The following is a 284,163-nucleotide window of genomic DNA, read 5'->3' as shown; positions in this document are numbered from 1 at the left end:
ACTTATCATAGCACGCCAACTCTATCATTTTCCTGAAAAAAATTTTCCAAATCAATATTTCAGACAAATCAGTAAGGTTGTGGTTGTTAGCTTAGCATAATATCCTTTGTCCGTTCGTAGTTGTAACAACGCAAAACGTACATTTTAATTCCTACACAGCAAGTAGAAATACTAGTTAAAAAAAATAATAGCTCAATAAGTTTTAAGTCTGACTACTACCTGCATCAGCACAATACCTTTCGCTATAGTCCAACCGTCTTGTTGTTATGCGCCAATACTATGCGTGACGTAACCTTCAATTGCGCTGGCTCATCGTCATCACGAAATAACGCAGAGCTGTCGCTCAAAGCTATATTTAGTCAAGACATTTCGCAACGCGTTTGTTACAGACATATGTTACATTATTTGTGACTTCGAAATTCGAAGCAAGAATGCATTTTGCCCAATTGCATTAAAAATTTGTGTGATTCATTGAGAGGTTTTGCGCTGACGATTACTCTATCATTAATGTTGATTCGACGTTTCTTATGCGACACTTAAAAATTGTAAAAAATAGTTAGAAAGGGCATAAAAATACTATATGTGCATTGTAATAAATTTGGTGATGTTTTCTTTTAAGGTTTATTCAAAAACTAGTTTTTTTATATCATACATTATAATGTTTCTATGAAAAAACATACCGGAGTGCCCTGGAGTAAGTCAAAATCCTTTCCTTTCCACGCGCTGCTAAGAGACTGTGTCTGTGGTAAGTAATTTAGTTTTAAAAAATAATTATGAATACAAACCATTTTTAAGTCAATTAAATAATCTCTGGCATTATTTTTCATTGCATATATTTATATTTCTTTTCGTGTGTTTCAACATTTCCGTTTATTGCAGTTTAGAGGCCGTAACTTTTTACTCTTTGAAGACAATAAGTCAAGCGACAAGTATGCAGAACGACGCTGGAGAAATCGTTGATCTTTACATTCCTCGTAAATGCTCTGCCAGTGGACGCATCATTGCATCCAAGGATCATGCTTCTGTGCAGGTAAAACTTTTAAAGGCACTCCAGCCATAAGACCGAAATAAGAACAACATTAACGTCGGAATAAAACACTAAGAATAGGACCAAACTAGGGCTTATACCTAGCCTAATAGTCATAATAACATCTAAATAAGTCCTTGGGGACAAACAATCTGGTGCCAAAGCAGTGCATCCTAACGCCGGCCAATGGCTCCTGATCATACCATACCCTCTATAACTCTGTATTTGGCTTTAATATGTTGTTGGTCTTAATAGTATATTATTATGCTTTCCATTTTGTTGCCTTGTAGGCCCTATTGTGTGTTCTTAATTAAAGTTTCAAACAAGAAAGAAATATTGGAAAACTGATCTATAATAATAATACTTGACCCACCCGAACCCAAACACTAACTCGCAGCCTAACCCAAATAATGTTAGCCATATAAACCCCGAACAAAAATGGGATAGGATTCTAGACCAGCGCCAATGTTTTATACTAATAACGGAGTGTTTGCTCTTCCAGCAGTATATATAATAGATCGATGTTTCGACGTGCTGGAATAGCAAACACTCCTTATATATTATGCCTGGCAGCAATAGCTTATTTCTTGTTCTATACTAATGTTAATGGTTCTCTTAGTCTCCTAGAACTTATTCTAGGTTGAAAATTAGGCCTGTTGCGGTGCAGGGCACTATAGGCCACAGCCGTGCTTTTAGTGAACAATTTTTATAAATCCATTCAATCGCCGCCTAGTCGCTAAAATGCGCAAATTGTCAGTCTCTTTTATGGTTTTCAGGATAGTACTGCATTTACCGCCCACCTGTCTGCATTATGACACTTTATGCCACGGGCACGGGGCATAACTCTCTAGCTAGGTATTGCAAAACCAAAGTGTCACTATTTTCAAATATTGTTGCAGATTACTCAAGGTCAATTTTAGGTAAAGTAACAGTAACGAATTAATAAAAAAATTCCAGAAGTCATTTTGAAGAATGTAGTAATGCTTGTAGCATTTATTTGGCTCGGCACAAAACAGAGCTAAATATATAAATACCTTGGTAAGATCAAGCTTTGTGCCTAACTAAGTTAATTTTAATTAAAGTGCATTTATCCTTTAATTAGTGGCTGTATTTGTTATTAAATGGAGAAGTAAAACAAGTGAAAACATAAACACAATGCTAGGTATTTTTATAAGCAGGGGGTAACAAAGGTTGAGAGCCTTTCAAACCGGGGCCTCGATGTAAAAAAGATCAAGAATCACTGATCTAGGGTTGGCAGCATAAAATTTTTAGGTGTGCAATCATTTTTAAATTAATCTCCACGGTGCACCTACCACATGCAGACTGGATTTACTGTCGTGCAAATTTTGACAACTTTATTACAGCTGCACAATTCACCTGCAAAATATATATCCAGTTTTCAATCTGAAACATGTATTAGTATTCACTGTTTTCAACTAATACTGTCTTGCCTTCAGTCTTTTTACCAAAATGACTTCATCTAAAATGGTTTAAACAAAAGCATATTTTAGTAAAACATACTTACTTTTGTTTATTACTGTGCAAAATATTGTATGGATTGGAAATAATTTACCGTTTTAATATAACTTTCTAACGTTCTTTTTTGATGCCAATGTTTGGTCTATTAAAAAAAAAGCTTGCAGGTGTGTTTGCCCTACTTTTCACAGTGAGATAATGACACTAGGACTTTGACTTACATAACTAATGTCTTGGAATGGGACTTGCTTAAGTTGAAAATGGCTTGTTGGGGATTTGCAGTAAGTCATTTCAGAATGATATGTTTAATCTGATTAAACAAGAAATTGAATCTAACAATACTTTTAACCACCTGAACATAAACTTCTGTGTGTGGAATCATGGCTAACCCACACCTCAGCCAAAAAAAATGTGCACTAATATCTATAAATACAGGGCCGAAATTTGATGTTTTAAGTCTCGTAAAGAAAGGACAGTAGGACACCTTTGCCCAATATTTAGCATATATTGGAGAACTTTGTTTATTCCTGTAAATTTCCAACATTAATGGTTTAATTTAAGGTGCTAGTAGGCTGTTTTGTTAAATTGTTTGTAATTCCATCATTTTTATTATTACAGTTAGCGATCATCGATGTTGATGAATTTGGCCGTGCAATGACTTCATCGCGACCATATGCCATTTGTGGGGACATCAGACGTATGGTAAGTTATGAACAGTATTAATTGGAGACGTGTATAGTGTATAGCTATTTTATAACTACTAAACTGTGTATTATGTCATTAAGTACCCCTCTAAAAAGGTATAAAAAAAGACGTGAAGACCCCCGGTTAGCTGTTATCAAATTATGTGGTAATGCATGGGCAGTAATTGGTCACTAACTTAAAAGAAGAGATATTTTAAATGATACAGAAACATTCAAAAACTCTTGAAAGATCTTTCTGTTTATAACCAATGACTTCATCCCATTTAACACAATACTGTCTTTTACAGGGAGAATCTGACGATTGCCTCATCAGGATGTCTATGCGCGACGGTATTGTTCCAAAGTAAGTCTTGCTCATTGTACCAGGCCTTAAAAATTAAAAAAAATATTTATCTTTGATTGCTTTTGTTTATTTCAGGAACTTCAACACCAAGTAAAGAAGTATAAAACAAACGTCTTGCTTGTCTTTTTGTGCGATGATTTTGCGAAGCATCGAATAAACGACCCAGCAAGCTTAAGTAATCACCTATGTATAAAGTAACAGCAGACAAGCCTAGACAGATCAAAAATTTCGCCAGTTTAAATTTCAAAAGGTTTCTTTTGTTTCCTGTAGCATAGGTATTGCACCGATTCACGTGTCTTGAAATAAAATGTTATTTAAAAAAGGCAAAGTTTTAAAACGGGCAAATTTGTGATTTGTTTTGTGGTGTAACTTTAAAACGATCGATGGTCAAAATTTGTTCATTTCATAGCGGTTCGTTTGAATTTAGTTATCTTTTCATTAACAACGACACTTAAAAACTCGAGAACCAGTGCTTTTCGATCAACTTCAATGTTTATTGAGTCTTTGCTTTCCCCTGTAAAGTCTCCGCGTCGAACGCAAAAGTCCGCACGCCTGCGGTTGCGTAAAGCATGCAGCACGCGACCGCAACTCCGGCCTGTGTGATAAAGTGGTGCACCCGCGCGTCCACCTTCATATGGTAGAGGCCCAAGGGCCCGGCCAGCGTTGCGTTTTGTGCCACGGTTAACACCGCCGTGCTGACTCCAAGCGCGAACGCGCCGATCTTGCGTTGTGCGCTGCTCCTTCCCAACCAACACTGGTGCGCAGCGACCAGCTGAACAGAACCGACGCAGAGAACGTGAAAGAGGGGGCTTCCACCCATCATCGAGATCTGTGTCGTGCGTAGCTTGTGCTGGTAGAAGCGAAAGTAGAGCACTTGTGACGCGAAGTCGATTGCCACTAAAGCCTGTAGAGGAGTGTAACAAGTGCAAACTTAGCAATAGGCATACACAACAATACCCTAAAATTTTGTAGTGGCAGTTTCTTGTTATAAATTTGGTAAATTTAAACCATGTAATATAGCAATTCGTACAACTGTTTTAGAGCTTTGCTATTATCAAGCGATTAGGTAAAATCATCAACCGTATTTTTTCAAGAAAACTTAGTATATATGTAGACCTGTAGTCGACTTTTTCCACTAAAGAGCGAACAAGATGAATGAAAGCATTGTCTAATTAGCAATTGTCTTTGTCACAAAGTAGTCTACAATAAATGCTACAGCGAAGTCCGAAAATTAATTTAGTAAAAAATCTATAGATCCTAAACATGGGCTACCATATTTTCAGGACCCAAAAAGAGGACATTTTCGTGCCTGTAAGTAAAACGAAAGTAGAATTGTTACGTTTGAGAAAAACGTGCCATATCCACAAGCATGGGCGCCCGCACGGAGGGGCAAGGGGGGGCACTTGCCCCCCCCCCCCCTGGAATTTCAAAATGCGATTATTAGTATTATTAGTGTATTATGTATCACTTATGAAGGTTAAAAATATTATACATTATCCATCACCTCCAGTGGCGTATCCAGGGGAGCGGGAGTTATTACCCCCTCTTTTTGTAAGTAATATTATCGTTTTTTGTTCGTTTTTGTCATGGTTTAACAAACTGCTGGAAGCGGCGTGCCGCTAATATCCTATGTTGGTGTGACATCGACATTTGTTTAACTGAAGCAGATTCTTAAAAGGAGGTATAATGGTGACTGTTGTGCGCGTTTCAAAGTCTCCACTCTTATGTAATGATGGTTAACGCAAAATTATACTCTTTTAAGCATATTTTGAGACCACGTGCTAAGTGTGCAATGGACACAACTTTTTTCCCCTCAACCACAGCTTGCAATTTAGCTGACTTGGCACACAGGTCGGCGCAATTGTTGCGCTAAACGTGGCATGATAACACCCGGGAAAACCGATCTTCTTCGTTCAGTATTGCAGGTGGTGAAAGGCGTGCTTGTAATTTAGCGCTAGTTCCGTTCATGGAACTTGAAAACTGTGCTGCTGATAGTCGAATTATGTATGATTCTACCACAATTAATCACACTTATTTCACGGTCTTGGTTTATTTTTTTGCCTGAAGTTAACGATTGCACACTGTGGTTTCGCAGCTGGCGCCTGACAGGATTGTTAACGACGCACGTGGTCGCTTTGCTGAACGTATTTGGCTGTTTCTGATTAGTTTTTTTATGACGTCTTGCAATCACCATTCTATGACGTCATACTGTCACTGTTTGATGACATCATTATTCATTAACGTCATACGAAAAATAGGGGAATTCCCTAAATTTAAAATTCATGACCCTCCTTTTTGATTTTCTGGTTACGCCCCTGATTGCCTCCCTTGGAAAATTTTCTGCGGGCGCCCCTGTCCACAAGTATTGCATTCAGCTTCGAAATTACCACGTCCTTTTCTGAAACAAGGATACCTCTGGCGTAGCTTCAGTAAACAGAGTTTTCCTCTTCAGCATTATAATGTATAAATAATATAGAAAAATGAAAAACACCTGTATGCTATAGACCAGTGGTTCTTAACCTTTTTTCAGCCGCGCCCCCCTTGGTAATTTTCCTATGTTTTACGCCCCCTCCTCCACGAAAAGCAATTCGACTTAATTAAATATCAGTGCGACAACTTGAAAATAGTGAAGTTTATCGTTGGTCGCGCGAAGCGCGAAAAAAAATTGGGTTTAAATGAAACTGTAAATTCGGGAGGTTTTTAGCATTGGACACACAATAAATTGCTCGTGCACCAGCTGATTTTGACAAATGTATTGTGAGGGCATTTACTCCACAGTTGTAAGGCTGCGATGTCGAGCACAAATAAAAATGTAAGGGCAAAAATTTTGTGAATGGTGGATGAATTTAATCGTTTATCTGTAAGTTAGCAAAATTGTAATTAAATAGGGCCGTTATACCTTTTTTTTTGAAATTTTTTTGCCGTTTTAATGTTAAAATTGGCAAAAACAGAGTTTGTTAAGCGCTGTAGGAGTGGTGTCAACCTAACCAAACCATTAGAATCATTGCAAAAAAAATGCTTAGAGCTAGCGCCCCCCCAAGAATTGCTTAGAGCCCCCCTAGGGAGGCGCGTCCCCCGGTTAAGAACCGCTGCTATAGACTAACTAGACAAACTGCTGTAAGAAATAAAACATAGCCTACCATAAAGTAAAACTGATAGTAGGCTAGGCCTACAAAACTCACACCTTTGCTTTATTAATCGGCCTTTTGAAATGTGAGGTTCTGTTGCCATTTTTCGGGCGCAATTTTTGCTCATGACTACAGTATTTTTTGAAAATAAATACAACGTCTCGCCTAGTCTTGTTAAAAGTATAAGCAACTAACTTGAAATGCCAAAAAAGAGTACATTTGGACACTTTTGAGCGTCCTCGGAGGACCATTCATTTTTCTTGAGAAAAGAGGACAAATCCTCCTAAAAGAGGACATATGGTAGGCCTACTAAACACGACCTACCCGTCCAAGATTAACTGCGTATGACTTTGAACCGTGCATAATCTTGCGACGCTGCTGCATGTCGGGAACCCCGATCATCACCAGTAACCCGCCGATCAATCCCGTCGAAGTGAGGATGTGGTGCACGCTTATGTCGCTGTGCATATGTGCAGGGTAGTCGCCTAATGAAACGAATCTTTCCATTATCAGGGGAATATATTTTGTTTTAGAAAATATAATCTGAAGAAACGTCAAGGCAGTGTTGCAAACAAGTCATTTCAAATGACCTGTAATTCCAAGTCCAATCATAAAAAATCAAACTATTAAAACTGATAAACTCGCCCGATAATAACAATAACTCAACTAAACAATAACTAAATAACACAACGCGACATATAGCAAGCAAATTGTTTAGTGTGCAAAACTTAACGTAAAACCCAATTTTATAATAAAAAATGCGTAATGAAAACACTTCATTTTAATCAAAGTCATTTGTCCTAAAGACTTGAGTTAAAAACAATTTAAAACAGTGACTTAAGTCAAGTTATTACAACACTGCATCAAGAAGTTAAATCTGGGTATATTTTAATTGTTTAAATTTATATAATCTAAAAGAGTATGCCTTCAAGATATCTTCAGACATTAATTAGAAAAAACAAACGGTTGCACGGACTTCATTACCATTTATACCCTCGCCGAATGGATGGTAAACAATCAAGTTTAAAATGCAGTAGGTGACAATCATTCCCAAGCTGGATTCTTCGACTCTGCTGTTCATCAACAAACTGCAACACACGAAAGTTAGGAACACTTAATTAATATTCTTAAACTGACCCAATTTTGAGGTCCCGGCTGCACCTTAAGAGTAGGCTACGAAAGGAACGCAATACATGCATTGCTAATATAGAGAGCGAGCATCTGTATTGTGAGTAGGCTACAATGTGTTTGCTAAGCGTGTTGTCAAACTGTACAAAATAAGCCTCGTTTTCCTTCTTCCGAAATGCAATGCAGCTCAAAATGTTGTTTAAAACTCAAGATAAAAGCTGACAACGAATTTTTTTAATATACTCTTAAGTACGTTGCTTTATCTTCCACGTTATGTCAGTTAAAAAAAACTAAGAAATAGAAAACAAAGCGTCCAGTTTACTATCGCAATTTATGCTCAAGGCAGAATGTCAACCTGCAATAAGAATTATGCGTTTCTGCAACTCAACTTACCGAAAGCCGAAGTAGAAAAAGACCAAGAACACGAGGTAGATTGTTTGGATTGGTAGACCGGCGTCCCGCAAATGTAACGCTCTAGTTTCAAACGTCGCAATGTACCACACTGCCTCTGCCAAGATGCACAAAGAAAAGAAAACCCTGTAATCGCACAATAGACTTTTAAAGTGCGAGTTTGTACAATGGTAGATACGGTAACTGGCGAAACTGACCTGCATGATTTGAACATAAAACGATCAAATCCTGGAACAGACTGAGTACCTGCCATCTTGTACCAATACGCTTTCTTTCTCTTAAGGATATAAGCTTTCAGCGTGCACATAAGCTATGAAAAGTACTGTTAGGCGATATTACACAGATTCAGATTTGCCTGGCATGTGGTATTACTTGAAACGCTTGGTTCGCCGGTTTAGTAAATGATTAACCTAAATCATATAATTCGAGTATGCCGGTACCAAACCGAGCGGGGATTTAGGGAATGATTTAAATCTTATTCACTAGCCTACTAGTATCCGACTGATATCGGGTATGTAATTCTGATTACTATCGGTTATGTACTACGTCATACTTATTCTGATTTTTTTCCACGCCTTTTATCTCTTTGGTGTCACATATACTGTCAACCGTGTACGATTTCTTTTCTTTTTAGCACTGTTAAATACTCCAATCATTTAACCACAGGAATATTATGTTGTTGCTTGATCGAAATAAACAATTTTTTATTTAGTTTTCTATACATTGCTGTAATGCAGGGGTATAGGCAACCTTTTTTGCACTACAGACCGGTTTAAAACCGAAACTTTGTTGCGGACCGGCCGTAAAAACAACAAATGTTCAGTAAAATGCATACCATATTTTAGAAAACTTTCCTGCCTAAACATTATAATGATCAATAATTTTAATATGGGACATTGTTTATAAACATTGTTTCCATGATTTTATTCTATAGCACTTTAAGGTAACCACACTTGAACATCAAAAAAACAAGATATTTTAGCCAATTTTCGACATATTGCACATATGACGTGTTAGATTAGACACTATTGTTTTGAACGATTACGACAGCTTGATGCTAAATGTGATTTATTATCATACAAAATCAACCATGGTCTATATCTTTCAATTGAAACCAAAACTTAATGTGTTTTCAATATAAAAATACATTTAATTATTTTTGACTTTTTCGGCTTTTTATGTGCAGTTTGGGTTTAAATAAAAAAATTAATCTGGAAACCCTACGGACCGGCAACGAACTCCTCGCGGACCGGCCCAAGACATGGTTAAAAGTGTAAAGGGGTGCGCATTCATTGCGTATACGCAGACATTTTAAATATTGGTGCCGTTCCTCATGGTCTAACACACTCTAATGTATACTATAGCTTTAAACCGAAAGTACGATATCGTTTTTAAGCCGGGATCTTAAGTTACCGCTGGAATTTGCTATGATTATATCGCATACACACCAACAATACATCACGGATGAGAATACGCAACAACAAATCGCCGAAACAATAGCGAATTAAAAGTGTCCAGCCGACAAAGAGGTCGTAAGTGGAGAAGAACGCGCGAGGCGACCTCAGCGACAAACAATTGAGGTTACATATGTAAGAAGGATACAACCTTGGCAGCGATATATAGCAGCTACGGCATCCTACATGTGTTTGGACGCGTATTTCACATGACTAGCCACGATAGTGCAAACTGCTGTTAAATATTTTCCATTTGAGAAAAAATGTAGTTTATTTTTGTACAGAAAGTTTCCGTAGGCAAAATGCAGAAAAGGTTGAGAGGTGTTTAAAGAATCATGTTAGTTGTGTTTACGAGCCCAGTCGATCACCCAATTCCAACGTTCGATGAAATACTTTCAATTTGTTCTGTAGTCAGCAACATATTTCCAAACTGTTATTTAAACAATAAGATTTATATAGTTGATAGCGTGGTGTTGTCTAACAATTTATTGTAAAAAAGCTATGGTGAAAAAGCCATATAAGAGCTGGGTTTACTTCAAATCGCCGAAAATTGAGTAAAAATATTTGCTTAACTAAATCACATTTTGGTTGTTTTAAATTGCAATTATTGCAATTAGAAGTAACGATTGATTTTTGCATAGAAATGCACCAGTTCTAGTGGAGTGTGAAAAAGCCAGAAGGAATCGAAATGACTGTTCTGTGCCGGGTCTCCTTCCTGGACGAGTCGGAGATTGAGCTAAAACTGGATTCTAGCGCTAAGGGCGAGGAACTGTTCACCGAAGTATGCAAACACCTGAACATCGTGGAGAGGGATTACTTCGGTCTAATAAGCGAAGCCGAGTCCTACAAGGGTGTCTGGGTGAGGGCGGAAAAGCCGCTAAAGAAGCAGTTTCGCGAGGAGTAAGTCGAAATGGAATACTTAATGTCAATGTTGCCGCTTTTTTCGAACAAAATTTAAAGAGCCATACTTAGGCGTTTGGTTCTAACATTACCTTACTGTTTTTACGCGTGAGTCTCTGCAATACGATCAAATGCATTTAGACTTGCAAGTGATCAGTTTTGTGTTAATGGATCCTGAAAACGGTCGCCTCTCTTTTTATGAGTTTTACCGTTTCAACCAAAAAATTTAACTCTCATAGATGTGAAATTGGAATGTGGTCTATCTTATGCCGGCAAAGTTTCGTTTTTTGTCCCTGGAATGTACTAGTGAATTATTAATGTGATTTTATTATTTACCACGCAGATCGCCACCTTGGTCATTCAAATTTTTTGTAAAATTTTACCCGTCGGATCCAGGCTTCTTAAAGGAGGAAATAACAAAGTAAGAGGCTTGTTTAAGTTTTGTTACACGTTTCTTTCTACCTCGACTCTCGAGTGACCCAAAGTGTACAATATAACACGCCTTGTTTAATTAATGGCACAATAAATCAAATATTCAATCTAGTTAATTCATTGTAGAGCCAGTCAGACAATTTGATCACGGGTTACGTAGTCACAAGGTTCCTGTAATAGGGTTAGGATTCGTTTCACACAAAGCACGGTGGTCTTTAAATTCGAGCTTTGTCCCGGATAAAAGAATCGCGTCCACCAACACGCGCGGCCTTAGATTAAATTTCGTCATTGTTTGTTATATTCCTGCCAAGGGAAAGGCAGAAACGCCGCACAGAGTTGCTATGAGTAAGTTACAAAGATAACATGCAATCAAAATATATTTAACATCCTATCGAGTTTAAAAACTAAAAATGCGCAGCCATAAAATTGTTAGTATTTCCTCACCAAAAAACGTTGCTGCATAATAATAATACAAGTCACACGTTCAGTAAAAGCAATTTTGCTTAAGGGACATATATCCTACACAAGTGGCAGGTATAGAGTACTATACACCCCTTCCCTTATTATCAAAATATATATTACACTTACCGACAAATACCACATGTTACCGAAATATGGCCTCATAAATCTTTGGAAATTCTGTTGACAGATACCAGCTGTGCTTGCAAATTCGCGACGATCTACTCAACGGCCGGCTCCCCTGCCCTATGGACACTCTGGCCGCCCTTAGCTCATACTGGCTCCAGTCCGAGTTCGGTGACGGGGATGACGAAAGCGATGACGTCATGAAGTGTCTTTCCTCGCTTCGATCGATCTCCGACAAGCAGACGATGGCCGACTTCGAGACTAAGGTATTGCTTGGCAAAGAACAGACACATAAATGTGAACTGCGCTCGCGGATTTACATATGCCTTACAGCTATAAACATAAAAACATCATTGAGTAGAACGTGTTGTCCGCGAAGATTTCTACTAGTTTCTAAAACAAAATTGTTGTAGGCTAAAAAAATGTTTTATCTATCAAAATGAAAAAAAGCGAACTCGAGTTTACTTGTTGCATTGTGAAGACAAGATAGATATTTGTGTCGGATACACCTGTTTAAACATTGTTGCTGGTCTTTAGCTTTGCTATGTGTCGTTACACGGTATGATTATGATTCACCCATGGCAAATCAAAGTGAATTGGATCGTTTCTCCACATAGGAATCTATATCTGGTATATAATTTATATAAAGGATATATAAAAGGTATATTATGTAATCAGCCCTGCTGAAGAAGTGTATATTGACCACATATATTCATTATAATATACCGGTTACCTTCTAAAAAAACTATTGGTATTGGTAACGAAATCAGATGACCTGGTCAGAAAAAGCAAGGCTAGTCTAGAAAAACAACTCGCATGCGGTTTAAACTCACTTCATCAGTCATACCGGGACCGACGCTCTACTAACTGAGCTATCAGGCTTAAAGTAGAATACCGGTAAGTCGAGAAACGACCATAGCACCGCCGCCTCACCGCAAGGCTGCAGTTGTTTTTCTAGCCTGGCCTTACTTGCAGACAATCCTGCTTGGCCAGGTGCTTTCGGGTATAACCTTTCAAAGGTACCAGGTAAAAAAAGTTATATGGCTTATTAAGTTTGAACTTCCAGAATTCAAATATGTAGTGCGATATTAAGGCCTAATTAACTGTGTTGTGTCGTTTTCACTAGTTGTTTATCCGAGGTATTTGATAATATTATACGGAGCCGCCATATGTAACTTCCTACTTGACAACTACAGGTCCTGGATCTCTATAAAAAGCGTAAAGGCATGCCGGCCGTAGACGCCGACACCCAGTTCCTGCGACTGGCCGCTGGTCTGCCGCTCTACGGTGTCCATCGCTACGAGGTCGAGGACAAGCGGGGCTCCGAAGGCGTTTTGGGCGTTAGTGCCGCTGGCATCGTCGACATCACGACCAAGCACGACGCCGTCACGTACAAGTGGAACCGCATCAAGAACATCAACTACAAAAAGACCAAGTTCTACCTCAAGTTGCTCACGTCGCCCCTCGACGGTCATTCAGTCAGCAAGTGTTACAAGCTCAAGTCTAGCGTTTACTCCAAGGCGTTGTGGCATGACGCCGTCGACCACCACATGTTCTTTCGCGTCACCTCCGGAGACGGAACTTCCTCGAACAGGTCGACGCAAGTGACACCTTCGCCCGGCAGGAAACTGGGAGGGTGAGTGAATCAAAAAGCATGTTTGCGTTTTCGTCAGTGAATGCAACCTGAACCTTCTAGGATTTTTTTTTAAATGCACCAAGCTTTTTTAAATCGTGGTCACTGCAGAACTGCAGTTGCCTATAGTTAATAATTATTATAGACTGCACAAAGCACCAACACTTTCTTGAAGATTTTTTGTGTAAAAGATAGTAATGTCACCTAACCTCGTTGGCATAGTTTTTTGACTTAATATTTAGAACACATAACGACTGGTCTCTTGCAAAATTTTAAAATGGCAATAGGGCGGATAATAAAATCAATCCGTGACCCGCAAACTCTTTTTCCGCTTTGAATTTATTTTGAAGTCTCAAATACAGTTTCACAATTATTAAATGTTTATGTACAAATATTCCCTTGAGTAAACTCGGCATAATTAGCGGTTTGTGTCCCATATTCCCCATTGGACACACCATTAACGCCAAACTTCCCTTGGAAGCACTTTCAGCAGTTATATTTTGACTTAATACGCGGTAAATCGTTGTGACCCGAGGCTTTTAGAAGGTTCCCCTCCGGTACGATAAAATAAATATTCAAGAAAATTTACTACTGAACAGTAGACAAATAGGTATATATAGGTATAATCAAATTGGTACATCTCCCTTGTATTATAGCTTAATAATAAATTTCAAAGCCAAAAAGATCGAGTAGATCGACAGCATCTTGATTAAGACGTTTCGATACGAACTTGTATCATCTTCAGTTAGTGTGACTGAAAAGCTACTCAACCTTTTTGGCTTTGAAATTTATTATTAAGCTACATTACAGATCCGTGCATAGTGTATCCCTTGTATTAGTTTTATTAAAAATGTGTGTATTTCAAAGATGGGTTTTGCTTTTTTAGGCGCTGTTATACAATTGTTGTCAACCATGTGTTAATTACAGAAAGCGAAAGTTAAGTTTTCGGAACTTTCGAAAGAAGCGTCCGAAGACCGAAGCAGACGCCAGGGAGGAAAGTGCAAACATTAAAAGATCAAATCCAACAGTGGTAAGTAATATCTTAGAAGATAGTGAAAAGTAACTTACCTAAAATCTCAAATGGTAAGGTTGTAACTGCACAACAAAATTTTTCCGTCATTCAAATAAGGGTCGTCAACGTTTAAATTTCTGTCACAGCGAATAATTTAATACACGATTAGCAGCAGCAATTGAATTGCAGCAATGACAAACTAATTTGCTGTGTAGTGGGTAAACACTGATAACATTAACCTTTGTCCTTCATCTTTCACTTAGATTCGAAGCACCAACCTTCGTCGTTCCGCTAGCTTGAGATCCGAGACATCCAGCCTCGTTTCTAGCAGCACGTCGGAGACTCATGACGACAAACAAAACCCGAAGCTACGCTCCATTCTCAAGAAGTCCTCTCCAAGGAACGACAATGCGGAAGAACACGGCGAAGCGGGAGAGAGCGAAACAGTTCCAGTTGAGCAAGAAAACTTTCTCGAAGTGGTTACGGTGGACGTGGTTCAAACCACACTTCTCTTTAACGAAACTATTCCGGAAGAGGACGAAGATATTCTAGAGTCTCCTACAGCTGATACCGCTCCAAAATCGAAAGATGAACTGGAAACGCCTGCAAATCCCGCAATTGTCCATGTGGAGGATGCAGTCAGCGGCATCGAGCAAGAAATTCCACCCGTTGCTAATATTGACGAAGAATCGTCAGATGCTAAAAGCGCATCGAAGGTGCGGCACAAAGAAGACCCTGCCCCTGATTTGCTGCTACCTCCTCCGCTGGTAGAACAGAGGACCAAAGATTCATTCGACGTTTCGACTCCCACAGACGTCGATAATGATGACTATGACGACACCAACGTGGAAGACGACATATTTGAACCTCGCGGCGAAGGTCCATCTTCTATTGCCAAGACATCTTTCGCAGAACCAATATACGATCAAAGTCCTGCTTTAGAAACAGATGACGTTGTTTATTCCCTCATTGTGCCCTCTGTACCAGCATTAAATCAAGGAAACGGAACCCCCACTTTAGCGGAAAACACTGAAACGCAAGCGGAGAATGCCAAGAGTCAAGTATCCATAACAGACTCAGGACGCGTTCTAACCACGCCCTCCACAGCAAACAGCGCGGAGCCCGAGTTTTTCGCCATGGCCGACACGGCGGAAGATTCGATTGAGGAAACAACAAGCGGGGACCGCGAAGAGGAGGACGACAGCAAGACGATCGGAAGCGCGATGGCTGTCCTAGGGGACGAAGACCGTACTCTGAAAGACTTTGTCGACGACGGTGGCAACGAGAGGTTTGGCAACGAAAGCCCGGGCATTGACATTCAGGAATACCATGCTGTAGAGCAAACAAATGAGGAGAGCTTTTCGAGTCACAGCTCTATATCCAGCATCTCGGACATTACGAACGACACGGACGAGCTTTGCAACCCAAACATCATCGACATCATCTGGGCCAAGACAGCAGAGTTGACGAAAGACGAGCCTGACAACGATGTCTACTACAAACTGTTCGGAGTCAGGCTAAGGCCGACCAGGGGAAGACTGTGGAACCGTGAGGTAAAGTCGAATTTGTACGACGGAATTGTCCAGAAATCCATAGGCGTTCAGTTCCCGCCGCTGCCGGAGGACGAACAGCCAGCACCTAAGAAGTTCGTTCCTAGCTGGCCGTTTCACCCCGACTCCGCCGCAGCCAAAGCACAATTCGACGAACTAGATCAGGAAGCAATAAACGCCGCGCTGCATGCGCATACCGAATATCAGGTTTTAAAAGAGAAAATTGCCGCTGATGTGGAAGCTTCCGCTCTACCGCTGCCTGCAAACGAAGAGGCTTCCCAGGATGATCACAGTAGCGTGAAATCGGAGAGCACAATATCCTTTCCCGAATTCGCAAAAAGCGTAGAGCTCTACTATCTGCACAGCAGCACAGCACCGAGCAGCAGCTTGATGAGTTCCCGCCGTGAATCTGCTGACGTATTTCATGACGTCAGTAGCAGCGAATCGGCCGACGTCACTGTAACCGATGCAAAACAGGCAGCTGGGTTTGCGGGCAATGAGGAAGGTCTTGCCGAGTCGGACATCTCTTGTGCAAGTACATTAGACAACGTCGTTTCTCCCAGGTTTCCAGATCCGGTGAAAATGTTTTCGCCATTTTCGGAAAACAATGACGACACTCTGGTTTACTTTCCTGAAATGCTACCGGAAGACCTTCATTTGTCGATTCCAACTGATGAAGATTCAATATCACCGCACGGAATAACCAGCACGCCTGTAAAGCCATCAACCCCTGATGAAAAACCAAGCGTTATTCCCCGGCTTGATTTGGGCGAACAGGCGGAAGAAGTAATAGAAAAAAAACCTCTTCCAAATACAAAAGCTGCAGATGAAAATTATGAATCCGGTCGCAGTAGTCCATCATCAGTCGCCTCAAGTGCCAGTTCCTCGGTTTCGAAGTCAAGCTTCCCTCGCTTCATACAGAGCGTCTTCCCTTGGAGGAGCATGTCTTCATCTTCCGAGAGTGGTTCTATTGAGAGGGGAAGAACGAGGCACAGGATTAAGGTCAGGCCGAGGAAAGTTAAAAGCGAGGCAGAGGGAAAAAAGCTGGGCGCACCTCCCTTAAAAGAACTACAAGTCCCTGAGGAGGATTCTGACACTGGAAAAAGTTATACATCCCCATTGGAGGAAAGCTCGCTTGCGCCTCCAACGTAAGTTCGTAGTAGGTTTAAAATAGGGGCATTTATATTTTTGCGAATTTAACGACGTCAAATAACTGTTTCTCGTTTTGGCTTTTAATTGGTATCTTAATCAACTAAGAATTGCTAATGAATTTGTAAAGCATTTTAGGGTTTCAATGATGTAAATCAGTAATTCACTACCCAGTTCAAACCATAACGTCTTAAATAGGTTTCTATCCGGTAACACACCGAATACTACTATTTTCAGACTTGTCGCACAAGAGAGAAGTACCGCTTGTCCGCCGCCAATGGACAGCACTGAGGAATATGTAAGCAAATTTAGTTTTAGTTTTTGTACGTTATTACTGAAGTTCGAATAAGTGAACTAAACTACTTTAATGCATTTATTTTTGCTTCAAATTTTATTACCAACAACCCTGGGTAGCTACGGAGAAACGTTGTTCACTAAGCATTTTCCTACTTTATTGCGGTCCTTGATATTTCGTTTTTTATATTATTTTTTAAGTTTGGGTCTTACAGTTGCTCACGGCCAATTTACAGTAGAACGCTTTATAATAAATGTTCTTAATCCTACCAAATACAACGAAACCTTCCTAATATCGTTCACATAATAAACCACACTTGAGCAAAGACCTGTTTACACTACAACTACACTGAGCTGAGTAAAACGTAATTTGCATTTAAATTCTATTGTTTCGAGCTTTCCACGCTTTTCTAAACTCAAGCCCCGTGCATCTGAAAAAAAATACGCTTTGCTAAGCCCAGTGCAGACTTAAAAAACGTTCCGTTTTGGATCGATTTTTACGCCTAGCGCAGCTGTAGTGTAAACGGGCCTTAAAATAGTGTTTTTTCTCTCTGTCAAAGGTCACTAATACCACAGGAGCGATGACCAGCGAGGATGAGTCGTCTTACGACGCGACGCCCAGCACACAAGGCAGTGAAAGCATCCCGGAGATTATAGTGTCGGAAAGTGAGGATGAGCATCTAGTAAACGGACACGATGATTCATTGTCTTCTAGATTTTTCCTGCATTTATCGACATTTTGACAAACTAACCAACATCTTTCTTGTGTGTACTTCCACTTGCTAGAGTTTCAACCGTTTTGCACAATCTTCGTTATTTTATCCACGTACTTTACTTTGTTTGGATTTCACTATTGTGTATTAAACTTTTTATTATACTCCGGCTCCGTTATTATTTTAACGTTTGAGTCTATTCTGTATTCAATCTGTCCTATTAGTTTGGCCTTTTATTTAACATGCGCGACTGAATACGCTGTGCTCTGTTCCAACTTTTACTGATTCACATCATTAAAAGTTTCACATAGAATTCAATAGGTTTTTCAACCTTATATTCGTTGTAATTTGATAAAAAAGAAAAATTAAAATAATGTAAAGACAACAATAGATGACCAAAAGAAAGCGCAATAACAAAACGGATACGGCGTATTACAGAGCGTAAATCTTCCTAACTGCAATCGTTTCGACTCCGCTCCATCACTTCAACCACCAACAGAATTCTCTTGGATTGCAGCGGATGGTGGGCCCACGAACGTGTTGTTTAATGCATTAAGTGTGGTCCTTATTTAGCTGCCCACCACACCGGCATGATGATAGGTGTTCCAGAAATCGGAACCGAGGTAGCCTTCGGGTTTGGGAATCCTGCCAGTCTTCATGCAATCCTGTAAACAATTTATTGGCGAATGATTAACAACGACGAAATGCCAGCTCATAGTTATCGTTGCCGCGCATACCGAAAGAAAACGTTCCAGTCGCTGAAGTGGTCCGCCTCCGGTTCCAGCAGATACTTCTTTAATTCTGTGTTTATATAAAAGTGTGTTACTCGCTTGCAATGGATTTACGGCAAAAGGTATTGCTTAGCAGTGTTGTAATGACTAAAACCAAGGACTTGACTTAGTGTTTCGGAAAATTGACTTTGGTTAAAATGAGGTATTTTTATTAAGCATTTTTTTATAAAACTTTATCTTTATCTTTCTACATAAAACAATTTGCTTGCTATATGTTGCGTTTTTTTGCTCGTTTACCAATTAAGGTAGTTTAACGTTTTCTTTTTAATCCAAGTACTTGACTTGGAATTGACTTGTTATAATTATGACTTGAGTGGGACTTGACTTGAGATTTATTGAAAAAGACTTGTTATATTATAGCGCTCCCAAATCTCAAATCTCAGATAAGTATAAATCTTTATCTACAATTCCACATCACAAAACGTAGGACGCCAATCGGGCTTACTTGGGAAAGTAGTCGTGGCAAAGCGAGTAGAGGAGTTTTTTGAACTGGCGCCCGTAAGCGCTCATCATGGCGTGGCCCGCCACATCCAGGAAGTCGTACAACACCGTTGCTGTGACCTCTGGCCAGGGGTCAAGGTTCAGCATCCTAAACACACGAAACTGCTATTAACCAAATAATACGACAGGGGTAATCGTGAGATGCATGTGTCTATTTGGATGGTTTGGTGCGGCTTTCGTATATTATTGGTGTAGGATTCTCTAAACCGGTGTTCTTCATTCTTTAACCTTTTTCTCCATAACAACTTATTAATAACTTCGCATGCCTTAACAAATATTGTCAAACTTTTTATTTAGAGGAGCAGTGACATAATGATTATACGACAAACAAGTTGTGAAAAATTTCCCAAACATCTTGTGGTTGAGTATTGTAAGAATTTCCCTCTAAAAAAATGGATTTACGGAGTGGGGCAAGCCAGCAACTGTCATGAGCACAAATTTAAATATTAAAGTACCTTTACAACTTTTTAATACTTTTATAATTCAGGACCTTTTATCATTTCAAATAGGCAAACCGCCCAGCAAAGTAAAAAAGCTTAAGGACCACTAGTTTGACAATATGCGAACCTGGCCAACCACTTCCAGCCTTCTTCGATGCCGTGGGGGTGTTGTCGGACACTTGGGGGTAGCGGCGATTGGATTAGCGCGGCGTAAGTTCGCACAAAGCCCGACATCCGCTTCAAGTACTTGTCCTGACCTTCCACGCTACCGTCTTGTGCACAAAGGTAGCCCCGTGATCTGTGGACGCGAATTGGCGTCATGTAAAGCTTTAAAGAGCTAGCATATACGAGGCGTGTGATTCACAATATTGGTGCAATATGCATATTTGAGTTGAATTAAGCGTCCGGTTTCCATTCTGTTGCGTCTGTTGGGTGAAAGGACCCGATATACATTTTTTAAACGTGTTTTAACACGAAGCGACAGGTCGGCGATTTGCATACGGAAGAATGAGTCATTCGATTAGAATTTGCAAAACTCGTGAATGCATGAACTTAATGCTTATATTCGTTATCAGCTAACATAGTACGTGGCATAGGCCTGACCAAAAGCTACAAGTCAGAGGAGGCGTTCAATATATGCTCTATGTATAAAATATTTGTCTTCAGAATTAAGCTCCCTTGTACGGTTCCTCATGACCATGGTGTCTAAACTCTAAAGAAAATGTTCTTTTTATAGGGTGTATCCCTACATGTTATGGTCTCTTACTTGCTGTACTCCGTGTCGGTCTGGCCTTCGCGCTTCGGAACGTACCAGGGAATGATAAACGGGCACTTGGTTTGCATTTGGCCGATCACGAGCTCGCCCACCACGCTGTGCTTCGCCCAAACGCCGATCAGCGTTAGCGAGAGGCTGAACGCAGCAGAGTGGTTGGAAGACACCTGTCCCTCGGCTTGTTTCTGAACAAAGTGGATTAGACTTGGACATGGTTGATAGTTTCGATGGTGATATACGCGCCATGGTAATGTTTTCCTTATCGCCATTTAACATTAATTTTAGTACTTGGATTTTAGTAACATGTGAAACGTCAGCCAAGGCGCGTACCCCTACTCAGTCATAACGGCACACATACACTCTACACTCGGCCATCGTGAAAAGCAGAAAAGGAATTATATCCCCATATTAAACCTAGTTGGCTAAATATTGTGATGCAGGCAGTGTTTTTTTTAAGGTGTTTTGGGGGACCGAAACGGTCCCCAAAATTTCTCCAGCGGTTTCCCAAATTTTAGACTTGCAACTTTTTGGTATTTAAATGAAACACTTGCGGTCTCTTAAAACTACTTAGCAGTCACCCAAACCAAACCTTAAAAAAAAACTGGATGCAGGTATGACAAAAATACTGTCAGGGGACAGAAAAGTTGCCCCTTTGCAAAATGATAAAAAAACTTGAATATAACCTAACCTACCACAAATTTCTTAGCCATGAAGAAGTATGCATAGTTAACTGCCTCTGGGTGGGACTTGATTGTCACAGACTGATTGCCAAACTTCATGCTTTGCCCTGAATTAAACTAAGTTATTTGAAACAAATTTCAAAATCTTGAATTGTATATACACATATACTTGTAACTGGGATTAGTTACTTTAGACCAGGGGTTCTTAAACTGGGGTCCATGGACCCCTTGGGGATCCGTGAACTAGTTTTAGGGGGTCTATGAAGATCTAATTGAAATATCAGTGTATATTTAAGAAGTAATCACATCATTAAAGAAAACAATTTAATCAAGAATAAAACGGTATTGCACTGAATTTATTTAGACTCCATTTCACTTTCGAATTTTTGGACCAAAATCAGCAAATTTATGAAGTATATTTCTTTTGTGACATCATTTTTTAATATTTTTTGCCTACAGTGGTCCACACGAGATGAAAGAAAATTTTAGGGGTCCGCGGTAAAAAAAGTTAAGAACTCCTGCTTTAGATAATGGCATTCCCAACAGAATGCAGCAACCAGAGACTTACTTGTTCTTGCATGCAATACCACTAAGCCTCTGTAGCTTTAGTGGCTTTAAGCAGAGGGGGGGTTTTAAGTTTTAATAAACTTTTTTAATATAAGCCTAAACGGGGAGCACAGTGTTTTATAACAATATGAATATTTTTCAATCTCAAGCATCGTGGGTTGCTAGATGCTACTTACCACTAAGCAAGCCATTCAAATCAGAAAGTTTACTCTTGATGTCTGAACCTGATCTGCTGGTGATTGAAGAAATGGGAACACTGATTGCCTTCGTCATTCCAAGGATTAATTTCTATAGCACAGAAAAGTTTTGGTTTCTTAAATATTCACCAGCCTAGTCGCCAAATATAAACTTGTGCATTTTTTTTTCTTAAAAATTTAGTAGAACTTAACAATAATACTTAGATTAACTACACAAACAATGCAATACATAGTCAAATAACAAACATTGTCACCAGTACCCATTTAAACCATTTTTTTATGTATCTATAAAACAAAAATATTTTTTTTAACCTGATGTTCTTTAGCAGCATTTAGTGTTTTTGTGATTTCCTCATATTTGTGCACCAACTTTAAAAGTTCCTGGTGGCGATAGTAAGCAGAAGCACTGACAGAGAGTTGAAGTTCCTGAGATAAAGTAACACCACAATGCTTTAAAATGACTGCAACATCATTATATAAACTCATTTTTCCTATTAATGTGATCAATCTGCAATTAGTTGTAAAATGCCAAAAGCATCGCTGAACCTACCACTAAGTTAACTTTACCAAATATTAAAGTTTAAAACATTTTATACTTTTGGTAATGGAGGGCAAGAAAACTCTGGATTGTTTTTGTTGAGTTCCTTTTGATGTTCTTTCTTTTCTTGTTGTTTCCTAATTTCATCTTGTTGCAGCTGAAGCTGTAGTTGTTTTTCCTTTTCTGCTTCTGCTTTTTGTTTGTCCATCTTAATTGTTTCTAAAGGTTAACAAAAGACAAAAAAAATCCACATTTGGTATTATTAACCTTGTTACTATATTTTTTATTAGGTGTTTCATAAGACAACTACTGATCAACTGCAAAATATGATTAAAACGAAGTTTTGTATCAATTGTCCCTTCACTTTAAAAGTACATAAACTATATAAGACCTACCTATTGTGTATACAATTGCTTGGGACAGCTGCAGGAACTGTTGGTGGATATTGGAAAGCATTTCAAGATGCTCTTTTTCCATGGAACGATGCTTTTGGCAATGTTGAGACAGGCCTTCCAATTGGGACCATAATTCCTCCATGGATTCTTGCAAGGATTTTACTTTAACATCTTGAACAAAACTGGCATAGCTAAAACAAACAACAATTAAATATTATAATTAAGGTGAGCAAGTTCTACTTCAAACCAAGGCAAATACTTCTGGTTATGCAAAACTACAGCAGTTGTTTTGTAGCAGTCAGTGCATTGCTGGAAGATAGGTAATGACTTTTCATAACGCTCTTTTCCAACCTGTATTTTCAGCTGCTTCCTGTAAAAAAAAACAATCATTTATACATAACTAAAAAAGAGGCATATTTATAAAATCCTAAAATTAATAATAACTTAAAATGACCTTTTCTCCGCCTCTTGTAACTTCGTTTTTAATTTGTTTGAAAAAAGTTTTTGTTTTTCCAAGTTTTCTTGCTTGATTAAATTTGCACTTTCCTGTCTGTTAACAACACAAAGCATTAAAGTAAAGGTATAGAAATTCTTATAATCAGGGCTGCAGAGTGGGATTCAGGACTCAATAGAGTCGGTTAATTTTGCTAGGGGCAAACTCTGGGCATGAGTAAGACTTCATAAGAAGAACCAAGTCATGCGTCCGACGTGCGCATGCACAGTACCAAGTTCCAAACTGACAAACTGTAAATTGTAAAAGTGGAATACCATGTGGTGAAAATTTTTCCAACCAGGCATTGTTGGTTGATAAAATATATGATGCCCCTATGAGTGGATTGCTGAACATCTACATTGATTTAGTTACGTAAATGGGAAAAGTACAGGCTGTAGAAATCGCACATTTGGCTGAAGTCAGACGCTTTGACTGAAATTATTTTTAACAGACTTCACAGTCCTGCTTATAATGCAAAACTATCACACAAAGGAAGTTTTATTTTTATGACTTGAAACCACGTCTATGGAGTCGGAATCAAGTAAGACCACATAATGCTACCAGAGTGCCAAGTCAAAAGTGCGCATGCGCAGTGCGAATTTTTGAAAATGATAAGGCAGTAAACTGAAAAGATAATAGCATATGGTGAACTATTTTCCAGCCATGTACTGGGGTGAATGAATTATATAAAACCCCTATAAGTGGAGTGCCGAATAACCACCTTTTATTTAGTTATGTACCTGGGTTTAGTTATGTACCAAATACAGGGTCTAGAGTTGGAGCCAGACTCAACAAAATCTTTTGACCAGAATCAAACAGGGGTTAGTTTTCGGCTGAAGTCGGAGTAACAGACTCTGCAGCCCTGCTTTAAATAATTACCATGTAGTAAAAACTGTATTTTTCTTACTCTTTTTTATGTTCATTAAGAAGTGCCTGCTTGCGCTGCTTCTCTTTTATTTTATTGACTTGTTCAAGGTGTTGCCTTTTCTCTTCTGCAATCCTCAAGGTTTCCTTATGATGCTCCTCAAACTCTCTTAAAAATAGTATGTGTTAATATGGACATGTAAGCGAATAAATCAGATCTTGTCTTGAAATACTTAAACATTGAGCATGAAATGTTGCCACCATATAGCAATTTTCAAATATGAAATATGGCCTTTTGGTGCATATTATGCAGAATTTGTGGTTAAAATTTTTGGCTAAAAAAACGGCATGAATCTTTAGCAGACAAAAATTGTAAAAGGCGGATCTCTCCCATGTTACTTGATTCCCTAATTACTGTACACCAGGAGATAATTTTACCCAAAATTTGGAATACAAGTGAAGTATGCACCTTGCTTTTTGTTGTAAACGGAATTGTTGAAGTCGGTTAGACATAATATCCATTTCTTCGATGGATGCAACAGGATTGGTATGCTTTTCCCATGAAATTGGCGAGACACTTCATTAATCAACAAACAAATATATCAGGAGGGTTGATGCTTTCACACACAATATGAAGCTATAAAATATGGTACCGTTGAGAGGATTCTGTCTCCGTAGGTGATTCAGGAAGTTTAACATCAATTGGCCCATTGTATTGCTCTTCTGCCACAAATGCTTCATCTTCACACAATTCCAAACAATGTTTAAGTGATGAAAGGTCAAATACATCACTTTTTTGGGTTGGTATCTGCAAATATTGTAAAATGAATAAGAACGGATATATAAATCGGGAAAATATTTCGTACATTTTTTAAATATGCATGTAGCAAAACGCTTAAACAAGCAGTTTTTTATGATAAACTAGTCAGCATACTAACATTATGAATATCTGCGGATGGGCTCCTTGCTTTACAATACGAAAGTTGTCCCTTGTTAGATAGTGACAGGCTTTCCAGGACTTTGTGCAGTGACATAGTTAAAATACCAACACTTATAGAACTGTAACCTTGCAAAAAGCGTACAAAAATTTTGGCAACTAAGCAACAAACTAAAGGTAAAAGTTCGTGGATTCGCGGTGCATTTTATTTCGCTACAGCGACCTCAATAAGCACGACCAATATTTATAAGTGACGTAACTGTGTTTGCTTGGCATCTGTGTTTAGGCAGGTAGAAATCCAAAAGTATTGCACGTCTACAGGGCTGGACGTGCTCCGATGTCTGAATGTCCACTTGTCGCCGATGTGCAGACTATTATGTCGAAAGCAGAAAAAGTTAAGCGCGTTAACGGTAGGTAGGCTCCCGAACATTTTAAGCTCTGCTCTGTGGGCAAATGTATTCCATGGTCGAAAATGTCTGTGCTTTATCGCCTGCTTGACAAATTGTAATCAATTGAAATAATATCTTTGAGGCTTTCAATATGTGCAACTATCGTTTTTATCTTTGACTTGGTAAATGTTTGAAATACTATGACAACTGCTACACAAAAGGTACTACAATAAATTTACTGATGTTATGATTTTTACCTGCAAATAGGGTTTACTAAGTTAATGTTTGGGTTAATATTTATTTTTAAAATGTCTATCCTTGAACGATTGTATGAAATGCAACAAGATGGAAAGCTTTGCGATGTAAAACTTCTTACATCAAATGGAGAATTCGCTCTATCACATGCATGCATTTTGTCTGCAGCTTCTCCAATCTTAGATAAAATGATTGAAGAACAGAAAGCTCAAGACAAGGTATTTTTTTCTACAATTTAACTGTAATGTGTTTTAGTTACTGTGTACTGAAAAAAAAACACTGTTTACTGAAAACATTTCACTATATAAGTTAATCAATGCTAAGTGGCCACTGATAAACAAGACTTACTGCAGTTATATCTTTTAGTTTTTTTTTGTTTTGATTGCGTTGAATATTCTGAAAGATGGACAAGGACGTCAAGTTCTGAAAAGATTTCATACAGTATATTTGGCTATATATTGTTGTATAGTAGTTGCACATTATTTTGTTGGGCACATAAAACAATTCATGTGATTGGCTGTATTTTAAGGTATTCGTATATGTATATATACTAGTAAAGAGAAATTTGGCAATGTAATATCAATTGCAGAGGCATGTTTGTATTGATATCTTGCACTCCGTGTATTTTTAAATGTAAATTATACTTAAAATTTTTTGTTTAGTTGTCAATTTTAAAACTTCCTGCAAATATTAACATGGAAACATTGAAGTTGCTGCTACATTTTATTTACACCTCCGGTATTGGTGTTATTGAGAAGGGGAATACTAATCCATCATCCGGTAAATTGGTATTTATAAATCAGTTATCTATTAAACATATAATAGTGTATCAAAACTTCCTAACAATAAGGTTAATTACCAAGATTGTATGCAAGTATAATACAAATTTTATTAATATGTATTACATTTTTAATTTAGAATATGTTGAAATAAATGAAGAGCAAGTGTTGAAGTTTATTGATGGTGCTTCGTCCCTTGGATTGCAGCTAAAGGAAGATGTAAGTATTTATTCTGTCCAACATCTTATGGCCAATTTAGAAAATTTACAGCCGAAATAGAAAAACATTCCAAATTTTTATATAGTTATTAAGTGAGTACAATGAAACTTAAATTTAAAAATTTTTATAAGAGTACTCAAACTATAGTACCAAATTGCCTACGATACCTATCAAATTTAGAGGTTATGTTTGTATTCTCATTTATACTAAAAAGTTCTATTGTCCTTTTTAGGGGCCCATGTTTGTTCCCAAATCCTTGCTTCCTAAACCAAATAGAAGAAAGAGACGGTAGGAAATAAAAATACAAACTTGGACAAATTGGTGTTATTTCATTTAATAATTTTCAATTTGTTTAGAAATGCTTTAAAATATACAGAAGATACCAAACTTGTGAAAAAGAAACACAAAAAAGGTATGTTTGAATAATCTGAAAGGTTTTTTCTTGTTTTTGTTTTTTTAATTTGGTTTATCTTTAGATGATCCTGTAGACAGCAAAATTAATCATCTTGAAAGTGTCCCTGAGAATGATTTAACAAATTTTGACGAAGAAATGGTAAATATGCTGTAATATATGTACATGTATAAACTTACAATTGCTATTTATATTTACACACTTTGTTATACTTTTACACTATAATTTTCAAAAGTTTATTTTATGTGTTTTAGTTACAAGTCCAAACAGTAGATAGCAATACTGCAACTTTTTCGTGTGACTTGTGTGGAAAAGTGTTAAAATCCAGGTAAGATCAGAAAAAAGGTGGTTATCTCTGACACTTGAGTAGAAGTTTTTTTCTTTTCTGCTATACTAATTTTTTTTCATGTTAAAAATAAAAAAATATGGGAGTTGTTTTCAAAAATTATGTTAAAGTAGATGTACAATATCTAGTCAATATAAACTGAATAAAGTTTGTTGAGTATGGAGTAGTAGTAGTTTTTAAAAGTATTGAGATCGTTTTTTTGAACAATTAATGATGTAAACATATAGTAGTTTGACCTTTCATGTAGGCCACATAGTTAACCGTATAAATATATTTTTAGAACCACATGGCAAAAACATTTGGAAAAGTGCCCTAAGAAAACCAAAATGCCATGTCCAAAATGTGATCGCACTTTTGTAAGCCAGATAAAGCTGGACAGCCATCTGCAAAGACATTTGCAAAGATCAATATGTACAATTTGCCAAAAGTCATTTACCAGTGCTTATGTCATGAAAGTAAGTTTATTTGCTTTTAAACTTAATGTGGTTCATTTGGACAAAAAAGTGTACCCGTGTATTTCAAATACTAATTAGGGCCTTGCCTTGTGGATACTCTACTAATCTGTGTTTTCAACAGTTACATAAAAGAACCCATTCTGGAAATGAGAGATTTTCCTGCAACATATGCGGGAAAAAATTTCCTTACAAAAGCAGTCTGACAATGCACACATACATTCACACTGGTGCGTCTTGTAGTTTTTTACTTTCTAAAGTATTTCATAAGATCAAAAAATGTTCCGAGTTAATAAAAATAGCCTTATGTAACAACACATTCAAGGCAATAATGTTGTGTAGAACTTAATTCTATTTAAACTAAGCATGTTTTTTTCTTTTCAGGCGAGAGGCCATTTATGTGTTCATTTTGTGGGAAGTCTTTTACACAAAAAGTTCATGCAAAAGAACATGAATCACAACATGTTGGAGAAAAATTGTAAGAGTTCTAAATAAGTTTAGATGGCCAATTACCCAAGTACATCATTAAATATATATTTTTGATGTAAAGCATATTTATCCACTGCTTGAGTAGACCTCAGTTAAGCTATTCTACATTATTATAATTTAAAGTTGGGCCCTATCTTATTATGTACCACTAGGAAAGTTAGGAAGCAATATCAGGCACAAAACAAAAATATGGCATAAATCGTTTTATCCGTTTTGAATGAAATAGCCTGGATGTTTCTTAAATAAAATTTTCCCAAGAAATATTCTGTCTTTAATTCAATACTACTATTTTTTTCAGATTTAGGTGTGACAACTGTGACAAACAGTTTGCACACAAAAGTGGTTTGGTGCGACACATATCGGACTTTCACCTGAAAAGCAGACCTTATGTATGTGACACTTGCGGAAGAGCATTTCCCAGACAGGAAAAGCTAACAGAGCATATTAGAATTCATACTGGTATGAAAGTTTGATAATATTGATTGCCACACTTTTAAAACCAATGTTTGAAATGTGTGAAAGTTGAAAAATCCAAGTTGGATTCAGTTTGCCAAACTTGACAACCATGCTTTTCTAGGTGAAAAACCTTATATTTGTGCCTTGTGTGGTGTATCCTACAAATCAAATCGAAGTCTTAAAAATCACAAGAAATCGAAACACAACCTAATTGTTCCAGATTATCAAATCGGCATCACAAAGTTGCCAAAAGCTAATCATGTTTTGGTAAGTTGCAGTTTATGATGCTGCTTCAACATATTTTAAAAAGATGCAACAAAACGGGTGGAAAACTAAAATATTGCATAGACTACTGAGTAGAAGGCTCTTCTTTGATTACATGTTTTTTTACACTCGCCCCCTTGCCAATGTGAGTGCCTTTATAACAGTGGTTCTTAAATTTTTCGGTACAACAATATTTACGCTTAACATTTTATTCTGTAGCCCCCTTGCCAATGTGAGTGCCTTTATAACAGTGGTTCTTAAATTTTTCGGTACAACAATATTTACGCTTAACATTTTATTCTGTACTCATTCTAACTATACTTACTGCATCAGCTGTCAAAAGATTTATTATTAATAAAATGTAATAAAAAAAAATATTCCAAGGTGGACCACACAAGAACTATTTAAATGCACCAAAATAAAAAGCAGATTAGATCATTCGGACTTGCCGACATTTTTGACAAGTGTAATTTCGTCCAGGCAAGTGTTTATTGGTGGTCCCTTACCCAAATGATGAGTGCTAATTTCAATTCAATACCAACACTTTATTATCTGAAAAAATCATTGCAGGTGTAATCCTAAACGAATGCTCTAAACTAGCAATATGGTTTTTCTATTAGGTCTCAAATCGGTTTTACTTTTTCTAGAATTTTAGTAAAGTTGCATTGTCAATTCAAGAGTCTGCTGGATTGACACACTTTGAGGAAGGTAACAAAATTTTATTCTAAACTGTATAATTTATCCTGAACACAATTTATTATTTTGATATTAAACTTTAATTTTACGAAACAATAGCTAAGTAAAATTATTTGGTTTAAGAAATTTGTCCTCAAAACTTGTTTTTAATGTTGTGACTTATTGCTCTTGGTAGAACTAAAAAAGAGTGAATCCAGATTAGAGGAAGCTTTAAACACAACTGTGGAAAAGAAAGACAAACCTGAAGACATTCCAAGGCAAGTCATAAAGTAAATAAATATAATTTTGTTGCCTGGCAATGAGTAATAAAGTAAGTTTCTTATGTTTTTTTAGAAACAGTCACCCTTATCCATTGGAACATGTCATGGCACCTAACCCCCAAGAGTCAAGTATGTTAAAAAGTAACAATCTAGCAAAGCTGCTTAACTATAAATTTGATATATATATATTTCTGTTGTAGTTGTTCTTCCAAATACTCTTCCTACTGGCTCTATTAATCCAGGACAACCAATTGTGTCACCACTAAATCCACCTTATCAGCTTACTGCCATTTCAATGGGTATCCAACTGTGTGTTTTATTTAATTTATAGAAATATATGTAGCCAAACTGGCCACTTTATGCCTATAATTGTTATAACTGAAGAGACTGTCAGATAATAATTTATTTTAAGAGATAAGGTTTTTAATGGATTTTCATTAGCTATTCTCCGAACAGCATAATTGCGGCAGTAATACAGTGAAACACATTTAATTCATAGGAGAACTGAGCAGAAAACTTTTAGAAAATTTCATTCCAGTAGGAGCACCACCATTGCCTGCACTGGTGCTACCATCTGCACAAGGGCTACCAAATGCAGGTAAACATAAACAACTACGTCATTATGTTTTATACAAACTGTGCATCACTGCTTAGTGGAGATGAAGCACTTACATAATATTACTGTGATGATAATAATAAAATTTTGTCAATTTCAGGTGTGCAACTGATGCTTACAAATGATGCATCCGGGCAAATAACACCCTCAACAACAACAACATGATTTTTATCAGTTTTATCTCTCTTCCTCATCAACAGTGGTTGCCATGTTTAGATGTTGTCGCAGTTGTTTGCAAGTAGTAATAATTTCATCATGGCCATCACAGAGATCTTTGTTAAGTAGTATTCTTGATATTGAGGATTCAAGTTTCTCCCTAAAATCAATAAGTTTTTATTGATTTCATTTTATCGCTCTTAGGAATATTTATCTATTACTCACCTTAAGCTGTTGCATTCTTTTCTAAATGGTTTGTAGTTAACAATTAAACAGTTTAGAGTCTCCAAAACAAATTCTATTAAATCTGGTTTTTGTGATTCTCCTAGGACTTCCATGAATGACAAGATAAATCCCATGTCGTGAATATACCTGAAGTGTTAATAAATAAATATGCATGAATGAAACAACAAACATTTTATAAAGGAAATTAAATTCACTTTAAACAAAGGCTTGATCTTATTATATACCTGTGAACATCATAATTGTCAGTGCACAGATTTCTTATTAGAAACATTGTGCGCATTTTCAATTTGTCATTGGGTACTTGCAGTGCTTTCACCAAAAAAGAAAAACCATCAGCCTTTATGAAGGCATTTAGTGCAGAAGTATTTTGCCGAATAATGCATGACACTGCATGCAAGCACTTTTGTGGTACATTTTCTTCTGTAAAATCGCAATACACTTTAAATTGCTGCAAAACCTGTCATCAATTGAGTTAACATTACCTTCACTTGTGTTACTTTCTTTAGTTATCATTGTTAATAATGTTGGCAGAACTGACATTTCCAGAAGTGCATTTTGGCAGTACTCATTATTCTGAGCTACAGAAGCGATCACATCAGCAGAACAATACCTATCAAAAAATTATTTAGTCTCCCAAGTTATATAATCGCACATTCAAACTATACAGTAGTGTATTTGATACTTACTTCAAAATGTTTTGTTCATGATGTAAGTATTTTAGAATAACTGGAAATCCTCCAATTTTATGGAGATCAGAGGCGAGATCAATATTTTCACAGAGATCTGACACTTCTTCAAGAATCTCTTGTAAATCACTAACATCAATACTCTGGTCTTTTAAAGCAGCATTTAAAATGGCAATACATTGTTGAAGGCGTTTGACCTAAATTATATTGTTTACAAAATAAAATTAGGCACATAAAAAAATAATTGCTTACGGTCTTACCAGTTTATTATGACCTCCACTGAGGTCATCTATAGCTGAACTTAACCATTGTTTGTCACTTTCTGATGTTGAAACACCAGCTTGTTCAGAATTGTTTGAATCGCCAGCTTCTATTGCACATCTGAGAAGTCCTAAAAGATGTGCGCGATCAAAGAATTGGTAAACCTTTTATTATTTTAGAAGTGTTTAATAGTCTCGCCTTTTAAACTGATTAATAGCTAACTTTCCTATATATTTTGTTCCAGTATGTTATGCAGGGCTGGTTAGCTGTAGCTTTTACTTACGTACTGTTAGCCTTTTACTAAGAAATACTTACGTTTCGCTCCCTTGTCCATTTTAATTGCTCGCGCTATAGTCAAACTTGATCTGGAAACTTCTGCATGTGGAAACAAGACGCGAGTAGAAATAATTTGTTTACTTTTGTCGCCACGTAGAGACGCTGTTCATTTATAATTAAAAACTTAACAGCATTATAAAACGGTTGATCTATTTTTTGTGCCCTAAAGTAGAAAATGTAAATATAAAAATTATTTGGTAATGTTCACCCAGTACAATATTAATTTGTCATAAAGTTTTTCAATTAATCTAATGGCCGTTTACCACTTTAAATTGTTTCTTCTTTTTTCATTTTGCAACAACAGAAAAGGCTTGTGATTTCGTTTTTGTTGTCTGCCTGAAAGTGGACTTTTCGTTAAACGTCGTGGATGCATAGATGATTAACGAATTCCTGTGCAATGCAACTTTCAATGTAGTGTTAAAGTAAGTTTTCGTTGCTGTTTTTAGTTTATAAACTGGCGCTGGTCTAGAATCCTATACCACAGTTCTAAAATCAACGCACAAAATTTGAGTTAGGGTGCGGGTTAGCGTTCGGGTGTGGGTGGGTCAAGTATTATTATATTCTTTGTTTAATAATAATACTTGACCCACCTTAACCCAAACGCTAACCCTAACCCAAATGGTGTTTCGTTGTGGTAGGATTCTAGACCAGCGCCTATAAACTTTTCTTTATCTGAATGATTCCACGGTACAAACTGAACTACAGTCCCAAATTGTGTGGCAGGATCAGACTTCAGATCTAAATTTAACAGCTATTTACATATTTGGCAGCACGAAACTCAAGTAGTTATAAGTTTTTTCACACTGTAGGTTTGCAGCAATTTTGACCACCTATGTAAATTGTTATTAACCTTTGGCATACTTAACCGAGTTATTTTAAATAAAAAAAATGTTTTATTTGTATATAAAAGACTGCATTTCAATAATAAACAATGGAAAGATGCAAAGGAAACATAGTGTCTCTGGGAAGGGTTAAACCCTCAGAAGCAATCAAGGCCAAGTTATTTGAGTATGCCTCAGAAGGAAAATGTAAGAAGTTGCAGCACTTGTTGTCAGGTTGGTTTTATTAAAATTCGGGGTTTGATGGAGATTTAGTTTTCACTTTGATTTTGCACTTTTCCAGGACCAAACATACAAGTGGACTGTCAAAACACCAGAGGCCAAACTGCACTGTTTGTAAGTTGCATGAAAAAACACCTAAAATGTGTTTCCCTACTTTTGCATTGGGGAGCAAATCCCAACAGGTATTGCTATGCTGGTATATCTTATTTTTCGTAATATCAAATCAACTGATATTTACAGACGATGTGATGACGGCAGTACAGCTGTCCATGCTGCAGCATTTTCCTGCCTTCCTTCTATTTTAAGAGCAATTGTTAAAAGTGGGGGCGATCTTAGACTTCATGATGACAGAAATCTGTTGCCACGGGATTGGGCTCTTGAAGCTGGAACAAAAAGAAACAAACAGGTGTTTTTGGTAGGCTATCTTTGTAAAAATCCCCCCCAGGGTATTTTCAGCGATCTTTCTACGTTTAACATTTTTATATTGGGCACATCAAATCCTGGGTGAAGCAACAAGCAAGACATTTTTTATTTTGAATGGTTGATACTTTTTATCAAGATAAACACATAATCGCTTTATTCTAGATTTTGCACCTAATCGATGGTTATCAAGAGGATGTTATGAGAGAAGTCATTTCAATGCAAGCGAAATCTTCTGCAAGTTTTTCGAGGTACATTTATTTTGTGGGTTAGGATTTTGCACTCGCCTGTGCTGATTTGACTATATAGCAACTACAACAAGCAATTTAACAAGCGCATCACACATGGTAAAACATTCTATAAATTCAATACCCAGTTACAAACAAAATAAGATGGTCAGCCATGATTAGCAGTTCAATACTGTGATTTCTTCAAAGGTAAATTTATCAACAACAGTAAGTTAACAACCAGCCTTCTTTTCTTAAATAACTATTGGCCTAATAACCTGGAAATGTTTTTTTTTTATGTTTGAATTAATTTATTTGTCTTGATTGGTTATGATAATAAGCAATGACTTTATTCAGTATCATATCCAAAACTTTTTGTATATTATATTGGATATTGGCATCTCAATAAATGTCAAGTATCCTATCTTGTTCATTCAATTTGGCATAGAAAATTGAAACTCAACTTTGTTCTATGCAAAAAAGAAAAAATTATAATTAATTAACTTTCAACAAACTCGTAAATTAAGTTTCACGAGTTACACATTGGAATTGTTGTAAACAAATCATTTCAAACTGAATGAAAATAATTAGGATGTAGTCAAGTCATTTGCTAAACAACTTAAATACAAGTCAAGTAAGTTTCAATAAATAACAAGTTAAGTCCAAATTATGATCATAGAAAGTCAATTTTAAATCAAGGCATTGGCATTACAATTAGTAAATTTATGTCTTTACAATTAATATTTTTAACAGAAGACACCTAATACAAATTAAATATCAAGCAAATTTTGTGTTTAAAAATTGGGTTTATAACTTTTTTTTTATGCAAATTAATATACTTCAGCTTATTGAAGACATGTGTCCAGCTACCAAATTAAAGTCTATTTGCCAAAACTACTTAAGTTAATCCTTTAAAAACCATTGACTTCCATGGAATTGAGGAATGTCATTAACTTAGGTCATTACAGCAGTAAACAATGGCAAAGTGGTTTTATATTTTAGCAAATTATTTTACTTAATTATACCTTAAAGTTTAAACAATTAATAATATTGTGTACCTGTAAATGATAAAATTTGATTCCTATTTGTGACTGCATTTGCTTTACATCAAAATGAAATGTTTTTTTGTAGATATTTACAAAAGTCAAGTTCAGAAACTTCTTTGGACTCAATACAAGCACAAGCAAAGACAGTTTCGATGGACAACACAGGATATGGAAGTTTCATCTCTTTGCAAGTAATATCAGACACTTTAAACAAACATCAGAGACAAAGGGAACTTGGATTTTGTGCAAACATTGCAATAATAGGCAGTGATGAAATTACTGATGTTGAGTGTGAAACAATATCTATGTATCAATATCAAGTATGTATTAGTGCAAAAATGTATTTCATAAAAATTTTAGCTTGTTAGTATATATACGTTAAAAAGTATTTAGAGTAAATTAAATATTGTAAAAAAAACAACTTCTCCCTTTTAAATAAAATTTTGTGTCAGATGGTTGAGTAATGCAAAATAATAAATACCTGTTTAACAATATCTTAATACTTTTTAGGCTCCACCTCAATTTGTTATTGCCAGTGGAACATGGGGCGTTGTACCTGTCACAACTAAACAGAAAAAGGTTGCAAAAAAGACTATTTCCGTCACTAGACAAAGTCCAAATGACCTTCTTATCCATGAAATGAGACTGCTTGGGTAAAACGCAATAAATTATTTGTTTAAGTGAAACATTCCAAATTTAAATGTGCAACAGTTGTGTGGAAAGTATTTTTGTTAGTTGATTTTATTCTGTTATTAGTTTGCCTTTTTGAGCTTTGCAGTACCTGATATTTTTTAAATCTGCATAAAATGTAGTTGGTTTTGTGGTATTATTATTAATTTTACAATTATAATAAGATTAAGTAATATGTCAGCCTTTGATATGTTTTGATTTGTTTGTAATGATAAAATGAGTACAGCTAGGGAATTAGTGCAAGAATATGCAAAAAATTGAAAACTTTTCAGTTTTAAAATTATTCTATTTTCCATGGTATTTGATATGTCTTTATTTTATAAAAGTTAAAACATGTAAAACAAAATAATATGAAACTGTACAAACAATTAAAAAACAACAAGTTTGTACAACATACAAAAGTTAGTAAACATATAACAGCATTTGACATTATGTCTTTATTCTAGAATCTTCCGCCATCCCAACATTCTCTTGCTACTGGGGGTATGTTTGGACATGGATGAAATGGAAGGCACAAAACTTTCAAGATTGTTGAAGCCCCAATTGTTGCTAAAATCGTTTGTTTATGAAAGGGTTTCTGTTGGATCCTTATATTCGGTGTTTCATGAAAATAATTATCAGCTAGCAATGGTAGACAAGGTTGAGCTTTTGCTTCAGGTATTCAAAAAACTTTTTTGATATTATATATAGTTTTCAATTATTTTAGTTTGAGCATAAATAATTAACTAAATTTAACAGTTTTAGAGTAGCAGCAGTAAAGTATATTTTTATTAAGTACTAGGTTTAAATCAAATAGACTACATGCCAACTGTGGATTTTCTTTTATTTTCAGTGGTTGGTAATTACTGTATTATGCAGTTTTGCTAAAATAAACCATTATTTTAAGATTGGAGAAGCCCTTTCATATGTGCATCAAAGAGGATTTATCCATTGCTGTGTTTCCTCTCATGCCATCCACTTGACCAACTTTCACACAGCAAAGCTTTCCGACTTTTACTACACAACACATAGGTAATGTCTCTCTAAAAGAAAAGCAACACAAATTGAACAAATACATTTTTTATGAACGAATCATGTTGCAGCAAGGACAATGCACCAATACAGAATCGAATTTCTTCAGCTTTCAGCAGATGGCTGGCTCCTGAATTACTTGCCGAGAAGAAACCGTGTTTTGAAAGTGACGTGTACAGCTATTGCGTTCTGGCTTGTGAAACTTTAACAGGTATTTTACAACGCTGGCATTATTTATTGAAATACAATTCTTTAGTTTTTCAACTTTTACGTTTGTATTATGTCAGCTTGATGTGCAAACGATAACACTGGCATACTGTCTAGGGTTGTTACCTTGGAAAGGTTTTGACGCAGACAGCGTAAGACACCAGATAGTCTCCAAAGGTCGGACCCTGGTTGTTCCAAAGGCAGTTCCCCGGTCGCTCCATACTGCTTTAGGCAAGGGCCTGTCTCTGTCCAGGAGCAAAAGAAGCATTAAACTTTTACAAGTAACGGCTGTAATTAGAGCTTTGGCAAAGGTGAGTCAGTCTTATTGATACAAGCTTTTAGTTTTTTTACAAAGATTTGTATTACATTTGGTATCAGATTATGATGCCACCTTTTCTGTTATGTACGTTTGACTTGACGACATTCTTTTAAACTTGTATAAAAAAATCTGAAAATAATCCACATTTACGATTTAGATACAAAATTCGTTAATCAAAGACAAATGAATTATCTGTGGGTGTAACACTAAAACCCTTATTAATATTTTTAAATATGTTATTACTTTTGCTTTCAGTCGGACTTGGTTCTACAGGAGAGCATGGCCCCCAATGGATTTTTTGGTGCGTTTGACATACATTTTGCACAATAATAACACATTTTATTAGAAATGACAAACTATAAACTTCACACGAACACACCTAACATGACAGAACTGTGCACTAGGGTGGAGTGAAAAAAATAAAAATCACTAATTCAAAAAAAGTCCCCTCTCAATAGTTGCCTTTGGTCCTAAAACTAAGTTTAAAAATGTTTTTTTGAAGTTGCCTTGAATACTCGGGTGACAACCCTGACGCAAAGGTCATGTAGGGGTCAAATCCCATAAAAATGCAATAACTCTTTAACCTGTGGTGCTAGAGAGTTAGTTTTGATGCCAAAAGAAGCAGAATGTGCACTTTCCTATCTGTCCTAAAAGAACTATTTGTCCTAATTTCATTAGATATATGGTTATTTTCATAAAATGTCATTTTTGGTTCAAATATGAATAAGACATAGGATTATGCACAGTTTTACATCACAATAACATAATCACAACACAATAAATCAGCATAATGAGTATAAAATATCTCTAACCAATGAAACATACATTTGAGAGGTTTTAGATGAAGCACCAGCACAGGATGGTAACAGCAAACAAATATAAAATTGGGTTTCATAATATTAAAATTGCGTAGACGTTCTGCCAGTTTTATGCAGGGAGAAAATGGCATCAGCATGAGGACCTAAGATTGGAATTGATTTTTGGTATTGTATCCGGGGCTGGGGAGCCACCGTAAAATAGCATTAGCTCCCGCTCCAGCTCCGGAGCCATCAGGCACTTATTAAATGGCTCCGGCTCCAGCTCCGGAGTAGTAAAACTCATATCCTTTAGCTCCAGCTCCGGCTCCATATCCGGTGCCACCAGTCACTTATTCAATGACAAGTTTTAAAAATTGCTTTTGGCTAACTAACGTTGGAGATGGAACAAAATATAATTTCTTAGCTTTAGCATCACAAATTGAAAAATGGCTCCAGCTCCACAAAAATAATAAAAATGGCTCCCACTCCAGTTCCACAAAAGAAATAAAAATGGCTCTGGCTCCAGAGAAAATGCTAAGCTCCGGGCTCCAGCTCCGGCTCCCCAGCCCTGATTGTATCGCTTCATCAGTTTTCGTGACCGAATCTTTAGCCTGGTCAGGCCGTCACGTCTTTCGAAGCCAGCTATTGCTGATTAAGATTCGGTTACAAGCTTCAAAACTTTTTCATGCTAAATCTTACTACTAACTTGTGGACTTAAATTCTGACCAAACCAATGAACCACCAGCAATTCGACACCTGACCAACCTCAACGTTGAAAAAATCAGAGAAGAAAGGTTCATTATGCGCCACCCATGCCACAATCAAGCTGTGGAGCGCCACATAAAGCTGGTAACCGAAGCTTCATCAGCAGTAGCTGGCTTCGACAGACGTGACGACGGCCTGACCAAGCTAAAGATTCGTTCACGAAAACTGATGAAGCGATAAAATACCAAAAATCAATTCCAATCTTAGGTCCTCATGCTGATGCAATTTTCTCCCTGCATAAAACTGGCAGAACGTCTACGCCGGTCATGTTCAAATGGCGGATCGCGATCCGGTTCCGGATCTTTTCAGCGTTTTGTGCGGATCTTCTAATGTAGTCTTAAAAAACAAACTTTCCACAGTGTTTTTATGTGAACCAATTGTCAGTGTTAATGAATTTTGCAAAAAATCAGCATAGAAAGAAACTCCCAAATGCTAATCTTTGTAAGCGTTTGAGGATATCAGTCAGCAACAGAAAATCCAAATTCGATGCTATTGTAAGACATAAAATGTCTGAAACAGGGGTTGGCAACCTACGACCAGCGGGCCGGATGCGCCCCGCCAATTGAATTCATTCGACCCGCCGCCTCTTTGACAAACTAGATACGAGTCCATTTCAAATACTTTTTGACTATTTTAACTACGTAACTGCGAAAAAATTTCCAGCTTCGCGCGAATCATCTCTCTACGAGTCTACGCCCGGTTTGTTTTCGTTTTGATGCAGTCTTTTCAACTAGATCAGCGCTTCGTTACCGTTAATGGAAAACTTATTCAAAAATATTGGACATATGTATTTTTTAACATTTTATATTTCTGGCAATGCAATAAAAACTTGAAAGAAATTTAAAAGAAATGCAGTTATACCTAAAAAAAATCGCGCTCGCTTCGCTCGCCCTGACTTAGAAAGGTTAACAAACACTAAACGAGATTAAGTATTAAAGTTATCGCGTTTACATAAATAAAGCACCATAAAAATTAAAGCGTGTCCAATATGTTTACTATTCCTATTTGGTGGATCATCATGTTGTCAGGTTTGGCTGTGTTGGATCATGGCAGAAATCATCTGAACACCCCTGGTCTACGCTATTTTAATATTATGAAACCCAATTTTATATTTGTTTGCTGTTACCATCCTGTGCCGGTGCTTCATCTAAAACCTCTCAAATGTGTGTTTCATTGGTTAGAGATATTTTATACTCATTATACTGATTTATTGTGTTGTGATTATGTTATTGTGATGTAAAACTGTGCATAATCCTATGTCTTATTCATATTTGAACCAAAAATGACATTTTATGAAAATAACCATATATCTAATGAAATTAGGACAAATAGTTCTTTTAGGACAGATAGGAAAGTGCACATTCTGCTTCTTTTGGCATCAAAACTAACTCTCTAGCACCACAGGTTAAAGAGTTATGGCATTTTTCTGGGATTTGACCCCTGCATGACCTTTGCGTCAGGGTTGTCACCTGAGTATTCGAGGCAACTTCCAAAAAATATTTTTAAACTTAGTTTTGGGACCAAAGGCAACTATTGAGAGGGGACTTTTTTTGAATTAGTGATTTTTATTTTTTTCACTCCACCCTACTGTGCACTACAAGAAGCATAAATATTTTTGTAACTTATAAAGTATACTCCCCCTTAAGCCTACTTGCAGTAGATAATATTGAAATTACCACAGTGTTAAATTCATAATGTGCGTAGTAGAATCCTGGTATTTGACAAAACTTATACTTGAACGACGCATTAAAAACTGATTTCATCCAGGGTTGACGAGCCAGAATGAGGAAGATAACAATCACACAAGTTCGTTCAGCGGAATTAAAAGTTTGGACAAACCTGATGGTGATCTGGGAATTGACATGTCTGACGCAGGTTTGAAAAAACATAGATGTAGTTGAGAATGCAAGATACCTCGTTAATCAGAGACAATCTAATTCTCGTTAAAGTGTGAATAAACATTAATGTAGTTTTGCTTAATCTCGATTGTAATGTACAAGGTTGTCATAAAGCCAATTTATTTTCGTATTGAAAAGTCTTTGAATAACCTTATGTTTTTTTAAAAGTATTTTTTATGTCCTATACTTAAAGTGTGTTTTGAAGAAAGTGTATGAAAACTCTGTTGTAGCAACTTAATTTATAATAACTTACAATTACTAATGTCGCTAAATACAAAGGAAATTCGGCAATTTTGTTTCACTTCAAAATCCATTAATATATCTGCGCTATTTCGTATTTAGTGCCGTTTCTAACAACAAACACCCAAACAAAAAGGCAAATCTCACAACGATCCACAATGTATGGCGATGCAAATTCCAGGTAAAATAATATTTACTGTAAATGTGCGATGTTTAATTAGATTGTGGTTAAAACTATAGAATTCATTTTTAAATAAATAATTAAATATACTATTATTCTCCAACCTCGAAAAAGTAACGATTATTTGGTTTGCCAAACAAGCAAAGTTTTGATGAACATCGCTATTCTTTTTGAATAGATCATCCTTATTTGGCCATGTGCAACCCATAAGTTCAGCAAACCAGTCCAGTTTTCACAAATTCTCTCCTGCAAATACAAAGGTAACCACCACTGTAATGAAATGCGTTGAGTGACTTGAAATAAATTTTCGTAACGCGAAGTTATCAAACATAGAGTAAATAGGATTTTAATTGAAACTTACGGGCGTTTTTTTAGCAAACTAACGCTCTCGTGGACAGTTAACAATTTTAGTTTTGTATTATATTTGCGAAAAAATTAGTATCCTTATAAAATAAGCTGTTGCTACCAGGCATAATGTATAACCGAGTGTTGCTCATCCAGAAGTTTTATTATAATCAATCGACATTTCGACATCCTATACAAGACGCCAGGAAGGATGAAGGCGTCTTGCATAGGATGTCGAAATGTCGATTGATTATAATAAAACTTCTGGATGAGCAACACTCGGTAATAGAGTCTTTATAGTTTGGCAGCTTAAAAATTTGACAGACCTTTTGTGACAAATATAACTTCATCTGCAAATGCACCCATCCATCACATCACCTTAATCACTTAAAATGTTATCTGCATCACTTTAACCTTGGTTAAAGCATGTTTTCCACACCAGTACTGTTATTTTAGTTGACATTTTTAAGTCCAAGTGTTTACTAGCTGAAACCTGTTGAATAGAGTTTTTTGCTATGTTGAAACCAGACTCGTTAAATGTACTACTTTTTAGGTTTCGTGCCAGCTGTCACCTGGCTTGCCTCCTGCTACACCACAACGATCATCTGCTGCAGGTTAAAAATTTATCTGTGATATATATTTAGTTTAATGTAGTGCAGCGCTTCTTAACCGTCGAGCCATGTAAGGTTGAAATCAATGATTTCAAAAAAATTAAAATTGTATAATGTTTATTTTGTCAAACCGATTTGAACTTATTAAATCGGATCTAAACCATTCGTTTCCCTATTTTGAACTCAAGGCTTTCGTTTTAAATTTTTTTATCTTTTGGCTTATCGTATTAGTAATGCAATACTTTAAACTAAAGGCAAGGCAATTCTTCTAAACTTGTAAGCAAATCACTAGAAAAACAGGAATCGCGCTCGATTTGATCACTTGGCACCACATTTTTTTGTCTAGAGGTGCACTCGAGTTAAAGAGGTTAAGAAACACTGATACAGCAGAACGTACGAAGGGATATTGTGCGTGGGCCGCTTTAATTGCGGAAACGTTACGTCGCAGCTAATAATAACGGTGCACAGTACACACACTGTCATCCTAAATAACTCTGCTTAGATTTTCCACTTTACTGATTTTTATTAATTTTTTTTTAATATTTTCTATGTAAGTAAGGTCTACGTCTCGATAAAGCAATATGCTTGTTTTTTTGCAGACGACGCTCATTTCTGCGGCGATTTAAAGGGTACCCTAGCTCCTGGTCAACAAAAAGTCGATTTCAGGTAGGCTTATATTATTTTATTTAAAAAGAAATAAATATCCCAGGATCAACAGAATGATATAAATAAATAAAAAGCGACTCTGTGCTTCGTTTTGTGATATATGTCGTGATGTGTTGATTATTGCGAAGGGACGACGAAGTCGGTGTTATTCACCCAGCTTTAATTGACACTGATTCCATGGACACCAGTTTGGCCAGTGAAAGCGACGAAGCACTCGACTACTGCCTCAAGTCTGTAACCAACCCAGGATTTTTTTCGTTATATCGAGTGCTTCGTAACTTTATTTTATACCAGCGTTCATATTCTGTGGTAAACTCAACACCGTTTTACATGCGCCTATATAAATGTTCACAACTTTATAATTTCGTTGTTGCCCAAACCTAAAAAGTATCTACGTAACAAACTAAACTTAGATATTTAAAAATATTATTATACAAGTTTGTGGTTGATGTGAGTTTTTTTTACGAGATTGGATAATGTGACTAAGCACGAAACCTGATGAATTAGATACCAACCCAAAACCTTACGCCGAGTCAACTTCCTTAAAACTTTACATCAAGCAAATTTTATCTAAAACGACTTTTCGTCAGAGAAAAGCATCTACAAACAGGTGGCGAATAAATCAAAAACGAAATAATTCCTTGTTACAGTCAAAGCGACGAGCAAATAATGAACGAACGAGACTTTGACGAGGTGCTGTTCAGCCGCCAACATCAACAGGAGCAAGACCCTGTAGCAATCGGCCCGACCGAAAACCCACCGATGGGAGTTGCTGGAAAGGCCCTTGACCAGGAAAACAACTGCGAGCCGTTGTCCTTCGAAGACAAGTCGCGTGCCAGCCCTTACCCCGACCTGAGCGACTGTAAGGAGTCGTTGGGCAACTACGTGCTTTCCGGAATGTCCAATCAAGGTTAGTTTTAAGTCTTTTGATTTAAAAAATGTTAACGGAATAAACATAAAAAACGTTCAAATTTGTTTTGTTAAAAGTATACTATTCCGTGTCTGAAAACGCTTTGTTTTTGTCGCTTTCCCGCAGATTATTGTTATTTGGTGTCGCTTTTTAAATTCCAAAGTCAAATCAGTTCTTTGTAAGAACAACATGTTAAGCGCCGCAATATTGTATACTTTTGCTAAAGCATTTTCAAATTGACAAAAATGACCGTTGTTCTACATTCTACAACCATTGGTTATTTTAGGAAAAAAAGCGGTCGCGTTTATTTACACATAATCGGCACGCTAAACTGATACTGAGTAAGGCGAGATTGCCACTTTTAACGACTAAGCATTTTTTTGTTTATTTGACCGCGCTAAACAGATTATCTGGGTGCCAATTACCTGGAAGCGGAAAGGTCCTCTCTTTCTGTCGGTACGTCTTACTTGGACCCCATCTATTCAAGCACAGCTGTCGCACAACTGGTCGATTACAACGAACCTCCATCTTACACCGATAGCAATTGGGATCAAAAGTCAGGTGGTGAGGGAACCACCTGTTAAATTATAGCCTGTTTAGTTTATGTAAAACGCATTTCGTAAATACTAGAAATCAGAAAACTATGTGGATATTTGCTGATTAAAGGAGCTCCATCATTCCAAAGGGTAAATTATTTTGGAAGACCACTGTTGAACAGTAGATCCTTCTTTGTCGATTTGGTTTTTAGTGGATTGTGTGAAAATTTAAATCGATGCGAATAGTGCAGATTTGTAATAAATTGTCGTCTATAATAGGGGTCGGCAACCTACGGCCCGCCAGCTCTTCTGTAAACTTGGCCATATTTTTTGTCTATTTTATGTACGTTACACCAGGAACACTTGGGAACCACTGAACTAGATCAACGATTAAATTTATCGCGTTCCGCGAGGGTATTTTTATTACCACTTTGTAACCATTGAAAACGCTGTGCTGATTCGATTTTTAAACCAAACAAACGCAAACGAATGTTTTTCTTTAAATGTGGGATAATTTTAGACTCTTTTCAAATGCAAAAAATCCTAGATCAGTCCTTGATTAACAGTTCTTATAATAATATTCTTAAAATTACACGTTTTAACAAAATAATAAGTTAAAATTTATTACGGCCCGCAGGTTTGGGTCGGGCCCGCGACTAGGAAAAGGTTTGCCACCCCTGGTCTATAAGGTCGTTTTTTTACCTTATTAAAATGTAATAAAATGTTAATGAATTAAAAATGCAATCAACTTCGCTTTGCCCTCTAAAGTTAATGCTATATAACGTGCTCAGTTAAAAAACATGTACAATTTTGTTGCCAGATCAAGAACCAAACCCCAGCCCAAAATCACTGACCAGCCCGCATCCAAATGTAACGTAAGTCTAAAGATGTTCATTGCAATGGTGCTGCATACACTCAAACATACAGATTGATAATGATATCTTGTGTATTCTAATTTTAGTTTTACTGAAAATGCTACTTTGTTGAACAGAGTTTTACGGTTTGTTAATCGTTTTAAAAGTTTTTAGTTATGCAGGTGAATTTGTACAGCCTAAAAAGGCCAAATCTTGATGTCCAAATTTTTGACATATTTATAAAAATAAATTCGAATTTATCTAACTTAGCATGAATTTATCAAGGTCATTCTAGTTGAGATTTAAGTTTATTTTCTAGTTTTCGCGAATTAAGTAACTCTTATTCGAATCCAACTTGGTGAAGCTGAAAATATTCTAGTTTTCCAAGTGTGCATACAGTGCGATCCTGAAATGGTTAGTGTATACGAGCTTTAGAAACCGGCTGTTTTTGTGCTATTTTACTCGCTCACATCTGCGAAATTCCCCTCTGACTCTGTAGACCAACAACATAATGTAACAGATTAAGTTTAAGCAACTTCAAGACACGATGATTTTTATCGAACGGTTGTAAATCTCCCTTTAACGATGACCTAAATAACTTTACAGAATTCGCAAAACGTCAAGGTCGCGCCTTCCGCCAAGACCGTCCTCTGCCAACAAAAAGGAAAACCAGACAGGTAACTAAAGGTCGTCTAGAAATAAACCACGACTAACTAGTTTGAATTAACTCAGTTTGGCTTCAGATCAGTCGAAGGCGTTGCGGCACAGATACAGTCAGCAGAGAAAGGAGCGATCCCAGGAAACAGGTAAATTATTGTTTTCGCCATACTTAAAAAAAACAATTAAAGAACTATCGGAATATTTTCACTTTTGGGCTAAGCTTTAAAATTTAGGAAAAATAGGAAATTTTACCACACACCTGGAAACAAATTTTGTTCACACAACGCCTTATATACCTGCTTGAAGAACACCAAAATTTAATTCCTCGTTTGCAGAAACAAGGGAACCGTTTCATCAAAACATCGAAAGTCGCTCGCCAGTCATTCACGCCATCGTCGCATCGCCACCAGTACAGTCGATGCAGAAAGCTCAGCAGTCGTTTGAAGAGGTTTCTGATCACTTTGAGCAAACAAGTCCAATTACAGAAGAATGCGGTCGCAACGAGGCAAGTCTGAGCTTTAGGCGCAGACAGATGTTAAATACAGTTGAGCACAGTAGGCACCACAAAACGCCCGGCGAGGCAGGACACGGTGTCGCAGTGAGAAAAGCCGGCAAAGCTCAGGAAAATGAAATTTACAGTCAAAAAGAGTCGAAGCTAAGCCAACAGCAGTACGATTATGGTATACGAAGGGAAAACTTCGCAGGTGTTAAGGCAGACCACAAGGATAGAGAGAAACGCAACCGATCAGCCAATCTCTGTGTGGAGAAAAGCGATTGCGCGATGCCTGGTTTCAAAAATGCGCGTGAGGGTCATTTAGCAGAAGCGGAGCCGAGAGCGTCCACTAAGGCGATAAACGGTTCCAATGAAAAAAGAAAAAGCAGGGCGAAGGCGGAAGACGTAGATGACGACTTATTCGCCAGCGCGCGAATTGAGGGCGAGACGTCCAACTTTGCCGACGAGGTTTTGAGCGCAGCTGGCTTCGACAGCGAGGAGGTTGGTTCGTTACACAGAAAGCGCGCTCCCGGGAAACCGGTCAGGGTGCTGTCGGCCGACAGGATCCAGCAAAAGGCAAGCAAACCAAAGCAGAAGAAGAAAAGGCGCACTAGAAACAAGCAGGGCGCCGCTGAGAAGCGAGCCGAAGGTGGGGCGATCAAGGGACGCGCTGAGAGTGCGGCTTCATCAAACGACAACGTCGCCGTCTTGTTTAAACATTTTCCACAGGAAATTGTTACAAAGCATCCTACTGGTGCATTGCGCTCCGCAAAGGCCGGAGACTCTACCCTCAGCGAGCAGCAGAAAAGACGCAGTAACAGAGCGCCTTCTAAAAAAGAGAAACGCGGAGGAAAGGAATCGAATGAATGCAGAGCAAAGGCAGCGGAAGCGGAAGAAAGCGAACGTCGCGCGCCCTTCCCTTCCGGCTTCGACTCGGCGGACGAAGAAGATTTTCGCCGATTCGTTAGCCGCAAAGGCGCGCTGGTTGAGGCGGTAGCAGCAGCAGTCGGCGATAAGGATCAACCGCGAAGGTTCAGCATCACCAGCGCCGACCTAGAGGACATCTTTGGCGACTTTGCCGAGCGCAAGCCTTTCTATCAAGTCGAGAACAATTCGGCCTCGTTTTCGGATCACAGCAGCCAAGTCGACAGCACCGAAGAAACCACAGACAGTCAACAAAGTTCGCAGGGTTACGACATGCCGGACGGTGCCGCGGTCACCCAAACTACAGCCACGACGCTGGACATCGAGCGGACCCTGCCCTACGACTTGTCGCCCATGAACGCCGGATTGTTTGACCGCTTCTCGCAGACCTCGCCGCGCGGAACCAACATGCAAGTGGCTTCAAAATCGCAAAGCATGCCACAAGCGCCGGCCAAATACCCGCCTAGCATTGCGCAGTTTCTTGCGCGAACCGGCGATTGGTCTTCCCTCTCGCAGACGGATCGCTCTCCGGCCGCCGACCAGGCGTCGCAACGCGAAGAAGCGACGCAGTGTCCCGAAAGGCAGCCACTGAAGAGGAGCAACTCGGTTGGCACCCAGGTTTGCTGGCAGCCGGCTGAGAGCAGCGGTGACTTCTTCCCGTGCGTTTCGCACAACGAAGACAGCGGCAGCAGAATGGCGGCAGTTCGCGCCGGAGCGGAGCTGATCGCCGCGCCGCAAACGCCGCCATCGTCCAGCGCAAAACGGTTCGAAGTCACTCCGAGCAAGTGGAGTTTCCGGCAGAAGCTAACAGCGTTTGAGGCCAGGTTCGCTGAGATGGAAGCGGCGAACGAGGGGCGCCTTTCGCCACGAAGGGCCAACGAACCCGATTGCAAAGCGCCCGAAAACGCGGAAGCAAAAAGCGACCAGTTGCCGGAAGCAGAAGACAGGCAGGAAAACCCGCTTTACGTGACCGCCCTCGAGGGCCAAGCTGATATGAGCAACACGGCTGTGACTCCAGCAAACGCTCGCGGCTTACTGGCAAAGATTGTCGCCGAAAAGGGAGTGAAGACGTCCACACCGGTTACCAGCAAGGGCATTTGTCTTTCCGGAAACGCTCGTCCGGCTACCGTAGCCGCCAACAGCGGAAATCTTAACGAAAGCTACACTGACATCAATGGGATACGCGAGTCTAACACGCAACTGAACCACACCTCACCTGCAGCCAACCTGGACACACCTGCTCGTTACGACGAAAATTTATCCCAGCTTTTCGACGCCGGTACCGACAATTCCTCTCTTCTGCACGTCAGCCTTATTCCGAGATCAAACTATCTGCCCGATGTGAGCACCGAGTCGAACGCGACGTTTTGCGGTGAAAACCATCCCAATCCCGTTTTCGCGCAGCGCGTTCAAAATTCTTTCGAGCAACCCAAATCTCATTATCACGAAGCAGTCGCGTCTGTCAGCGAAAATATACTCTCGTCGGCGACCTCCGAATCGACGTCGAACGACTGTCCGTCTTCGACCAGCTCTAAGGATTCGATGACCAAAGCAATGAACAACGGCATCAGCAAGCTGTCTTCTAGTCTAACATCCGAGGTTATTCACGAGCAAGCGGTGAAGCTGTCGCGCGAAAACTCGTACGGCGAACAGCAGCAAGAGTTAACCGAAGAGTTCAGTAGCATATCTTACGACGAGGAAGAACCGGGTACACCAGAAGCAATGTTGCCGGCTTCTGTTGAGAAATCAACCGCTGAATGCGACACGAGCGTATGGGCAGACTCCCAGGCATCTAGCTACGGATACTCGAAGCTATAATCTGTCTATATTTAATTGTGCGTGTATATAGTTAATGTTCGGTTTTATTTTCGTCTGTTTTGAATATATTAATTACATGTTCCTTCAGCATTGTTTTAACTTTAACACAATTATGCACTTTAGCAGTCACTAGTTCCTTCAAAATAACCAGGCATTTTGATTGAAGTTACGGTTATTTATCTGAAATGAATAAGAATGAACTGTAAAATCCATTTCGAAAGCGTTTAAGTGCGTACGCATCCCCGGTAACAATCATATGCGTCAATTAGAAAACAAAAACAGGTAACGCTCAGCCAGCAGAGCCATGGAATTAAACAGATGGTACGCTAGGTTTAATACACAAAAATCGACCACAAAACAGAGTGACTGCAACATTTTTCGAGGCCAAGATAACAATAATTAAAAAATTCAAATTAAAAATTTCATGAGCAAAACAACATGCCATTCTGTACTTAAATATATTTACCAATTCGAAGTTTTAGAGTGTATAAATTTGTATTCTTATTTGCAGCCACTCTGTGCCAAGGTTTAAACAATAAATGGCTTTTTAGTTAAACATGCACGTTGTATTGCGAGGGAGCACCAACAGTGCAATCCCACGAGATTTGCCTCGTTAATGCAATTGTGTAAACATGACGATAATAAAGAGAAAAATGTAATTATTCATACTAACGCAAGTGATAGAAAATAAGGAAAACTCTGCGACAAAACACTAACATGATAAGTTAGTATAAACGGTAAACATACACATAATAAATGGAAACAACCGCCACATATAGTTTGTTCTGAAAACGAGTGGTTAAGTGAAAACTTTTTAGGTTTTAAACCCACCTAAATAGTCAGCTGGAGTGTTTCTATTGAAATACTTCAGATCAAGGATTGTAACATACAAAACATCAAAAAAAAGACTTATACATACAATTGCATGTGAACAATAAACTGTAGACCAAAGAACCTTTATTGCAATATTAGGATAAAATTAAGGCAGTTTTTTACCTATAACAATAATGCTTATTAGCTAAAACATCATATACTACCCAAAAAATTGGATTTGCAAAGAAACAAAAGTAAATTTGGCATCAACAGCTGAGTTTGAAAAACATCATACCCTGTCCAACCAGCACGATAGTTAATTGTTGTGACTGTGAGATTGTTGCAATGGACCACAATTATAAAAGTTACGCACCTATTGAATCGACAGCTCTGCAGACCACGACGATAGTATAGTTTGAAAGTATATACTAATACCAGCGGGCATTTTGCAATGCATTAGCTTCATTACCCAGTGGAACTGCATTGTTTGGCAGAGTTTGCCAAGGGCCCCCTTTCTCTGGATAGATTTCCTAGCAGCAACCACCTTTTTTCTTCTGCGATCTGTCGTGTTTCAATTTTATGCCTGGGCCTGTGCCAGCTGGTCCTACTTCATTTTGTGATTTCTTCTTAGTTTTAAGTACTTGACTTGTTATTTCTGTAAACATCTACACAACAGTAATAAACTCATTATAACAACATTACACTAGACATATCAGGCAAACATATAACTATTGATTTATATGTTAAGTGAATTGTCAATAGATTTGTCCGGGATCGCCTAAAATTGCAAAAATATGACCCACAGCAATTTTTAGATTTAGTTTTCACCAGGGATCTTAAAATAAAACACCTAAAAAGCAAATCATATTTTGAGAATTAAAAATTTAAAATACCTGATTATTTAAAATTAAATTTAACTGTCGAAATTTAAAAAAAAATTAAATTTTTGTCACTCATAAATAATCCATATTATTAGACTTGAAGGTATACAGTGAACTGTCTGCTTTACAGTTTGGTTTCTTTTTTTTCTATATATAGTTAATTTATACTTAATTTAACTTTATAATTAAATCATGAACAGTTAATTTACACATAATTTAACTTTATAATTAAATCATGAACAACAAAAAGAAAATCATAGTTACTTATTTTAGTGAAAACACCCTGAAAGAATAGTGAAATTAGTATCTGACTTAGTTATTTGAAATCTTACCTCTTCCACGTTTTTGTTTTCCTTGGCACTTGTTTCAAACAAAGTGATGCTTATTTGGTCAGCAAACTTTTTCGCGTCTGCAGTTTCTACCACTTTGTTGTCAGGTGAATCATCTTTGTTACCAACTGAAATTGCCACAAAAAGAAAAGAATTACTCACCAGGATAATTATAAGTAAATTTACTTAACATTTGCCTTACCCAGAATTCTGTTAACGGTGTCACAGTTTTGTTCAATTTCATGTAGCCAGCGTTTCACATTGACAAAAGATTCTGCACTCTGGACATCGTACACCACGATAACTCCATGTGTGCCTCGGTAATAGCTAATCAAACAATTTTTACATAAAAAATAAGAAAATAAATATGCATTTACTGATGTTAAAAATTAATAAAACTTGATATTGTACCACAAGTTGAAAAAGTATAAACATACGTAGATGTGATGGTTCGAAATCTTTCCTGGCCGGCTGTGTCCCATATTTGTAATTTTACTTTTTCACCGCCAATCTCAACAGTTCTAATTTTGAAGTCGACTCCAATTGTTGTGATATAACTTCCTATAAAATAAAATGCCATGTGACAAATTTAAAACTATTATCTCAAATTATATTTGAAAACATTATGTGACATGAACATCCTGAACAGTTCCGAGGGGATTCAACAAAAATTACCTATTTGGGTCTTACATGGCCCGGTTTAAAAAAGCAAATTGTTTTTTTATTTTAAATTTGTTTCTTAAATGTGGCTATAAAACAAATCACCATGTTGCAAACTTACCAGTATCCACCCACAAGTTTAGTAGGTAAATAATAATTGAGAAATTTTGCAAAAATGGCAAGTGCTTTATATTTATCTATGTACAAAAGTAACCTAATTTGAAGTCAAGATAGCAAACTGGTTAAACACTAAAAAAAAATGGTGCCTATTTTCAACGCACGCCAACAATGCTGTGTTTTACATCACATTTTTAGATGATGGTGGAAGAGAACAAGCTAAGCCACAAACTGCCAGTTCATCTTTGTAGAAGATTTTTGTATTAATATCATACCTGGCATTAGAGTCACCACTATCACATTCTTATATCTACTTTCAGTTGATTCAACTATCGCAGATGACTATTTATTGAGTATATGTCTTGAGGCTTCTACTGCATTAGCAAATGCTTTTAGTATACTACATCTAACTTGTAGCAATTAACTAAAAATAGATTTAACTGTAAACGCATAAAATTTATTATTTGTAATACTTCTGAAGTTATTTCTGTCAAAATATGTTGCTATTCAAATAAGTTAACACTATTTCCCAACATAGGTCTAGGAGGACCCTATGGGTTTTTTTAAACTAAAGCCTTAGTCACCCCTTTTGCTAATGTAACAATTCACAAATTGTAAATGTGAAATGAAAGAGCATTGAATGTTTTAGGAATACTTAAAGTCACACACATTGACTATATATTTCCAGGGAGAGATGGAAGTATAACTTGGATCAATATAGGCATTAAAGGTTAAGTATGTATTTGTCAGCATTTTACTGCACCTTCATGATAATCACACTTAAGTAAGAACTGAAAAGCACAATTATTTCACACGGCATACCTCTTTGGCCACTTTGCTACGCATTTTAGTAAAAAAGTATCAGGTGCGATAAATATTCCTCTTATTTATATCATTCTGGTTTGTTCAACAATTTTTTTACATACTGGGAGCAAACTAAACCATTTATTAATATATATATATACTGGTGTGTTGGTTTACAGAATATGGTAGGCTCTTATATTTTTTAAATACAATAAATTACCATTTAGTGGACAAATTGAAAAGTTTCATACCTGAAAAAGTGTTGTCAGCAAACCTTAGCAACAGACTGCTTTTTCCCACTCCTAAACATAAACAAAAAATAGCAATTAAACTAGATTTAAAATGAAGTAGTTACCATAAACCCTGGGTCATACAAGGAAACATGTTTTGGTTTTAATCCTGTCTTTCAATAGAGGTTATTTCATAAGAGCCAACCAATGTACAAAATAAAATAAAGTAACTGCAAAACGATTTCAAAAAAACATACCACTGTCTCCTATAATAAGTAACTTGAACAGATGATCATACTCTCTTGCCATTGTATAGTTCTAAATCAGCATGTGAACGTTGAAAAGGTATTCAACAGAACACAAAGAAATTAAAATACACTGTAATTCACAAAATAATAACCTATACAAAATAAGTTTTCACTTGAACAACCTAATTGTTTTTCTAAGCAATAATGACATCGGCACATTTTAGAAAGCGTCAATGTTGTTTTAAAACAAAAAAGGGTGGGGTTAATACCAACTTTTAGCAAATTAAATACTTCGGGATTCTTGCAATACGTTTGATGTAAAACTATTGGTATGAAATGTAAACACGAAATGGCTAAACAACCAATGCTTTGTTATTTACTAATTATTTTTACTTAAGTTGGAACGAACAAAAACTTCCTACATTACTCAACTTACGTACGTATTGTACAGTGACGAATTTCTTTACAATCAGATTGCAAAATACTTCTTGAATCGTTGTGATAGTGAAAACACTTGGCCCGGAATTTTTCGCTACCATAGTTTTACAATAGAGAGGTTTTTTTAATAAGTAACGTCACGAAACTTAGATTAAATACGAGTTGCTATTCAATATTTATGCTCTACATTTATTGACTCACATTTTTTGGTTTAACGCAACTAATTTTGAATCCGAACCAAAACTTTATAAACCGGTATTAAAAATTAATTTAGTCAAACTTTAAACAATTTTTAAAATAACAATGTTTGAACAAAGCAGAACCGGATTTTTTTAATTGCTCCGAACCGAAACTGAACCGGATTCCGAAAAAATCCTTCAACCCGAACTTCGAAGAAAAAAATCAAACGGTTCGACTCCCTGGTTCTAACATAGAGTTAAACGATTCTTCTGCTTTATCATTTATTAATTACAAACATATTTTGAAACATTTTGCAAACGACATCAAATTCAAACATGGCATAACTTGACCTTTTTAAATATAAGTTGTGACGTCGTGCTGGAGTAAATCGCTTTTTTGATGGGCTCGGGTTCGGGTAAGGTTCAGTTTCTTTCAAATTATTCGGTTCAGTTCCGGTTCGGCTTCTTGAAATCTTAGTAACAACAGTTCAGGTTCAGTTACCGGGAAAAAGACCAAAACCGGTTCATAAAGTTCGGTTTCGGTTCGACCCCCTTCTTTAGGCTTAAGTTGGTTGAGAGTTTTTACAGAAACCGTTTCGTTTCCGGTTTAGCAAAATGTGGTTCATAATTTTTTCCTGTGTATTTGGCGACTAATTTGGGTTAGGCTATGTGCCAAATTGCATTTTTTTAAACTGGTATGAACGACAAACGTTATCCCGCTTTATTCTCTAAAGCAGGTGTTCTTAACCTTTTTTGTATGTTTTAACCTTTTAACAAAGATGAATATCAGATTTATCCCCAATATATAAAATGGTGCTCATTTATTAAAAAAACGAAAGTAACAAAATACCGGTACATCAGGTATATTCAATGCGACGGCTGCCCTTGCTCTTTGGCAACGAGTTGTATGTCCAATCATTCCAGTTTGGTCTTGTTTTTGTCTTTTTAAACTGGACAGTTTTGACTTAAAAAAGGACAAAGTTTTTGCTCATCATACTTGGATGAGCATTTTCTAGGTGTTGTTTTAAAGGAGCAGAGGCTTCATGGTACCGTACTGTTTGAAAGTGTTTCCATGCACAAAACATACTGAGGAATTTGAAGACTATACTCAATAAGATATGCAAATCTTTTTTGGGACATGCCATTTTTAAGACAAAATTTTTGGTTACTTTTACAGAAAAAATATATTAATATTTTTACCACTAAAATGTGTTAATCATTGGGAAGAAAGATCACCACTGAACTAACTGGGCCAGTAAGGCCGCACCCATTGGCAAAAAGTATGCAATCGCATGAATAACCAGCACTGAAATTTCGAAAGGTGTACTAAACCTTACAGTTACTTTCTATAGGCCTAAACTGCACCAAAATTTAACTTAAAACACACTGTCTGTTACCTAAATCACGTTACCTAAATCTATGCCGTAACTGCTGAAAAAGCTGACAAATTCAAACAGCAAATGACGCAACATGAAATAACTAAGAGATAAGGATGTTGCTAATAAACTAAAAAAAAGTTTTTATTAGCGAAAAACAAAAGTATTAAAAACGAGGAAATTTACCCCTGGTTAACGCCCTAACTGTTTCCATTATGCAATTTCCAGTGTTGTAATGACTTAAGTCATTCACTTGACTTAAGTGCACTTAAGTCAATGTTTTCAAATGACTTGACTTGACTTAAGTCTTTTGACCAAAATGACTTGACTTGACTTAAGTCTTTTGACCAAAATGACTTGACTTGACTTAAGTCTTTTGACCAAAATGACTTGACTTGGACTTAAGTCATTATGTCAAATAACTAGGGATTAAATTAAGTGTTTTTCATTAAAATTTATTTCAAGTTTTGCACATTAAACACTTAAGTGCTGTATATTGCGTTTGTGTTAGTTTTTTAGTTAAATTGTTGCTTATGATCGGACAATTTTACCAATTTCAAAAGTTTAACGATTTACTTTTATGTCAATGACATGACTTGAAATTGACTTGCTCTCATAATGACTTGACTGGAACTTGACTTGGACTGGGACTTGACTTGTTATTTTCGCAAAAGATTTGACTTGGACTTAAGTTATTTTTCAAATGACTTGACTTGGACTTAAGTTTTTTCGAAACGACTGGTTTACAACACTGGCAATTTCAGCAAAATTGATCTAGTTAAAAAAACATTCTACGCTTATAAAATGCAGTCTTCTAAATTAAAAGTTTTGTCAGATACGCAATTTTTTGAACCATTTGCCAGTCTCATTAAGACTCGATTCCATTTGCACACAAGTTCGACGAGAGTAGCAAGTTTCTGGAGCTTATATATCGTTTGGCATTCTTTTTTGACAATGCCTTGTGGCGTCATGTTTCTAGACACTTCAATCTTTGATCCGCCCCTGGCACGTATGTAGCACTTTATGTGGCCCGCAAAGAATATGCAAGAAATATTGTGGCCCTCGATAATGTCAACCTTGGACCATCCTGCTCTCGCTCTAAAGAAGGACAAAGCAAAGGTTAGGTCGAAGTGAAACAGTAAATACTTTTCCGACCTCTATACTGAAAGCTAAACGAATCAATATCCCAAATGTGCTCACTAATATGTTCTCAAGATTTTTTTTTTCAAGATGAAGCGAGTCCCCAAAGCAACCTGAAACGTAAAACCGGGTTGCGCTGCTTGGCCGAATGTCAATACCACTTCCATCGGGAGAGTTGCAAGCTACAACATCAACTTCCAAGCGAATCTCTTTATCGCACAAAGTGGCGTCCCAGGGCAGCATTACGTCAAACATACCTGTCTTCCCTACTGCTAGGCCGCGCCGTTGAGTTGTCAAACGGTTAAACTTTTACAAAGTGCTGCCACTTTTGGAAGTCCTGCGTTTTTCATTTACAAACGCGCTAACGCTAAAAGCACAATTCAGAGCGGAATTTCCGGAGCTGAAGGCTCAAATCCCAACGGAGGCGTTGACATGATCAGACGTCGGGTCATTCATGTGATGGCCGAAATAATCGGAGTTGGACAGGGCGAGGAATTCGATGAACGCCCGGGACGCTTCAGTTTGGCACAAACGCTAATCCAGCGTCAGGGCGGCGAGGCGATAGTTGTTTGATTCGAGTCTTTCGCTAATCTAACGAACAATGAAACAAATGTTGCGCTGCTCATATGAGTCAATCATAAAATAAAACAGTTTCAGTGCTACAGCTAAATTTTTTAACACAAAAACCCTCCTGGCTATTTAGTGTGTCAGACAAACAACTAATAGCTACTCAGCACTTTTTTAACAATGTGCGCACATTTTTTAACAATGTGCGCACATTTTTGAAGGCAGTTTAAAATGTGCGCACATATTTTGCACATTTTGGCGTGCACATTTTTGCGCACATTGTGCAAAATAACGCCACGTCCCCTGTTGGTCTGGACAGTGCTCCGCAACTGTTGTGCCGCGATCTCTCGCCAGGCGTGCCGTGGTGCAATCAGACTAATTTCTCCGAAAGCCTTGTCCAAAACTCAGTACTAATAATACCGAAAACGTACAGCTTAGGCAGGTATTTGATTATATTCAATATTGTAGTAAACCTACTTTTCTTGTATTTAATTATTTTTTTGTGTTTTTAATTTGGTTGGTGTTTCGCATGTTCATCTAGTTGGTGTTCTAAAGGAAATACAAGGGAAACATATAACAATAAACAATTATCCATCATATGCATTGCATATTAGCCCATGTTTATAGTAGGTGTGTTTTTGTAGGTGTTCCACCGATAGTTTTAAAATCTGATGGCGCCCCGCAAGTGACAAAAGGTTGCGGAGCTCCGGTCTGGAACAGACTTGGGCAAACTATACGCTACTACGTTAAATAGCCACACTTTATTTAATGTGTTTTCCAGAATCCTTTTTCACTCGGCTCGGTATCTCTCATGCGGCCCCTGTCGCATTAGTTGACCACTCATGGTTACAAAAAATGGCTTAAACAGAGTAGTACAGAAAAGAAAACTACTATATCCTACTATCACTTTAATGGTCTGAACATTTCACGCCATCGTTTTGCGCATTATTTTGCAACCTTTTAAATCAGTCTTGTACATCTCTATGTTACTGCTTTGCAAGGGTTTGTGGTGTGTCAAAAAGTTCCTGTTCACGGCTTGTGCACCTGCGCAGCAGCGCCGTATCACGTCGGTCTCGGTTATTCCAGCATCCCCTTGAACCACAGCAGCGTTCCACTGGAGACGACCGAAAGTCGCAGCTGCGCTCGGTCGGTGGGCGAGAGTTAATAGTTTATGGGAAAGGTAGTGTCCATGAACTCGTTGTGCGCCAGACTGGACGATATGTCGCAACTGACCAGGTGTTCGGGAGCATTTTCCAACGAGGGTTACCGTCGACTAAAGAGAAATATTTCAAATGTAAAATGAGTGAACTAATTGTCTTTACGCCTAACTGCAAATAGTGGGCGGAACTGGATGACCATTTGCAGAAGGTTCAAATATTTTAGAAAAGAGTTTTTCAAGACTGATTAAACACCAAACAATTAAAATTCCCTGATGTTTTTTTAGGCCTTAGGCCATGATATGATTGGAGTCGGAGAGGATTTTTTTAAACATAAATTATTATTATATGGGCCGAAAATTTATTTTCGGGACATATCTTGTTTTTGCCGTTATTATATGGGCCGAAAATTTATTTTCGGGACATATCTTGTTTTTGCCGTTATTCTTTTTTGGTTTCCTATGGTTTCCTATGGTTTCCTATGGTTTCCTATGGTTTCCTATGGTTTCCTATGGTTTCCTATGGTTTCCTATGGTTTCCTATGGTTTGTTTCAGACCGACTTTTGTCCGAAGCTTTATAGAAAAAGTAGACATCGAAGAACCTACAAATTTTCAGACATGGCGTAGAGTGGTATGTAGGTGCTTTGTAAAAGTTTATGAGGCTGCACTCCCAGGGGCCTTTGCTTGGGGGGTAAAAACCTGAAATATTGCGTTTTAGCACTTTGTAGCTAACGACAGCCATCTAGCAGCAGAAAAACTTTCATACAGAATTCGTTCATATTCGCTTGCTTTGTCCAGCTCGCGTCGCGACGAGGCGGCTGCTGGCATCCCTGCTGCGCCCTATTGTCCCGCGCGTGCAACATTTGTGTTGGAAGTGGCTTGCCTAGTAAAACTATATGCACATGCGACTTGCCTTTCATAAAGAGGCCTCTCTAAGTAAAAAAAACTATTGCTCTTACAACACAAAATATTTTACCACCGCAAATTTAAATGCGAATCCTACAGGCAGTGTACACATCTCTGTTAGCACATGTTGTAATTGTTGCACCATTCAAACATATCAACACCAGGTCTAAGCAAATATAATTATACAAGGGCCGCAACAACAAAAAGCTTAAGTTTAACGCATTCTTAACGACGACGTTACAAAGCTACGTCATAACATGGCGTCATAAATAAATAAATCTTGCGTTTATTGGATTTAAATTGGCAAAACTTTCAATATAAAACGTGGCTTATTAGGCACATAAACGTGTTTGCATATTGCTCAAAACTACAGATTTAAACTCTGTTTCAACAGTGATTGCTCAGACCAAGGCATGGTAAAAATTTACACAGTAAAAGTTGGAAAAAGTATAGCAAACCATAGACGTTAAATCATTTAGAGAGAATGAAAATATTGACTTTTTAAACATGCTAGCTGACCAAAATGTAATAACATGGCCGTAAGCATTATCTACGTAAATTTTTATTGATCAAATGTATGTTTCGATCATTTGCCAAAATCTACGCCATATTTGAACCCCCTTCGCTTCAAAGCCATAATTTATTATATTATTATACACAACTTATAATTGTGTGTAGATATGTTGGATTGGAGTAACATACAGAACAGGTGCAAATAGCAAATATTCTCCAAATACGATGTTTCCAATATTCTCCAAATCGTATTTCATCGTATTGTCGCGGTAATACACAAAGAGGTAAGGCCGTGAATAAAGTTTCACCCAGCGTACAATTAACGGAGGGAAGCATTGCGAGTAGAGATGTTCAAAGCAGAATATCGGCGACACATTTATAATGCTTGCTTTAAATGCAGCGTCAGCATTTTTTCGGGCGACCAATTACTTTGCGATAAGCTTCGCCTAATAATCAAGTGTCCGCTGCAAATTTAAATGCGAAATCTTAAGGCAGTGTACGCCTCTCTGTTAGCACCTGTTGTGCATGTTGCTCCAACCAACCTACCAACATCAGGCCTAAACAACTAGCAAAACTTTCGATTTAATAGTTTGCGTATTGAGAACATAATAGTGTGTTTCATATTGTTTAAAACTACAGATTTAAAGTCTGTTTTAACAGTGATTGCTCGGACCAAGCCATGGTAAAAATTTACCGAGTAAAAGTTTGCAAAAGTATAGCAAACCATAGGCGTTAAACCATTTTAAGTCTTTGGGAGAATGATAATATTTGTTTTTCAAACACGTAAGCTGGCCAAAATGAAATATAATGGCCATACACACTATCTACGTAAATTCTATTTATCAAATATATGTTTCGATCATTTCCCAAAATCTACGCCATATTTGAATCCCTTTCGCATCAAAGGCTTAAGTGGGGAATTTTTCGGCCCATATCTGTTTTTGCTTGCAGAAACAAGTTAAGGAAAATGAAAAACAAAATATATAATATAAAATACACAATACAAAATATTAAAAAATAAAAAGTATTAAATAAAAAAAAAATAAAAATAAAACATAAAAAATGAAAAATTAAAACAAAAATAAAAAAAAACTAAATAAAAAAACTAAATAATAAAAATAAAAACATTAAAAAATAAAAATATTGAAAAATAAAAATAAATAATTAAGTCAATCAAAAATATTAAAAAAAAAATTGAAAAAAAAAAAAAAATTAAAAAAAAATAACACTAAACCTTGAAAGTATACCCCCTGACAAAATAAACAACAACCGCACCCCCGTCTATTTATATGGGCCGAAAATTTATTTTCGGGACATATCTTGTTTTTGCCGTTATTCTTTTTTGGTTTCCTATGGTTTCCTATGGTTTCCTATGGTTTGTTTCAGACCGACTTTTGTCCGAAGCTTTATAGAAAAAGTAGACATCGTAGAACCTTCAAATTTTCAGACATGGCGTAGAGTGGTATGTAGGTGCTTTGTAAAAGTTTATGAGGCTGCACTCTCAGGGGCCTTTGCTTGGGGGGTAAAAACCTGAAATATTGCGTTTTAGCACTTTGTAGCTAACGACAGCCATCTAGCAGCAGAAAAACTTTCATACAGAATTCGTTCATATTCGCTTGCTTTGTCCAGCTCGCGTCGCGACGAGGCGGCTGCTGGCATCCCTGCTGCGCCCTATTGTCCCGCGCGTGCAACATTTGTGTTGGAAGTGGCTTGCCTAGTAAAACTATGCACATGCGACTTGCCTTTCATAAAGAGGCCTATCTAAGTAAAAAAACCTATTGCTCTTACAACACAAAATATTTTACCACCGCAAATTTAAATGCGAATCCTACAGGCAGTGTACACATCTCTGTTAGCACATGTTGTAATTGTTGCACCATTCAAACATATCAACACCAGGTCTAAGCAAATATAATTATACAAGGGCCGCAACAACAAAAAGCTTAAGTTTAACGCATTCTTAACGACGACGTTACAAAGCTACGTCATAACATGGCGTCATAAATAAATAAATCTTGCGTTTATTGGATTAAAATTGGCAAAACTTTCAATATAAAACGTGGCTTATTAGGCACATAAACGTGTTTGCATATTGCTCAAAACTACAGATTTAAACTCTGTTTCAACAGTGATTGCTCAGACCAAGGCATGGTAAAAATTTACACAGTAAAAGTTGGAAAAAGTATAGCAAACCATAGACGTTAAATCATTTAGAGAGAATGAAAATATTGACTTTTTAAACATGCTAGCTGACCACAATGTAATAACATGGCCGTAAGCATTATCTACGTAAATTTTTATTGATCAAATGTATGTTTCGATCATCTGCCAAAATCTACGCCATATTTGAACCCCCTTCGCTTCAAAGCCATAAGTTATTATATTATTATACACAACTTATAATTGTGTGTAGATATGTTGAATTGGAGTAACATACAGAACAGGTGCAAATAGCAAATATTCTCCAAATACGATGTTTCCAATATTCTCCAAATCGTATTTCATCGTATTGTCGCGGTAATACACAAAGAGGTAAGGCCGTGAATAAAGTTTCACCCACCGTACAATTAACGGAGGGAAGTATTTCGAGTAGGGATGTTCAAGGCAGAATATCGGCGACACATTTATAATGCTTGCTTTAAATGCGGCGTCAGCATTTTTTGGGGCGACCAATTACTTCGCGATAAGCTTCGCCTAATAATTAAGTGTCAATAGGGTGTATTTACCGCCGCAAGTTTAAATGCGAAATCTTAAGGCAGTCTACGCCTCTCTGTTAGCACCTGTTGTGCATCTTGCTCCAACCAGCATACCAACATCAGGCCTAAACTTATCTAGCAAAACTTTCGATTTAATAGTTTGCGTATTAGGCACGTAATAGTGTTTTTCATATTGTTTGAAACGACAGATTTAAAGCCTGTTTTAACAGTGATTGCTCGGACCAAGCTATGGTAAAAAATTACCTAGTGAAAGTTTGCAAAAGTATAGCAAACCATAGGCGTTAAACCATTTTTAGTCTTTAAGAGAATGACAATATTTGATTTTCAAACACGTAAGCTGGTCAAAATTTAATAAAATAGCCATATGCATTATCTAAGTAAATTCTATTTATCAAATATATGTTTCGATCATTCCCCAAATTCTACGCCATATTTGAACCCCTTTCGCATCAAAGGCGCCGCAAATTTAAATGCGAAATCTGGTGGCAACTCTAATCCAACATATCAACACCAGGCCTACACAACTTAAAATTGTGTGTTGATATGTTGGATTGGAGTAACATACTATACAGGTGCAAATAGCAAATATTCTCCAAATACGATTTTTCCAATATTCTCCAAATCGTATTTCATCGTATTGTTGCGGTAATACACAAAGAGGTAAGGCCGTGAATAAAGTTTCACCCACCGTACAATTAACGGAGGGAAGCATTGCGAGTAGAGATGTTCAAAGCAGAATATCGGCGACTCATTTATAATGCTTGCTTTAAATGCGGCGTCAGCAGTTTTTGGGGCGACCATTTACTTTGCGATAAGCTTCGCCTAATAATCAAGTGTCAATAGGGTGTATTTACCGCCGCAAATTTAAATGCGAAATCTTAAGGCAGTGTACGCCTCTCTGTTAGCACCTGTTGTGCATGTTGCTCCAACCAACATACCAATATCAGGCCTAAACAACTAGCAAAACTTTCGATTTAATAGTTTGCGTATTAGGCACATAATAGTGTGTTTCATATTGTTTAAAACTACAGATTTAAAGTCTGTTTTAACAGTGATTGCTCTACCCAAGCCATGGTAAAAATTTACCGAGTAAAAGTTTGCAAAAGTATTGCAAACCATAGGCGTTAAACCATTTTAAGTCTTGAGGAGAATGATAATATTTGGTTTTCAAACACGTAAGCTCTGGCCAAAATGTAATAAAATGGCCATGTACATTATCTACGCAAATTCTATTTATCAAATATATGTTTCGATCATTCCCCAAATACTACGCCATATTTGAACCCCTTTCGCATCAAAGTGGGGAAGTTTTCGGCCCATATCTGTTTTTGCTTGCAGAAACAAGTTAAGGAAAATGAAAAACAAAATATGAAATATATAATATAAAATACACAATACAAAATACAAAATATTAAAAAATAAAAAGTGTAAAAAAAAAAAAATATTAAATAAAAAAAAAATAAAAAAAAAAAAATAAAAAACACAAAAAAAATAAAAAATAAAAATTAAAAAATGAATATGAAAAAACAAATTGAAAAAAAAAAACAAATAAATAAAATCAATTTCAAAAAAAAATTAAAACTAAATAAAAATAAACACTAAGCCCTGACAATATACCCCCTGACAAAATATACAACAACCGCACCCCCGTCTAGTTCTTTTTTGGTTTCCTATGGTTTCCTATGGTTTGTTTCAGACCGACTTTTGTCCGAAGCTTTATAGAAAAAGTAGACATCGTAGAACCTTCAAATTTTCAGACATGGCGTAGAGTGGTATGTAGGTGCTTTGTAAAAGTTTATGAGGCTGCACTCCCAGGGGCCTTTGCTTGGGGGGTAAAAACCTGAAATATTGCGTTTTAGCACTTTGTAGCTAACGACAGCCATCTAGCAGCAGAAAAATTTTCATACAGAATTCGTTCATATTCGCTTGCTTTGTCCAGCTCGCGTCGCGACGAGGCGGCTGCTGGCATCCCTGCTGCGCCCTATTGTCCCGCGCGTGCAACATTTGTGTTGGAAGTGGCTTGCCTAGTAAAACTATGCACATGCGACTTGCCTTTCATAAAGAGGCCTCTCTAAGTAAAAAAACCTATTGCTCTTACAACACAAAATATTTTACCACCGCAAATTTAAATGCGAATCCTACAGGCAGTGTACACATCTCTGTTAGCACATGTTGTAATTGTTGCACCATTCAAACATATCAACACCAGGTCTAAGCAAATATAATTATACAAGGGCCGCAACAACAAAAAGCTTAAGTTTAACGCATTCTTAACGACGACGTTACAAAGCTACGTCATAACATGGCGTCATAAATAAATAAATCTTGCGTTTATTGGATTTAAATTGGCAAAACTTTCAATATAAAACGTGGCTTATTAGGCACATAAACGTGTTTGCATATTGCTCAAAACTACAGATTTAAACTCTGTTTCAACAGTGATTGCTCAGACCAAGGCATGGTAAAAATTTACACAGTAAAAGTTGGAAAAAGTATAGCAAACCATAGACGTTAAATCATTTAGAGAGAATGAAAATATTGACTTTCTAAAAACATGCTAGCTGACCACAATGTAATAACATGGCCGTAAGCATTATCTACGTAAATTTTTATTGATCAAATGTATGTTTCGATCATTTGCCAAAATCTACGCCATATTTGAACCCCCTTCGCTTCAAAGCCATAAGTTATTATATTATTATACACAACTTATAATTGTGTGTAGATATGTTGAATTGGAGTAACATACAGAACTAGTGCAAATAGCAAATATTCTCCAAATACGATGTTTCCAATATTCTCCAAATCGTATTTCATCGTATTGTCGCGGTAATACACAAAGAGGTAAGGCCGTGAATAAAGTTTCACCCACCGTACAATTAACGGAGGGAAGCATTTCGAGTAGGGATGTTCAAGGCAGAATATCGGCGACACATTTATAATGCTTGCTTTAAATGCGGCGTCAGCATTTTTTGGGGCGACCAATTACTTCGCGATAAGCTTCGCCTAATAATTAAGTGTCAATAGGGTGTATTTACCGCCGCAAGTTTAAATGCGAAATCTTAAGGCAGTCTACGCCTCTCTGTTAGCACCTGTTGTGCATCTTGCTCCAACCAGCATACCAACATCAGGCCTAAACTTATCTAGCAAAACTTTCGATTTAATAGTTTGCGTATTAGGCACGTAATAGTGTTTTTCATATTGTTTGAAACGACAGATTTAAAGCCTGTTTTAACAGTAATTGCTCGGACCAAACTATGGTAAAAAATTACCTAGTGAAAGTTTGCAAAAGTATAGCAAACCATAGGCGTTAAACCATTTTAAGTCTTTAGGAGAATGATAATATTTGCTTTTCAAACACGTAAGCTGGCCAAAATGTAATAAAATGGCCATACGCATTATCTACGTAAATTCCATTTATCAAATATATGTTTCGATCATTCCCCAAATACTACGCCATATTTGAACCCCTTTCGCATCAAAGCCATAAGTTAAGTGGGGAAGTTTTCGGCCCATATCTGTTTTTGCTTGCAGAAACAAGTTAAGGAAAATGAAAAACAAAATATATAATATAAAGTACACAATACAAAATATTTAAAAAAAAATTAAAAAAAAAAAAAATTAAAATAAAGTAAAAATTGAAAATAAACACTAAGCCCTGAAAATATATCCCCTGACAAAATATACAACAACCGCACCCCCGTCTATTCTTTTTTGGTTTCCTATGGTTTGTTTCAGACCGAGTTTTGTCCGAAGCTTTATAGAAAAAGTAGACATCGTAGAACCTTCAAATTTTCAGACATGGCGTAGAGTGGTATGAAGGTGCTTTGTAAAAGTTTATGAGGCTGCACTCCCAGGGGCCTTTGCTTGGGGGGTAAAAACCTGAAATATTGCGTTTTAGCACTTTGTAGCTAACGACAGCCATCTAGCAGCAGAAAAACTTTCATACAGAATTCGTTCATATTCGCTTGCTTTGTCCAGCTCGCGTCGCGACGAGGCGGCTACTGGCATCCCTGCTGCGCCCTATTGTCCCGCGCGTGCAACATTTGTGTTGGAAGTGGCTTGCCTAGTAAAACTATGCACATGCGACTTGCCTTTCATAAAGAGGCCTCTCTAAGTAAAAAAAACTATTGCTCTTACAACACAAAATATTTTACCACCGCAAATTTAAATGCGAATCCTACAGGCAGTGTACACATCTCTGTTAGCACATGTTGTAATTGTTGCACCATTCAAACATATCAACACCAGGTCTAAGCAAATATAATTATACAAGGGCCGCAACAACAAAAAGCTTAAGTTTAACGCATTCTTAACGACGACGTTACAAAGCTACGTCATAACATGGCGTCATAAATAAATAAATCTTGCGTTTATTGGATTTAAATTGGCAAAACTTTCAATATAAAACGTGGCTTATTAGGCACATAAACGTGTTTGCATATTGCTCAAAACTACAGATTTAAACTCTGTTTCAACAGTGATTGCTCAGACCAAGGCATGGTAAAAATTTACACAGTAAAAGTTGGAAAAAGTATAGCAAACCATAGACGTTAAATCATTTAGAGAGAATGAAAATATTGACTTTTTAAACATGCTAGCTGACCAAAATGTAATAACATGGCCGTAAGCATTATCTACGTAAATTTTTATTGATCAAATGTATGTTTCGATCATTTGCCAAAATCTACACCATATTTGAACCCCCTTCGCTTCAAAGCCATAAGTTATTATATTATTATACACAACTCATAATTGTGTGTAGATATGTTGGATTGGAGTAACATACAGAACAGGTGCAAATAGCAAATATTCTCCAAATACGATGTTTCCAATATTCTCCAAATCGTATTTCATCGTATTGTCGCGGTAATACACAAAGAGGTAAGGCCGTGAATAAAGTTTCACCCACCGTACAATTAACGGAGGGAAGCATTTCGAGTAGGGATGTTCAAGGCAGAATATCGGCGACACATTTATAATGCTTGCTTTAAATGCGGCGTCAGCATTTTTTGGGGCGACCAATTACTTCGCGATAAGCTTCGCGTAATAATTAAGTGTCAATAGGGTGTATTTACCGCCGCAAGTTTAAATGCGAAATCTTAAGGCAGTCTACGCCTCTCTGTTAGCACCTGTTGTGCATCTTGCTCCAACCAGCATACCAACATCAGACCTAAACTTATCTAGCAAAACTTTCGATTTAATAGTTTGCGTATTAGGCACGTAATAGTGTTTTTCATATTGTTTGAAACGACAGATTTAAAGCCTGTTTTAACAGTGATTGCTCGGACCAAGCTATGGTAAAAAATTACCTAGTGAAAGTTTGCAAAAGTATAGCAAACCATAGGCGTTAAACCATTTTTAGTCTTTAAGAGAATGATAATATTTGATTTTCAAACACGTAAGCTGGTCAAAATTTAATAAAATAGCCATATGCATTATCTAAGTAAATTCTATTTATCAAATATATGTTTCGATCATTCCCCAAATTCTACGCCATATTTGAACCCCTTTCGCATCAAAGGCATATTTTAAGTGGGGAAGTTTTCGGCCCATATCTGTTTTTGCTTGCAGAAACAAGTTAAGGAAAAAACAAAATATATAATATAAAGTACACAATACAAAATATTAAAAAAAAAATAAAAAAAAAAAAAATTAAAATAAAGTAAAAATTGAAAATAAACACTAAGCCCTGAAAATATATCCCCTGACAAAATATACAACAACCGCACCCCCGTCTAGTTCTTTTTTGGTTTCCTATGGTTTCCTATGGTTTCCTATGGTTTGTTTCAGACCGACTTTTGTCCGAAGCTTTATAGAAAAAGTAGACATCGTAGAACCTTCAAATTTTCAGACATGGCGTAGAGTGGTATGTAGGTGCTTTGTAAAAGTTTATGAGGCTGCACTCCCAGGGGCCTTTGCTTGGGGGGTAAAAACCTGAAATAGTGCGTTTTAGCACTTTGTAGCTAACGACAGCCATCTAGCAGCAGAAAAACTTTCATACAGAATTCGTTCATATTCGCTTGCTTTGTCCAGCTCGCGTCGCGACGAGGCGGCTGCTGGCATCCCTGCTGCGCCCTATTGTCCCGCGCGTGCAACATTTGTGTTGGAAGTGGCTTGCCTAGTAAAACTATGCACATGCGACTTGCCTTTCATAAAGAGGCCTCTCTAAGTAAAAAAACCTATTGCTCTTACAACACAAAATATTTTACCACCGCAAATTTAAATGCGAATCCTACAGGCAGTGTACACATCTCTGTTAGCACATGTTGTAATTGTTGCACCATTCAAACATATCAACACCAGGTCTAAGCAAATATAATTATACAAGGGCCGCAACAACAAAAAGCTTAAGTTTAACGCATTCTTAACGACGACGTTACAAAGCTACGTCATAACATGGCGTCATAAATAAATAAATCTTGCGTTTATTGGATTTAAATTGGCAAAACTTTCAATATAAAACGTGGCTTATTAGGCACATAAACGTGTTTGCATATTGCTCAAAACTACAGATTTAAACTCTGTTTCAACAGTGATTGCTCAGACCAAGGCATGGTAAAAATTTACACAGTAAAAGTTGGAAAAAGTATAGCAAACCATAGACGTTAAATCATTTAGAGAGAATGAAAATATTGACTTTTTAAACATGCTAGCTGACCAAAATGTGATAACATGGCCGTAAGCATTATCTACGTAAATTTTTATTGATCAAATGTATGTTTCGATCATTTGCCAAAATCTACGCCATATTTGAACCCCCTTCGCTTCAAAGCCATAAGTTATTATATTATTATACACAACTTATAATTGTGTGTAGATATGTTGGATTGGAGTAACATACAGAACAGGTGCAAATAGCAAATATTCTCCAAATACGATGTTTCCAATATTCTCCAAATCGTATTTCATCGTATTGTCGCGGTAATACACAAAGAGGTAAGGCCGTGAATAAAGTTTCACCCACCGTACAATTAACGGAGGGAAGCATTTCGAGTAGGGATGTTCAAGGCAGAATATCGGCGACACATTTATAATGCTTGCTTTAAATGCGGCGTCAGCATTTTTTGGGGCGACCAATTACTTCGCGATAAGCTTCGCCTAATAATTAAGTGTCAATAGGGTGTATTTACCGCCGCAAGTTTAAATGCGAAATCTTAAGGCAGTCTACGCCTCTCTGTTAGCACCTGTTGTGCATCTTGCTCCAACCAGCATACCAACATCAGGCCTAAACTTATCTAGCAAAACTTTCGATTTAATAGTTTGCGTATTAGGCACGTAATAGTGTTTTTCATATTGTTTGAAACGACAGATTTAAAGCCTGTTTTAACAGTGATTGCTCGGACCAAGCTATGGTAAAAAATTACCTAGTGAAAGTTTGCAAAAGTATAGCAAACCATAGGCGTTAAACCATTTTTAGTCTTTAAGAGAATGATAATATTTGATTTTCAAACACGTAAGCTGGTCAAAATTTAATAAAATAGCCATATGCATTATCTAAGTAAATTCTATTTATCAAATATATGTTTCGATCATTCCCCAAATTCTACGCCATATTTGAACCACTTTCGCATCAAAGGCATATTTTAAGTGGGGAAGTTTTCGGCCCATATCTGTTTTTGCTTGCAGAAACAAGTTAAGGAAAATGAAAAACAAAATATATAATATAAAGTACACAATACAAAATATTAAAAAACAAATTAAAAAAACAAATTAAAATAAAGTAAAAATTGAAAATAAACACTAAGCCCTGATAATATATCCCCTGACAAAATATACAACAACCGCACCCCCGTCTAGTTTTATGTTTATTTTCCTATTTTTGTAGTTAATAATAAAAAAAAATATAAAAAATTTGTACTTTGCCAAATTCAGAGCAAAAGCTAAGAGTAAACTGACCTGCCAGGGCTACCAGGTCTAACATGTGCATTAGGCCTATAATAGAAGAGCTAGATTTACTGTAACCGAAAAACAACAGTATCTTTCTCAAAGCAAAAACAAAAACAATTGATTTGCCGGTGAAGGCCAAACATTTTCGTAGCCGAATATCACGTTGACGTCGAGCGAAAATCGACGTCGAACTTTTGTGCCGAGCGGCTTGCGGGTTCAACTGAGAAAACGGGAAGGAGCTCAATGTAGGGCGCACTCACAGTCAGCCGCAAAGGGCGCTGAGGCCCTGTTGTTGGCCGACACTACGAAAGCGAAGTTGGACGAGGTGCGGCTGTCACCGTTCATTAACTCGAGACGGGTGAAGCGCTGCGACAATTAAGTCAGTATCATGTTGTAAATCAGGGTGGATATCTTTTGGGCTCTTTAGGGCCCGACTTTTATTAATTCGACAGGAGGGCCATTAACCTGTTCACGGTAACATATTTGCATTAAAAATCTTAACCTGTTTAGACTGGTGAGTCCAGGAATGTAAGAAAAAATATTTTAAATGAAACTGGGTTACTACCATATTGTAAAACAAAATAAACACTAAAATCCTGGATCCGCCTCTGACCACCGTTTAATCATAAGCACACTCGAACAAAATATATATCAAAATACCTTTGTAAGGAATATGCAGGACGTAAATGTGAACAAAAATAGAATTGATAATTTGTACTGCTATATAGCCAAACAACATACTGCGAAACGTTTTTTGTAACCCTATACATAAGTACTGTTTAGTAAATCTTACTGAAACTGCTAAGAGATGCGCAGCCATCCAACACAGCGTAAATTCGTTACCGGCTACAGCCTTTCGTGTTTGACCTCTCACACAAATACTTGGTTTTATGGTCTCTTAAACAAAAATCTAAAACGCATAGTCATTGTGACCACATTCTTATCTGCATAATTACCAGGAATGAGAAGACGTGTTTGTCCAATTGGTCGTTGCTCTCTTTGAATTTTTTTTATCTCTAATAATTTTTTTGTCTGTAAATTAGATTTTTTTATATCTAATAGCAAGCCTTTGTAAAAGATTTAAACAGTTGTATGTTGGTTATAACCAACTAAATTGTCTTATTTGCTAAGTAATAACCAACATAAAGTGGATAAAAAGGTTTGTGCGCCCTTATGTGGATCCGCATATTTGGCCATCAGTCAGCATATAAGTTTGCACAACGCTGCCGATGTGCTTGCTAGAATAAAAACGATGTGCTTGCTAGAATGCGTTTTAATTGTTTGTTTTAGCTCATTGAACAAGTTTACCATTCTAATAGTTTTTTTAATTTTACGACAAGGACTTGATTGAAATTGACCTGCTCTAAAAATGACATGACTTTTGAGTCATTTTAATGACTTGTTACACCACTGGATGCTATGCGTACCGCTTTGTTTAAAACAAAACCATTTTGCCAAAATGTATTAATAATGAAGCCGTAATCCAGAATAAAAAAATCCTTCCTTCGATAGCTAGCCGCACATTTAAGTTATAGGTCGAGGAATGTGAGAAAGTGTGAGTATAATACAACCGCTATAAAATTAGACTCGCGTTCATTTGGTCAAACTTCTCGTAAAACTTATAAATGCTCGCCTCCACCGGTAACAGAAAAATAAATCGCGTATCTGTGGAATGTGTTCCAAACTGGCTACGTTAAACAGGTTTTTTTATTCTTATTAATTTCAAATTTAAATTAATTCGTCCATAAATAACGACCAAAAGATTTTAAACACGAAACATTGGGTTTACCTGAAAACGGCATACATCGGTTTCTGGAAAGATAAGATGTCCGATCCGAGCGTAATAAAGTCGGGTGTTGACATATGCCAGGACTGGCAAACCTTTCTATTGCGTGGGTCACAAACTTTAAATCCACAAAAAATACAAATGGCGGTAAATCAAATTACATGATATTATAAAAGCTAACCTTACTGCTTCATGATATACAGCAATTAATCCTTTTCAACTTACATAGTCACGGCACACTTTAATAAAACAGCATTTTTATAGCTTGACAATAAGCAAAAGGCACTTGTTAAACGCCTTGATATTATGTTTTTTTGTGGACAGTGTATATTCAAGTATCGCACGCTCGTTCGTATTTGTAAGGGGTCTGCAGCTTTTAACACAATTTTTTTTTCTCGGGTAATGCAAAAAGTGTGTGTGTGTTTTAATGTGTTAGTTGAAAGCATTTGTTTATATGGGGTTTTGCTTGCGATAACTAATGACCATATCGTTCTGCTTGAACAAGCATAATAAACACGGAACAATGACATCGTTATTCTTTAGACGAGATTCGAAAGTATCTGAACACTGGTAGTTAATAACCAGAACACACAAACAAACGCCAATGTTATCATCACCTTACACAAAACAATTACTGCAACAACAGCAAGAGATGTTTCAAATTCGCATCAAACACGGACAGCTGAATAAGGCGATGCCACTATATTCGGGCTCATTAAACAGAAAACAGCGACCATTTCAATCTGGAAGTTCTCCAGTTTGCTAAAAGTACCAGAATACAACAACCTTATATTTTTTTAGGAAGTCAAGATAAAGCAAATAACAAAAAATATTGTCTGACGTGCAGGTTTATGTCGAAGAAAGAAAACTCGATCATGAATGTTTATAGGTAGTTCGATTACATGTTTTATTTCAAATTACGGGAAAAAAATGTGTAAGATCCATGAAATGGTCAGCAATGTATTTATGTGAATTTTGCTATTAACGGTTCAATCAACGTAAAACAACGCAGTGACCGGATAGTGATCCGACATTAAACCAGTTTCGTTAAGAACACGCGCTGTTTCGGCAAGCCTCAAGCCGCGGTAAAAGATGTGATCAATCGGCTCCGTTTGACCGCCACCATTCGTCGTAGGAACTTGAAACGCGGAAGTGTCATTGCGAGCTCCAGGATAGGCACTTGTCATGTTTGCGCCGTTATATAGAAAGTCAAGACGCGAATCTGAGGGTGCAAGGTTCAAGTCCCCGAGCAGTATCACGGGGTCGGGTGTGCTGTGCAGCACTTGGGCCAGATAATCGATCTGTGGCTGCAACAAGTCGCCGGCGCCGCTCATCGCTCCCGAATAAGCCAAGTGAGTCGAAATAACGCTTAATATCCTGGGGGGCTTTCCTGGCTCAGCATTATGTAGGGGCACTTCTATCTTGCTGATGCCGTAACTGATGACAGCAACGTCGCCGAACTTTGGGTAAGATTCGGCCGATTCGGTGAAGAAGGGAATCCGTGACAAGATGCCGATGTCGCCGCCGCCGTCGTTGAGTGAGTTAACCCCGTAATGCGCGTGCATGCCTTCACTGGCCGCAATGTAGTAGGTGTTGTCGACGCCGGCGAATATGGGCAGGAAGGCGAACGACTCTTGGAAGGCGAAGATGTCGGCGTCGTATTTGGCCGTTAGCGCAGCGGTCGCGTAGAGGTTTGGCTTTTCGAGCAACGACTTGCCGTTCATTACGTTGAAGGTCATGACGCGGAAAGTTGGTTTCGAAAACTGATCGTAGCTCTCCAGATCTGGTTTAACCTTCAAGCGAAAGCCGTACAAGGATGTGCAAGTCATGAAGGCGACCAGCATAAGTAACGCTGTATACGCCCGCTTTCTGCTGTGCCTATCCATCTTCCCATTGGACAACGAGAACTTGACGTTTGACAAGTCGCGTTTCGTCGTGAAAGCTTTGACGTCACACACCACGTCAAGCACGATAGGAAGGGCAGCCAGCCCCGCTGCCACGCTGAATATTGAACGCATGTGGCCCCAGAAGACGGTGGTGAGCATTGGGATCATAGTAAATGCGCCCAGAAAGTGAAGGGCAACCCAGCAACCACAAAATAGGAAAATACAGAGCGACAGCACCGCTCTGTTGTCGTTGTAAAGCACCCCAAAGCGTAATATCGAGTGAAGGGTGTACATCCACTGCGCGGGCAGTATGAACGTGATTGCACAGCCGCCTATCATCGCTTTCCATTTGGTACAAGTGAACTGCAGCGTTAAGCCCGTGGTCCACAGGCCAATCAAAAGCCAAGATACTTTCCGTGCCGGTCGCAACGGCAAGCCGTTTCTGTATGGAAGAAAGGCGACAAAGATGCATCCGAGTACGGACAGCCAGGCTAGCAGGTAGTTAACCTGGAAGGGATTTTTGACCTCCGACCAGCGACTTATTACGGCCGGAGAGAGGCCCACCCAGTGGGTAATCCAGGTAAGAGATCCGAGCGAGAGGCAGCTGACAATTAGGTAGCAGTAGCGCGCCACTAAGATCCACCGGACGCCGGGTGAATTGCGACAAAAGTTAATCGCAATGTCGACATCCCAAACCTTATCGGGATCAGCGTTGTCCGCATCTTCATCCTTCGACATTTCAGACATCGCTCGAACATTAAGCGGCCGCGTGGCGATGATTTCCGATTCGTCGTATCGGACATGATGCACTTTAGGTTTTGACGTACGACTTGAGCATAGCGCGTTTCGCCAGCGCAAGGCTTCTTCTAAAAAGTGTGAAGTGACCGCCAATAGCGCAATAATAACGCTCCCGACGAGAGTCGTGTGCATCACGCCGTCGGTGAAGTTAACCCAGCGTATGCTCATCGAAATGGCGAGCGAAATCGGCACGTCCAAGGGCCACTTCTCCTGTTATTTACAAGCAAACAATTATCTGTTTAACTGGAAATAAATAAACAAACACAGTAAAATAAGTGTCAAGCAAACACGAATTGTGATTAAGACTGTTGTATTGTACAAAACCGAAAGCGGGCTTTGCACCAGAGGTACCCAACAACTCAAGCTACACTTTGTTTGTAACTTACCCGGTATTAATTTGTTATGCTTTAATAAGTTCCAAAGAAAAAGTGACGTTATTCACAATCTTGTTTTTTCACAATGCAGCCATACGTATTCATACACAGTCATATTAAACATATAAAGTTATTCGCCGAGATCTTTGAAACATTTTTTTAATGGTAAAATGTGTATTTCCGAAAACAAATTCCCGATTAAAAGCTGAATAAAAATTTCGGGTTTGCCACAAACATAACAACAATCACGTCATCAACTGACTTACGTGTTTGGAAGCGTAGCTCATGTGAATGGGCGCCACAATTATCCCGATCGAGTAGATGGCGAGGCGCAGCATCCCGTGGTCGTCCATAATGGGCAAGTTGCACAACGGTAAGATCAAGCTGCTCAGGGTCACAAAGCACAGCTTTCCGGAGATCGTGGTGTGATTAACCGTCAACAGTTTGTTGGAGTTACTTGCGGACGATGTTAGGTGTTGCTGCTGCTGTTGGTTCTGATATCCATCTAAGGCTTTGCGCATTTCGCTCGCGCACCAGATCGCGGCGTCGACGAGATAATGGAATATGGAGGTTAACAGCTGCACGAACACGAGGTCCAGGAGCGCCGGTATGCTAATCTTAAGCACGTCGGGCCGCACGTACTGGAACACAAATGCTGAATAGTAGGACTCCAATATCGCCCAGTGCACCAAGAGCAAACTGACTCGGGCCATTTGACTAACCGCCGTGGTCAGCAGGTTCGACTTATTTTCCATTTTTAAAGAATATTTTAGAGCACTCCCAATCTGACAGATTAAAAAAGAATACTGACGGACGTCTCAATTAGCAAAAGGGAAATATAAATTTAAAAAAATTAGCAGAAATGCCATGCCGCCCGACAATATATACATATAAAATTATATTAAAAAAATATTAATACCGGTATATATATTGATCTGTGTTAATTATATGATTACTACGATTACTAAGTCAGTCAGTATAGCCTGTTCGGTAGCTAGGGCCAACAGTCATAAAATGAAACACCTTAACTCATTGCGATATCGCGTAATTTTTCCACTTCACAAAACATTATATATTTCTCGTGAAGCAAAATTGATTCAATTGTTTTTTGAAACACTTTTTTCAGATAAGTTTAAATACTTAGAACAGTTCATTAGGCATCGGTAACACCACAGCACACATTTCATGTTATCACTACATGCAAACCTATTGCGGAACACGACTTTATGAACCCTTAACTAGTCAACTGAAAAAACAGCAAATAGTTGCACGTATAGCAATGTGGCAACTGAACCGTTCCAGTGGCCGCTTTTAAGCACTTGTACAACACAACCTTTTGATTTTAAACTTACTCGTCAGCAATTTTCAACTTTTGGTGTTACCTTAGAAAAAAAATTATATGAAAGCTGTGGTCCACTCAAATAAACCAGTTGACCTTTATAGTGTATGCTAGGGAAACTGGCGTGCTTAGCTGTTTGTAGCAGAGATTTTAATACGGTGCGGCCCACCCCACTAGGGGGCGCCAACCGTTTTTATGTGGGCACTACTACAATATTCATCTTTTTAGCTCTCCCACCCGAGTGAGACCACTCCACGGCAGGCTCGCCACTCGGTTCTAAACTATAGTCACTACCTTAAGGCAGATACTTCAGATACATAACTCATCAAAAACTTTATACAAAAAAGTGGGAACGGGATTTTAAATCTTGTACCCGACACAACTCCTTAGGACAGGTTACATAAAAACATTTGTAAAGCCAAATATGAAACTAAACTGCGATACTTTCAAATTAAACTTAATCTTCGTGCGATTGTGACCAATGATGCGCTATTCTCTTTTGATAAGTGAAACCAACCGGTGTGTTTTTTGCAATTTAAATGTTGAACCAATTTCTCATGTATTTTTCTATTGCAAACTTGTTGCAAAATTTTGGGAAGAAGTTACTGCTTGGATTTCATCAAAACTGTTTATATCCCTACAAACCATTCCAGTAACTGCATGTTCTGTTTGGTACTGTAAATGATAATGAATTACTAAACTGTTTACTGATTTGTGCTCGCTTTGTGATTTATCGATGTAAATACGCCAAAACTTTGCATTCTTTAATAATGTTCAAGAACATGGTTAAAACAGTGAACAAAATCAGAATACCATATTGCGCTAGAAAATAAGAATCTTGCTGCTTTTCGAGTTAAATGGACCAGTCTATTAACGTATACATGTCGCTTCTTATTAAGTGATCTCTCGTGCGTCTTTTTCTTCCGCCGTTTAACTTATTATCGCTTAATAATAAAAAGTAAAAAAATATATATATATTTACCTTTTTGTATAGTGATGTTATAACAAATCCATCTTAATGAGAATCCATGTTACGCCTGTGGGCAATTGTTCTTTTATGCTGTCGTATATGATTTTATGGTTTATATCACGTTACACACTTTAGTTAAGTAACTGAAAAATTTGATTCATTGTTTTGCGATTCACAATTCTTTTAGCTACTATAGCTTCTCGGTGTTTGACCTTCTTTCATTTATATATACGGTATATTTTTATCTTATGTTTTGTAAACATTTTTTATTTTAAGTCTATATTTGCAATTGTGCATTTACGATTTCAAAAACAACAGTATCTTTCTCAAAGCAAAAACAAAAACAATTGATTTGCCGGTGAAGGCCAAACATTTTCGTAGCCGAATATCACGTTGACGTCGAGCGAAAATCGACGTCGAACTTTTGTGCCGAGCGGCTTGCGGGTTCAACTGAGAAAACGGGAAGGAGCTCAATGTAGGGCGCACTCACAGTCAGCCGCAAAGGGCGCTGAGGCCCTGTTGTTGGCCGACACTACGAAAGCGAAGTTGGACGAGGTGCGGCTGTCACCGTTCATTAACTCGAGACGGGTGAAGCGCTGCGACAATTAAGTCAGTATCATGTTGTAAATCAGGGTGGATATCTTTTGGGCTCTTTAGGGCCCGACTTTTATTAATTCGACAGGAGGGCCATTAACCTGTTCACGGTAACATATTTGCATTAAAAATCTTAACCTGTTTAGACTGGTGAGTCCAGGAATGTAAGAAAAAATATTTTAAATGAAACTGGGTTACTACCATATTGTAAAACAAAATAAACACTAAAATCCTGGATCCGCCTCTGACCACCGTTTAATCATAAGCACACTCGAACAAAATATATATCAAAATACCTTTGTAAGGAATATGCAGGACGTAAATGTGAACAAAAATAGAATTGATAATTTGTACTGCTATATAGCCAAACAACATACTGCGAAACGTTTTTTGTAACCCTATACATAAGTACTGTTTAGTAAATCTTACTGAAACTGCTAAGAGATGCGCAGCCATCCAACACAGCGTAAATTCGTTACCGGCTACAGCCTTTCGTGTTTGACCTCTCACACAAATACTTGGTTTTATGGTCTCTTAAACAAAAATCTAAAACGCATAGTCATTGTGACCACATTCTTATCTGCATAATTACCAGGAATGAGAAGACGTGTTTGTCCAATTGGTCGTTGCTCTCTTTGAATTTTTTTTATCTCTAATAATTTTTTTGTCTGTAAATTAGATTTTTTTATATCTAATAGCAAGCCTTTGTAAAAGATTTAAACAGTTGTATGTTGGTTATAACCAACTAAATTGTCTTATTTGCTAAGTAATAACCAACATAAAGTGGATAAAAAGGTTTGTGCGCCCTTATGTGGATCCGCATATTTGGCCATCAGTCAGCATATAAGTTTGCACAACGCTGCCGATGTGCTTGCTAGAATAAAAACGATGTGCTTGCTAGAATGCGTTTTAATTGTTTGTTTTAGCTCATTGAACAAGTTTACCATTCTAATAGTTTTTTTAATTTTACGACAAGGACTTGATTGAAATTGACCTGCTCTAAAAATGACATGACTTTTGAGTCATTTTAATGACTTGTTACACCACTGGATGCTATGCGTACCGCTTTGTTTAAAACAAAACCATTTTGCCAAAATGTATTAATAATGAAGCCGTAATCCAGAATAAAAAAATCCTTCCTTCGATAGCTAGCCGCACATTTAAGTTATAGGTCGAGGAATGTGAGAAAGTGTGAGTATAATACAACCGCTATAAAATTAGACTCGCGTTCATTTGGTCAAACTTCTCGTAAAACTTATAAATGCTCGCCTCCACCGGTAACAGAAAAATAAATCGCGTATCTGTGGAATGTGTTCCAAACTGGCTACGTTAAACAGGTTTTTTTATTCTTATTAATTTCAAATTTAAATTAATTCGTCCATAAATAACGACCAAAAGATTTTAAACACGAAACATTGGGTTTACCTGAAAACGGCATACATCGGTTTCTGGAAAGATAAGATGTCCGATCCGAGCGTAATAAAGTCGGGTGTTGACATATGCCAGGACTGGCAAACCTTTCTATTGCGTGGGTCACAAACTTTAAATCCACAAAAAATACAAATGGCGGTAAATCAAATTACATGATATTATAAAAGCTAACCTTACTGCTTCATGATATACAGCAATTAATCCTTTTCAACTTACATAGTCACGGCACACTTTAATAAAACAGCATTTTTATAGCTTGACAATAAGCAAAAGGCACTTGTTAAACGCCTTGATATTATGTTTTTTTGTGGACAGTGTATATTCAAGTATCGCACGCTCGTTCGTATTTGTAAGGGGTCTGCAGCTTTTAACACAATTTTTTTTTCTCGGGTAATGCAAAAAGTGTGTGTGTGTTTTAATGTGTTAGTTGAAAGCATTTGTTTATATGGGGTTTTGCTTGCGATAACTAATGACCATATCGTTCTGCTTGAACAAGCATAATAAACACGGAACAATGACATCGTTATTCTTTAGACGAGATTCGAAAGTATCTGAACACTGGTAGTTAATAACCAGAACACACAAACAAACGCCAATGTTATCATCACCTTACACAAAACAATTACTGCAACAACAGCAAGAGATGTTTCAAATTCGCATCAAACACGGACAGCTGAATAAGGCGATGCCACTATATTCGGGCTCATTAAACAGAAAACAGCGACCATTTCAATCTGGAAGTTCTCCAGTTTGCTAAAAGTACCAGAATACAACAACCTTATATTTTTTTAGGAAGTCAAGATAAAGCAAATAACAAAAAATATTGTCTGACGTGCAGGTTTATGTCGAAGAAAGAAAACTCGATCATGAATGTTTATAGGTAGTTCGATTACATGTTTTATTTCAAATTACGGGAAAAAAATGTGTAAGATCCATGAAATGGTCAGCAATGTATTTATGTGAATTTTGCTATTAACGGTTCAATCAACGTAAAACAACGCAGTGACCGGATAGTGATCCGACATTAAACCAGTTTCGTTAAGAACACGCGCTGTTTCGGCAAGCCTCAAGCCGCGGTAAAAGATGTGATCAATCGGCTCCGTTTGACCGCCACCATTCGTCGTAGGAACTTGAAACGCGGAAGTGTCATTGCGAGCTCCAGGATAGGCACTTGTCATGTTTGCGCCGTTATATAGAAAGTCAAGACGCGAATCTGAGGGTGCAAGGTTCAAGTCCCCGAGCAGTATCACGGGGTCGGGTGTGCTGTGCAGCACTTGGGCCAGATAATCGATCTGTGGCTGCAACAAGTCGCCGGCGCCGCTCATCGCTCCCGAATAAGCCAAGTGAGTCGAAATAACGCTTAATATCCTGGGGGGCTTTCCTGGCTCAGCATTATGTAGGGGCACTTCTATCTTGCTGATGCCGTAACTGATGACAGCAACGTCGCCGAACTTTGGGTAAGATTCGGCCGATTCGGTGAAGAAGGGAATCCGTGACAAGATGCCGATGTCGCCGCCGCCGTCGTTGAGTGAGTTAACCCCGTAATGCGCGTGCATGCCTTCACTGGCCGCAATGTAGTAGGTGTTGTCGACGCCGGCGAATATGGGCAGGAAGGCGAACGACTCTTGGAAGGCGAAGATGTCGGCGTCGTATTTGGCCGTTAGCGCAGCGGTCGCGTAGAGGTTTGGCTTTTCGAGCAACGACTTGCCGTTCATTACGTTGAAGGTCATGACGCGGAAAGTTGGTTTCGAAAACTGATCGTAGCTCTCCAGATCTGGTTTAACCTTCAAGCGAAAGCCGTACAAGGATGTGCAAGTCATGAAGGCGACCAGCATAAGTAACGCTGTATACGCCCGCTTTCTGCTGTGCCTATCCATCTTCCCATTGGACAACGAGAACTTGACGTTTGACAAGTCGCGTTTCGTCGTGAAAGCTTTGACGTCACACACCACGTCAAGCACGATAGGAAGGGCAGCCAGCCCCGCTGCCACGCTGAATATTGAACGCATGTGGCCCCAGAAGACGGTGGTGAGCATTGGGATCATAGTAAATGCGCCCAGAAAGTGAAGGGCAACCCAGCAACCACAAAATAGGAAAATACAGAGCGACAGCACCGCTCTGTTGTCGTTGTAAAGCACCCCAAAGCGTAATATCGAGTGAAGGGTGTACATCCACTGCGCGGGCAGTATGAACGTGATTGCACAGCCGCCTATCATCGCTTTCCATTTGGTACAAGTGAACTGCAGCGTTAAGCCCGTGGTCCACAGGCCAATCAAAAGCCAAGATACTTTCCGTGCCGGTCGCAACGGCAAGCCGTTTCTGTATGGAAGAAAGGCGACAAAGATGCATCCGAGTACGGACAGCCAGGCTAGCAGGTAGTTAACCTGGAAGGGATTTTTGACCTCCGACCAGCGACTTATTACGGCCGGAGAGAGGCCCACCCAGTGGGTAATCCAGGTAAGAGATCCGAGCGAGAGGCAGCTGACAATTAGGTAGCAGTAGCGCGCCACTAAGATCCACCGGACGCCGGGTGAATTGCGACAAAAGTTAATCGCAATGTCGACATCCCAAACCTTATCGGGATCAGCGTTGTCCGCATCTTCATCCTTCGACATTTCAGACATCGCTCGAACATTAAGCGGCCGCGTGGCGATGATTTCCGATTCGTCGTATCGGACATGATGCACTTTAGGTTTTGACGTACGACTTGAGCATAGCGCGTTTCGCCAGCGCAAGGCTTCTTCTAAAAAGTGTGAAGTGACCGCCAATAGCGCAATAATAACGCTCCCGACGAGAGTCGTGTGCATCACGCCGTCGGTGAAGTTAACCCAGCGTATGCTCATCGAAATGGCGAGCGAAATCGGCACGTCCAAGGGCCACTTCTCCTGTTATTTACAAGCAAACAATTATCTGTTTAACTGGAAATAAATAAACAAACACAGTAAAATAAGTGTCAAGCAAACACGAATTGTGATTAGGACTGTTGTATTGTACAAAACCGAAAGCGGGCTTTGCACCAGAGGTACCCAACAACTCAAGCTACACTTTGTTTGTAACTTACCCGGTATTAATTTGTTATGCTTTAATAAGTTCCAAAGAAAAAGTGACGTTATTCACAATCTTGTTTTTTCACAATGCAGCCATACGTATTCATACACAGTCATATTAAACATATAAAGTTATTCGCCGAGATCTTTGAAACATTTTTTTAATGGTAAAATGTGTATTTCCGAAAACAAATTCCCGATTAAAAGCTGAATAAAAATTTCGGGTTTGCCACAAACATAACAACAATCACGTCATCAACTGACTTACGTGTTTGGAAGCGTAGCTCATGTGAATGGGCGCCACAATTATCCCGATCGAGTAGATGGCGAGGCGCAGCATCCCGTGGTCGTCCATAATGGGCAAGTTGCACAACGGTAAGATCAAGCTGCTCAGGGTCACAAAGCACAGCTTTCCGGAGATCGTGGTGTGATTAACCGTCAACAGTTTGTTGGAGTTACTTGCGGACGATGTTAGGTGTTGCTGCTGCTGTTGGTTCTGATATCCATCTAAGGCTTTGCGCATTTCGCTCGCGCACCAGATCGCGGCGTCGACGAGATAATGGAATATGGAGGTTAACAGCTGCACGAACACGAGGTCCAGGAGCGCCGGTATGCTAATCTTAAGCACGTCGGGCCGCACGTACTGGAACACAAATGCTGAATAGTAGGACTCCAATATCGCCCAGTGCACCAAGAGCAAACTGACTCGGGCCATTTGACTAACCGCCGTGGTCAGCAGGTTCGACTTATTTTCCATTTTTAAAGAATATTTTAGAGCACTCCCAATCTGACAGATTAAAAAAGAATACTGACGGACGTCTCAATTAGCAAAAGGGAAATATAAATTTAAAAAAATTAGCAGAAATGCCATGCCGCCCGACAATATATACATATAAAATTATATTAAAAAAATATTAATACCGGTATATATATTGATCTGTGTTAATTATATGATTACTACGATTACTAAGTCAGTCAGTATAGCCTGTTCGGTAGCTAGGGCCAACAGTCATAAAATGAAACGCCTTAACTCATTGCGATATCGCGTAATTTTTCCACTTCACAAAACATTATATATTTCTCGTGAAGCAAAATTGATTCAATTGTTTTTTGAAACACTTTTTTCAGATAAGTTTAAATACTTAGAACAGTTCATTAGGCATCGGTAACACCACAGCACACATTTCATGTTATCACTACATGCAAACCTATTGCGGAACACGACTTTATGAACCCTTAACTAGTCAACTGAAAAAACAGCAAATAGTTGCACGTATAGCAATGTGGCAACTGAACCGTTCCAGTGGCCGCTTTTAAGCACTTGTACAACACAACCTTTTGATTTTAAACTTACTCGTCAGCAATTTTCAACTTTTGGTGTTACCTTAGAAAAAAAATTATATGAAAGCTGTGGTCCACTCAAATAAACCAGTTGACCTTTATAGTGTATGCTAGGGAAACTGGCGTGCTTAGCTGTTTGTAGCAGAGATTTTAATACGGTGCGGCCCACCCCACTAGGGGGCGCCAACCGTTTTTATGTGGGCACTACTACAATATTCATCTTTTTAGCTCTCCCACCCGAGTGAGACCACTCCACGGCAGGCTCGCCACTCGGTTCTAAACTATAGTCACTACCTTAAGGCAGATACTTCAGATACATAACTCATCAAAAACTTTATACAAAAAAGTGGGAACGGGATTTTAAATCTTGTACCCGACACAACTCCTTAGGACAGGTTACATAAAAACATTTGTAAAGCCAAATATGAAACTAAACTGCGATACTTTCAAATTAAACTTAATCTTCGTGCGATTGTGACCAATGATGCGCTATTCTCTTTTGATAAGTGAAACCAACCGGTGTGTTTTTTGCAATTTAAATGTTGAACCAATTTCTCATGTATTTTTCTATTGCAAACTTGTTGCAAAATTTTGGGAAGAAGTTACTGCTTGGATTTCATCAAAACTGTTTATATCCCTACAAACCATTCCAGTAACTGCATGTTCTGTTTGGTACTGTAAATGATAATGAATTACTAAACTGTTTACTGATTTGTGCTCGCTTTGTGATTTATCGATGTAAATACGCCAAAACTTTGCATTCTTTAATAATGTTCAAGAACATGGTTAAAACAGTGAACAAAATCAGAATACCATATTGCGCTAGAAAATAAGAATCTTGCTGCTTTTCGAGTTAAATGGACCAGTCTATTAACGTATACATGTCGCTTCTTATTAAGTGATCTCTCGTGCGTCTTTTTCTTCCGCCGTTTAACTTATTATCGCTTAATAATAAAAAGTAAAAAAATATATATATATTTACCTTTTTGTATAGTGATGTTATAACAAATCCATCTTAATGAGAATCCATGTTACGCCTGTGGGCAATTGTTCTTTTATGCTGTCGTATATGATTTTATGGTTTATATCACGTTACACACTTTAGTTAAGTAACTGAAAAATTTGATTCATTGTTTTGCGATTCACAATTCTTTTAGCTACTATAGCTTCTCGGTGTTTGACCTTCTTTCATTTATATATACGGTATATTTTTATCTTATGTTTTGTAAACATTTTTTATTTTAAGTCTATATTTGCAATTGTGCATTTACGATTTCATGCTTTCTGTCTATCAAAAAAAAAAACATCAAAAAAATGAAACGATTCAAATTAGAGTTTTTGCTAACTTATATATATGTTAAAAGTCAAATCGCTTCTCTGATAACAAACTGTAAGTAAATCACGAATTCAGTTCAACTAAGTAACTTATGTGGTAACCAAGGATTAATAAAAAGGCATCATACCGGCACGTTTTCTTACCGAGTTATCGACAGTTTTCAGCAATAAAAGTTCACTGCATTGTAGCATTTACCCCCCGCCCCACCCCCCTTTGCAATATTCGCACACAAAGTCATCTTTTTTGGACCCCCATAAAAATGTAAATATGGATTCGTTTAACTTTGGAGATAAAGCATTTTGATATACTAACCGGGACAACACTGATTTTAAAGGTTAAAATTGGGATCATGAGGGTCTTAATAACTGTTGTTTTTCCGAGGAGAGACCCCTTGCAGGCCAGATATTTGATACTATTTGGAATTTTTCAGAAGTAGTAAAAAAGTGCTAAATATTGTTGTAGAAAATAGTTAAATATTGTTGTGGAACCCGCTTACGAATTGGTTGGCGCCCCCTATCGGGTACACCCGACCGTATAAGAACCTCCAACAAACATTCCTTTTTCTCGGATAACGCAAAGACTTAAAGATTGCTGACGAATGAGGTTAAAGTTAAAAGGTTCTTTGGTTGAAGTGCCTAAAGCGGCGGCCACTGATACGCTTAAGTTGTAAGTTAACATTGCTACGTGCAACTATTTGCTGACTGGGTTCAATGTCTTTTCAGTTGACTTGTTAAGGACAGGGCTGCGGAGTCGGTTGAAAAAAACGAGTTCGACTTCCGAGTCCGACTCGGCCAAATGTAAGATTTTGTCGAGTCCTGAGTCCAGCTCTTACTCTACAGCCTGTATTTTACCAATTTACGCAACTAAATTGAGGTGGATTTTCTCCAATCCACTCATATTGATGTCATAATTGATCCACCCGCATTACATGGTTTAAAAATATTTCACCATTTGCTATTACACTTTTAAACTTACATTTTGCCGCCTTAACATTTTAAAACTTGATAGTGCGCATGCGCACGTCGGACTCGGGACTGGGGTAGTTTTACGAGGTCTTACTCTAGCCCCGAGTCCGACTCCGTCGAGTCCCGATTCACGATTTTACTTTGCCTTTCTATGGTATCTATAGTAGTCAATAGGATAACCACGAGATCACACCAAACCAATATTTCACCTTATCCTATTATTTTGGGAAAACCTTATGAACTGTTTTAAGTATTTTAACTTATTTATTAAAAGTTGTTAACAACTTAACTTTAAACTTAATCTATTTGCTTCACAAGTAGGCTAACACCATGTATTGTGAAGTGGAAAATGGTGCGATATTGCAATGAGTTTTGATTGCTCGTTCGTCACCCACGATATAAAAAGATTTGCCAGTCCTTGCCTATGTCCACACCTGACTTTTTGCCTAGTGATTCTTGATAAACTCCCAAATAAAAACGATGATTTCCATTGTCTTTTATACCAGGGGTCGGCAACCTTTTTTGCACTGCGAACCTTAAAAACCAAATGTTTAGTGAGAAAATTTATAACAACTTTTTCCAATGAGAACTTTGAGCTTTTTGTGCCACAAGAGCTCCCACCTACAGAAATTATTGAACTTAATGAAACTCGAAATTTAACTCTAACATTCAGTCTGTTTCGCTCTATGTCACTGCCCGGATGAGTAAGATGTCGGAAATGGACAGTAAAGTTTTTAAGGCTTTTCTGCCAAGGACAGAATATTCTGGCAAGATCTTTATCCAAAATTGGTAGAGTATAGTCGCGTGAAAGCTCTATTTCAACATTTGCAATGTCAAGTACTTGGTCTTCTTGTCGCACAGTTAGGGTCGATTCAAATGTTTCGAAAACTAATGGATTTCGAATCCACTAACTTGACGTCCTAGAATATTTAGAGCTTTGAAAATAGTGCTTGAACTCTAGCAAATAACACGCAAGTGACTGCTTACAAGGTCGGGGAACGCTTGATTCGCTTCTTTTTAAGTCTCTGCTAAAGTTTGGAGCATTTCAAATGCCCCTTCGTTTACGCGTTTCTTACATATAATTTTAGCTTGATGTTAAATGCAACCACTTTATCTGCCAACTTAAATATAGTTGTTATTTTTCCTAAAGTGAAAAACTTGGTTCGTTGAGCAGATTGAATATGTCACATAAGTAGGCAAGTTTTAGAACCTATTTTTCACCAATAAATTGATTAGCAAGATCTGAATGCGATCTAAATGTGCACTGTTTCACGCAATACAAAAAAAAATTAATTTGGCAACCTTGCCACGGACCGGTAACATACTCCTCGCGGACCATTGGTTGTCGACCACTATCATAGACAATTGTGCGTTTTAGCTAAGATAACTGTGTACATGCATTAATAATACGTGGGGAGATCTCCTTAAACAAAGATACTCGCTAGGCTTGCCATTAAAACGATCAAAATATATCATTATTTTGACCTCATGTTTGCACTTATATCTTGTTCGATTGTACTTGATTTTTGCATTTTTAATACGGTCGTTAATTAGTACTCCCTTCACCTAATTAGAACAGAAAAAAAGGTGGGGATTTCAAAAATGTGGTTATTAGTATTATTTGTAAGTGTAATATGTATCACTTATGAAGGTGCCAAAAAATATCACTTATGAAAAAATATCACTTATATCACTTATGAAGGTGCCAGAAAATGTTCTGCGGGCGCCCCTGCATGTCCTGGATTTTGGTTTAACTTTATGATATCGTTGCCAAAGATGGCCTGTTTCCATCATTGCTAAAAACACAATAACCACACAGTTTAATACTTGCTTCGTAGACTTTTTTTTTAAATGCAATCTGCACGATATTTTATATGACGGCCGCAAACTACGTGCAATGTCTCTAGTCCCAAGTCCGCAGCTTTGGTTTGTGGCCCGGTCGCAAATAATACGCGAAAAAAATCGAGGTCCACTATACGCTGTCAACTTTGGAGTCTTTGACAAACCATGTCTTCAAATTCTTGTGACGTCATAAATAAGTTACATTTTTATTGGAAAAATACCTACATTGTTAATAATGAGGTCACATTGCTGAACTTTAAAACTAGTTTTAATTGAGCTATTTTAAGTAAGGATTTTTGTGTTTTTTGCCGTATTTAAATTTTTAATTTGCCCCTTTTCTCTTAAAAGGCGGGAATAATCTTTAACCACGTGACCAGTTTCGCAATGAAGTGAAAAGTAAATGTGCACGCATTGTGTGTGTGATGGCGTGGTAGAAGTTTTCAGTTAGTTCCGCGATTATTTGCTCGTTTTGCTATTAATATCGTTTCGTAAAAAAGATTGGGCGCTGGTCTAGAATCCTACCACAATTATTAAATCAACGCAACATTAGGGTGCGAGTTTGGGTGTGGCTGGGGCAAGTATTATTAAATTTATTATTTAATAATAATACTTGACCCACCCTAACCCAAACAAGTGTGTGGTGGTAGGATTCTAGACCAGCGCCAAAGATTGTTTTCATCGCATTTTTACGTAGCTTTTATAACGTAGTTTTTTATTTCGTTTTAGAATATGTTTATCGTAATAAAGGGAGGTTAATCTGGCGCTCGTCTAGAATCCTACCACAACGAACATTATTTTGGTTAGGGTGCCGGTTAGCGTTTGGGTTTGGGTGAGTCCAGTAATAGTGTTAAACAATATTACTTGACCTACCCACACCCAAACACTAACCGACACCCTAACCCACATATTATGCATTGCTTAATAATCATTTCAACGTTGTGGTAGGATTCTAGACCAGCGCCGTTAATCTTGATATACGTTGGCGATTAAAGCAAACAACTTGAATTAGGCTAAATAAATGACTTCGGGCATGTTTTTAGTTATCTTTTAGAATATATATTGTAGGTTAGATTAAGTTATGTTTTTCTTTAAAATCTCCGTCCTCTATACAGCTTTAGGAGGACCTTTATGGATTTGATATTTCGGTGCTGGTCTAGAATCTTAACCACAGCGAAAATAATATTTGGGTTAGGAGGTGGTTTATCGTCTTGGTTTGGTGGGGTCAAGCATTATTGTTTTAATAATACATAAACCCTAACTCGCACCTTAACCCAATAATGGTAGCAATATAAACTTCCAGACAAAAATGTAGACCAAGCGCATATATTTCTAACATAAAAAACAGGTTCATGATTGCATGATAACATTATCAGACAAAATATTGTATCTCATGAAATGAAGTCCCATAGTCCAGAAATATATATGGTTAACAAATAGTTTATAATTATTTTAAAGGGTTAGGGTGCGAGTTAGCGTTTGGTTGAATCGAGCCTTATTGTTTTAATAATGCTTGTCCCACCCAAATGCTAACTCGCACCCTAACCCAATAATGTGGGTTAGCGCTCGGGTAGGTTTAAGCAATATTATTAAATAATAATACTTGACTAACCTAAACACTAACCGACTCTCCAACCCAAATAATGTGCATTGCAGTATTTGTAAACTGTTTTTTTACGTTACTTTCTACAGACCAAATAGAAAGAGCCACTATTTTCTTTATATGAAAAACTAAGCTGACTTAAAGTCTAATACACATCTAGAGAATTGCTTTGTTACTCAGTAGTACAATAAATTACATTATGAGTGAGGTCTAAAATGTATATTTCTAGACTTCAAGATAAACCTATTGATGAACATTCCACATCCGAAATCGCTGTTACCCTTTTGGGCCGCTTTCGCTCACCGAGACTGCATTCTAGTGTCTTTCTGTCAGTGAAATGATGATTTGGTGTAAAACATTGACTATGTTACAATGAAAAATAGCCTTTTTTTGAGGTATAAATTGCAGAATTTTGACATAGATGTAAACCAACAACTATTTGGCAACAAAATAATTTTAGAATACAGTCTGTCAGGTGCTCGGTAACCCGTAATTACATAAAAAATGAATCCTGCATGCATAGAATGGAAACTTCACACATTTATGGGTCAAAAAATTGCCTTGATAATAAAAAAAAAAAAACTTGGAAAATAAATATATAAATACTTCTCACCCAAATGCTAACCCACACCCTAACCCAAATAACTTCCTTTAATTTAATTGTTAATTAAATCTTGGAAAAATGTCTCTTTGGAAGTTATAAACAATATTTCATAGTATTGTTCTGTCACACATTAATATATTGGGTCTCAATGCCTTAAACGAATTGTTGAAAACACTATTTCTCAAACTGGGGTCTGCAAGACAATTTTCTTGGACCGCAAAGCACCTAACAAAAATCAACACAACACTCGTGTAGGCCTAATTGTGGGAAAAAAGACAAAGCCAAACTCCCACTCAACCTTTCACAGGGGTGCTCAAAATTTTTCTTAATATATTACTTCACAAAGGCATCTTACCAGCTTTAGTATTCAATACTTTCATTTCTTGATAAATCCTAAAAGAGTTGGATCCTTAAGTTTTGGGGAATGCCTCCCATGGTTATTTTGATTTTACTTTAACGAATAGGCTTTAGGTATCACTATAATCAGTGGCATATCCTCAGGGGTCCGGGCCCCCCTTTTCATAGGTGATATTATCATTTTTCAGGGTTAAACTAATTGTCTTAAGCAGCAATTTGTTTCTATGTAATTGGGTCACCTGTCTTAGGTAATGTGCGAAACCGAATTCAAACGTACAGTTCCGTTTTTTGTCTCTTGTTTGCACAAGGGTCCACTGTAAACGCAAGATACTTTTTCTCTATCACCTTACGTATTCATTCAGTTTAGCAAGTGTGTATTCAACAATTGATACTGCTTAGTTGAGCCTTCTTTTTTTGTTAAAAACGTCTAGTTGGGCACAGCTAACTTCTCTCTTTTCACTGTTTGCGCTAATATATGATGTTGTCTCACAACCACATTTTTTTAACTGAAGCAGATTCTCTTAAAAGGTGATCCAACTGTGATTGTCATGCTCGATTCAAAGTCTCCATTTTAATATTATGTTTAGGGTGATTATTTTTTTGAATTGTTTTTGCACGTTGGGTTAAAAATGTCAATGTCAAAATTAGTTATTAATTCAAAATTGATTAAAAATGAACAAAAATTGTATAAAAAATTAAAAAAAAAATTTTTCAGCTTTTTGAAATTTTTGTTCAGTTAAATCAATCAACATTTTGTTTTGATTTACAATCAACAAGATTTAACAGCATTATATCTTTACAGCTATATACGGTATAAGCGACCTTGAAGATTTATAGGTGGGCCTGGTTTATCGCATTAGGTTCAGTCCTAACTTCAATTTTTCTTTGGATAGCTGTGTAGTGTGTATATCTGATTTGGACATACGTATTGAACAGTGCATGCCCTGTCTTTTCACCTTGTGATTTGAAAGTATCCTATTTCCTATTAGACAATATGCTAGGTCTTGTTCATTTTCCACAACATATTTCTAAAATAACCAGGTCTTGCTTTTCTTTGGCATCTTTATGACAAAAATGTCGACTAAGATAGTTTTGCATAAACCTAAACAGATTTGTGTCGAGTGTTTGTCAGTAAAACATTAAAAACGAGTGGTTGAAGACGCCTAGATATTAATGCCATGCTTCTTACAACAATGCATTTTAATGCATTTTTTTAGATCAATGTATTCCTAATTAAAATAAGAGGTAAAAAATTATCGCCTAAGTTTAAGTTAACTCAAAATTATTCTCCATGAGCATGTTTTAAGACCACAAGTTTATTGTACAATTGACGCAACTTATTTCTACCAAAATCAATCCTACATATTTCATTGTCTTTGGTTTTTCGCCTGAGGTTGTTACTAAGCTATAACAAAACTCATTTGGCACTTTTTAATTACATGTTGCTAAGTAATTTAGGCCTTTCTATATTGCACAAAGGTCCAAAAATTTTCAACTTAGGAAATGATGTCCTAAATTTTTTGGAGTTCTATTTGCCATCTGACGTTAATAAATAATGATGTCTATAATAGTGACAGGTATGATGTCATAAAATAGTAATTGTAATGACAGCTAAGGATGTTCAAAGTAGATTTCCAAGGTATTCTAGAATAAAGAATCCAGAATTGTGAATCCTAGTTTATTTTTATTAATTAACCTCGATTTTGTTTGGGGAAGGGATTAATCTTAATCTACCCTACAGGGCCCACAATCACAGCAATAAATCACCCAAACAATTTGCTAATATTTGTACATTATAATAAAAAATCTCTCATATGTTTAACATTCTTAACAACTGTCATTTGAAGCAGTTCTGTAAACTGTAATATGTCAACTGTCCAGGTTGTTGCCAAAACTTATATTTTTGCCAATATTGAGTACAATGCAACACAGATCTTTTAGCAATTCAGTCCTAGTTTTTTCAAGCATTGTTGGGTCCTAGTGCTTTTTTTTACTAACATGATGGGATATGCAGTCAGATATTGTACTGCAAAGAATACAAAGTTATTATAACGCTTGATTGACACTAGTTATTAGACAAACGCTTTAAATGTAACCTGGTAGTGCAGTGTCAGTGTTTTTTTGGCGACTAATTACCGCCTATCGCGATAACGTTCGTCTAATAATTAAGTGTCAATCAAGCATTATTGGGCATTCGACTAACGTGTAATGTCTAGTGCGGAGTTGGAATTGCCCCGAAATGCGTTAAGTTGCAAAAGTAATATTACGTTGTAAAACGTGCTGGCCATCTACAAAATGCGCTTTAGGGTTACCTAAGGTCAACTTTAGGCCAAGGTTATGCAGTTATGCACAGCGTAATTGTCAAGATTTTGTTATGTCAATAGTAAGTTTGTATTCTTTGCAGTACATTATTTGACTGCATAACAGATCATGTTAGTCAAAAAAGAAGCACTAAAACCCAACAAAGCTTTAAAAAACAGGACCGAATTGCTTAAGACTTCTGTGTGCAGTGTTTCATTGTAGGCTACTCACTATTGGCAAAAATATAAGATTTGGCAATAACCTGGAAAGTTGACATAATACAGTTTACAAAACTGCTTCAAATGACAGTTGTTAAGAATGTTAAATATATGGGAGATTTTTTTATTATAATGTACACATGTTAGCAAATTGTTTGGGCGATTTATGGCTGTGATTGTAGGCCCTGTGGGGTAGAATAAGATTAATCCCTTCCCCAAACAAAACCAAGGTTAGATAATTTAATAAAAATATACTAGGATTCGCTATTCTGGATTCGTTATTCTAGATTCGAAACCTATTATTCTAGAATACCTTGGGATTCTACTTTGAACATCCCTAGTCACCATTATACAACCTTTTAAATCTGCTACAGTTAAATAAAATGCCGTTGTTTTACCAGTATCCTATATTGTGTCCCAAGCAGACAGCGAGGAACATTAGCTGTGCCTTACTCCACATTTTTTAGCAAAAAAACGAAGTCGTAACGAAAGGGAAAAAATATCCTGCGTTTTCGGTTTGGCAAACAACAGACAAAAAACGGTATTTCACATTAGCTTAAGATGCGTGACCTAATTCCATTGTAAACATTTCAATGTTTGATATCCTTTTATACATTATCACATTTTCAGAGTTAACTGTTATATGTGTTTCTCTTAAGTAATACAGCATTAAAAGTTACTTTTGAAACACAAAATGAACGAAAGCAATTCTAATCTAAGAGAAAAGTTTAATGATCATCTGTCCACCGTTCAGTTTTTTGGAACATCAGCTGAAGAACTGTCTGATGAAATCTTTAACCTTTGTGTAAGATGCTTTGTGGATATGATCCCTTCTACATGTGCATTCCTTCAAGACTATTTCGGAGATATAGGAATGACCAATGACAATTTTAAATCTGGAATACGCACTTTTGTTAAGCTTTTTTATTCTTCACTTGAAACAAATTCTGAAATATTAGTGCAATACCTTAATCATGCTGTATTTAAAATTCCTTCAGCTGTGTTGCTGCAGGATGCCACTATGCGTACAAAATATGAGAATATGGTCAGCGAACAACTTATAGCCATCAAAGTCTTGGATGACAAAATAAAGGAACTCTGGGCTGATCTAAAACTAGCTGAAGAGAGAAAAGCTTTGCTACACCAGAGGCTGGCCAATGTTAATAGCCTTGAAATTAAGTTAAACCAGCAACTTGGGCAAATCACTGAACTCGGCAAGAATTGTGATCAAAAGATTGTGAAAAAATTGTTATCTGAAGTTCCAGAAATCAAGAAGCAACTATTGCAAATACATAAACAGCCTTGATTACCCATATTGTTTATATATATATTACTAAAATATTCATGTCTTATCAATACTGCCAGTGTTTTTGTTTGCATTGTTTATTTTACACACATATTGTATATGTATATTTAATATTAAAAATATGTATATTTTTTGTTACAGAATTAGGTAAATTAACTTAACATCAATTATCTTTATACCAAATTTATTCAATTGTCACCAGTATGAGTTGTACTGATGAAGTTGCGGTTTTCAAGATGGTGTTGGTTGGAGATGGAGGTGTAGGTAAATATTACAACTCTGACAAACTTGTTTTTCAGTTAATATAAAAAATTTTGATGGCTTTAAAGAGTAGTCAATAATTGCTATTTTACTAAACCGGCACTTAACAGAGTGGTTAAGCATCGCATTTATGAATACTGTCATGGATTGTAAAAAAATACAAAAAAGCTTCATTTAATTTTATAACCGTAACCCTGACACCACCCAAAACTTAATGCTTTCCCAACCATAACTTTAAAAAAAATTATAGTAATGCTGGCTATGAAAAACCCATCCTGGTGCTAATAACATGGCCTTTAAATATTTTTTTCATGAAGTGTCTAAAGCTTTGCTTACTTTCAAAGTTATTTTACTGGGTATGAAACTACAAAATTCAGATTTCTGTTTTGAAATGCATATGCTGAGAAGTTTCCCCACTACAGCATCTAGTGACCAGTTTTAATAGTCAGATTGGTTGCATTTGATGCTGTCATACCTTTCTTACTTACAGGTAAAACCACATTCGTCAAGCGCCATTTAACTGGAGAATTTGAGAAGAAATATGTGGCAACACTTGGTGTAGAAGTTCATCCAATTGAATTTTTTACAAACAGAGGCAGGGTTCGATTTAATGTTTGGGACACTGCAGGACAAGAAAAATTTGGTGGTCTTCGTGATGGTTATTACATCCAGGTGATTAGGCGATTATTTTTATTTAATCAAATTACTGATGATCTAACTTTCTCTTATTATGTAGTTTTAGGTAATACTTAATTTTACTTGGGTTTAATTGTTTTTAAATCTATGTTATAAAAATGTTGTTGCTTTAAGGGTGATTGTGCTGTCATTATGTTTGATGTGACTTCTCGTGTGACCTACAAAAATGTCCCAAACTGGCACCGTGATCTTGTGAGAGTTTGTGAAAACATTCCCATAGTTTTGGTGGGAAATAAGGTTTGTTAAAAACACTTTATTTGAATGATAAATTCAGTTTAGTGTAATATGAATTGGTTATTCTAAAAAAATTGCTTCCCACATAGGTTGACATCAAGGATCGAAAGGTTAAAGCAAAGGCGATTAACTTCCACCGCAAGAAGAACCTGCAGTATTATGATATTTCGGCCAAGTCCAATTACAACTTTGAAAAACCATTTCTTTGGATGGCGCGCAAGTTGGTTGGAGATCCCAACCTTGAGTTTGTCAAAATGCCTGCCCTTCACCCGCCAGAGGTTGAAGTTGATCATAGTTTGATGCTGCAGTATGAGAGTGAGCTGAAGCGAGCTAAGGAAGTTTCCCTACCAGACGAAGATGATGACTTATAAACTCTCTGTTACCATTTTGTGCTTTATAACACAGCACACTCCAGGCCACCCCTTACAAATGCGCCAGGCCTTTGTGTCGTTTTATTTGTTCATTAAACATACTGTTATGCTCCTTACAACATTGAATCTTTACCGCCATGTAATTTTTTCTTCTGGGTTAAGGTAGCCTGCTTAGCTCTGTATTGCTTTTTCTGAACTGCCAACCCTGTCCATAACATTTAAATCACAAATCTGTGACAAAAAAGTTCACCCTGCATTTAATAAAAACCAAACTACTGTTGTTTATATCCAATCGCTGTATTTCAGGTTGATTAAAGATACAGAAATATGTAGTCAAACGTGCAACAAGCACTGTAGAATTAGGCCTTAATTTCAAAGGTGAAAGAGATATTTACTTGTTAACATACTACAATGCAAACTCCATAATTTCAGACAAACACAATAATTAGGTTACTAAAAATAATAATATTATTAGTGAGACTTCAATTGTCAAAAAAAAGTCTTCATTGAACAAAAGAATGTATAAGGTCATATGACCCAAGAAAAATGAAGCCTCCAATAGAAATGAGTGCAATTCGTGGAATGACACCAGCAAACAATGCTTGTACACCTTCAGTTTTGTAAATATTTAGTAGGACTGGTATAATTTTACCACTAGCTGCACCATCCTTACTGTTGGCAAGCATTATTCTGGTTTTAGCCACATCAAGTGGTGTTGTAACACCGGCAGCAAATCCTCCAGAGAAGAACCCACATACAGCACTTTGGAGTGGGGTGGCATTCCTGTTATTTCCAGCCATTTTTAGTTTTAAAATTTCCCAAATAGGAAATTGAATTATAGAGAATGGAATTTCTCTCAAAACAGTACTTCTGTACCCGCGATACAGCTCTTGAAACCCGCCTTGTTTTAATATCTTTCGGAACACTTGATATGCTGTTGAACTGCTTCCCACTTGTGCTCTTTGCTTTACGACCTCAACAGGAACCCGAACTCCACAAGCAGCAACCTCTCCTACACTGGCTGCAAACATATTGTGAGCTGACTGAACAGCTAGCGACGAAGTATCCTTGCTTGGAATGATGTTTTTTGTTTTTTCATAAGCAGCAAAAAATACTGCAGCACCGGGAGCTGAGCCTAGGATAACAGGGCCAATCCCAGCATAGAGTTTTTGAAAACCACCAGCTTTAAAGAAACCTGCTTTGCTTTGCAACCGTGTTTTAACAGTATCCACAGGAAACAGACTGATATCAACAGATAATCCAGCCACAGCACCACTTAGCAAGGCGGCTGTCCATTCACTTATTTGCATTTTACAACCAAACAGACAACCTATAACAACATCAAAAAGAAAGCAAATTATGTAATCACACTAAACATTAATCACTTTTTGTCATCTTCATCATTCCAAGTTTCATCAGCTGTTTGAAAATTTACTTTACCCATTACATTTTGAATGGCAGATACAAACTTCTTATTCCCTACATTATCTTGTAAAGCTGCACATGTCTCGGCCATGTAAGAATCTATATTTTCAATAGTGGGATATACATTGCTAGTGGGCAATCGGATGTCTCTGAATGCATCAAGCAACAAGTTACGGAAGCTATTCAGCTTACTTTCAATTTCGTTGTTAGTTTGGTTTTGTTGCTCTGTTTCAGCATTAAGTTTTGCAACAGCATTTTTTAGATTGTCAACATGTTTTTCCAGCAAAATGTTTTGCTTCTCATATGCAGTATTTGCTTTAATAAGCTGGTGAAGCTCACTCTCTTTTGTCTTGTTATAGTCTAAAAATGCCTCTGTGAATATAGGAATATCTGAACCATCTCCACTCTTGGTTTCAGCTCTTTGTCCAGTGCTGGGTGCAGCTGCTCCTATATTTTCATTTTTTGAAGAGGTTGGTGTTTCTTTTACTTCTTTAGATTTGTTAAGAAATGACTGAAAAGCTTCAGTTTGTTTGTACTCTTTTAATTCTTTTAAATATCTTTCTTTTTCCTTCTCTGCCCTGTCCCAATAGTTTTTCTTCTTTAGGTTGTCCAGTGAACTCCACTCTTCTCCAACTAATTTTGTAATTTCAGCAAATGAAAGATCTTGAAATTTTTTTGACAACGCTTCTCGTCGCTCGTTCATAAACATCACATAAGCATTAACTGGACGTTTAGGGGCATTTTCATCTCTCATGGTCTTTTTCCGTTTTTTACCACGTGTCACTCCTTTATTCAACTTGTTATCTTCCTCCGCTTTACTTGGTGAAGGATTCATTTGTATAAACAAAACAGGCAAATTCGCAAACAAAATAATTATTTGTTCTATTAAATAAAACACCAACCATTATTTTCCAAACCAATGATTAACAAAAATGATTTGAATTGTTTAAAACATTTTATTTATTGACAACATCTTGATTTTGGTTTAAATAAAACACATTTTTACCTTTGTGATCTGCAAATTTGTTCAATGAAAATCAATCAATTGAGATTAGCCAATCAATTGGTTTCATTGCTTTTATGCCCAGATTTATTGAAGTGGAATTAAATGCACAAAAACATAAACAAAAAAAAACTGTTAAGGGAGCATCACAATACGATAAAAATTCGAGACAGCGTATTATACATATGGAATATCTTCTTGGGCTTAAAACTAAAACACAATCGTAAACTTTACATCCAAATTGTCAGTTAGTACTCTCACAAAATCAATGCAGACGTCTCTGTAACAGAATTGCAATGCGCACTGCGCACCAATGTTTTTTTGGACTAACCAAACTTCACGTGTTGCTATCTCACAAAACATACATATTTATTTTATCGTAGTTAAACAGTTTGTTATATTACGTTGTCGTTGTGCAGTCGGCGGTAATTATCACGGGTCAGCGGGTACATGTTTATGTGATGCATGCAACGCTAAAAATTTGCTTGGGATTTCTTAAATACCATATTATCTATTGTTAATCGTGTTTACCGATTCTAGCTCACTGATCTCTATGATGTATTTTATGTTGCAATCGTGTTGTTTCTCGAAATTAATCATGCATAAAGTCAGCAAGGGCAGGGCAATGGAGATTTCGGCATTAAGTGCCGTGAAAATGAAATACAGACTGTAAACTTCGGCCCCCATATGTCTGTTAAAACATAGATTTATTTACTTTTGACAGTCGTGAAGTTATTATTTGGGTTAGGGTGCAGGTTAGCAGTTTGGGTATAGGTTAAGCAATATGCTTAAATAATCATACTTTACCAAACCGACATCCTAACCCAAATATTGTACGTTGCTTTAATTGTTTGTTTCAATGCTGTGGTAGGACTCTAGACCAGCGCCGTAATTTGTATGTAAAAGATGTTGTAGGATTATTAAAATATTCATAAGTTCTTGAATCTTTAAATTTGGTAATGCACACCTGTGTTATCTGCACCATATATGTATACTTTTCAAACAAAACATAGGCTAACATAACAAAATATGAAGTATAGGATCAATAGTTCGTATAACCTTTCTGCATTTCATCCACATTTTGAGGTGTGAAGTTTATGTTGACCTGTCACAGAATGCAGACTGGTTCTTCAATATGAAAATTTAAATTTTCTGTCATAAAGAACTTGATGGATCCGATATTCCAGAATAGATAAATAGGTTAAAATAATCATTGAAATTTGCATCTGCTATATATTTGGTATAATTTTAATTTCTTTTGTGAATATAGACATCAATGCAAACTTACTTTCTAAAACCTAATTACCAAATTTACAAACATTTTTACAGTTTTAAATTTTGTGAAAGTTCGTAATAAAGAGCAATATTTTTGCTTGTTCGATTGTCAAACTTGATCTATGTGTGAAACAAAAATGTTAGTCTTATCTCTTCCCAATGCAACATCTTCAGGATGCTTTTGGTTTTGTAAACATTATTTTTTAGAATTAAGATATTTTTTTATATAGAAGTTAAATAACGCTGCCAATGGTGAAAAACAAAGGACAAAGCAAATCAAAAAAAGAACCTCAAGCTCAGCAGAGTAAAACAAGTCAATCAAAAAAGCTTTTGACAGTGGCTTGTGGTATTGTGGTTGTAGCTGTTTTATGGATAAGATCTGAAAATTCGCACAATCTCATTTTTGCATTGCAGAGTGAGACTTACACTTCTAAATCAGAAAATGTAACTTGCTCAAGTGACTACAAAAATTATCCGAAATTCGATAAATGTACCCCAACAAAATTGTGTGGCCGTGGTGTGAAAGATGGTCTTGTAACAGAAAAAGAGGTTGAGGAACTGCTTGACATTGTAAAAAGTGTAATGCAGTATGGTGGGTCACATGGTGGTGCATCCATCCTTGACCTTCACTCTGGTGCTTTGTCTAAAGGGGAAAAATTTATTAACATTTACAAAGTGCTAAGCAATTCCCAATTAAAAGACTTGTTTCCAGAACATGGCTTGCAAGTTTTTAAAAATATAAAAGACAGGGTTCGCCATTTAGTCGCACATCATTTTGGTATTAACCATGAATATCTTTTTCTAACAAAGCCAACATTCTTTTCACGAATCACATCTAAGGAAGCACGCACTCAACATGACGAGTACTGGCACAGTCACATAGACAAAATTCAATATGGCTCGTTTGACTACACTTCACTCTTATATCTTTCTAATTATGGCCAGGATTTTCAGGGTGGTCAGTTTGTTTTTGATGACAGAAACATCACTGTGGAACCTAAACTTGGCAGGATTTCATTCTTTACCTCTGGGTCCGAAAATCCACACCATGTTAAAAAGGTGACCGAAGGGGTTCGTTATGCACTAACAATTTCCTTTACTTGTGATCCAAAACATGCCATAAAAGATGAGCTATGGAATGGAGAGCATGTTTAGTGTAGGTTTTAAGTTTATTGAGGGATGTATGATGTTATTGGTGGTGTTCTAGAAAAAATAGTGGGGAAATAATACTTTTATAACATTGTTAAAACTCTTGTCTTATTCTTAATATCTTGCGAGTTTAAAACTTATTGTTATCAAACTTAATGTTTGTCTATCTTTATCTTACTCAATCACGTTCCAATGTAGTAACAATTTGAGTGACTTTTTTTAGAATACTGTCAGGGTTGTTAAAGGTACAGCACAGCATGTGAGAACATTTTGTGTGGCCCATACACACTTTTGAAAATAGAAAAATAATTATCTATTTAGGCCGCTTTTAACATCGAATGAAATACAGATCCAGCGTTGCGTCGCTTGTAGTGTTAATGGGCCTTAGGGCGGTCTTTCTTGAAGAGATTAGATCAGGGGTGGGCAAATGTATTCAATGGAAGAGCCATTTGAGGAAAATACAAGTACCAGAGAGCCTCAAAATTATTTTAAAACAAAAACGGTAAATAAAAGCAAGTTTAGCAATAATAACAGGATTGCCATATAACAAAATAACACGCACAATATTGATCAATATCAGTCTTTCGTTTTGCAGTATATTTAAGCAGATTAAACTTAGCAAAAGCTTACTGTCAAATGAAATTGCGTTAACTTGTTATTAACTAACTCTTCCGGATTGTATGTCTAGTGTTACGTCATAATGACGAAAGTTCTGGCATTAATAAAGCACATAAAAAGAGAGAAACGTTTATAAACGGTACTCCTGGTAGCCTTTACAATTTTTTTGAAATTTTACGATTCGACTAGAAGAGCGACAAAAAACATGCCTGCAGTTTGCCCACCCCTGGATTAAATGCAAAGCATATAGGGTAAGGCTAAGCAGACACGAGAAGGATGATTAATAGAATACAACAGGAATATCGTTTGACAGGTAAAGTTACCGCAAGACTTCGGTAGAGTCTCTACATGCATATCTGTAAAGAATGATGATGCTTCTTGATCGTAACATTTCTTTAATCTTTCACTCGGATTTCCTCTTCTCTGGTCTGGCAAATCCAGTCGGCAACTGACCAGCTATAATCCCTATTGTATTCGCTTTTCATTGTGAAATGACGTAAGTTCTAGTCCGTTTGAATAAATAGCAAGTCAAGTTCATACGACTAAGTCATTTCCCATTCAAGTTTTTGTCATTAAACAGTAAACTATTAAAATTGGTAAAGCCTTCCAATTAATAACTAGGCCTATACCATAGCGAAGTTCATTAAATCCTTAGACAAAGTTTTATCTCAGTTTTCGTTGTTTTCAACCGCCGTTTTAATGTCTCAAAAGCTACCTTTTCCGATAAAAACAGCTCCCTTACACTAACCGGCCGCATCCGCCGGCATATACTTGGTACAAGCGCGAAAACGTCCGGCCGAGGGCGGCGACGGCAGTTTATAGTATTGGCATTTGTGGCGACCTTAAATACAACATCTTAAAAATATTGTTATGTAGCCAAACTTCAAACAAACTTATTATTGCGTGTCGGAATTATTCCACACAATTTCGATCAGAATTACTGAATTATCTTAATTAAATTTGTATCACGCCAGTGGCGAGGCCCATGGCAACAATTACTACCTAAATACAAACAGTTTTAAGGAAATCGATTTATCTCAAAGCCGCGAGGCATACTACGATATGTTGCGCGATGTAACTCATAAACGATGTCAAGGGCGTCACGCACCTTTTCAATTGAAAGTTTTGCTAATTTAACCAAAATAAACCTAATTTTTCACGTCAGGCGCGACTAGACCCAATAACAATTTCTTTAATTATGAAATTACAAGTTATATTACAAAACCAACCATTATTTGCTCACAGAAATGTATGTCACCCGCTGCACAACGCAGAGGGCTTTAATGGCGGCAGAACCTTAAGTAAAGCGACGAAATCGGTTTACAAGCGTGTGTAGCACGTAAAATACTCGATAATACTGAGGAACGTCACACTCAGCTCGAACCGTATGACGCAACACGAGAAATGCCTAGACAACGGAAAACACCGGAAGAACGTCACACTCGCCTTCAACAAGAGCAACACGTGAACAATTAAGACTCCCCCAGCAAGCCAAAATCCTTAGCACAAAATTCGCTCAATCGCATTTTCCTCGGAGAATGGTCCAGGAAGCAATTAACGATGCAGTTCAGTTAAAAGACGGGCCACGTCAACGTCCGACCAAGAAGAAACAAACGAACCTCGTAGTTTGGCCGACATCTTTTCCGAATTTGCTTAAAACCACTAAAAACGAAAACAAACTGCAGCCCCATGCAATGATAACATATAAACGGCCACCAACATTGGGAAGCATTTTAATCGATTACAAATCTATTGGGAAAACTTCAGACGATTACAGCCCAGCTACTGGAAAATCATCACCATGTGGTAACTGCTGTATGTGTGGCCACTTCAAAGATAGCAAAGGTATGATGCCAACAACGCTCTGCAACCAAGAATGGAACCGTTCAGTTGAAACAGTTTTACCTCGCATAAGATAACCTTTTTACGCAATGGTTGCCGTAAGCACTTCTCTTTTTTCTACTCATTTTTCTTTCCATCGCGTCGTGTTTTGTCTGTGCTCTGCTGCTTTGCATTAGATAGTTTTCTTCTGACAGCCTGATGTTTCGTTTTTAAACTTTTTACTAAACCAATACTGATTCCGTATGTTTTTTACCTTTTTATTAATTTATTAATAGTTTGCTTTATATATTATGTATTTTACTTCACTTGAAGCATGCGGTTTTTATTGCATGTCTCATTAAACTAATTTGCCTCGGCAATCAACCTCACTATTACTTCAATAAGTATTGCTGTTGTCTGATTACAATTCCACACAGTTTGTGTTGGCTATTATGGGCAAACCGGCTAATGCCGGCAAGCACAACCACTCACTGTATTGACTAGACAAGACTGGATATATATTGATATAAGTTTCGCATATACAAGTTGAAAGTTTGCATGAAAGAGAGAAGGCGACAGGAGAAAGCGGAAATGATTTATAACCAGGTACCTTTTTGGCAGCCGGGAACTGCAACAATAACGCGTTCACACTGGTGAAAAACTTTTATCTATAACGGAAGTATGTGTCAAGATATAACATTATTCATGTGTGAAACAGCCGAATGCTCTGTTCTCAGAATGACAGCGAGTGTTTGGTAAAAGGCGTGAAAAAATGACAAATCATAAATCGTAACATATTTGATAAATACACAATCCAATAAATTCCAAATTATCCACTAATTATTACTTATGATGCTACACACTCATAGGAACTGACGATGCCAGCATAGGCGAAATATATATTTCTTTTAAAAAATGTCTTACAATGATTTTACTCTGGATTTTAAACTTTATTGTTTATATACGCGTCAGCGGAACAGTGATCGAACTGTAACTGTCGTGCGCGTTTCAAAGCCGCCATTTTTAGGTAATGATAGTTATTGCAAAACTATTCGCATATTCTAAGACCACGTGCTTAGTGTGTCGTCATCGTTTTTGTGCGTTTCAAATTTCCAAAATCGACCACAACATCTATCTATTAATGTGGAGTAATGCAAAGGGTTCAAAGCACTGATGGTCATAAAAAGGAAAATACCAGCACTTACAAATAAAACATCATCGGAAAGCATAAGCTAGCACACACATTGGGATCCAGCAATTCAGTATTAATCAAGCGAGAAATTCGTTTTTGTAGATTATAATTAGGTAGTTTGTAGCTTGCATTTGCCATTTTGTTACTTTGTCCACAGATAAGTATGTAAGCCACAAACATGAAAATGAAAAGCAGGAAGTTACGTGTGATACGAAACACAGAATACTGCCAAGAAGCGTCATTTGTTGAGGCAAACAGTCTCCTCATCGCTCCAATCATGACAATCCTTCCGCCCATCGCACCACCAACTTGCGTCAACACACTGCCTACCATCAATGCACTTTTTTGCTCCTGGTTTGCAAGTTGTGCAGTTCGTCTCATCGCTCCAATCGTAACAATCCTTCCGCCCATCGCACCACCAACTTGCGTCAACACACTGCCTACCATCAATGCACTTTTTTGCTCCTGGTTTGCAAGTTGTGCAGTTCGTCTCATCGCTCCAATCGTAACAATTTTTCCGCCCATCGCACCACCAACTTACGTCAACACATTGCCTCCCATCATCGCACATCTTCACTTCTGGTTTGCAAGTTGTACAGTTCGTCTCATCGCTCCAATCGTAACAATCCTCCTGCCCATCGCACCACTTGCTTTCGCGAATGCACTTGCTTCCATCATTGCACATTTTCGCTCCTAAATAACAAGTTGTGCAGTTCGTCTCATCGCTCCAATCCTGACAATCGTTATACCCATTACACCACAAAACACAATTGCTCCCATCGTTGCACATCTTCGTTCCTTTCTTGCACAGTGGACAGTTTGCCTCGTCGCTCCAATCGCTACAATCGTTTTCCCCATCGCACCACCAACGTACGGAAATACAATGCCTCCCTTCACCGCACATCTTCGCTCCTGGTTTGCAAGTTGTGCAGTTCAACTCATCGCTCCAATCGTCACAATCATACCGTCCATCGCACCACCGGCTTGTGCCAATACACTTGCTCTCTGTATTGCACATCTTCGTTCCTGGTTCGCAAGTTATTGGGCAGAACCTCTCATCGCTCAAATCGGTACAATGGTTATACCCATCGCACCACGAACTTACGAGAATACACTGCCTCCCATCCTTGCATTTCTTTGCTCCTGGTTTGCAAGTTGTGCAGTTTGTCTCATCGCTCCAATCGTGACAACCATACCGTCCGTCGCACCACCTGCTTGCGGGCCAACAAAACTTCCCATCATTGCACATCTTTGCTCTTTCATTGCAAGTTGTACAGTTCGTCTCATCACTCTTATCGTAACATTCTTCCGGTCCATCGCACCACCCGCTTGCGGGCAAACACAACTTCCCATCATTGCACATCTTTGCTCCTCCATTGCAAGTTTTACAGCTATTCTCGTCGCTGGCATCGTCACAACCTATTATTCCATCGCACCACTTGCTTAAGTGCATACATAACTTCCCATCATCGCACATTTTCGCTCTTCCATTGCAAGTTGTGCAATTCGCCTCATCGCTCCAATCGTGACAATCTGTCTGCCCATCGCACCACCAACTTGCGTCAACACACTGTCTTCCATCAATACACTTCTTTGCTCCTGGTTTGCAAGTTGTGCAGTTCGTCTCATCACTCTTATCGTTACAATTTTTCCGCCCATCGCACCACTCACTTGCGTCAACACACTGCCTTCCACCATTGCACTTCTTCGCTCCTGGTTTGCAAGTTGCACAGTCCGCCTCATCGCTCCAATCGTGACAATTTTGCCGCCCATCGCACCAATTGCTTGCCCGAATACAAAGCCGCCCATCATCACACTTCTTCGCTCCTTCATTGCAAGTTGTACAGTTCGTCTCATCGCTCCAATCGTCACAATGTAACTGCCCATCGCACCACCAACTTGAGTCAACACACTGCCGTCCACCATCGCACATTTTCGCTCCTTCATTGCAAGTTGTACAGTTCGTCTCATCACTCAAATCGCCACAATGTAACTTCCCATCGCACAACAAACTTGCGCGAATACACTGCCTTGCATCATTGCACTTCTCCTCTCCTGGGTTGCAAGTTGTGCAATTCGTCTCATCACTTAAATCGTCACAATGCAACTGACCATCACACCACCCACTTGCGTCGACACATTGCCTCCCATCCTTGCATTTCTTCGCTCCTGATTTGCAAGTTGTACAGTTTGTCTTATCGCTCAAATCGTCACAATGCAACTGCCCATCGCACCACAAACTTGAGCGAATACACTGCTTCCCAACGTTGCACTTCTTCGCTCCTAGTTTGCAAGTCGTACAGTTCGTCTCATCGCTCCAATCGTTACAATCGTTATATCCATTGCACCACGGAACACACTTGCTCCCATCGTTGCACTTCTTCGCTCCTGATTTGCAAGTTGTGCAGTTTGCCTCGTCTTCGCCCAACCAACAGTCCAACTGCCCGTTGCAAACTTGAGTTTGGTTAATGCACTTCACGCCTGGCCTGCTACATTGAAACTGGTCTTGGGAGCATCTTGCGTTTGGTTCAACGCACAACACAAGCAACGCACAAACACATAAAGTAAGTTGCAACATGTTACAAATCTATTGCTAAAAAAAACGTAATATTTTGTTGATTGCTTTAAAATGTATTTTAGTCCATTAAGGCAAGTTAACGTTCCAGTGCCTAGATTTATTTAAACCACGTTTTGTGGGTGGATACACTGTTGGTGAATGAAGTATATGTCATCCCTATGAGGGATTACTGTAAATCCACATCTATTTTAGTTACCGTACGTTAATAAGGACTCGAGTTTATTTTTTGTTTTATTTTTTTCGACTGTTGGCCGACTGGAGTTGTTTTTAATCGAAGCTATGTTTTTTACTGACGCTGCGTACCACCTGGTTTCAGAAGAACCTATATGTTTTTAAACTTGCTTAATCAGTAAAACACACAATTTAAATAGCCAACACTTTCTCACAGCGTCACGCGTACAACGATGTAGTTCAAACAAATAGATCGTTTCAATGTAACAGCAACTCAGCAGCTCCAATGCAATTGTATCAATTTCTTTAAACTCAGCAAATGGCCCGAACTGCTCGCGTACCACTGGTGGTTTGCGCACTACAATATAAAGAAATCAATGCCCAGACAAAAATACCAACCTAAGTTGAACAAACTTGAGATTACACGAATCACCTCTAAATTAAGAACGGGCATAAAAAATTCTATCGTTACACGTTGTACTGAAGTTTCATTTAATTTGTTTCCGTTTTATTCACGACATGATAGCCTTGCATTAAGATTGAAATAACCGATCACGTATCTGTTTGTGCTGTACTTTTTTACAATTCCTGATCACTTTGGTTTCACACAAAAATTATTCTGAGCCATGCCTAAGGGCATTTATTGATTTGCAAACTTGTATTCCGTGATTTATTTGAGTCGGAAAGCAGATTCAAATCAGACAATCGCATTACTTAATGCCACAAAACACGTTTTTAGTTCAACAAGCCGCAATTTTAATGAGATGCATTGCGTGCTAGCAGCGGCTTTAGGTCAGTAATGGGGACTTATTTGTCTGTCAGGATGACTATATAGTCATAAGTTGATATTCCAATAAAGCTAAAGAACAAAACCAACTCCACGTATATTGTAATGACTTGAATCAACGACCTGAATGTTTTTAAAAGTCTTGTCTTGACTTAAAGTCGTTTTGGTAAGATGACTTAACTCGTTGGACAAATGACTCTTGTAAGAAGTCATCGAGTCAAATGACGTCGGTTAAAATTAAGTGTTTTGTCTAACATTTTTTTAGTAAAATTGGGTTAATAATATCATTGAAATTGTGTTAAATATTGGGTTAATAGTAGGCTATCACATTGCTGCATTTTTTTGTTTTACATTATATGCCTTTCCGTTTACGTAATTGCTGTGTCAAAAAATACCGCGTTTATTGCAGCAGTTTTAACAGCAAGCAATTCAAACGGGTCACGGGCTTTTCCGACGTTGGATGCAGTATCGTACGACAAACCTTCCCCAAAATAATTTGATAGCGATCGAGGCCAAAGCCTTATTCTTACAATGTGTTCAACACGCAACATTTAAGCAGAGTCCACAGTATATTGCGTTTATTGCAGCAATTTAACCGTAATTAATTTATATTTTCGATGGGGATTTTTCTCCCACTCCGGGATTACGTATAAGCTTAAATATCACGCTCAGGCAAGTCTAAACAATTGCTGCTAGAACCTGGGGTTTTACTTCTGAGAGTTATTCCCAATTGACAAATGTCACTAGTTTTCGTTACTTTAAAGATGTAGGACATTCTTTAGAAGTATTGTCTGCTATAGTCGATTATTTGCAAATAAAACCCTAAGGACATCACTAACTCCCCTAATATTTTTTACCCTAACCCATTATCTAACCCCGCCCATTACCCATAAATAACCCCATACAGAACCAAAAATACCTTGCCAAAACAGCGACGCCTTGTAGGCGCCGGTCGAACTACGGCGCCTCAATGTCTTCTACACCAAAACGGCCGATGCCAGACCGACGGTCCTTTAAGTTCCATTCCCACCTCTACAGTTTTCGAACTTATTTGGGCCATTTAGGCCTCCGATGAGTTTAGGACGCATTCCGACAGGTTTAGTTATTATTGGATTTCAATCGATATTACTGCATATTTGGCTTTATTATGTCGTTGGTTTAACTTTAAATGCTTTGGTTTTATAAATATTTCTGCATTAGGTAGTGTTGCGTTTTAGATCTTGTAGTGTGTTTCCATTAAAACACTGCAGTATAAAGAAACTTGCTCGCGTACACCAGTTTTAGAACCACTGCCGCAGGTGATGGCAATATTGGACCACCCTAAACTAATATATTGGCCCTCAGAGCTTTTTAAGTGTTATAAGAATTGTTATACATGACTTGTAATGTAATTTATTCATAAAGAATTATACTTTAAAGCTCGTTGCTTAGTAGATTAATTGCTGGTTTTCTTTTTTTTAAACAACGTTTTAAGCAACGAGTTAATGTTTTTTGCATTTACTGAATTATTAAAAAGCACAGTACGACGTGTCATAATATCGTAATGTGCTGTGTTTATTGCGCTACTGTATTTTCAATGACGGAAGCACGTCAAAGCGAACGATATGGGTCTACGTTGTTTTCAATATTTTTTGTTTTCATATCAGACATAGCCTACAAGTCAAGTCAGCAAAACTTCATGTAAGACTAACGAAACATTTTATAGAAGTTAGTTGTAGGTCATTGGTGTTGCTGGAATGCAGGAAAGTAAATTCAAGATAACGAAATTTGTTAAGAATTTGAACTCTAACTCGCTATAGCTCAAAAATTCAAATAGTGGTAAAACAAAATTATTAAAACGGTTAAAGTTAAAGTGTGACGATAAGCAACTCTTTTTGTAAATGCCTACGCATACAGCATTTATGGGTGATGACGCCTAAGGCATCGATGAGTTTCCAATAAAAATCTATTAAAGCAACGAATATTGATTTATTTGAGTCGGATATATACAAACTATAATTAGTAGGCTATTATCTTTCATTTTCAAAGTTGGGTTTATTTAAAAAAGTTGGAAACATTTAAATTTTATCGATTACCGGTATAAAATTGTTCTTCCGGCAAATATTTTGTATAAAACCCAGTTTTCGCCAAGTTGCAAGTTTATTGCCCTGGTGAAGATTTCGTGTGTAGGTCAACGTAACACGCAGTTTCATCTAATAATAAAACGTATTTGCCGGAAGAACAGTTTTATAATGGATACAATGGCTGGCAGCAAAAGTACCTATTTTCATTAAATTTAATTTACCGTTGAACTGTGCCGGGCATAAGGTAAACAGTTCAATTTATTGTTTGTTGTGGTATACAGGTCAAATAGTAAACAGGGAGGCCGACCAGTATTCTTAAATTGATTATACATGCTCGATTTCCATTGCATATTTGCATGCGAGCCATGTTTTACCATGTCTACATCAAATATTTTATTAAGTTTTGTTTTATAAGCGTTTAAAATTTGAAAATATTATTGAATTTTTTCACATTTTATCAATATGTAATATGGCATAAGGCCTAAAAGCTATCTTATTCCCCCATCGCATTTAGAAACAAAATGGCGTCAAGTTGAATCTTCTCACGTGAAGTTTTGATCAAGGTTGCTCCTTGGGGGATTTTATAAAAGAGTAGACTTGCAATTTCAATAAAACAAGAAAAAATATGTTTCCGCTAAAATAGATTACTGTCTCAGAATAAATACATTCTTTTCATTATTAAAATAACTTAGTACAATGCTTTAAATTGCTACACAAATAATTTAGGTTAGGGCGCGAGAATTGTGGAAAGCTGAGTGCTGGTGGGTTGGGCCTGGGGTTAGTGTCAAGTTTGAAACGAGGCGAACTGAAGCAGGAAAACACAGGAATTTTACACACAACAATACGGAAAACTTTGCAACATCAAATATGATATTATGTAACTGAAGAACATATTTGGCAAACGAAAGCTGAAACGCGTAATCCAAAGCCCTATTTATCACATCGTAAAATCACTTAATGAACTCTAAGATTTGGCTTATGGCAGTTAATCAATTTGGGTGTTTAACGTGTTGATAAACACGTAACAGTTAGCGTTTAGAATTTGGTGGTAGTATTAATTTTAAATTTCGGATTTTTTCATAATTTCAATGCATTATTTTTTAATCGATTTAAATTACTTTGTTAGGGCATTGTAAGTAGTATCTGGAATGCTACTATGCTATTTGCCGCTCTTTCACGCTTGCAACGTTAGTGTCGATTTACACAACTTTAGTGTTGGGGTAACTAGCCTTTTCCATTATATTACCACCCAGGCCAAACTCTTAACCCTGATTCTTGACCATTGGAACAAGTGAAAGATGAGAATGAAAGAAACACACATACATATTTGTTCAAAGACTGTGATATAGCGCTTTTAAACCTTCTCAAAAAGCCAACAAAAATGTTGAACACATGTGTGATGTGTGTATGTATTTTTCATTGAATAATATGGCAATGTAGATCCCCTTTAAATGTAAAGTTGCAGGGCTCTTTCAATTTGGTATGTAAAAAAAGCAAAAAAATACAGTATAAAAGAGAATTGCAAATTAAAAATGTCTACAAATTATGCTTTACACACAATATTTGTGTTAGGGCTAGGTTTAGCGTTTGGATGTGGATGCATCAAGTATTATTATTAACAATAATGCTTAAACCACCCAATCTCAAACGCTTACCCAAATAATGTGAGTTGCGATTCCAATGAGCATAATTTGTAGATGGTAACTTTTTATTTTTTTTTTGCTTTTTACGTATCAAAACAAGAGAGCCACAAAAGCAGGCAGTAGTATATAATTGCTTCTCAACTTGCTCGCCTCTGAGCCTGTTTAGCTCAGTCGGTCGAGTGACTGTCCCGGTATGGCTGGAGGTTTTGAGTTTGAACCTTAAAGCAGGCTAGATGGTTTTCTAGGCTGCCTTGCATGCATCATTGATATATAGATTTGATGAGTCTGCAATGAATTTTGCTGTACTGGTCTAGAAAGCTACCACGTTTTTACAGTTGCAAAAGATACAGTAATGAAATGAGAGGTCAAAAAACATAATAACATTACCAAAAACTTTACCAGTAACCTAACAAATAATGTTAGCAATGCTGTGAAGCCCCAGACAAAATTTGTTTTATCCACCACATTTTGAACTTAATTATTTTATTAATTCTTCAAGTTTGCAATTTTAATTTTAGCAACAGGTTTCGTTACTGTACAAAAAATATTGTAGGATTCTAGACCAGCACCTAAAATGCTCTACAAATTATGGGGGACAAATACTCTCCTTACAGCTTCGGTAAAATTCTATCTACTTTTCCTTTATTTTGCTAATTTCTTGTCTTTTAGGTAGATCTTAGTTATATTTTATAGACTGTTGTCAACAAGAACTTTTTTATTATGTGCATTGAAGACCCTTTGGTGAAGTTCAAGTGGTTATGCAATCATGCTCCCAGTTTTTCGATAAATGGAGATGATGTTACTGTATTTGATAGCCCAGGAGATTTCTATGAAGCGTTGATTGATGGTATAAAAACAGCTCAACATAGAATTGTGTTGTCTTCTCTTTATCTGGGGACAGGGAATCTGGAAAAGCAACTTGTTACTTGCCTCCACAAGGCAATGCTAACCATGAAAAAGAACCACCAAATTATGAATGTTGATATATTAATAGATTATGCTAGAGGTTCAAGAGGACAAAGCGTAAACTCCAAAACCATGTTTTCTGGTCTAATGAGCGACTTTTGCGATCCTGAGAACCCGTCGGACATTACACTGCAGGTGTCTTTGTATCACTCCCCGCTACTGCGCGGATTCTATAAGAACTGGTTGCCAGCCAAATGGAATGAAATCATTGGTCTAGCACACATGAAAGTGTTTGTCTTTGATGATAGCCTAATAATTAGTGGTGCAAATTTAAGCAATGATTACTTCACTCAGAGGCAGGACAGGTATATTCAGTTTAACAACTGCAAGCCACTTGCAGACTATTTTCAAAACCTGGTAAAAGCCGTCCGGTCATTTTCCTATCACTTACAACATGACGGTACAACAGTATTTTCAAAACAATGTCCAGTCCACCCTTATAATGGTGATTTTGACCTGTTTGTGACTTATGTTAATAGCCAATTGCAACCGATTATTTATCCAGATTTATCACGAAGAACTGCATATGCAAATACCAATTACTTTCTTGGACTTTTAAAGACATCGGTAGGTTGTCTTTGGAGTCTTCTGAATTTGAGTAGTCTGGCAAATAAAACTTCAAACAATGTTTGCACAGCAACCTTGAATGAGCATGCCCACAGTTCACATGCTGTTTCAGGAGATAAAGATACAATGATTTTCCCATCGGTTCAACTTGGATTTGCTGGTATCAACCAAGATGAAATGATCACAAAAGCGATATTGCAGAATGCTAATCCAGAGTCTCATATCTGCTTTACTTCCGGATATTTTAATATCACAAAGGAATATGCCAACATTATATTAGACAGTCCAGCAAAGTTTGATATTTATATAGCCTCTCAGAGTGCCAATGGCTTTCTCAATGCACCTGGTCTTATGGGATACATTCCAAGGATGTACAATTACCTTACAAGAAAGTTTCATGAGCAGGTGTCACAAAGTGGCAAAGAACCATTAATTAAACTGCATGAGTACTCACGTCCTAACTGGACTTATCATGCTAAAGGTTTGTGGCTGTTCGACAAACACAACTCACTTCCCACCTTGACTATTGTAGGATCATCAAATTTTGGGTCTCGCTCTGTAAAGCGCGATCTTGAAGCACAGTTGACCGTTGTGACAAGAAATAAAAAACTAAAGCTTCAACTTAACAATGAAATATGTAAAATTGGAAAGTACTCACAACCTGTCACCAGAGAGACATTGCTTCAACCAAGATATGCTGTTCCGCGTTGGGTGTCAGTTGCATCCATGTTTATTAGACACTTTTTCTAGCAAATGGCCAGTCCTAAAATACGAATTATATTTAGTATTTATTTATACCAGATAAAATATATTATAAATGTTTTGATATTAAATACATGTTTTTTATTATTTAAAACAGGTTCCTCTGGCAATATATATTATTAATAATATATATTGCCAGAGGAACCTGTTTTAAATATACTATGCCTGGTAGCAACAGCATATTTATGTTTTTTATTGTAACAATTTTGCTAAATTTTAAATTAGGGCTGTATTATCTAGATTAGATCTTTTCAGCTGCTGCTACTTAAAGCATTTGTACACCTTTTCTCTTCTAAACAATACTAAAACAAAGAGTGGTTGTTCAAGATATAAAAATCATTTTTATTTTTATTTTGGTTACATTTTACAGTAAAACTTAGCTATTTCAGTAACAAAATACAAACTAAAATTTATTTATCTCGTGTTTTCAAATAAATTTTCTCAGAATTTGTTTTTCAAACACATCCATTTGTCGTTTTTTTTGTCTAATTTTTATAGTGTAAAAAAGCAGAAAAACGCAATAATGATATGTACAAAATGTCTTCATGGTCTAGCTCGTCGATTTGCAACCCGGCAAATCAAGGACACAATACTTCTGTACCAAGGTTGGTTTGCTAATTTATGTATTGATACTGGACTTATATCATATCTGAACTTGTGCCTATCAAAATCCCTTCATTTACTATTGATCAAATTCTTAACATCTCTGTAGGGAAGCCAACAGTTGTCAGCCTACAGAGACATGTGGGGTTTATAGAAAATACGAATAAAGATGGGACTTCAGAACCAGAATCTGCCCCGCTACAAACAATGCTAGGAATAGACATGGAGCCAAGTGAAACATTTGGATTACTTGCAGAAAAACAAAGTATGTAGATACTGATATTTGCATTTTAGCGTTATATAGTGTACTCTTTTGAGTCCATATCATCATTGCTTCATCATTATACGAATCACTCAGTTAAAAATGAAAATCACACTTAAAAATGGTTTTAATTTACAAGATGTTCAAGTGTTCAAAAAGCCAGTAACCGACTTGTATACTGAGCTTGAAAGCAAACAGATGGACGAAGACACTGTGGCTAAAAAAAATGTTCCTTTCTGGTTTCACATAGAATGTAAGAAACTTGGGCGAGCAGGAAAAGTAAGTAATCGTTATCAGTAGGGCCATTTTTATCTTAACCTAAAAAAAAATTTTTTAACTTTATTTTTATCAAATTTTAACTTTATTTAAACCTAACGAAATTGCTTTTTGTAGAGGCCACAGTTCTCCCTTGAATTGATGCCAGTTACCCAAACATAATATTTTGTCGATTTCAGACTTAAACGTATTATTTTGTTGCAAAGTCAAGTTGTTTTATGGATCATAAAAAGTGCATCGGTTTTTTTGGCGATAGATTTAGCTTGCTTAGACATTTTTGTATTGCAGAATGTCAGTAGCCTATTTCCAAAATTCAAATTGTCGATCTTCGAAAAGACCAGTTTATGAAGATAAAGTGTTTTATAAGAATTATTTAAGTACGTAACAATAAATAAAAAAATGGACAATTTGCGATAAAAGTTACCGCTGATCCAAGTGGGCATTGTGACATTTTGCCTGCTTTTATGGGTTAATATGGTTTAATTGTGTCGCAGTTCCTGATTTACAATGCTTGCACGATGGTTTTTACAAAAATTACTAGCCATAATTTGACAAATTTTGACTTTATTTACAAATTTTAACTTTATTGTAAATTTTAACTTTATTTTAACCTATAAACTTCTGATAAACAGCCCCCTAGGTACTGAAAACAACTTTATTATTTGATTTGTGGACAGACGAGGTCCTTGAAAAATTTTAACTTAATTGACTTTTGCGGGCCCTAGTTATCAGATTCTTATAAGTAACAGATAGTGGACATTAAAGTGGTAGGGTTGATGCGTCGTTACAAAATTCCTAAAATGTGCATAAACACTATGCCACGAGATTGCTATACTTACTGTTGACTTAGACATAGGATTAGGTGATCACCGGACACAAAAACACACAACTTGTGTTGATATTGCATCACAAATAAATTAACGCAGGGTTTTCCAATTAAAAGGTTGAAGAATGTTATCAACTACTGGCCACTCAGATGTTGCAGGTGGAAAAAGTGACGCCACAAGAATACAACTTCAGTGTTGTTATTGGGGTATTAGGCCGAGCTGGAGATATTGACAGAGCATTTTCTCTCTTTTATAAGGTTATATGTGGCTTATCATACTATTCTACCTAGTTTTTTGTTAATTGCTGATCTTTCTGTGAGTGTGTACAAGAATATTCACCATAAAACATATTGTCATATGTTGAGTAAAAGACAAAGTCCTTGAGCTACTAATTTTATTGTGCTATTTATGGAATTTTGTTTAGTCAGCAATGCTAACTGATTTGTGTTTGTCTTTAAAAGAATACCAATAAATGTAGTTTTTTTTTCATAAAAATTGGCTAGATTACAAATCTTAGTTAATCAGAAATTATTGAGGAACTTAATATTAAATGATGTGTATTAATTTATTAAACATAGATAAAAGACTACGGGTTAACACCTTCGATGGACACTTATACCTCTCTTTTCAATTGTGTAAGCAAATCAAGAAATAATAAAAATGCAATTGAAATGGGAACCAAGCTCTGGGACGAACTAAAAAGAAAAAATATTCTACCAAACAGATATGTATTTGGTTCAGCAATGAATGTAAGAAAGAGTTACTCTTTTATTGCTGCCTATTTTATTATCTAGTGTTATTTTCTATTACACAAAACGAAAAATAAATAACTTAAAAGTGTTATCTCAACACAGTATTTAGACTTAGAGTTACACACCAAGAGATATTAGGAAATTCCTGTGTGTGTTATGGTAGTAATTATTAGGTGTTTTAAACATTTAACCTATTTTTCTTAAAAGGCCTTCCTGACTCACAAACAACAAGAAAAGACTCTTGAAGTTTTCCGTGATTCCATGGCCGCAGGTATTGAACCAGATGCTGTGACATTTAGTCTTTTGTTAAAAAACTGCCTTTCAGACTCAAAAACTGGATTTCGACAAGCAATACAAGTAAGCAGTAAAAGTTTTAATTGACCAAGGTAAAACATTTTCTCAGCTTGTTTACATATGGTTGGTTTGCTTTTATTTTTGTGTCTACAATTGTTTGTGCACCACTTCTGTAGTAAAGTATCGGTGTACATTTACCCTAATATTTGGAAAATGCTAAACTACCTTGTTGCATAAAATATAGGTTTGGAAACAAATGTCTTCAATTGGTGTCAAACCTAATGGGCAAGTTATTGTCTCATTTTTAAATGTCATTAGGAAATGCCAGATTGGCGAAATACAAACAGCTCTAAGGTAACCCAACGTATTTTTTATTTTTCATCCTTGTTGTATTGAAAGCAAATAACACTCAATAATTTAATCTGTTTGCAAATCATTCTTTAAGTGTCCTGATGAAAGACAGTGGCAGAAAAGATTTTAACCTACGGCGGTTTAAGTGGTTAAAGGGTCAAGATTCTCTTCCAAAGCCTATTGAAGAAAGTAGTGACAAAGAAAAGGAAGAGCCTTTGCAGTTATTGGAAAAGGCTGTTGATTTAAATCGGATTAATGGAGACAACATGGATGTAACAAAAACTGCACAACAGTCAATGGTATGTTTAAGTTTATAGTTTGGCTTCTAAGCACATATAAGATATAACATGCAAAAAATAAATAAAATAAGGCACATAAAATCATTTGTTTACAATATTGTGATCAGTATGTTATTCAATGAATTTAATCTGTAATAATGTTGTATATTTCATTAGTTCATATTTTTACTTGATTTTATTTTATATTTCGTTGAAAAACTATGTCTAATTGTTCAGTATTTTAAATTTGAGTATACCAGTCACCTCAATTTTTGATTATACTGTACTTTTGCTATTTTCAATCTAGGAAGAAAATATAACGTCGGAATCTTCAGTTAAGGCAACTGCAAAAAAAGAGTTGCAAGAAGTTCAGCAGAACGTGGCTAAAAATACAACCATTAATCTGCTAACTGGACAAATCCCCTCCGACGTGATTCAAATTACGGAGTGCGTGAAACCATGGCAACGACTCAATTTGGTTGGAGGATATCTCAACATACTAGCAATTATGAAGACCAATAAAATAAAACCATCGATCAAGGTAAATTGTTGTCCCAGAAAGCTATATTAGCTTACCGAAAAGTGATTTGTTAAAACCTTTTTGCCCCCAATTTGTATCATTGTGTGTGTTTTTTGGATTGAGTGTTTGGAAATTTTGGTAGATACCTGGGTTGCGGTACAGCGTCTAAAACAATTGGATCGCTAAACAAGCTTAAAATGCTTGAATTAAAATGTTTTTCTGAATTACACACGCCACTGTTTTAAATTAGTTTTCTTTTTGAAATGGGAAAAAGATAATCACCAATCAGTTTTAGTTTGTACAATAAACAACGGCCGTTAAAATTAGGTTTCAACACAGGTTCTTCATCACTTGAGTACATTTTAAATGTTTGTAGCAACGAAAAATGACTTTCTCTATATAAGATTGCACCATACAAGACATAAGCTATGAGCGGCTTTAGCTTCTTGTTCATGATCCCAAATCGGCTAAAGTTACGCTTAATTGTTATTTACCTGTTCCAGATTTACACTGCGTTGGCCGAAATCATGGAGCCATCAGTTGATGACGAAAATTGCTTGATGGAAATTGCCGAAAAGTCGAAAACCAAGCTCGACGTCGATTTCTATAACTGTATAATGAGGAAGCGCTTCCAAAGGAGAGATTTTGCTAATGGCGAGGTACAAAAGCGAGGGAAAACGTTTAAAGTTTTGTTTTGATGTTGAGGAGGTTTCCTTACTTTCTTGGAGGTATCATGAAGAAGTGTGATGATATAAAGTACGATTTTAAGCCAGCAGACTTTACCCTTGCCACGTCTGCAACTTATTTTAGCAATAGCAAAAATCAGAAAACTGTGTGCCGCGATTCCGCGAAACGTTTTGTGTAAACAAAACTATAAAAATAGGCATACAGACAAGCGAACCATTCCATAACTCATAATATTATGATGTTTACTTAATAGGTTACCTTCCCCGGCTTCCCGTATGGTTATGTGGTTGTAGGTTATAGTTGTATCTTTAATAAAATGCACCACGATTTTTTCGTTGTGTGGCGCAAGCTTAACAGTTTACTTTACTGTTTTCAATACAATGACTAAAGCACTCATCAGTTAGTACTCTGAAATATCTAGTATACGTCTAACATACTCTATGTCTAATTGTTAAAGGAAATGTTCCCATAATGCAATTCACGAAAAAGGCTGTCCTATTGTGTTTTAACCAGCTGGTGAATTGCAGGAAATCATGCTGAGGATTGAGAAGCAAAAACTGGAGGCGAATTATCGAACATGGTGCGTCTATGCCATCTCGAGGAGAAGTTTGACGCTTGGCAAACCGTTTTTCGACTTGCTACAGGAGAAAAACGTACCTGCATTCATTTTATATCACACTGATATTCCTGTCGGCTCTATTTTAAATCAAGTACAACGTATACTTATATTAATAAGGGGCCCGGGTCGCGGTTAAAAAACGGTAGATCGTCTAAAACTCTAAAACGAAACTTTTTGTGCTTTCTACAAAACAGCGAATATGATCGCGACCATTGAAAATCTCATTCTATCGCCTGTTGACGTGTCCTTAACGCTCATTTTTTTTTTAAATGAAGGTTACCCCTGATGGGATCCTGATGCAAACGTTGGTCACGGCAGTGTTGCGATGCCGAAGAAAGATCGTCATTGGCGGCGCAGGTGAATTTCTTTTTATATCCATTTGAAAATGACAGTAGGCACATTACCACAAAAATACACTCATTAAAACGCTCCCGTTCAAATAAACGGATCTCTGCATTGTAGTAATTGCAAACGGTCTTTGCATTGTAAATTACGTTTAGTGATTCACCTCCCACACACCATCCATGTTACTATGCGCGCCGTAGCTAGAAAGAGAACCAATACAACTAAAAAACGATTTCACTAATTGTCTTACTAGCATGTGTTCCATCATTGTTGTAAATATCAATGATTGATATGGGCCGGCAAAGAACATTGCTTAAACGGGAGCTGATTTTGTATAAAGAACTGATTCTCAACCCCTTATGAGTGGTGGCCCCTTCCATGGGCTATGGATACTATGCGACCCTTTAAAACAAAATCGCGTCGTTATACGCCACAAGGGAGGTTAAGTCACAATTGAAACCGCATTTTTTAGTTTCACTGAATAACAATTAAAACAATAAATATATATTCCCCAGAGGACCCAGGGCCACAATTGAGTAACCTTGGTTTCAAGAAGCATTGTAAGCCAGACTGTAAATACATAATATATATCAATTTTAAATAGCGGTGCAAAAGTGGCCATTCAAACTGCCTTATTTTCTATGTTCAGCGGTTTACCGACCCGATTATCGCTACCTCGCATTCCTGGTTGGCAAACTTAGAGAGCTCGGAATTAAGGCCGACAAGAGCTTGATTTACGTGTTGGAGGCCGCAGGCGATACCCCGAAGAATTATAACAAGGTTTGCATAACGTTTTTGTTTTTCCCGCTTAGAAAAGAAGAAACGATTTTTTTAACGCCAACTGGTACATCTTTAATTTAATAGTGTTTGTCTGGTCTTTATGAAATATCGAAAAAATGGTGCAATTTTTTTTTTTAATATAAAAAAAATAAATATTTTTTTTTGAAATATTCATTACAAAAAAGGACAAAATACGTGGTTGTTTCTACACATATTCAATCACATTTTATTTTGAAATTTTCGAATATGTAGGAACATTGTGCACTACAGTTCCCAGGAATTAATTTTGTTGAGCCATTCTAAAGAAAGTTACAGAAGTGCGAATAGATTGTTTATTATTTAAAACAAATAACTCAATTTCGGTTATAGAATTGCTGCGTGTTTGCAGTTTTACTTTGATTTGGCAAGTACTCCTATATTGAGTTAAAAAAACAATCACGATAGTCGCCATTTTCTGTTAAACTTGTTTAGCAATGATTGTATTTTTGTTTTAAGCAAATATATTTAACCCCATAGGCACTTTGATTGTCGAAGACCTTTTTGCTTAGAAATGCACTAATTTCTAACGGATCGGGTGCACTTTGCCATGTTGCACTGTGCCACAACTGCATTCGATAATTTGTGGCCGCCGAAAAAATTAAGATGAAAGGTTAACTTTTTACTTGTTTAACCACATTGAACTACAGTGGTTGAAGTCGGACGGGCTGCTGGAGAAAGATTTGCACCAATTTAGGAAGGTCTACAACGAGTGGCTGCGCCAAGTGCCGCTATCAGCCGAAGACGAGGACGAAGAATTTTTTCTTTGATTTGTTGTTTTTTGCCTTTTCCCCCATAATACACTGAAAAAAAATGTACGTTTGTTTCCTTGATATGCATTCGAAACGCTTGTTATGGTGCCAAACAAGAAAAGTCCGCATGTACGTGTACGTGTAATCTTGCAATCTATCCGCATTAAACCGAGGTGTCTAACGGCAAAAACATTTTTTTGTTGATCTTAAGTAAAATATTTATTACTTGATGAACAGCAAATTAAAAGACATTTCCATAAAATAGCATGCGATTTAAATTAATAATCTGTGGTAACCAAAATAACAATCTAAAATTTATTTAGTATTTATAATTTCAGGATTTAAAAAAAATAATTTTCAATGATTACTTATTGGCGAAGGGACTACATTTAAAACTAAAACGAGGGGTGCTTCAAAAAAAGAAAGAAATGTTGATGATGAGGCTTGGAAGATGGCACAAAACAAAACGGATAGAATACAAAAGTGCGAGTAAATAATAATGTGAAGAGAACGAGTTGCTAGCATCACGTTGAACAGCATTTTTATCTAAAAGCAGTTGAAGCGACGGCAAGGAATTCTTTTTTTTTCTGTGCTACAGTAGGTAAAATTGGCAGCATCGAAAGACTGGGCGAGCAACGAAAAAGCGGGCAGTGTTTGAAGAAATTGCAATGGATAAAATGAGCAAATAAAATAGTTAGTGCAGCACTGGTAGAACAGGAAGGTTACGGGGCACGAACAAGTGGCCTTCAATAAAAAACACGCGCACATGAATATTGTTAAAATATAACATAGGATAAATCCTGAAGATATACTACAAAGACAGCTGGTCTGTATTGCGAAAAGCAGTAACGGGGTTGATCGCGAAATTACGAGTGACTTTATAAAAAAAGGAATACAAAACAATGCGCGAGCACTTGAAACGATGGCTGTACAGTAAATAAACGACGGCTATTGCAAAATAAAATCGCTAGTCTACTTGATACATGAATAGCATGACGTTGTTCGATCACATCACGCCCGTCATAACGCCGGGCAGCGAAAATGGCACGGGCAAAGGTAAAAAAGTAGCACGCCACCCTTAGGTTAACTAAGAAACTGGATGGCTAAGTAATCTCGGAGATCGAACCTCAACAATCATTTTACTGCAACAGAAATCGAGAGCACCACGTGGCGGCGAAAAAGAGAGATCAAGCAAAAATTACGTAAAGGCCGTCTGGCTTCGGTGTTGCGTTGGAAGCGGCTGCGCTTCGTTCATAGAGTGCTCTGAAGCTTCTGTGTAACGGCGGTGATGTCGGTAAGGTAACCTGCCAGCTCCGACAGCAGCTGCTGTGCGTCCAGCTGGCGCCTGCTCTTGTCACGCGACGCGTCCACTAGCCGCTCGTCCAACGCGGCTGCCCTCTCCTTGGCGTGTTGCAGCTCGTCGTACGATTTCTGTAAGAAGGTGGGGGAAACTTAAGAGTTTGGAACTCGTAACGATTCGCCAGACTAACATATACTGAAACTCTTTGACCCTCCTTATGTTCTTTTGGAGGTCATTTCAGTGTTTCAGTGGTCTTTTTATAGGAAAGAGCGCGGAAACCTTAACTATTTTACCCCCACGCTAATTCAAACACTACAATATATTTATTTAGGATTTTACATAAAGTATAGGGCAACGATTTTCCTTGCTATAGTTTTGACTAATACAACCATGATAATTTGAAGCACTTTTTTAGCATGGACTGCCAGTGCCAAATATGCCTTACAACAACGCAACAGATGGTCAAGCAGCGTTTCAAAAACAAGGATTTTTAAACACGACCGTCAGTCCCAGACTGAAGTTAACGTTGTTTTTTTAAATTGTCAAGAAAATATTAAATTTAAAATGCATCGTTGAACACTTTCGGTCTAAAATTGAACTGAAAAAAAATATATGGTTTTATAAATGGAGAATTAGGTTAAAATAACACCACAAACAAAATGTCGGGTTGCTGCTATAACCATAACCGGTAATTAGTAAGCAGACATATAACTGGTGATGCGGTACTGTCAAGTCATACCAAAAAGCAGGATTTGCACCCCACTCTGGGCAACAACAGATCATAATTTGCTTTTCTATTCTACATGCTGCGTGTCGATAGGTCTGTTGAGAACGTAACAGAATTACTGTTGGCATCGGCAGGCCTGGGTCAGCATCCCAAACAAAACATGTATAATTAATGCAGTGTAGACGGGAGCTTGCTAGACGGTAAGTGTGTAGCCTATACGGTTGTGGTTTAAAGGCGGCGTGACTATGCTATTAGCGCTGCAAAAATAGAGGCATATTTTAGCGAGTAAGAATAAAAAACTGTTCGACGAATTAGCGAGTAAGAAAAAAACTTGTTCGAAGAGTCGCCAAATTTGATACAATATGATTGTAGACAGGTTGGGAAGTTAATGCAAATTTATAATGCACCTTGGGGAGTGTAAACTACTTATAAACATAAAAAGTCGATTTTTTAAAACAAGGGTAAAAAAAACTGGCCGTGTTTAAATGTTAAGAAATTTGACAACTAAACAAGAGTACCGTGAACGATAGGGACAGTAGCAGCAGCCTGTTAGGACAGGCATTTTTTTTCGCATAATAAAGTGTATCGCTTAAATTGGCGTCTAGTAATATCTGACCCGTAGATTAAGGCGACCTCGCAATGTGAACATTGGAGCATAATAATCTCGGAACGCGAGTCAATCGTGGAACCGCATAAAACCATCGCTGCCAGTTGGTCTCGAATTTTATGACTACTCAATGACGATACACGCACTTGATGAAAACAATAATATTAAAAATAAAACGCTGGCCAATGTTCACCCTTTTGAAGAAAAATTGGACACAAATGCACGGTTTTGCGACACAATGTCCGCAAGCCGTATATCTCGATAGATATATTGGTCCAGTTTATTTGAAGTATACGGATATTTACAAGAGGAATAATTTTATTTTCGACGTCAAGAAAATATAGTTTGTACAAAACTTGATGTTAAACAAACACGAGACAAAGTTTATGAAATAAAGAAAAGTTATTTAAGTGTGAAGCGCATTGCTTAGTGGGAACACCTCCAGTTATAAACATATTAAGTGTATATTATAATGATAAAAACTGCCTAAAATTGATCTTGTAGTGTGTTAGCAGATTTAGTTTGATTGGAATAACGTTTTTATTAAACTGTCGACGTACTCTATTCATCGGTCGAGATAATCACAATTCAAGATAAATAGACCAAATATATATGTGACATTGCAGGACCACTCATGGCGAGGTTTATACATTAAGGCGAACATAGCATTTAACTTAAAGGACGTGACAAAAAACGAAGATTTAGGACCGAAAATGCTTGTTACCAGAAAGGTTGCAAGATTCTGCGAGCCTGGTTCATCTTTTTTTTACCTGACTCATTTTTACTGGGCATTTGCCAATGCATTTGAGCATTCACTGCTTTAGAAAAATGATCTGGAGGTTTGTTAAACTGGTAAAAAATTGAAATGACAACTAGGGATGTTCAAAGTAGAATCCCAAGGTATTCTAGAATAATAGGTTTCGAATCTAGAATAACGAATCCAGAATAGCGAATCCTAGTATATTTTTATTAAATTATCTAACCTTGGTTTTGTTTGGGGAAGGGATTAATCTTAATCTACCCCACAGGGCCTACAATCACAGCAATAAATCGCCCAAACAATTTTCTAACATGTGTACATTATAATAAAAAACTCATATGTTTAACATTCTTAACAACTGTCATCTGAAGCCGTTTTGCAAACTGTAATATGTCAACTATCCAGGTTGTGTCCAAAACTTATATTTTTGCCAAAAGTGAGCAAATGCAACACTGCACACATAAGTCTTAAGCAATTCGGTCCTGATTTTGAAAGCATTGTTAAGTCTTATTGCTTCTTTTTTGACTGACATGATCTGTTATGCAGTCAAATGATGTACTCCAAAGAATACAAAGTTATTATTGACATAACGAATTCTTGACAATTACGTTGTGCATAACTGCTTAACTTCCCTGAATATTGGCCTAAAGTTGACCTTAAGTAGCCCCATAGTGCATTTTGTGGACGGCCAGCACGTTTTACAACGTAATGTTACTTTTGCAACTTAACGCATTTTAAATTGCGAACTGCACACCAGACATTACACGTTAGCCGCTCGCCCAATAACGCTGGATTGACACCTAATTATTAGACGAACGTTATCGCGAGACGCGGTAATTGGTCGCCCGAAAAAACGCTGACACTGCACTACCAGGTTACATTTAAAGCAAGCACTGTAAATTGGTCGCCGCAGCGACAGGCCAACTTACCACACGCGTTTGTGCAATTAGGCGCAACAATCGGCGGTAAAACATTAAATTATATCGGTTCCAATTACCCGAAATAAACGGCAGAATTGGATTCGATATTCTACTTTGAGCATCCCTAATGACAACACGCTGTTTTGACAACGAAAATACCGGTTTTAAATGTTTAAGTTTTTTATGTTAATAACCCACACAATACACATATTATCACAACTAAACAATAATTTAGTTTTTATATCCAACTATTTTATCAAATATAGGTTTACAAAATTGTTCGGGCTGCCTAGGAAGCGCACTGAGCTCACACGCTGCACTTAATCAAACGATAAAAGCGGGCGCCGAGCAGTGCCGGATTTACCTTTAGGCCAGTGGTTCTCAACCGGGGTGCCATTTCTAATACCCGAGGATGCCGGAAAATATATAAAAATCTTTAAGAATCTGTTTTTTGCTCAACTCTTACAACTTTTTGTGCAGAATTAGTAGAGTGGAATAAATCCAATTAAAACTTCCTACTTTGTGTAGGGTTGATGTGTGTTGTTTAAATTTCGTTTATTGCGACATTCTAGTGAATTACCTACGGAAAAATCTTGTAGGGGTGCCGTAATCCATTTATTATTTCTGAGGGGTGCCGCAAGCCATAAAACGCTTTCTAATTCCTACTAGAATGTCCCAATAAATGGAACTGGAACAACACACATCAACTCTACACAAGGTAGGAAATTATAATAGGATTTATTTCACTCTAATCTTTACATAAAAATTGTAAAAATTAGGCCAAAATCAGATTCTTAAAGATTTTCAAATATCTCTCGGCACCATTGAGCATTAGAAATGGTACCTCGGGGTGCCCAGACACCCGGATGAGAACGTCTGGTTTAAAAGAACAGCACCGTTGCGCACCTTAATTTTGGCGGTGCACTCGTTGTGCTGTCGCTCGATGACGGTGAGCACGCCGACGCGCTGCTGGAGCATGTTGCACTCCTGTGACTTGTCCGAGTTCTCGCGATGCAGCATCTCGAGGCGCTTCTTCATATCGTCGAGCTGATCCAGCAGATCGCCGTCTTTCGACTTTTCAGCCTGCACCTCGCTCAGCTGGAAGAGAGCGACAGTTCGGTTTCGGTTAGACCCTGAGGGATCTTAAACTGGGGTCCATGGGCCTCTTACGGGTCCGTGAACTAGTTTTAGGGGGTCCTAATTGAAATAATTATGAGTGCATATTTAAGAAGTAATCAACTTTTAAAATAATCTTAATTAAATATAAAGCGGTTTTGTATTAAATGTAGACTCCATTAGACTTACGCGGTGAAAATATTTTAGGAAGCGCTCGGTTAGACCAATAGTCAACTTTTTTGGTTGCGGCCCAAAGAGCTCTATTCCGACGGCCCACTACATAAAACCACTACGAAAACAGGGGCGGAACCAGGGTATTTGTTTTGAGTTGGAAGCTTTAGAATGACGTCACAAACCTTAGTCATAAAACAATTGTTCATAGAAACACCTGTTTTTCTCATAGTTACGGTTGGCCAAAAAAATATAGTTTGACAGGCACTCTCAGGGCCACATTTGGCACACGGGCCTGAACCACGTTGAGACAATATAATTCTTAGCCATATCAACTTTTAAAATACACTGCAATGAATGTACGGCTATTACGCGGCAAACAACTACATGGTAACACTAAACTATTCAAAATTAGCTCTCGGCCCACAGTTTGCCGATCACTTGGTTAGACGTTAGCGCTGATCTTCGCAGACCTTGAACTAGCGTTTCTGAATTTAGTTAGCGGCGACTTAAGCACTAAGCATAACTTTACTTTAGTTAAGTTGTCGCTAAAATGCGAACATAGCAGTGAAGGATTAACCAAACAACATAAAATGGCTATTGAAATAAGTGATCCTGAAGGTAAAAAGAAATTCAGGTTAGAAATAAAATAAGCAATACTAACGATTAAAGCTTTGTCGACCCCGATCTCCTCGCTAAACTAATGTGAACAAAACGCAATAAGTGAATAGTACTTGGGTTTTAGTAAAACCTTGCTCAGAATAAATCAGAATAAATCTAACAATTTGGATTACTGCATTGGGCAACCCAACAAATTAAAGGGCGACCGAATTTTGGGTCGAGGCCCATGGGTTGAGAAACACTGGATTTAACGGAATACAATGTCTGCTAACGCAAACCTCTTTTTAACGCGTTGCCCGTTTACGTAGGCAATTTTCAGGAATTGAACATTTTAAATTTGAGATGGCCAAGTAAAAAATGCTAAGCGCCTGCCCTAAACTGACATGTACGAGTTCTTGCAACAACCAGCTTCGAACGAAATTACCCCAACAAATAGTAAATTTATTCCTAATAAAAGTCCCTTTTCTTTTGTACAACACTTTCGATCTGTTTTACACTATTTTTAGTTTTAGGTTGAATTGGTGCGATTTAAAATGAATTTTCTATAGATCAGTGGTTCCCAACCTGGGGGTCGCCATGTATATTTGCTGAAAGGAAAATTGACTTCAATAAGAACGATATAAACTAAAAATTAGCAGAAGCCAAACATCCGTCAGTCTACGATTTTATTTGTCACGTTTACCTCAGTAAAGCAATCGTGTTAATGACGTCACCACTAAGCTTATTTTCAATTAATGGTACAATAATTTAATTAATGACCGAGCGACAATATATTTTGTTCAATGTATTCAAAAATCGTAATAACGCGATTTGAGGGTTTAAGCGAAAGTTAAGAAAGTAGCTTAATGCGCATACTTTTGGCATAACCACGGACATTCTACTCAAATTTTGAAACAATTCGTCTTAAAATGTGAATGTTTTGCTGATTTAACGTGATTCTAATCCATGGGTTCTTAGACGACTTCTTAAAAGAGATTCGACTTTAGTTTCACACCTGTTGGACGAAACCAGCAAGTTGTAGTTTTGTTTCTATGACGTTTATTCAGGGCGTTATCTGTAGAAAATTAGGCACCTGGTTCGTAAAAACCTATTTTTTTAGTCATCCACGTTAAAGAAGTTAACAGAACTCTGTTTTAACCTAATTGGCTCTGGTTTCTGTTTGATGCAACATAATCGATCGGTCTAGTAAGGTTTCGAAAAAGTTGAAAGGTTGGGAACCACTTTCAAACATAATTGTTTCAATCGAAAATTAATAATCTGGCGTAACTCGCACAATTTAGTGACCCAAATTTCGAAAAGAATGACGGATAAAACAATCCAACTTTAGATAAAAAAAATATTCTTTTGCGATATTTAAATATTCAGACAGGTTAATACAAGAGTATCCAAGTAGTGTTGCACTGGGTTTCGTTGCGATGACCAGCAGAAATTGAACAAAAATAGAGAGCTATTCGAGGGCCCTTATGTCACACTTTCCGCTGTTTAACAAGAACAACAAAAGAGCTGCTAATTACGCACAATGACGCAAAGACTCTTGTTGTGGTGTGTTAACTGAAAACTGAAGAAAATCCAGCAACATTCAAATTAGGATTACCAATGTATTTTACCTTCAACAACTAAAGATTCGGCAATAATAGTTTTTTTATTTGCGACACGGTAAGTTTAAAAACCCCCGAAAGATAAAATCTGTTGATCGAAAAAAAAAATGTCACAATTGCTAATGGCTCGTTGTCAAAACAAAGCTAATTAGGGAAAGGGATATATTCTCTATTCAGCAGGTAAAAGTAACCAGGAAACATTTACGCTTCATTGGACGCTTGTAAAAACACCTGTAACACTTCCGACCGAATGGCGTCTAATGGAAAATTAGTTTCGCATAGCACCCACCATTTTAAAACGGTTGTTAGACTAATAGTAATATTGTACAGAATTACATTTATGCAAAAATACCGTAGAAGAAACTAAAAAAATCATGGCTTGGTAACATTGCTTATCCATCCAACAAAAGTCAAAAAGAATATTTTAAAAACAAAAAACAAAACAAACGTAAACATACTATTAATCCTACCTGTTTTTTTAACTTTTCATTTTCGTCTTTGTACATGGCAAGCTGCCGGTGCCATTGGTCTACATTCGACATGGACTCCTGCAAGGCAGTGGTCAGGCGTGTGTTGGTGTTTTTAAGCGCTTGCAACTCCGTTTCCCACTTCTTCGAACTCGCTGAACTAATAAAGCACATAACGTGACATAAAAAATTAGGATTTTCGTTATTACTTTAAAATACCAACTAACCATGTAGTGTGTTTTGATGACAATGCTATATTAACAACAACCAAAATTACTATAGTTAATAGGTGGTCACAGGAAAGAGTTTAATAATTTCTCAATTTGTGGTTGAGTGTGGCATACCAATGAATTAACCGCAATTAATACTCAGTGACAGGAAACTAACATACTCTACCATAATGATGAGAATGGACCCAACAAATTCCAGGCATTTAATCAATTTTGCAATCACTTATACCAGGCATACATATTTTATCTTGGGATAGTATTGGACAATATTGGGGGAATCATGACAACACCCTCTTTTGTTGGCAGTCAGGCGGAAAAGTGGCCGGCCTGATTGGCTGTGAGTTTACCTCTGGGTGACGGCAAGCTTAAGTCTGTCATTCTGAAGGCGCAGGTTCCTCAACTCAGAGCTGAGAAAGGTGTTTCGACTCTCGTCAGAAGCCGAACTGAACAACTCCTCCTCCCCTTCTCTGTTGCTGTTAATATCCTGAAAAACAAAAACAGAATTTAATGTTACTCGAAAATCCAAAGGTAAATGCCCTTTAAATCGCAGGAAAAATTAAACAAACAACATATATGGGGAATAAGCCAAAACTATATAACTGTATGGTTTTAATATTTCTTTCAAACACCTAAAATTATTGTAGGTTCAAAGAAAAATAAATTGTTTAAAATAAATTGTTTGGCATCTATATTAACAACTAAATCACTCAAAACTATTAAAATTCCTTGTTGGGGTAAAAAAATTGTTGTTCCACCTTGTTAGCCATAAATCATTCATCACATGTAATTTAATTCAGTGAGGTTGGTCATAATACATAATTAATTGTGCATTGAACTTTATCTCTACTGTCTTCATGAGGAAAACCGTGGGCATGCCACAAGGCAGCAATGCAATTCTTTTCACATTGTAGGGCTTCATTTCCCTAGTGCAAATCCCTTCTGTCAATAATATTGATTCTGGGCAAGGAGAATGCCGCTGTGCACTATAGCCTTGCAGAGCGCCATACTGATACCAAAACATGACTAACCACTTAACTTGCTTTGAAGAGAGGCAGACAATCACTTGCGCTTGGTAACACAGACAAAAAACATCAAAATAACATTTAGGTTGTTGTTGACAAAATATGGTGCAGCAAACACTTGCTGCTTAAAACGTTACATTTTTTGTCACAAAAAAAAGCATTTAATTCTATACACTTACATGGTTCAAAGTTTTTTTTATTAAAATAAGTTATTAGTAAAAGTTTTCTAATTTATTTTGGAGATGACTATTGTTTTGGGAAAGAAGTTTAAAAGCATTAAATATACACAAATTGCTAATTTTTAATTCCACACCTATGTACATCCTACAAGTAAATAATTAAAAAGTGTGGAAGACAATTAAAAACGGGCCGCACCTCATTTATGTTGTTTGTCCTTTGCTTGTCCGATTCTCCCTCTGATAATCCGTTGCTGGCAGGTTTAATTTCAGTGCGCTCCTGGAAGTCTCTCGCCCTGTCTCTGCAAGTTGCATGAATTAAACATAAAGGCGGATCGTGAAAAAACAAACACAACTAATTATGGTTGGCAGAGTGGCGACATTGCGAAATTGGCCTGTACAACACAAGGCAGACGGTGTATGTGTGGCAGCCGTGATAATTGGAAGTATTGATTTTACCTGCAGACTATTGGTGCATTACAAGTAGGTTGCATATTGACAAGCTCAAATTAAAAATGCGTGGTCATAAACTAGCTTTTCAAACATGGCTGTTCCTTTTAGGGTATTGCTCATTTAAAATTAGTAAAATATATTTGATCAAATTTCATTGAGTACTGAACAACCTAATATCTAAACAACCCAGTCACCGTGTGGCTGTGGGGCTATTGGATTAATGGCCCAACTTCAACAAATATACATCTCTATGAAACCTTTTTAAATATATCAAGACTAGAATTTTACTAAATCATATTTTTAAATTGTTGACTTTTTGTGGTATAAAAGTAAAATTAACAAGAAAATAAACAACTATTTCAATTCTAAATTAGGTTTAATTAATATATAATCAGAGGAAAACATTTTAACCACAAGATAGGAGCCTGATTGGATAAATATATCTTCTACATAAAAGAGTAAATTTTTTTATTCTGTTGTCATTGTAATGGGATCCACTTTTAACAAAAATTAGCTTCTATTCAACTCTCATTGCGCAAAAAATGTTGACAAAAGTTCAACCTTTCATTTCTTCAAGTTATATGGCAGACAATCGTGTTAAATAATTACACATGCAAATGCTGTATAGCAATATTTGCAGGCTTGGCAACTTACCGAATTTCTTCAAACTGCTCTGTAAACTTTGCCAGGAGAATGTCGGAACCAAATCCAAGGCCATAAACAGTGTTTGCTCTGATGTCAGCCCACTGCCCAAATTTTGCAGAGGTTTTTGTGAAAGCCATTTCAGCTGTCATAGTGCTATTTATGATGGCCTGGAGAAATATAGATTATATTAGGCAACCCAAACAAAACAGTCAAATTAAACTTAAACAATATGCCATGAAATATATCAGTAATTTGGTACCTATTAGAAATGTTCAGTACTTATAACTATGTATAACCTGGGAGAGAATTTTTTTTATTTACACAAAATAGATTTGACTTTTAAACCCTCATGTGACAGTCTTTAAATAAATGTACTACTTTTTGGTTCAGTAGCCTGATCTTAGATGGAGAAAGAATCGGGAGAAGCCATGTAGCACAGAACAGTATACGTGCTCTATATAAATAATTCATGTTGCCATATATGCCACAGCAGCATCATTGGATATGATGTGGCAGAATTAAACTTAAATAGTAACAAGAATGTTGGTTTTATGGAATTTAAAGACATAGAAAAAAAGTGGACAAAAACTTGTATAAAAAACAAAGCCCCATATATTTACATTCAACCTTTATATATATATATATTTATTTAATAAAAAAAAACATCTTGTTGTCATAGAATTTTAAAATATTGTAATATATACCTTTGATCCTTCAACACTTATTATACGATATGATTTTCTGGTGGAATCAAAGAAAAAGTTGACCGTTGCTGCTGCTTTACTAGCCGGGATCCAGGACTTCTTTGTTACTGGGTCAATAACGAAAACATGTGCCTTGCTTGTATAGATTGGCACCTCACTAAAACAACAATATATTATATTTTTATATCCAGTACTTTTGTTTACCTTTAATAAACAGTTCTTTCACAATATTTGACACTTATTTTATCCAAACTTGAAAAAGCTAGGCTGGATTTATAAACTTGTTCAATTTAGATTATTTAAATTGGAACAAATTTTGAGAATTTAAAGCTTTGCTTTACCTAAAGTACAGTTAACTATTGAATACATTAGAAATGACAGCATTGCCCCAAAACCAGAGCTTAAATGACATTGAAAAAATAAACTTACAAGTAATAGAAGGACAACTTTGAATTCTATCATGGAACATTTTTGTTGTAAGGTTTGTTTAATGCAGTGGTCGGCAAACTGTGGGCGGCGGCCCAAATGTGCCCTGCAGATCCATTTCTAGTGGGCCGCGAGTTACTTTTGAATAGCTTAGTGTTATAATGTAGTCGTTAGCCGCATGATAGCCGTACATTTATTGCATTTTATGTTAAAAGTTGGTGTGGCAAATTTTTTTAAATTGGTTCAGCTTTGAAAGGCCCACATGCCGAATGTGATCCTGCTGTATTTTTGCCAACTTAAACTGTATGATATTAAAAAATCAAGCTTTGCACATATATTTTTCGTTTCATAGATTGTTTTACATTCTGATATAGCAGTGTTTTGGGCACTAAGCCACCATGTTATATCTCACCTTGAAAACAAATATTCTGAATCCGACACTTTTTGTAGTGGTTTTACATAGTGGGCCTTCAATAGCTCTGAAAAGAGTACTTTGGGCCGCGACAAAAAAGTTTGCCGACCACTGGTTTAATGTTTCTAAACTATTTGTCCATAAACTATATGTCAAAAACACTATGTATATTCACAGTCACAGATTATTTTGTTTCAGTAGTTTAATGTACTTTATTCACAAGACCTACTTTTGTATATTAATGATTATTTTGACTAAATGAAATCTACAACTTTTATTGTAAGGCTGAGTCTAAATATTTGATTTAATTAACGAGTGTATCTTGTTCACAAATTAGAGTTTGCCATATTGTTTTTGAATTTATAAAAAAAATGAGTTATTTCAAAAAAAACATCCTGGTAATTTTTTTGTTTTTTTTTTAAATAAACAAAATGCTGTCACTATAAAAAGTTTCAAAACGTTAGAGCTGCAATTCAAATAAAAAAAATAAATACTGAAATCAACATATAATATGACATTCTTCAGGTGTATAATTAATCTAATGACTTTTCGTATACAGTAGTTGAACTAAAATAAAGAAAAAAAAACCTAATTTTTAAGTTTTTGGCAGCAACACAGTGTGGTTGAAAAATTGCATTCGGTTTTCAAAGATATCAAGGCTTTGTTGATAACATAGCAATTTTTTTATGTATGTTCATGTTTTACTTTAAAATAGTGCATACCAACCGTTTTTAATTGAGCATAAATTAAATTAAGTTTTAGCACTAAATTATTTTAACCAAACTGTTTTAAGTCTTGCAATACTCATTCACATGTGTACACTATTTTGTTATTCCTTTAAAAACACTCCATACAATTCAGTTTGTGGCTACAGTTGGCTATAAAACCAAATAAACTTTGGACATTTGTAACGCAAAAAATATTGGTTAGGCACAACTGTTATTCACACACAATATTTTGGGTGCTTGTTTATTTAATTATACAAATAGAAAATCATACTCTACAGAAAAATATTGTTCGATGTTGTAGTTGACAAAATTAATTCTTACCCCATATTCTTTGGTGTTGAAAACTTGAGCAGGATAGGATAACAGAATTTTACTTCAGATTGTTGAATTTAAACATTGCACATATCAGGAAATTACATGACAAAACTAATCAGGTCTATTTTACTGAAAGTTAAACTAATCCAAGGCATCTGGGGATTTTTATGTAAACAATTTTGGGTTAATTGTACAGTTTTTAGAGATATAAATAAAAAATTGGTTGTGATGAGGCATATTTAATAGTAGAAAGTTTTAAGAATCTCCTATCAAAAATTGTAGACAATACATCAGCAAACAGATGGTTTATTGTATCTATACAAGGTCAGCAACAAGGTGACATTTTTCTATCATACTGGACAATTTAGTCAAATAATCGTAATTTTGCAACTAAAAGTCTCTGAGCTTTGTAAGGATAAATCAAATTGTTTGCATTGGTAACACTATATATTTAGTTTAACAATTTATTTGTTTGGTGATTATAGATAAACAATCGACATCAGTCAGGTGGCAAACCTTTTTTAAAATTATTCCATAAATTGAACATTAATACATTGGTTGAATACGTTTACTAAGGTTACTATTAACTAAGATAGTTTAAAGTACTTATAGCATGCTACAGTAAAAAATCAGTCTATTTTGTGCGAAAACATACTAATAAAAGATAACTTTTAACCCATTTGTTGTAATTTGAAGGTATTATTATATGACATAACATTATGTAATTTTGAACACTTGGAAAAAAAATCAACCATATCTCTCATTTCAATGGAACACCACAAAAAAACCCTGTAAAAAATAGCCTTAGATGAATCAGAACGCAACAAGCTTGACATCCCTTCATTCACCAACAATGGTTGATAAAGCCTATAGACCATTAGCAAGGGCAAAGTGTCTTTTTACTTGTCTTAAACTGGTTCCTTACAGATATTTGGGCATTCAATATTTTTTTTTAAATTAACCCATATTATTTGGTTTAGGAAGCGGGTTAGCATTTGAGTTCAACTGCTTAGGTGGTTCAAGCATTTTTTAATTGGAAGAGGCTATTTACCGGACTCCAAAGTAGTTCAAATTGACGTATAAATCACTAACATGTGCAAACGTCCAGTCAAAAATGCCTGTTATAGGCAGATTCTGAGGCTATTTGCCCGGCTAACAAAGTTTTAAATCAATTTCCGAAAAAATCATTGAAATTATGCAAAACTCGAAAAATGTAATCTTATATTATCACCGCCCAAACCCAAATGCTAACTCAAATCAATAAACAATCACGGTATGGTGCAAGCGTAAAAGAGCGATGCGGTCTAACTCAAAACGCCATTTATATTTTTGAACTTATATTCCAAGTTTGCAATTTCAATTTTGGCAAAAGGAAGTGGTAGTGTAAGGGGGTGACCCCTACAGTAGGATTCGATATCAGCGCCAGATAATTTATATGCTAGCCAGCAATATCAGAAAACCTCTGAAATTAGCTATAATGACTAAAACTAACCAAACATGGCAACCCTAACCAGCACTGGCAAGCTTAAAAACAAATAAACAAACATGCAAAGAGCAACATATTTTTTTTCAGAGCGCACTCAAGCGTGCAAAAATATTGTTGAATCAAAATCCGCCCTGGTCGCAAGATCACAACTACGGTGATAAGGCAAGCCTTTTTAGTTTTGATTTGAATACGAAAACACATCTTTTGGAACTTTTTTGGTACTATTCAGAAAAGTTCTCTTTCAACTTACTGTTTCGCAATGTTAACTTCTAATCTATTCGATGGCCAGCATATATTTTCCTAAATATACTTATATATTTTTTAAGGATTTACGACCGGCTTATTTTAAACCATCACATCGATAGTTGGGTTTAAATTCTTACCCTTTCAAAAGGTTTGCTGAGTCAGAGACCCAGCTTATTCCACATAGTGCGTTGACTGCTTTTTGGAAAATTTCTTCGTTACAAATAGTTCAACTAGACGCACGCCAAAAAGTTTTATTACGTGAACCAGCCTTGGTAAAACTACCCGAGACCCGAAGGGTGTCAAATCCGACAAGCGTATTAACAAGTCCGGAACCGCTAGGACCGCACACTGAATCGTGAAGGTAGAATGGCATATTAATACGCGGTGAACGGTGGTAGATTGGTTAAATGGTAACCCCAGGAGTGAATTGCTGTATAGGCCTACATCAATTTGGTTATGGGGTTATGTATTACGTCGGGCTCTGGAATCCGATCGGGACTAAGGATTTGACAGTCGGTTTTGTCAGGAGTCAAATTCGGAAATCGACTCTCTTTCAGGCGGTATTAGGCTGGGTTTGTTTTAGACCGACTCTTTATTCCCTGCTTTTAAATCATCGGGCTATATTCCGCAACGGGGTTTATTACTATTTTGCTAACCTACACAAGTCCTTATCTGAGAAATTCAGGTGGGTTGATTCGATATTTTGCCCAACAGAAAATAAGAAAAAACAGGTACCAATTGCAGAAAAATGTTGTTTATTTTATTACAATTAAGTTGAATGGGTTACAATGATATTATGGTGGAATGTGAAAACAAATAAATGTATTTTTTTCTTATATCCTAAAATATCAGTAATATACACAAATTGGCAAAACGACCTCAAAGTGGTAAGGAACATAGGAAAAATGCAAATTTTGGAATATGGCATCATCGTACATTAAAGTTAACACAACAATATTGTTTTCCTAGAAACTGAGCTTAAAAACTAAGGAGTGCAAAGAAAAAAAGAAGCAATTAAAGACTGGAAAGCACCAAACATAAAATAAGTTTACAGAAATAACATTTGCTACTTACAGAGTAGGCAGCTGTGGTTCACCAATTTGCATACGAGATTAGTATGGAGACTGTTGTAAAAGCATAAGACATTCCAAATTAGTTTAAATATTATTACTTAGTGCACGTTTATTCTGTTATGAAAGTGTTCACTATGTGTAAGCACCGCTATAAAACAAGAATACAAGGTAAGGAAATTAAAATTTTAGATAGCAAAATTGATACACAAGCAAATAAGATAATTATGGAATAATACTACAGTTCAATTAGTTTGACCATATAAAATGTGACAGAGAAAAAAGTGTGGCATAAAAATAGTACCCTATCAAAATAAGTGTAAAACAAAATGCTCAGGACCTCCAAATGCCTTATCACAGTACCAACAATAATAATAGCATAGGAAATGTAACGTGGCCAGAACCGACTTCACGAGAAGAAAAAGTGCAATAGCAAAGCGCCAACAAAATAACAAGGTTGAAACTGTAAAAGTTTAATGGCTGCTAAAATCATTTATATGAAAAAGAGAGGAACACAAGAAAATATATATAACTTTGTCGTATAAGCAAAGAATCACATTAATCCTAAGAAAACATATCGTACTGCTATCTATAACAATGTGACTGGGGTAGGGGAACTGCACAACACTTTGGTCTAGACATAATATACCGGTCATTTTCGCTAAATCAATGCACATTTAGAAAAAATATTCTTGTTTTTAGATGCCCGAGACTTGTTTGGTTGTATGTTGATTGTTTCGCCACCAGGTGGGGTTGAGTTTCCATTCTTGTTGTTGGACTTGGATGAATTTGCACTTTGCCCAGCTGTGTTGAATAGACCTGAAAGAAAATGTTAGTTTTAAAACATTTAAATTCCAGTAAAACAAGTAGATTAACTACACGAGAAGACATGTTCTTAAAAGGCTTTTTGTTTATTAGAGAAGGGTTCACCAAACTATGGCCAGCGGACCAAATCTGGCCCGCCAGTTTGATATCGGGCACGCAGTATTTTTCCCAAAACAAAAGTAGTATTATTTATATGTTTATAAACAGGGATGTTTGTAAGATGCAAAGCTAACCTTAACTTATAAATTTCAAACTAAAACCCTTTCATCAAAAAGCTCACTATATTTGTATTGATAAATATTATTTTGTTTTTCTTTAGTTAATAATATTAAAATAAAATAATGTTGATACAAAATTTAACATCCGGCCTGCAATCGACAATGCTGATAGTTATCCGTCACTTTATGAAAAAAAAACGTCACTTTATAAAAAAAGTTTGGTGACCTCTGATCTAGAATACTGCATGTAACAAAGTAACATATGATTCTTTAAGAATGAAGAGTGCCATTGAAGAAACAAAAAATAAATATTTGCTGCATATAAAAAATTGGTTTAGCCCTGATCTATTTAAAAAATGGCCAAGAGAGGTTTCGCCCAAGCCTACACTTGTACCACCAAGAAGGCTTTAAATAATTAAACCCAAGTTTTTGTTTTCAGACAACGAATGGGTGTTAAAACCTGACATGTTTTACATTTAGTAGCGCGTTTTCACACCTTGTAGGAAAAAACTAGACCAGATAAAACTAGACAGACACTTATTTTAACAAAATGTTCAAAAAAAACCTCGTTATGACAGCTTACTTTCAATCGGCATAAATCGTTCTTGAAATGTGTTGTCAACCTATAGCTTACTCACAGTTTTAAGGTGTACAAAATAAAACTAGTTCAAAATCTACTTTATACTTTAAAAAACAACGAATAAAAATGTTAGTTTTACCGATTTGCCGAATAGGTGCTGGTGCATCGGGTTCAGACTCCGCCTCTTGTTTGCTTTTTTGCATGTGCTTTTCGGTCAAGTACTGAAATACTAATTAAAGAAAGGTTTATTTTAAAAGAGATCTTTAACTTATGTAGTTTGATAATGTTACCTAAACTGCTACAGGGCAGTAAGTCCTAGATGGTTGTGTGATAAGACTAACAGCCCTTATCGGGTGTAAATTTTACCTTAACCAAATTCACTACAAAGTTTTTTTAATGGAATTCAAGTCACCTAGTGTACAATGTGGAAAATAAAATAAAACGTTTTGGATATAATTTGTAACGTTTTACCTGATAAAATGCATTACAACTAAACAGCTGAGGTTTAACACAATTTGCGTCTGTAGCCAGAGTACATATTCTAAATGTCAATGACAGTAATCCACTAATTCCACATATATGCTTCAAAAACATATGTTTTGCAAAAAATCCTAAAATTCACAGAAGGTTTTTTTTAAGGTTTGGTTTGGGTGACCGCTAAGTAGTTTTATGAGACCGCAAGTGTTTCATTTAAATACGTAAAAGTTGCAAGTCCAAAATTTGGGAAACCGCTGGAGAAATTTGGAGGACCGTTTCGGTCCCCCAAAACACCTTAAAAAAACACTGGAATTTCCAGGGAATGTCATATTTCCAGAGATCTAAGATCCTTGAAGAAAACTTGATAGATATACAAACTTTTCTGATCTAGCCTGGATCGTTTGTAACTATCATTACATCACGCTTACAGAAAAGTTAGATATTATGATAAAAAATCAAACAAAATTTAGTGTGATGAATTATTAAGTTATAGTCAGTGATATTCTGTTTCCATTACACCTTGCATGTTCTGCATTTACCTTCATCAACATTTAAGTCTTCTTTAACAGACGTTCTATAGAATCTCAACTTTAATCGTTTCGCAAGATTTTCTGCTTCTTCCCTGAAAGAAAACAAAATCAAATAAAAAATGCTTAAAATATGTTATTTTTTGCATTCTTAAATTGCTTGGGCATGAGCTTTAATGTGAAAGCATTATTTTCAATTTGAAAATTGGATTTACAAACACACTTTTTTGACAACCAATGTCAATTACTTTGGTGTATTGTTTTAAAAGTTTATACTACCAACTGTTCCAAGTACCAACACAACCTCTCCGCCCAAAAAATCACTAAAACATAGAAAGAAGACATAAAAGAGGTGGTTGCTTAAATAATAAATTCACTGGTTGTGTTTAAAGAAATTATTATACTCACTGTTCAACCACAGCACTCTCAAGTAGATCAATTTTGTTCTGTACAAGAACAAGAGGGATGTTGGGCCCAACTTCCTCCTCAATTTTGCTTTTCCATTTTTCAACCGCCTCAAATGAATCCCGGTCAGTTGTGGAAAATGCCAAAACACAAGCCTGGGCTCCTTGTGTTTTAATAAAACATATAGAAGGGTTTTCAAGACAATCAAGACCTTAGCTAATAGGCAATTTTCTATATAGTTTTGCAATACAATCGCTCCTTCATGAATAACACCTATCCGACTTTTAAAACTGAATGAACCCAATGTATGTTTTTTATTTTAGTTGCATAGTTAAACAGCAGTTTTGTTTTAAACAGCAGTTGTCCTGCAACATTTTATAAATTGTTAAACTAGGTAACATTAAATAAAATAAATAAATAAAGTATACTAGTTTAATTTGTAAAAACAACTAAAGCAAAAAGTTTGGTCAACTTGTTTATATTCTCACTGCCATCTAACCATCATTCATTATGCACACGAGTCATAAACAAAACATGAAAAACATTAATAAATTATGAAAAGTTTCGCACATTTCTATTTAGAGAAATTGGAAGCTTTCTTGAACATTAACACGATTATACTTACAAAAAATACTAAATTGTAAATATGTTTCCTATAGATTTACCTCTGTAGTAAGCTTTGGTTATGGAGTCAAATTCTTCCTGTCCAGCAGTATCCCACAACATCAGACGGACCTCGCTGTCGTTCAGCCTTATAAATTACCAAAACATGACACTTAGGATGATTAGTTGCACAACACACACTTGTTTTACTAATAAGGAAATTGGAACAATTATAAGTAGATAAGACTGACGGTAATATAGTTTTTAAGAAGGCATTAGAATATATCCTTTTAAATTGTGGGTGTAAGAAATATTTTGTATATCATTCAAGTATATTTTGTATATATTTTAGTATGTATAAAAAAAAGCTTGGGAGCGCTGCCAATAAATAATTGGTAGATATATATATAAACACCAGCATCAAATATTAAAATACATTAAGATAAGTGTAAAGTGATCTGATTGAACCATGTATCTTATCAACAGAACCCAACACAAACTAATCATGTTAAACCTATAGAAAGACAGCAGTTTATATATATATATATATATATATATATATATACATAATAAACTATTCAAGCCTAAAGGTATAAAATCAGATTTTCATGACAATAAACCAATCAGCAAAGCTACATACGTGAGCTGCTTTTCTAAGAAATCCACTCCAATCGTCTTTTTGTACTCCTTGGTGAAAATTCCCTTGCAGTAACGCTGTATCATGCTAGACTTTCCCACAGCACCATTTCCCACAACTACAACCTTGACAGCAATCTCCAAATCTTCTTCCAGCATTTTTTGTTTTATTTTTGCAAATACAAAATAAAAATGATACAAACGAATCCTATGTGTAAGTAAAAAGAGATCAATTGGTTAAACTTACCAGTGTTTACAGAATAACCATGATACAAAATCTCTTACGGAAAAGTGTTAAATGATAATATGTTATGATTGGTTGAACACACAAAAAGTAACAGCCTTAGGCCATGGCACGACTGATTGCAAAACAACGTAAAAATTTATTGATAGAAATGCTGTAATTCAACACTACCACAAACGCCTAACAATCTAAAACATTTCTTGAGAACAAAGGCATTCTGGGAGAGGCAGTATTAAATAACAAGGAATTTCTTCACAAGAAGTAAAACTCTAGTTCCAATTCATATAAACTGAAACGGTATTTGGATTTTATTTTCAATTAATTCAAGTTTTGACAATTTCCCAGGTATATAAAAAATAGGTATAGATTGACAAAATTTTAAAAAATCAGACGTCGCTTCAATAAAGTGATATCAGTCGATCTCTTGTAATAACCATTATTTTAAATTGAACATATAATAAATTCAAAGGGTAAAAATTTGGAAATTAGATTTGATCTATCTTGCTGGTAAGATTTAAATATTGATTTATCTTGTTAATTTTTAGAAAAAAACAACAAACCAAATGGTTAATATTTTCACAACATATGTAGTTGGCAGTTTAAGTAAGCAATATGTTGCATATAAACACACGGAAAGCAGCACAGAACAAAAACAACTTGCTTCAATTAAAATTAAATTAAACTCAATGATTTATTTACTATAGCTAAGTAATACATATAAATCTGTACTTAAGTTTGCAAACAAGCCTAGGACAAAAAAATTGTAATGGGCAGACTTATGACATGATGATAAACTGGGTCAGGCAATCCAGTAGCCAGGTCACCGGCACTGTGTTTACTTTGCCTTGTTTAACCATACGAGGAGAAGGATGTTTTGAAGGGTCGAAAACTGTGTAATATGTGAAGTAGTAAGCGGGAGAGTCGGGCTTGGCATGGTAAGGCACCTTTGAACAAATCTGAACACAGTCGCTGTCCGGCTTTGGAGACCTGCTTAGAATCTTTCCATCTGCAGCTTTGATCAGTTCGGTCAGTTGCTGTTTGGTAGGGTATGGTTGAGAGAAGGCGCCGTGCAAAAAAAAGTGACAGCCGTCAAACAGTCGTGGTACCTGCCTAAGCCGGCTAGTAGTAGAGCGTAAAGGTCCTCCTATTGCACCATCATCCACACAACTTTTAACCTGATAGTCCAGTTCTTCCACCCACTTTACTTGTTTCACACAAGCATCCAACCAAGCTTCAGTCAAAATCCAAGCCCCACTTGCCATGGCCTGCAAGTACTTTATTGTGCGTTTTGCTTTTCTGTTTTGATCAACGCATGTCACAAAATGAGTGACTCCAATCGCGCAATCATTTTGTAGGTTAATTGGAAACAACTGGCCAAAAGCTATAACCTTATCTGATGCAACGGAACTTGAGCAGCTTAACTTTGCTTGAAGTGGAGAGGGGACAACTACTTGAGGTGGTGAACTTGCAGTCACAGCAAGTGTTTTTTTGGATAGCAACTTTAACATTTCTTCATTTTTCGCAAAAAACTTTGCAGTTTTTCCTACAGCATTTCTCAAATTAACGTCCGCACCACATTTTAACAATATTCTCACAGTTTCAAATTTGTTATTTGCCACTGCATCCATTAATGGCGTATCATTACGATGGCCAGGTATGTCCACCAGTGCTCCATGATCAATTAGTTTCTTGACTATTTCAACATGGCCATGAATGCTAGCCTCATGTAACGCTGACCAGCCTGCATTGTCTTTCAAATTTACATCCACACCGTCTTCCAACAAAGCAGTTAGTTTCTCGATATTTCCCCGAATTGCTGCGATGTGAAGCTCAGTTTCCCCTTTCTTATTTTTTTGACCACTCTTCGGTGTTTTTAAACACATATGTCTTGGGGTGCTTCGACATTTTGGTGTAACTAATGTTCCAGGTGTGCGAAAGGCTTTAGCTGGAGTGTTCATTTCTGGAGTTGCAAGTGGTGCAGCCTGTTTTTCATTGTTACCTTTAGAAACAGATATGTCACAAACTGATTTATCTAGTGTGCCATGTAATTTGTTGTCTTTATCAACAGTTGAAAGGCTAGTTCTAATTTGTGCGCACACATTTGAAATGTCTTCCAATTGCTTATTGACTCTAAGGTCTTGCACCCAAACCGGCACACCACACAAAGGACATTTACCTTTGTCTTTCAAACATTGCATGCAAAACACATGATCACAGCCTATTAGGACAACTGGACATTTCATTGTTTTTTGACATGACATACAGAGCAAAAGCTTTTCAAGGGCTTGAAGTGCCTCTGTTGTTTCAGGAACCATGTTTAGAGTAGACATGATTTGAAAAAAATCAAACTTACATCAAGCTAAAATTGCTTAGATAAACTCCTGAACATCACATTAAAGTATTGTTAATTGCAATTTACCAATCAATTTTGTTTATCCAAAGTATTTGTTTCTGTACAAACCTATGTTTGTATTGTTTTGTCATATTGCATTTTGGCCAAATTTGATCATATCTGAAAAGGTTGTATAGACTTAAAAGTCGTGTCTCAAAATAATGAGGATTTTGTCTAGTAAAAACTAAACGCTTTAAAATTGTTTGTTCAATCACAAAATAATTTTTGCATTTAATACTATCATTACTGTTAAATAATCTGCAACAAAATACTTATTTTAAATCTTTAGACAAACTTGAAATTTTTTTTCAGATTTAACTATTTAAAAGGATTTTCGTTTTTATTTATCTAACTAACAATCAGTTTACTGTCAGTCTTCTTGCAAGACTAACCAAATCAGATGATCAATAAAAATTTCTAGTCTGCAGGGAGCCTTAAACTACCTTTAAACAGCCCACAGTTGGTGTACATGTGTTTGGGTGTGATAGTAACTTGAACAGTTTTACATGAACTCAAAACTAAAATATTATGACATTTGTCCCAAATTTATCGATCAATTCATCTTTTTATTTTATTTTAGGCCCCCCAAAACCATAATGTCTAAATATTAAAAAATCATATCATATCATACTACTTTTTAAAAATATGTTGATTTTACATATTTTACACAAGTGTCTATAGAATTATTAAAACACTAGACTTGCATGAAATAAAAAATCTGGGAAACTTGGTGCAATAAAAGTAAAAAAGTACATCTCTTCGGTTTAACATATCAAAAAACCAGTGAATTTTTTTATTGGTAGTTACAGATTTGGTCTATTCAACAAAGACATGAGTGCACTTTTCATACTTTCCACAATGGCAAATCACCAGATGTACATGTATATAACCCATAAAGAAGCTAAAATTTAAATATGATGTAATACAATTGAAATAGTGTGCAGTAGTACTGTTAGGTTTCAGGTGGAAAGACATTACGTCACTTTTAATTGCCGGGCTATAATAAAGTCGCGAAATTAAGTTATTATTTAAATTTGCCTGTCTGTAAATCAAGTACTACACCAAAAGTGACTGGAGTTCAGCATGTCTAAACGACTCCAGGTGGATAAATGCATTTTACAATGATTTTTTTTTTAGCTAAGAGTGCACCTACAAAACCAAATTGAAATCATTGAATATTGCACAGCAGCACAGGGGATAAAAAAGCGCAGGGGATCAAAAAGGGATACGTTTATACAGTTTGCTAAACAACAAGTTGTGAAAATTAAAATTGCAAGGGAGAAATAAATACTGGAGAATAAATATAATATTTGACTCACCAGGACCCAAACGCTGATCGCACTAAAACTCAAATAATTTTAGAATTACTATGAACCCCTGGACAAAAAAATATTTTATGACAACCGGAGATTGGGTTTATTTCACATCAGGGTTAAATCGCACATTATTTTGGTTAAAGTTCTGGCTCAGGTGAGTCAAGATATATAATATTTATTCTCCCAACTTGAAATTTTAATTATAATTTACTTGATGTACCTAAAAAGATAGTAGGATTCTAGACCAGCGCCAGAACTTTTAATCGAGTAAAAAATGATAAAATCACATTAACAAAACACATTCTTGTGCAAAATTTTAATGGTTAAGACAGCAAATAAATATCACCTTACATATTGCGTTATTTGATTTATTTCAAACCTTCGACTGCAGTTCCTATTAAATTTTTCCAAATACAACTAAGTAGTCAAACATCGTTCCAAACGTTACCCTTGATACGGTTGTCAAAGAAAATGATAAAAATGCCTTTTTTATGCATGGGTTAGCGCGAATTCGTAATAATCAACCAAGCGTCGTGGACCTATTTATAAATTATTTTAAATATATATTTTTAAAAATGTTTAAGAAAATTATAATTGAAACCATTTTTAAATCCCTGAAAAGTTCTAACAATGAAATACCTTTCTATTTATATCTATTCCTTAGTCAGCTCACAAAAGTTGGCCAAAATTTCATACTATTTTCCAAAATTTACCCTGTCTCAATAAAGCTTCCGTTCGAAACTACCACAGCGTTTAGTTTTTTTTTGGTTTTATTTCTAGTCTAAGTTGCTATAACTTTTAAATTTGGCAACCGCCTTTGTGCCTTCGGAAACTGCGTGCTTCTGTAACTCCCCAGGGAGGACCTGGCGAACGGCGCTTTGGATGTCGTTGGCTGTCATCGTAGTTCTGTTCGACTTTCTCATAATCGCCGACGCGGTAGTGACAAGTGATACGAAGAGATAGTTGACCAAAACGTTCATCGAGTCCATGGCTTGCTTGGTGATTCCCGTGTCGTCGTATATTTCCTGCAGAACCTTAAAGAGGTGATGCCGGAAATCTTCCGGATCGCTCGAACCTGATGATCGTCGCCTCGTTGATGGTCCGGAAGACGATTCCGATGAAGACGATGAATCTTTGGAGCTGACGCTCTGACAAGCCGAAGTACGCTTTTTCACTCTTCCCATTGTAACTTTTTTTGACAATTGGAAGGCGTCAATCCTGGGCGTTTCTAAAACCATGTAGAAATTAAAAAATTTTACCCACTTTTAGCCGATTGGTAAACACAAAGACAAAAAATAAGAGTAAAACTATGTTATTGCCTAAATGTTGACATCCTTATTGGACAAAGCCTATAAAGAAGACGTAATACGTCGCAAAAGTAGCACAAAACACTATAATAGTGATAAATGATAAGAAATGATTTGAACGTCTATTTTGGATCATAAAACGCAAAACTAGCATAAAATGTCGAAATATTGCAGCCCATACTTTAAATACTGTTCTTAGAAACGTACAGTCTTTAAAATAAATAAATTACAATTTAGCCAACACGTAAAAAAAAGTCCGTCGATAATAAAACGTTTCACACAACATTAGTTAAGCAATCGAACATTGGGCCACGGCAAAAGTATTCGTTAATTTCAATAGCACTAAAGAAAATCAACTTACCTTAAAGGTTTCAAGAGAAAGTTAATAAAATATGCTGCAAACATATGTTTAGAAATATTATTGTTCCTCCTAAAATCGTATTGTGACGCAATAATGTTTTTTTGTTATTAAACAGGTTGGAGTAGCATAATGCGGGTTTTAATAAATATGCATATTTTGTAAAGATTTTATGCGTTTTGTATAATAATAAACCATTTTTCCATCCATATATGAAGGCAGGTTACCAGAGTTTCTTTAAGATCGGGTTACCATAAATTTGCTCTAAAAGGCGTAAGAGTTTTGTTGATTATATAGGTTCTGCATAAAGTGTAGCCTTTTTCGTTTTTGTATATAAAAATAAATAAATGTCCTTGTTATACGTTCATATTTTACCACCTAATAAAATTTAACTAGGATTGTTGAAACATCCAAAATATATATTGTTTTTAAATTTCCAAATATTGTTCGTATCTTTAATATTTTCTTAGTTTTCATTAGTCAGTACTCAGTACTCGAGGCCTATACAAACCAATAATAGTGACATTTCCAATCAAGTTGAGAAATATGTCTAGTGTTTTGTGAATGCACCTGTTAAGTGTGTATTTATCTTGGTAGCTCCATACTATCCTATATATACTGTCAAAATAGGTAAAATGGTAGTTTGTTGTTTCTTTGAAAACACATTGCAGGGTGCTGGTCTAGAAACCTATCACCTTTTTTTACAGGAACGAAACGAGTTGTGAAAATGTGGTAAGATTTTAGATCACAGCTTCCATTGCAGCCCTACCTTATTTTGACAAGAAATATTTGGTGAAATTTAATCGTATATAATTTTTTCAGAACAGAACTACATATACATATACACACATGTTATAATTATATTTGCCAGTGCTTAAATTTGTAAACATGTGAGCGATTTAAGCTTAGAATATACTGACCTATTACAATGTCAAGCCTTCCAAGGAAGCCAACTACCTCTACTGTTGATAATGAAGAAAACAATGACCCAGAACTAGGTACTTACACATTATTTATTTAACTTATAAGTAAACTGTAAACTTTGCTGATCGAAGGAAGTAACTGATTAATTCAGTGTAAGAAGTACATTTTTGAATTGATCTTCAAAACAAACAAACAAAAAATATACAAACACTACATGTGTTTTTTTATCTGCAAATTTATGTTGTGTTTAGGTTTGTTTAAAATACAATATCAGATCCTCAGATACGAATCTAAGCTGGATTCATATCCAGTTTTGCCGTTTTTATTGGTGATTGGAACTGATATATATGTAAATTTAATGTTTTACCATGTAAGGTTGCGCCTAATTGTACATACATGAGTGTCAAGTTTTGAAAAAGACATATAGCTCTCCCTGTAGTGTGGCGTCACAGTTTTTTTTTACAGGTAACCGACTAATTACTTTGCAGTCTGCAACAACCTTTGTTGAAAAAGGGGTATTGGGCGAGCGACTAACGTGTAATGCCAATAAAGGGATTTTGCAATTTCCTTAAATGCGATAATTTGCAAAAGTAACATTCCATTGTATAACTTGCTGACCTTAGAGAAAATGTGCTACGAGGTTGCTCAAGGCCAACTTGATGCCAATATTCAACGAGGGCCTGTTTTTATATCACGTTTTATGTTTTTGATATGTGGTTATACCTGTGTTGTATTTTGTTGATTCAAAAATTTCTCATTCGTTATCAAAACAAAAATGGTGTTCTAGATAATGTAGAAGCGTCCAGTGAGATTGGCACAGAAGATGTCCCTAAGTATAGGAAAGATAAAGCACAGAGCAACTGGAGAAAGATATTTCAACCTTGGAAGTGGAAGAAAAAGAAGAAAAGTGAACAATTCACAAGAACAGCAACAGGTTAAATCATTACTGACAAATCTCTTCTGCATTATATGCTCCTAAATGTTTTGTTACATGGATATATGTGTTATGATATTTACCATGCAAATTCATGTCTGCCAGATACTTTAGCTGATATAAAAGTACTATTTGCCATGGCATATATATAAATGAAGTTTTACAAGGTTTTGAACATGTTTTACAAAGTACAACAAGCATTGCTGTTATTTTTATTCTAAAGAGCTTACTGTGCAATTCTGTATTGGAGTGTTTTTCTAAGTATAAACTTAACATAAATGCCTTAAAAGTGATTTGTGTTGTTTATTGTAGCTTTGGAACGAAAAATATCTGTCCGCAGCACCAAAGAGGATCTCATGAAAAAGGGTGTCCTGCAAGAAACAAATGGAAACTCCGGTAAAACCAATCAAGTTTACCTTAAGGCAGTTCACTCTGTATGGCTTACATATTTGAAACTGAAAACAGTGTGTTTATTTTTAAATAAATTGTTACAGATTAATCTGCAGTTTTACATCTTTTGTTTTTGCAGGATCTCATACACTCTATGTATATTCAATTCAGTTTAAGCTAAAACGCATAATGCCAGTTATCTGTTTAGGTGTTGCAAGTCTGCAATACAAGGCACCAAGTCCCATTCCAGAGCGCTTGGCTTCAGTGTCATCAAACGCATCCGACACATCATCTGATAAAAGCCAGAAGGAGAAAAAGTCCGGCAGCTCCAAGAAACAGGCTTCATCAAGATGGAGAAATAAAGTTAAAGGAAAGAAACAAGACGTTACAGGTAATTCTGGGATATATTGCTTTAACCAAGATAACACATATGTTTTTCACAGTTTGCGATTTATTGCTATGTTTTTAATTGTGCATGATGATAGGTAGTAATATGTTCTAAAATGTTTTCAGTGCCTCCTGCTGAACAAGGCTTCAGACAACCAGAGGGTTCTTCACATTCGATGCGAGTGACAAACAAAAAACGACTTGCTTCACAATCAGATGAGCCTGGCAGTCGTCATCCAATTTATGTGTATGGGCTTCACATTTTGTTACATGAATGACAAATTCATTTTTATAAATAAGTTTTAGTAATACCATGTATCAAAGCTATTTCACTAAAAATATTTTCACTAAATCACCATTTATCAAACAATGCCTTATTCTGACCCACAAGTATTTAACAACATTACATTTGTATTGTTATAACTGTTTTTTGTTTACATAAACAAATGGCTTTTTAATGATTTATCTTTTATCTGCAGTCATCGTAAATCACCATCCGATGAGATATCCCGCGAGTCCGAGTTCGGTGCCAAGCACATTGCTCACCGACACTCATACCAGATTGCCACTGAGCATGGCTACAACATGCGAGATCAGCCTGTCGTCGGCCGCTTCCAGATGCGAAACTCTGGAGGGAATGAAATGGTGGCGGTGGGATTAATCGGCAAAGGGCCAAGGGAGGGTCACACAGCACCCGATGCATCATCAACAACAAGAATGATGCCACCGCCTCAGCCGATGGCACGCTCACATGGTACAAAACCACCCCAGCCAAGTCAGGTTCCTGAAAGTGTGCAACCACAAGATCGCGAAGCTTCGGGGGAGCCTTACCGAGGTCCCCATACCACCGCTGCATCAATGCCTCCTGCTCTGGCCGCGCGACTATCACAAGACCTCAGTAAGGCAATTTCCGGAAATATTTTCAACCATCCCCCGGTGAACAATCCACCTGCAAGCGGTGCTACAAGTAGATCCAAAGATGTTGAACATTCCACATCGTCACAAACAACAGCACTCCAACCAAAACACTCAGCAGCAACTGCAGCAAGTTCAAGGTAAAAAACTCAATTTTGCCTGCATCAAGGTCTTTTTTAATTTTACATTTTTTTAGAAATGCTGAATATCATTTTCAAGATGGCCCTGGTCAGTCATTCGAACCTCAAATGCAACGTCCTGTTGCAGCCAAGAGATCGCATGTGGTGAGCTATTTAGTGATTTATCAAGTGTTTTATCAATTGCTAAAATTAACATGACTATACCTGTTTGAATACAATCTATTTAAAACCGTTAATCATAACAATTGTGTTTGACAAAAAAAGTAAAACATTGTGTATCACAAAAAAATGTCTATAAAAATACATTATCCACTTATTCTTTAGAATCTATTTATCTCCCAAAAACTGGTTAGAACTAAACTAGGTAGTAGGTATGATTGGTTTATGTTGAATCATTTTTGCCTTTGACCCCTGTTTGTTTTTGTTTCGTACTACTTGTTTTTCGGTCAAATGTTTGATACCACTTGGTAAAAACTTGAGTTTATGAGATTTGTGCTACACAACTGCAATTAATAGCAACAATGCCTACTTTTATGGATTTATAGTTATACAACCATGTCAACAAAGATTGAGCTCTGCTTCTCTGTACCAATTTGTAATTAATTATATCTTGTTTATACTTGCAAAGCTGAGCATTGGCGAATTTCTTACCGTGAAAAAAATTACAAAAATGTATATTTAAAGTAATTACATTTTGCAGAATCCGTCTTCGGGGCCAACAACTGGGCATTATGTCAGAGCTCCACCCCCCAAACCTTTTCCTAAACCATCCAAACAGACCGTTGATCAGGTATGTATTATTCATACATTGCTGTTCCATCGTACATTACTATGCTATGATATCAAATTTTGTATTAATTCAAAATATGTGGTTTGTTTCCTCTTGTGTCATTGAAAAGTTTAAGGTATGCAGAATTAAATAGCCCTTTTTTCTAATCAGGTCACTTTAAACTGAACATGTTACCCAGCCTTACATTTATGCACTAAATTGTTTTTAGCAATAGAAATTTGATTACCCTTGTGACCTCCACTAATCCCTGGAGTAATTATCTTTTGTCGTTTGTTGTTTTAGGTTAGCGATCAAATGCGAAACACACACATCGGAATAGATGTTCAAAACCAGTCTCAAGCAGCACCTCCACCACCCCCACAGTACAGCAAACCCCAGTTTCAAAAACCACAAAATGGTAGATACCTCTTAAGCTAATTATCAAATTTGTGAGTGCAATTTTGACAGGTCCACAGAACATCCTAAAGTAGAAGTAGGATTTACCTCCAAAAGTCTTGTATGAGTGCCCACATTTTCCAAATGCCTTTGTTTGTTTACTTGTCATTTCTATTTGAGTTATGCCACTGTTTGTTTAGCAGTATTGGACAATGTCCAAATTGTATTCCACTAGTACAATAGCAGTTGCTTGTATTAAAAAATAAAGCACCTTTTTAGCTTAATATAATGACACAGTTCAAGACAAAATATTTTTCATATAGAAGTTTTTATTTCTATGCCTGTTGAATAAAGCCGGTGATTATGTTATTTTTTGTGCAATTTGTGTGTTTAGATGTTCCAACTTCAAAGCAATCCAATCTCAATGGTCCTGTTATGTTTGCCAATAGCGCTGAGATTATTCAGCGCAGTACTCAAATGGATATTCCTAAGTAAGTAGTTGCAACTGATTTTGTTTACTTAGTAATACTAATCACCATTCCCAAGCAGTGCTTGTTTGTACTTTTAAAGCATTTTAGCTTTTGGTTTTTAGTCATTAGGTAGATATTTTTTGTACTTTTGTACATATTGCAATCTTGCCAAAGCAATTGTACATGTAAATGTTTGCCATATATTAGTATGGATTAGTTAAAGTTAAGTGGTGAAATGAATCAGCAGTTTAAATCCATTCCCTAAACAATAAGGATTACTTTAGCAGGTAATATTTATACAAATGACATTATAAAAGATTACAGTCTAATCATATAATTAAATTACAACATTTTCTACTTGCAACAAACTGGGCTGTTTCTAGCATTGCATGTGTTTTTATATATACAGGTTTATTCGCGACAACTATGTCCCACAACCTCAGCCATGTGCAGATGTCGGTCAGTATGATGATAACTCAGATACGGATTCGCTTGGTCCAGTCCTTTACCGAGACGACCCAGATGACCCTCAAGAGGAAGAAGAAGACTCTGGTAAGGGCATTTTTATTGGGCTCTATTCATTTTACCTTTTTAATTAGTTGAATCCACTGCAGGTATGTTAAAAGCATGAGAATCTTGTCATTTGTTTTGCTATATTATAATATGTCCACTGAAAAAAAGTACAGGTAAGTATGATATATAATATAGATGAAATTGAAAAATTCTATATACACCATACAGTCTGCAGATTGTTTTAGATTTTAATTGTGCTGAAAATCTAATAAAAAGAATGTGTTAGCTCTAGTGTGGTGGGTATTTTTGTGCTGCAAACATGCCGTGTTTACTGCCTTGTGTCACGATTTTATCGGGCTGTGCAACAATGGTGATGGATGTTTATTGCTTTTTAATATACAATGATCCACATCCTGCAGTTTGTTTTGCTTGTGGCGCGATATTTTGCTATGTTTAAACACTGACCATTTCCTTATATATAAACTGTGTTTTTACTTTTTGTTTACAACAATTTTACTTCAAATAGAAGTCTAATGCCCCATTTGTTTTATTTGGATTGTGCAAACCTTCTATGTCAAATTTAAGCATTTCAATTCAAATCGTAAGCCATTGAATTTAAATCTTAATTTATTTAAAAGTTTGTTTAAAAGATAAAATGAAACTTTTATAACTGTTGGTATAAAATCTGATTTCACTAATTTTGACAGGTTTTAAATTGCCATGCTCTATTCACTTTTTTCTTCTTAAAACCATGTTGTCTAATCGATAACACGCAAACTGGATTACCCCTAATGCTTGGTTAAAAATCAATGACCCAAACTTTGGATTGGTGCCTTTAAATCAATACCTTGTGGAAACACACAGATGTTTTGGTCCTTTTTGGGCTTTTTGTAGGGTCCTGCCTAATCAAGTTGCATGCTAGACTTGTTACTTTTGCTCAACCTGCAAAAAAAAAGTAGTAAAAAAAGTAAATCTCACTGCAGTATTTTTAGTTGCTGATTAGTGCTTTATTTCAATTGTAAAGTTCTTCAGTATAAAGTTTGTGCACACTTAGTATGGAAAGTGTAGTTGTGTGTCACAAGTGCAGTTGTGTATTTATTGGTGGTATTAATATTTTTGGTTGTCATAAACACGCACACAAACATGTTGAAGATTAGTGCTCCACTTGTTTACCTGTATGTTTTAGCTGAATTTGAAAGCAGATTGCTTTGCATGTCTATATATGCTGTTTTGTTTTGTTGCGACGCAAGTCAGAATTTTTGGCTCGGTTATTTGGGGAAAAAATATGACGCGAATATTGGAAGTGTGAAGTGAATCAGTGTTTCCTGAAAGACAGAGAAACCAACGACCAATAGTAACAATAGTTTTCAAGGCATTCATTCCATTCATGTCAGACCACTGTGCTTTCAGTTGCAAACTTTGCTGATGTTGGCACTGCTGCTGTCTTGTTGTTGTTTCATGCGCATAAATAATCTAACATGCTAGAAAAAGGGTTGTCTGCTTAACCAGTAGACTGGAGGAAGTGTTGAGTTGCAAGATGTTTTATCAACAGGGTTGGGCCCATATTTATATTTTGAGTATTGCTGGTTGGGTTGTTTTGAAATGATACTGAATTTTAGAGAAAACATGCAATTTCTGATGTAGTTCGATATATTATTGGTATAGTAATAGTCAAACAAGAAGCTTTGCAATAGATCAAATTATGATAAACCTATTTTAGCTGTCTATGTTTATTGGGCATTTTTAAGTTATTTGTTTACCTTATATGTTTGTATGATTAAGTTTATAGAAATTGTTTAATTTTATTTGCCGCAAGTGCTGTACAAGGAACTAGCCAATGCATGCTTTGACATGCCTCATTTGCCAAAATTTTTAAGAAAAGTGTTTAAAGGTGACTGGATTGAACCTACAGGTAGATAGAATTAATATGAATAAGCCAGTAGAGTGATACTGAATCATACAAACTGTCTGAGCATCCTGTTATTTATGGTTACACAATTTAAATTTATTGCAATAACTTTGCTCAGCAATTTTGACAAATATATACTGTAAAATAAAATATAAAGACAGAACAATAGATGCATATAAATATAATGACTTCTGTTGCCAACTCGGTGCTTCAATTTATCACCATTTTTAAGTTTTTAAAAAAAGTCAAAGACATTACTTGAATGTTGAAAGTTTTATCCTAACTAAAGGATACTTTATACGTACTTGGTTGGCCAACTAAGTTTACTTTAGACCCTCAAATGTCATTCATTATTGGTTTGTACCTTAGTGCGACTACAAAATGGTTGATGATTTATGACTTGTCGCAACAATCTAATTTAATCTTGGTATAGCAAAATCTTGACGCTTGAAAAAACGAAAAAAATATATATTTTTAGATGAAGATGTTGGCGGTCTTGCGGCCAAGGTGGCCAGGCGTGACACCCTCGCCATGCGACTCGCCAATCGTCCCGACAAAAAAGAACTTGAGGAAAGAAACATCATCACAAGTCCTCCCAAGTCCACAGAGGAGCAGTTCAATCTTAAAAACAACCTTACCAGGTGAGGGTTTTGGAATGCAACAAAAAAAAAGAATAACATATTTTCAATCATTTGTAGTTAGCGTTAATGTTGTTTTGTTATCTTAGGCATCAAATTTATAAATTTGTATTAATGTCAAACGACTCTCTTTGGTTTATATCGCAGTTTCATAACTGCATTGTTTGCATTACCAATCGTAATTCGTTGCAAAATTGAAATACCTGCCTGTAGAATTATCAACACCTGTAATCTTCGGCATCAAATTTATAAATTTGTATTAAGGTCAAACGGGATTAGGTTTATATTGCAGTTTCTTAGCTGCAATGTTTTCAATCCAAATCGTATTTCGTTGCGAAATTGAAGACTGTCTGTGGAGTTACCAACACTTGAAGTCGTTTCTGGGTTTCTAAAACATAATGCCCACTTATGGTCGTAGTAATAACGGGTGAATCCGTTTGACTGTCTGGTTTTCTGAAATAGACTCGCGACCCGCAGTCATAACACTGAGCAAGGCACGTCGACTTTAAAACTACGCGCGTAATTTCCGCCGTCGCTCTTGCTGATTTGGCTTAAAATGCCCAAAGCCCTAAAGACTAACAAGCGCTGATCGATACTGAATCCGATGTGCTTGGTGGTAGTGTGGCGATTTATTTTTAGGAACTCCTGGCTTGGACACATTTGTTTCTAATCGATAGCAGTGATTTTACGTTTGTTGGGTAACCTTTTGATGTGCACCGCATAATGTTGTATTTCTGTTGAAACGTTTATGTATATATTTTGTGGTTAGGTAAATGGATAAAGTTTTTTGAATAGCTGTCTCGGTAAGATAACATCTCGACAACGAGCATTACCGCGAGATTTATTACGCCACATACTGTCAGTCAGTGAAAGCGATTTATTTGATCTCGCACTATGATAATGTCAAGCGCACAGACTCCTAATTAGTTGAACTACGTGCTTGTCAGAATATCTTGTTTGTAAGTTTGTCTCGCGAAATTTTGCTCTCAAATTACCATTGTTTCTGTGCCTTGCTAGTAATAACTATTACCGATTTGGTCTATCAAATGTCTTTCAAACCTTTCTGAGCAAAAGTGACAAACAAAACACATGTTTTTAAGTTTGCGTACGCAATGTTTCCCAGTTAACATGAAATTTTGTGCAGGCGATTGAGCCAACGACCTTCCAAGGAGGAACTGCAGCAGCGAAACATTTTACCAAACGAAACGCAGGAAGATAAACGAACTGAAAGGGAGAAGGTATGTCATGTAAAACAAACGACAATTTTCTAACTAAAAGCACGCTGCGGCTTGATTCAGAACACTTAATTTTTTTACAATTTTGCTCCAACGTATTGATCCAATACTTTTTTTTGAAATATGTTTTGCCGGTATTTTGTGTACTAGTATTTGCGAAATACGCTGGAGGCATACTAATATTTTACTTTACATGTTTAGTTTTGTTGTATTAATAATTTTTTTGGACGAAGCAAAAAATTACTACTGTCTCGGCATTTTCAGCGCGCGTTTCTACAACAACAGTAAATGAGATGACTATAAATCGAATTAGACAGATAAAATTGTGTGGACAGTCGAACAGGTGGTTACTCACTTACTCTTCGCTTGAGGTCGAAAGTATCCGTGCCAAATACACTAAAGCGGCGTCCCACGCATTCTTACATATTAACCCCGCTTTCAGTTTTTGCTGATGCAATAACATTCGACAGTTGTTAGTGACCTCACGTCGGCATGTGACAATCATTCCCCACGCACAGAGTGCCGCAAATTTCGCGAGTACCGCAAATTTTGATTTTGTGCCAGTGGTGAAGTGATAATAGCCAATTAAAGCAACTCAGCGTGTTTTTTGTAAAGCTTTTCTGGCTTTTAATTTCATCTTTGTGTCTCATCTTTATATTGATCTGGTTCCTTTTATGACACTTTTTACGCCCTTACCACAATAACTGACTGAAGTAATTTTTTTTATTAATGAGTTATGAATTTAGATTTTCAAATTTGTTGAATACAAGCGTCATCAGCAGGGTATTGACGCTCTATTGTGTTTGCGGCACAGGAACAATAGTCACATCAAATAATAGTGCCGCCGTTGATATTTTTTGTCAACTGTCATGTTGAAACGATTTCTTCAAATAAGATCTTTTTTATCATCACTAGCCCAAGCCATTCCCCGACCTTTTAAAACAGGTTTATCACAGTGACCCAGACGCATTATCTCGTAAGTTCGTAACCCCTTGTCTCGATCGATGCTTTGTGCCCCCAGTACTACTAGGCAGTTTAACTGTTTTTGTAAAAAAATTAAAACTTGCTGCGGTTCACGAAATAAGAACGTAAGGACTTTTTACAAGTTGTTAACTCTTTAAAAAGTACTGAAAAGTCTGCTTGTTTGATGTTTACTAACTTCCAATGAATTAGTCATGTGCTACGCATTCAACACTTCAACACTTCAAATAGGTTGCAATGCCCTAGGCCTATGACCTGAATAGAGGATACATTTAACGTCGGTTAATAAAAGTTGCATATAAAAAAAAAGTTCACGACCGAGGTTTGGCGACTAACACACTTTGGCGAAATTACGCAGGTGAAACGTCAGTTGACCCGTAAGCTGTCGATGCGACCGACCGTGAAGGAGCTGGTGGAACGAAAGGTCCTCATCAACTGGCACGAGTACGTGGAGGTGTACGAGGTGCAGAACTACGACAGGAGGGGAGACAAGCCCTGGACCAGGCTCACGCCCGCTGACAAGGTATGCAATTGGCATTTGCCCGTCAATCATTTTGTTCTGCATAGAGTACTGAATATAACCTTGTTAGCAAGGAATCGCCAAATTAATAACACAAATAAAACGGCAGCTAAAAAAATAACAGCAATCTGGTAGCTCTTTATTAAGCAAAACCACAAGGCTGTATTTTAGTTATTATTGGTTTGTGTTATTTTGCGTTCAAAGTTAGGATTGCTGTTTAATGTAAGTCTTTAGACGCCATTTGAGGGATATTTTTTAATTGGATCGAACAAAGTTATTATAGACAACTCGTAAAATAGGATTAGCATCGTTACAAACCTTTAGAAAAAAAATATTATCTTATTTAAATTTGCCTGTGCACGAAATATACAATAAATACTGGAATCTTACCAAGCTGTTCTTGGCAAGTTAAATGTTTTATTTTTATTTTTTACTGTTAGGATTTAACGTTATTCTATGTCGACGCCTATCGCCAATCTGGAAATATGCAATCGCTGTAACGTGATTACATTCCCACGCTTTTCGTCGCCAAGCAATTTTTGTTTAGCCCCACTCAGCTGTAGTTAAACGAGATAGCTCAACGCGCAGGATTATGCAATGTTTAACAACCGACTGAAATCAATCAAACAGTAAAAGTGGCGGTAAAAGAGACACTCAGTCATTTTTAACGAATGTGACTCTGGTCGCTTAGTTCACATTGCTGGATTATTATTAGCGTATTCGCGAAAATCAAAATAAAGACGTCGCGTATTTAACATTGTTGTATTACTTCGATGCTATAATTTAAAAACGATACATAATATGCCAACTAAACGTCTGTCAATAGCATTAACTTGATACGCTTGCCAGATGGCATTGTCGAGGCGGTTGTTTGTATTTTTGGGTAATTCAACTCTATTTTGTGATTTCCTTGTAACTTCAGTCACTTCCTTTATGATTTTCCGTTCTGTCTTTTCTAAAAAAAGAACAGATTGGCCATAAAAAGGTTGAGAAACACTTGCTTAAAGAGTCGTGCATTTAGTCAAATATACTAATGTTTTTTCTACCTTAAAACACAAAACGCTACCTTTCTCCCTTCTTGGGACAGCAGTGGTTCTCAACCGGGGTGCCGCGCCCTGGTGTGACATTTCTTATGCTCAAGGGTGCCAAAAAATATTAAGAATCTGATTTTTTGTTCAATTTGTAAGCTTCTTAAAACAACTCCTTGTGTATGAATAAAGACCATTATATCAAACGACATTTTCCTACATGTTTTGAGTTAATTTTGTTGTTTCAGTTCAATTTGTAGTGACATTTCAGAAAATGCTCAACGAAAATTTCACAAATCTATGTATTATTTTTGAGAGGTGCCGTAAGCCGTAAACGCTGAGAATCACTGTTCTACAGCAACATTCGGCGCGTTCAGACTGGCAAGTGACTTCGTTTTTAACGCGAGTTTTATTGATTTCTATATCGCAGGCGTCGATCCGCAAGGAACTGAACGAGTTCAAGGCAAACGAGATGCAGGTGCACGAGGAATCCAAGCGCTTTACTCGCTTCCACAAGCCCTGACTCCCGACTCCAAAGGGGGCTCCCCTGAATCGAAGGGGCTACCCGTCAACGGTCAACGATCCCTGCCAGATCTCTAACACTTGACGGCGGCGAAGAAAAGCGATTGGATTGGAGATCGGGCGACGTTTCTTTTTCCGGACACTTGCAATCCCCGAGTGCAGCGTTAAGGGCGATGGCGGCGACTGTTTGCGACCTCGTTGAAAAAGTATGATTGCATTATGAACACTCGCTCGGTTTTCTAGATCTTCTGACATTTCGCGATCTCAATTGTTCTAGTGCGTTACTTTATGTGTATACAGCGCTCTTTGTTCTTTAAGAAAAGTACCGCTGACCCTTTTTGTTTGTCATTCGCCGAGCGTTTTGCTCACAAGATTTTGCCAAAGCATCTGTCGCAAATTGTCGCTCGTGTCGCCCCCTTACACACGTTAGCAACTCGAAATAAAGAAGCGAGACTTTCCACCTAATTATCACTTACGTCAACTTTTCCGACGCACTTCCAACTTTCCATGTTGTCTATTTAAGCAACTGTAAATTACATCTCATACCGTTTTAATTTATGTACAAGCCGTTTTTGTGCCAGTTACGAACAAATCGTTTCAAGTTAAACAGTGATTTTCCATCAAGTGCACACCAGACTAAACTTTCATTTTACGCAGTCTATGCGAAATAACAAGTAATTTATCCACCGTAGCCCATATATCCTCCACATAGCCCTGCTTGTATTGCGCTGTATCCTCTCTGTTGTTATTTTTCTAGAAAATTTATTCCATTGCTGATTTTTATCGACTTGTTTCTATTTCTTGTTTTTTGCGCGATTTTAATGTTGTTGTGTGATCAAGTGCATTAGGAGCCATGTTGTTGTTGTTTAGATTAACCAAAGCTCAAAAACACTGCTCTTTTGAAAAGGTATTTTTGTAGGTAAATTATAAAATCACACCCGCATTTCAAACGCTGGAGGCGTATGTCAACATTTGTCTTTTGTATGTTATAATCGTCTTGGTAAAAAGTTCACTTTTTGTGACACGTCGCCGAATATTTTGTTTACCACCACAGCTCACAAATATCAAAGGCGTGATTGCCTGAACCTAATTACCTTTAATGTTGTTTTATTGATGTTATAAAGCCATCAAGCCTATATTCATTTAAAATCTACGTTGACAACCAATATTCGTTGTGAGCGATTGGCAACTAAATAGTTTTGGGGGCAAGTTTAATATAGCCCGCAGGTGAATTTTTCTGAATTCTCGCCTATTATATGCTATTGTTCCACCCTGTGTCCCAGGGACAAGGGTGGAAAACTGCTTTCCACGAAAAAAAACAGTAAAATATTAGAAACTCAGTTGGAACCGAACCAATGTGGTGCTTGTTTCGCATTACTATTGCATTAAAAACATTAGCACTGTTGCCTGTTATTAAACACCACGTATACCATGTCACACCGTCTCAGCGCAAACGCGTTGGTTTCAGTTCTGTCCAACTTTTGGAAACTTCTGAAACGCACATCTTTCAAAAAAGTACACGTTGTTTATTATTTTGCCTGGTTGAATTCTACTTCTTACTTACTGTTTCTGCTCGATCGTCGAAGTTAGGCACTCCTTGTGTTGTTCGCGACTGACCTCCGCAACTCAAATCCCAATCTAGTACAAATCGCGCCACTTTTTGCACGTCATCACACCTTTAGACCTCGGCGCATCGCTGTTAAATTGCGAGCGAACGTGCTGTAAATACCAAAGGGCGCTCTGCTGTTTATTTGTATCCGCAGCCGGCTTGAAATTGAATTCACCCCCGACGCAAATTTCTGATTGGCGAATATATTTTGTGGAAATGCAGTTCGATGTAATTTCGACGACGCGACGACTTTCTTAAGGGCTCGCTCGCGCAAGTTATTCGCTGTATTTTCCGTTGTTGATTTTATATATAAACTTCAGCATCATACTTGCTCAAGACTGTTCACCTTTACCCCAAGTTTAAATCAAATCCAGGTCCAGTCACTTTAAATCAGTGTCGAAGTCGATCGGTTGTCAGGTCCAAGTTTAGTTGTAGGCATTAAAAAATAACGTTTAGCTATATTTTAAATTCTCTGGTTTTTAAGTTTAAACTCTATAAATCAACTCCTAATTTGCTTTTTTTATGCTCCTTTTTCTTACAATTTTGTTTCTCCTGATTTATACTTTTTTGGCAAGGCAAAGTGAAAAATGTTAAAACTTTATACTTCGAAAACCTATAATTTGCATTATGTAGGCTACTCTAGCATCTCCGATGAATCCCCCCCTAAACGTTTTGTCTATGATTGAAAACCACAGCTCTTTAGATAAGTGCTTGTTTGCTTGTTTTAAGAAAGTAAAGTAGACTAGAATTAAATTATGAGAATATTTAAAACCACAGCTCAGGAATTCGCGTTCCGATCGAAGGCGATAACAGGTTTTGCACTGGAAATATTTTAAATCCTCTACCTAAGGTGTATGACTCCATACCGTTTAACCCAGGAATAGGGGATAGGCAATTAGCCTACTTTTTGACGGGGCACATGAGAAGCAGAAAATATCTTGAGATAGTTAAAAAAGGGGATCTTAAATTAGACTCAAATTGTAGGGCCATGACAAAAGGAGGATCTAAACAAAATATATATAGAAATCTCTAAATATTATTGTTTTGACAAACTGGCAATAATAGAAATAGGTTATAATTCCCAATTAATCTATTCAACTAAATAATACAAAACCAAGTCAAAAACATCAAAGGTTGGTTTAATGAAAAATGTGCCGCGGATCCGATTAAAATGCTTGGCGGGCAATGGTTTGCCGAGTTTCACCAACATATATATTACACTGTTGGTGTTAACGTGCCTATTTTATGTCTCATTTTGAACGCTATTTTAACCATTTTAAAATTTATTTTACCATACAAAATAGTTGTTCGCTTATGGATAGCAAACAATAAAAAAATCTTATTCAAATTCTAGGCTTAATTCACAAAAAAAGCAGGCGGCATATCTATTTTCAGTTGTTCTATTTTAAAACTTACGTATAATCATAATAAATTTATGCTACTTATACGTGTTTGATTTTTTTTTCCAGGTTCTATGTTTTTTGTAAAGGCGACAATAAAAGATTTCCCTGCATTTCAAAAAAATGTGGAGCATTTAAAAAAGCGACAAGTGAAATGGACATCTCAATATCGCTTATAAATTTAATGTCAAATAGACATTAGAAAAGTTCTATAGCACTGATCGGCGAAGCATTATTTTACACCTGTATGGCACCCATACTGGCACATTGCGCCTGGGGCACGCTAACAGCTAGCAAGTCAATCAGCAGATAGTTTCTTTTGTCGTAACCTGTCTACACTTCACTAAAAAGAAAGAATAATATGGCATAGAAATCTTGATCATGTAATCAGCATAGAAATGTAAATATTATTTGAGCATATAATAAAACATTTAAATATTAAACTAACGACGAGCTGAATGATGATCACCCACACACAAATTAAACATTTGTACCAAATATACAAATACAACGTGCCAAGTCTTGTGTTAGGCAGTAGTAACAACTTATTGGCATACCTTATACTGGGCTATGGATTTATGTAAATACCATTATATAGCATACAAAAACGCGTTCGGCAATGACGTATAATCGTACAACTTTCAAGTACTATGTTTGGCACAAACTTATGTATGGATTCAACATAATCAGAACGATTACGGTAATGATTCTAGGCGGAGTCGCAAAATTGTTAGCTTTTCCTATTAGTGGCCTGTAAACGCCAGACAAAAGTAATAAACAGCTCAAGCTCGTGTACTGCTGTTCATTATTATCATTAAATCGACATAGCCAACAAGGGCAGATCAATCAGCCAAAGTTGTTAAAAGAGCTGAACTCGCTATTTTTAACATTGCTATAAGATGGATTTTTAAACAATTAGGGACAGAAATCAGATTTAAAAACATATTAAAACACAAGGCAAGTTAAATGCCGGATCCTTTGTCGCGGCTAACCGATCCTGGTAGAACAGTCGTTTCCCCGATTAACAACGTTATAATATAAGTTCCAATTATAAAAAAAAAGAAACATCGCAGTTCCAAGCGCAGTACATTCGAGTCGAGAGGCCCCACCTTGCCTTCGCGCAACACAAAAGTAAAAATAATAATGGAAAGCTGCATATCGGAACAAGCATTCAAGTTGCGCCGACAACGTTGGCGGCAGCGGCGAAAGCGTTGACGCCGTTTGCGGCGCCGGCCAGGCATGAGTCGGCGCCGCCGTCGTCGGCCGGGTCGGCGCGATCGGGCTCCTTCTCCAGGGCGGCAATTTGGCGCGTGAGAGTGGAGACCTGGTTTTGCAGATCGGCCAGGTACGACATGCTTTCGTTGACGATACGACGCACCTCTTCCGACGGGTCCATGTCGCGCAGGAAGAGACCTTTATCGAGATGCGAGAGAAATGTAATTGGGGAGTTTGAATAGGATTTTGAAAGAAGAATCAAATGTAACCCTGAATGAAGTATAGGTAGCTATACTTCTTACACAAGAAAATTTTTACATAAAAACCTAAAATGCTGGCTTTGCAAGTTTGAATTTGATTTATTTTTTTTATTTGGGCATCGTAATGAGGCCACTTGGTAGCAGATCGGATCGCTAAAATTAATGTCTTAAAAGTATCGGGCATCTTATTAAAATGTTAAGTATTTTTTTAAGGATATCTTGAGCACACCCGATCAGTACCAAGCCCCTGCGCGAAAACTGCACTAGCCGATATAAAAAGCACACAGAGCAGGCAGATTAACACCATCTTGAAATGTAACACATTGCATAACAAGCATAAAATGTTTGAGCTTACCGTCCCAGAACAGTAAGCTCTGTGGTGCCACCGACGGCCAAAGCACGCCTTCCCTGCGTTGGTAGAGCGGGTTGATGTATTGCGGTAGTATGTTTGCTGAGAGGAGGTACGACCAGAGGGATACCGTCTTCGTGCGAACCTTGTATTTTCGCCTGCAATGCGGGAAACGTTTCGGTTGTTGTATTTCTTTCTTTGTTTTAGGAAAAAAATAACACGAACACCTATCAAGGAGCGATATTATAGCACCTAACAGTAGGGCTAAAGGTAAGCCCACGTAACTTTATAAAATGCGAGATTTTCAGAATTTAAAGAAAATATCATAAAAACAAACATAGAAAGCGTTGGGAATGTCTTCGCACATTTATAACAGTATATAACGAACCGCGCACATAACAGTAAGCAATTCAACAAATCTTTGTCAACATAAGTTCCAAACAGAAGAGTTATTTTGCAAAGAAAGTAAAAGTTTCGAAAATACTAGATGGCCTTGTAGGTCTAGTGATAAACATGTCAAAATGTTGCTGCCTTCGCGGCAGAGAAAAGTTATTCCTTTCATGCATGTCATATATTACTGTCGAAAAATCGTTTTAAAATCGATCAACAACTTGAATTGGCCTGTTTTTCCTTTTTGTCAAAAAATATCCAAACATTACCACAAAACCTAAGGCGTCGAGAAGGGCTTATCTTTTCTGGTTTATTGCGTGTTCACCAAATCTAAAAACAAACTAGATAAGAGTAAGTTTCCGTTGTATAAACAACTGCACAACTGCCTTTCTAGTAAACTTTAAGCTCATTGCGGTAAAAAAAAAAAAAAATGATCGCAAGAATATTAAAATACGATTAGCATTTTGTTAAATACTGAAAACGTGTTCATTAGAACACAGCTCTCAGTTCCTCTACCCAAATAAATGGCAAATTACTAAACAATTAAAAAACGAGCGTTCCTGCAATGGCGAAACAGACGCTACGAACGCAAAATCTGTTCCATTCGAGCAACTAAATAAAATAAAAATTGGGAGAACAGCGCGACATTACCTTTCCATCTCATTGTTGCAGAGGAACGAGCCGAAGTCGGAGGCGTAGGCGTGCCTGTGGAGAAGTGGAAGCAGCGACGGCGCGAATTCGAAGCTGAGCGGAAACTGCTCGACCAGCTGGTGAACGCAGTCCAGAAAGATGCTGAACGTCGGGCCCTCAGCGCGCGCACGCTGGTTGCTGGCGAAAGATAGAAAAAGTTTAATGCAAGAGCGGACCAGTTATTATGTGCATGGTTTGATTCATCAAAAAATTAAAATTTGTGGCAAATTTAATTATGCAGAGACCCATACAGCCCAAACCTAAAAACTTTGTGTTTATAGGTTTATCTGTAAATCTTTTCTGGGTACAGTGAAGAAAAGACCCTAGAATGGCTTAAAAAGAAAAACTGACTGTTTGTCGAACAAAGTCTACGAATGTGGTTTGTTCGTTTCGCGCGCACGCTAGTTGCTGGGAAAAGATACGGAGAGAGTTTAATGGAAAAGCGGACTATTAGATTTCGTAAGCGCTCGCCATGCAAAATTACATAGCATATTGAACGTCGTTGTAATGTGAACGGTTTATCAAATTTAAATGGCCACTGCAGCGTGTTCTGAGGAAGTTGCTCGCAATTATTCTGAAATCAGCCGAGAATATCGAAATAAATTTTGTTTTCTAAGTATATTAAACAAACAATCTTGATAGCCGTATTGGTCTAAATCATTTTGTCAACAGCGCCAGTTATTTTTAGTTTTTTTTAATAAAGACTGATTCCTTTTAACTTTAAAACTACACAGATTGTTTAAAGATTGATCCTATTGTATTCCGTAAAGATAAAGTTAGGCAGTACCGCGATATGTTAAAGGTATGTTATGGTAAACATCATACCGCTACGATAAACTTCATTAAGCGGCAGTGGCCACTCAGTTGGCACCGACTTTTAATGGCAAAAATGTAGAAAAACGTCGCCCAAACGTTGGTGCCAAATTGCCAATGACGATATATGCTACCTGCTTTGACCATAAAGAGCGATAAATCTTCGGTCTCTACGCGACACCGTCCAACTGTCGGTATATAGGCCAAGTACGCGATTTCAAGGAAATGTCTTCAACTAACATTTTACCTGTGTGCAGAGTGGAAGGTTCGGTCGCCGAATGGGTGCCCGGCCTGGATCCATTCGACATCAATGAGACAGAGGAAGCCTCGCATTGTTCTACAATCTAAATCAAAACGAAAACTACGGTTTAACAAAACTGCGCGTTTACCGACCCCTGTAAGCACGAGAGGTTAAAAGCTTATTAAAAGCTTGACATCGGATGCTTTGCCTTTATTCTGTTTATTTTGATAACTTCGACCGTTTAAAATTCTTCATTGAAGAAGTTGTTAAAGATGTTTAAACTGGTCGAAATACACAGTTTATAGTATATCGGACTACTCTCGGAAATCATTACTAAAAAGGTTGACATCACAGCGACCTTAAAAAGAAAGGTTTAACCCTTTGATACAGTCGATATTTGAGGCTATAACACAACTGTTTTACAAAAAAGCCCTATACTAACGTGATAAAAAAAGAACTATAATCACCAAAGATTTAATTGCAAACGTTACAACAATATATATTGATTGTCGTTTACATTTAATTAAATGTTGTATGAGTTTATCGTGCGGAATATACGATGACAACGAATCTGCCCAGCAGACATCGGCATGGTATTACTACCAACCACAAGTAAATTTGAACCCCTGGTCATGTTTAGACTTCCTTGCAATTAATCAGCGGCAAAGCGAGTGCTGTTCTTGGTATTTTCACCGCAAAGCAGTGGCCGCCTGGCGGAAAAGGACATGACGCAAACTTAACAGGGCAAATTTGCTGTCAAACCAAACAGTGGGTTCAAAAATTATAAAAAAAACATTGAAATTATTGAGTTTCCCTTTTCTTTTAAGTGGCAATACAATTTGTGTTTTTATTTTGCGAATATGTGATCCAACGAAAATTTTGGAGATGATATTTGCTGGCAGTAAAAGAAATAGCCCTGACAAAGAGACTATTTTCAACATCGGCCACTAATTACAAGTAGAGATAATACAACATAACCAAGACACCAGAACGATCGGTATACGTGTCAATAAACAAATATGTAGGCAAAGTAGCAAATCGTTTTGAAACCGTGTACATTTTTCATTTAAAACAGTTGACTGTTTAATAAGATGGCCATTAAGCGCAATATGGTTGCCATTTTGGGGGAACAGATCGTTATAACATTATTGTACGCTGTAGCATGCCATGTGCATTTCCACGCTACCTTTTAAAGCCGGAACTGGCCAACATACATTTGGTAGACAATATGTACAGTATACTGACAGGCGTTTGGTTTTTGTTCTAATGAAAACCATAAAATTAAAATTTTGGACATTGTGATGATGTATCCCAATTACTAAACACGGCTGTTGTACAAGAAAACATAAGTTACAATGTTGATGAACCGGGCTCAATGCAGTCAATCAAAACCATCGTAAAAATCACGTAATTTCCTTTCGACAGTAAAAAGAAACTGTGGTAGCTCAACATTGACAGCGCAAAACATGAATAACTTCTACAAAAAAGTCTGTCGCTATTCGCCATTTAAGCGGCGTTAGCAAAGTTTATAGACTTACAAGGGTCGAGAAGGATCTGAGTGAGCGATGTGACAAGAATTGTTGAATCGGTTCCATCAGCTCCGTGGATAAGCATGGAGGCGCCGTCCCTGCGTGCACAAACGCAAAGCCGGGTGACAATTTGTTTTGCACTTCCGACTGCATGGGACTACGCAAAGACAGTCGTGCCAAGGCGTGGCCGGAGGGTTGCGGTTACTTATGTCCAAGACGAATGTACATGAAATGTACGCCGCTGTTGTGTGTTTTTAGGTGATTCATTTTGTTCTACAAGGGTTTGATGCGCTTACAACTTAAACGGTTGATCAAAATTTACAAAAAAGGTATAGGTTTGTTGGCCTAAATTTACCTTAAACTTAAGGTCTTCAACCGGCATTTGTAGCAATTAAACTAAAAAAGGCATGAAAACAAATAGAATGTTTACATTTTTCTTAAGACTAGAGTTAAACGGTTTCCTTTGTATCAGGCGTAACAAACCTAGGGGTCGGTGGCATAAACACGTTGCCAAACTACGCCACAAACAAGCTAAACTATTTCACGTTTGTATGGCAAACTACACATTACTTTTTTTAGCGAGATGCGCAATAAATGCCTACATATTCTCGTTGCGAACATTTATGATCCGAAATACAAAGTACAGTTTTTACCTATATTTGTTATCAAGGTAAACCATGAAGTAGTATAAACTTAATGCACATCAACTTTTATATCTCGATAGTTTACTACAAGGTTTTCAAATTTTAGTTACGTAAACTAGTAAGCTCGCAATTAGTCTATCGAACCGAACTGTATATCGATTGTGAGGTCCGGCGACTCCTGAATAAAATTAAAGGCACTATAGGCGGTAACTGACTTGTCAACGCACTGCGCAACCACGCAAGCCGCTCCAAGGGCGTCTTTAATGTGAGACATCCAGTTGCTGGATTCCAACTTGCTCTGCCACTTGTCGGCGCTCGTGGTGCGATCCTGACAAGCTTCGACGATACGGATGAGGCTCTCTTGCTGTAGATTGTACCTGAAGTAGCGGCATGCGGGATAAACTAAGAGCGATTGTAACCGACTAGGGTAGGGGGACCAAATTTTCTCACGGGCTGACCATTGCGGGCCAGGTAACTGTTAGAACGATCGCGGGCCGAAATGATTTTTTTTTCAATTGTAAAATTGTTCTACCGGCAAAATTTTAAAACTGAAAACAATGCCTGGCACTGGCAGCAACAGCATAATTAGTAATTTTTTTGGTTGAACTTCATGTTTGTTATAGGAAGTAAATAACTGTTCAATAAAAACCGTAGTAAGCCTTACTAAATTGTCGTTTACATTAAAATTTCATCATTTTAGTTTTGAATTGCATTTAACAACCTTACAACTGTTTATCTTCTTCAAAGAAATACGCCGGGTTGTAGATTTGTGACCCCTGCCGAAGAGATTGTTGATAAGCGCAAATTCCAAATAACTTTATCAGAATCCATCATAATGTTAAATGCTAGTTGTAACTGGTAGATTTTAGTATATTTTATAATGCAGCGTAACACTAAAAATGTAGCATGCATTGGAAAACTGCAGAGTTGTTTTTGTAGAGACACATAATGTTAAAAGTAAATAGTTTTGTGAAACAATTACATCATGTTATCTGCATTTATAGGGGATATTATTACTCTGTATTACATTCAATTCATGTCACACATCTGTTTTAACTTCATTTAATAGGAACCTCTGAATAGATTGATTGAACTTCCTCCATTGGGGATAGTTGAATTCAGTCTCAAAACCTCCACCCTTAGACCGAGCTTGCACTGCTGCCTGTTGATTTCTGAACAAACGAATAATATTAAATAAGAAAACACATCCCTATAGCTAAGCAATAGGTATAGTTTACCTGTAACCCAATGTTATTGGATACTCAAAAACATATTTACCATAGTAAAATATTCATGAGGGTAAGTCTACTAAATGTACTCGGGAGTCTTTTTCATGGGTGAGTGAAACCACCTAAGCTTTCTAACGATTTTCAGCAAGCAAGGGGACAGCTGTTAATGTGTGTTTGATTATATAGGTGGTTGACATGAATTTGAAGTGTAAAATTGCAGTACATTTATTGCACATTTTAAAGTGTTTCTATACCTTGTGTCCAAAATATATCCCCTGTGCGTGCTTCCCAGAACAATGTTGACAAGTTTCTCATCTTCCTTACACCTCCTTTGATTTGGACCGGTGAGTGGCTGGCCACATCTCATGATAACCTTATTTCAAAAAAGAATAGATTAGAAAATTGAAAAGAAAAATCTATATAAAGGTTGAACATACATCACTACAATTTGCTCATATTGCACCATAAGCACCAGATCATAAAATTAAATTTAAGTTTTTCGACTGAAAAATTATAATAAAAAAGCTTGTTGCTTACTCTTCCATTTGTATGGAAGTAACTCAAGATGGGAAACCTTCCACCAGCACGGAATTGTGCAGATTTCATAATCATGTTGTCGTCAATATCTTTAGGGACAATCACTTGTGAAGGGTAAGATGGACAGGTCGTAAAGTGCAGGTTCAAGTTTGAGATTCTCCATTGATTTGTCTGCATTAAGGGCAACAAACATATTGAGTTTTTAAAGGGTTAATAATCGGTTGTTTGTCATTGCTTAGTTTGTTATGTAAATCATACAAACAAGCTTTGTAACATAATATTTAATTGACCCTGGCCTGTTATGTATAACATCTCAATAACACATTAATTTTTATATTTTATTTTGAGTTGATTACAGTATTCCTAGTATGACTTAACCTTACCTTTTTGGACAATGAAGCGAATTGATTCTCAACACAAAACAAATCATAGCCATCCTCTTCAAATTTGAAAAACGGTCGAAAGAAAAAGGGATATTGTAGTGCCGGGTTGTTTATGCATGACAAAGCCTGATGAAAAAACAAGCTTTATTTAAAACAAAATTACATTTTAAATTTATGTTTTATTTAATTATATTTTAAATGTATGCACCAGCTTTGAGTTTGTGATTTCACATTTAAAAACAAAAATGAAAGTGGTTTCTATTATTGCCTTTCGAAAGAAATTTTTTAATATCAAAATTAATCTTATTTTACAAAATAATATGGTAATTCAAGTTATAAAATTACTTCAATAGTGCTGCAGACATTTCCAGCATCTTCAGGGGAAGGAATGATTATCTGGTACTGTTTGAAGTCCTTACATTTTAAAATCAAAGCATTTCTTTCAGGTGTAAATCTAAAGTAAGACACATATTAGGGTAAAATCAGAGGTAATATAAATTAAAAGTACACCACAAAGTGTCTGACTAATGTATATATTTCAACTCGTTATTTAAGTTCCAATTAGTTTCTTTCGAGTAAGCGCTCAATTTAAAGTGAGTAGATTCAATGTGTTTGGGTAAAACTTACTCTTCAAAAATAAACAATTATAAATTTCATTGTATGAAGTAGGGGTGTCTAATAATATAGAATGGAGCTGATAAACGATGCCAAGTGATAGGATCACTATTCATTCGATACTAGGTTGGTATCGGTGCTGATCCAACATCAGAATGATATTAGAATTTCTGCCATGATTTTCGTTTCAAAACAGAGTTTCTACCTTGACAGGTAAATTTAACAATCTATAGTTACTAAAAACTTAAGTCAACTCAACTTCGTAAATTTCCACCTAATAACTTGGAAAAATGACCTTTAAATGCTCCAATTTTATCAATTTGGCCTGTTCAAGTATAATTTAACATTATTTAGTATCAGGTCGGATGGCGATACTCTTTGTCAAAATATTGCGTATCGGTATAGGAATCCAATGTCAAGTATCGGACATCCCTAATGATAAATATGACAGGAATGTGTTTAACTGTGTGAAGTCTAAATGCATGCTGAATATAATTAAGCAAGTAAAATATAATTATTTAGTATGGAATAAATTAACCTTTTTTCAACGGCATCAACATTTTTGTGAAGGATCCAATATTCCTTATTTTCACCATTGTGTGAATAGAGAATTAGGTGGTGGCCAGTTAAGCAGGCTGTTACTGGAATGATCCCCATTTCTCCTTCAAGGAATGCATCTTCAACTTTGGGTGTCTTTGAAGTAAAAAGAATGATTTAATACAGTATAATGTTATCCATACACACACACATATTTATATTACAGCATAAGCCAACTTTATTGTCAATTGAAAATTTATCAAAACTTACACAGCACACATTAATAAAATTCTGACCAATTGACCGCCAAATATAATCATAAAAACCTGCTTTACCTGAATAAACTCCGAGAATTCCATATTTATTGACAAAATTCGTATTATATTTTATTAGCAAAATAGTTTAATCTCATCTGGCCTTCTTATAATATGCCATGCACTTTCGCATTGGTAGTCTACAAAAAATGTTATACACACAGAAATAGTAAAAATCGTTTTACAAAACCGGGGTACAGTAAAATCACACTACACGTTCAGGAAACGTGAGTTGTATGACAAAGTTAACAAACATAGTATCACGCAAGACAAGCATGCTGTATAACATCTAAAACTAACTGGGTAAAATCGTGATTAATTATTATGGTTGCCTGTTTGATTTTCTTTAGCCAGGGTGGGAATTCCCCTACGCGTCACGAAAAGTTACGTTTCACCGGTTTGTTACGTCACGCAGAAACGATCACAGAATCGTTTGCGCGAATGACAAATGATACTAGTTAAAACTAAAGTCAAAGTTCATTATTTCAACACGAATTAAACCTAGAGTCAAAACCGTTACATAAACTATTTCCAGTGTTAAATTTTAATAGAAATTAAAGCAAAATCACACCCAGCAATTTTTAAAACTCATAATAGTTATTTCAACAGAAGGGCATTCTAATTGACGCTTTCGTTTAGACTCCTTTCAGGTTGCGTATCTAACTCGCGAGCCAGCCACAAGACGTTCTGATAATTAGAATTGCATTAGTCGATGAACGAACAACCAGTTTCAAAGTATAGATCAACGAAACAAGTACGCATATAGCCAGGGTTACCATCTGCTCAGACCAAAAAATAAGCACGCTACTAAAGATCAGGGACAGATTCAGGACTCTAGGGGTGAAATCCAAGGTTTCAGAAATAACGTTATAAAATAAAATAAAAAAAAAAACAGCTATTTTTGTATGCGCCAAACGTAGCATAATCGCGCGAAGCGCAAAAAAATGCGTTTATTAGGTTGAAATTGGCAAGTTAACCACCCTTATTTAATGCAAGCTTTGTCAATGTTTTCTCGTCAGACCGCACCAGTTATGCAAATTTTAAACCAGGGGTCGGCAACCTTTTTCTAGTCGCGGGCGAAAACCAAACCAAGAAAGGTCTTTGCGAGCCACACAAAATGATAACTATAAGAATTGTGTGATTGAAATGTTAGAACAACTGTGAATCAGACGGATCTCGGATATTTTTTGCACTTTAAAACGTGTTTAATTACATTTACAGAGGCAGTAATTAGTGTTGACGCAAAGCGTGAAAAAAAAAGTTTGTTCGTTTAAAATTCGAGTTCGCACGTTCGTCATCCAAACTACTAGCGAAAAGTGTAACAGAAATACTTTAAGGGAACGCGATAACATTTAAAGGTAATCTAGCTCAGTATTTGTTAATCGATTTAAGTCAAGGCGGCACGTGGCTAGCGAAGCGAGCGCGATTTTTTTTGGGTATAGTGGTATTTCTTTCAATTTCTTGCAAGTTTTTATTACATTGCTGAAATGAAAAATAAAAAAATGTTAAAAAATATATGTCCAATATTTTTTAATATGTTTTCCGTTTTGGCGCGACGCACGTAGAATAAACATTGGCGCGTAGCGCGAAACATTTTCGCAATTAAGTGGTTAAAATGGACAAAAAGTTTGTGCAATAGACTCGTGTCTAATTTGTCAAAGAGGCGGCGGGCCGAATGAATTACATCGGCGGGCCGGATGCCCGCGGGCCGTAGGTTGCCGACCCCTGTTTTAAACCATGGTGCATAGCAGCATGAAACGCCTAATTCTGACCCTTCCTGGTAGTTAAGTTTGGTTCACTTGAGGGAGTTTGGCTTGTAATAAAATTATTCATTGAATGATTTACTGTAATGCATCTAGCAATTTTTTTTGTACTAACATTGTGTTTTCCATAGCCTATACGGGCTGATTTAGCATTTTGTCTGTACTGACACAAAAATGCCAGTCCTCACGTCAAGCCGAAAGTGTACTTGATTGCTAAAGCAACCTACCACACTTCTATAGGCTATACAATGTATTTTTTAGATTTAGAATAAACAATCACAATACATTGTTATTATGTAATTTAATGCATTACTGTTATAATCTGGATTAAATAACTTGGTAAATATAAAAAAAATGATAAAGAACGCGTTTAGAAACTAAAATAAGACAAACTAAGCACGCAACTCTAAAATAAGCACGTTTCTTAGAAATAAGCACATTTGCGTTTTCTAAGACTGCGCCCAAAAATAAGCACAGATCTTAGAAATAAGCACGGTATGGTAACCCTGCATATAGCAGATGCCACTTGGAAATATCAACGCTGTTAACAGTACAAGTCGATAGCTAACAAGATTAGTTTTTAGCGAATACAGCTGAAAAAGCTAATTTTAGCATGTAGCCGAACACTTTGGTGCGAGTTATAGCGTTGCTTCGACATATAGGCCAAGGGACGGCAACCTACGGCACGCGGGCCGATGTAATTCATCCGGCCCGCCGCCTCTTTGACAAATTAGACACCATTTCACATCCTTGACTATTTTAACTACAAAAGTGCGAAAATTTTTCGCGCTTCGCGCAAATGATCTTTCTACATCCGGTTTGGTTATGTGTCTTTCAAAGTTTTTCTACATCCGGTTTGGTTTGTGTCTTTTAACAAGATCAGCACTTTAACAAGACCGTTGCGCCGTGGACAGCTGCCAAGTGCTTCGCGAAAAAACGGAAAACGTATTCAAAAATATTGGACATATCTTTGTTAAGATTTTTTTATTTTTCATTTTTGACAATGTAATAATAACTTTAAAGCAAGAAATTTAAAAGAAATGTCGGTATACAAAAAATGAAATCGCCCTCGCTTCGCTCGCCAGGTGTGCCTTGACTTAAAAACGTTTACAAACACAGAGCTAGATTACCTTTAAATATAATCGCGTTCCCCAAAGTAGTTTTATTTCACTTTTCATTAGTAGTATGAATGACGACGTGGGAACTCGAATTTAAAACCAAACAAACGCTTTTTTCGCGCTTTGCGCCAACACTTTACTACCTCCTTAAATTTAATTAAACACGTTTTTAAGTGCAGAAACGATCCGAGGCCCGCGTGAGTCACGGTTGTTCTAACATGAAATTAACACAATTTTAGTTAACATTTTGTGCGGCCCGCAGAGACCTTTCTCAGTTTGGTTTTGGCCCGCGATAATAAAAAGGTTGCCGACCCCTGACATTGGCAATAATTCAGTGGCATAAGCAGAGACGTGATAAACGTACGGTAAAACACAAAAGCCATTAGTGGGTAATAAATCATGCCCTACAGTAGTACTAACCTGCACAAGATTTGCAGCGGAAGTTAAATGCATAAGAAGTTGCTGAGAACGGATTTCCCTTACGCTTTGAACTTCATTTCTGACGCTTTCCAGGGTCTTTTCAATCCAAGACCACATTTTGAAACAATATGTAGCTTAATGCTACCAAACAAATTGCCGCTATATTAACTAGATTCGCCTATCGATGTTCGGCTGTTATGCCACCTCTTTCACTGTGGGGATAGCTGTGTTTCTAAGTGTACTTCACATGAAACAAGAGTAGTATCATCGATGGTTTGGAAGTGTTTCGTTGATGTAATGATGATAACAGTAAAGGGAAAATCTAAATCTATGTTATACCAAACGTCCGGGGCAAGTAATTTTCTTTTTCAGGTATGTAGGCCTACATGTATAACACTAACGCATGTAATTCTATCATCAACCACAAATATATTGACGTTTCTATTATGCCCTTTTGAGCGAATGTTTGGCCAACGTGCGAGCATAATTCCGCTCAGTTTATTTAAAGACTAGACATATTTTTTGGTAAATGTAGACTACGCCTAATCATAAACAACACAAGCCTTGATTCAATTTAATACACCGACGGTAATCCAAATCTGTTTTGTACGTTTAAACTTCAATTGATAAAACATGAGAATAACGTTAAAACATTCATCTGTTTTTAACCATATGCTCCCGGCCTCCCGTGTAAGTTTTTTTGTAAATCGCCTTCGTTGAAACTTTCTGTTTGCTCGAATTGCTTTGTCTTAAAAAAATAAGCAATATTGGTGCAGAAATTAACAGTATTACGATATTGTAAAAACCATTTACAAGATTCACAAAATTCCCGACCTATAAAAAAAATAAGTTTAGAAAGTAGAAAACTTTATACTGATCAAGGGGTTAAAATGCACAAACGCGCATACGCTGTAGCATTGTGCAATATACAGCAAGAAAATTGTTTGCGTGCAAAAATTTAGATAAATAGACCTACACTCAGTTTTATTTAAAACAAATATATTTTGAAAACACTTACGTAAACCAAGTTATTCGACACAATGACTTCAATAAAGTCAAAAATTTATTTGGCTCGAAAGACTTAAGTCAAGTCATTTGAAAACATGACGTAAGTGTACTTGAGTCAAGTCATTGACTTAAGTCATTACAACACTGCCGGACTCCACGGTGAAGTGTATAGAGAAGAATTAGGCTATAACCTTCCAAATCTTTTCAGTTTTGCGTTTCGAGGGGAAACACTTTACTATAAAACAAGAAAAAAGATTGAAAAAGTGTCACAGCAAAATGCTTTGAGAAAAAGCACAAAAAGGCGCATAGTTTAAGTCTTCTGTTTCTCTTGCTTGTTTGAAGGTTCGGCTCGCTTTGGCTTCCTGGTGTGATAGTCCTGAACGCAGCCTTTGGTGTAGTCCAGTCTCCCGCAGCTCTGGCACATTCCGCCGAACACGCCGACGATCGGGCCCAGGTGGAAGCTGAACGACAAAAAATTGTGTATATAGTGTGAAATGGCAAGTGCAACTTTGTATATCTGTGTGGAAAACAAAAAATTAGATAAGGAAGAAAACAACTGGATGTTATCGACAGGGTGTTTCCAAACCAAAATTAAAACGGTAGCCTATATTATTTCTATTTCTGGCACTCCAGGTGGCACGTAGAAAAACGGTACCTCCTAAAAAGCATGTTTGTTTTTACAAAACGTTGATAACCTACAAGATTGATTATAAAATGATCAAGGCTTTACAAATTTTACCATTGGGCAACCACCATTATCCGATTTCAATTAAAAACTTGCATTTGTCTGACACAACAAACATGTCACATGACTGAACCGACTTGCAAGAATCCGGGGCGTTGTGGCTCTCCTTAAAGGTCTTCTTGCATCTGCCGCACACCACGTAGTGCTCGGAAACCACAGTTTCGGCATCTACCACAGTCAGCGGCACATTGGCGTCGCTCTGGACCGATGCGCTTGCTGAAGTCATCTGAAGGCCACAAAACGCAATTTGAAACTAGAATAATTCTATAGCAACAAGTAAACTTGAGTCACTGTTTTCAAATGACTTTGACTTAAGTCATTTGGGACAAATGACTTGACTTAAGTCATTTGGGACAAATGACTTGACTTAAGTCTGTCGGACAAACGACTTAACTTGACTTAAGTCTTTCGGACAAACGACTTAACTTGACTTAAGTCTTTTAGACATATTGGGTTAAAATTAAGTGTTTTTTTCTTTAATTGTTTTATAAAATTGAGCTATTTATCTAAAATTTTGCACGTAAAACTATTTTCTGCTACATGCTGCGTTTTTCTAATTTTTTAGTTCAGTTATTGTTCAAAATCGTTTCAGTTTAACAATTATAATAGTTTACCGTTTTATTTTTATGACAAGAACGTGACTTAAAATTGACTTGCTCAAATTATGACTTGACTGGGACTTGACTTGTTATTTATTTGAAAAGACTTGACTTGGACTTAAGTTACAGGATTTCCCTACGCTGACAGGCCTACTCTGATTTATTAGCTTATTAACGGTAAACCTGACGGAGTAAATATCGAAAAGCGTTTTCAGATGTATAGCTTTACGATCGCTTCACAGCGATCACTTTAGTTTAGACTTTAAAAAGTTACAAATTTTAATGTCAACCTACAGAAATCATATAATAACGTTCTTATTAGGTGTAGCTGCAGCCTAACTGTGCAGGCATACCTTTCTATGCAACAATAAAACTTAAAATTATTCTAAATAATTATTTTTGAAATTACACACGGGTCATTTTGCTCTGCGGGCGGGATAAATATTTTTGTACTCGAACCATTGTTAGGTGTACAATATTTTGGTAAAGTTTATGTCAGATGTATGCTTACCCTTCGCCTTCCCAATGATGACGGAAGGTTGTTAAACGTCTCTCCATAGCGTGACAAAATATTCCCGCGATGACACACGTACGGCTTTGTGTTCTTTCGCATGGCCTATACAAGCAAAACAAACTTAGCCAGGGGCGAACCAATAATTTTGGTTACGGGGGAGCCTTGAAAATGTATTTCGACATCACGTCGCACATAGTGACGTCATAAAGCAGACAACCTAAACTCCTAAAGAAACTCGATGTTCTCGGTCGAACAAATGAAATCGCATCTAAATACATTCGGGCTTAGGTTTATTAGATTTAAATTGTCACTCTTTCAATTTAGAGGAAACGAGACGTAGCCTATTGAGCACATATCGAGATGATTTTAGCAAGTTGTAAGCCATTTACTCAACAGCTGTATAAAAACATCTGATGAGTTTGTGCCAACTGCAAAAGTATGCGGCATCGTTCCCCTACTTTTAGGCTACGTTGTTAAGTGTGATTGGAATACTTTAGAAAGTTAATCTACTTTTTCTTACAGTGTAATAACAAGAACGTTAAGCATCAAACCTGTTCCATAGATTTTCTTTCTTTGCTCATAGTAATTCTGTGTTTTTGCATTGCTGTCTTCAACTTTCGGTCATTTTCAACCATTTCTCTTTTCAGTTCCATTCTAAAAATCATATTTTATGTTAGAAACGATGACACTTAAATTATAGAAATACGGGTTGGCAAAAGTAGCCTACGGCATATATAGGCTTATGCCCTGAATTCACAATCTTTGCGGGTCAGAGCGTTGCATATGACAAAATAACTAGTTTGAAATTCAGTGATGAAAGCTTTATGTTTCCTATTTTAGTTGTATACTTGGACACGACATCTACCGATGACCTCAGGCTTCACAAGGTTACTGGTTTTATAAAGTTCCCTAATGACGCAACTTGGTGACGTCGTCGCTAAATATTTCATGCGTTTCGTTGAGAAAATTGTTCTATTTTAACCCCTGCTGAAATTGGTTTTACCACCATGTCATAAGCCAAGGCTCCGAAAAACACATTTCAAACAAATATTCACCACCCGTGGAGGAAATAGTGCGAAAATTAGGATTTTAATTAGACTTTTATCTTACGTGTATCCATTTCTCGGGCACTTTTGAAGAAACAGCCTAGACGGAGTTGTGTGGTTTCCGACGCTTTGGTAATCCCACTCTGGTATTTGTAGCCCTAAATCAAATGTTTCAGGATTCACAAACAATTTTTTGTAACGATAACAAAATTTTATGATAATTATCACCAAGGCAGTGTGGAAGATTCGCCAGGTCGTTTAAACATAAATGCCTAATATTATAGTCAATGCCTTTTTAGGTCTCAAACCGTTATGAATGCCATTTATACGTTTAGAATCCTCCTGTAATTTACCCTTAGGCATATTGATAGTAAAGTCTAAAGCACAGTTATTAAACAACATAAGTTTACCATGCTTTATTCCGGTTCCGTAGTGTGACATCCTAGACAACTGTTGCAGCTCCATGGGGTGTTCCATTTCGATTGCCCACGAAAAGCTCGCTTTTTTGGTCTCTGGCTGCAGATGTGGAATTTTTAAACGTGCAACTTTGTCATGTATAATTAACTCAGAATACTTTTTAGATTTGTTTAATAAACGTTTGAGTTCTGTACAGAGCAGCTTAAAAAATCCATACCACTGCACAATAGCAGTGATGCGTTAGGGAATTCTCATATAGGCCTATTTGAAAAATTTTTAAGTGGGAATTAAGTACGTATGAAAGTTACAATACAGCATAAATATTGTCAAAAACCATCGTTTTGAGGGTAATTACCCGTCACTGATCTTGGAAAAGGGTTAGGCACGGTTCCTTTACTCAACCAAACCTAGACTTAGCAAATACAACTTTTTTATTCTTCTGGAATTTGTAGGGCGATCTAGGAAATATGGGCCCCTAAAGAACTACGACTTATTCTGTTAAGTTGTTTTTTCACCCCAAGTTGAGCCTGTTTGACCTGTATATGAAATTTTTACCGCTGGGTATTATTTTTTGAGATTTAAAGTGTGCTTAAACGGGTTAAAAATATGCCTTAAATAAAGTAGACTGATAGATAGAGCCTATTTAAGCAAGATAAATTCTAATATTTTGCCAAGACTTGCGTAGCGTCGCCGCGATAAAAGTTCTAGACAAACAGAAATCCAAGACTCTTCTTCACCGAATGTTGTTGTTTTTTTGGTTTAATATTCAGTTAGATGCTCTACCAGCCAACTTTCAAGCAAAGCTCTCAATCATCAATATTATGCAAAATCGGAAACAAAACATAAGCTGTACTTACCATCTTGAGGTGTTTACGTTTGAATATCTTGCCTTCGTTTTTAAGCAACACAAAAATTTACCGTGATGTTCAAATTTCTGGATAGAACATAGCAGAGGCCACCAGCAGCTCACGTCAGCTACAAAGGCCTGCGCATTGTGTGGTTTCGCCTAATTTTAAAGCGACCCTTCGCAAAGGGAAAAGCTAACAAAGGCAGGAGAGTCAAACGTAAACAAGCCGCCATTGGGCGAGTCTATTTCGGCAAGAAACAGTTGCGATAAAGGCACTTGCCGGCGCTTCGCGAATGTAAAGTTGCCTGTCAAAACATACCAAGTGCACTCGACACTGTCGCACACAAGGCTGGAGGCCTGGCACGCGCCTGCCCCCAGCAACCCAAAACACGAAAAAAAGCCCGCCCATGCCGAGGTCGCTTTTTGGAATTTGTAATCGGATCGGCGCGTAACAGGCGACTTGGTGAAAAGGAGCTCGACAAAACGATAGGGGTCGGGTGAACAATTCCACTGTTGTTGTCCGTTTGGCTTTTCGCCGTATGCCTTTTAATTAGAAGCTTTCATTCGACACCCATTTATGAGGCCCGTCTTTAAATATAAAAAACATTAATTTGAAACAGCGTAAGCCATGCGGAACACGTTTAGCACATCGTTTGTCATTCTCGTTAACGACATAAAGTAATTTTAATATTTAACTACGGAAAAATTTGTACAAAAATGTATTTTCCATGGCATGCTGATATGGTCTGTATATGGTTAGTCGACCACTACCCAAAGTAAAATATGTTACGAATATACATAAGTAGACCAAAAACATACAAACGCGAATATATAACCAAGGGAGATGGTGATATCGATAGACAGAACTATGCATTAATTAATTTATTTTTCAAATTGGCAACGAAGGAATTTTCAGAAAGGTGTTGACGTCATTAACAATCGTCATGTAACCAAGCGACACCATGACCGCGCCCAACAAAACGCCTTTCACCAAGTCCACGTCGCCACATTTGTACCCCATCTGAAAAAAGTTGAAAGTTTTACAAGCGGAACAAACAATTCTGTAATATTGTACATTAAAGTTTTTGAATCACAGTTAATTTTGTTTTTCAAGAAAAACAAAAGAACAATATTTTTTGCTTCGCTTTTACGCCAATTAAAGATTTTTTATTCATTTATCTCTGTCGGATACCAGATCATAGTGTTCTTCGCCGCGAAGTGTAAAGTTCGTAAACAGTATATATTTTTCACAGGAAGAGGTAATAAACTTGGGCCCTGTACATTGCAACATAATATTTCTTACAGTTTTATGATATTGTTATCACAGGTTTGTTAAGGTATATACTTGCTTTATCCTATCCTCCTACATGCCTAAGAGCACATTGCAAGATGCATAATTGCAGAAACATCCTCCGTGAAGATGGATTCGGCAGCAGTTCTCAGCACACCGAGGAACCTCACGTGACTGATTTTTTTTTAGCCAATCTGCTAAAGGGGTGTTGTTTATATCAAACTATTTGAACACAAAAATTGTACGCTTGTTGATGCAATTATACCTACAAATTTCCTATAGGGATTTCTTTGTTTTGTTGTTCACTTCTTACTGACAATTACCTTATATACCCGTTTTTTTTGAATTTTAGGCAGAAATGCGGAATTTTATTTTCATACAATTAAGAGAAAAACAATATATCTGAATGTTGTTTTTCAACTAATCAAACAAGAAATCGTCAGTAAAAAGCGTTAAATTTGGACCCGTCAAGGCTACGAAAGATATTGCTAGTCTGGTTAAAACAAAAAGGAATAATTTTAATGAAAATACCAACCTTGGCATGCACAAGCAAATCGATGAAGCATGATTTTCGAAAGCAGTCTATCGAATGCCGATAACCGAAGTATGATCGTCCTCCAAGTACCCGAAGCACGATTTTCCTGCAAGATTGAACAACCAAAGAAAGTTTCTTATCACGGCCCAAGTTGGGCAAACAAAACAAAGAGAGGCTTGGAAAATGAATAGATAAGGGAGTGGGAGAGGGATATTATGGCTAGAGTTAGTCACGTCACATATCAATTTGTATTTAAAAGTGGTTGCTGGCAGATAACCTGAGTCACCTTTACCTTCTCCAACTAAAACGCTTTGCCTTTAGCCCGGCAAGCATATGACTCTGCAAACAATTTGAGGCTGGCTGTGTTCCCCGAGGTAAAGATCACGTGATACTCGCTATGTATAACATTGAAATGGGAACGAACCTTGGTTCGTACCTGCAGTACTGGCTGTACGTCAATTTTTACCCTTTTTCTCTTAGTCGAAAATATGATATTTTAACAAAATTGGTAAAATAATAAAATAAACAATAATAAGGGCACTCACATCGTCGACGACCTTGGTGGTAAGATCGCTGCTTGCCGCTGTGAGGATTCCCGAACACGTGGCCTTGTAAGTATTCCATGTATTGCTTGATTTGCTTCTCTGTATGATTTGCTTTCTCCGAAAGAGTCGATCCGGTAATATCCAACTATACGCTCTCTTGGTGAACGAAGAACAATCAGATTACTGTATTCACCATTGGTTATTTTTTCTTTATAAAGAGAAAATCCTACGTGAAGAGGCTTGCGAAATTCATGCTACTGAAAGTCTTATAACGCAGTTGTACCGTGCCTAAGTAAGTTATCTTTAGGTTAACGTGTTAGGATGTGTACCTTTTATCCGTGAAAACTCTTTTAATCTGATTGTCCTCATATTATTTGGGTAGCCTAATTGCTTTTCAGCCACAATGAAACCCTATCTCCATTATAGGTGCTCTCAGTCTGTCGCTTTGCTTCCTATTAAAACAAATTATGTTGACAGAAAACAAGATTAAACCACATTCACAGTACAACTCACCATTGTTTATCTTATTAACTGCAGTAAATAAAATATGTTTTAATGGTTAGGCCGAGTTTTGCAAACAAAATTGCAAGCAAGCAAATCGAAATGAAACTCACCCTTCTTTAATTGGTTGAGCATTTTGATTGGATTTGGAAACGGGTTCGGTTTTCGGCAACGGTCTGTAACTATGCATTATACTCCGTGTGATATGTTGATTAAAGCAGAAAAAGTGTTATAAGGGAGCAATTTATCATGGATATATCAACTGTTTGGTAAAATAAATACAATATTTGCATTGTATACATAAGTATAATGTCTCATTGGAAAATATATGTAGGCCTAATACAATCTTATATGGAAGAATGAAATAAAATAATCTTGGCTGGACAATATGATGTATTTGGCCTGCGGTGCCACTGTTGGCTTATCCACCACTGTAATCTGTTTCCTTATACGGCTATAATAAAAATAACGTGTTTGCTTTGTTGTTATTTGTCAGTTTTGCCTAATTTGTTATTTCCAAAATTAATTCAGTCAGGTCTAAACGCATTTGCAGTTTGTTTATTGCATGGAGCAGCGAGACGTAAACTTGTAACAGCCACAAAACATCTCACGAAAATATACATTAAGTGCAAGGCAGACGACTCGAAGAATATTTGTGAGAAAAAGAGTTCCATATGTAAAAACGAAATTTATGACAGAAACACCGAAAAAAAAGATCGAGAAAAATTGAAAAATCACGGAGAAAAGAATAAATTGTGACACATACAAAACGCACCTCAGTAATCCATCGGAAAAAGTCCTGAATGCATCAGGAAATTGGTTCCGGTTAGATGAACAACTAAATCCTAGTTTAGGTGTGTAGTTAATAGCTAATATAAAACAAAATTTGCGTAAAATGAAAATATTTAACATTGACATGCCGCAATGTATTGATCGATCTTTGCATTCAATGTTGAAACAAAAAAAAATAACGAGTCAAATACGGAGCGAAAACAACAGGATTCCACTAAATACTACCAAATCAAATATCATCATGAGATTGTGAACTAAAATATTGCTACCAAAAAAGAAACAAATGGCTTTTGATCAACACGGTCCTGTGTGTAGCGATGCTAATATTTCTAAAGATGACTAAAACAAAAAATCAAGGCTTAATGTTATAGCCCTAACTACAACCTAAACAAATCTATGGTTCTCTATGAACTAAAAACATCCTAAAAATATGTTTTTAACGCTATCTCAAACATAAATGTCTAACCAACTCGTTTAAGGGTCACATTCCGCGTTCAATTATAAAAGGCGCGAATTAAACTACACATGATTGCGATAAAAATAAATATAAAAACTGATTAATAGCAAAGGCTACTATACACAAATCGTTAAAAGATATTCACAGCGTAAGTATAAAATGGTGGACACTTTTGAAGAAAAACTTAAGATTAATGTATGCCTATTCGACACGATGAACAACATAAGTCACTTATACCGAGAAAATTAAAAACATAAAGCAGGTTTTCTGTTCACCGGATTTATCCACAAAAAAGAACAAAATATTTCTAGCGCAAAACATGCGTGAGTAAAATGTCCGGTAGAAGTAATAAACTAAGTTTTATAAAACACAATATACCACCCGAAGATATGTGCAAACACGAATACAGCATTATCATTGTATAAAATCCGACAACATAAGTGTTTGTGATAACGCTGTGTTCTTAACGCTAACCTGTTGCTAACCATTAAATGCTATCAGAGTATTAACTATACGAGCACCCTTAAAGAGTTTCAGATATTTTACTGGTATCTGTCAGGCTCGAGTTACACGAATTCCGTTTAACCTATTTTGAATCATTCACGTCAAATATCGAAAACAGCAGCCAACGACGACACGTTTTTTGGGAGTCAATAAGGAAGTGTGAAACTTTAGGCTGTTTAAGCATGGATGATGCTTAATTTAGGACTTAATACAATGACAATCTATACTAATATAATATACTGAACTTTTAAAATAGAAATACAATTGCATCCAAACGAACGCAGCATGAAGTGTTCATCCCGAGAAGCTGATCTCGGATGTATGGACGAATATCGGCTTCTCACTTCTCCTAATCTGCCCGTTCCCGGTCGCTTCCCGCCGGAACAAGTAATAAGGCAAGAGGGCCGGGCCGCGAGGTTCCGGGTGGCCCGGGCGCCCGAATGAGGCCGAATTTGGGGATCCAAAGTGCCCGTGGTCGACGAACCTGGTTTGGCTTTTGGGTGGACTAAACCTTCCGTTGGGCATTGGACTGCGATGGTGCTGCTGCCGTTTTGGTGGTGTCTGTTGTTGCGCCGCTGTGTTGAGGTAGTTGGGCATCGACCTCTCGTAAGTTCGCCCTGGCTCTGGCGCTGGACTGGTCCTGTTAAGAATCTGCGGCACAAAACAAAGGGTATCGGTCAGTGTTGAACAAATTTTAACCCAGTGCAACGCTGCAAACTGAATAAATGGCATATTGCATTAAAAATGTAATTTTAAAAAAGGGGGCATCGGCCAGTGTTGAACAAATTTTAACCCAGTGCAACGCTGCAAACTGAATAAATGGCATATTGCATTAAAAATGTAATTTTAAAAAAGGGGGCATCGGCCAGTGTTGAACAAATTTTTACACAGTGCGTCGCGGCGAACTAAATAAATGACACATTGCATGGAAAACTAATTTTAATTGATATGTATCAAAACACTAAATAATTCAAAACATATGGCTTATTTTTGTAAATAATCCAGCACAGTTAGATGTTGCATCTAAAAACTTATCAATTGGAGAACAAACAGATTTTTTGTCTGCAACAAGAAGCTAAACCAGGGCTTCTTAAACTGAGGTTCGTTGACCTCTTGGGGTCCGTGAACTGGTTTTAGGGGGTCCATGAAGGCAAAATTGAAATTTTTGAAAAATTCTTGCCTACTGTGGTCCACGCAAAGCCAAAAAAAAAATTAGGGGTGCGCGATAAAAAAGTTTAAGAACCCCTGCGCTAAACAAATCAAAGACATAACCTTCGGCAAAACACTTGAAGCAATAAAAAACGTGTACAAATCTTAAAAGCAATAAAAACGTGTACAAATCTTACGACAACTTTTGACTTACTTGGGTGTAGCTTGGTTTGTTGAAACCGGGAGGATTTGGCGAGTTTCGCTGCGGCGTTTCGACTGAGAACCTAACGCTGGATACGCCGCTGTCGCAATCCGGGCTGCTCGCGGCAAAAGTGTCGCCGCCAGCGACGTTTTCGATTGCTACGCCGGCCGCGACACCTTCGTCGCGACTAACCAACATCGGACTTTCCGAAATCTTGAAGTTCTTGTTCGAATGGACAACAGTCTTCACACCCCCGTCGTTAAATTCCTGTACAGTAAAGACGATCTGTTAAGGACTGATAGCAGTCATAGGCGGATTGTAAGACAATTTGTTTTGTTGGCAACAAGCTGTAAAACAAATACACACACACAAAGTTCTTTAAAAAAATACATGTTAAACATTTTGCAAAACAAATCCTTATAGCTTTTAAAAATAAATAGAAATAACAATCCGTTTTTAAAGGTCTGCAAAAACAGTTCACCTAAATGTTATGTCAAAATAGAGTAATAAATATTTATTTTGCAGTATTGCAGTGATCGTTAAACAACGACTTTATTACTCTAAATTTTAGCATCAGAATGGAAAATTTGGAACTCGACAGATGTTTTTGTCTAATCAATTTTAACGCTTGACCACGGTTGACGTTACAGTTGTTTGTCGCAGCGAACAACCAGGTGGTTTACGCGCATCCCGACAGTGAATAATACCGGGGTAAGCAAACATGTATATTGGTATTGTGGTGCCCCGATGGTTGTTTGGGTGACAGATTTATACTTGTATGTTGCCCATCGCGCTGTTTTTACGTTGTCGCGGTGGATATTGATCAAAATGCAAACAAGCGATTATGTGATGAATTTTGGGACGTTAGCAACATGGCGAGAAACGAATGGACTGGGCTCAGAAAGAGTATTTGTTCATCCTTAAATCATGCTGTCGTTTTAAGGGACTTGGGCAAAAACAGGCTTCTCCAATAATAAATTGGCATTAAGATGTTGGAGGTTGTGCACTCTTATGGGGGAAAATATTAACATGTAATTTTTATTTATTTCGAAAAACATCCGAGATCAATTAACAATAAATAAATGTCGTTTGCTACGTTTAGCAGTGTTGCAATAATTTAAGTCACCGTCTTGAATATTTTGAACAAATGACTTTGGTTGCAATAAAGTGTTTTTATTAACCTTTTTGTTATTTAACTTAATTTAGACCCTAAAACATTTTCTTGCCATACGCTGCGATATTGTTATTTTTTTATTAAGTTTTTGCTTGTAATCGGACGAGTTTACCAAGTTTAATAGTTTAACGTTGGATTTGTACGACTTGACCTGGGTAACTGACTCGGACTGGGACTGGGCGTGATTGGCTTGGACTTATGTTGTTTTACAAATGTCTTGACTGGGACTTTGTTTACAAGACTGACGTTAAGCCACGCATATAGTCAACAGTTAGAAAGCTATGCAAATTCTCTAAAACAGTTAGGATCGCATAAGAAGGATTTGAGTTTAATGCAGCGTCGCAACCCGACCTGTAGCAGGGACATTTCCAGCGGATCGCCTCCACCCCCGGAGTTGTCCTTGATGGTGACGGCGCTAGCGTACTGTAAGTTGTGATGCTGCGACTTGTCTTCTCCAGCTTCATCGGCGTCGATTCGCTCCTGACCGCCGTGCTGCTGCTGAACTTGCGTCGTATTCTGTTGGCTTTGCTGCTGGCGACCAGTCATCATCTGCCGGTAAGCTGATTCACGCTCGTCCAAACTGGAGCCAGATTTTGCCGAATCATTCCTTGCCCGATGCTGCTGCTGTTGCTAAAAATGGCAATTTATTTTTAATTTTTCAAATGAGAAAGGACTCTCAACTAACCCTTTGCATATTTGTCGATCACGCTACAAAAAAAAAACTCACTTCGGGTTTGCGACGGACATTACTTGATATTATGCAATCATTTCGATCCCCATATCACAGTTAGGTTTAATTGATCAGAAAGCTAAGGAGAATATGCCTAAACATATCAAGAATTCAAGAGCACTCGAATGACACATACCTAACAATACCAAATAGTATCTCTTCACACAGTAACACACACCTTTCCGTCGTGGGAATGTATGCTTGTGAAAGACACAGCGGCTAAGTTCGACGACCTCGGCCGGACGGGAGCGGCCGAGCACTGCGTCATGATGGTTCGGTACTTTATCGCCGGTCTGCGACACGAAAAGCAAAAATAAAATCATAAAATAAGCTTCGCAATCAGAGACGCCCGCAGAAAATTTTCCGGGGGAGGGACAAAAGTATGATATTTTATATTTTATTTATCACTATTTTCATACTTATAAATTTATCAATGGATTATGTGTAATATTTTTAACCTTCATAAGTAATACATATTACACTTATGAACAATAATAATAATCGTATTTTGAAATTCCATAGGGGTTCAAGTTCCCCCCTCCCGTGGGGAGCCCATGTCCACAATGTTGATTGACCCGGACACAAAACATATACCAGTGATATTAATTTCATGTACACGTAGTAACCTTAGCAATTTGATGTAGCTTTTGTTGTACTTTTCGAGTAATGTAAGTGTGTACACTTAAGAATTAACACTAAATATTTTTCAAACGTAAGCATGTAACACGGGATTGTTTTACAGCTGGTGTTATTGTTGTTGTGCAGTTATTTTTGCTAGACATTTTGCACGTTTTAGCTATTACGTTCACAATGTGGAATTGCGTAGAGCTGGGCGCGAAATGCAAACAATGACGGAGAAAGCTTTCGTTTGGAAAAGAGAAAACTTTCCATAGGCACGAAGTTTGGTTTGATGATGCCAGTCACAATTTTTTACGTCATCGACTCGCTTTGATCTGATTAGATAAACACGCCGTACGAAGATGGCAAACGCACAATTTGACCGTCATGCCCAATGCAAACAATTAAACCCATTGCAAAGGCGTAGCCATAAAAGGAGGAAAATAGAAGTAAATTGTTATTCTTGTGACGAATTTTTATGATGCCATAGCTGCGTTATAGCGGTTTCCACATGTTTTTACCCATTAAAGGTACAAAATAAACCAATCTACAAACACCTGAGCTTGTGTCATACTTACGTCATTACCTAGATGGATGTTATTCTGCCTATTGTTTAACGTCAGGAATTATGTTGCAAATATTAAAATATTGTGTTTTAGTCTGTTTCACTCACTTGGTGACAATTTGCGTCGATTTGTTGTTGTCCGGGACGGTTTGCACAGATTTGTCGTTGCTCAACTTCTGTCGCCGAAGAGCCTAAGAGTTCAAAAAAACTTTAAGAGTGTTTGACTAACGCTTTCTGTGTGGGCTGTTATAATTTATATTAGTTTCTTAACTACTTTTTCCAGATATCAAAGCTATCACAGTTTTCCCGCTATCAAAGATGCTATGTAAAGGTAAGGAGGTATAAAGGTAATCCAACTCACCAAATATCGCTTCTTCACTTGGGCAAGCTCCTGCGACAATTCCTTGGACCTGTTGAGCAAACAAAATCGGTTTAAAGTCCAGATTAATCACATTGTAAATGAGACAACAGCGTCGCAAGGAATTAGAAAAGGTTGTCGGCTGTCGACCACAAAGTACAACTATAGGCTACATTTGTATAAACTCTGCGCCAGGTTTCGCAACACGCCTTGTCGTGTTTCTTGGTTATTAGAGATATTACCGTTTTGCAAATAGAAGCAATGTCAATATAAAACAGGATTATTTGACAGAGTCGAAATAATTTGTTTATCGATTAATTTTGGTATGTCTCGGGGATGTTTAATTATATCACAAAAAGTACTGTCTTTAAACCGTATTATTGCTTCAATATCGCAAAAAAAACAGGTTCTATTAATAATCGTAATTGGTTCTTGCTGATGCAAAATATTATTTATGAGCTGTAAACATTGATTGCATTATACAGTGTCCGTTAGTTAGGTTATTGCGCCCCTAGCAACTGATCAAACTCCCCCCAACGCACAGGTGGAAGCTGAACCGAATTATGTTTTAATATCCAATTCCAATTCCTGGCTGAGAGAAAACGGTCAATTAGACCTGGAACAGACTATTGTGCGAAAAAGCGGTTCGTTTAATTAGCTGGCTACTACATCTGTAGGAATTACCTTCTCTTTTCAGCTTGGATCTCGTGTTTTGCCGCCGTTAATTTCCGTTCAGCCGCGAGCTGCTTGTTTCTAAAGACATCAATGGCCGACTTCTGCCGAAGAACATTAAAAATTCACGACTTTGTATCGTTGGCGCATCGAGAACAAAGCGACGAAAATCATTTAGACGTGAATCATTTCAAAATGGTCATATTGGAAACCAGGTTCATATAATCACTTCGGAATTTAAATACTGTTCGAAACTGAAGTATCCTTATTGATGACGGTTTTAATATTGGGGCGAATATAACTGTTATGCAAGCAGTCGTATATGGGTATGAATAAAACTTTAAGATAAAATTTTTCATTTTTTTTAGAATCGTTATTTTCTGCTGGAAAACTGTGGAATATAGTTTGTAGCCTAAACGGTAGTTGCCAACGAACATCTTAACTACGGAGGCTGAGCGGCACTTGAATAATTTAACATCTCACGAACTGCTGGGATAGTACAGTCGTGAACATTTTTACCGGGCTTACACTTTAGTCTTTTATATGTAAAATCAGTGTTGTTATGACATTTTTAGCGTACTTAAGTCACTGTGTTTAAATAACTTGAACTTTAAATATCTTGACTTGACGTCATTTCGAGAAATTACTTGACGTATGTTAAGGTGTTTTAATTAAATATTTTTTTAGTACAGGTGACATTTTTAATCCGAATATTAAATGAAAGAAATGTTAACTTGCTATTTGTTCCGTTGTTGTTGTTTTTTTTGGCTGACTAAAACCATTTACAACAACCATAATTAAAATCGTATTCAAGCATTAGCATTAATTAATTTATCGTTTTAGTACATTAATCTACCAGTTTAGGGCTTTTATGCTGTTTTGAGCAGTTTCTGGTTTGAATGCATACATATATAGGTCAATGCCCTACATCTGTCCATGACGATGAGGCATCAGGTAAAATAAATCAAACTTATATTAGGTTAAAAATTAAAAAAAGTGTAACGAACAAAACATGATGTTTAAAAAAATCACCGTTCTAATTTCTGGCGGTCATATATACACATTTTTGGGGGTTTATATTTCTTAGAGCTACTTTGTAACTTTTATATCATCGGAGACACGAACAGTTTTTTCCTCTTAGGCTATACTTAGCGTTCTAAAATACAAAAAGTTTATATCCTAACAAGATGTTCAACCACTTGCCTTCGACTGATCACCGTCTGGATACAGCTCCTCCGAGTACTTCTGCACCTTCTTGCGCAGCACTTCCATCTCGTTGTCCTTGTAGGAGAGCTCAAGCTGCAACTGATAGAGCTTGGTGCCCCAGTCGACGAACTGACCAGTGGCCACCCTGGTCTTGGGGTTGCAGGCCGGCTGGACCTGCTTGGAGCCGTACAAGTCTTCGATTCGGGCACTTAGGGGTGGGTCGCTGCTGAGCTGCTTCATATCTGCCTCCCTTGGCGCTTCCAAGCCAATCGCTTTATCTGCGGCAATTGAGTTGACGACGCAAAGTTTTAAGTCACGAACACTGTCACTTAATTTTATATTTTCTGAATTAGAGATTGAAGGCGTTACGGTCAATAATCGCAACAGTTGTTACATAGGGCTGTTCGATAATTTGCAGTTTAATAAATGATGACAACTCGGACACGAAGAATCGTAATCGAATCTAGATAAATCTTAAGCTACTTAGCAAAACAAACTGGACATTTAACATAACAAAAATTGACGAACAACTATATATCGGGTCATAATTATTTTTCCATACTTCACTTATTAGTGTTTATCGTATGCAGACTATCATCTGACCAAACAGAGTATATTAAAAGCGATAACAAGCTTGCACAGTTATAATCGAAAATATTAAAATCTATAAGGCTATATATCGTACATTTCTAATAGCAATTAAAGTAGCTTATTAAACAATTACAGCTAAACCTTGAAGTGATTCGTCATAAACTAGCAAAACCCTTTGAGGAATAGTTTACAGTTGAACAGGGTTCAATATAAATTGCCTTCCGTTTAAGATATAACCTGAAACCCTTGGCTGCCGTGACGATAATATTTGTTTGGCAACAGTGATATACATTTGTCTACCTGTTCACAGGCCGATTATACTGCATCGCCCATAAAGGAACAACATTGACAAAATTCTCCAGATTATTCGTATGTATAGACATCTGTCCAAACAAGACAGGTCCTGTCCAAATGACGCATGACACAGTAAGTTATTTGACATGACGTCACTGAATACCAACAGATAAATTTTAATGTCGCCGAAAACAGACAAAAGTCGCTTGTGGCGATAGTACTAAAATCAATCGATAGACATAAATGACTGGAAAAAATATTCAACGGTCAAACAGAGAAACGCTGTCGTAAAAAGCCTAAATACGTGACCAGTGTTAAATAAATTAACAAGTGGGCACTTTGCAAACTGCTAATCTAGTTTTGTTAATTGGTTTAAAAATCCAAATAAAACGATTTTTCAACGGTCGAATCATTTTTTACCCTTATCAACGCAAAGTCAAACATTAGGCATATCTGCCAACGGTTGAAAGAAGATAAACCCTTGTTGAACGACCTTTTCACTGCACGGCAAGTCAAACAAAACTAGCATATTCTCCTTAATTGATCACTGCTGCTTCCTATACAGGTCGCGACTGATTTGTGTGGAGATAAAGGGTTTAGTGACTGGGTGGGGCCACATCTTTATCTCTCGGTTTGTTTGTCCCAGCGACATATGACCGTTCGGTCAACTTGGTCGCAAATAATTTCCCTTACATACTCTGCTGTGGCGCCGAAACACTGGGATTCGTTTTGTTTCCGAAGAGCCGTTGCTACGATGCAGTCATTCATCGATTGGCGATTTTGGATTTAGGATTGGCGCATAGCCTACCACAGTATAGAAAAATACCACTTTCGTTTCGCAAACACTACCCTTGATTTTATGGGGAACATTAACTGAGAGACACATTTGGAAATAACGTAAACACAACTATTCACTTTAAGACAAAACTTAATATCAGTAAAATGTCGTGGTGTATCTCTTTAGGGGTGCCAATAAATCTTGAGGGGCATTTTGTTTAATTATACCGATGATTATTTTTAGTTGGTATTACAAGTATACCTAATCGGCATTTAGGCTAGCTGCTTTCCTTAATTGTTATCGAAGTTTGCAATAGATACTGAGGATACTGAGCTGATTTCAGATCTAAACTGAACGCCAAAATCCCATTTACCACATATTCACATCGAGTCAGCTTTTCAGTTTAAACAGCCACCAACTTTGGCCAACGCATGCGATTTAAACCGCTATATAGCGGCGCGCCCGTGGTACTGACCGCAAACTCGCCTTACAAGACGAGATGTGAAGTTTACACAGACATCTGATTTACACTTGTACGGACGAGCAAACACTTGTCCGCATTACACCGGTATCAAACTAGAAAAGCACAAACGCCAGGCCATCGCTCTCCATAGCGCAATCTTTCGCTCATCCCTGTTTACCCAGCCGCATTGGCTTAGGGGGCGGTGATAAATGCGAAACTACAAGGCGCCTATACTGCCAGGACCCCGTGTGTTGGTCCCGAATCATTATTAAGTTTCGCTCTTTTAGTTTTGTAATCAAACGAAACTATAACCTAACGAGTTTATTTGGTACGAAGTGATGCAATTGTATGTTAGCCTTGCCCATGGCCTTGTCATTCGAAGGCTAAAGGATAATTTTAGAAGCAATAACCATTTTAATAAAATGCACTTTTTCATTAAATATATACACAGCTAGCTAATATTGTCTTCATCCCACAAAACAATTCTCCAACGATTGTTGCAATATTGCTATGTTAGTCATATTCTGACGTCGTGTATATTTGGTTCCATAAAGGAGAAACGGCATTTTTTGCACATCGATCACGCTACCTTTGTCGCTAATGACCCCAATTTCAAAGGACAAAGGTAACAAATTATATACTATCCTTTTTATTGTGATTCTTCATACAGCGTAAAATGTTACCTTTATTGTACGAACTTTTCTGATTTGCAAGTGTATGGATCAGCCAACTTGACGTGCAGGGGTGTTATTTTGTCGAAAATCGTTAGCTTATTTGTTATCAATAAACATCAATAGCATTTTCGTAATGGAAAAAAATAGCGTTGTTTTTCGACTGACAACTACAGTAGTTGGCTTATAAAATTAGTAGAAAAAATCCTTTAACGCCCATAATATATCGCCATGACAGCCACCTGCTGAAAGTGGTCGAAAGGTCATAGCGTCTAAGTCTATAATGACAGGTATCACCACGCAAAATAACTGGCTTGGTATTGTTCGTACAAGATCCAATGTATTTCTCGTTTCTTTATCGCCGAAATATGAAATATTGGTTACTCTATGCTATGACGAATGTAAATAGTTCTTTTGAGTTGCCTTTTCTATGCATCTCTTTACAGTCATTTGTTCTACCACCATGTTGGAAATGAATAAAATCTTATCCGACAATTACAAACTGTTAGGCAACAAACTTTTGTTTTGTAAAATAGGCAACTTGACATCAATTCTGTCGCCGTAGTTTAACATAGAGGTTAACAGTTTTTACAAAACCATTTTTTATACTAACTGTTAAAACATATGAGGTAATGACAAAATAACAACTAAAGTATACATAAAAGAGACAAATCCACTACCTTCCAAATTGACAGCGCGCAATATTTCTGGGACGCTCCAGTAGGATAAATTGCTTCTCTTTTGTTTGTCGTTACCTTGTTTTCCTTGCCAAGTTTGTTCCATGTGCCGCCTTAATGTATCTAAGCAATCAGCCAATAACCTCTCCACAGCTTACCAATAGGGACATCAACTGGCAATCTATTTCCAGGGATGCTTTGCACAGAGAAAGTCTAATATTTGAGCGCGTTGCCTAGGACCTGCGTTCGTAAGTTGTAAATCTCGCCAAATAAATAGTAAATCACATTTGCGCCGCGTTAGGTAGGACACATTACACTTTGACGACCTCCGGTCCGCTGGCTTTAACGGCAAACCGCGATATTAAAAACGCGCGACAAAGTTATTTGCAGCCTCACAATGGGTTGCGGGGTTACAAACAAATAAATTAGGCCAAAGATTACACAGAAGTCATAAAGGCATATTTCTTTTTGAACGCCTCGTTTTGTATTTTTTGTTACACTAAAATGACCATTCTCACTTCTAATACGATGTCCGTATTACCTGCCGACAAACAGTGAAACATTCACAACAACAAGAAGACGTTATGATATCAATACTGAACATAAAGCACTTTTCCCATAAGATAACAAGCACGACAAGGTAATTGCAGCTTTGCCCTGGGTTGCGGGGTGACAGACAAGTAAACTAGGCCTAAGATTACATAGAAGTTATAAAAGCATATTTCTTTTTGACACCTCATTTAGTATTTTCGTTCACACTAGGTCACCGGCGACTTTTTCACGTATTATGAAAAAAAATATAGTTGCTGTGGAATAAAACGAAAAAAAGAAGCCTGCATATACCGTAGACATAAAACTAGGGAGTGGTTAAAGACCAGCAACGTGTGCTAACACTCAATTTTAGTAAATGAAATACAAAGAACTACCACCAAACTCTATACTTCATGGCGACAACGTTTAAAATATCTCCTCATTTGATCATTTGAGGAAACTGGCGACAACGTTTAAAATATCTCCATCATTTGAAGCAAAAAATCTGCGTTTAGAATATCTCCTCATTTGATCATTTGAGAAAACTGGCGACAACGTTTAAAATATCTCCATCATTTGAAGCAAAAAATCTGTAGTGTAGCTAAATGCTTACTTTATACATAAAGCCCTCTTTCTTTATACATAAAGCACTGAAACGATCTCTAAATTGTCTAACGACAAACAGTGAAACATCCACGTTTTCCCTTTCAGCCTGTTGCTAATCGAACTGAAATATAAGTCATCGAACCAGTTAAACATCTAGGCAGCACTGAGCACATGCTGTATGTTCTTGTGTGTGCATTCGAGTTGAGAGCTTCGCCATAGCGCGGCGGCATTAGCAGCTTTGTGTTGTTTTTCTAAACAAGGAAGCGGTTCAAACTTGTAACTCGTTAACCCAGCGTCGTCTCAGCCGCATTCGATAATTACACAATACTAAATTTACGACAGCGCACTGAAAGGCGGCGCAGAGCTGGAACTAATCGCTTCCCCTTTGTTAAACCGCGCGACGAGGATTTGGACGCCGGCTAGGGAGGAAATTTGTACTTGGTCGTTACTATCGCGCTGCCTTTGTCACAACCTGTTGGTTGCTACAATAAGCCAGATGCTGGTGTCATTTGTCCGCCCAGATCAATTTAATGGCGACTACTACTCTTTGTGTTGTTGTGACTGAGCTCTTTAGAGGAAATCTGTCAGGTCTAGGTTACCTATTATAAGAGTATTAAGATCATATGAAATACCTCATTTTGGGGTTGAGGTATAAACTTTCATTTGCTAGCGGCGCCATTTTTTTTAAAAGTCAAATAGGAAAAAAATAAATAAAATATGGTATTTTAACTCTATTGCAATCTAATTCTGAACTCCTAATCCCTACAAAAACGAAGGAAATGTTGCTTGAATTTGTAAATCGCAGAATCACCCAATGAACGTCTGGCAGAATCGCATAAACGAAAACAACGTTTAAGATGCCGTTTTTGTAATGCAGCAAAAGTACAGGTATGACAAAACACAAGCAAGGGGCGATAATCAATTATTCAGGCAGTGCGGAAGTGGTGCGTCGAACTCCCGTTTTATGCGCAATCGTGTTTTTGAACTTGACAGAGAAGAGAAAGGGGGAGAGGGAGAAAATGGGCGGGGTTTTCAGGAAATCTGGACTTGTGCGGCGTTGAGGTAGCCTTGCAGGAATTGCCGGGCGTCGGCGGCGACAAAACCCAGCATACCTGGAACCTAAAGAAAAACATTGGCAGGTATTATAAATAGTTGACTGTTCAATGTATTGCATATAAAACAGGATGTTATTTTGTGATGTATGAATCTTTACAGAAAAAGTAAAAGATAACTCAACATTTGGGTATTAGCGACGGGTAAATATGCAAAACGTTTCTTAGTATTACACTACTGCCCGGATGAATATAAAACAAAAAAATACAAGCTAATTAGCTTCTACATTAACACCAAATTACTAGTAATCAAGTATAGTAAATAATTTTTAAATCGCAAAATATACTTGAAAAAAACGAAGAAAAATTTAAAATTCACAATAAATTAAAAAATCTTAAAATCTTCCTGGTCAAGTTTCACCAAGCTATAAGGGAACAGGCGTAGAGACGCATTTGGGCATTAGAGAGCCTTTCTTAGTCAAGGCGCAAATCAGCCTACCTTGCCGGGAAAGTGCTTCGCAAGGGATCCGATGCTTTGCGCCAGGTACAGCTTGGGGTTCTCGACAGAAACCGGGTCGTGCTCGCGTTTGCCGGCGAAAGCAAGCTGGGAGTATGCGGTCTGGTATCCTGAAAAAAAAACGCATTTGCGGCTTGAAGGACACTGTTGCCAAGGCACACCTAAGCGCTCGGAAATATTAAAACCTTGCTACATAGGACGATTCTTTGAGAAAAAATAAAGAAATCGGAGTCCACACAATATGACAAGTTTGTTTCGTCTAATTATAGGTTGATTTTGCCGACGATTATGAACAGAAGTTGGAGTTTTGACCCGTTGGTTCTTACGTTTTAAAAAATTCCCTGGTCCTATAGCATGGTTTATTTTTTACCGTGGACCACTAAACTTCGTTTGCTTCGCGTGGACAACGGTAGACAAAAAAATTTCAAAAAATGACGCCATATTGATGTCACAATACAAATAGACTTTATAAATTTGTTGATTTTGGTCCAAAAATAAAATAAATATACACTAATAATTCAATTAGGCCTTCATGGACCCCCTAAAGTTCGCGGACCCCAGTTTAAGAACCCCTGTCCTATAGTGATAAACTCACAACTAACATATTCCACAATGCTAGAATACTTGGATTATTGGTTGATCCAGGAGTGACAATCCTGTTTGTCATTTTTGTCCTATTGAGCCAAGAGTGACAATCCTATTGTATCTGATGGTTTGCGACTATAGTCTCCATTTTCAGTAACAAAGAACTTATTACTAAAATATTGCCAAATCCCTAATCACCGCAACAAATTACTTAAAATTTTGCCCCCAAAAAAACAATTATAAGCTGTAAGCAACTTTACCTGGCGTGTCTTCGATCTCGATGAAATGCTCGTCGTCTGGAACCGAGTCATCTTGTGGAAGCTCGAAGAGACCGATCACTGATTCGAGAAGACGCGGCCTGGTGAGAAACAAATCGTGAGTGGCCTTATAACAATCAAAACTCAATAGTATCGAGGAACAAAAGATAATTGTGATAATTTACGGTCAGACAGGTGACGCGGCATCAGAAAAAAAAACGCGCAATAAAACTTGCATAAATTCGGTTCAAAGAAAAAGGTGGGTCCGGAATGTTCGCTACGCATTAACGTGTAACCGAAGATGTGTTTGGGAACCAATACGATAATGTTTTATACTTGGTTGTTTTGTCCGCACATTTGTTAATCCCTATTGGGATATATGTGTATAATTTTTTTAATTCTATCCGAACATCAAGAAAAAACGTTGAACGTTTTTTGAACACAAACATAATATCAATTCGAAAGGAAAATAGACCACATGGCAAAACAAGGATAAATATTAAAAAAATGCTTTGTTTTACTTACTGCACTTTCTAAACACACAATCTAAGCTATACATTCTATCAACCAAATGTAAAGACTATTTAACGACTTTAGGACGTAGTCCAATAATTTTGAATTTGCAACTCAATTCAAGACATTCAAAGATTCAAAGAATTTCTGGCAAACCCGTGTAGGTAAAACGCACCACATCTGCGAGTAGTTTTCGTCGAACAGAGCACTGCATGACGTCAGCAACTTGGCAAAGCCGACCGAGCATATTTTCCGCTCGGTGGCGCCGGTGACCTTCTGCAGATCGCTAATAATGAGCTTTTCTAGAACCATTCCGAACATTCTGCGGAAAAACACGCGGTCGTTTTAAGGAGTATTTGCATATTCTGGGTTAAACCTACATTTGTAAGTATTTTCAACCTTTGTTTAACAGTCGCGATTGAGCCATGTATGATATTTTCAAATTAAAAAATAAATACTCTTACGGTTTCATGTTATCAGATTTCTAAACCTTCTCTATTTTTCAATTTTCATATTTTTTTTTGCTGACTGTAATTGTTTAATCTTATTTGATTTTTCATGCTTTCCTTTAAACCAGGGGTCGGCAACCTTTTGCTAGTCGCGGGCCAAACCAACCTCAGCAAGTTCTTAGCGGGCCATAATAAATTTTCACAAAAATTTTGTTATGAAAACGTGTGGTTTTATTCACTCTGAATCGGGGTCGGACCTAAATGTTTTATGCAATTTGAATAAAAATATCTATTTTATACTAAAAATTTACGCGCGAAAAATTGCGTTTGATTGGTTTAAATTGCCTTTCAATTTGCAAGACGTGACGCATTGCGCACACACAAAAGTTAAATTAGACACATTTCTGATACCCTTTGGTGTAATTTTATCATAAATAACCGAATTCATCGGAGAAAAGATTAAGTTGGAGAAACTTTCATTTTAGAGTGTTCCATGCTACGATTAGTTTCCACTTAGATAGTTTTTATGCGCACGGCCCTTTAGTCTTAGAAGACTCCCTCAAAAGGAAAATGTGTAGTTAAAAGTGGAACAAGACGACTCGCGCGAACCGCGAAAATTTTTTGCATTTTCGTATGGTTCAAAAAGTTAAAAATATGGTGTATGGCCTTGTGTCAAGTTTTAAAGAGGTCGCGGACCGGATGATTTTCACTGGTGGGCCATAGGTTGCCGACCCCTGCTTTAAACGATTTTATCACTGGAACTAAAAGGTCGTAAAATACAAAACTAATTACATTCGGAAAATCTTAGAGTTTAGTTCAAGCGTGAAAAAAACCCTATAGATAGAAAACACTTAATCAATAAACTATCCTAGGACTTCCGCCTTTTGTATTATGGCATTAAAAAAATTAGGTGAGCCTTAGTTAACGGCTCGTTAAAGGAGCTAAATTTAAACAAAAGGCCCATATTTCGTTATCGGCCACGTGACCACGGCCATTTTAGTTGCTTCTTGGAAGCGAGTCGACTCACTTCGTTTGAATCGAGTCGATCAGGTTCTGGAACGAGTCGGCCGAGTTGCGCACGATGTAGAGCGCGAAGAAGACGAGTAGACCGCGCACGAACTTGACCGTCTTGCTGCGCATGAGTCGTTGGAAGAGTAGCGAGTAGATTTGCTTCATTGAAGACTCGAGCGCCTCCCTGCGGAGAGTTTCAGGTCAGGCGATTTTTCGAAAATTATACGTCACAGCGCGATGTTGTCGAAAGACTTTTGTCAGTTTAATGCTGGCTTGGAATTTTTTTTAATGTAACACAGTCTTTACTCAACAGTCGGACATCAAATATGAATCGCGGATTGAGTTTTAAAGGACAGAGTAAAAACTCCTAGAGGACGTTGATATACTGTACATATCGATTCTTTAAAATGGGTATTATTTTTCAAATTGAAATTGATAAAGCAAAAACAAGTTTTCAGATAGATGACGGAAAAACATTTTATTGACGTTCTTCTTGGTCAAATAGAAACATTTTTTGTGTTATGAGATTTTCCTCACTTCTAAAGTCGGAAACAAAAAATAAATCGCAAAATATCTTTCAAAGAACAAAGAATAAACTCGACGACCTTTTTTTTCAAATAGGTATTATTTCACAAATTGGTAAAGCAGAATTTAGTTTTAAAATCACTTCGATTTGTCTAACACGAGTATTCCTTAAACTGCACTGATGAGGTGACCAAAGATACTCGACATGACCAAGCATATACACACCTGGTAAATTCTTCGATGTTTTCGTGAAAAATTTCTGAATGTTCGAAAGGCGGGTCGCTACACTTTTAGAGATTTTATGATTCTCGGGCAAAACGAAAGTAAAATTGACCAGTCAGCCACAGGGAGACTTCGGTGACAAAAACTACAAAGTTTCTTATTTCATAAAATTAGTAATTTTAAAATTCTTATTGTTTAAGGCAGGGCTGTGGAGTCCGACTCGGGACTCGACGGAGCCGGTTTGTTTGCTGGAGTCGGTAATCGGTAGTCGTAACCGGGTTATTTTAAACGCACTCCGCAGCCCTGGTTTAGGGGTGTTGAAGGAATGTGTTGCAACTCACGGCTTCATGTGCTCGACCATGCTGTTTAGGATGTAGAAGCCGTAATGGTCGTTTGCCTTCGATGCAATAAGCTTTTGAAACACCCCCAACACGTTGTTGAGCCTTTCCGACTGTGCGATGCTGTTTCCTGCCTAAAACAAAAATCATTACTTGATAATAGGGCGATTATTTTTTGACCTAAAAAAACTATATTTTGAACCATAAAATGGAAATTCATTGATTTAAACAACATATTGTTGTTTGAAGTGCTGCATTAGTGTCTTTTGCTTAGTTGATATTTTTGTCATTTTAAAAAGACAAAAAATACAAAAGTGTCAAAAAAAACAAGACGCTTGGTATTTAAGAAAAACGTTGTGTAAATATTTGAAATACAAGTTCCATAAGCGGCAAAAACAACCTTAAACTATTTTGTTTCTCACCTTTTCGATGAAAGCTTGCAATAGTCGAACCAGTGCTGGGATATTTCCGGGTCTTTCCCACAAGACGGGGGTTAAAAGGTGGGGGAAGAGTTCCATGTAGGTCTGGGGGGCAGGGGGCTCGTGCATCTCCAGCAGAAGAGACATTACTAAAGGCACAAATAGGACTTTAAATAAATTGCCAAAAAATATGTCTGTTTCGCTGGTTGAGAGATAATACTTCGTTAGTCAAATTAAATGTGGTCGCAAATCGCAATTTGATATCCTGCCAAACCAGATAGGCATTAATAAAAACTAGCACTAAAGACACTTGACATATATTTTAAACACATTTAACATTTGCTTTGTAAAAAAAGTAAAAGGACGTCAAAAAATAACAAACTGCATGCCTAAGTAGGCTGAAACCGTTACTTAAAAGTAAAACAAAAAACTAGCTACAATAAACTATGATCCGATATTATCGCACACCCGATTTAAAAAACACCCCCCACACACCAACCTTGGAAAACGTAGGGAATAAACTCGGTGACGTCACGCCTGAGGATGTCGGTGAAGATGCCGAATAGAGCCTCCTCGAAGGCGCCCACTGCCGACTTGTCCTGCTTGCAAGTGACCCGGATGCAGAGCGACAGCGCCTCGAACAAGTAGTGGTTGAAATGCGGCTTGTTCGGGTTCTAAGGATATAGATAGGGGAATGGTCGCGCATTCTTGGTTTTCGGTTAAGGAGGGGTTGTTAAACTGGGCTTGTAGATCCCATTGGGGTACGTTCACTACTTTTTGGGGGGTTCACGAGAGGTCTTAATTAAAGTGTATAATTTATAAATGGATATTTTTTCTCTAATGAAATAGGATTAAGTCAAAAACGCTTTGACCTATCCCCCCCCCCAAAAAAAAATAGGCACGATTTAGGTAACATATTTGCACGTATTCGACCGTAAAGGGTAGGTTTCATAAGTCTGCTTGCTTTATGATGTTAAAAATATTATGCCGATTCTGGTCCACGCGAATATAAACTACTCTTAAGGGTCGATGTTAAAAAGTTCAAGAAACCCTGGGTTGAGAAGGAATCTTTTCTTTTACTTTTTAAGTGAAAGAGGCTTAAAGTAAGTATTTTTATTTACATGGACTCCCTTGGAGCGTAAAAAATCGAATAGCAACCAGTGGTATCAACATTCGTCCCAAAATCATGGCGGTATACTGGTGTTAATTCGAAAACACACTTAAATGTGCATTTTATATTTTTAAATTGGAGAGTATTTGTGAATAACACAGCGTATTGGTATTCAACCGAATCTTTGTTTTTCAGTAAACATGACACCCGGAAATTCCCTTTCTATTAATTCGCGACAGTGTATTAAGTTATTAAACACTTATCATGGGTGGAAATATATAGGTGGACAACCAGCCGTGTGCCAAAGACGCGTTTAAAACAAATTCAAACCTTTAACTCAAGTCACGGCATTTTAAAACAGTACTGGACCAACTTTAAATGAAGCTGCTACTCCAGCCAAAAATACGACCAGAAAGCAAAAAGGGCCTACCTTGCTGACGACGAGGAGTTTTTGCGCGAGTCCGTTGACCAAGGTCGGCATGTAAGGCATGAGCAGGTCCTGGCCAAGTGAAAGCACTCGCATCAGGGTCTTCATCACGTACTCGTTCTCTTCCGAGCCTTCTAGCTGGAGACATGCGAAGATCTTCACCAGGAGGTTCTCCAGGTGCGGGCGTAGGTCTTCCTTGGTTATTCTGTTGCAATTTAAGGGCGAAAATAGAAAGTTTTTAAGTGATTTATCGAGCTGGCCTGTGTGGCGTATTTACAATATATTTGAACGCAACATAACAGAAGGAATAGGTAAAATGAAAAATTTGGTTGCGTCAAAATATACTATTTATATATCTCAGTTGATGTTATTTGTAGGATAAATATAATTTATTTAAGAACAACTAACGCCATAATTTACATTAACCAAAATGTCCATTCAATAACGTATGGAGTATAAATATAAACGTTGTAACCTGTTTACGGATGGGGTGAACCAAACTAGAATTGAAGCGTTGTATTTAATAGGTTTAAGTTGTCAATGGGGATGTGATAAATCCTTCTATTTCATTTGGGAAGGATGCAGGTTTTGTGATTGGTTTACGATCGATGTGTATCAGTTAATCAGTTTGTTAAGGTATAAAAGAATAGTTATGTACAATATTAAAAATTAACTAAATTTCATTAGTTTTATCTATTGAATATCGTTGACCGCCATAAGTGTGAAAAAGCAGCCTAAAATATTGCCAATTCCCTTAACCACTGTTGGAATGTCAAGACAAGTAGCATCTTTAAAGCACTGTTCGAATATGAAGACCCATTCGAATGTCAAGAGTGGCAACACGACGAATTTTCACGCTAGTTTTTGAAAATGCCCGAATGTTACTTTTTAAATAAACATAACAGAAGAGTAGCGTTACGAACAATTTCAAGAAACGAATTTTTAAGCTATTTTATTAAAAAAATTTCCGACAATCTCCATTTAGTCAGCGTCCAGCCTAATCGCATTAACGACAGGCCACCACCACCAAGTTTTTTCACAGTTCTAAACCGAATTGCTCACAGCGGCTTGTTTCCCTCCGCCTTGATCATCAGTATCCGCTCGATGGCGTGTGCGGCGTACGTGTGCACCACTCGGCTGGGGGAGGCCAGGTGCTCGACCAGTGACGTCATAACCGGTAGCAGGGCGGGCTTGCCGAGCAAGGTTCGGAAGGTGACAACGTAGCGGATCGAGCCGGCCTTCAGCACCGGCAGTTGCTGGACTGTTGAGTGAAAATAAGACAGCGTGTTTGTTTGTTTGTTTATATATGGCGATGGGTTGGATGTATTTTTTCAGACCTTTAATGTCCAAAGCATTTTTGTATGATTATAGATATTCATCTAAAACAGTGGTTCTTAATCGGAGTGCCGCGGCACCCTGGGGTGCCATTTCTTATGCCCAAGGGTGACGAGAGATATATGAAAATCTTTAAGAATCTGATTTTTGCTCAACTCTTACAACTTTTCGTGTAAGATTAAGAGTGGAATAAATTTAATTTAAACTTCCCACGTTCTGTAGAGTTGACGTGTTTTGTTCCAGTTTATCGTGATATTTTAGTAAAATACCTACGGAAAAGTCTTGTAAGGGTGTCGCAATCTATTTACTATTTCTGAGGGGTGCGGAAAGCCATAAAAGGTTGAGAACCACTGATCTAAAATGTAAAAATAACGGTAAAACAAAAAAAAAAACGATCCACAACCCAGCATTTAACAATGCAAAAAAAGATCGTTATCCTCGCGTCAACTCACCATTGGCCTGGTTGAGTTCGGGCAAGATGTGTCCGCTGAAGAACTCCTGCAAGTTGACCAGTTGGTTGGCCTGCGTTGTGCCATGTTTGGCCGTGGAACCCTTCTGCGCCAGTGACGTCACTAGGTAGATGGCAGCGTCTTTGTTCTTCCAGTTGGTGGCCGGGTTCAGCTTGTATTGCTGAACGTAATAATGAAGACTGTTTTGGAGCGATTTTTTTGCTGCATGTTTTGTTCGTTAGGCAGGCACAATTACTATCATTAACCATCGTTAAATGCCATAGCGAACTGTGTTATGATTAAACCTTCTAAAATATGCTTAATACAAAAAATGTAAGAGTTGATTTTTACCAAGCACCCTAAAGTCGGCGTTAATAATTAAAAAACAAAATTGCTATTTTTAACGAGATATCTCTCAAAACAAAAAATGTTATTTTTACCGAGATTTCTTACAAATTAAAAAATAAAATTGCGATTTTAAACGATATTTAGAAATTTTCGATTGAACACAAACGCAAACTTGTAACATTTTTTGTCAGAAAGTCGAACATAACATAGTAGAAAAATAATCCAGGAGAAAAACTGCTACAGTATCTAAATTAAGATTGTCACCGCATAAAATTTGTAACCACACGGAAATATTTTATACGGGGTTTATGCATAAAGATCCCACCTCCAACATGCTGGCGACGTACTGCGAGAATATCTGGGTGATTTGCGCTTCAAAATGCTTAGTAAAACCACGGACCAAATCGCAGGCAGCACGTCTTCGGGTGTCCACGTCTATCAATGCCAAAGAAATGTGATACATGTCAAACCGCACAGCCAAGCATTACTTTCATCTTTGAAAGAAGAAATAGAACTGTTTACAGCAGGGGTGACCAATTCAAACATGCCGGCGTGCCAATTTTTATCCTATAAGTTCTTCCCGTGCCAAAGTTTGGTAATATAATTCTTTCTAATAAAAGAAGCATTGTTTTTACAAATAATGAAAACGTGTAGTTAGCAGTGCGCATTACTGAATCTAAATGTCCGTAGGGGAGCTGACTTTTGCTTTTTGTTTGTTTACACCAAACTTTATAGTTATGTGAATGCTAGCCTCCACTACAATATAATGTTATAGTATTAGAAGTAATTGTTATAGTTGTCGTTATTGTAGCGATTGTTTTATATTGTGAATAAACAATAGCAATTGACAGTATAAAAAATTAGGTATTTTTTACAATGGGTTAAATAGCAAATTAAGTAATTTAGGAGGGCTTGCTTGCCATTTTTTATTTGTTTTGCTTGTTGGACACCCCTGGTTTACAGGTAATCATGGCAGCGTTGTTAGCTTAGATGTCAACACGTCTTCAGCAATCGACTACCAAACTGACCGCATGATATGTAGTGTTAACTTATTTGAGTATTCGTAGCAAATTTCGGAAGACCGTAATATATAAATAATATAATGCTGACATGTAAATGAAAATACAAACTATGCGCCTTGCTTGGCTAGCACTCATCTTTAAAGACAATTCAAGATGCATTACTGCATTTTTTTAAACATGACCAGCCATTGACTGTAAACTTAACGCAAGTAATCACTGACGCGGACTTGAACAAATCGTCCGACACAAAACACCAGTAATACCGAGCACAATAATTTACCCGATCCCTCCAGGTCTCTTCTGATGTATTCGTCCGGGTTGTCTTCGAACTGTTCTTCGTCAGAAGTACGAAATTCCATGTTTGGAACGACAACCTAATGGAATCAAATCGTATTAGTGCCAGGGTTCGATTACGCTCATACTTCTAGCTTTCAATAAAAGCTGAGTTGGTGGTTGACGCTTTACCTTTTCGCAGATGCTGACCAGAACGCCCTCGGCCTCGAACAGGGACTTGTACTGCGGCCTCTCGCACACGGAACGCAGAAAGCCAATTGCGTTGGCTACCAACTGCAAAACACAATACACGGGGCTAAGAAAGGAAGGCGTAGCAGCAAGTTTTAAACGTGATTAATTGGTTCGCGAAAGGTTAGCTTGATTTTTCTAATTTCTTAAGAAAACATTTATTTTGGACGTTGTTGTCCTATTGATTATCAACCTATGGTTTCTAGCCACATTTGTAAAATTTTAAAAGGATGTATTTTCTGATCAAGCCAAGTATACTGGCAACACACTTCACACTGGGCCTGGTACAGGAAATCAGCTACGGAAACAAAGCAACGGCAACTTTGCGTCATTATCCTTTCAGCAGACGGCAGCAGGCAAATAAACCAAGGCCAGAACAGGACGTCACCCACCAGGTCGTACTTGACTTCCTTGCCAGTGCTGACGAGCAGCGACAAAACGGCGGTGACGAACTGCGGAAGGTAGGGCGCGAACTCCTCGTCGTACTTTTGCGCGTACAAGGCGATGTTGTCGCAGATCTGCGACTTTAGCAGCTCGACCAGACCCGCTTCCTCGCTGTCCTGTGCACGGATAACAAACGTTTGTGGCGGCGGCTCTCAATTAACATTTAGTTGTTCGTAAACCGAACTTATACAAACCAAATACCACGTCCAAGTGTCAGATATAAACGTATTGTTTCACTAGTATTAAACCAATACTTCAAAAATATGTAGCATCGAAAATATGGTTTGGGATTAGATTAAAAACAAATATCCGTCTTCCTTAGTCATTGAAGCTTGTTTCCCTTGGGATACCACATAAGTGGTTAAGCCAGTCACAAGTATATGCGTCAAAACTATTTGAAGGAAACGTGTGACCAACCCAGGCAATAAAAAACGTGTGTATTTAGTAGGATATTAACGATTAACATAAAAAGCTACATGGCACTAAAACTCCCTACCGATGTGTGAAGCAGTTTGTTCTCAGTTGTAAGCAACATGTGGAAATGCTCCATCCAAACTTTCATGTGATCTTCAAAAAACTCTGGCAAATCCTGGAAAAAAAAAGCTTCAGTATTACCCAAACCCAGCTGTTCAATAAAGTGGTTATCATATTAATATGTTTCGAAATGGTATTCAAACAAAACAGAAAAAACATACCTGGTAATTAAGACTGTAGAACACCTTTGATATCAACACCAAAGAACTGAAAAGAATCTGAAAATACAGGTAAGCTGTAAGTCAGTCTGTTTTTATACATTCTAGTGCAATCAGGTCCAAGTCAGCTCCTGGTCAATATAAAAAAATGTTATCCAACAAATGGTAACCTTTAACGCCGACTTGTCTGCAGAGTGCTCAGATGCAAGCTTAATTGTGCTCTCAAATAGAGTTGTCAAGGGTTGGGCAAACCCCCCAAGGACATATTTAATCTCTTGCCATAACCTATCAGAGCGAAACTCATGGCGATATCTGAAACAAAATTAATATTAAAACACATCATTAAGCAAAAAAACTTATTTTTGATAAATAACATTTGTCAACACTACATTATAACTGTATATATGCAACATTAAACTCTAAATTCTTTAAAGTTCACCTTTTGAACAAAGAGTGAGCAGTTTGGAGAACTCCATTGATTATGTGGAAATCTCCAGTTTCAAACTTTTTAATCATGTCAGTAATTAGAGTGGGCCATTTGTCTGGAAAATCCTCTCTTCCTATATTAAAGAAAAAATGGTTTCAGTGGAAGGTTTACATCCAATGTACACAAAATTCTAATGAAAAGGAATTTCCATTCTCACCAATAATGCTTATGGCTTCGCTGAGTTGCTTTTGGTACTGCTCGGGACTGTGCAGCATCAATTCCACAATGTTGGCTTTGATGGCATTCCGATCTTCCTTGTGAATTTTGTTTGGTTCATCCTCAACCTAGATAGAATATAGAAAATAACATTATATCATTAATTCCAAAACCAATTTGTACATACAAAACAAATTCAAAAGGTTGTGGGTAAACTTTGTTACTATAATTTCCATTCAAAGTAGTAGAATCAATAAATGCACAATCGGGCACATTCAAAGAATATTTACATGCATATAAACAGTTACAAAAATGCTATAAGTTTCACAAATCTATTAAATATTATATAATTTGCTCTTTGTATCATACAAAAAACATTTAGGGGACATTTTTTTTTATAAATCAAAATGCTTAAATGCAGCCATGGAGTATCTTGAAATGCAGTAATAAAGCTTTATTCCAAAACATGAGAATTTTTTAATTTGATTTAATATATATTAGGCCATTCTTTATAGTTAGGCTTAAATGAAAACAGAAACTATATATTTACATATACAGACATTTTAAATATAACCACCCTATTTAAATTGTAGTTCAGACAACCTTAAATGATTGCAGATAGTCTAAATATATATACTGGTTCTGGTTGTATTAATACATTGAAACAATGAACTTGAATAAATGTGCAAATAAAACAACTCCCTAAGTTTTTAATTTTACATTCTTGGTTGTGGCATGAAATGTAGATGTTGTTACTCAAGAAACTTAAGAAAAAGCTCATTATTTTAAGTATGGCTAAAAATCGAACCAGGCTGTTAATAGGCGCCTTACTATATGCCAGTTTCTTTTTACAAAATTCTTGAAGGAAATTGCTGAAGCCATGGACACAGCTGATAATGATGCTCCTGGCTTGCTTCCATCTTCCACGATCTTCAGGAGCATCAATGCATATCCTTGGCTTTTTTCAACAGCCTCCAGAAACTTTTCAGCTGTAAAATTAACAAATGTGAAGAGAAAATACTTGAATTTTAAAGCAACATTTGAAATTGATAAACAGAAAGGGTAAGTACCATGGAACCAGAATGGTCAGCACAATCCAACCAGAAATTTTCTACAGATTACTAAATGTTATAATCCCAATGTCATAAAAGTATTTTACAAATTAATACCTGTAAATAATAGTAACTTTTCGAGGAAATCCACTAAAAAAACTTTTAGAAAAAATGTGTGTTTTTTTTGGAGTAAAACAAATTTCATGTTAGCTATGAATTTACTTTGTTGCAGTTACATTTTAGACTATCAAAACAAACCACTGTGGAAAGTATGGCAACGGCACCCGTAAGGCTTTTTTTTTAAACCCAACCTCCATCACTAAAAATCAAATATGCACCTGGTTTACATGGGAAACGATTTTGACTATTGGTGCACAAATTCATCCCAATTTTTTTAACATTTGTAATAAAAAATCAGTAAAAGATCTTTTTAGGCTTATGCTCAACTTGTTTATTTAACATTTGAATTATAAGTTTTTAAGTTGAATAAACCAAAATCATTTTAAATCAGCGAAAAAAATGATGTAACCAATTCCTTATAAGGTCAGGCCCTTCCTTTAACAGCACTACAGATTTCCGAATAATATAAGTCTTTAGGTAGCCAACATTTCCATTTCAACAATTCTTTTTATAAATAATGTTTGATCAAGTCTAATTCACTTAAAAGTTGTGTTTTGAAGGAGGTGTAATAGGAAATAAATTGGGGGACTAAAACAATTAAGTGCCAACAACGAGATAAATGTTTTAAATATCGTGAAAGGGATAATAAACATCGTTATTTACCTTGTCTTCTAGTATCGGCTTCTGGAGACAAAGTTTGCTGCAGGTAATTAGCCAGTGATTCGAAATCACTTTGAGACATATTGTGTTAGGAATCTATAAATGAAAAGAGTAGCAAAACCAAGAGGAAAGTTAACACTTAGGATAAGCAATAACCCGCAAAATCAACTTAAGGGAAACTAATCAATTTTCATCAAAAATTATCTCCCGGTTAAATGTGAAACCAGTCATGCGGAAAGTTCTAGAAAATATTATTTGTTTCAATTTGGTTTAATATTTTTTTTTAAATAATTTATCAAATATTAGGCAAGTATTATTAAATTACCGTTAGCATTAGACATAATCAAGTCTTTTCACTATGCTAACATAAAGAACAATCAATATAACACAGTTAACACTAAAAAATCATCATCGAAACTGTCTTTGAAATCCTACATTGTCGATTTGCCGCCGCTGGTCACGCAAGAGTAGTTTCGTTGAAGAAAGTTTCAAGTCATGTAAAATAAGAACAGGAACATTAATTAGCTGGCTTTGCAAAAGCGGTTAGTTTTGTGTTGCTTGTTTAAAGGCCTATGCAAAAAATCGTACACAGACATGTAAACTGTGGTAGCTGTGTCAATTGCTTATTCTGCAAATTTCATTTATTAGTTTTTTTTTAGTTTACTGATGACTTACGTAGCCAGTAGCCTATGTTTGTTTACTGTTTTATTGATTTAACGTACCCATTTTACTGAAAATTTTTTGGGCGCTGGTCTAGAACCCTACCATTTTCGTCCATGGCGTTTATATTTCTAACATTGTTTGAGTTAGTGTGCAAGTTATTTGTTTGAGTCAACATTGAAGTTTGAAACTATCAAAGAGCAGCGCTGGCCGAAAATCCTACCACTTTTATTTTAACAGTAACGAACCCACCCAAATGCTAACTCTCACCCTAACTCAAATATTGTTAGCAATATAACCCCCCCGGACAAAATGTGGTAGGACTTTAGACCAGCACGGAGCGCCCAAAGAGCCACTATGGAAAGAACAAAGAATGGCAAGTGTACCCGCGTTTTTTTAACAGACCAAACTTGTACCCCAAGAAATGAATCTGCACCCCGACTCTCTATCTGTTACACTAGCAGGTGCACTTTTGACCTTAGTTGCACCAGTGAAATCTCATCAAGGTCTGCTACTTTACTAACGGGTCGAAGGGGTGTTCAAAATAATTTCCTAAAATATTCTAAGACAAGGTTCCAAATCTAAAACCTACAATAATTTTACCATTGACTTGTGCTACAGATTCGACTTTAAGCATTACCGTAGCTTAAAAAGGAAAAATGGCAAGTGGTGATAAAGCAGTGTATGAGCCTGGATCAGCTGTCAAAGCGGGACAATCTCATGTTCCCAACATGGAGAAATACAAGGAAATGTACAAAGAGAGCATCGAGGACCCTTCTTCTTTCTGGGGAAAGATTGCATCTCGCTTTTATTTTAAAGAGGATCACAGTGGTGAGCCGCTGCATGTTTTTTTTAATATTCTGTGCTTTGCTTTTGAAAAAGTTCTATAGTATGTTTAATCGCAAAAGTTGATTAAATGAGCTAAACTTTAGTCATGCTTATGGTTTTTAGTAATATTAGGGATGTTCGAGGTAGAATATTGGATCCTTAGATATAAATCCAAACTGGATTTGTATCCAATTTTGCTGTTTATATTGGGTTATTATAACTGATATACTTTAATGTTTTACCACTAAGGTTGCGCCTAATTATACATCCGCAAGTGTCCAATTCGACATGTATAAGAAAACATTGATAAATTGCATTATCAAACTTCATTTTAGACTTCAGTAGAATTTTAGACTTGTTTTTTAAATATGTAATGGACAGATGCCTAGATAGATAGAAGCTTAATATACATGTAAGTAATGTTTAACTTTGTTTTAATAAGGCCTCATCAAATAATGCTGCAAGTTTTCTCAATAGGTGATTTCTTCGATTACAACTTTGATGTGAACAAGGGACCAATTTATGTAAAATGTATGGAAAATGCCTCCACTAACATTTGCTACAATTGTTTGGACAAACATGTAAAAGATGGAAAGGGAGACACAATCGCTTTCTATTGGTATTGTTCTATGTGTTTTTTTTAAATTCATATAAAGTTCATTTAATTTGACTTTTACACATGAATAAAAGGAATGTCTCCCAATCTGATATTGGTATGTTTATTGAAAAACATGACCCAACTAGCCATTGTAGCTACAATAATTGTCATTTCTTGAGAAGTGGATTTAGAGGATGCGCTTAAAATGTATTTAGCTTTTTATCAGACAATTTAATCTATGTGCCCTGTGGCAATGCTTGCAGTTAAATTATTTATGTTAACAGCAAGGACACAAAACAATACTGACCTACAAACAATAACTTTTTTTCTACAAACGATATATATATATACAAAGCCTAAATGTTATAAGCCTGAAGTCCATTTAGTTGTTTGAAATCTATTTTTCTGCATAATTACAGTAAAATACTAATATATATATTAATACTAATATAATATTTCCTAATATACTGTTTCCTGTTATAAAGGGAAGGAAATGACCCAATGGATTGCACAAACATTACGTACAAAAAGTTATTAGAAGAGGTTTGTATGTCTACCATTGAATACGTTTTACTTTTAACTAACTCTAAACCAATACAGTGTTTTGTTTATTCTTTTTTACAATTACATAAGCCTTTTTTATATGACCCACGAATTTTTAAATACTCCTGATTCATCTTTCAATTCTGAAATCCCAGGTCTGCAAGTTTTCAAATGTTTTGAAATCGCTTGGAGTGAAGAAAGGCGACAAGGTTGCCATTTACATGCCCATGATTATGGAACTGGTTGTAGCCATGCTTGCCTGTGCCCGGGTTGGAGCAATTCACTCGATTGTGGTAAGGTGTTTGTTTGCACAAAGAATAACCCATTGGTCTTACACTATCAAATTTCACATTAATGTCAGAACTACTAACTAGTACTCACTCAATTCTAAATGAAGTAAATATTAGTTGAATTGTATAGTTGAACTTGAAAAAATATCATTCATAACAAGACTATTTCATCGCTGTACAGGTTTTGCTTTTAACAGCCATACTTTCTTGGAAGTTTGTTAATAAATAACACGCTCTTAAGTTATTTCTGTTTGCAGTTCGCTGGCTTTTCTGCCGAGTCTCTAAGTTCAAGGATTTTAGATGCTGAATGTGATATCCTCTTAACTGCTGGTTTGTAAATTTCAAACTTTGGTAGAGTTTTTAAGTAAATTACTTTTTTCATTTCGTAGATTTTATTTTTTGCCCTCTCCTAAAATATATTTTCTTACAAGAAAATAAAAGGCTTTTGTATTTTCTATGCAAGTGGTTCCCTAACTTTTTTAACTGGTTGACCCCTTACTATATATTAATGAAGAGATGTGCTCCAGCTCTGAAACTTTAACTGGAAATAAATTTAAAAGATGTTGAGCCTTTGAAACTCGAAGGTTGCCCCAGTTTGAGAAACACTGTTTTAGTCAATGTAAAAAAGGCACAGTTCCTAAAAAATACTACATTTCTGTCACACTTCATCCATGTAAGCTGTACGAACTTATTTCAATTTTTTCAGATGGAGTCTACCGAGGAACCAAGCTCATTGATCTGAAAGTTATTGCCGATGAAGCTCTGGAGCTGTGTCGAAATGCAAACCACAAAGTTTCCACCTGCGTTACTGTTCGGCATTTAACAGACAAAAGCTACAGCGATGATATTACTACTCGTCCAGCGATGAGGCCTTGTTCAAAGGTTAAGGTAGGAAAAGGCACATGAAATTTTATTTGACTTATAACATGCAAAGTGAGTTGCTAAAATTGCTGATTTAACAATCACAAGCATTAATTAGCTTTTGTTTTTACGGACTTTGTTAATTTGAGCAAATAAAAAATTTGAGCAAATAAAAGTGAAACGAGCTAAATCATGTTATGTTTAAACTGCCATAAAGTATTCAATGAGCGTGTGTACCCGTTACCCAATGATATATTTGAAATTTATTAAAATGCAAATACACTTTTATACCTAACCTGCTATCTGCTGTTTCTAAATTACATTCGAGTCACACTAGGCAATTTTAAGCGCTTCCAAATAAGTTTTCCCACCCAATGTTTCACAGCATTTTACATCTTTTTAAAAATGTTGAATATTTGTATTCTTCTTCAACCATCAGTCAAACTCTAATGCAGAGGGTACATTAAATCCTTACGGGTCTGTGAACTAGATTTAGGGGCCCATGGGCCTAATTAAAACATTAGTGTATATTTAAGAAGTAATCAATTTTTCAAAGAAAATAGTTTAATTAAAGATAAATCGGTTTTGCACTGACTGTATTTAGCCTCAATTTCACTTTCATGCTTTTGGGCAGAAATCAACAGATTTATGATTTCTGTGTGTATTGTGACGTCAATTTATGACGTCATTTTTTTTAATTTTCTGGGCGACCGTGGTCCACGCAAAGCACAAATAAATGTTGGGGTCTGCGGTAATAAAACTTTAAGAACCCCTGCTCCTCTAACGCCTACACGCAATTCCCGTCAAACTACCACCTTAAAAAAAAGTGTCTGTTAAAATATGCATTGCACAGGTACCCTGGAACGATGGCGTGGACAAATGGTGGCACGAGCTTATGGAAGGATCGTCACCCGAATGTGAGCCCGAGTGGATGAAAAGCGAGGAACCTCTGTTTATCCTCTACACTAGCGGCTCTACCGGCAAACCAAAGGTTGGAACTGTCAATGGAACATTATTTTTTGGATTAAGCGTTTCGGCGTCTTGTGTTTGATGGCGCAGCAGTTTACTACGTGCATCCATGTGTTATTCGCCCAGGTGATAAGGGTGACCTGTATAGGGCTCCTAAACCTTTGAGCAAATTCATTATTCCTGAAGAGCTGTTTTAATCCAATCAATATAACAACAGATCCAAAGAAAGCGAAATTTCCACCAAGTTGATCGGCTATTTTAGCAAGCTCTCGAAAATTACAAAAAATACCCAAACAGTCGGTTATGCCAAAAATTTGTGCTAACGGAAGTAGTTGTTTCCGAAAATGCTTGGTCGAATGGTCGTTTTAGGTTTTGCCTAAAAACATAAGGTACCAGTGAAATTCAATGTCGTATCCTGTTGACAATAATATTGTTCTCTTTGAAATATGAAAAAATCCCAATTTCTGTTTGTGCATACTTTGTGATTCACCCATGACCTATATTTTTCTTAGAAGTTCATATATTGTCCCTTGTCTTAGTTAAAGTTTTGTTCTCATGCAAGGGCTTTTTAAAGTTAGTACATTATTTAAAAAAATAATTCATTTGTACCATGTGACTTTCAATTAAAAGAAACCTTAAAGAAAAAAAATAAACCCTTTGTACCATGTGGCTTTCAATTAAAAGAAACCTTAAAGAAAAAAAATAAACCCTTTGTACCATGTGGCTTTCAATTAAAACGAAACCTGGTTGAATTTGTTTTATGTTAATGTTTTCTAATGTTCTGTGGTCAGGATCACTCATAACTTTAAAACTGCGTCTGGATGTCGCAGTGTGTTAACCAGTTTTTCGTGATTGACAGTCCGTTTGTAGTGCAGAACCACTGGTTTAGTGATGCACAATCGAAATCGTTTTACTGAGAAATCGCACTGGCCCGCAACTGGTTGACACGTAATGGAAGTTATTTATCAAAGCTTTGTCACCGCTGGTAGCAACGCAGTTGCTTCCCTGACGTTGTTAAGTAAACCCTGCCTTTTTGAGCATTTGTCCTACAAATTATTCGCGATTGCGTACCGATAGTTTTTTTTTTATTCAGATTAAGGTTGGTCGAATGAGAATAATTTGCGGTTCTGTGGTTAATTGGTGCCAAACATACATTGTTGTCTTTCACACTGTTTCGTTAAAGTTGCTGTCGTGAAGAAATAAAATGCTATTTTTGTTGTTAAATTTAGTGGGGAAAAAAAACTTTTTATTCAAATTTAAAAATTACTTTATCCAAGGGATCCTACAATCATCTTTACTTTTTTAAAGTCATTCCGGAGCAAATACGTTACACCGACCCCAACCTAACTTTTTTCCAGGGCATATTGCATCACGTGACCGGCTACATGCTGTACGCTTCCACCACACACAAGTACACCTTCGATTATCACGAGGGCGACGTCTACTTCTGCACGGCCGACATTGGCTGGATCACCGGCCACACCTACATCACCTACGGACCGCTGCTAAACTGCGCCACCTCCGTCTTGGTGAGGCAGCATTTCACCCTTTGTTTAACTTTGTCGAGTAACACGTATATTAGGTTGCAAAGTTTTATGTGTATCTTTTCTTTTATTTAAGGCTAAGATTTTTGGGCATTAACCCGCTTAAAAAAAACAGAAATAAATGTGAGTTTTCTAGGTGACAATGAATCTGTATTTACTGATATTAATACTGCGGTGTAATAACGATTGTAGCCAGAATTTTCATAAAACTTTTCGACTTTGTCGTGAATTTATTACATTGAAACGCGCTACTATCGCATCTGAATATTTTCAACATAAGCAACAAAAAACAATCTAGGTTAAAATCTCGCAATACTTGGAATGTAAAGAAAAACCTGCATTATCAAGATGTTATCAAAAAAATCTCACCATCGTAATTTAAAACTTAATTTAACATTCTCGTTTCGCTACAGTTTGAAGGCACCCCTCTGTTCCCGGACCCGAGTCGTTACTGGTCGGTGGTGGACAAGTACGCCGTGTCAAAATTCTACACGGCACCCACGGCCGTTCGTTCTCTCATGAAGTTCGGTGACGAACCAGTGAAAAAGTAAGGAAGTGAAACCAGGGACGATCATTCACTTCTTGGCTTAGTTGGCGATTGACTTGGTATACTATAGCACAGGGGTGGGCAAACGTATTTAATGAATGAGCCATTTGCAGAAAATTCAAGTAATAGAGAGCATCACAATTAATTTAATACAAAAACGGTAAATAATGTAAGTTCAGCAATAATAACAGAATTGTAATATAACAATACAGTAATAACAAAATAACACGCACAATATTAATCAATGTCAGTCTTTTTGTTTGAAAGGCTAATCTCTGAAGCCTTGGCAATTTGTGACCTAATTTGCGGTTTAGAAAGAAAAGAGGAAAAAATGGAAAACTCTTTAATGCGTATTTAACTAAACCTTACTTTTATTCGGAAAACGAATGCATAAAATGGCAAGCATGCTTATTATATAGTTATTCTCAAACTGTGTACAAGTGTGCCGACTAATTTTTTAACATTGAAAAATAAAACCATTCCTATTACAAACGGACATACAAGCAAGCATGCGAGTCTTCAATGTAGAGTTATACACTATTCATTGGTTAACTGATAATAAAAAACTAGGGTATACTATTTACCTATTACCTTGTCATGCAAGAAGGGCGATGCCGCGATTTTCGGGTTATGATATTATTGTTTTGTAACAAGTGTGCCGCGATTTTATTTTCCTAGTCAAATATTTGACAAAGTGAAAAGTTAGAGAACCGCTGCTATACTATGTTACAAGTTACAACGTAATTTAAGAACACCAAAAAATTTGGGATGTACGTGTTAACGGTAAGCTGTTATTGCTTTTACAACGCGTGTGAATTGTTTGCGAACAGGGCTTTTAGCGTCAAACGAGTGCGACAGCTGGTGCTAAAATTTTCGGCCCTGTCGTAAAACTTCCTAATTGCAAAGGCGACCTAAACCGATGACGCAACTCAATGGCGTCCTTCGGAATGACGCACTTGCTTTGTATACCCTTGATGTTTTGAACAAACAAACCATTTATCACCCACTTTCGTTGCACTTCATTGACCATGTTTGCTTAAAAACATAATTGCTTAAGAAGTGAACCTTCAAACTGTTTTTAATTTGCTTTAGCTCGTACGCCATTAAAAAAAGCACCAATCCAACAATAATTGGGGACTCATGTCGCTTATACCAACAGCTCTAGAGCTAAATAAGAAAACGCATCGTTTGCAAACTGAAACAATGGTTCCAAAACTTGTTGGCCCCTGAAAAACTGTAGTGTGTATAAAAACAGCTATATTTTAATACAGTGCTCACTTCCTCATAAAGCACTTCAGAAACCCCGGCAGATCCGCTGAACTACGCCTGTGCTAACTTTAAAGCAAGTCATTTTAACCAATACACATAAAACAACATTGCGGGCCATCCTGCTGTAGCGCGAATCGTTACTGAAATATTTGTTCGCACACACCCATAACGTCCTTGCCGAAGCAGGTTTAACAAAAAACCTTTGGTTCAGGTTCAACCGCACGTCGTTAAAAGTGCTTGGCACTGTTGGCGAACCCATCAACCCCGAGGCCTGGTTGTGGTACCACAGGGTGATCGGCAACGGAAAATGCACCATCGTCGACACCTTCTGGCAAACCGAAACCGTAAGCTACAAGTAGAACTTTCTGTGGTCAATTTGAAAGCAGTAATCCTAATTTTCCCCGTGTAAGGTAAAAAATTACCCGAATGCTCTTAAAGCGATACTGTTTGTAAGAAAAATGGGTTGTTTTCAATTTTAATGAAAATAGCCGTTCCTTCTATTTGGTGTGATGTGACAACATCAAGCTGTTTTGTATAAGATATACGTTAGGTAAATTGATTACCGACTATATTTTTTTCACTTTTAAGGTAAACTTTTTGATAAAAGAGTTCACGAGTTTTAAACCAACACTGGTGGAACCTAACTTGTTTATAATTATATTTTTTGAGATTTTTACTATTAATGTTGGCGTGGAAACAGCATATCGTGTCTATAGTGTGAACTAGGCAAAATCTTATTTATATTTTTTTGACCACATTCGTTTCAAAATTAAACGTATACGAAAAACCGCAATGAATACATACACAACCTTTCATACGTTTGAAAGTCTATTTAGGAATTGTCCCAAGTGATAAGAACACACATGTTACTTTAATCAAGCAACTAAACTATGTTGATTTCAGGGAGGCCACGTCCTGACCCCCCTTCCCGGTTGCACCCCCACCAAGCCCGGCTCGGCAACTTTTCCCTTTTTCGGCGTCGTACCGGCCGTACTTTCCGAGGAAGGGAAAGAAGTGGATGGCACCGCTGAAGGATACTTGGTGCGCTTTTGTTTATGTTTTGTTCGCTATAGTTTTCCTATCAGCTTGCGTATTACGTGCGTTGTGTCGTTATATGCCCGCTGCAACTGTATTGCTTCCAAGTTTTCATGACATCGCGATAACAGGCTTACTGGCAATTACTTTTTATTAGTTTTTTTGTTACCTTAAATAATTTATTTTATGCGAACGATAGCAGACCAAATAGACAAAATTTGTTGCTGGCAATCTTATATAGTGTATTGGATAAAAACAGTCTGCACTGATACCACCTTGATATCGTGCGAGTACGACATCAGGTATGGTCTTCTACTCGATATCACCGGTTGACCTTGCCATATAATACACCAATGCGACATTGGTTGCCATATGTAAACATTAGTTTACTTTTGTCCTTTTGGTCATGTTTTCGAAAAGTCGCTTTGCTCTTCAATGTAATATTACACTGGTCAGCAGCGCTCACATTATACGACTTCTATGATATATACACGAACACATTCCTAGGTTAGATTTCCATTGCAATACCTACACATGTAATGATTTCTAGCTAGGTTTCATTGCGCCGCTTTGCTGACTAATGTAACACTGCATGCGTAGCTGTTTGTGCGTCACTATTTCACCAGGTAAATGGTTCAATACAACAATTTACCATCCACGAGAGCAATGATAAAAAAGTGATTTTCCAGGTCTTCAAGAAGCCGTGGCCAGGCATGATGCGCACGATCTACGGCGACCACAAGCGCTTCGAGGGCACCTACTTCAGCAAGTTCCCGGGCTACTACGTGCCGGGAGACGGCTGCTATCGGGACGACGACGGTTACTTCTGGATCACAGGAAGGATCGACGACATGATCAACGTGTCAGGTTGGGGCCGAACGCTTATGGAAATCCTCGTGATACCAAGTCAATGGCTGGATAATTGATATGCGCGAAGAAATCGAGCTATAAACCTTTCTTGTTTTTTAAAAGCGTTTGACAAAAGATGTACGGGATGTGGAGCCGAGAATGAATCATTGTTTACCATGCATGTATCAATATGTTATAGGGATCGACCGATTTCACTTATATTGTTACCCGATGTTTTAAAATTTTGTCAACCGATACCGATACCGATTTTTTTTATATATACCTGAGAAATGTTCAAAACTCTTGAAAAATAGATTGAAAAATAAATCCAAATAACGTTTTATTATATATACCTTTTAAAAGTTGTTAAAGTTGTTTTTTTGCACATTAATTTGGCGTGATGCTAAAACCCATTCTTTTAAATTTTTTAAAAAATGATCGGTAGACCGATATAACGGTCTATCTATACCAATAAAGACGTCAATGGCTGGATATGCGCGAAGGAATCTCGAAGAAATCAAGCTATAAACCATTGGGTTTGTTTTTTAAAGGGGGTTTGACAAAATATGTATGTGGGAATCTGGAGTCGAAAATCAATCATAGTATACCACACATGTATGTTGTCCTGACCAGGCATTGGTTCTATTGTTGATTCTTGACCTGCTCCCATCTAAGCCTGTGTAGCTCAATTAATAGAAGTTTTTTTTTGTTATAGCCGAGGTTGTAAGGTCAGGATTTTTCTCACCTGGCTTTGCTTGCACAAAATTGTCTTGGTCGGTTACCCACTCTGAAGGATCCCTGTAAGCAAAACTAAACTATCGACCCATTTATTTTAGCCCAGAAACGTCTATATTAAATTCGCGGCAAATATCCTAGGTACGTTACTGCTTTCCAGCCATTTTCTGGGATTGTTGTATGAATTAGTATAACTACTTTAAGTTTTTTATTTGCGATTTAGGCACGTATCCACAAATTACTGACCGATATTTTTGGCGCCTGTTTTAATAATAACAAATATAAATAAAATAGAAAGACGTAGAAAAACGTTGGTCCGTGTACGTTTTTAACTTATCAAACTGTTTTTATAAAAAAATACCTTAAATATGATTTCAAGAACGTCCACTCTAAATGAAACAATATCGATAAAATGGGAATTTGTGCTCCTTATTTTAGTTAATTCTGACAAACGCAGACAGTTTTCTGTCCCGCCCAATATAACCTCAAACTTTTCATGCATAATTTTTTCAAACCCAGGAATAAAGGAGCATTCAATCTCGCAATGGTTAACAGTATAGCTCTATTTTCTATAGGCCATCTTCTCAGCACAGCCGAAGTAGAGTCGGTGCTGATTGAGCACCCGCTCGTATCCGAAACAGCCGTGGTGGGGAAGCCCCATCCCGTCAAGGGGGAGTCCCTGTACTGCTTCATCACGCTGCTTGACGGAATCGAGTTTACGGATGAATTGGCGGCCGACCTTAAGCACAGGGGCAAGTATTCTCTCCTTTTCGAATTCTTCCAACTTTATTTGCTGAAATTTGCCGGGCGTAATTGTTCGTGAAATGGCAAGAGTAAAACAATATGCTGCAAAATAGTTTTATTGTTGACTAATTGTATATTTGAGTTGAATATAGCTTTCGCACTACCGTGCTTTATCATGTCTGAGTAAAAATTGTGCGATTTGTCATCACTGCCACTTGTTTTTCGTTTCTGAATAGGACAAATACGGCTATCGTCAACATAAATAGTTTTGTGTTGCTTCCCAAAAACGCCCGCTAACACTCGTCAATGCACTAGAGCCCCGTTTGGTGTTAGCTATTTACACACTTCTAGTAATATCCGTACAGCATGCTCACTTATTTTGCATATGCACCAAAAATTATTTGATATTTGACTTGGACAACCACATGCATTTCAAGAAATTAAAAAAAACATTTTTACTGTGGTTCAAGCTAATCTCGGAACAAAAAAAATGTCTGATAATCCTTATACACGGCCGGTGGTTGTAACTTATAGTCTCTGTATTTCAAATAAAGGATTGGCTACCTCGAAAAACACACCAGGCTCCCAGCTACTATTTAAATCATCCCACCCAAGGCCAGTTGAAATTGGTTTAACTACACTTACTATGCACTACGTTTAAAGTTTTGGCGTATAATCACCACCCTGCGTACAATCGCCACCATGAACATGTGTACCCCCATTTTTACTGAGCCTATTCTGTCCAGTTCGTCACAGCATCGGCGCCTTCTGCACACCCGACTACGTCCAGTACGCGCCCGGCCTGCCCAAGACCCGCTCGGGCAAGATCATGCGCAGAGTGCTGCGCAACGTCGCCAAGGGCAACCGTGACATCGGCGACATCTCGACCATGGCCGACCAATCAGTGGTCGAGGTGCTCTTCGCCAATCGGCCGAAGCAGTAACGCGCTGCCGTGTGCGCGAATTCCCCGGTACGCGAGTTCCAACCCCGGCCGCGGCGCCGAATCGCATTTAACTGTTTCAACACAAACTATAGTGTTTGTGTTTTATTCTACTTGCCAAACTAACGATAACGACGTTTAGATCGAGCACAGAATAAACCTTTGAAGCATTGCCTACCATCGAGTGTTGTTAAGTATATCGGTGTACTTAAATTCAGACGCCAAAAATAAGTGCACTTTGTTTTTTCCGCTTAGTGCCTCTGGTAAAAAATGCAGCTAATGGCGTTTGTTATTCCTAATCGGTATGGAAAACTCATTCAAATTGTACTCGTGCGTATCATATCTGTTTGCCATTGGCGCAAATTCGACTTTTTGTTTAATCGAAAACCTCAACCAAGCTGGGTCTTCAGTGTGCGCATTCCTTATTTTACGTTTTACAGGGTTTTAACTCATTTATGTCGTATATTAGCTGTGTTGCATGAAATTGTACATCGGAGTTTGAATTGTTGCACCCACGAATGCAGTCACTTCGTTTGATTTGCGAAGAGACCATTTTTGTAATATTTAACGCTGATAAATATTCCTACAGCAAATCTTGCATTTGAGCTTCCGTAAAATACGCCTGTTTCGTGCAAGTAACATGTTCGTTTTGTGCTGCTCTCAAAGATCGGTGGTACCGGTTAAAACAGTAGCGTCGCTCGAATTAACTCATAAGTTACGTTTTACGAACCTTTTTCATGTAGGACTCCAACAAATCATAATAGTAAATAAGTTCGCATGGACTTCCATGCTTACAATTTTAAAACTATTCAAGACCTGCTCACGTTATTTTGGCTGCCTTTGCATTGATCGTTTTAACTGTGGTAACACTGCTAATATTCGGCCATACTTACTTATTGTACGTGGTTTAATGCAAATCTTGTCCTATTGTATGCACTCCCTAACCACCATTTATACTTAAAACATAACACTCCCTATTTGAGTGACAACGTGTTTGCATTTTGCTACCACCTATAAGGCTACATTATTGTTACATTTGAGATATATTGGTGTGCTGTGCTCCTTATACTGATTTTCTCTTTTAACACTTGTAGCGTAAAAATATGTTATATTGTCATAAACCGATTGGTTAACTGCATTATAAATTGTTGTGCAATATCGACTATGACAGGAATGAAACCCTAATTTGGTAATCAGGCAAACGTGAAACGACCTCCTTTACTGTCCAATTTAAGTACAAACGAATTCCAAATAAGCTGTAAATGCCAACCAACATTGAACTTTATAATTACTACAAAAATGTAGAAACACGTCATGAATGAAATTCATCTCTTGTGGTAAAAAACATGATTGCATAACATTTTTCTACGTCGCACGGGCCCCAACTTGCGTATTTCAAAAGGAGACGTTTGTTTTTGTCCGTTTCACCAAACCGCTATGAATAGAGGGTAATGAGTGCACACTGCACATATTGTTTTGTTGCACAAAACGTTTTAGTGTGTCACTTAAAAAAGACAAATTGTTGCGATACGATAAACAATTATTCATCTGTCTTTTTATTTAATAAGTTTAACCAATTTTTGACTTGAGCCTTTCTTTAGGTTTTATTTCAGCGAAAGTTCAATGTGGTATTGTTTGGGTGGTCAATCGCGATCTGATTATGGTGGTAAGGCCAAAACGAAAATGAAAACAACCTGTCCAAAGTTCCTTGCTTTGTTTCTACTTGAAGGATGCCGCAACAAAGATAAGATATGCATAATATATAAGTATATGTACGGAACAAACTTTTGGGCAACACGATAATCGCTATAAAGCTGCAGAAAACTGCCAGCTCCACTCGATAAAAACATGCTGCTGAGCACTAATTAAAGCGAGCATTGACTTTGATTTAACGCATGTTGCGCAACATGCGGATTGCGGGTGCGGTACATCAAAATTAAAACTTCGGTATTAAATCGCTTTAGCACACAAAACACAAAAATAATCGCAAAAGGATTCGGTCAGGCGCGGACTTGAGATTTTGGTTTGGGGGGGGGGGCATGAATATTTTTTCAGGGGTGGCGTCACAAAGCTGCACATAAACGTGGCTTTTACGCAATTAAGATAGGTAAAAATACAGTTTGGGTGTGATTAATATACTTGATCAACGCGTAGGCAAATCTCAAGATGAAATTATTACGTTTTTTAGCAAAACAGAATTATTGTTCAAGTCAACAATTCACTGTTTAGTATTAATTGATTTAAAATTTTGATGCTTAAGTTTAGCCTAAATCTTTCTTGTGGTTGACAGTTGTGTATTGCGCAAGTTAGGCATCTTCAAAAGAATAGCAATTCACTCATTGGTTATGATTGAAAATGTAGGCCTATTCGTTTTAATAATATGTCAATAGTTGTTTTTTAAGTCTGGTTGTAATTTGCATCGTTTACTTTTTTAAATCACATTGCTTAAACAAAAAATTGCTTAATTCAATAAACTATTGGGCTCATTGCCTATTGGTAGTAAAGTTACAGTGTTGCAATCAATTGTCAGTGGATATTGGGTTTTGACCTGATTCTGCAAATGCCAAATGCATCTGTCAGATTTTAATAAAAGGTTTGCGTGTTTTATATTCGTTTAAATTGTTCATTTGTGGCTGATTGTCGATTTTTCGGCGCTGGTCTAGAATCCTGCCACAGTTCTAAAATCAACGCAAAAAATTTGGTTTAGGATGCGGGTTAGCGTTTGAGTGTGGGTGGGTCAAGTATTATTATATTCCTAATTTAATAATAATACTTGACCCACCTTAACCCAAACGCTAACCCGCACCCTAACCCAAATGGTGTTTCGTTGTGGTAGGATTCTAGACCAGCGCCGATTTTTGTGCAATGAAAAGCCCTAAAAAGTCAAAAGGAGCCTCCAGTGAGGATCGAACTCACGACCGCTGGTTTACAAGACCAGCGCTCTGCCACTGAGCTATAGAGGCGGTGCTGTCGAACGCGTTGTCTGTTAGATATATCGATGACCCAATGCCGGCTGTTTATAAATAAATGGTTCATAAGGGCATTATATCTATAACCTTATAAATAGGCTACCCCTAAGGTTCATATATTATAGGGAATTCCAAATTACTTATTCATTAAAATCAAACATTTTTGGTTTTAATCTTTTTATGCCGCCTGCGACCGGGGCGTTTTGTAAGCCGCACATTAATGAATAAATTACTTTTTTTTTGAAAAATTAGATCCAAATCACACTCGTAAAGGTATAATCCTCCTTTGACGATTCCTGGTAACGCCCCTGTCGCTTACGTGGAATAACAAATTCATCCAGTGACGCGAGCCTGGTCAAAAATGCCGATGGCAACTGTTTTATAACAGGGGGAATCCCCGTCGAGAAAATCCTGCAGACGCACCACAGAGTATACACTTGTTGGTTTTACTGCGAATTTCGGTATAGTTCGAGGGGATAATAAGGTTTCATTCAACAACAAACTTTTGGCAAGGATGCGGGAATTTCTTAAGTGAGCAGGGTTCATTTTACGGCAAGATTTTTTTGTGATGCTGCTATAAAACAGATGGTATCTTTTCAAAGTTTGAAAGTATACTGTTTTACTGAAAACTTCGTGTATCAATTGTTGGGTTGTACGACATAACGTACAGGTAATTTTCTTTATGCTCTAAACGTTATTTTGATATATTTTGCAACAATGTTATGATTATTGCTTGTAGAGAAACAATATGACTTTTGGATTTATTCATTTGTTGTTCTATGTTTTTTTAATCTAAAATTATTGATATCAATTTTTAAGCTTCAACAACTGAATAGAATCCAGTCCCAGTCTTTTATGTGTTTTATAAACAGCATAATTTTTAAGTTGCAATGTATATCTTTTAATCAGGCTTATTTTTTGTAATTATTAGAAATTTTATTTTTTGCTGATTTTTAACCCAAAGGTTTTGATAACATTTATCTAGTTGTAAAAATTCTATCAAATTTTCTTGCCAAACATAACTATTTTGTGTTACGTTGGCAAATGTAAATTATTGTGTGTGTTTCTTTTTAATGACCTAGTAAAAATGATTTGTTTTGTTTTTTTATTTGATTTTTTCTTAAAGTTGTCGCATTTTAAGACTTTGAGCATATAAATATACTACAAGGAAATAGTTAATCTAAACCAGAAGTTTACAGGAATTTATTCATTTGAATTATTTAAGTTCAATTACACATTTTTTTAAAAGCTTTTTTGTGTTTTAAGCAGTACAGGCATTTTAATGTTAATCCATATTTTTTATGTTCTTTTTTTACTAAACTATTATAAAGTTTGCACCATAATGTTTTGTTTTGATTTGTCTGAAGAAATATCTAATATCTATTCAAGTTGAGTGAATATGTTCCTTACAGTTGCAGGCCATTCATTAATCTTCTTAAACACCCAACAAGATGTCAGTGATAAGCAACAGACTTTATATGGAAAGAGTGATTGACATTTCTGACTTCCAAACACTTGTTTTAACTCAACTTAATATACAGAGAAAGAACTGCTTGTTTTGTGATGCAAGTATTGTGACTAGAGATGGCAAGGTTTTTCATGCTCACAAGGTAAAAACTGATTTTATAAATATTACAATTTGCAATATTTGATTTTTACTATTTTTTCAAAGCAACCAAATTCTAAAAAATACACCAATAAGTTTTATTTAGAAGTTAAAATCTCTTAGCCCATTTTTTTTAATCCAATGTTTTTTTGTTATTTAAATAGGCAATTTTGGCAGCTTCAAGCACATATTTTGAAAGTTCAATTGCTCATATTGATAATCAGATTAAGGAGAAGTTCACTCCTGATGACAAAATTATAATAAATTTAAGTAAGTATTTGTGTGCATAATTCTGTTTTATTTATTAAAGGATTAAAATGCTTGCAAATTATTTAGGGGTAGTGGATAATGAAACTAGTTCTATTTTGGCTCTAATTACCCCTAACAACGTTACACAACAATGCGAAATAGCATATTGGTATATTTTTTTAATTTATTTCAATAAATTTTTTAAGATTTTATTACTGTTTTTTTACGTCAACTGAACTTTATTTGTGTCTTTATTGGTGTTTAAATTGGTATTCACACAGTCCTTTGATATGTTTTTCAGCAAGCATTTCTTCACATGTACTGGCATGCCTATTAGACCTAATCTATACATCCAAGCTTGACTTGACACAAAATAATGTTTTTGAAGTTGCCATGGCTGCGGATTGCCTCAAACTTCCACAGGTTTAAAAACATATTCTAAAGATGTTGAAACAAACAGACCAATTTCTGGTAAACTAAATACGTGAAAATGATTTTTTAATCAACTATTTTCATATAACTGATATGATAAAGACAATTTTCCAGTAGTTAATTTAGACGATGATTACGAAAAATAATGTTATTTCAATATTGATCATTGGTTGCTTATCCAAACCAATTTTCTTTATTTTGTAATCCTTTTTCATATGCCCCAAGAGATATTACATGTTGTTATATAATCTGTTTAATTTTATTTCTAGTAAAGCTACTGTTAAAATTTAAACTATGTATTGCTACATTGCTGCTGCTTTAGGATCTGTCAAATTTATCCATTCATTATTAACTAACAGGTCAAAGAGGTTTGTAGGCAGTTCTACAGTGAAAAAATCCTGCAACAATTTTCTCCTCCTGTACAGCGATTGCCATCAATGGAGCAGGAATATGAACCTATGTCTGTTGACGATAAAAGTACGTAAAAAATGGGCAGAATAATAATTTTTAAATTGAAAAGTTTAAGAACTTATTTATATGGTAATTATTGTTAAGGATGTTTGGTTGTCTTTAGGTCACTTATATTTTATTTAGTTTGATACAAAGTATTTTTTGTTACAATTACTATATAAGGTAATTCTGCTATTCTTTTGTAAGGTGACTTACCAGAAGCATCGTCTTTTACCAGCAGTCCTAAAGTAAGTTAAAATTACTCTTAAAATTTAAAGCAGATCTCAAACTTTAGGCAAAAAACGTGTTCTATTAATTTGAGGCAAAAAAACATATCACTGTTCAACATGTTACTTCTTTAACTATGAAATGTTTCTGGTTATTTTAGAACTGAATTTATAAAATAGCCATATATTCAAATAATGGTATATTTAAATGCTTTGCCATTTTGTCCTTTGCAGTTTAAGGCTAGTTGCTCTTTAAATATAGAAAAACTCTCAAAGCGAAATTGACGAGGGCTATTTTGTCTTAAATGTGAACTTTCTTGTTATTAATTACCTATTTCAGTGGCCATTTTTTATTGGATTTTTTTTTATATTTGCGATGAGTAATTACAGAATGACAGCTTTCAAATAATTCAAACTGTACGCACGAAAATGCAACAAAATTCCGCACTTTATAATTTTAGATAAAATCAAGTCGTACGGTACGTGCAGTCGTTTGCACGTCAGCCGTCGCCTAATTAAAACTGTACGCAGGAAAACAGCAAAGCCCCATGCAAAGCCTGGTGCACGCGCTGGTTCAACTCCACCTCTTCAGAAGAGCCGAGCAGCCCAACTTTGAATCACGCGCACCGACACGTTGCCAATGACAACAGATCGGACATCGACGACGACGATGTGTTTCGCTTGCCGCCAAGTTCATCGAACTTTCTCGAACACAGCAAGAGCAACGGCTGTACCAGCGTACGACGCAATCGAGAGGCCGAATTTGGCAAGACGACTGTCTTCGGCGAAAACTTAAGTCAGGTGCAGTCGCACTTCGCAAGTGGCAGGCCGGCGATTTGCTCGATGTGGCTCTTGCCAAATAAACCGACCCTACCTGGTCTGCGCCCTGACTTTCCGCTGTCCCTCTCCTACCCCCCGCCACTCGTCATTCCCCAATCATCCGCGCAGCTTGTCATGTGCCCTCCCGTCGGAGCCAATCTTGCAACGACTTTAAACTCAGCAATTCCTGGTACGTTTGATTTTTCCACGAGTCAACGCCGAAAGCGGTCTTTTTTTGACATTTTTTATTTTGAATTGTCCTATGGTTTTTTATTGTGTGTTTAGGACAACGCAGTGCATTTTGTAACGAAAAACGATTAGTCTAATTTGGTCTATTTAAATATTTGTTTTTTATGTTTTTTTTATCGACATATTAAAGCGGTTTCATTTCGCCCCAGTTCTAGTTTTGTACTCCATTTTTTGTCTGCTGTCCGGCAGGGTGTCATGTTGTTATGTATATCACAGTTAAGTAATAACTTGGGAAGGGCAAAAAACACCTATCTAGCCGTCTTTGCTAGACGTTATCCCGCATTTTCTTTCTTAAGCCAAAACTGCGAAACCATTGCATTGAAAGCGATTAAAATGGCGCAATCTTTCTACGCACGCTTAGTGCATACGCGCCATGGAGTACATTGTTTCAATAGACAAGTTTAAACATCACTGTCTTTTCAAGGCACAACAATAACAAACCGGAAAGTTGATAACCTTATGGCAGTGTAATCGAATTGTCGTTTAGACCGTTATGATACAGGGCTTTCGTTTTGTGATGACAGTAGAGTTGGTGGTTGCAAGTCATGAATCACAGGATTGCAACGCCTGAATCGTGCGATATTTATTTAGTCATGTTCTATTAAACGAAACCGACGTTTTTAGTTTACTGGTTTGGAAAAGTGAATCATCGCCGAAATATGTTTTGTCGTTTGGATGAGCGGAAATACTATTTCACATCCTTGGATGCAAAAAGTTATGTCCGGAAATCCTAAGCCTAGAAATCAGTATTGTTTTTTTGACTGGTTAGTGTAGTATGTTAAAAAAAACAAGCTGACCTATACGTTGGTTTCGTAAAGGTTTCACACGAATAACGCCGATACTCAATTCGAATGAAGCAATCCGTCGTGAAAGAACTTCGTCAAACTCCAATTCCAGGTAACACTTGCAATTTTGACTTTCGCCATTTTGAGACTGCTCCGCATAACCTGTCATTTCTGCAATCGTAAACGTTTTTATCACGATTGTGATTTTCGGCTGTTTTTACATTTTCTCAGCTCGTTAAATTCAAGGGTGTTAAGGACATGTTACAACACTAAACGAAAACAACTAATTAAAGCCTTATTCCGCTCTAAGTCACGTTTTTGTTTACCTTTTTAGTTATTCTGGCGGAGGATTTCTCGTTAGATCCGTTTATCAAATTCTACTCTGATCCATTTTTAAACTCTACCTGGCACGTTTTGTGGCACCTCGGGCAATCTTTTGTGGTTTCTTAGCATTCTAACAATAAATGGGGATTATTACTTAAGAGCAGCAATTACGGGGCGTTTAAGCGTACTCTTTCCACACTTTAGCTTTTTCCTGATTTCATGCCAGGTTTAATTTAGCGTTATTGGATAATAGCAGTAAGCATAACCTTAATAACGGTGTTATTACCCTAAAGCTTATTATGATCAACACCTCAATATTTGCTAAATGTGAATAATAATTTATTACTGTTAGAAGTGGTCTGTTTTTTTGAAACGACTATGATAATTGTGCAATCTTAGAAGATTAACAAGTCTGTCGTGTTATAGCTTTATAGCAGCCGATTCAAATCATTACTCCGTGGCATGCGCAATGTGTGCGACAGTAAAAATAAAAGGTTAGATTGTTTCGCAATAACAACATTATTCATAAACTTCTTGGTTCCCAAGAGAACACGATCTGCGTTATAATAAAAGTCTGGCGCCACGTTTAACTCGCAAAAGTGCGCTCGAAAAGGTTTGTTATGCCAGATACTTCTCGCTATGGGTTATCTCGTGAAGTAAGCTCGGTTCACGCAGGTGCAAACGTTAAAAGCGGCAAAAAATAAAATAACCAGTCACGTCGGACCTATTCGGCATCTACGGTGGCGTTACGAAATTTCTCGAATTGCGTCAGACGAATCCTGCACACCGGTACAGGCTTTATAAAGGGAAATGTCAGCTTGATCGTGCTTTTGCTCAAGTTGTGGGTTTCAATTTAGCCCGATATCTTAAAGGTGATGCGCTTAGCATTTAACGAACGTCTTCGTTAGACACCCGTGCGACCAACAACCGTGCTATATATTTAACTGTTCGAAACACGATTCAGCCACAGCGCCGATACGACGGATCGGCCTGTCGTGGGCCGGCAAAGGACAGATGAAGGCCGGCGCGATTCTTTGGACAGCAGAGCTGGAAATACACCTGAACAAGAAGCTACATCGTCACTATCAAGGCGAACATCCTTGGAAGCAGGTTAGTCTCTTTTGTCCGTTTCGGATCTTGCCAGTTTTTTCGCCTGTGAATTTTCCCGATAACGTGTCGCGCAGACCGCAACCGTGCAGGAGTTTCTGCGCTGCCAAAGCGAGCATTGCCGGTTTGGGCAGCTCCGCAAAAACGCGGCTCGGTTTTCGAGTGGTGTTTACCCTGTGGAACTCACCATAATGTAATGTAGCGCGAAAACTGCTGCCATAAGCTTGCGTAATAATTTTTTAAAAGCGTTGGTGGCACATGAGGCCGTGCAATTTAGGCGGTGACGGCCAAAAGGCATAACCTTTTATGATCGCCAAACGAAAATCGAAACTATTGCATAACGTGCGACCATATATTGGCAGCCGCCATCAAAAATATGTTGCATATGCTTACAATAACGCTTCGTGTGTTTTACTTATCTAAAAATCGATGGTTATCAGCAATTATAAAAATATCGCCTTTGCCAAAAACATGCAGAAGTTTAAATAGTTGTTTTTTGAACAATATGTAGAGACTGGAAAATCTGCACAAAATATGTGGCTGGTTTGAGGCAGCTTATAATCGTTTCGTGCGTTTAAACGTAGAGTTATTACTGTTTAAATCTACTCGGGGCTTTAACTGTAGTTTTAAATTCAAATAAGGGTTATCCATTTTGTGTGTTATCACCTTAAAATTAACATTAAGCAAAAGAATAACAATAGGTTATTTTAATGGCGTTTTTTATATTTTATTATTCAACCAATCACCTCGCATTTTCCACTGACAAAAACTTGTTGCTAGCAACTCACAATTCATGACATGAACAAGGCAAAAGCTCACCATTTTCAAAAAAGTCTACTTTCGAAAGGGCTTGTTAAAAAATGTTTAAACATGACAGCGATAAGAAAATTGTTAAAAAAAATAAGTAAAAAAACGTTTAAAAATAAATTTCATATCACCCAGACGCAAATTTTTTTGTCGCATGTGTAAAATTTTTTTGGTGGTCTCTTAAAAATATTTGTCTTAAGGGTTTTAAAAATATTTATCTTGGCTTCTGAATAATTTTTCGAGTTTTTTTTCGCATTTTTGCGGTGACTATCCAGAGAAGGTTGCCACGTAAAGTCAAGAAACCGGATGTCTCGCCTCAGAGATAAGCAAACTTTCTCGATTCCTTCACTCGATTACGTGACCAGGTTTCTTTTGCTGGTCTCCTGCTTAGTAGCGTTAAAACGTAAACGTCCATTCAAAGAGAGAGGCGCAAGACGTCGTTCACCAACAAATATGTGCTTTTTCAAAGTTGCCAATATAAATACGGAAAGATAAAATTGATGATTTTTGGTACGGTATTTAAGCAAATTTTTCCACCTTTCAACATTAGTTTCTAAAAAGACCAACCCGCGATAAATTGCAAACACGTTTTTTCGGGCGCTGTTTTACCAGGCTCAGCAAAAACAGTGCTTTTTCACGCCAGGGCCGCCGAAGAAGCTATATGCTGCAACGGCGCGTTTGGTTGATCGCATGATTTTCGGTTTAAACATTGTCAGACACGATGGAATTTTTCGCAGCCACACCCACAGATCGCCAACGAATCGCGTTGCGTTTAGCGCGCTTGCTGTGCGGCGTTCACCCGGCCGCAATCTAGCCTTGTCGGGAGTCGGATGATGGTCGTTTCAGTTCAGACCCATCCGCGATTTCACACCGGTTCGCGCGAGGTAGCCATTTTCGCTGCCGCTGTCAAGTTGCGCTGCTTTAAGGCATCCGCTTTCCGGTTCGCGACTGTGCACGTTTTATGAGAATTTCGTGGAACTTTTCGATTGCACACGCTCGCTTGCCCGTTTGCCGACTGTAACTGCATCGAATTGGAAACACGCCCGTAGAGAGTTAAACATTGCATTATATTTCGTGAGGTCGTACCATGGCCATAGATCGCCTATCGTAACGATTTTTCAACTTTCGCGATCGGCATGCATGCCCGCTGTGCCCAGTATGATATGCCTCAATGAAAATCATCACGCAGCGTGTGTTTTGGGATTATTTCAGAACGTAACACCTCTTCTAGTTCGACTGTGGGTGCCGTTTTCATATGCCCTTAAGGTTGTGGGTTTAGCAACAAAGTTCTTCGTCTATGGCAGTTGCTCTCAAACTTTTTTGACTTGTAGCAATTAAGGAAAATCTAAAAATAAACATTTTCATTATTCTCCTTACAAAACATCAATGCAATAAATTGTCAATTGCCGAAGACAATGGGTAAATACCATATATCATAATTCAAATGTACCTTAAGCCTCACATGCTTGCCTGTATGCCGCATACTTTTTAAAACAAAAAAGTAATTAACCAAATTTACTGAAAATTTCAAAACGCAGTTCGGAACCTCTCGAGGCACACTGGTGTTCTGCGTTGCGCACATATAGAATCAATATAGTCAATGGTAAGCTGCAAACAAAGGAATTTTTAGGCTTGGGAATTTTTTTTTTCGAATATAGGTATAAAAAGAACGCCTGTCCGTTATTGAATGACAACATTAAACGAAATAAACAAAGGCTACGTACAAAAGTGTGTTTTCAAGGCATTAGGCCTAAGCATGATTATGTTTATTACCCTTATTTTAAATCTACTTGAACAAACGCGGCGTTGAATGGAAAATAATGGCTTGAAACACACAATTTAAAATCTGATCGGCACTCGACGCCACCTTGATATCGAACGACTGCCAACATTACACCTTAGCATCGGGTATCGGCGTCGATCCGAATTTTCCGCACAACGCCATTATGCATAACTGTTTCGTTGCCCTAAAAATCTAGCTTTCGGTTTGCAGTGAGCGCAGCGGAGCGGTTTGCGGTCTCCCAGCAAGAGGTGGCGGTTCGAGGCCGTGAAATTCCGTCGCTGGCCGACAGGGATGACTCACCTGCGACCGGGACCGATACCAACTCACCTTCCATCCTCGCAAACCAACAATTTGCGGTAGGTAAACCTTGCGCGGAATGCGTCAAGAAACAGCCTTATCCGTTTAAAGCGTATGTGTACGGCACACGTTTTTTGAAGTGAGCTCGACAATATAGGGCAGTGGTTCCCAAATTTTTTTGGCTCGCGGCACACTACAAGTATCTTAAATACTTCGCGGCACACTTTTAACAGAACAACATTGGAGTCATTTTACAATCGCCCTTAACACACGACAAGCTTTAATTATGTAAATGCCTCAATATGAATAATTTGTAATAGATAGTGCGTGTTTAAGTCTAAAATACTTGCGTGTATGCCTATTGGTAATTCAAATAACTTATTTTCCAAAATTACAAAAATTTTCGCGACACACTTGACAATCGCTCGTGGCACACTAGCGTGCCGCGGCACACAGTTTGGGAATCACTGATATAGAGTGTTGAGTTTCCTCCCGGATAGATTTTCGCAATACAAGAGTAGGGTCGTTGAAAATGAATAATTTATTTTTTCACATTTGGCATGTCGAGCATGATCCGCTTGCCTTCCGCCGCTATATATACACTTTCTATGCGGAGCGCCCTATTTCAAAGGGTGGTAAACGAGGCGGCAAACTTTCCACTAAGTTTAACAGGTCAGAGTTGTAAAGATAAATCTGTTCACAGAGTTGTAAAGATAAATCTGCCTAAAAAAATAGAAGCGTTTTTAGTTAAAATTTTGTTGGAACCGCCGTCATGCCTCGACCGTCGTTCTTTCACAAAGCGCTTTTCAATGGCCCGAAGCGGAATATCCGCCCCTTGTTTGCACGCTTTGATATTCTGTTTGCGAATTTTGTTAAAGCTAACTCTGTGTGAGCGCTTAACACAAACGAATCAAAGCAATCGACTCGCAACAGAATCACGCCTAAGGCACGCACTCAAAGCCAAACGGTGGGCATTTCGGTTGCAATACCCGGCGGAGGAAACATCTCAATAGCGAGCGCTGGGTTGTTTAACGCGTTTGTTGCATAGGGCCCATAGCACGGCCAGCCCCCTTGAGAAAACACCTTAATGTCGGCTGCCGGCTTACGCAATCGCGCCGCGTGTTTTTCTCGCGGGCGAAGCGACCTTGCCTGGACAAATCCCGAAGCCGGTTGCGTAAGAGGCATAGACCCCGGTTATGTAAGGTCGTTACATAAGACGCGCGCCGGCAAGTTCCCTGCGCACGACCGCCGAACATAAACAATCCCGGCGCAGTGACGTCTGGGCACGACCGAAGTCCTTTTGACCGCAGCCCCTCTCTTCGACAGGCGTTCTCAAAAACATGCACGTGTCTGCTGCGCTCGTGAAGAACTTGCCCCGTTCAGTTCAGTTCGCATTTTGCGCTGTGCGCCTTTCCGCGTTCTGACATTGGGCAACGGGACAGTCTCGCAAGCTTTATGCGACCACGTACCCTTTAAAGGCAGCTTACCTTCTTGAAATTAGCTTTTTGTCGGAAAGTGGTCATATAGGCTGACGCGTCTTGCACATTATTTTGCTGTCCGATAGAATTCCGAGACGGACGCACGCCGGTCGCCGGCGGTTCATGCGAATCGATTCCGATCTTGTAACAACAGGATAGGAACATACTCCTTTTCCTTTTAGAATCACCGACAAGGCTGTCGACAATTTTCGTTTGGGACAACAACGTAAATGCGACTCACTGTCTAAAAACTTTGAAATGAGATGGGCCTTAAGATTTTTTTGTAATTTAAATTTTGTTCAGGAATTTGATTTATCTTGGCACCTGCTTCTTAAATCACCTTTAACATTGGAACACGTATAATCCACAATGGTATAATATCTCAGGCAAAGCAATATCTTCCGCCGACCTGCTTTGCCGCTCCTAAAATACTTCCGTTAATCCGAACGATTGAAGCGTTTTATATATTGCTTGCTGTGACTTCTGAGAAAAGTCGTAAAAAGCGGATCTTCAAGTTAAACGTTAGTCCGTTCGCAGAACCCAGCGGAACACAAGACCAGCGCCACCGAAACACCGCTGAGGACCAGGCGCAGTGAAGCAGAACGACGCATTTACCAGTGCAATATGTGTAGCTCCAAGTTCCACAATAGAGCCGGTAAAGTTTTATATCTGTCTTGTTTTATATATAATGGGTAATTTAGGCTTTAAGGCATAAGTAGTTAGTAACATCGTTAACTCACAAACCCAACATATTACAATGTGTTTTTGTTTTTGTTTTTATTTTAGAAATCAGTATAATATATTAGGTTTGTTTTGTTAAAAGTTAAATGACAAACTTGGAAATATCATACCGAAACACTTTTTCTTAATATCGCTGATTTGTAAAATTCTAATAAAACATAACTCTAAAACCAGGGGATCTGAAACTGGGGTCCATGAACCCCTTTGGGGTCCGTGAACTAGTTTTAAATGAAGGCCTATTGGGGTTCATGAAGGCCTATTGAAATATAATGTATATTTAAAAAGTAATCAAGTTTTTAAAGAAAAGGATTTAATTAGAAAAACAACGGTTTTGCACTAGATGTATTTAGACTCCATTTCACCTTCACATTTTTAGACGGAAATGAACAGATTTATGAAGTCTATTTGTGTTGTGACGTCAATTTACGCCGCCTTTTTTTTAATTTTCTTGCCTATCCTGGTCCACGCGAAGCAAAAAAAAGAGTCTGCGTCAAAAAAAAGTTGAGAACCCCTGCTCTAAACCAACTTTGCAGACTTGGATAAATGAGTCCTATTTCACAAAAACCTGCCAAAAATGGTTAAAGCCGAAAATCCAATGGACAAGGAAATTACACTAAAGTGACGGATAAAACGCGTTAATTTTTGGTTTCTTTTGCCGCCTTTACGTAACTTGGATTTGTCGCGAAGGCGCCGTGCTGTTGTTTACGTGTGTTGGTGCCTGCGGTGACTCGGTAGGTGCGCGTGACGCATGCCGCTGAAGCCCGTGTGACGTATATCGGTTGGTTTCGTAACTCGCCAAAGATGACATCGGTCGGGCGGAATGCGGCATGCCGCAACTGCTTCTATGAGCTGCATTGACCGCTTATTCGGCATGTCTACCTTTTAAGCGAAAGTTTTGGTCGCGATACGTGAGCGTCGAGCTTCGGCTATGGCCGGCGACAAATTTAGACTCTTGCGTGCTGTTTAAGCGGCGCACTCGCGTGCTCTTGCCTTATTCCGACAACCGCCTTTCGCTCGCCCCGTTTCGAATTTCGGGCCAGATACACTAATAGGTTTAGCGTCTGTTCCGCGAATTCTACGCCACCTACAGCAAAGGATAGTGGTTTTACCGCAAAGCCACGCTGACATTACCTACATCCCGGTTTATCTATAACAGTGGTTCTCAAACTTTTTTAGAAAAATTGCGCAACGGTCCTTCAGCAACTTTTTAAATTGCTCACGGTCCCTTCAAAATATACACAAAATAACATTTGTTTTTAATGGTATCAATTGGATGAGTGCACTTGCTTCTTTGCTATCAGCTGGGCTATGTTAACCTCTAACGCAGTGGTCCTTAAACTGGGGGGCGCGCCCCCCTTTGGGGGCGTGTGAGGTTCACAAGGGGGTCGCGAGAAAGAATGTGATATTTCCCTGCTACTAATACTCGAATTAAACATTTGTTATCCAAAAAACAGTTATATCCTTCGCATTAGTGCAACTTACCTGGAAATAAATTGCTGTTCTGCTTTATGTTTTTTGATTTTGAAACAAGGTGGGGCGTGAGTTTTGTAAACTGTAAAAGGGGGGCGTGTCTCAAAAAGTTTGAGAACCACTGCTCTCACGAATCACTTTTTTCTGTGAAGCAATCACGAACAGTTTTTAAAACCATGACCGTACAGCTCACAGTGACAGCGCAGCAAGCTGTAAAAACTTAACTCTCATTAGCACAATGCAATACTGTGACGTCACAATGGACAATTCAACTCAAAGTGTACAATAACGTGAATTAGCAACAAATCAGCTTGCTTTGCAAAAGTAAGTTTCCTGATTTTTTTTTTGCACAAGAGATTTTCTTCTTCAGGAGCGTCGTTTTGATTTTTTGTTAGGTGCTTCGCGGTCCCAGAAAATTATCTCGCGGACCCCAGTTTGAGAACCACTGATCTATAACAATGTGGACAACACGTGGTAGTATATCTGACATTGTTGTTTGTCACGAAAAAGGTCAACACTTAACCCAGCTGCATAAAGCCCAATTACTCACGGCGTGCTTTGGTAACTTCTCTTGTTTTTTTAGTTTATAAAATGTTGCAACGCAAGTCCGCATCGGGCGGGTTATTTATTAAACAGGATTCCTGGCAGGTTTTACGATAGGCGAAATTTGCAAAACAAATAAAGCGACCCATACAGCGCGTGGGCGACAAGTTCACTCTGCTTCTCTGTTTTTCGCCCTGAACTTGAACTCGCCTAACAGTTATGTTGGCTTGAGATGCGCTAAACAGGTCACCAAGCAAAATATTGGGCTGTTCATCCAACGAAGCATGTTCGGTCGTCTGCAAATCGCCGCGCCGCTCTCTGATTGGTCGATGTCGCGCCGCGTCACGCCGCACAAGTTTTCAATCGCTGTTGTGGAAACAAATCGGCCGCGTTCGCATCAAAGCCGCTTCGACCTTTCGGCGAGTTTAATCCCGTTTTACGTGAAACGACCCGCCATTAATCGAGAATATATGCGTTCGCGGACCACTGCTGTGTATGCTATTCGTGCCCGGAATTACGATGTGCGGCCAGAACCGTGTTGGATTTGCTTTTCTTTTTCGGTTCGTGTCCTTACCACGATCCCGATTTCTCTTTCGCCGCCTCGAAAAACAGGAGAAGCTGAAAACGGCCAAATGCGAGACCAAAGTTTAGTGGAAAATTTGTCCATTTATAAAAAATGTGACTGTATACTAAAGTGTTTTTCTGGCGGCCGTTTACCCTATTTAGGGAATCTAAACTTTGCGACGCTTTTAAGGTTAGTCTAACATGTCTTTGGTGAAGCTTTGTTAAAACAGTGTCAAAATCGCCCTAAATATTTCACGCATGTGAAAGTGCGCCGGTTTCTGAAAAAACAAATCAGCAGCGTGCGTAATAGTCGAGTGAGCGGTTACCTGCCTTTGACGGCACTTTAACACTAAAAAAATGTATAAACGTTTTCTTTCTTAGGTTTGTCGGTTCATCTTCGTTCCCACACTGGAGAACGTCCATACCGCTGCAGCGTCTGCGGCAAGGCCTTCACCCAACTCGGCCACGTGCAACGTCATCAGAAGGTGAGTGTGACGACATAATCAGGCTAAATTTTGAAACACGCAATTCGATCATCCTTGGCGTATAGGGCTTGCTGGAGTTCAAAACGCTTAATGTATTATACCTAAAGTAATTCTGCAATTCTTTTCTGTAGGGCAAGTTGAAAGATAACAAAGGATAACTGTGATGGTTTTCAAACGCGTATAAACGAATTTTCAAAATTGTACAAATTCACATTTAAAACGTAAACGCATACTGCTCACATAAAATTTGCATACTGCTCAATAAATATTCGCCTGTGACACCAAAAATGTATGAATTAATCATTTTGAAAACACAAACTGAAGTAAGGTAGTTTGTTACCTGAACTAAAAAAATCTATTTGAGCCCAGATTTTCTGGATTGATAAGCTCCTCGGAAAAGCTCTATCCCTAAGCCTATTGTGTACGGGCAGATTGTTCGCTGCGCGAACTGAGATTTTAACGTTTGTTCACAAACAAACAAGACCTAGCGGATTATGGGTGTATCTTATCTACGAGCAAATTGCGAAATCGAACCCAGAATACCATATTTGCATTTAATCCGGGTGTGTTTTCACAACACAGAGACTATATGATTAGATAAGAAATGCTTTTTGCATTCTCGTCGTGTGCAGTAGAGCAATGTGCTGCGTGTTTATTTAACATCAATATAAAATTATACATACACCATTTGTCAAATATGCTAATTGTGGATTCTAACAATTATTAATAATCCGCGCTTTTTCTTTAATGTAGGATTTAGGTTTGATAAAAAAAATCGCATATCGATATATATAAATGTAATATCCAATGATGTACTGATTGCGTGTATGCCATATGTTTTTTACCTAGGGTTCGACAATTTTTTTATAAATGGCTGATTGTATAAGCTTTGTGCGCTGTCCACTTTTCTGACCATTTATCTCTTAAAATAATTTCACCTCGGTGGTGAAAAAATTCGTTTTTTTTTCACTTGACGCCACTTTCGCAACGCCATATTTTATGCATTTATATATTTTTATGCTTTAAAAATTGTTTATTTATTTGGGGCAATATATAATTTGGTTCAATTTTAGTCTTGCAAAAAAAATCTTTAATTCGTATTACTTGTTAAAAAGAGACTCGAGGTTTACGGTCTATGTGCGGGCCATAAATTTTGTATCGGTAGAATAATTCCACGGTTTTACGGAAATTGCTACAAAAGGTCGAAACAGAACAACACCGCTTAGTAAAATAGAACAAATAAAAGAACAATTCAACAAATAAAAGAACATTTACCTTTATATACATTAATTCAGCGATTGTCAACCTTTTATGGCTTACGGCACCCCTCAGAAATAATAAATAGATTGCGGCACCCCTACAAGATTTTTCCGTAGGTAATTCACTAGAATGTCACGACAAACTGATCTGGAACAACACACGTCAACTCTGCACAGCGTAGGAAGTTGTAATTCGATTTATTCCACTATAATCTTAGGCAAAAAAAAGTGGTAAGAGCTGAGCAAAAATCAAATTCTTAAAAATTCTCAAATTTTTCGCGGCACCCTCGAGCATTAAAATTGGCACCCCGGTTGAGAACCACTGCATTAATTGAACATATCTTTTCAGGTTCACACTGGCGAAAAGCCCTTCCAGTGTACGTGGTGTCACGCCAGGGTTCGCGACAAGGCATCCATGCATTATCACATTCTGGCGCACAAGGGAATCAAGCCATTCGAATGCGACGAGTGCGAAGCGCGGTTCACGAAGCGCTCCAGTCTGGTCAAGCACAAGAACGTAAGTCGCGAGTGCTTTTTTTATGATCCCGAGGTCGTTGGTTGGAATCTTGCCCACGCTAAAATATTGTTTTGAATTACGACTGAATTATAGGTTGATACCGTCGTATAGGTTGATACCGTCGCCCTTTGAAGTTTTTCGAAAGGCGTAGACCCTGATTATTTGTGAACTGTGTACATCTGTAAATACGAGTAAAAGTTGTTTTTGATTTGATCGAAGTGATTTTCATTGGACAAAGGTTTTTTTGAGGCCGACTGCCACGTCAGGTTGTGCCTAATAATGATCAATCCACTGGTTTAAACTGTGACTATATATACCTACAAATATTCAGATTGTCGGGGTTTTGGTCGGATGACTTTGACAGCGTTGTTTAAAAGAGATTTGAAATCCGAAGAATTGGAATCCTGAAATATTTGAAATTACCGAAATGAGTTTTAGCTTTCGTTTTTAAGAATGCCGTTTTTTGTGCGCATAGAAGTGCGTATACTGTACAGTGTATACAATTTTTGTATACATAAACAATTCTGGTTGGTATTGAAATAAAAGTTTCTATCAAACACAACTCGATCGGACGATTTACACTCGCCAAACATGTCGGCACACCGTCTATTAAGTTCCGTAATACCTTGGTCGTTTTTTTGGGCCTTACAAGTTAAGTTTTGTCTAAATTTACACGTTATGTCAAAATGTGTCAAAATCGTTACACAATTAAGAAAAACATTAATGAGCTGTTTGAAATTGGAGTCCGGTTTAAAATATTATCAAAATTTAGATTTGAATTACATCCCTGCTGAATTATGTTTAAATTAGAACAATAAACGTTATACGCGAGCAGGCTGACCTAGTTTATCGCGTTAGGTTTAGCTCGAAGTTCGTTTTTGTTTCAGATAATTTTGTGTTTCTGAAGTGTACAAATGTATTAAACAGTAATTGCTGTGTCTTTTTTTCGGTGGTGATTTGCACTGATCCCATTTGCTATTTTGATAATACACTAGATATTTGTTTATTAATATTTTTCTATAAATCGGTATTTATCACCTAAAACGAACTAAAAATCGACATGTTGGTTGATTTGTACAAATTTCCAAACGAAACATACCTTGACTAAAATGCTATTGTAGCCGCTTACAGTTAATACATTCCCTATACACTATCAAAACATCGTTTTGAAAATACCTCAAAGAAAACACGTAGAAAAAAACATTTCCGCATTCGCAAATAGGTTAAGTTCAATCCGGCACTTTTTGTACAAAATGGCGCAAGTTGTATATAGGAGTGTTGGCCGCACACTTCCGAGTTTAACAATTTAATTTGCAAGTTATTACCTATTATACTTCTTGTTTTTAACCAACCTACTGTTGATTTATGCATAATGTAAGATATTGCGTTAATGTCGAGCATTATTACATTATTTTCATGGAAATAACAACGACATCATTAGTCTTATCGAACACCACTAATATTACATACGCCACTTTTTGATGTAAGATTAAACAAAATTGCTACCTGCGGAAAATTTTAGCACTACAACATTTTTGCCTCCGCCATAAATTTGATTAACGCTTTTTAGCTTTAAAGGCGCTGAAGTCGAAATAAAACTGAATAAGATGACACAGATGACACAGCTTAGACACAGCTTTATACAATTTTGCTATACGATGACACAGCTTTATACTATTCTTCTAAATGTCCGTTTGTACTACACCAAACTTTAACAAACGATCTCAAAGTTCTTGAAAAACGGCCATTCATCTGGGCGGTAAATTTCAATCCAATAGAAACATCCGTGTTCACAATATCACAAAACCGACCCTGCCATCCTACAATACTGCCATACTACAAACTTTCAAAAGTTCAATATTACCTGACGATGACGGTCACAAATACTTATCTCCTTCGTTATCCTGGCATAAATATATCTTATATACTTGCCATAAAGCACGTACTCGCCTAAACATTCTGCGTAAGATTTTCACAACTGTTTCGCGCCACATACTTGTTTTCTACAAAGCTCACACTCTTCCAATACCAGAATACGCCGATATTATTTATGACAATTGTAGTAAGTTCGAAAATGACTCACTTGAAAGTGTTTAATATGATTCAGCTAAGCTAATTTTAAGGTGTATGGAAACGACATCACACAGTGAAATCCCACTTGACCTTGGTTCAACTCCTCTACATTCAATACAAAATGTTCATGCTTTGTCATTATTCTTTAAGTTAATCCACTATATTTGACCATTACTTACAATCATACATACCTAATTTATTAAAGTGTAAGCTACAAGCTTCGCTACCCATTAACAATGCCCGTTATCCGCCCTAATACCCTAATGATGCAACTCATTTATTCGCCAGATAATACGACTACGGTAGTCGTCCGGGTAAATTACCGGCTGTGTTATCAGATTCAATATTTTTTTTAAATATTAAACGTCATTATTTTCTATAAATCGGTTTCGGACATCCTGTTTAAAATTTCCCGGAATCTATCACTTTATCTAACGGTGTATGTCACTTTTTGTTAGCTTCTCGCAGATTTTGATGCAAATCTTCCCGGTGTCCAATTTTGAGTTATTACGTGCTGTCCCTTAAAACGGTTTGTTACTTGTTTTAATTGGTGTCACGATAAAAGGCTTTCTTCAGTCGTAAGACTGGCACCTGATTGTCGTTAAATCAATAATATTAAAAAAATGAATAATTTTGCGAAAAGTTTAAACGGAATCGTTAAACGACCTCCGTAAACCCAAAAAACGTAATATTACGTAAATATAAAGTCTGTTGTCATATAGCGGCCAAGCTTGTTTTTTTTTTGCAACTTTTGTTTCTCGATATATTATACTCAGGTTTGCAACTGGGCCGTTAAGGGATCAGCGCTTCATAGATTGCTGTTTTTACCTCTGCCAAGCCGAACTTCACTGTTAAAGCGGCAAAGTGGGATCGGCGTAGTTTAAAAAATGGCGGCGGCAGGTGTTGGCGCAGTTTAAGAAAGCATGCGAGACACGTCGATCGTTTGGCGGGTGGCGCACAAAAAGGATATGTTGAATGTAAAGCAGGGCCCGGGGCCAGACTAGGTCGGCGAGGTCGCTGCCGTTTTGCAAGTCCTCGCATTCTGCGCAGTGATAAAGCGTCGCGCCGCCAAGCTGCCGAATGCCGCGCCCGACCGACCGCAAGGATTTTAAGGAACCGCGAAGGCGCGAAGTGAACCGGTTTGCCTCGCCGACGCCACTGCGCTTTGGCCTGTTTGGCCTGCCTTCCGGCCTGGGTCTGTCAGCGCGCGTTTTTCGCCTTGCCACTGTCACCGTTAGGCCGCTAGACGCTTTTGATTTGTCGTCTGTTGTTTAAAGGCCTATATTTAAAAAGTGTGTTTGAGGAAAACACGAAAATAAAAGACCACTTTTAATGCACGCAGAAAGTGTTTTGATTGTTGAAATTTTGTGTAAATTGTGTATTCGTCACGAGTTTACTCGTAGAAAGTTTCTGAGAATACTCACTTTTGGTAATTTCGGGGACGCACCACGTTGATCAGACACAAATATCGAACCCATAAACATTTGCACTTGGGTCGAAACCTGTCCCGTTTGTCGTTTAGGTAAGGTTTGAAAACGAGCACGCAAGGCTTTCGTTTTCGACCATAACTTTATGCGAGTTATCCCGCATCTTTGCAAAGCCAGTTTTAAACACAACCGAAATAGGAAAATGGCAGTGTTTCGCGCAGAGCACGGCAAAAATTACCCGCGTAACAAACGGACGAAAGCTTTCTTTAAACAAAGTCTATAGGCGTTGTCAACTGGCCCGCAAAGAGGTCGCGCCCGTTCCTTCGCCGCTACCGTCTCTCTGCGGACCCGCACTTGCGATAAGGATGCGGGCGTGCCGCTTTATCGCCCTTCCTCGAGCTGCAGGTAGTTTGTTTGCGTTTTGCGGGCAGCGTTGAAAAAAATCGAAAACGAGCGGTTCGCAAACTTTCCTGGACGTTTTGGGCAAAACAGAGATTTAATCTGTTCGAAATCAATTTGGACCCTGGATCGAACTTAACGGGACGACAATCGGGTTCGTGAAAGGACAAAATTTATTTTGTAATTTTGAGAAGCAACGTTTTGAAAAATGAAAAGACAGTTTCATACATTCAAGAATACTGTTCAGCAATCCAACAAAAGTTTAACAACCTAAAAAATGGCAAAAAAGAGGTTTCAAAAAGAATATGTTTTATCAAATAGTATTCTTCAATGGTATTAAAATAAACGATTCTCAACAAGTTGGCGAAAAAAACGTACACAGTTTATATCGTTCCTGCCCTTTTACTGATTATAAATGTTAAACCAAATATGCGCCTTCGCCGTGAACGAAAAACAACCTTTGCACACAAAACCAAAAAGTGTTCACCTTCAACCGAAACTGGAAAGGGTGTTGTGCTAAAAGGTGAGCGAGAAGGTCTCCGCTCGCGGTTTGCGGCGGCCGCTGTGGCATCGTTCCACCATTGAGCTTGCGGCATTTAGCGACTACGCCCTGCAAGGCACTATACCTTTCGCTCGATTTGTGCAGCGGCACCTTTACGACAACAACCGAAAATTTTTAATTTTCTTCTGCAGGTGCACACCGGCGACTTCCTGTACCAGTGCCCGCAGTGCAAGGCTAGTTTCCGTGAGAAGGCCAGCCTCAGTAGACACCGGCGTTGCCAGCACAGCGCCGACAACCAAGGCAAATCGCGCAAAGCGGCTGCACAAACGGTCAGCTCGATGTAGGGCTTGTATAGGCGCACTTCAACAGCTCCGGCCGCTTTAAAAGCACCGGACACTCAAGGCGTTCTTTTGAAGCTGCAATTCTTTGCTTCCTGGCTGAATCGACCGAAGGCTAGTTTTTAGACCCCAGCAGCTCGTTTTGCGCGCTTGAGAAAAGAAAACATTGTCCGCCTACGAATGTTGTGGGCTCGACGCCTCGTAAGGCCCTTCCACCATTTCTGTGTACTTTTCCTCGACAGCGCCACCAACACGAGACTTTAAGGTGTCAATGCCGTTCGCTTGCCCGCGGGATATGCGCTTGACAATTATTTATCGTGCATTGCCACCATAATTTTATACTCCTAAAACGACGAACCCCGTCGCCCGCTTTTTACTCTGTCACGAATTAAGTTTCACTGCGTTACATTTCGAGGATTATACGCAGACCAACGCATGTGGTCTTTGTGTTTGCTATTTAACATACGTACGGGCCGTGAAATACGTAAAACGTTATAAACAAAGACATTCAAAGGGCCAGGTAAAATAACTTTAATATGTGTTTGAATTAGTTTCGTTCAAATGGTAAATGCAATGTTTTAGCGTTCTTATAATCTTATTTACTATGTTTTGGCGAACGAGCCGGGTCTGGTTCGATTTCACTGAACTGCTTTCAAATTCCTTGTGTTCCCTTCCTTTGAATCATTCAGTTCCAAAGCGTCATTGTTGTTATACTTGTTTTTTTTCGCCAGGTGTCGCCCGCATTTTTTCTGTGCAATTTCCTGCCTCTGTATACGCATTACGCCCGTCACAAGTATTCCCGTTCTAGACCACAAATGTTTGTGTTTTCCGTGTTTAAAATTGTGTTCCCGGCTTTTTACTTTCGCCTCTGTTCCAACTCCGCGCTCCGTTATGGTATTAATATTGCATATAATACGTCTGTCGCCTTTATGCGTTTTGCGTTTCGTTTTTGTTTTGCTTTCTCGTAAACGGGTGCTTGATACATCAATCTATACGTGAGCGCGCCCCGAATAAACACAAATAACAAATGTGAATATTTTTCTGCTTTGGTGTTGTCCTCAAGGCGGTTATTGCGTATCCTCATTTGCTAAACCTTATTTTCAGCGAAAAGTTTTTTCCGACCATTATCGCAAGCCTATAATATTGTCGCCCGGTAATCTGTTTCGCCGGACTCATCCTTCCATTCGATTCGTATCGAACTGTGATTCTATTTCGAGCGCGGATGTACTCTTTAAATGACCGTGTGTGTAGTTTCGCCAGAGTGCGACGAGATTTGCCCGAATCCCATTGATAATTGCGCACGAAACCGGGCGTTATTTCGCCGGCTTGCGCGCGCGGACGGGCTGCGGTAGCCGGGATACTTATCTTGTGATGAAGTTTCGTTTGACCTTTCACGCTCCTAGACCGTTTCGCCGCCGGGCGTGTGCTTGCAATCTAGCTTCGATCGTCGGGAGATCGTGTTGCCACAGCAAGCAGAAACCTCTTTCTTCGCCCGCACACGTGACTCGTTCGACGGTGGAAAATTTTGAACGGCAGCGATTTTTTTTTTGTGCGTTTGATAAATAATCCGCCTCCTGGAATGCTGCTTGCGCCGATTACTCGCCTCGTCATGATCGCTTATTAATTGAACCGCCTCGTCTGAAGTTTAAAATCCACAGTGAAAAACACACGATCAAGCATTTTTCCTTAATAGTTATCAATTCAAGGTGGCATATTAAGTCAATTAAATAATTTTGGGCAGGGGTAACACTGTTTTTAACTCGGATCCTTCAAAAATAATTTTGTTTGCGTGGACCAGGATCGACATAACGTGAAATATTACGCCATAAAACAAGCAGACTTAAGAAATCTGCTATTTTCGATCAAAAGTGTGACGCTAAAATGGAGTTACAATACATTCAAGAAGAATGCGCAAAACATTTTTTATTAAGCTAGTTTATTTTGGAAATTTGTTTCAATTTTCGAATTATACTTCAAGGTTTTAATTAGGCATTCATGGACACCCTGGACTAGTCCACATACCTCGAAGGGGTCTACAGGCCCCAGTTAAAGTTTCAGAAACCCTAATTGAAAGCGAGACTATTAACAACTAATAAAACCCCTAAACACGTTATTGGTTTGCACAATTTTATAGACCCTGGGTTTAAATGCAAAAAAAAAAACAATTGTTCGATAACCACAAAGCTATGTAAAACAAATTGAAATTCTATTAAATGTTTTATTTGTCCGAGCCGTTAAAATATGTTTGGCTTGTATTAAAACGTTTTTATTCGCCTAATTTTTCTTGCTCGGTCTCGCTTGGCGAGGTAAAATTTAATGATTTTACATGTGATGTGGCACGTTTGCGGTTTTCGCTTTTGCAAATGACAGCTAATCATTGCATCGGTGACATGAATTAACCTGAGGTTTCAAATTCAGCGGAGAACCTAGCGATTTACCTGAATTCCGCAAACCACAGAATGAGGCTGGGAAACTGATTGCTAATCTGACCTTAATGATGTTTTGCAGAGTATAGGCAACTCGCCCGCTCAAAAACAAGTTTAAAAATCGGCACGATATTGTCGTGTTGTGACAGTCAACTTTTTTTAGGCGTCCCAAAAAAACAGAGCTAATTTTGGCCGATTTAATTTCACAAGTCCAGTGAAAATTGTTTATCAATTGAAAGCGATATATATACATTTTTTTGGTTGCTGCTAATGCTTAAAACAAAATTTATTGAATTAACTTTTTTTTAGTTTGCTTGTTTAGCACTGCTTCATCCTGATGACTTCTGGCAATTATTGAAATATAACTTATCATTTTATAATCATTCTTGTGGACAGAAACATATCGGTTTTTAGGCAGAAGAAAAATGTTTACATATTTCATCAAGCAGTCCGGTCTACCGGCGTTAGCGCGAATTTTGACTTCCGAGAAGCACTGACCGACCTTCGAGCCTGAACGTGTTTTTTTTCTCGTTTATGCAACTGTCAGTCTAGCCGCATTTGCCAAGACTGCGTCTTTTGACGATCGCAAATTCCGACGTGGTGCGCCGCACCATCCTATGCCAGTTGCCAAGGTCATGTCAAAGTCGGCTGGTGTGCGCCGGCGCTCGACCAATGGGAAAGCCGGACGTAATTCGGAGTGTCTTGCTGCAAACCTGCAGCCTATCGAAGATGGAATTATGACTAAGGCGCATTTATTACAAGGGTCAAAACAAAGCGCACAAAAAATAAAAGCATATATCATACGATGCCCTTAAACACAACTAAAAATAATAAAACGAAGGAAACATCGCAAACATAACTGTTAAACTAAAATATGCATTCGACTTATTTTCTTGCCCAAAGACAAGTTTGCAAAATTGTAGAGAAGTGTTCGATGCTTGCACATTTGTTGTTATACGAAAAAGCTCATAACACGAAGCGCGAAATCTTAAATATTTGTGAAAGAACATTTTTTGGGGATTTTTTGCAACCTTATAGATGCAAACATATTTTACGTTTCCGCGTATTTATTATGACTTAGTGTGTCAATTCCTTTACGTTTTGCATGATCTAAAGGTGTTTTCACTACGTCTTTGCAAGAAAAATAATTATTTATTAAACGATCAAAACAAAAACTAAAATACAAATTTAACCAAATTATTGCATATAGTTTGTAACACTTTAACTGCGTATTGCGCTTTTCCTTGTATCAACACTTTTATCAGTCCAATTTTAAAAGCATGAGAACTGTGTTAGGTTTCCTTGGTTTTTATGTCTTTTCAACTCTACCAAAGGAGCCATAGGCTCACGGACAGGAGCGGATAGAAGGGGTTCGTGTCATGCTCCCCCAAAACACTGTAGTTTTTTGTTTATTTTTAAATACGTAAATAGAATATTTTTTTAAACTGAAATTTAGCGAAACTGAATTATGTTTCTCGTTTTTCTTAGCGCATTTCGATAATTTTGTTTTCACATAAAGGCGTCGTGCGTTTCATCGCGCCCTCGAAAATAAAAGTTTTGGTAACTTTAACAATATAAAGGTTTTTCGTTTGGTCCAACCCAATACCACCATTGTAAAGTAGTTATTATATTGAAATTAACACCTTTTCAAACCTAAAACTAACAAACCGAAATATTGTGTAGTGTTTTTAGGATTCCTACTTAATAACGCCACGTTAAGACGTCACTTTGTGACTCATCTCTGAAAAAATACCTATGGCCCTTCAAAACATAAAAAATCTGCGCCAGGTCACTGGTACTTTAAAAACTTTCCTTTAACCAAATTTCTTTGTATATTTAATTTTTTAAATTCGCTAAATATTTTTTCGTTTTATCCATGGTTATAAAACTTATTTGGATAAGTATTTATATAGACATGTTTTTCGTCACGATTTTTTAGAAGGTCGACTATAGGCGTAACACGTAAATTTGACTCTTGTTAAGGTACAATGTGGTTGTTTTTGAGGCCTTGTCAAGACGTAATACCTTAGTGACCTTTCGTTAAATGATTTCATACTTTCGCAATTCAAGAAATGAAAATCTTGAATCCGCAGGTTGTCGGTTTTAATCCGGTAACAACGTACAGTTGTATACCGTTTTTAATTAAGGCGTCAGTGCGCGCCTTTTTCGGCGCCTAAATTGTGCGCCTGGTGTTTTTGCTTTGTTGTTGCACCTGCTTTCAACTTTAAGCGGGGCAACGACCAAGGTCCGAAGTTCGCCGACACGTTCGCAACGTATTCGACAATGCATTTGTTTTGGCAACGATATCGTGTTATGTCCCATCACACTTCTGATCCGCTGCTTTGCGATAGGTTAACTGTCAGTCGAGGTTCGCCCTGAATTGACAGCGAGCGAAAGCCGCAGCAAAATGCACGTCCTTGCCGCCGCAACACCTTATGTGGCCTTGCGAGCAAAGTGCTGCGCTGCGTTGACCTTTGGAACCTCCGGACAGAGGCAAATCCGAAAGCAAATCAATCGGCGGTGTGGATATCGGCGAGGATGCGTCGATTTTGTTCGGCCGAACTTGGATCAGGCGAACCAGACGAGCCGTCGCTCAGCAAAAACGTGACACAAGGCGTTCATTTTTAACTTATTCGTTGCCGCGGCTAGTTGCCTGGGGGTTCCAGGGCGGGTTTGCGCGCATAGAGCGGGCCGCGAAGACGCGCCAAAATGTGTCATTGCCGCAGCCTCTCGCTAAATTTAGCGCCAGCGCTTTTCGGAATTGCACGCTATTCGGCGAAATCGCAAATTGCGGAGCTCCTTTCACTCGCCTAACTCCGATTCCGTTTAGCACACGCAGCTCGCCGTCCGCAATGAGATGTAATTACAGGTTAAAAGCGCGAACTCGGCGGCACGAGCGCAACTAAAGGGCAAATTGAGACACTAATAATTCTGTGGCGTGAACTTTGAAAAGGCAGCGAGACTAACTTGAGCCGCAGAGTAGGGGGCGGCCATGTTTGCCTTGAACTGCGCGCTTTACCACAAAATGGTCGATCTTTTGTCGGAAAATATCCCGTAAATATCAAAATATTGCCAAATTTGGGCGATACAAGGGCAAAATTAATGGGCCAAAATGTTATGCAGTTCGGTTGATTGTGATAAATTTCCATCGTTTAAGCTTTTGATACGGCGAAATATATAAATTTAAATATTTACACCTCTAATGTTTACTATCGCCCATTATTTATGACATTTTTTATTAATGTTGTGAACCCTTCAAACCTATAAGGAAATTAACAACCTCTCCCTCGCGAAGTCCATATGTTTAGTATTACATTTCTGAAATGAAACGATAAAACCTATTGCAATTAAGCACATCCTTAACGCGAAAGATTTAGATTATGTACTACTGCAGTTACAGAAAAAATAACCATGACAAATCATTGTATATTTTGCAGTGTTGATAAAATTAACTTTTTTATTAAATTGTTATTGATAAAAAACTCTAAAATATTAAAAATATAATAATATTTAACATCTCAACGTCAGGCTATAATTGAAAGCGTTTATTGTTTTCTTATTTCTTTAAGATACCAGGCTCCATTACAGTTTCATTCAGTAAAACAACCCCGCTACGACACCTACCGGACAAAATAAAATGTATATTAATCCGTGCGGGAACATCAAGGCAAGATAATTTGTTCTCGAAAAATAGTAGGGTAAACTATAAGCATTCGAGAAACACATTTGAAGTGCAACTTTTGAAAAATCTAACTATGCCCATATAAACCTACACTATGATTTATTTATTTGTGTTAATAGAATGGAAATGCATAACAATCACTGTAGGTGTTTAGTCTTTTATTGAAATATGCGTACAGCCGTACGTGCATGCTGCGGTAAAATGTTGTGCCTTCATAATTTTGATGTATTAGATTTTAAACAAAGAAAAGGAGTTTTGTGATAAATGGATAGATTGACTTAAATATAAGTTACTAGTTAATATATAGACGGGGCATGTAACTTTGGACAGGAAAGTCATATAGTCGACGGCTATTCAACTTCAAGACAAACTGTTGCACAAAATACACGCTATTTCCAATTCCACGAGTGGCAATAAACTCCGGACACTTGTTTACTTATTTTCTAACCTGCCATAAGACTGTCATGTCGAAAATTCGCGGCAAGGTTGGATTAGAGCTGGACGTGTGACAGCCAGCGCGGTGCAGCAAACTCCATAATGCGGCACATAAATATGTGCGCAGGGCCTGATGCGCGGATTGCACCGGGCCTGAATGGGGAAATTAGATTGGCGCGCGGCTCACAGTCGCTAAGCGTTCGGGTGCGCGCGAAAAAAGGGTCGCAAGTCCGGTCTGATTTTTACTCAATTTGCAGCCGCACTGTGATGGGCCACCATTTTCCCGCAAGGTGCAGTGTCGGTGGTCCACATCAGCATTTGTGCATTATTATGCGAGCTGTTCGGGCGTCAGAGCCGATGGAGTTTAGTGCAGCAGGGAAATCAGCGGTTATTAGACAGATGTCGAAATAGAACTTTCGCGGTCGGAGGTCAATTGTGTACGGCGAGTTGAAAGACAATTCTTTTTTTACCAATAAGGATCAGAGAAGAATCGCGTTAGCGGAGCCCAAAAGGCCAAGGGTACAAAAGCGATTAAGAACGTGCGGAAAAAATAAGGGCATTTTTACCAGATCGCATAGGCGCTCTTTTAAATTCATTAGGAAAAATGTAATAATTTGGTTCGTTAAACTGATATGATTAGTTTGAAGTTGGTATCAAATAGAGTTTTTTGCAGATACTTGTTTTGATTTTACGAGGACGCGCTTTGATTTTGTCAATTGTACCGCGAGTAAGTTTAATCGCCAATGATTGTTTACACACATTAACAGTTGTTTGTGTGTGTAACGATAATTGGCCCGCGTGTATCTATCAAACGACGTAAAGGCGGTTTGGCGTCACTTGAGTCGTTAACGCGAGACTGTTTGTTCCGCTTTGCAGGCGGGAAATAGCACATCACTCAAAGGTCCGCGTTGCGGCTACAAGCGCATATAGATAGCTCTGATAGAAATAACAAACCCGACGGGAAAACACTGATATCAACAAAACAACTTTGCCGATACGTCGCTGACTGATCGCACACAAACATTCCAGTTTCGTCTGGTTTCGCTCGACCGCAAAGCAAAAGATGGCCGGTCTGATCGTGCCCCCCGGGGCCGGGTCTTCCTGCAACCCCTACCACACGCAAAGTGACGCCTACCCTAGCCGCAGCGTTTCGTCTCTGGTCGAAGCCTACGTCACTCCAAGCTACAGCGCCCGAGACCTTTTCGACGCCCCTTCCACGCTAACTCCGCGGGGCTCCGAAACCGTCCCGGAGAGCTGCACCCAGAACTCGTCGGCCAACAACGTTCTGATGGGACTCACCCCGGCGCTTTTCGGCGGCTCCAACTACGCGAGTCCGTCTTCACTGTCGCCGAGTCAGTACGGCAGTGCCGCCGGCGCATCTTGGACCAATCTGCTGAGCAACGGCCAAGTCGGCGCCGCCTCCAACCAACAGTACCACCCCCAGCAGTTCTCCTACGGCCTGGGCGCGCAGCATCACGGCCTTGACGGCGGCATCGGCGGCGACATGGTCCCGCATTACGCCAGCGCCTGCCCGGAGCTGACAAGTAAGATCAACTCGTCCGTCAGCGGAGGCGGCGGCGTGAGAGGAAGGTCAAAGTGCAACGGCGACACGGCAAAGTGCCAATCGAAAAAGGTTGGTGGTTTTATGGTGTATTGCACGTTCTTGCTCTAGTTTGTTCGTTTTTGACGATGTACTGCGATTTAGAAAATCAAAACAATAACTTCAGGTCTAAAAACAAACGTGACCGAAAATGTTTCATTGTAAATGACGATCGACATGCGATTTTTTTTTATCTAACAGCCTAAACATACATAACTAACATAGCTGTAGTTCTATTGTTTATCGCTCAATTACAACTCTTTGTGTCCACATGAATAATAAATTAATTAATTATTCGTCAATGGCCTGAATTGCATTCATGCGCCTTCTTTACACTTAGGCTATGCGATGAGATGGTTTGTATGAAATCAATAGGCGACATAAATTCGCTTTTTACGCGTGTGAATTTTAATTGTATACATACAGTGACAATAAAATCCCACTCGCAACACACGTTAAAATCATGTGGCTGTTGCTGAACTACAAAGACTATTTCCTAAGCGTACCCTTTGTTATATAACTAAGCAAACAGGAATTTCCCATTTTGTTAAATCACCGCGCCACTTGTCGGCGATATAATCACCCCGAGTTGTAAGATCGCGCGTTGGGACAGGAAACGTATATTACGCTGTAATCCTTGCTCCCGGCGCCGAGCTGTTTTGCCGACCTGGCGTTTTCCGTGTTATGGCCTAATTTTGTGCAGGTGTCGGTTTGTAAGGGCGCCTCAAATCAGCTTTTTAAAGGCTGCGTAATTCGTCTTTAAATTAAGATAGCACCTACAGGTTAATTTAGTGTTTTAAAACGGAGTTTAAAATAATTTGAAAACCCTTCAGATTGCTAAAAACAACCCCTCGCAATTTCTCGTGACCCTACGAAAAAACAGTACTACATTTTTGGTAGAAATGCGTCTCCTGCACTTCAAAGCGTGTAGATGTATAGCCTCATATGTCATATCAAAAGCGGATTTGGCAAACAATCGACCGACTGTCAGTCCTGCGGTTTTGCCGCCATTTTGATTCTACAGCAAAACAAACAGTGGCGTGACGCAAGTAAGACGTCAAAAAATTTGGAGAAGCTTGGACAAATTGAATCGTTTAGGAAAATTTCATATATTACCGTACGGTAAAAACGCACTGCGCCTAAAGACAGTCGGGAACGAGGTTAAACTTTGTGTTGTTTTACTTAAATGATTCTTCAACCCTAGTTTCCCCATCAATGCTGCTATACAACAAAATAATTAATATGTAAGACCACCTTGTTCCTATATTTTATGCCAGGCTGATTAAGACGAACCTTGTAAACATGTTTAATTCATATGTTGGAAGTTTTACATCAAGTTTATATTGCTTACTTTAATAAGTAAATATTGTGACATGTTTTGTTTTAATAAAAATAAGAAACCAAATGTATATTGTCATTCGATATGAGACATGTCGGTTTCTAGGTTTTGTTGCATTAGGGCTGTTGAACGACATCCATTATAAAAGACCTCTAGTGTTAAATTAAAATGGAGTTCTTACTATAGTGTGGTTTAACAAAAACATTTTTTTTCTGATTTCTCTTGAAGAAATGCGGTTGAAGCTAACGTGCCAGATTAAGGTATTTTATCGAAGAATATTTTGTCAGTTATAACGTGGTGATAAAAGTTGGTTGCTAAAACGATTAAGCTGACAACAAAACTTTTCCATAGCAAACGAAAATGTGACTATACGATGACTGTTAACTAGTTTTAATAACAGTCGATTTATAACGAACTATATATATCTGTGATATTACTCGAGAATCCTCACCAAAAGCAACAATGTATTCTGTATAGCTTAATTGGAGTGTTCGCTTTGAGTTTACCCACACACCTACGACGGTTTTCTCTAACCTTACAAAGGCAAAATATATAACGTTCGTTTTGTTTAAGCAGGAAGAGCCCCGTATAAGGCGGCCGATGAACGCTTTCATGTGCTGGGCAAAGACTGAACGTAAGAGGATGGCGGAAGCCTTTCCGGATCACCACAACGCGGAACTCAGCAAGATGTTAGGTAGGCTAAGCAGTCAGATCGCATTGGGCTCTTTACTTTCAATGTTAATAGGGTAGTTGAACTTTGTGCGGACTGTGGAAAATGGGATTGCCATTCCTTTGAAAGGGGCATAGCTGCCGTGTTTTCCCAAATTTGTATGGCAAGCTATTGTAACTATAAAATTATTGTAACTATTGTGTCACGGCTTCTATAGTAACAGGAGTTTTTGCAGCCTAACCACACCCATTTTATTTTATACACGCGGGCTCGCAAGTGCAGTAATCCCTGCTATTTAACGGAATGATTTCTTATCATATGGCGGGGATTTCTAGGCCCCCGATCACCGTAAGATAAAAATACGTGTGTGACTAAGGTTGACGAAACCCTTGGCGATTCGGGAAATTTCGCCGCTAGCAGGAATTTACGAGCTTAAATGCTAATGCGCGAAAGGGCACAAGGAAGTTTCGGTACAGTTTCATCAATACGGAAGCGAGCCCGCCACTGTAAAAACGCGCTAGAGCTAACGGCGAACCAGTATAGAGCATCAGTTTTTTGCCAGCGTTGGCCAAACGCATCACGGACGTTATGAGGAACCCGGCGCACTTATAAAGAGTATTAAATGCAAACCGAACGAAGTTTTATGGTAAAACCGAGGAACATCCCACATTTTGTTGGAAACACGCAGCCGGCGCTACATGCCCGGTGTCTCGTTAATTTTCAACCAGCGCTCGATGTTTTCCGAACCAAATTTTAATGCCGAACGAAAGTTACAGTTTGTGCGCACGTCCGTTGGTTAACTTGTTGTTAATGCGCAGAAAGACCCCCAGTAGGTCACTAAAAGTTGACGGTTTACGCTATTTTAAACCTTCAAACGAATCATACTGGTTTTTCCAAATTGACGCCAGAGACTTGAAAGAACAATTGAAATTCACAATCCCCAAACAAACTTCCAACCAAGAGTAATTAGCCGCCGATATGGTGCCCCCTCATAAAGACGTTTGCGGTCTATTGTTGGCCGTCGGCACGTGACTGACTGTATACGCACAAGCAGTGAAAGCACACACTCAAGCGACCGGCCTCAACTTTTCAGGAAGTCGACGCCACGACGCCTAATATATCCAATAGACGCCATCATGGGTTTGCCGGTTGGCCTGCCTATCGAAACCGTTTGTACTGTGGGTATGGGAGAGCACCCGTCATTATTTGGAAAGACACCCGAGAGCGCTCGAAGGAAATCGCACACCCCCGATCGCTGATGTTTAATTTGGGTACGCCGAGGTTCGTTTAGAGAAAAAGGGCCAAACTTTGTCGAACTTTGCGACGCTCTTTGAACGCTGCGCTGTTTGAATAGAATTGCCTAAAAATGCGCAGAGTTGCTGGCCGAGCGCCTTCGGTAGGCAAAAAAGCAGCAAACGCCCTAAATAACACTTTGTTTACCTTAAAACGCCGAAAATAGGAATCCCTCATAAGGAGCGCTCGTTCGTTGCTAAACCTTTACTATGTTGGAGAAGCGTGAGCTGACGGCAGCCATATCGGTGAGTCATTGCGCTTGATTGGGCCAGCAGCTTGCCAAATAACCACGCAGGGACGAATTAATGCCATGGAGAAGACAAATTCCCCTAATGTAGCGCTACACCGCGACCAGTCTTGTGAGTTGTAAAGGTGAGCGAGCGGTTTGTGCGCCATTAAACTGCACCAGTAAGCGTCAGCAGGATGTTAAGAGCCTTGCACCGCTACTGCTGTGAGCTCGGCTAATTTTCGATTGCGAAGTTATCTAAACCTATAACGCTGGTAAATCACTTGCGAACATGTAACGATTACAATTTGCAGCCCTATAGTCTGCCAATGTAGCTGCACGCATGAAATATAATTTTACGAGTTAACACAATAAAAGCTCCCATAAAAACTTACGATTTATCCTGGGATGGCACTTTTAGGCTATTTTTTTTTTAATCTTTGGGACGTCGCTTTTTATCTTACATGTTTAATTTTTGCTTTTTATCTTACATGTTTAATTTTATTCAATGATTGTATGTGTCGCTTAATGAAAAAATAGCACACATACACACACAAATCCGTTCTCGGCATAACAACTAAACGTTAGCAACCTACCAAATATTACGGAAATTTATATGGTATTTTGTTTAAAAAAAACTTTTGCACTTTGCTTTGTAAATATGTCACGTGCTGCGTGACGTCCGATTTGCCTATGCAAACTTAGAAACGGCGTCATCGCATCAGGCTTAAAGCGTTTCGGGGTACTTATCGCTCGACCAACGAAAGGCCTACGCAGTAACAGTGGTCGACTGGTAGTGACACTTTGTCCGAAATGTAGCCAGAAACGCCAAGCAATTCATCAGTGTATCGTCGGTTTTATAGTTAGCGCATGGGAACTTGGAGTATGTGTACAACACCGTTTGACACATCCCAGTTCAGCCAAACGGGTGTATTTGAATGGGGTGCGTATCACAGCAGCGCAACGCTCGAGGAAAAACACACAAAAAATGTCACAAAAACAATTGCCTTGAGCATAGGCTGTGTGTATGCGTCCGTTTTTTCGATAAACGTTTTGCCCATCCGTGCGCTTCTTTACATGTTTTCTATCTAATTTATCTACATACACATGTGTAACTGTGATTAAGATTTCATTTTTCCACTTTTGCGTACATAGTTGGTTGCGTGACCAAAACTTTGAGTTTAGTGTTGTAAAATTAATTTGTAAGAATATGGTTCCATTTGATGACATTAAATTCATTCACAAACGACAAACGTAATACTGTTATGGTAATTTATTGTTTGGGTCGTTTTTAGGGCTCTGTGGTTGATATTGTTATGCCACAGAAAGGCTTGCCATAAAGGGCTACGCTTATTAGTTTGAGTTGTTCAATATAAACTAAATGAAGTGTTACGGCTATATTATATATAATCCAACATGAATCCTGCAGCGATTTTGATAATGTCATAATGTTATCGGGTTAGAAAACTAAAACATTTGACATTTAAAGTCAGCAAAACAAGTACATATATATATTGTTTGCGTACGCCACAGCGTATGCTGCATAGCCAAATAATCGCAACGCTCGAAATGAAGTTATTCTGGCGTGCAGCGAAATTGCAGTTCTACGGTGGCGCCCAGGTCGAGTGCTGGGAATAGCTCTCCAGGCAGCCCAGAGTTCTCTCTAGGTCTGCTGCCACCTCGCCTGTTGCATCAGCAGCAAATCTAAACGGCGGCGCAACAGATAGGCCTGGCGGCAGGAAACAAGCGCGACCTCAACAATGCGTCGAAAGGAAGACATCATACAAGCAATGCGCTGCGCAAAGATCGAATTTCCAATCTGGGATTGTCTGTTGCCGCCGAGCACACAGCAGCAGGCCCAGAGTCGCAAAGCACGCAGAGTGGCAGCCGATGCTGCTATTGCTTCTGCTGCTTGCTGCTGTTGCTGGCTGCCGGTGATAACCGCCGTTGTTCGGCCCTTGTCAAGCGCCCTATCATTGCCTGTCGATTGGCGTGTTAAATATGCCAACTATACATGAATAGGAGGTTGATGTCCGCTAGTAATCGGCGGCGGCGTGGGACATGTCAGTGTTGCCGCGTTCTACAGTCGGGGATTTTACAGTCAGTGAACAGTCTCGATTCAAATGGGCTCGTGGATGTGTCGGCTTAAAGGGGACATTGTTCTCTGTTTTGCGTCGCCATGAATCACCGCGCGAAGTACGCACATATAAAACGAGATATTCCGTTTAACGTTGCATTTATGTTTCACTGCCAAATCGTCACGGCCACCCGTTTTTCGCAAGTATGACACGCCGAAAAATGTACATCCGCCATTTGCCAGCACTGATGACGCAAACTGCCTTTTGCCACGCGATTTTATTTGCGGTGCTGTAAACTATATTCGTTCCGCTTCTATTATAAGCGAAAGGTCTACGAAGTTGCCTTGCGAGAAATCAAATTAGATTTCTATGCATAAGTTTAAATCACGCATTAAAAATAAAATATTCAAATTCACTTCACGCACCTGACATAGGTATTAAAATGTCGAGTGGTTGTTATTGAACGAACCCATAATGGCATGTTTGCAAACCTGTCACTTTGATTTTCTGGGTTTCCAGATAACCGTGTGTCTCACTCACATCATAACCGTGTGTCTCGCTTCTTAATTTGGCTAAGGCCAGTATTCCTCTTGCTGGCGTATCCCCCGAATGCCAGAATGCAAACGCGACCGCATTCGGGCCATGCAGGTGTGCAGACCGAAATCGCTACGAGACCGCGACCGCAGGCCTTTGATTGACAGCCGCCGCAGATCGGTCGCTCGCGTTTCTCGCCGCCGTTGAATTTTTTTCTTCTCGCGGCAAACTGTTTATTGGAAGGATGAAGCGGGAAATAAATCGCGGACCAGGAAGCGTCGAGATTGCTCGATTGCTTCCCCGAAAAGCGGCCGGGCGCTCGGTTCAACGCGGCAGGACCCAGTTCGCAGAGTCGCGCTCCCTGAAAAGCGCCGTGTGAGTCGCGCGCGCCCCGATCGCGGCTCCGGCTACACTTCGAGGAAAAGGCGGCGATCTGCAAGCGCGCGCGCGTGTGTGCGTGTGCGCGTGCTTGTGCGCGAACGTGTGTGCTTGTGACGTGGGGCCACCTTACGGGGAGTGTCGGGGTAAGGAGACCAACTGACCATTTAAAACCGCCCTTGTTTATACAATTTAAAAAATCTCTAACCGTGCGAAGGAATTTGTTAAACCCAAATGGCGATTTTTGGCTGGACGCTATTTGACGCATTCCTCGCCAACCGTCAGAAAGCGATGTTTTTAGAATTGTTTTCATTTTTATACATCCAACCCGTTCCAAATAAACAATAAAATCAGTTCACACATTTTTTAATTTGAATATAGATCGTGAAAACATATTTAAACGTGCTTTGTTGATATATTCTGCGTATGTAGAAAGCCTTGCTATTACAATCACGCGTCCGTTATCCAAACAGCTTTAGGACCTTACAAATAAACTAAATTTTCACGAAAGTATAAGGGTAGTATACCCTAACTCAAATCAATATACAAAAATTATACGATTTTCTTTACGATATATACCTTATCATCCTTTTATTTCAATTTTTAAGGTAAAAAGTGGAAAGAGATGACGAAAGAAGACAAGCAGCCCTTCATCACCGAAGCGGAAGGTTTAAGAACCAAACACATGAAGGAGCATCCAAATTATAAGTACAGGCCACGACGTAAACCTAAGGTACTTGCTTGTATAAACACCACTTATACGGAAATGTTTAAAAATATTTCTGAAGAAATTATGAGAAAAAATAATTTACTAACCAATGTTATCCTTTTATCGTAGTATATTGTTATTTTTAGAGTTATATACATTTATTGGATATTTGCCAGGGAAAACCATAGCTTCATTAACTATAAGGTTAACTTGTGGAAAATCTACACTGTCGATAACATGACCGCTATATAAACTTAAAACCGCCTGACAGGATTTATTGCAGTAAAAAACACAGGCCCCGTTTCTAAAAAACAACAACTGCTGGTTGTAAAATAGTAAAGGGTTTCGGGAGAGGGGAGGGGGGGGGCTCGCTCGAGGTTGATCGCCCGCTGCTGCAGTTGGCTTATTTCAGTTTCCTGAATTACGCGACGTGAAATTCGACGCGCTATAATCTCCAAACGCGAACCCACGCCTTCGGAATGCGTCTCGCCAAAGCAAGGGCCCGAGTTGTCGCAGAACTCAGAACCTATAATAAATGCTCACGCGGTCTTTTTTCAAGCGCTTGAGACGTGAGTGGGGCACGAAAATTCCATAGATTGATCTCGTTCGTTAGCCGCTTCATTGAGGAAGAAATCTGCTTGCATTGTAGGGAAACTTTCCTTTGCACCTAATTGGGTGTCAGGTCTTTTCTGTTGCCTATATACCCAGGGGTGTTACCTGTAAAAATTACTTTTGTGGCTTTAGCATTCGCTTTTTTGTCCAAAATATATCCGTACAACAGGGTCAGTTGATAACATGCGAAGACTTTCGAAGACTTCCGTAAAAACAGTTTACCTTCTGTGTTTATTGGCATTATTAAGTTACCGTAGTATATTGGTTGACCGCTGTAGTAATTATTGCAATAGGCCTACCCGGTTTAACGCCTAAGTTTGTCCGTTTTCGGTACATTGGAAACACAACCTTAAGCCTGCAATAAAACAAGTATCCAAAATTACCGTGTGTAAAAATGACAAGTTCGTGGTATACGCCAATAACGTGTTGCGGTGCTTTAACATCAATGCGGCGGAGTCCGACTCCGGCCAAAACATAAATCCTAGGCCGGCTTCAGCAAAACGCGCGATTGCGTCGAGTCCCGAGTCTTGCTTCGACTCTACAGCCTGCATTTAATCTATTTCCTTAACTAAAATTAGATGGATATTCAGCAATCCACTCATAGGGTTGTCATATAATTTATCCACCCAAAATACATGGTTGGAAAACAGTACACCATTCGCTATTACACTTTTACAATTTACAGATTTGATAATACGCGTGCGCGTATCGCACTCGGGACTTGGGTAGTTTTACGTAGTCTTACTCCGACTTCAGCAAAACAAATCGACTCCGTTGAGTCCCGAGTCCCTTTGTACGACTCCACATCCCTGGCTCTAATAACTGATTTATATCTCCAAAACAGGACCCGAAGCCAAGAAGAGGTAAAGGCCATCACAGCGAGGAGAAAAACAACCGACAGATTGCCGAATCAAATTATTCGTTGTAAGTTTGTTAACATATGTTTATTGTTTGGCGGATTGATTGTTTTCCCATTGACCAGTGAAATACCGTTAGGCCAATAAAATCAGCTGCTCCCTAAAAATAAGTCATATTTTTAACGATATGCAATGGCTATTAAAATAGCGCATTTTTAGACTTTGTACAGGGAAATACTAAATAAAGAAAGACTAGCTGTAGATATTTAAAGCATATGACGGGCCACTAGTCAACAGGCAAAATTGATGCGGGTTTGACGTTGTTTATTTCGGTTTTAGCATCTTAAACCTATTAAAGTATTCGCACCAACGTGTATAATGCATGCCTGTGACTCATCAACAACGGCGCGATGATTTATAGGTACGGAAATATATCTATTTGTTTCGATACGTAAAATCAGCGCGACTTTCGTTTCCACGTCACGGCATTTCAACGGCGCGTGTCTTTTTTGCGGCAGGTTCCCCAACCCAAGTCATAACCTTGCGTCGGGCAAGCAAGGCCTGGCTCAAACCCACATGTACTCGGGCCGGGATTCGCAAATCGGCGGCGGAAGAAACCAGAGCAACAACAACAGCAGGGTCGACCTGAACAGCAAGGGTTCCACGGCGCGCCCGGCCGCCTCATACTTCGACGACAAGCTAACCTGGCCAATGAGCGATAGCTATTTGCCCGGCGTCAAGTCGTCGCGCTCCGGCGGCGCGATCGGCAGCACGAGCTCGGTTTGCGCCGGCATCGAGGGCCTGTTTTCCGGCGGAATGGATGTCGGCTCGCTGGGGTCAGCTCACAAGCGAGGCTACGCGCCCGGCGACATGTACAGGTCGCTACTAGACGACAAGAGCGCGAGAGCGACGGAATATGACGTCACGTACGACTCGCTGAGCGCGCGATCTATTGCCAACGGCTTCGGATTCGGCAACGCCGGCATCGGAGCAATGTACGACCGCGCTGCGCCCGTCACCACCCTTTCACCGAGCGGCTATGCAACGAACTCTTACCCGTACGAGTGGTCAATGGCCAAGATGGCGACCATGTCCAACCCGTCGCCCGGCTACAACGACTCGAGCCGCTTCTGGGGCCACTTCGACATCCGCTACGACAAGTCGCACTACATGCCGACGAGCAGCGTCGCGCTGACCTCTAACGAGTACTCAAGCAAGACGAGTGGTAAAGGCCAGGTTTTCCAGCCCTACCTACTGGGCAACTACGCCACTTCCACTTACCCAGCCTCGACAAATGCCTACAGCGAGACCGGCGATCAAACGCCCAACACCTACTCCACCACGACGCCGCCTTCGGTTGTCGCAGGAAGCGACGTGGCCAAGCATCATCATGGCGACGCCATCTACAATCCTGACGCCTACCGTAGCAGCTTTGCCACTTACCCGAACCAACAAGAGCAGTTCTACTGCGAGGAAAAGCCAAAGGCCGAAAGTGGACTCTCGCCGGATCCGGCTGCAAGTGAGAACAACGCGCTGGGCCCTTTCGTCAAGCAGGAACTGTCGCCGGCCGAACAGAAGCCGTATCAATCCAGTTTCCCCGGTGCGTACGAGTTGGAAAAAGACTACACTGTTGGTAGCGCTGGAAGGCTTCGCCCAGGCCTCTACGATGCGGCGTCGTCAAACGGCGCCAGCATTTATCAGCGCGAGGGCGGCGACGGCGGCAATTTCTCGCCCGATGAGTCCAAGCGGGCGGGCAGCTGCATGAGCGCGATGTCGCAGGTCGGCTACCCGGTCAACGGCGAGGAGTACGTGCAGCCAAAGGCGGCGGCTGGCATTACCTGCACCCGCATGCCAGAGCACGCGCCCGCCTCACATAGCGAGTACTACTACGGCGAAAGTCCATTGGCGGGTGGCCGAAGCAGCAGCAGCGGTGCAGGCAGCGACAATTCGCTGATGCCGCTGAACCCGGTGAGCGCCGAACAGCCAGAGGCCGATGGCAGTGGTGCCTCGCAAAGCTATCAAACGCCGAACGCGCTCTCCCCAGCGCTCTACAATGACATCCAGTGTTCGCCACAGGAGTCAATCCTGGGACGCGCCACCGTCTCCGGAAGTCCTTCCCTGGTCCAGAGCTACAGTGCCGCTCCGTGTCGCGCCGCGGCCGCGCCTTGATAATCCCAGGAATGTTGCCTTGAAGCCACCAGTGCGAAAACAGCCACATAATGTCAATAGGTCGTGATAGCAAATACTCCTTTTTCAGGCCTCAGGTTGATTTTTTTTATGTAAACCAAACGCGGGATTTTTGCTCACTGGTATTTTGTTCAAAGTAACCGGACGTCGGCGAAGAACCCAGATGTAGTTACCTCGTCCTATCACGCGTTACTGTTGTGCGGCGAAATTCGCCGGTCGATTGCCATTTTGTGTCGACCCGAAAGTCGCCACCGCCACCGCTTGTGTGTATGTCCTCGTGCAATATATTTTTCTTTTATCTGTTCGTGCGTTTAGTGGGAAGACAGGTGTTGTTCATGCCGTAGCAGAGACCCTTACAATCCCGCTCCATTTGCGCCTATTTGCTTTGCTGCCTTCAGACGTATATTCGGAACAGAGCTTTTAAACAGATTTTCGTTAAAGTGCGATCGGCTAAAGTTCACCGCGTGCACCCTGTTTTGCTCTTGATATAACGTTTTACATTACGAAAACTTGCAAACCCTAAAGAGACGCATCCATGCCCTCTTGTGTGGCTTGAATCTTTACATTTGAGGCCAAATCGAATTTTCTATAGTAGCTCTGAACTTATTTTATATTATCCATGCGGTTTCTTTGAGTTAAACTTCTTTTAAGGTCATCTGGCAACTTTTTAAACTGCCAAGCAAGACTCTTTTTTGCGTCAAGCGCTATTGTAATTAGTTTGAACTGAATTATCATAAATCATAAAATTCAACTTCGGGTTTTGAAGCGTTGTTAACAACTGTTTATTCCGCATCCTTGTAAAACCTTTTTTTAACGTCTTTAAAGAAAAGCAACAATTTATTTTACCGGTTTGTACTTTTTTCTATAAGTTGATTTTGTTACTGTATCGGTTGCTGGTTCGCATTCACTCGTTTAAGCAAAGATTCTGAATATGGAGATATGTCCGTGCGTTTTATTTTTTCACTCTCTCATCACTGTATATAAAGTTTGTTGTCCTAATAAACCATTAAGTGGTCGCGATTGACTTCTTTCTGTTTTGATTTCATGTCGTGGCTGCCACTGTAATACAGGCATCATCATCATTTACAATGTTGATCCACAGTGTGTTATAATTTCGACTTGGGCACCTTTGTATTCGATTGGTTCGCTAATTTATTTACCGATCGGGCACCCAGCTTCTTCATACTGCTTTTAAGTCACTGTTTATTTCACTTTTATACGTATAACAATTTTTACTTTATCAATTTCACTGCTAGATCCTACTGAAAAGTAAGTGTACAGTGAATGTCCTTATTGTTGCGCAAACAAACGAGTTTGGTTTTTATTAAATCTTGCATTGTCTTACAGTTTTAGAGATAAACAAAAAAACAATCGTATCGTCGTTTACTAGACGGCTTTCATTGATAAATAGACCTGCTTTGATGCCGATGTTTAATTGTATGTCGATCTTTTAAATAGAACACTCTTGCTTTAAATTGACTTGTGCCTTTCGTGTTTCGTTCGATCGTTTTTTTCCATTTGCAAGCCGTATCCAAGTATATCTAATAATATTAAAAAATAAAATGCTACCAGATGTTTTCCGCCGCACAAACCGGCTGTTTGACTGCTATTATTCCTGTGGCGCACAGTTGCGCGCGTGTTTCGTTTGCTGGATGCGCGATGTTGCTGCTACGTTGAGCTGGCAAAGCGTATATAGCAGGGGCAGGGCGGTGCATGTTTGGCGCGGGCTGGATTTCGCAGGAAGATGTGATCGTATAAAGATGCCTCTGTCATTCAAACACGCCGGGCCGTCAATTTTTTCCGCGAAATTTTCCCCTGCCGCCCCAAAGACAATGCCACGACACTGAATGCGCGCGCCCGCCTGCTACTCTGAAAACTCGCGCCAGCCGAGCCTGGAGGAAAAACGTGTACGAATCGCAGATTGCAGATCGCTGTCCCCAATCACGAACATATCGTACATTTATCTAGGATGTTCGGCCCCGTTTTTCCGCGTAAATGGCCGAACGTTGGGCTGGCTGATAGCTGATGCTCATTGGATTACGCTATAGGTCATCGCGTTCAGTATGGCTCGGCAATCAAATGTGGTGCAGGTTTTCTTTTCTGCCGCTAGGCTTTTAGGCACGCTTCAATCGTGAAACTAACCGATTAGTTGAAATCCGAATCTGTTAGGGGTTTCGTTACTCATAGTCATGGGATCCTAGAAATGATGATTCAAGTGTAACATGTAAGAATTAGTAAAAAAAATCCTAAAACTGCCTAAGTAGGAGAGATTAACATCCCTCCTACAAAAGGCGTTTTTATATGGACTTTAGGGTTTGTCTCTTTAGAACAATTCGAAAACATTTAGGGCTTTTCACATCGCCTGGCGGGAGGGTTACTTGGTGGCAACTTAGTGTGACGTCGTTACCGTTTTAGGTGACCACCTGGACATAGCACCTGTTTGACTTTAACGTTAGTAGGTCAAAACGACTGTGCTATCATTGGGAGTGCCACACTAGCCCAACAATGGCGCGCAAATCCAGCAACTTATTTTCGCGTTCATGCAAATAGTTATACACATGTAAAAGTCGAGCTAGCGCGTAAGTAAAGCGTTATAGGGGGTCAGCAGTTAGATTGAGATTTGAATGCCATATTGGGAAATCGACACTATTGGTTGCGGATACGGCAACCTCGCGTTACTTCGCCAGTTTGACGTCAACAAGACGAGCGTTTTCCTGCAAGCTGACAATATATGTCAGTCCCCCACCCCCGACAGGTTCCTGCTACCACTGCTGCTATAGTTTTGTTGCAGCTTATTTTTTCTGCCTCGAACGGTGGCCAATTCTCTTCAGGCACTCCATCGCCCGTGTGCAAACCTTTCAAGAGCGTTATAAACTCTGTTTATGGGAGCAAGGTAAAGCTGGAAATATCCTTCTGGTATGTTAAGTATACGTGGGGGATCAGTAGGACTGGAGGGGCAACTCACACTCTTTTACTGCGGTTACACTTTTAATCTTTGTGAATTTACATGCTCGGATTTTAAACAACAAAGCGCACATTGGAACGTCGCTAGAGTAAGGGTTTTTATCATAGATTTGCCTTTCGACGATTTATTACAATTTTACAAGCCCAAAATTGGCCAGAATTATTTCTCTAGAAGTAGGAAATTGGACCTCGATTATCAGTGCAAGTTAAGATTTACCAGGGACGAAAATATTGAAGTGCACCAAACAAGTGGTGTTTAACATAAACTTACCTTTTTTCTATTTTATGTAGTGGCAACATTTACTTGGCCAGTGGTTGTCTACCGACTTGTCATTTAAATGCTGTAAGGCAGGGGTGTCCAACCGGCGACCCGTCTGAAGTTTACGTGCGGCCTACCACTTATTCTTACTTTCAGTATAGCCTTTATTTAAAACAATTGTTCCGACCATCATTAAAACGTGTAGAACGCGTAGTATTTGATGCAGGCCAAATCTAATATTGACTATAATCGAGTCCAATGTCGCATTTCAACATCCATCGAACACTTGTGCACCCATCATTGTTAAGCAAAGTGTGTGTTTTCTAAATGTGTGTTTTCGCGGACCGTTTTAAGGAAATATATCAGCCCAAAGGTGCCGTACCATGGCATGATACGGGATGTAAACTCAATTTTTCGCTTGGTGCGATAAAGCTGAGATTTACTTGTATATTTGCGCACGAGTACACTCTTGAAGAGCGGATTTATAAGTTAAGTTGTCTCATGACGTTACGAGATGACATAACTGACGCCGCACCTTTAATTTAATAGGTTTTGCGGACCATCGATTTTTTTAAAATGGTAATACGAAAGGGGGGGGTTGGTCATCCCTGCTCTAAGGTGACGGGAAATATTTCATCTTCTTTTGGATTCCAATTTATGCTCCACTGATTGTCTTCTTAATAGTTTGTTTTGTACGATTAATGTGCAACAAATTAAGTGTACTTTTCTACTTTACGTACAGTTCATATATGCCGTTTCAAATTCGTTTATTGTGACATTACAGTAAACCACTGAGCATAAATGCTAGCAGTGGTGTTGCGAACTAATTGTACTTTGCGAAGGGTGCCGTAAATAAAAAGAAGGTTGAAACCACTGTAATAAGCAATAAACCAAAGTAAGCTGTAGAACATTTTTTTAATATATTCAAGGGTAATTTGGAACTGCAAAAACCGAGCTTCCACCAATATTAGTTCAAAAGTTAAAGCATTCGACGCCTGTGGAGTGATAAGCCTCCTCTGACTGCAGAAGGGCTCACAAGCCAACACGCCTGCATATATTCAACGCATGTCGTCGCCGCTATATAGTCGTGTGGCTGGTTGTCCAAATGTCCTGACATTGGTGTGATTTAGTTGGAATCGTATATAGTGCAGCGTTTCAATAGAATTGTGCTGCGGAAACGATATAGCGCCGTTTGTCCCACCGCCTGCAACAGCAGTTAAAACCGTTCAGTCGCGCTTAATGTCGTAAAGCGTCGTAATCCAACAGCTCACATGCGCTGTACACGTCCTGCACCACATTGAGTCATACGAGGAGGGCGACATAGTCGAACTTCTATACGTGGCACTTGTATCCCGGTCTCACATATCCCCTTGGGAAACGGTAATAGTAATATTTTAACAATTACGATTTGAATCCCCAATTTAAGCATACTTGTTTCCATGCTAACACTGAAAAATGGCAACAATGAGGGTTTTGATGAAGAGCGTGCGGGTTTTGATAAATGAGATGTTATACAAGCTGTTGATAGCAGGCATAGTAGGTCCAATAATTAAATAATCAAAAACAGCCCATCTGGTAATTTTAATTGAGCCTCATGTTTGTTTAGCTATATTAAAAATAAGAAGAAAAATTTTCCCCAAAAATAGCACAGGTTATGACGCCAAATTGATGCAACTGGTATTTTTAATATTACTTTCAGATAAAGGTGGACATGTTTTTGAAACTAATATCCCATCATTCGAATTAAGACTCATTTAAATTAGGATAATGATGATGCTCATATGAGTAAAATATATTTATCCTGAAACATCAGAACCACCAATGTGTTTTCTTTTTGGTTTTCATCTTGGTTTGATCATTAGTATCACATGATTATTGTTTTAAACTTTTGTTTGTGCGAATTGTATTAGAATCTAGCTGAGGGATCAGATCCAAGGTGAGGAAAGATGTGCAAAATAAAACTTACGAAAGAATACGCATTTTAGAGTGGCTTTGTAAACCAGTTGGTTAAAGCTGAATGCTGTAGCTACATGACTTGACCGCGCATGAGCACAAGCACGTCGCCCGCCTATACTTGGAATCCCTTCATGTAAATGTAGACGTCGAGTTGGCTGACAGCGAATGAATGGACGGAAGCATGCGCCTTTCCGTGGCATCCAACTAAAATAGTCGGAAAGTGCGTCAAACTTTCAGCACCTTATTCCCGATGCAGTCATGGTTTTCTGCCTTCCCGCACTTCCCTGCCAGATCTTATGCTGCTCTGACAGCGACTGGCGCTTTCGGGCAAGCAAGATTTGATGTGGAAATTTTGGCTCTCCTGAATACAAATCCAACACGGAATGTTGCTCCAAAAACATGGAATGTTAATCCAAAGACATGAAGCTCATCTGGTGTATATACTGGATTACATTTTTATCCAAACATGGCTTGTATTAATTGCTGTAAATATTATGTGTGTCGGTTCCATTTCAATGTATCTCGCCCTAACTAAATTCCGCGACTTTAATACATTTTAATTGTCGGACTTTTCCAATGTCAGCCATCCTAGTAAAATGGCGTCTGTTCGTTGCTAATGTTGCATAAGTGGACAGTTTTTTAAATTGCATCAAGTTGCAGCGACAAGATCGAATAACAATTATGTAACACAAGCTCCCTTTTATTTCCAGGAAGGCCCTTGAGATAGGGTGTAATCGTTATTTGGCGTACTTTTTAAAGATGGGTCTTCCTTTATTGCGTGTTAGGAGTAAGGAAAACTTTGATTTCAAAAAGCATTCTAATTTTAAATACCTTGACTTGGTTCATCAGAGAAATTTATTTGCCTTAACTTTGAGTCACTATTACAAATAATTTGACTTGAGTTTATATCATATATACATGCCGATAGCTTCTAAACTCTAAACTTCAACTTTTATATGAATGTAGTTTTTGCTTACTTAATTTGGTTATGAATGTCAATATTTCGACATGAAAACGTTTAGAGTGTGCTTTTTGCTTTGTTTTCGTATATGCAATGCAAAACAATATAAAAAGTTTAAATAGTTTTGCAATTTTGGTAGTTCACATTTATTTTTACTGGTACTAATTTCTTATGTCTGCCACTTGGGCTTGCCTTGGGTAACTTTTAGGACTTGATTTGGAATTAGGACTTGACTTGGGTAACTGATAAGTTAGACTCGGATTTACTATTTGTTGAAAATGACCTGGGTTTAACTAAAAATAGTTTTTAAATCTCTTGACCATGACCGGATTGAAAGAAAACGCTGCTGTATGTTTTTACCCGAATGCTTACAACTGCCGGGTTGAACACAAAATATTAGCAAACGCTATTACGCGGGTGTCTTATATTACTGTTCTTTGTTAAGGAGCAATATATAATATGCGGAAAGCTGTGACTTGTCCTTTTTGTATCACCCCGTTATTTCAGCGAATCGTTAACAGCCGCGCTAAATGACGTCGACATAACCATATTTCCGATTTGCACTTCATGTGTGCTATAGCTGAAAAAGAGGGAAAACGGAGCGGTCAAGCACCGTCGCATTCGTACAGTTTCAACATGAAAGCTGGTCGGAAATTGACAATGTAATTTAACGCCGGTACTGTGCCGAGATAATATTGGTCATTAATTTTAAGGGCGTGCGTGTAACGGGACGACATATTTCACGGCAAAGAACGTCGAATAACTGCTGCATTGCGACCGCCAAGTTAAGCTAACGAGTCTTCCACGCTAAAGTTGGCGCCCCCTGTAATGTTATCTTTGGAGGGTAAGGCTGGCGAATTCGCCTATAATGCAGTAATGAAGCTAAGCCGGAACGGTTTGGAACGGCGTTCCGCTGACAAAAAATTGCAGGAACGATGTACCGCTAAGAAAATTTCTTAGTTCATCAGGCAAACCTGCCATATATACTTGAATGTATTGGAATAAGCTTGACTATTTAACTGTTTCTCACGCAGCTTTGCTTGTTTGCAGTATTACAAATACTTCCTGCAGATTCGTAACAATTGTGATACAGCACTGCAAAAGAAAAAAAAACGTGTTTTTCTATTCGACTCTATATGGATTAACATAAGAGGATATTATCTGTAAAAAAGACTTTTACTAATATTTGTAACTAGAGCTAACTGGTTTGACAGCGTTTTACAACGGTGGCAGGCGTATTCGTATCTAATTGTTGAATTCATGATCCCTCACATGAATGTCGAAAGTAGGGATAAAGATATAATAAACCATTTGACAAGTAGTTTATGCTAAGATAAAAGCTTGGAAATCAAAATATTTTAAATTTTGCTAAATTTCCTTAATTCATGTCAGTTGGTTATCAGCAAGCTATATACATTACTCCATTTTGTGCACTTCAGCGATGGATGTTCCGGTATTGTAAAATACATACTCTCGGTTATCTACAGAAATACTATAGGTATCTCTGTATTTTGTAAATATTTTGGCTACTATAAAATTGTTGATATATTTTGTCAGCAACATAACTTAATCACTGACGAGAAGCGTTTGCTCTATGAAAATCAGAATTCAAACTGCGTTAACAATAGAATAGTCCTTCCTCCTATAATAAAAGGAATCAGCCTTTCATCAAAAAAGCAAAACTGCTCCATTGGGAACCCTATTTTGAATGAGAGAATCTTTTGAAAAGTAAATGTACACCAGTGTTAAGCCTACAACTATAAGCAATGAATTTTAATAATGTTATTTATTTTGCATAAATATAAAAGTATTTTTTTTATAAAAGTAACAACTAAATGCAGCATATGTGTATTTTTTTACATTTGAATAACTGCCACTTGCGCTCTAGAGGAATGAAGTGCACTTAGTATATACCGTGATCCTAGAAAAATGAAAAGTTTGTTTTTCGCTGTGCACATTTCAAAGCCGTTTTGTCGAGCAACCAACGCGTTTAAAATCCAAAGGAGCACTTTTTACTAAATACGTTCTCATTTAATCAAAATAAAACTCGAATGTTGATCCATTGACCCTCAATCCTTACTGTGACTTGTGGATGTATAACCCGACGTGAGGAGGTATATCTAAGTGTCGCTGTGACATCGTTATGACCCAACCGGGGTGCTGCGAGGCCACGCTCCCAACGGCAACAATGGTAGCGCGGAAGGGTCCCCGAAACTTTCCCGGTCGCAGTGAGGACAGGGGGGAATGGGGGTTTAAAGGAAAGGTATGCAAATCGTGCGATCGTTCGAAAAATGTTTCGCACGCCGTCGGGCGGGCAGCGACTGACTGAGTCATTCCAGTCGCGTTGGCGTCCGGCCTTTGTCTCGGCGAGAAAGTTCTTTTTCCAAAAGCGGGAAAACTCGAGGGTTATACAATTATGCGCGGGCATTGTACTTTCTTTCCGCGCACTAAATGCACGGATAAGGCGCCATTTTGCATCTTGAAGTGCTAGAGGAAGCCCCAAGGCGCCCGGCGTGATACTTTTAGTATATCGGAATGCGTTAAAATGCAGTCATCACGCGCCGAACCAGGATTTTTAAATGGATTGACCACCACTGTTGTAAACAAGGCATCTTGAAATGACTTTAAGTCCAAGTATAAAATAAATAACAATTCAGGCCCAAGTCCATTTAATCAGTTGCCCAGGTTTAAGTCCCAGTCAAGTCATTAGAGCAAGTCATATCCAAGTCTAATCACTAATATTAAAATAAACGAGAAGCTATTAAAATTGGTACACTCGTCAGATTATATGAGCAATAGGCAAATTAAAAAAACAACATGTACCAATCTAATTGTTGCAAGTGCAAAACTTGAAATAAATAACATTTTATAAAATAGTGTTAAATAAAAACACATATTTAAGTCAAGTCTTTTGTAAAAAATACTTAAGTCAAGTAAATTCATTTGCCAGAACGACTAAAGTCAGGTCAAGTCATTTTAAAACAGTGACTTAAGTAGGCCTACACTTAATTCAAAGTCATGTCTAATCATAAAGAGTCGTTACAACACTGTTGACAACGAACTTTTTTAGAGATGACGTCACAAAGTTCAACATCTAAACGTGACTTCACAAAGAAGTAATTTTAAGAACACTATATACATTTCGTTTAATATCTAAAAGTTTAGAGAGGTGCTACTTTGAATGCAAAAGCTATATTACAATGATGTTATCGATTCACACAAAGCGTAAAACCACCTTTATATTGTTTAAACTTTAAAGCAAAATGGGCTAGCTAAAATGAATTTAAAACTGGGTAAGACCGACTATAAACCTAATCCGTGTTTCGCATAGCGCTTTTTTGTCCTAACATATATCGGATGTAATAGTGCAAATGTTTGTTTTTTTCAATTTGCATTCCAGCAAATAAAACAAGGCCACGAAGAGGCAACCGTTTGGCGTAAGTGGTTAGCCTTTCCCAGGGGTGAAAACTGTGGCTCGCCGGCATGTTTTTTGTGGCTCTTTTGGTCGAATCGTAAAATTCCAAGAAAATTGTAAACTTTTACTAACAGTACCCTTTGCGAACGTTTCTCTCTTTTTCTTTTCTTTATTTAGGCAAGCATTTCGTTTATGACGTAACACTATACATAGAATTTGAGGGGTTAGTTAACAACAAGTCCACACAATTTTATTGCTAAGGTTTCAGAGATTAGCAAATAAAACAAAAGACTGATATTTATAAATATTGTGTGGGTTTTTTTGTTATTACCGTTATTATTACCGTTTCGTTATATTACAATTCTGTTATTATTGCTGAACTTGCATTATTTACTGTTTTTGTATTGAAATAATTGTGAGGCTCTCTGTTACTTGTATTTTCTGTAAATGGCTCTTCAATTGAAAACATTTGCCCACCCCTGGAGACCACAAGTCTAAAACATCTACAAAAATCCATCCAGCGCTTATACATTGGTCGTGCAGCGAATCGGAATATATAAATTATGAACCTCCTCATACAATTAAATAGGTGTGCCCAAGGTGTAAAAGAAGATGTTACACTTTTAGTGTAGGGGTACCGGTATACTGGAAGAGCCCAACAAATTAAGTGTTTTTACTCAACAAAAATGCAGATTTCGTAGCACAAAATTTTCTACGCTGGTTATTAAACTTTGCTCTAAAATACAATTTTGTTCACTTAATATGCAGCCTCCTCAAGCCACATAAGTTCATGCAAAAATGTAAACAATATTCCCATTTTAAATTTTAACTTTTTCCGATTTTTAGATAAGCCCAAGAAATATCAACACGCTGACAAGAATAAGGTCTATCGTTTTTTGTATAGCATTTGTTCAGTCGCCCAATATGAGGCAGTTACTAAAGTTACTAACACAAAAGTTAAAGATTAAAAATAGCGTGTTTGCGCCACCTTGCGAGAGTTTTTTGTTTATACACCTTTTTTTTGTCTATACGCCAGGCGTTTCTTCAATTTGGTATAACTTGTTTAATGACATTAAACTGTTAACTAGTGTCGCGAAGTCGGAGTCCTTTGCTTTGCTGAAGTAAAAAACAAGCAGGAACTCGAGTAAGACCACGTAAAACTGCCCGAGTCCCGAGTCCGACGTGCGCATGGGCACTGGGCAGTACTAAATTTTGAAACTGATAAGGCCGCAAACTCTAAAGATGGAATAGCATATGATGTAATCTTTTCCAACCATGTATTGCGTGTAAATAAGTAATATGACACCCCTATAAGTGGATATTGAGTATCCATAGTATTTAATTACGTTAATTGACGTAATACAGGCTGTAGAGTCTGAGCCGGACTCGGGGCTTGACAAAATTACACATTTGGCCGGAGTCGGGTTATTTTGAACCGACTCCGCAGTCCTGTTGTTAACATTATGCAAAATATTACAAATAGTGCACAAAAATTCCTTCGTCAAAGTTGACTAAACAAATTACATTAAAGAAACCGGAAGAGCCAGATGGCGTTCCAAATCACAATAAAAAATGTGTCCTAAATACCATTTGATTGTTTCCAACGAAAAGCGTAACAATTTGACACGACGGGAAAGATGCTTTTATTTCGTGGATGTTTGTAATACTTCGAACTAAAACGCGTCGGTCTCAACGCCACATTAGCCAAAGAGAGTTTCAAAGGTTAAGTATAGGTACACATTGGTAAACTTTGAGCAAAATATGCCGTACTTTTATATCTTTGATCCGGTTGGCACTTCGACATTTGCCTACTGTTACAAAGAAGAACATTCCCATTCAAACGAGCACTTTTAAATCAACGAATTTCTCCAATGTATTGTCGGCCTGCAGATTGTTTGCCAAGAGTTAAACTACCGCGGAGTAAAACCTGTTTAGGAATAATATTATCGAACGATGGGTCATCGTTGCGAGCTTTAGTAATCCTGTGTGGCCCACCAAGGCAACATTTCCACGGGAATCGCAGGTTAGATCCATGGCTAACGTCGAAACTATACAGATACATTTGATATCGCTTTAGCGTTTTTTTATTAGGCCAACGTTCGCAGCAGCAAGTTCGGGACCAATAACGCCGCAAACTGTAAATCCTTACTTGTGGGTTGTTGCTTATCTACCCTATTTCGGTCAACTGGGTTGAAGCGGCCGAGTGCTGACAATTTGTAATACTGCATATTTTAATGAACGGAAATTCGCATTTAAGTGTATTTTCACGTTGACTAACGGAAACGATCTACTTTTCCTTAAAACAGTTAAATGTTCCAACGAGAGTAGCACAGTAATAAAAATTGTGATAACCTTTGCAACCCGTTTACTTTTTCAGTGAAATTGGGAGTACAGAGACACCATAGTGAACAATATTAACCTGTACAGTTTAAAAAAAAGTGGTGGATATTTTTTGTGGGATTTCCAAAGTTAACTCCATAATAACTGATGTAGAGTTTAATTCCACTGTAGACACCTGTCCTCAGTAATTCTTGGAGCGGCACGTCCAACCACCAGCAAAACGTGTATGCACTTAATAGGTTCAAAAGAAAGAAGTTGCATCTTTAGCAGCTAAATATTGCTAAACCAAGGGTTTGTAGGTGAAAACTAGACGACGAATTACGAGCGTGAGGTCAGCCAAGTCTGCCAAAGAAATTTCCTAACCGAGACAAACTGTACGTTAGGATGGGCACGCATTTACAATAGGCGCCGAGGCAAGCGAAACATTTAGGGAGGAAGCCGATTCTTTTTCCAGCTTAGTTTTATTTTTGCTTTTCTTGGATTTTTTGCTCTTCTTTTTCTTAGGAGGCTGGCACTCGTTGTCGGACGCGACAGGAGTGCAAATCTCCTTTGAAACACTTTCACGTTCATCGGATGCCACCGCCTAAACAAACAAAAAACATAAGAAATCTTCGCGAAACGATTTTGTTGTTTTAGTAATTTATGTAACGCACGCTGTAACAAACTGCAGAAAAATGGCTGCAAATCCGAGTTGACACGCTTATTGTGTTGTCATTGAAAAACAGTTCGACCATCTACATTTTTTATGGTTAAGCTTGATCTACATTATATGGTTGGCAAATGGATTATGAGGGCCATTGAAAAACAAGTTAGCTTTAGGGATGTCCGATAATATATTATCGGATCGGAGCCGATACCCGATGACAAATGGTAGTATTATTACTTGCCCATACTAGGATGATTTATCAGTGCCTATCCGATAACAAATTAATAGAGGAATTTTAGCAATGATTTGCGATCAAAGGCAGATTTTAATTTTAAACGGTACACTTATCATAAAAACATTAGGTTAATAACTTGAGGTAACTAAACTTCCTTTTTGGCGTAATATATTGGTAAAATTGCTTTGAACGTTTCATTTCATATTTTTTCTTTTTTGAGCTTGGTAACGACGCCATTTGCTACCGGATCGGCTTGTTGTCCAAAACATCAGGTATTAGTATCGGAAAAAATAAATTTGACATCCCTAACCTAACTACTAGTTTTGGCCACGAGATCTCACGAGTCACGACACATAACAACTTGGCGACCTATTCTACTTTACTTGATAAACATGTTCATTTTTACTTGAGCAGTCCGTTTTCCCGATATCATAGCCATTCGCATAGCGAAATATTCCTGTACATTGTACTCTGAATTGGTTGTGTTTCCTTCTTGAGGAACATCAACTTCAACAGGTATCTTTTTCGTCTTTTTTGATTTACGTTTTTTCTGTTTATCTTTACTTATTTTCTGTTGAGAAAAAAACACATGTGTAATTAAAAATGAATTTTAGTGTTAGATAGGGTATCTAGGCTACTTACATTTTGTTCCAAAGCCTCATTGGGATCAGGCATCTTACCAAAAATTGCAGACATGTCTTCCTTTTTGTACAGCGATAAATTTTTGCCTTAACAATTGAAAGAACTTTTAGCATTACAAATTGAAATTACAAACTTTAAAAAATTAAACTTTAACTAGCCTAATTCATATAAAAAAAACCATGAGAATAATTAAGTATTTAAATTTATATAACATAGAAATAGTATAAATACAGACCTCTGGCAAACTTTTGGTAGTGCAAAGTTTTTTGGGACTTCGACTTCATTTCGAGGTTGGAAACACTTATATCCTTATCTAGAAATAAAAGGGGTCAAGTTTCAAACATTATAAATGAAACATGGTAATCATAATTTAAATAAGTAAAACAAAACAACCAATTGTGCACTATAAAATGTAAACCTTTTGTAGAATTTTCTTTTTTGTTGTCATTGTTCAGTTGACTTAAGAGGGAAGCAAAATCATCTTGATGCGCAACCCAGTTGTGCTGCAAAACATTATTATTAGATAATTTTACTGGTGTGATGCACATCATTAGCTGGTTAATATAATGAACATGTTAAAAACTAAATAGCTGAATTTTTATTTATTTATTCAAGGGAAGATAAAAAAGTTGAAACAAGTTTAAAAGGTTTAAAAAATTGTTTATTGTCTCTGAAAACACAACTACAGAAACAAGCACATAATTTTAGTAGCTTTGATAACCTGAAATGTTGCTCCAATGTTAACTGGTCAAATTTGAGTTTTTGACCTATATGTAGACTTATATGTAGAGGAGCACACAACAACATAATATTGGTAAGCAATATTCTACAATTAATCTTTGTAAGCAATATTCTACAATTTTGATTGATAAGAATGGAAAAGTAGAACTAATTTTACTGCATGGCATTAACCATTCATAATTTGCAAATGTTAAACTGGTCCACATCTGCCACAAAAATAAATCAATAAAAAAAAAAATACCTCGTAAGTTAAACTACATCCCAGTCCCTTGTTGTCATTCTTTTTGGATACTTTAACATGATTGGTGCTGCCATCTTCATTTACTCCCAATCCCTGAGTTTTAAAAATGGTTTGTTTATATCCTTGGAGGTGTGTTGTCAACTTAAAAGTCTTGCTGTATATAATTTTATTTACCAAACAAAAAATATGCATAAAAAATACAATGTTGTATTGTTACTTTAATGCTCTTTAGCTAGTTTGCATTTCATGGTACTTCATACCTAGATCTCAGGTGTGCACCTTGCAGCACCAAGTTTTGAGGTGTGCAATCATGCTTTGTTCACCACACCACAATTTACCCTTTTTTCTAAGTTTAAGTGCACAAGTTGTCAATTCAGGAAAAAAAAAATACTGTCATGAGTGCACCTGCAAAATACAGGCCATGTCTCTTTAAAATTTAGACAAACCTAATCAAACTCTAATAAAATCATAAACATGATAATTTATATGTTGAAGCTCAATCACTAATTAAACTTGTGTTTTTTCAAAGTAAAGATGTACACTTTTCCGATTTAGGTGCTTTTGAAAATTGCATTTACCGGGTGTTCACAGTGGTATAGCAGATTTGACTATAAACCTAAGAAAGAGGCTATTCACCCGGACACCACAGTAGTTCAAATCAACATATAATCACCAAAGGGTGCAAGCATAAAACAGCGATCCAATCAAACACCATATAGGCCACCTTCTAAGGGTATTTACCCAGCTTACGAGAAATTTTAATCGATTTCTAAAAATTATTGAAATTATGTGAAACTCAGAAAGTTAATATCTTATACTACCACCACTACTGGAAAGTATGGCAGATCTCGTCAAGATCTAGCGGGTGCACGGCAGAAAAAATCCAAATAATTCATGTTGTGGTGCAAGCGTAAATGATCTATCTGGTCAGTTAGCCATTTTTTAAACCTAATTAATTGATCTTATTAAATGTTTTTTAAACTGCATACTTTGCCTTTTTGCCATCCCATTTTTTCCATCATTTTTACACCAAATCTTGATTCATCATTGGTCCATGTAGAATTACGAGGATCGGAAGACCATTTTTGCTTTCGACGTGCTTAAATGTATAACATTTCATTATTAAAAAAATATTGAGTAAATATACTAAGATTAGGTCCTTGACTTTTTTTTAAATCTACACATAGCTTATGTTGTTCATGTTCAGAGTTCAACAGTAAATAGTCCCAGGTTGGAAAGTAAGGCGTGCGCGGGGGATAAGTTTTTCGCTCTGCCGCGGTAATAGCCGCGCATTTTGTGTAAATTCAACGTTAAATGGGTCAGCCACGAAAAATTGCTCTAACGGTTTTCAGTATAGTACTCCATTTTCAGCCGTGCAAAATGTACAAATAACGTTACTACAGCCGCGCAAATTTAGGCAGAAATGTCATTACAGCCGCGCAATTTCAAGCTGCAAAATCCAAAGTTTCCAATCTGGAAATAGTCAAGTTATACTTGAGTATACAATTGTAGAAACGACACTTTATAAAAAATAACGGCGCTATCCCAAATATTGTGCGTTGATTTAATAATTGTGGTAGGATTCTAGACCAGTGCCAAAATAACATTTTCATTTGAGTACCATATTTACCTTCGGCTAACATGTCGTTTTGAGTAACGAATTTTCCTTTTAAAGAAAATTACTTGGGGCTGGTGTAACTGAATTCTTGCAGCACTTTGATAGTAACGTGGGGAAATTAAAACACGTGATAGATCGGAACTGAGCCGGAACGAAACGTAATGTAAAGCACCATAGAGTACTAAAAATATGAAATCATTGAGCACATTTACTATTACTGTCTTGAACTACAAAACGTTTTATTGCCCTTTGCATAGCAAAACCACCGAGGCACATAACTATGGTCTTCTTTCCTAACTGTGTTCGCTTAAGTAAGCTTCTAGACAAACGTTTAAAGTATTTCTCTTTAATCTTTTTTATGTAACAAGTAACAACAGGCTTGCGACACAGAATTTTTGCAATGTGCTATGTTTTGTGTTCCTAATGGATCCGCGTTTCGCGCAATTATGATTTATTGCTATGTGGGGTTTTCACATTGTCTCACTAACATATATTTTAACTGACAAATACCAACTTACCTTTAGTGTAATACTTAATTAATATCCGAGGGTGGCGCAAGTAAAAACAAAAGGCACAAAATCAAAGGATAGCTACGTAATCAAAGTCCATAGAAGTTATACAAGTTGTGCAACTCACATTCATGCGCGCTCAAATGTTACTCAAATTGCCTCAATTTATAATGGGCTCTTATGGGAGTGAAATAGAAAATCGTCGTTTTTACCTTTTTGGTCAAGTTTGTAAATTGCAACGTCCCAATATACAAACGTATATGCATAATGAACGGAATTAAGTTGAAAAATGTTACATTTGTGTGTTATATCGCATTAATTTGGTTAGAGTGGCGTTCGAACGAAAAAATAGCAACTATAGGTTTAGGTATTTTAGTTAGGTAAAACGCTATTTTCCCAGATCACTAAGAAGGTAAATGCATATATAATTACAAGTGGGACGATGGTCTAGAATCCTACCACGAGAAACATTATTTGGGTTAGGGTGGGTAAAGTATTATAATTAAATAAATAATATTTGACCCACCAACACCCAAACGCTAACTGACA

General features: G+C 37.7%; 27 protein-coding genes and 1 non-coding gene across 29 annotated transcripts; 11 read left to right on the top strand and 17 right to left on the bottom strand.

Moving 5' to 3' along the window:
- Positions 1-621: 621 nt before the first annotated feature.
- On the top strand, positions 622-3,729 carry LOC146147179 (small ribosomal subunit protein eS21-like). 2 transcript variants are annotated; one of them, XM_083387420.1, is made up of 5 exons: positions 622-745; positions 880-1,030; positions 3,122-3,205; positions 3,495-3,550; positions 3,626-3,729. In XM_083387420.1, the coding sequence occupies exons 2-5, from the start codon at positions 932-934 to the stop codon at positions 3,642-3,644; spliced, it is 258 nt and encodes an 85-aa protein (XP_083243546.1). In that variant the 5' UTR covers positions 622-745; positions 880-931; the 3' UTR covers positions 3,645-3,729. The 2 variants fall into 2 exon arrangements, with proteins under 2 accessions (XP_083243546.1, XP_083243547.1); XM_083387421.1 differs by lacking the exon at positions 3,626-3,729 and having other exon boundaries at positions 3,495-3,554.
- Positions 3,730-4,043: 314 nt separating this feature from the next.
- On the bottom strand, positions 4,044-8,470 carry LOC146147178 (uncharacterized). Its single transcript, XM_083387932.1, has 5 exons — positions 8,415-8,470; positions 8,200-8,343; positions 7,663-7,766; positions 7,003-7,163; positions 4,044-4,454 (listed from the first exon to the last, which is right to left on the bottom strand). The coding sequence occupies exons 1-5, from the start codon at positions 8,468-8,470 to the stop codon at positions 4,044-4,046; spliced, it is 876 nt and encodes a 291-aa protein (XP_083244058.1).
- A 1,851-nt stretch (positions 8,471-10,321) lies between these two features.
- LOC146147177 (uncharacterized) lies at positions 10,322-18,015 on the top strand. Its single transcript, XM_083387931.1, has 8 exons — positions 10,322-10,571; positions 10,915-10,992; positions 11,653-11,854; positions 12,785-13,224; positions 14,149-14,251; positions 14,497-16,931; positions 17,170-17,230; positions 17,787-18,015. The coding sequence occupies exons 1-8, from the start codon at positions 10,360-10,362 to the stop codon at positions 17,967-17,969; spliced, it is 3,714 nt and encodes a 1,237-aa protein (XP_083244057.1). The 5' UTR covers positions 10,322-10,359; the 3' UTR covers positions 17,970-18,015.
- A 328-nt stretch (positions 18,016-18,343) lies between these two features.
- On the bottom strand, positions 18,344-25,261 carry LOC146147176 (uncharacterized). Its single transcript, XM_083387744.1, has 16 exons — positions 25,116-25,261; positions 24,831-24,985; positions 24,647-24,754; positions 24,221-24,346; positions 23,275-23,370; positions 23,080-23,190; positions 22,821-23,011; positions 22,484-22,644; positions 22,200-22,313; positions 21,867-21,978; positions 21,136-21,230; positions 20,438-20,628; positions 19,799-19,969; positions 19,176-19,319; positions 18,677-18,740; positions 18,344-18,604 (listed from the first exon to the last, which is right to left on the bottom strand). The coding sequence occupies exons 1-16, from the start codon at positions 25,209-25,211 to the stop codon at positions 18,509-18,511; spliced, it is 2,031 nt and encodes a 676-aa protein (XP_083243870.1). The 5' UTR covers positions 25,212-25,261; the 3' UTR covers positions 18,344-18,508.
- A 515-nt stretch (positions 25,262-25,776) lies between these two features.
- On the top strand, positions 25,777-31,594 carry LOC146147175 (uncharacterized). The gene is made up of 18 exons (XM_083387930.1): positions 25,777-25,976; positions 26,421-26,538; positions 26,677-26,756; positions 26,989-27,044; positions 27,113-27,168; positions 27,233-27,309; positions 27,423-27,496; positions 27,795-27,969; positions 28,091-28,196; positions 28,351-28,444; positions 28,754-28,914; positions 29,033-29,178; positions 29,823-29,883; positions 30,047-30,128; positions 30,205-30,260; positions 30,332-30,430; positions 30,631-30,729; positions 30,848-31,594. The coding sequence occupies exons 1-18, from the start codon at positions 25,785-25,787 to the stop codon at positions 30,910-30,912; spliced, it is 1,797 nt and encodes a 598-aa protein (XP_083244056.1). The 5' UTR covers positions 25,777-25,784; the 3' UTR covers positions 30,913-31,594.
- On the bottom strand, positions 30,517-32,584 carry LOC146147174 (hsp70-binding protein 1-like). Its single transcript, XM_083386948.1, has 7 exons — positions 32,412-32,584; positions 32,096-32,226; positions 31,836-32,032; positions 31,632-31,759; positions 31,374-31,569; positions 31,129-31,275; positions 30,517-31,063 (listed from the first exon to the last, which is right to left on the bottom strand). The coding sequence occupies exons 1-7, from the start codon at positions 32,428-32,430 to the stop codon at positions 30,925-30,927; spliced, it is 957 nt and encodes a 318-aa protein (XP_083243074.1). The 5' UTR covers positions 32,431-32,584; the 3' UTR covers positions 30,517-30,924.
- A 16,674-nt stretch (positions 32,585-49,258) lies between these two features.
- Positions 49,259-53,432, bottom strand: LOC146147173 (ras-related protein Rab-35-like). Its single transcript, XM_083388653.1, has 6 exons — positions 53,203-53,432; positions 52,967-53,017; positions 51,572-51,695; positions 51,337-51,461; positions 51,138-51,262; positions 49,259-50,589 (listed from the first exon to the last, which is right to left on the bottom strand). Exons 1-6 carry the CDS (start codon positions 53,252-53,254, stop codon positions 50,455-50,457), a joined length of 612 nt encoding a protein of 203 aa, XP_083244779.1. The 5' UTR covers positions 53,255-53,432; the 3' UTR covers positions 49,259-50,454.
- Positions 53,433-71,909: 18,477 nt separating this feature from the next.
- Positions 71,910-75,716, bottom strand: LOC146147172 (uncharacterized). Its single transcript, XM_083387738.1, has 2 exons — positions 75,187-75,716; positions 71,910-74,756 (listed from the first exon to the last, which is right to left on the bottom strand). Exons 1-2 carry the CDS (start codon positions 75,673-75,675, stop codon positions 72,852-72,854), a joined length of 2,394 nt encoding a protein of 797 aa, XP_083243864.1. The 5' UTR covers positions 75,676-75,716; the 3' UTR covers positions 71,910-72,851.
- Positions 75,717-79,292: 3,576 nt separating this feature from the next.
- On the bottom strand, positions 79,293-83,099 carry LOC146147171 (uncharacterized). Its single transcript, XM_083387680.1, has 2 exons — positions 82,570-83,099; positions 79,293-82,139 (listed from the first exon to the last, which is right to left on the bottom strand). The coding sequence occupies exons 1-2, from the start codon at positions 83,056-83,058 to the stop codon at positions 80,235-80,237; spliced, it is 2,394 nt and encodes a 797-aa protein (XP_083243806.1). The 5' UTR covers positions 83,059-83,099; the 3' UTR covers positions 79,293-80,234.
- Positions 83,100-94,291: 11,192 nt separating this feature from the next.
- LOC146147170 (GTP-binding nuclear protein Ran-like) lies at positions 94,292-96,013 on the top strand. The gene is made up of 4 exons (XM_083386341.1): positions 94,292-94,435; positions 94,923-95,104; positions 95,243-95,365; positions 95,452-96,013. The coding sequence occupies exons 1-4, from the start codon at positions 94,375-94,377 to the stop codon at positions 95,731-95,733; spliced, it is 648 nt and encodes a 215-aa protein (XP_083242467.1). The 5' UTR covers positions 94,292-94,374; the 3' UTR covers positions 95,734-96,013.
- A 110-nt stretch (positions 96,014-96,123) lies between these two features.
- Positions 96,124-97,169, bottom strand: LOC146147169 (mitochondrial S-adenosylmethionine carrier protein-like). The gene has a single exon (XM_083386804.1). It carries the CDS (start codon positions 97,041-97,043, stop codon positions 96,237-96,239), a length of 807 nt encoding a protein of 268 aa, XP_083242930.1. The 5' UTR covers positions 97,044-97,169; the 3' UTR covers positions 96,124-96,236.
- Positions 97,115-98,121, bottom strand: LOC146147168 (high mobility group protein 20A-like). The gene has a single exon (XM_083386803.1). The coding sequence runs from the start codon at positions 97,991-97,993 to the stop codon at positions 97,115-97,117; it is 879 nt and encodes a 292-aa protein (XP_083242929.1). The 5' UTR covers positions 97,994-98,121.
- Positions 98,122-99,624: 1,503 nt separating this feature from the next.
- Positions 99,625-100,781, top strand: LOC146147167 (2-oxoglutarate and iron-dependent oxygenase domain-containing protein 3-like). Its single transcript, XM_083387739.1, has one exon. The coding sequence runs from the start codon at positions 99,686-99,688 to the stop codon at positions 100,589-100,591; it is 906 nt and encodes a 301-aa protein (XP_083243865.1). The 5' UTR covers positions 99,625-99,685; the 3' UTR covers positions 100,592-100,781.
- Positions 100,782-112,139: 11,358 nt separating this feature from the next.
- Positions 112,140-113,766, top strand: LOC146147166 (CDP-diacylglycerol--glycerol-3-phosphate 3-phosphatidyltransferase, mitochondrial-like). Its single transcript, XM_083387701.1, has one exon. It carries the CDS (start codon positions 112,179-112,181, stop codon positions 113,739-113,741), a length of 1,563 nt encoding a protein of 520 aa, XP_083243827.1. The 5' UTR covers positions 112,140-112,178; the 3' UTR covers positions 113,742-113,766.
- Positions 113,767-114,260: 494 nt separating this feature from the next.
- Positions 114,261-121,169, top strand: LOC146147165 (pentatricopeptide repeat-containing protein 1, mitochondrial-like). Its single transcript, XM_083386898.1, has 14 exons — positions 114,261-114,358; positions 114,466-114,621; positions 114,758-114,897; positions 115,838-115,978; positions 116,300-116,470; positions 116,681-116,830; positions 117,012-117,121; positions 117,213-117,417; positions 117,704-117,937; positions 118,420-118,575; positions 119,131-119,256; positions 119,498-119,579; positions 120,217-120,347; positions 121,034-121,169. The coding sequence occupies exons 1-14, from the start codon at positions 114,277-114,279 to the stop codon at positions 121,151-121,153; spliced, it is 2,004 nt and encodes a 667-aa protein (XP_083243024.1). The 5' UTR covers positions 114,261-114,276; the 3' UTR covers positions 121,154-121,169.
- A 302-nt stretch (positions 121,170-121,471) lies between these two features.
- Positions 121,472-134,683, bottom strand: LOC146147164 (homer protein homolog 2-like). The gene is made up of 8 exons (XM_083386899.1): positions 134,540-134,683; positions 132,653-132,809; positions 131,958-132,115; positions 131,050-131,152; positions 130,000-130,136; positions 129,426-129,582; positions 126,356-126,547; positions 121,472-122,566 (listed from the first exon to the last, which is right to left on the bottom strand). Exons 1-8 carry the CDS (start codon positions 134,542-134,544, stop codon positions 122,387-122,389), a joined length of 1,089 nt encoding a protein of 362 aa, XP_083243025.1. The 5' UTR covers positions 134,545-134,683; the 3' UTR covers positions 121,472-122,386.
- A 2,326-nt stretch (positions 134,684-137,009) lies between these two features.
- On the bottom strand, positions 137,010-141,862 carry LOC146147163 (ras-related protein Rab-23-like). Its single transcript, XM_083388430.1, has 6 exons — positions 141,611-141,862; positions 141,033-141,118; positions 140,371-140,530; positions 139,975-140,057; positions 139,098-139,187; positions 137,010-138,154 (listed from the first exon to the last, which is right to left on the bottom strand). The coding sequence occupies exons 1-6, from the start codon at positions 141,763-141,765 to the stop codon at positions 137,997-137,999; spliced, it is 732 nt and encodes a 243-aa protein (XP_083244556.1). The 5' UTR covers positions 141,766-141,862; the 3' UTR covers positions 137,010-137,996.
- On the bottom strand, positions 141,815-144,222 carry LOC146147162 (BRCA1-associated RING domain protein 1-like). The gene has a single exon (XM_083388429.1). It carries the CDS (start codon positions 144,178-144,180, stop codon positions 142,627-142,629), a length of 1,554 nt encoding a protein of 517 aa, XP_083244555.1. The 5' UTR covers positions 144,181-144,222; the 3' UTR covers positions 141,815-142,626.
- A 3,863-nt stretch (positions 144,223-148,085) lies between these two features.
- On the top strand, positions 148,086-161,824 carry LOC146147161 (uncharacterized). Its single transcript, XM_083387059.1, has 15 exons — positions 148,086-148,221; positions 148,935-149,081; positions 149,394-149,477; positions 149,680-149,862; positions 149,985-150,105; positions 150,338-150,913; positions 150,970-151,057; positions 151,614-151,703; positions 151,986-152,100; positions 152,473-152,569; positions 152,958-153,100; positions 155,449-155,611; positions 156,753-156,846; positions 158,183-158,347; positions 159,803-161,824. Exons 1-15 carry the CDS (start codon positions 148,152-148,154, stop codon positions 159,893-159,895), a joined length of 2,229 nt encoding a protein of 742 aa, XP_083243185.1. The 5' UTR covers positions 148,086-148,151; the 3' UTR covers positions 159,896-161,824.
- Positions 161,825-163,265: 1,441 nt separating this feature from the next.
- On the bottom strand, positions 163,266-172,801 carry LOC146147160 (myotubularin-related protein 9-like). Its single transcript, XM_083387289.1, has 13 exons — positions 172,671-172,801; positions 172,337-172,491; positions 171,529-171,637; positions 171,184-171,309; positions 170,801-170,971; positions 170,518-170,636; positions 170,108-170,206; positions 169,250-169,411; positions 168,400-168,488; positions 166,868-166,964; positions 165,769-165,945; positions 164,734-164,885; positions 163,266-164,316 (listed from the first exon to the last, which is right to left on the bottom strand). The coding sequence occupies exons 1-13, from the start codon at positions 172,692-172,694 to the stop codon at positions 164,075-164,077; spliced, it is 1,722 nt and encodes a 573-aa protein (XP_083243415.1). The 5' UTR covers positions 172,695-172,801; the 3' UTR covers positions 163,266-164,074.
- Positions 172,802-176,995: 4,194 nt separating this feature from the next.
- Positions 176,996-181,279, bottom strand: LOC146147159 (uncharacterized). The gene is made up of 7 exons (XM_083387801.1): positions 181,137-181,279; positions 180,273-180,378; positions 179,927-180,020; positions 179,368-179,470; positions 178,814-178,918; positions 177,781-177,929; positions 176,996-177,419 (listed from the first exon to the last, which is right to left on the bottom strand). The coding sequence occupies exons 1-7, from the start codon at positions 181,137-181,139 to the stop codon at positions 177,269-177,271; spliced, it is 711 nt and encodes a 236-aa protein (XP_083243927.1). The 5' UTR covers positions 181,140-181,279; the 3' UTR covers positions 176,996-177,268.
- Positions 181,280-186,045: 4,766 nt separating this feature from the next.
- LOC146147158 (uncharacterized) lies at positions 186,046-196,005 on the bottom strand. The gene is made up of 9 exons (XM_083387929.1): positions 195,903-196,005; positions 192,423-192,703; positions 191,232-191,323; positions 190,551-190,599; positions 190,298-190,380; positions 189,185-189,299; positions 188,628-188,906; positions 187,098-187,369; positions 186,046-186,391 (listed from the first exon to the last, which is right to left on the bottom strand). Exons 1-9 carry the CDS (start codon positions 196,003-196,005, stop codon positions 186,046-186,048), a joined length of 1,620 nt encoding a protein of 539 aa, XP_083244055.1.
- Positions 196,006-197,954: 1,949 nt separating this feature from the next.
- LOC146147157 (exportin-2-like) lies at positions 197,955-211,910 on the bottom strand. Its single transcript, XM_083388545.1, has 22 exons — positions 211,753-211,910; positions 210,749-210,906; positions 209,919-210,045; positions 209,714-209,834; positions 209,445-209,586; positions 209,278-209,334; positions 209,079-209,171; positions 208,531-208,698; positions 208,082-208,183; positions 207,897-207,990; positions 206,920-207,029; positions 206,250-206,427; positions 205,525-205,723; positions 204,466-204,667; positions 203,424-203,598; positions 202,928-203,073; positions 202,509-202,639; positions 201,437-201,604; positions 200,136-200,282; positions 199,451-199,548; positions 198,588-198,715; positions 197,955-198,155 (listed from the first exon to the last, which is right to left on the bottom strand). Exons 1-22 carry the CDS (start codon positions 211,829-211,831, stop codon positions 198,069-198,071), a joined length of 2,910 nt encoding a protein of 969 aa, XP_083244671.1. The 5' UTR covers positions 211,832-211,910; the 3' UTR covers positions 197,955-198,068.
- Positions 211,911-213,037: 1,127 nt separating this feature from the next.
- On the top strand, positions 213,038-225,218 carry LOC146147156 (acetyl-coenzyme A synthetase, cytoplasmic-like). Its single transcript, XM_083388447.1, has 14 exons — positions 213,038-213,240; positions 213,715-213,856; positions 214,321-214,378; positions 214,534-214,671; positions 214,926-214,998; positions 215,375-215,556; positions 216,383-216,520; positions 217,857-218,027; positions 218,456-218,589; positions 220,070-220,202; positions 220,762-220,899; positions 221,583-221,760; positions 223,053-223,229; positions 223,968-225,218. The coding sequence occupies exons 1-14, from the start codon at positions 213,069-213,071 to the stop codon at positions 224,162-224,164; spliced, it is 2,031 nt and encodes a 676-aa protein (XP_083244573.1). The 5' UTR covers positions 213,038-213,068; the 3' UTR covers positions 224,165-225,218.
- Positions 225,219-227,052: 1,834 nt separating this feature from the next.
- Trnat-ugu (transfer RNA threonine (anticodon UGU)) lies at positions 227,053-227,124 on the bottom strand. Its single transcript has one exon. It is a non-coding gene; the product is annotated as a tRNA-Thr (tRNA).
- Positions 227,125-228,575: 1,451 nt separating this feature from the next.
- LOC146147154 (uncharacterized) lies at positions 228,576-249,095 on the top strand. The gene is made up of 13 exons (XM_083386731.1): positions 228,576-228,740; positions 228,901-229,006; positions 229,287-229,408; positions 229,777-229,894; positions 230,075-230,115; positions 230,626-231,103; positions 231,981-232,059; positions 233,236-233,381; positions 236,179-236,324; positions 238,281-238,398; positions 241,443-241,546; positions 243,155-243,322; positions 247,915-249,095. The coding sequence occupies exons 1-13, from the start codon at positions 228,582-228,584 to the stop codon at positions 248,065-248,067; spliced, it is 1,938 nt and encodes a 645-aa protein (XP_083242857.1). The 5' UTR covers positions 228,576-228,581; the 3' UTR covers positions 248,068-249,095.
- Positions 249,096-255,565: 6,470 nt separating this feature from the next.
- On the top strand, positions 255,566-268,583 carry LOC146147153 (uncharacterized). Its single transcript, XM_083387638.1, has 5 exons — positions 255,566-256,237; positions 258,117-258,237; positions 263,331-263,455; positions 264,888-264,967; positions 265,419-268,583. Exons 1-5 carry the CDS (start codon positions 255,668-255,670, stop codon positions 267,067-267,069), a joined length of 2,547 nt encoding a protein of 848 aa, XP_083243764.1. The 5' UTR covers positions 255,566-255,667; the 3' UTR covers positions 267,070-268,583.
- Positions 268,584-278,884: 10,301 nt separating this feature from the next.
- Positions 278,885-283,130, bottom strand: LOC146147152 (PIN2/TERF1-interacting telomerase inhibitor 1-like). The gene is made up of 8 exons (XM_083387793.1): positions 283,118-283,130; positions 282,477-282,586; positions 281,488-281,580; positions 280,924-281,008; positions 280,741-280,818; positions 280,506-280,591; positions 280,270-280,434; positions 278,885-279,565 (listed from the first exon to the last, which is right to left on the bottom strand). The coding sequence occupies exons 1-8, from the start codon at positions 283,128-283,130 to the stop codon at positions 279,362-279,364; spliced, it is 834 nt and encodes a 277-aa protein (XP_083243919.1). The 3' UTR covers positions 278,885-279,361.
- Between the last annotated feature and the right edge of the window lie 1,033 nt (positions 283,131-284,163).

The sequence above is a fragment of the Ascidiella aspersa genome, chromosome 4 (genome assembly GCF_963924565.1).
Source record: "Ascidiella aspersa chromosome 4, kaAscAspe10.2, whole genome shotgun sequence".
Classification (NCBI taxonomy): Eukaryota; Metazoa; Chordata; class Ascidiacea; order Phlebobranchia; family Ascidiidae; genus Ascidiella; species Ascidiella aspersa.
Note: the sequence above shows the minus strand (reverse complement) of the source record. Positions and strands in the feature narration are given on the sequence as shown.

Excerpts from the sequence above, each read along its gene's own strand:
- LOC146147161 (XM_083387059.1), top strand. The coding sequence starts at position 148,152 with ATGTCAAGCCTTCCAAGGAAGCCAACTACCTCTACTGTTGATAATGAA. Across the intron at positions 151,058-151,613 it reads CAGCCAAGAGATCGCATGTG|AATCCGTCTTCGGGGCCAAC; the intron begins GTGAGCTATTTA and ends TACATTTTGCAG. Across the intron at positions 152,101-152,472 it reads GTTTCAAAAACCACAAAATG|ATGTTCCAACTTCAAAGCAA; the intron begins GTAGATACCTCT and ends TTGTGTGTTTAG.
- LOC146147156 (XM_083388447.1), top strand. The coding sequence starts at position 213,069 with ATGGCAAGTGGTGATAAAGCAGTGTATGAGCCTGGATCAGCTGTCAAA. Across the intron at positions 213,241-213,714 it reads TTTTAAAGAGGATCACAGTG|GTGATTTCTTCGATTACAAC; the intron begins GTGAGCCGCTGC and ends TTTTCTCAATAG. Across the intron at positions 214,999-215,374 it reads TGATATCCTCTTAACTGCTG|ATGGAGTCTACCGAGGAACC; the intron begins GTTTGTAAATTT and ends CAATTTTTTCAG.
- LOC146147165 (XM_083386898.1), top strand. The coding sequence starts at position 114,277 with ATGATATGTACAAAATGTCTTCATGGTCTAGCTCGTCGATTTGCAACC. Across the intron at positions 115,979-116,299 it reads CATTTTCTCTCTTTTATAAG|ATAAAAGACTACGGGTTAAC; the intron begins GTTATATGTGGC and ends TATTAAACATAG. Across the intron at positions 117,938-118,419 it reads AAATAAAACCATCGATCAAG|ATTTACACTGCGTTGGCCGA; the intron begins GTAAATTGTTGT and ends TACCTGTTCCAG.
- LOC146147162 (XM_083388429.1), bottom strand. The coding sequence starts at position 144,180 with ATGTCTACTCTAAACATGGTTCCTGAAACAACAGAGGCACTTCAAGCC.
- LOC146147174 (XM_083386948.1), bottom strand. Across the intron at positions 31,570-31,631 it reads AGAAAGTAACACAAGTGAAG|AAGAAAATGTACCACAAAAG; the intron begins GTAATGTTAACT and ends GCGATTTTACAG. Across the intron at positions 31,276-31,373 it reads GACAATTATGATGTTCACAG|GTATATTCACGACATGGGAT; the intron begins GTATATAATAAG and ends TTAACACTTCAG.
- LOC146147171 (XM_083387680.1), bottom strand. The coding sequence starts at position 83,058 with ATGGAAAATAAGTCGAACCTGCTGACCACGGCGGTTAGTCAAATGGCC. Across the intron at positions 82,140-82,569 it reads TGAGCTACGCTTCCAAACAC|GAGAAGTGGCCCTTGGACGT; the intron begins GTAAGTCAGTTG and ends TGTAAATAACAG.
- LOC146147177 (XM_083387931.1), top strand. The coding sequence starts at position 10,360 with ATGACTGTTCTGTGCCGGGTCTCCTTCCTGGACGAGTCGGAGATTGAG. Across the intron at positions 10,572-10,914 it reads AAGAAGCAGTTTCGCGAGGA|ATCGCCACCTTGGTCATTCA; the intron begins GTAAGTCGAAAT and ends TTTACCACGCAG. Across the intron at positions 16,932-17,169 it reads AGCTCGCTTGCGCCTCCAAC|ACTTGTCGCACAAGAGAGAA; the intron begins GTAAGTTCGTAG and ends TACTATTTTCAG.
- LOC146147157 (XM_083388545.1), bottom strand. The coding sequence starts at position 211,831 with ATGTCTCAAAGTGATTTCGAATCACTGGCTAATTACCTGCAGCAAACT. Across the intron at positions 203,599-204,465 it reads AACTCCTCGTCGTCAGCAAG|AACCCGAACAAGCCGCATTT; the intron begins GTAGGCCCTTTT and ends CTATATCCTTAG. Across the intron at positions 198,716-199,450 it reads CGAGATCGAAGACACGCCAG|GATACCAGACCGCATACTCC; the intron begins GTAAAGTTGCTT and ends TTTTTTTTTCAG.
- LOC146147159 (XM_083387801.1), bottom strand. Across the intron at positions 180,021-180,272 it reads CGGAACCGGAATAAAGCATG|GGCTACAAATACCAGAGTGG; the intron begins GTAAACTTATGT and ends CATTTGATTTAG. Across the intron at positions 179,471-179,926 it reads TGCCCGAGAAATGGATACAC|AATGGAACTGAAAAGAGAAA; the intron begins GTAAGATAAAAG and ends TATGATTTTTAG.
- LOC146147164 (XM_083386899.1), bottom strand. Across the intron at positions 132,116-132,652 it reads TAAGTGTTGAAGGATCAAAG|GCCATCATAAATAGCACTAT; the intron begins GTATATATTACA and ends ATATTTCTCCAG. Across the intron at positions 129,583-129,999 it reads AAGCTTGCCGTCACCCAGAG|TTCAGCGAGTTCGAAGAAGT; the intron begins GTAAACTCACAG and ends GTGCTTTATTAG.
- LOC146147154 (XM_083386731.1), top strand. The coding sequence starts at position 228,582 with ATGTCAGTGATAAGCAACAGACTTTATATGGAAAGAGTGATTGACATT. Across the intron at positions 229,895-230,074 it reads TATGTCTGTTGACGATAAAA|GTGACTTACCAGAAGCATCG; the intron begins GTACGTAAAAAA and ends TTCTTTTGTAAG. Across the intron at positions 243,323-247,914 it reads GTCTGGTCAAGCACAAGAAC|GTGCACACCGGCGACTTCCT; the intron begins GTAAGTCGCGAG and ends TTTCTTCTGCAG.
- LOC146147158 (XM_083387929.1), bottom strand. The coding sequence starts at position 196,005 with ATGGAACAAACTTGGCAAGGAAAACAAGGTAACGACAAACAAAAGAGA. Across the intron at positions 192,704-195,902 it reads GCGCGCTGTCAATTTGGAAG|ATAAAGCGATTGGCTTGGAA; the intron begins GTAGTGGATTTG and ends CAATTGCCGCAG. Across the intron at positions 191,324-192,422 it reads CAGACGGTGATCAGTCGAAG|AAGTCGGCCATTGATGTCTT; the intron begins GCAAGTGGTTGA and ends GTTCTTCGGCAG.
- LOC146147172 (XM_083387738.1), bottom strand. The coding sequence starts at position 75,675 with ATGGAAAATAAGTCGAACCTGCTGACCACGGCGGTTAGTCAAATGGCC. Across the intron at positions 74,757-75,186 it reads TGAGCTACGCTTCCAAACAC|GAGAAGTGGCCCTTGGACGT; the intron begins GTAAGTCAGTTG and ends TGTAAATAACAG.
- LOC146147152 (XM_083387793.1), bottom strand. Across the intron at positions 280,819-280,923 it reads AAAAGAAAATTCTACAAAAG|ATAAGGATATAAGTGTTTCC; the intron begins GTTTACATTTTA and ends TTTTATTTCTAG. Across the intron at positions 280,435-280,505 it reads ATGAGGCTTTGGAACAAAAT|AAAATAAGTAAAGATAAACA; the intron begins GTAAGTAGCCTA and ends TTTTCTCAACAG.
- LOC146147170 (XM_083386341.1), top strand. The coding sequence starts at position 94,375 with ATGAGTTGTACTGATGAAGTTGCGGTTTTCAAGATGGTGTTGGTTGGA. Across the intron at positions 94,436-94,922 it reads GGTTGGAGATGGAGGTGTAG|GTAAAACCACATTCGTCAAG; the intron begins GTAAATATTACA and ends TCTTACTTACAG. Across the intron at positions 95,366-95,451 it reads TAGTTTTGGTGGGAAATAAG|GTTGACATCAAGGATCGAAA; the intron begins GTTTGTTAAAAA and ends CTTCCCACATAG.
- LOC146147163 (XM_083388430.1), bottom strand. The coding sequence starts at position 141,765 with ATGCTGGAAGAAGATTTGGAGATTGCTGTCAAGGTTGTAGTTGTGGGA. Across the intron at positions 139,188-139,974 it reads AGACTTAAATGTTGATGAAG|TATTTCAGTACTTGACCGAA; the intron begins GTAAATGCAGAA and ends TTCTTTAATTAG. Across the intron at positions 138,155-139,097 it reads AGCACCTATTCGGCAAATCG|GTCTATTCAACACAGCTGGG; the intron begins GTAAAACTAACA and ends ATTTTCTTTCAG.
- LOC146147169 (XM_083386804.1), bottom strand. The coding sequence starts at position 97,043 with ATGCAAATAAGTGAATGGACAGCCGCCTTGCTAAGTGGTGCTGTGGCT.
- LOC146147176 (XM_083387744.1), bottom strand. The coding sequence starts at position 25,211 with ATGTCACTGCACAAAGTCCTGGAAAGCCTGTCACTATCTAACAAGGGA. Across the intron at positions 24,986-25,115 it reads CATCCGCAGATATTCATAAT|ATACCAACCCAAAAAAGTGA; the intron begins GTTAGTATGCTG and ends CAATATTTGCAG. Across the intron at positions 20,629-21,135 it reads TCATGGCTAAGAAATTTGTG|AAACAAGCCGAGGGACAGGT; the intron begins GTAGGTTAGGTT and ends CACTTTGTTCAG.
- LOC146147179 (XM_083387420.1), top strand. The coding sequence starts at position 932 with ATGCAGAACGACGCTGGAGAAATCGTTGATCTTTACATTCCTCGTAAA. Across the intron at positions 1,031-3,121 it reads AGGATCATGCTTCTGTGCAG|TTAGCGATCATCGATGTTGA; the intron begins GTAAAACTTTTA and ends TTATTATTACAG. Across the intron at positions 3,206-3,494 it reads GTGGGGACATCAGACGTATG|GGAGAATCTGACGATTGCCT; the intron begins GTAAGTTATGAA and ends TGTCTTTTACAG.
- LOC146147166 (XM_083387701.1), top strand. The coding sequence starts at position 112,179 with ATGTGCATTGAAGACCCTTTGGTGAAGTTCAAGTGGTTATGCAATCAT.
- LOC146147178 (XM_083387932.1), bottom strand. The coding sequence starts at position 8,470 with ATGGCAGGTACTCAGTCTGTTCCAGGATTTGATCGTTTTATGTTCAAA. Across the intron at positions 7,164-7,662 it reads ATTCGGCGAGGGTATAAATG|GCGACTACCCTGCACATATG; the intron begins GTAATGAAGTCC and ends TCGTTTCATTAG. Across the intron at positions 4,455-7,002 it reads ACGCAGTTAATCTTGGACGG|GCTTTAGTGGCAATCGACTT; the intron begins GTAGGTCGTGTT and ends ACTCCTCTACAG.
- LOC146147167 (XM_083387739.1), top strand. The coding sequence starts at position 99,686 with ATGGTGAAAAACAAAGGACAAAGCAAATCAAAAAAAGAACCTCAAGCT.
- LOC146147153 (XM_083387638.1), top strand. The coding sequence starts at position 255,668 with ATGGCCGGTCTGATCGTGCCCCCCGGGGCCGGGTCTTCCTGCAACCCC. Across the intron at positions 256,238-258,116 it reads CAAAGTGCCAATCGAAAAAG|CAGGAAGAGCCCCGTATAAG; the intron begins GTTGGTGGTTTT and ends GTTTTGTTTAAG. Across the intron at positions 258,238-263,330 it reads GGAACTCAGCAAGATGTTAG|GTAAAAAGTGGAAAGAGATG; the intron begins GTAGGCTAAGCA and ends TCAATTTTTAAG.
- LOC146147168 (XM_083386803.1), bottom strand. The coding sequence starts at position 97,993 with ATGAATCCTTCACCAAGTAAAGCGGAGGAAGATAACAAGTTGAATAAA.
- LOC146147175 (XM_083387930.1), top strand. The coding sequence starts at position 25,785 with ATGTTTGGGTTAATATTTATTTTTAAAATGTCTATCCTTGAACGATTG. Across the intron at positions 27,045-27,112 it reads CCAAATAGAAGAAAGAGACG|AAATGCTTTAAAATATACAG; the intron begins GTAGGAAATAAA and ends CAATTTGTTTAG. Across the intron at positions 27,169-27,232 it reads GAAAAAGAAACACAAAAAAG|ATGATCCTGTAGACAGCAAA; the intron begins GTATGTTTGAAT and ends GTTTATCTTTAG.
- LOC146147160 (XM_083387289.1), bottom strand. The coding sequence starts at position 172,694 with ATGGAATTCTCGGAGTTTATTCAG. Across the intron at positions 164,886-165,768 it reads TGCAACAATGAGATGGAAAG|GCGAAAATACAAGGTTCGCA; the intron begins GTAATGTCGCGC and ends CCCGCATTGCAG. Across the intron at positions 164,317-164,733 it reads GAGCTTACTGTTCTGGGACG|GTCTCTTCCTGCGCGACATG; the intron begins GTAAGCTCAAAC and ends ATCTCGATAAAG.
- LOC146147173 (XM_083388653.1), bottom strand. The coding sequence starts at position 53,254 with ATGGCAAGAGAGTATGATCATCTGTTCAAGTTACTTATTATAGGAGAC. Across the intron at positions 51,696-52,966 it reads TGCTGACAACACTTTTTCAG|GAAGTTATATCACAACAATT; the intron begins GTATGAAACTTT and ends TTTATTTTATAG. Across the intron at positions 50,590-51,137 it reads AAAACAAAAACGTGGAAGAG|ATGTTTACAGAAATAACAAG; the intron begins GTAAGATTTCAA and ends ACTGTTGTGTAG.